General features: G+C 40.0%; 1 protein-coding gene across 10 annotated transcripts; it reads left to right on the forward strand.

Annotated features, from left to right (window-relative positions):
* Positions 1 to 6,879: 6,879 nt before the first annotated feature.
* On the forward strand, positions 6,880 to 231,941 carry LDB2 (LIM domain binding 2). 10 transcript variants are annotated; one of them, XM_086747301.1, is made up of 9 exons: positions 6,880 to 7,334; positions 88,304 to 88,406; positions 176,835 to 177,007; positions 182,139 to 182,261; positions 184,290 to 184,373; positions 220,136 to 220,259; positions 221,420 to 221,568; positions 227,813 to 227,955; positions 230,654 to 230,788. In XM_086747301.1, exons 1-8 carry the CDS (start codon positions 7,203 to 7,205, stop codon positions 227,915 to 227,917), a joined length of 993 nt encoding a protein of 330 aa, XP_086603427.1. In that variant the 5' UTR covers positions 6,880 to 7,202; the 3' UTR covers positions 227,918 to 227,955; positions 230,654 to 230,788. The 10 variants fall into 10 exon arrangements, with proteins under 10 accessions (XP_086603427.1, XP_086603426.1, XP_086603425.1 ...); XM_086747300.1 differs by having other exon boundaries at positions 221,417 to 221,568; positions 230,619 to 230,745; XM_086747299.1 differs by having other exon boundaries at positions 6,881 to 7,334; positions 221,417 to 221,568.
* The last annotated feature ends 50,667 nt before the right edge of the window (positions 231,942 to 282,608 follow it).

Below are 282,608 nucleotides of genomic sequence, written 5' to 3' on the forward strand. Positions count from 1 at the left end.
ATTCAGAAGGGAATCACCAACCCTTCCCTCTCTTCGAAGAGGAAAAGTTGACAGTCAGCTAGTTGCTAATTAGCACTCAACTGAAATGCCTCCAAAGCTGAGTGCTCCCAGTTGAGTCCTTTAAAAAGAAAGCTTTCAACTAATTGAAATATGCTGAAAGTTGAGCAGTGGGTGAGGTGTGTAACAGGTAAATCAGCATGGTGGAGTTGGGTATGCAGAAGGAATATTAAGCTTTTCTGGGTAGGAACTAGAACTTTTGGGGGAAATGCTAGCCAAAATGAGCAGCTTTTTCATATTCACACATCTGTTCCCTTTCTGAGAACCAGTTTGTAATCTGTCACAGGCAGGCAATGGTGCCATATATTTGTGAGAGCAAGTTAGGGAGGAAGGGTTGCTTAAAAATTGTGTTGAAGTCTGGTGTTGCTTATTTCTTAATACATTGAGGGATTACTGTAATGGTTCTTGCTTTGGCCTCAGATAGACTTAAGAAATTTTGAATAATACGTTAGAGCTGAGTGACTGCACCACCTGCATTTAGTTCACATTTAGCTTGTCTGTAAGGGAAACTAGTGTATCAGAAAGGGGCTCGGACTCTTCAGGCCCTTACCTCTCTGCTGGCCTGCCTGATTTTTTGCTGGATGGTCTGTGTCCCAGACCACAGGCTGCTCCTGTAGCCTCCCCCGCCACTTCTTGGGATTTTTTTTTGGCTGTCTGCCAATGCTACAAACCGCAGTACGGTCTTCTCTCCTGCTGAAGGCTTTTTTCTTCTTCAGCCACTGGGAGATGGCTGCAAGAGGCAAATGACAGGAATTTCATCCCTTTCTTTTCCTTGCTTGACTGCTCTGGATTCACCATGCTCAGTGCCAGCTCTTCAAGGAAAGAGGAAAACAGTCAGCTAAACTTGTTGAGCACTTTGGGTGAAGAATCTCAGTTACTTCAAAGAGCATTTGCCAGCATCAGCCTCCAGTGATCATCCACCTCAAACTTCAGCAGCATATATGGGAGCAGGGGAAAAAAAAAAAAAAAAAAAGAATAAAAGGTGTAGAGTGAGAAACTACCAAGGCACATATTTAGAAATTATTAATGGAAAAGGAACTCTGTACTCCAAAGGGCGCTAAGGACAGGTACGGATGATATGAAGGAAAAGAGGAGAAATGTAATAAACACAGAAACAAGGGGGAGGTGGAACAAAACAAAACAGACGTGTTCTTGAAGCTGCTTGACTCTTGAAAGCAGTCTTCGTGGTGTCCTCAGAGATGCAGCAAAACTAAGGTATATAAAATCTCTTTGGCATTTTACTAGTCTGGAAGATGATCTGGTTCTGTGAAAGGGCAGGTGTTCTTTGGTATCCTGAAGCTATTGCAGCCCAGGGAAGCTCCCCTGGAGGTCAAGGGCTGAATATTTCACACTTGGGACCTCATCTTCTCCTCTTGGCGCCTCATGGCGCTATTTCCCTTGACAAGAGTCCTCTCTGGCATGGTCAGGATGTACTTTGTAGTTACAGTGCCCAGGTGTGATGCTGAGTATACTGTCCACTGAGGGTGCCATGCCGACAGCACAGCGAGGAGCAAAAGGAAGCCTCTAGCCCTTAAAGCGTAAGTCCCTTGTGAGCTGAAGAGCCAGACTCCGCAGCTGAGAGCTCCTACTGACCAGTATCCCCTCTGCATCAGGCACAAAAGCACACTAAAACACAGGCTTACCATAGCTGAATCGGAGAGATGATGAGCCAGTTTGTCTGCTGTATCTTGATATGGTCAGAGGGCCAATCACTGTATCCCCAAGGTTCGATTTGCACCACTCTGCGTTTGTCTCCTGTTTTCCTCCCCAGCTCTGCCTGCTGCAGGAGCTGTGCGTGTACTGCATGGGTCAAGCAGACAGACTGCTTGGTCAGAGATGGGCAGGCTCCTCACAGACTGCATTCAACCAAGCATTCACAAAGTTCCAAGACAAAATTTAATATCTATTTTGGTTGCAGACAAAGACATTGTGTATACTGCAGAACTAAAAAATATTTAAAATCCCTTTTGTGTTACAGTCTATTCAGAGGTACTTCTAGCATCATTGGTGAGTGCTGGAGCTGTAACTCTAATTTACGAGCATTAAATAGGTGAAGAGAGTTCTTAGAATTGTCATATATATCGAATGATCATTATATGTAATTTATGCAGGGTAGGTTTGAGTTTGCAAAAAGCCTGAAGCTTTTAAAAGATACGAACCCTTCTTGCTGCACTGGAAACTCTGAAACACAGTAGTTTGGTGGGCCCCACTTATGGATTTTTAAAAAATCTTTCTAATAAAATAATCATGCCATTTTTTTAATGACAGAAAAGGACAATTATCACAACCGAAAAAAAAAACCAGTCTACAAGGAAAAAGCCTGGAAGCACATACCAAGCCCAGCAAATACTTTTAACAATGGATTAAACAGATTTATCTTGTTTCCTGTCCACAAATTGTCAGTGAGAGGACAGTGTTTTCCGGAATATGTTTTTTATTTTAATATATTAATATTTAATGCAAACAAATTACAGCTGCTAGATTTCTTATATATTGCAAGCATCTGGTACACTCTATTCAATAGATGTAGAAATTAATGGCAGTATGCAGTTCTGAAACCTGTCAAAATCCTGTGTTTGAGCTCAGCAATTGAGCGTATATTACAGATGATGGGGTATTGCTGGTGGTTCTTCATTGTGCATCCCAACTTTTGATAGGCAGATTTCATTTATTCACTCATGAGCATCCACAGGAAAAGAGTTTTATTCTTTTACCTAAGGTCACTCCATCAAAAGTCTTCAATGCTATCTGGCTTTTGTATAAACAAAGGACAGTTTGAAAAGGTAGTTTTATTCAAGAAATTCATGTTTACTTGAGTATTCTCAAGAAATCTCATTTCAAATACCTCTAGTTTTTAGCTCTTCATTTGCTGTGTATCTACAATTAATATCAGTCTCCCCTTTCCTGTCTTTTCAACAGCTACAAACCACCTTAAATGTATCCTTATAAACCTGATTACTGACAGAGACTGAACAGTCATCACATACCAGGGATAAATACAGCAATTACACCTATTTACAGCTGTATCTCTTTTCTGCATTATTATTATTACTAAGTGGTTATTAAAAATAGTGCAGCCTTCAGAGCTGCTTCGATTGTCAGCTTGGCAAAGCGAGGACGGTGCCTCAGTTGCATGTGGTGCTTTCGGCAGCACTGTGCTCTAGGGTTGTTGATGCTTCGCAGTGGTGTGGGGTGGCAGTGGGCAGCCTGGGTGCACTAGGGGCGCAGGCTTTGTGGGACTCCCTGTGCCAGGGGCTGCCGAAGGGCAGCTCCCCTGGGGTCCTGTGACAGTCACAAACAGAAGACAGCACCTGACCATGTATGAGAGCATAAACAGTGGGGACAGATTAACAAGCTGCTCTGGTTCATCCCTTCTTACTCCTTGCTTGTGTCCTGGAGGAAGTTTCTGCTGTTGGTTTTTGGTCCTTCTTTTGTAGCACATCTCAGCTGCTCACAGGCACTGAAGGTTTCATGTTGGTGGATGCAGAGGAAAGGACCTGCAACCCTTCTGCTCCACCAAATCCATGCTTCCCCCTGAAATGAAGGGAAATTGTCTCCTAGAGCTGTCAGAGTGGAGTCCTTGACTTAGGTGGGTTCTTCTGTTTCTGCCCAGGAGAGGGCAATCCGGCACCCAGACATCAGCCAGCTCAGTGCGCCATGTCTTGAGGCCCCTTGGGCTGGTGGGGTCTGAGGGCAGGCACACTTCTCTTACTCAGCTCCCCTTTCTTGGTGGGAATCGTGGGCCCGCGTCCCAGTGCCTCTCCGCTCTGCTGTGCTGCCTCCCTTCGTGCGTGGGTGCAGCACCCAGGCAGGGCCTGGGTGAACCTATGTGGTGTGGAGGTTTGAGGATGCAGCCCTCCCTTCACGGGCTCTAAGCAGTGGGGTAAGGCTCTCTGCTTTGATACACAGTGGGATTCACACGTATATACACCCATGTAAACGCAACTCTGCATGCACTGTTTTCTCATCTATTTCTAGTAGTGTGTATGCAGGCACATAAACAGACTCATTTTCAGATTTAGGAAGACTAACTAGTCACTTCTTGTTTCCGCCACCTCTTTTTTCCTCTGCTCACATTAAACTCATTTTCCAGATTAAGGAATTTATTGATTGCCCTAAATCTTGGGCCAGATGTTTGCCTTTGACCCCAGAGCCGCTTTGGGTAGCAGCTTGACGCCACTGGTGCAAGGGTTTGGAGCAGCCCAGGCAGCAGGGCTGGCTGCATGGTCCCTAACCATCACTCTTGGAGAGCACACAAAACTTTAAAGGTGGTAGATCCAAGTGAGAATCGAGATGACACTGTCAGGATCCCTGTAACTTTATTTTCCTTTGATTCTGCCTTCTGATTTACTGTTCTGCTCATCACGCTGGTCTAGATGATAACAGGCAACTGGAAGTGCTGCTGGAGCCTGTAATTAGCAGGTTCCTACCCTGGGACTCAGTTCTTGCTGGTGGGCTGTAGGTGTGCAATAATTTACCAGTTAATCAATGGGAATTATTAAAATATCACTGCATATTTTTGCTTTGCACTAGGCCCGTACACAGAGGGTCTTATATGGGATGTGGGAGGAGGTTGGGAGGTTGGGCTTTCCCAATCGTGAAAGCAAATCCTACTGCTCATTCACTCCAGTACTCTGAGTTTGTCTTTTTAAAATTTATTTTAAAGCAACCTCTTCCTTTCCCCTCTTCCTTCCCCTTTCAAAAATACTAATATTATCGTCGTGTTTAACCTCTTGAAACAGCGAATTTTAGCCTAGTCAAAAAGTTCTTAAAACAGATATAGTTTTCAAGCTATGCAAAATTCTGCCATTTTAATGACAAAAAGTAGTGTGTCCCTTCTTGGACAAATATGTTTTACTTTGAATTTGCTTCACAAAGAAAGTAAAATCCACACATTGGTGAGTTGATTTTTTTTGTTGTTGTTTTTGACATTTATTGAAGTAGGTAGTACTTCAGTTGTAAAAATTGTCTGCATTAGTGCTATAACTCTGTAATTTTTCTGGTCATTTTGGTTTTAGGTTCTAAGATAGCCTTGCTGGGATCTGTTAAGAGTACAAGGTAAGCACAGGGAAGTTTTCTTCTAGGTACATAGCCATGTTAGAGGCTTCTCGTGTGGCCAGTGACCCCTGCCATTGCAGCACTATTGAGCCAAACGTTGCTCATGCTGTTTATTAAACCCAGCACCTCCTGTGATGGTGCTGGAGCAACAGCGTAGTGTCACTACGTAGCTGGGGAGAATTTAAAGAAAGAAGTGGAATACCCCATGTATTATCTGCTGGCTCTGTGTTTAGTGACAGAAGCTGTGGGAAGTCTATAAAACAGCCCAATACGTCATTCTTATGGAAACGATGAACTTTTGTATTTTATCCTGAAAAGAGAACTTAGCTTTTCCAGATTTAGCCAAATGCCAGTAAAACTGGAATTTTTCAACTCTGTCTTTAAATATTTCTACGTTCAGTTGGAGTCACATTCATTTTTTTTGGCAATGGGTGAAGCCATATCATGCTCAAATATTTTTGGGGGATTATTACATAAATTTAGAAAACGTAATGGCGCGTACCTTGATTTCCCCATCTGCGAAATGGGCGATCCTGCAGCGTTCCTGCGAAGCACCCCGGCTGAGAACCGCTGTGACTGCAGCTGATTGTTATTCTCTTAATCATATTAGTTAACTAAATCTGTTCCTAGAGTGGTTCCATTTGCTTGAATGAATTTACATGAGAGATTAATTCAGCGCTGCTTATTGTTGTTTTTACGTTTATTCAGTACTGTAAATAATGCCTAATACTTTACAGCTGTGTATAAAGAGACAGTCTGTGCTTCAAGGGCTTTTTTTTTTTTGTGCAGGTAATTTGAAGGCCCCCCCTCTTAAACCTTGCACTTTCCCATGTAGCGGATGAGCCCATTTTGTTGCCTCTGTATTTTGAGGACTTTTCGTTCACATGGTATCTGCTCCCAGCACTTTTCCTCCAAGTCTGATTCCACAGATGAAGTTCATCCTTCACCTCCAAAGGGTGACTACCTTCCCACTGCCTTCCCCTCCTCCCTCGGACCCCCCTTCTCCCCCCTCTCAAATTTTGAGTATCTTTCACGTGCAACGTGCTGCAGCCGCTGCTGGGTTTGTGCACAGGAATGATCCTGAGAACAGGGACCGGTCTCCTCCCCAGCTGCCGCCACCTTTTTCTCCCGGGAGCAGCTTTTGGCCGGAGCCGTGTGTGCACTGCTCACCGCCGCCGAGCGGGACCGCCAGCAGTTACTCGGGGGTCCCGTTCCCCCACCCGGCTCTTTGTGTTTTTAATTTTCTTTTTTTTTTTTTTTTTTTTTTTTTTTCCCCGGGAGGCTGCTGTTAGGAGCTCCGTTTGTCTGCTTTCCATTGTGTGAAGTGCGGTGTGTGTGGAGGTTTTGTCTTTGTGCGGGCTCCCCGGCCATCCCACTCCGCGGCAGCACCAAGGCCGCCCTCCCTCCCGTCCCCCCAAACTGTTGCTGTGAGGTGCACCCCCCTCCACTTGCCAAGGCACCGGCGGGGCGGCGAGGGCTGCCGAGCCCGGGTAGCCCAGCAGAGCCGCTCCGAGCGGGCAGGGCTGGGCGGAGGGGAGCCGCCTCGGCGCGGGTGAATCCCCAGCCGCAAGCGGCGGGGATGGCCGTGGCCCGTGTTTATGTGTTTTGTAGTAATCACATTTGTGACATTACCCGAGCGTGCCGCTCGAGGAGAGTGATTGGCTCAGGCAGCTTTTAAACCACCTATATGCTAACAAGCCTTGCTGCCAGGTTCCTGCGGGGTCCTGGCTGGGAAAAAAATTAAACCCAAACCTTAGACCTCTGTCAGGCGGAGAGGAAAATTATATTTTTGAACTGGTCCGCAGCGTGGACAGGAAATGACCCCTCCGGCAACCGCTGCTTTAAAAGCGAGCGGCGGTGCCTGAGGCTGCCCAGTCTCCCGCTCCGCGGAGCCGTGCGCTCCCGCTCCCGCTCCCCCCGCCTCCCGCCCGAGCGGGCTCCCACAGCAGCGCCCCGCCAGTGCGCGCAGCCTGGATGTGTCTGTGTGTGCGCGCTGCTACTTTGTACTGTGGAGAACACACAGCCCATGTGCTCTGTATGGATGTTGGTGATACTCTGTCTAGCTTGAATCTCTGCAAGCAGGCAAGATGTCCAGCACACCACATGACCCTTTCTATTCTTCTCCTTTTGGCCCGTTTTATAGGAGGCACACACCATACATGGTGCAACCAGAGTACCGAATATATGAACTGAACAAGCGGCTGCAGTCGCGGACGGAGGTAAGTCCCTCAGCCTTGTTTTCCTGTGCATGGAGCGTGGTAGGTTTCAGCCCGAATTCCAGCTGGAGCGTCCCACTCGACAGTACAGTGTATGCAGGCACGAACCCTAATTAATTTAGTAGTTTAATTGGGTAATCCCGTGTTGTGTTTCCACGCAGAGCAACTCTTTGAGGAGATAACCAGTTGAGGCTGAAATCTTGAAATCACAGTACGGCACTTGAGGATTGATTATCATGCTGGTCTCAGGAAATTTCTTTGCCTTAGTGTGGTGTTTGGTCAGAATCTGTCCTGCTGGCGTTTGTGGCTGTAATATTGCAAGGTATCGCTTGAGCTTTTGCACAAAACTAATTCAGAAATGTTGCAGGTTAAGGGGGAGAGACGAAGCTTTCTCTGGTTTTGTTCTGTAAACTCGCTAAAATTAAAGAGGAATGATAACAGAAAACAGGAGCAGACAGAGTTTAAAAAACTTCTTCCTATGCTGTCCTGAACACGTTCAGGACAACTGATGAGAGAAATTCATGTTTACATTTAGAATGCAGTTACTTTTAGCAAGAAATATTATCAGTTCATGACTTTATCAGATAGCTGTCAAAAGTACCCAATTAATGTAAACTACATTCAGTCTCCGTTATGCTTTGTATAATCTGTTACTGGTTTATACACCCTGGCTTCTACATCCAGACCAGCCACCACAAAGAATATGCTGAATGGGAGGGGGAAATACTTTTGCCACTTAAAGACAGAAAATAGTGGAGGCTACGTCTTGTTATTTAGGTGGTTCAATAAAGCACACTTTTTAGTCTGTCGAGGTGCAAACTGTGTGGACTGAATCAGGCTGCATTTCAGCCCATGTGTCTCTGTGTGTGCAGCAAACATTCTGGGTGCTGCAGTTTTTCATAGCAGTTTACTCGTGGTGCCCCGAAAAGACTTTTTAAAAGTATTAATCTTCTGTAGTGAATGGCTTCATAGGGAGGCAAATATCTGTCACATTCGTGCCATGAAGCATGGTAAAGGATCTCAGGATGGTCTGTTTGTTGTATTGTAATTCTTTAAGAGAACATGAGGTTATCATAAAATAAAACACACATGCCTGAGTTGTCAGCTAAGCCATGGAGAATCTGTGACGTTTAATGTATATGATACAGCTAACGAGATGTGACCTGCTTTCTGATTGGGTAACCGCCACGGGGTAACCGCTTTTCTGACACTGCTATCACTGCTGCTCTTAAAACACTGCTGGGGAGTCACTGGTAAATACACTTCGTGCTGGCTGAAAACTCCCAGCAGCTCATTGCTCCCAAAATCATGGCAACTGTTTATCAGTTTTGCCCCAAGCTGTTGGTTGCGGAGGGTCATTGCCGCTGAGAGAGAAGGAGGGGGCTTGGGGGGTTTATTTCCTACTGTTTATTTGTCATTGTCTTGCAACTCTGTTCCTTACATTCCTGTACATATTAATGTAATAATTTCTAGACTTTTTCAAGTGAAAAGAAGAAATAGTATAATTAAGTGATTCGTTCAGGGTTTTATATACAAGCTGTTCTGAAAAGCTATCAGTGCTAATTTAGCCTTTTTACATATTATTTTAGTGGTGCTTTTAATAAATGACCAGTTTCTGACTGCAGCTCCTTTACAAGTGTTACGCTAGAAAAGTTTCTGAGGGACTTGTGAAACAAATTCCCCCTCCCCATTGCTGAGGTGTGCTGAGTTAGACTTCAGCGCATTTAATTGCAATTTTTGCTGCGCGCATTCACATGGATTGTTGTGGACAAAAAGCGGTAACCTACTCTTCCTTGCTATAGGTACTGCCATAGGTTTCAGCAGCATTTTACTTTGACAGACAGGGCTTAGTTAATGAAGGCCTTATGCTCCAGCATTTCTTTTATTTGCTCAGAGTGAAAATACTTTTGCCTTGTGATTGGTCAGTGTTTACATTCTGGTTCTCTTTTCTTCAGTTTCTGAGCTCTGTGCTGTAGGCGTTGTTGTTTCTCAAAATGTACTTTCTAGCTAGCTTCAGCTCATCTCATTCATCCTCTAATTAAAACACCTTCCTTAATAAAAAAAAAAAAAAAAAGAATTAAATTAGTTTCCTGGGACACTTACAGTGATTAGGTGTGGACAGCCTGTAAAGAATCACGCTGGCTTCTGGGGCAGGTTGGGAGTGGAAGTTTCACATTAATTTTACGCACTTCCAAGCATGTTTGGGATTGGTGGCTGAAGGCTTCTGGAGCATATATAACTAGCTCTGAATTTTTTTTCAGTCCAGACCGATGGAGCCCTGTATGTCATGGAAGGAATGTGCTTGTGCTGTGGGTGATACAGGCTTACTGCAGGAACGTTTCTCTTCAGGCAGTCTTTGGAATAATGTAGGCACTGGTCTCTGAAGAAGGCTGCTTGTACTCTGCGAGCCCCAGGGGGTAGGTGAGCACAAGCAAAGCAGCTTAAGGGGAAAGGAATTACAAAGAAACTCTCCAAAAGACCGGGGGTAGCAAGCTGGCAGATTCCACTTGGACCCAACTTCTGCAGAGAGCCAGTGGCAAGTGAGGATGCATTAAAAAATGGGAAACTACAGCTCTTATCCTAAATATATCCTTGGGAAGCCTTTGGGATTTTCCTGTTTCCCTACAAACTAAAAATGTCCTTAATAATCCTTTAGAGTCAGATTCTCTGCTGCCCCTTGCAGTGGTGGAAGTTCCAAGGCAAAGCAAAATGTACATAATTTAATTAAGTTGTAGGGAGGATGGATGAAAGCCTGTGGAAGGAAGATCTGTATGTCATATCTGTTTTCTCCCCTCCATCTGTAGAGCTCACCTTTGTAGTGAATTCCTGTAGCTGCTCTCCAGAGCCTGCAGTTAGGTGAGAAGTGCTTAAAAAAAAGCAATGGACTGGTAGAGACACCATTAGGGAATCCACTGGTAAATGCCATTTCTATTCCTGCTCTCCTGGCAGCAGGGTCTACGGTGTGTTGGGGGAGGGAGAAGTGTCCTCAAAGTGGCTCTGCGCTTGGGGACCCTTCCTGAGAAATCCACTGCTTCCACTCTGGTTTGTGTCAGCACTAGGTGGAAGGGAATAACAGTCAGTGTGAAGGATGTGCTCGGTGTACTAAGCAGAAAAAGTACAGAGTGATAAATAAAGGTCATTTAGATGCAGCATGGTGATCTTTGTTGTTCTTAATTTCTTTAGGAAGAAATGGTAGTCATGAAAGTAAAGAATTAGCAACTCTAGCCTGTGCTAGATGTGCAAAACTTTTGCTCTCCAAACTTCTTACAACTTTATGGGCTCCTCAGGCAGAACCTACAACTGCCTTTTTAAATTCAGGGTCAGTCTTAGGCAAAGAATTCCAATCACACCCAGGCAGGGGGTGGTTTTATGATGCAAGTACTGGCAGAAGTCCACCACCTAGCTAATTCTTACGTGATCTAAAGTAAATTAGGGAGTCTGAGTTACTGACTAGTGTACAGGAACACCTTACCTTCCTTAAAAGTTGTTCAAAGAAACCTAATCTGGTAATACTATTTTCTAAATGGAAATTAATATGTGCTTTCTTAATAATACTTTGAGAGTGTCTAATGCCATTTTGTAATGCATCAATAATCCTCATCTGAAGAAGTAAAATGAATATTTAAATGCTTAATAATGTCTGGCAGATATAAAGATAAATCTTATTTACTTCTATCATAGTTGATTAACTTTCTGGTTAACCAAAATGCAGCTGTTTCCTTGCTCTGTGTGTGGTTTTAAGGATTTCATTGCCATTCCCTCAAACTCAGTTTATCTTAGCATTTTTGTATCTGTGTTAGGTTGACATTTCAAGAAAGCAATCCTGTTGTGGCATAATCAGCAGTTTCTGAAGTTCTAGGTAGCAATACACAAGATAGATAAATTAGCTTAAATACTTCCTCTGGTTTTCATAAAACTCGTTGTTTAGAAAAGCCTCTTTTCCTCTTTGATGTTGTAAATCCTTTTCTGTTCTAATTTTTAATTATTTGAAATTGCTCACACTTAAAAGAAAACAAAAGGTGATTATATCTTGTGTATAATAATTTTTCAGTAACATTACCGTACATGGTGAATAGATCACTTAAAGTTGCTGACAGTTTAAAGTTTGAGGTGTTGCTTTATTGCCATTAATCAAAAAAATGTAGCAAGCCTTTCACTTTTTTTTTTTTTAGTCCCCTATTTTGTTAGAACTTTTGCATATCACATTATATTAAATTCACCTGTAACTTCCCTGTTGTTGCAAGCGGTTCTGCTTTACATCACCATTATATGCAAAACACAGCTTTTCTCCTGGCTAGGAGAGCAGTGTTTTAAGGGTGACTAGAGAACTTGATTAGTAGCATATTGGTTTTAAAGACAATCAGCTTAGTCAAATCATGCTAAACTCCTATTAAACCATATAGTGAATTTAACAAAAGTAGAGATTTCATCATGGAACAAAGCGTAAAGAAAATTGGAATGAAAATAAAGGAGGATGTTATGATTATTTAAAAGCTACTAGATGAACCGGAAGCTTACATATTCATACTCAACCAAATATTTAAAGCAAATCAAAGCAAACAAAAATTTTACAGTTTAATGGAAGTCTCTTATTTTACTTCCTCACATTGCTATCTGATGAAATAATCTTTTCTTCTTCTTCCTGATGTATTTTTAATAGATTAGTCATAAAAATCTATGTTGTGACATCACATTTGTTCACTTAGCAACTTAGTATCGCAAACAGATCCCTCATATTGTGTACATAAGTCTGAGTCTGTCCAATGAGTTTGTTTTGTTGAGGGGAAAACACATAAACTTCTGTCTTGAAGTATTTTTGAGGAAATATTTTCACCTACAAATACACTAATACTTAGCAGTTCTAGGAACATGAGTAAAGTATTTTAAAAGAGTACTTACAAACCATGTTTTGCTGAAACTAAAAGGTCAGTTTTAAAAGGAAACCCTTGAACTCCTTTAGGCAGACACTGACTTCAGAATGGATTCAAGACTCTTTTTGCTGATTATCTTTTATTTCATATAGTTTTTCCTTCCCTTTAAAAAATTTCAGTTGCAGCTGTTTTCAATTAAAATTGTTACAAACTAACAATGCTTATGAGGCTGGGGGAGGAAAAAAAAAAAGACTACTTCCTGTCCATGCTGATCCTGAGCTTACAATCTGGGGTGTCTTGCTGCCTTTTTTTTCCCCTCCTAAAGTTATAATATAGAATGTAAACTGCACGCGTAAGGAACAGGGAGCTTCTGGGGGGAGAGAGTCAGTGTGAAAGTGTAAAAATGGATCTCCTCTGCAAATCACTGATTCTTAGTAGATAATTTCTTAGTAGAAACTTTTTCAACCCTTCCTTTTCTCTTTTTCATTCTTTACTCTTTAAACCATAAATCACTTGAAAAACCTTAAACTCTGTCTTTCCCTGATGTAAACAAGATTTACTATGCAGATCCAGTCTCAAAAATAGAAGCCTCTGGATGGTGAGAAGGAACAAAATAGAGATCATAACAAGGGCCCAGTGCTGTGCTCTTATTTAAGCTGGAGCTTTGCCTGCAATAGGATTGCAAGATCAGATTTAAAAAAAAAAAAAAAAACCACCCACATTTGTTTTTGCTATATACACTTTCTTTGTTTACAGTAAAAGGGTATGGGTAGATTGCTAAACTCATTGCAATATTTTTAGCTGGACTCCTCACTTCAAATGGTATTTTTTTATATCTTTTTGCCAAAAGTTGCATATCTGCTGTAAACAGGCATTCCAACCGGGCTGATACTTTGTTCGGTTGCTTCCTCCCCAAGAAGAGCTTTCTTTCCTGCGCTGCACTGTGTAAACAGGCCGGCATATATCCTCAGTTTTGCTGGGTGCTTTTTTCCTAAAAGTTGTTTCTGGGCTACTCAAAGCCTCAGGGGGTGATCCTGACAGGGACAAGATTGCCCCAAAGTGGTTGATGGTTAGTCTCCAAAAAAAGAGACTGTGGTAGGGCAGGGCCTGTTGGCCAGGTCTCAATGATCTTATTTGTTAGGCAAAAATAGATAGCAGTGAAAGAAACCTCCCTGAACCCCTGGCTGAAATCTTCTCCCCAGGCCTCTGTCTTTCTTTTCTGCAGTACATTCTTTCTGTGTTTGATTACTGTTACAATTTCACAGAGAAAGCACTTTATGGTCAGAATACTGTTTCAATTTCTCTTACATTGGGGTGGACAGCAATGCCTTTCAAAACTAAAGCCTGTTAGTTACTAATCTAAGCCAAATAGTACACTTGGTACTCCTGAGGTAGCTGAGGATCAACTAGAACCACCTGCGGACCATAAACCTCAGTATGGAAATAGTTGATGCTTCTGGAGACAACTCTGGCACTTTCATTCCTTAGGGGGCTAGTGAAAAATCACCAACTTGGAAAAATGAGACCTTTGCAGAACTAAACATGAACTAGGACTTAGTGGCTTTCTAAGCCTGTCACCTCTACGGGACTCAAGAGTGTTGGTAATGTAGAGTCTTTGCAAAGACCAAAAATTTTACAGAAGTAGGTTGTCCTCTCCGTAAGACTTAGGTTGCTTTGACACCACCTTGCTGTTTATACACCATTGCCAAGAAAACATAATCATGATGAAGCTCTTGGCCAGGATGGTGCTCCCATCTGCATCATACAGACTTGAAGCGTGAGACTTGAGCATAGCAGACTTTTTCTCTATGAATAACTCTGATAACTACAGCCAAAATATAAGTATTAAACTAGAACTCCTCCCTAAGGTCTTTCTGTTGTTGATACTCACATCCAGGTACTTGGCCAGGGCAGTCACAAACTCACAACTGACATAGTAAAGCCATAACTTTACGAAGGTTTCTAGATGTCCTGAAAATCTACTGCCTGGTTACCTACTAACTAGTCAGGTCTTTGCATCCTTCCAAGCAACTAATAAATTAGAACAGTGCTCTAAAATCTATCTATCACATGTGATCTGCAATACGTGCTGATATCCATCTTTCCTGATGCAAAGCCCAGACTCAGCTTGCCAAGCCTAGTTAGCTGAGGAGAAGCATTCAAATCTGTCTGTACCCCTTGTGTGTGTGTTTAAAAAGAAAAGGGGGAAATCTAATCTCTGGGTGTAGTTTTGCTATCGGATTATTCACCTACAGCAGATTCAATACCTGTCCAGATCCTGTCCATTTTACACAACTGCTAGCTGCAGACTAAAGCATCCTTCATGATCCAGAAGAATTGCACAGGCTTGGTGAATGACCTTATCTGTTGCATTCAGAGGGCAAATGAAACATTATGTATGTACAAAAGTGATCATATTTGGAAACCTCTGATTAAGGCAGACCCAAGAATAGACCTAAGCACAGATCCACTGTGCTCATTCTTCAAAAACTAACTGCTTGGAAAAAACAACTGTCCCTGTTTATGTGCAGTCTTACATCACCTGTGCAGTGGACTATTTTTACTTTTCTTTTGGACTTTCAAACATTTGTTTTTTCTAATTACATTTTTTTATTAGGTTATTTTCTAAAGTAATACATTGAGAAAATTATGACTTCCAGTACATTGCACATTTAAAGTATTTCATGTGCCTTATTTTGATTCTTGTTCCAGTTGTGTAGTTTTGCCTCAGCCTTTAGCAGAAGATTGCATCGGAGAAAGAGTTGCCATCTGTCTTAGAGCAGGTTACAAAGAGATTTCTGAAGTATTAATGACTACACTATACAAAAAGAAGTATTCTAAATCTTTAAATAAAGTAGTCACATGGAGAGAGGAAAATGCTCAGAAAACAAGAATGTAAATAGAGCAAAATTTTTTAGTTTTGTTACTGTTTAAGTTGAAGCATCCTCACCATACTCCGTCTCTCAGGAAGGCAGTCAGAAGCACAGCGTTCCTAACCGTCTCCTCTTCTACAGGCTAGAGATCCTCCAGCGTGTGATTGGCAAGGCAGGCATGAAGCCTGCTTTGCCACTAGGTTTGCAACCAGCGTAGTTTCCAATGATAAGATTGGAAAAAGGGAATATGACATGCCTCATGTCTAGAATGCTATGTTTTCTTCATACAATTTACAGAAGTCTCGCACGTGGGTTATGTGGCAGTGGAAGAAGGCTTACAACTCTCTGTTTTACTCAGTTCTCCATATTCTCATAGTAAATTGCCTTTTCAGATCAGTGTCATCATCTTCCAGAACTCTTGTGTCCACTTTAAGTGCCAAAAGTGTTTCCATGTTACTCCATTTTGCATCACAGTAATGTTATTGTGACTAGAAAGGAAAAGAACTACTATAAAAGAATTACTTTAGAGCAAATGAAAATTCTTCTTGCTAAAGTTGTTCAGCATCTTGCAGGAGGGACCCTCCTTCTTTCTGGTACTTGGTCAGCATTTCTCCACCTTTCTTTTTCACCATACCAAGATGTTAAAAACATTGGCAGCATACAGATTCTATACGTGCATTTTCAATCGCGCTACTTGCTGTGGAGGATGAAGGCAGTACAGTAGTTCTATCACTTCTACCTTAGACTTAATCACCGGAGTATCAGTTAACCCTTAGGGTAATTAGGTAATAATGTTGTTGATGTGATTTGAAGTATCATTTTAAGCAATTAGAAGTTCAGATATAATGTGCTGCGATTATGCATTATATAGCGCATCTATCCATTTTACAGAGCAAAAATTACCATGTGTTTTGTGGGAAGCTTGGCATTTTCCACGGACTGGAGTTCTGCTTGTATTTACGAACAGCATGCCTGTAAACTGTGGTAATAACTCTTTGAAGGCCACACCTATGCACATTATGTTAAAAAGCATAAGCCCATTTTAATGAATGTGTTGGCATGAATAATGGGACATGAAAAGCCAGCACACTGGGTAAAGGTTCATTACCTGAGTGCAACAAATACTATAAGCAAAATTTCCATGACTATTCACTTGAGTTTAACAGTGAATTTGCTTTGGCTATGCTTGTGCTCTTTATGCCTTTCTGTGAATGTTTGATCAACGGAGTTTTATTCTTACAAATAATTGCAGAATGCAAATTTCAATTTGTTAAGCATTCTGGAAAGAAAATGCTTATTTTACACAGGCTAAGCTGAGAGGCAGTGTTTCTTGTTTTGAGTTTCCAAAACCTCCCAGATAGAATCATGATACTTAGAAATTAAATACCAGGGAAGAATCTCTGATGGCTTTACAGTGAGGACTGACTGGTGTATAAATGTAAAGCAAATTAATGGTGATGACTGGTGGCAATGGGAAAATTACAGGTCAGTAAATATGATGTATGTGCCTATTTTTTTTCATGGGACAGGGCACTGCTTACCATGCAGTTACTTTAGAAAAATGTAATATGAAAGGACTGATGGAAAAATTCGAAGCTTCCTGGCATTTTAAGCTCCATCTGTGCTCATCCAGTTAAGGATGCGAAACAGTAATACACAATATATGACCAATCACAGCATATAGTCTTAGCAGAATATTACATGCTTACTGCGCACAGCTTGTTATGAAAGATGAGCAAAAATGTGTTTTAAATGTGAATAATTAATGCATTTAAAATGTGTATTAATTCCTTGCAACTCTGAGTAGATCGAAGTGGAATTCATAAAATTTATTATTTGATGTGAATGATTAGCTCAGCTCTTTTCAGTACCTCTTAACACTCTGTCAGGGTTAATAATGCAAAGTAAAAGGATCGGTCAAGATGCCAGCGCACCAAGTACATCGCTTCTCTGATGGTGCTGTAGGATTATTTAACACCCACATCAAGAACATCCTGAAGCAACCGAGTTACACCTTGACAGATCGTTTCATCCAAAGGGCTGCACTGCTGAACAGGCAGCGTGGCGCAGACTTCCTCCCAGAGCTCAGTGTTAGCACTGGTACATAACCTGAAGCCGCAACCTGCGTGTCTGGACTGACAAGAATCCTACCAGTTGAGCCACTGTGACACCTTGTGGCTTAGGAAGCAACACAAGCATCTTGTAAAAAACTAACAGGTAAAATCCAGAGGTTAATGGGTGTTGATAAATGCCCTCTCATATGACTATCAACAGAAATATCTTTGCTGGGTTACTTCACTATGTTTTCAAGATGCAGTTAAATTAAGCGGTAGTGGGCTCATTTCTGTTCGGGGTCCTTATATTACGTATTTTGCTGTGAAGTGTCATAAGACGAAGCATCATTTTGCGAAGTCTAACCTGGTGCTATTATCTGCTGCTGTTATCTCCAGTGCTCTGGTGTTTGCTCATCATTCAGATTACATAAAGAAACAATGTTTTGGCTGCAGTACAGAGTAAATATTTTGTTTGTTTGCAACCATTAATTTGGTTAACCAAAAGAACGCTTGAAGGGAGTAAAGTACTTATGGGTGCTGAGTATGTTCAAACAGTAGGAGAATGAAAAGTAACTAAGATATAGTCCACATGTGGCAATGGGCACACAACTCTCTAAAACCCTGGTTGTGGGGTTAAACAGATCAGTGTTTCAGCTGTGGACAATTCATTAACTACAATGAAGCTGTGTTTTGCTGAGAAATTCTCAATAAACTTAAAATTGGGCCAATAATGCATGGAGCTGAGAAGGAACTGTGCATCTGTAAAGGTGCAGGACCTCACAGCACCTGACACTAGGCTCTTGGGTGTCACTTGTTACATCTTCAAACAAACCCATCCGTGTTTTCTTCCATGATGATCCTGAGCATTTGAGAGGCATTTCCTTCAAACTCATGCATTATGTCCTGTAGCACTTTCCTTGGCTCTGGCGGTTTCAAAAACTTGGCAACAACTGGGCTGAAATTGTTGCCTTCTGTTGCCAAATACTGACTTACTGCTGAGCTCACTCCCTCACGATGCAAGGGGTCTGCATCCCTCTATTGTCCCTTATCTTCAGGTACCTCCACAGTGCTGTCACTTAAACATAATATGTAGAAGTACATGCCCAAACTTGCATTTAACTTGCTGATGTGGGAAGCAGTAGCAGCAGAGGGCATGCAGTCTATCTTATTTCATGCATAGGTATTTTGATCCTTTGCTGTGCTTTATGCTCTTAAAGTTAGTTGGCTGCTGATGCTTGTAGATAATTGTGTCTTCATGATGTGTACCATTATATTTATTATAAGATTCTTGGGGCTGGCTGGCACCACTTTCTCTGTTCTTGTACAGTGCTGGCACAGTGGAGTTCTGGTTTGTACCTACAGATCATTTTTTACTACTCTGCAATGTATCGTAACTAGCTAAAGGCTAGAAGTAGAGAGTAGTACTTAAAATACTTTCAAAACCAAGTCTAAGTATACCACATGCATTTTGATTTCCCAAACCAAAATGTTTTAATTGATATTACATGTATTTATGCACTACAAATAATTATCTGACTAGAAAATACCATAATACTGTAGGTTCTTGGAAGATGACTGTTTAGTGTTATTAACACATTTTGTTACTTCTCAAATAATTTAGCACACCCATGCAAACCTACTGGCTTTGCCAAGAAAGTACAAATATATTTTAGGGCAGCATTCTGCTGGTTGATTTGTACATCTGATATTGTTATTAAGTCTATTACTTTTTTAGTGTGATTCTTCAGTAGTTTCACATCAATCAAAGAAGCTCATTCCAAGTCCATTTTCTCTTAACAGTGGAAAGACTATCTTATCTTAAATTCCACAGGAAAAGCATATTCTTCTCGATGGGAGCTGGCGCTGTGCAATATGTATCTTATTTCATGAGGATTTTGGGGGGGGATATTATAGTCTTGTAATAAATAAGTTCTTGTAATAAATAAGTAGAGATGAACCAGAGAGGTTGTTCTAGGGAAGAAAGGCAACAGTTATTTTTTCTTTTATTGTTTGCACTCTACTGATTTAATTAGCCAGTGAGAACAGACCCACTTTGAATATTAAAAAGACAAAATCAGCTCCCCTCCTCCCCCTGTCCCCACATCTGTTGCCTTTTGGAATCTACTTACAGTACCAAAACTACACAGGGTCTAATGGATTTTGCTTTTTAACAGACGTTACCTGTATTTGCTTGCAAATAAATGAGGTATTTATAAATATTTTATTCCACTTCTGAGGGAAAGGTGCTGTTTAAATTGTCATTTTGAAAGAAACTGGGCTATCTTAAGCAAAGCTAAAACATTTCTGGTGTTACACAAATGAAGGTAGTCACAGTCCTAATACATTTCTGAATGATGATCTAATAGCAATATTTTAATGATTACCATATTATAGAAACTTAAATAGTTCCTGAGACTGCTTGAAGTTGGAAAGAACAGAGTCCTGTGTGGGGTTACACATTGGTTAGGAGCAGGAGAGCACAGATGGGTAAAACTACTGAAATGATCTCTGCTCTATTTCATTACGCTACTGCCTTCTGCAGTATTACTGAATTTCAATAAGGAAGGGAAGCAGTTCCCTGCACCTCTGCTCAGTTAGGCCCACGCCTGGACAGGAGCTAAAGCCTTCTTTCTCATCACAGTCTAGAATATGAATATTAATACTTCATCCGGATCACAGTGTTGCAGGACCAAGGGATCCTTGTCCTGCTCAGTGCCCATCCTATTTTGGGACCTTTCATTATCTGTGGTCCCCCTTAGCTTTCTTTAGCGCAGCATCTAAAGACAGCATCACTAAAAGGTGGATTTTTCAATAGTTTTTTCTCACCATTTTTTATAGGCGTATGCTAGCTACTTTATTAAAATATTTTTCCTGTTGAGAGGAAAGAACTATCCTAATTTTGCTAAAGGTAGCTTTTTAGAAAGACAATTACCTGTATAATTTTCAAGATTATTATTAGGAAGTGTATGAAACTGTTAGGACCATGGGAACTTGGATAAACCCACCTGGTGTGCAAATTTAGTTACTGGGATAGCTGCTCTAAGCTTGAGAACACTGAGTGTGATTATAAGAGTCAACTGAGAAACATAAATTGAGAGCTCAGCCCAGCAGTCTTTCCTTCCTTAGAGATTGATGGCACACAGATGCACAATTGCAAATAACAGTTTGTGGGCCAATGGTGCTGTTGTGATTAAAAAAAAAAAAAAACAAAACCAACCAAAAACAAACAAAGAAAGAAAGAACTGTTTTCTCTATTGCAAGCTTCCTAGGTTTGTTGTAGCCTGATCTTGTAACTGCAGCGCCTCATCCCATGCAAAGTTTTGCTGTTTATGTCAGTGAAATGAGCATTTGGCCCTGTATATGAAGGGGCTAGAAGAAGGTGCAGAAGCTGGTTTGGCAAAAATTTGTTTTGTGGAACCTACCTATTCCAATAGGCTTAGCGATTTTAGGTGACTTAGTTCTTAGCAAAGCATTTGAGGCACCTGAAAAAGACTAGAAGGGTGTATTCAGCTTCTAGGTGTTGTCCATAATTATAACATAGGCTATGTGATAAAACTGCATGTTCAGGGGCTTAGGTTACATTTGCACTTACCATTTCACAAATGCCAAAGGTGTAATGGAAAGCACAGTTACGGACAAGCAGCATTCGCTATTAAGGAATATTATGTAGCAAAACAGGTAACAGAAAGGGGGTGAAGTTTTTCTCATTCAGAAATTTAGCTGGGGAGAAATGCATGGCACATCTATTAGCAGCATAGTAGGCAGATCTGGCAGGGTATATGAAGTACATCATTTAGTTGAGCTTATCCACACACTCCTTGAAAGTGGACTCCAAAGCCTACATTGTTAGCTGTATTAATAAATAACACATTTTGCAAGATTTGGTGTTAGGTTTATTCTTTGTTTGTTTGATTTTAATATGGATCCAAACCAAATCCTGGACATTCATAGTTAATATTTTTCAACATTTTTCTCCAACAGCTGCTAGCCTCTACGGCTTTACCAGGAAGGGGAAAGGAGACGATTAAATGAAATTCATAGCCTTGTAGTGTCTGCTCAGCCTGCAACTGGCAGTGTGTGTGGTTTGTGACTGCCGACCTGGCAGACTTATAGCATTTTTTGACATCAGGCGCACACATCATGGGTCTATGCAAGCTAAATATGGGCTTCAAACCCCCTCTCCACAGTTGCTTTCAGTTAGGAGACTAAGGACTTCTAGTAAAAATCAGAGCAAAAGAACTGAACCGCTTGTTTCAGTGGTGAACTTTTGTGCTTGGCAGCACGACCTCAGTTACTGAAGCCAGCAGCGATTTTTTTGTAGATGTGCTTTCTGCGTAGTGCTTTATTTGTTTGGTATAGTAAACGATAACTTGCTGCTTTAATAAGTCAAAAATGGATGCAGCTAGTAAATCTGAGTTCTGCTGAAATAAATAGCAAATTCTTCATTAGCTTCAACAGTACCAGCACCAGTACCTTAAAGTACAGATTCCTTCAGTTTGTTATTTGTATGAACCTTTGGAGTTCTTTTGCTAAGAAAATGAGATTGAAATAATTATCTCTACAAGGTTTTATATATGTTGACAAAATGTTACTGTCCATTTCACACTCAGTTGCATTTAAAACCTGTGGGTGCATTTCAGGCCATAAAATAAGTTTACAAAATAACAGCCACTTGCATTCATAGTTGTCTCTTTTGCGTCTACTTAATGATTTATTTATTTCTAAGAATTGCATTTGAAATTCCGAGATCTCTAAACCTTTTCAGTATCAAACTGACCACTGCTCTTAGAAAATAATCTACATCAGCATCAACTCAATCTTTGACAAGGGCTGGAGGAAATGAAACATCTGGGATCTATTAAGATTTTTATTTATGCTTTTAAATATTGAGATGTGTATCACTGCTTGCCTTTTACGCTTTCAGCATGAATCCATTAAAAAAGTTCTCGCAACACAAACAGTTGCATGGTAAAGTGATTTGGGCTAGAAAGCTAGAAATTGTAATTGTAGAAAAATCGTAAGGAAGGCAACAACTGTGGTGAATGTTGGTTTATTTATTTATTGCAGTGATAGAAAGACTTCACCAGGTTCTTCCCAAAGATAACAGACTTTTCAATTCTCTTGTGGCTTCTCACAGAAAATGCTCCACCGTTGCATTTATCTGCTTTATATACGCCATGCCCTTGAGGTGCAACCTTGTTGGAGTCTTCCATGAAAGTGTGATGGCCTGAAATTTTCTCACTACCACACTTTCAAATAATCCCCTACTTACACCCTCATCAAAGGACATGGGTTTTCATCATTATCTTGCCTTTGTAATCATGGAATATTTTTGGAGGGGGAAGGAGGCTGTTAGGCCAGTAGCCCAGGCCAGAAGTTGGTTGAGTTTCCACAAACTCTGCTAATTCTCTTCAGCTCCCCTGCGCTCCCCTGGAGCCTGTGGAGAGAGCGGGGTGCGGGACAAGAGGATTACAGCCTCTGAGGTGCTCTGTCACTGCAGTACCAGACAGATTGTAAATATGTTGTTAAAGATAGACATTTGGGAAACAGACAGTGCTGCTACAAGGCTTTTTTGGAGGTCAGTTAATGAAAGGAAAGCTGGAGTGCTGTCAGGTTTTCCACAAGGCCACAAGAAGGGCATGGCCGTGTCTGAGCGAGACAACTGTTGTGCTGGGGCCTAAATTTTCAGGACTGCAGGATCTTGTTGTCGCTTTGTAAATACACCTCTCTGCCTTGCTCCACTTTCAGCCAATACATTTAATTTCTAAGCTAAAGAGCCGTGTAGGCCAGTCTTGTTAATCAAGTACATGCAGACAGTCCTTAGGGAAGGAGAAGGCCCTGGAGGGGTTCCTGCTGTAGGGGCCGCCAGTGGAGCGCAGGCAGTATGGCGGCACTGCTGACGCGCAGGCGCCTGGGTCAGCAGCGCACACAGCACCTGGGGTTCTCAGCATCAAAAGCAAAAGCTGAAGGAATGGCTCCTGTTAACTATCAGTAAGTAACTGTATCCTATTCCCACTGGGACAGGTCACTAGAGGGGGTGAGATCTCATGTGTTAATCTAGAGTATTACAGGCATTTTGGAGGACGATTGTAAATCCTATTTTTAGTGGCTGGTGGAAAGAGGAGCTCATTACCAGGTAGAATCATTCAGCTGAGCCAGAGTCCCTTCCATCCCACAGAAACCCTCTTGTAAAATGTATTTGGGATTTTTTCTGTGGCTTGCTGATTTTACTGGAAACTCTGAACACAATATCTGGAAAGAATTAATTGGAAACCATGCCATTTTGGGGGAGGTGGAAGGCAAAAAGGATGCACATTTGCAGGTAATTGGTGCATTCAATGTATACTTCCCATAGTGAGTTTTACCAGAATTTTCCATTCTTTACTTTTAGATTCCTGGAAATAGGAGAAAAACACAGTTAGCTTTAGGAAGGGAAAGGTGTTTAGAAGTAGCTTGCCAGCAAATGTATCAGTCCGACTGACCATGAACAGAATGAAAGTTCAAATACCATTTCTATAGATGGTATTAACCCAAAGAGAACAGCAAAAGCAGAAGGGTTTTCTGATGCAGCACGCAGTGTCTTTAGAAGAACATTTTGAAATTTGTTGTGATCAAACACGAAAGTTCAAGATTGGATAATATCCTGTAGAGAAGATGATTTACTTAACTTCTATTACCTTGATGAGCTACATTTAAAACTTGCCTAGGATGTATCTAAAAACCTATACTGAAGTAACAACTCAGTGAAAAGCTAATATATTATTTATCAAGAAATGTTCACTAGATTACAAAGATTTGAATATCCTTCAGGATTTTCCTTTGGGTGTTGTCACAATGTACACATGAAAACATTAGACATATCAGCATAAAAACTTAAATAAAAGTGAAATTAGTTGAAGTTCCACCCAGAAACTCCATTGCTGATGAAGGGAACTGCAATGAATATAGATGATGCCACCACTGATTATGTTACCGAAATCCGGAATAAAACTCCTTAACAGCAATGCGAAGTTAAGAAGCAGGCACTTCTTTATTGCAGCGCTGGGCGCACAGGGGATCGCTCCACCTAGCATGCGCACCCATTTGATCAACAGCACGGGTTAAATACACATTAATTATACATATTCATTAAATTCCAAGAAATAATATGCATAAACATAAATTTTCTGAGAAACCATTACATCATTTCCCCACCCACTCGTGCATGCCCAGTCTTTTGAGTCGAGGGTCTTTTGGTGGTCTTGGTGGTCGTCAAAACGCCCCCTCCTCAAATTCGCTGGTCAAACTCCTCCTTGAAATCTCCATATATGGTCTTGAGAACAGGTCGCAATGCTCCTTGATTTTCCTGGCTCCAAAGTGATGGCTCAGGGCCTATTTCTGCAGGTGATGTTTGGGGGTGTTTGGGACTTACCATTGTATTAAAGATATGCTAGGCTAGCTTCTAACAAATGCGTATTATAATATCTCTAGGGTCCTACTCCCTTTAGGAACAAACAAATTTTATGAAGATTTAACCTATGTGACTACAGTTCTGCAGTTAGCAAGAATCACCTCATATTGATATTTAATTTTCAACGTTTATGTCATGTAACAATTATGATTCAAAACACTAGTGCTGTGAGTTTTTAATTTTTAAGTGGCATTGTAAGAGTGATTTTTTTTTTTTTTAGAAGTTTAAACTTCTCATTAGAGAGATCCACAATATTGTAATAGCTGACAACCTAAACTTATGCTATGAATGAAAAAGCACATTTACAAAATCTTGGAGCTAGATCGTAGCATGGCATTTCTGTGAAAGACTGTTCGTTCAAAGATTAGTTGCAGCACTCTTACTAAATGTGTTCGATTCCTTTTTTTTGTCACTGAGAAATAGGTAGCTTATTAAAGGCGAACACATCCTTTTATGCAAATTTAATGCACTTGGCAGGTTTATCATGATAAATGGTCAGAATGAGATAGTTCATGATGTATCTCTAATCTCTTCTGTGAAGATGTTCATGTCTTGCAGGAAGTAGACCCTTGAGAGCTCAAATCTTCAGAAGTATGTGGCAGATGGTGATGTCTGTGGAGTCTCGTAGATTGCTTTGAAGTTCCTCTGAATGATGCCTTCAGTGTGTCTGAGTTTTTGCAAGTTCTCTTGCTTCATCTCTCCTTTGGTGTCCTCTTCCCTACTCCATCATGTTGTGTCCCCACATTGTTTCTCATACCGGGAATATGCACCACATCCTTCCACAGTACATATCAATTCCCTCCCCTGTCCTCTTATATCTTCCCCGGTAAAGTTGTTCTTCCATTAGGCATCTTGCATATTTTAAGTGCAGTGGTTCACAACAGGAAAACAATAAAACAGAACAAATGTCTTAGAAGATCCTATCTATCATTCATGCTTTGTGTTCAGTTTTTGAGTAAATCTTTGGAGGCAAAATCAGCACCACTGTCATGTTAACTAATTCATCAGTTATAATAAATTACTAATATTAATTAGGCCAATATCTCTTTAGCTTCCTAATAAAAAATGGTTAAATTTTGTTGCTGCTGTAGGGGGTCTGAAGGAACTAAAAAGAATAAAAAAAACCACTACAAAGCTTTTGGAAATCAAAACCTAATTTACTGGAATACAGCTAATGAAATAGATACAATATAAAAGCATAAAATAATACAGGTGTTAGATCTGAAAAATTGTATATTTTCAGAGCTGAATATTTTCTCTTTTCATTAGTTGGCTTTGGTTGATCTGACTTTGGATGGGCTTTTTTTTTCCTAAAATCGAGTCCAAATGTCATGTAAATTTTTATACCTGACATATTCCCTTTGTCAGTTCACATTTTAGATCACTCTCATAGAATCATAGAATAGTTTCGGTTGGAAGGGACCTTCAAAGGTCATCCAGTCCAACCCCCCTGCAACGAGCAGGGACATCTCCAACCAGATCAGGTTGCTCAGAGCCCTGTCCAACCTGGCCTTGAACGTTTCCAGTGATGGGGCATCCACCACCTCTCTGGGCAACCTGTTCCAGTGTTTCACCACCTTCATTGTAAAAAATTTCTTCCTTATATCCAGCCTGAATCTGTCTCCCTCTGTTTCAAAACCATTACCCCTCATCCGATCACAACAGGCTCTGCTGAAGAGGCTCTCCCCGTCTTTCCTGTAAGCCCTCTTGAGGTACTGGAACACTGCTATAAGGTCTCCCCAGAACCTTCTCTTCTCCAGGCTGAACAGCCCCAACTCTCTCGGCTCTTCCTCATAGGAGAGGTGCTCCAGCCCTCTTATCATCTTTGTGGCCCTCCTCTGGACCCTCTCCAACTGGTCCACATCCTTCTTATGTTGGGGGCTCCAGAACTGGACACAGTGCTCCAGGTGGGGTCCTTAAGTACTTCTGTTAGCATCTTCACTATACATAATGTGTGGAATAATTGGTGATATTTAGTTAGGGATATATAATTTTTTAGTTTGTAGGATTTTTTTTTGCATTACTGCTCTCTGAAATACAATTCCCACAACTCATTCCCTTTTACATACCTGTATTTGTAATGGAGTTTCAATCATGGCCTACTGATCTTCTCTAAAGCCATTTTAAAAAATCATGTATTAATATTAATTTGTAATGGTTTCATAATTATTGTGCTATTCCTTAGTCTACTGTATGCTGTGTAACAAAGCAGAGCTTCTGTTGAGACTAAGACCAGAATGTTTCTGTTTGCATCACACTTCCTTTTACTGTTTAAATCATCCTCAAAGGCTTTTTTTTTTCTTACACATATAGGAGCCATGGCTAACCATGCTGTGATACTCAGTTGCTCTTAAAAGGGAGAGGGCCAATGAGCTGTGTATTATTGTGATGTGATACAGGGAAAATTCAGAGAAGTCGTTAACTTCAGTTTAAAAATTCTTTATTTTTGAGGTTGTACTTGCAGTCCTCAATCTATGACATTAACTAATCTCTCCTTGGACTGTTGGCATTTTTTTACAAGGTGTCAATAATTAAATGTTAAAGGCACATTAGTACATCTTCATCAAAATATCATTTGAGCCCTTGTTACGATGATTTGCAAAACATTACAGTTTCATATCACAATGTAGTTGTTTTTTTTTTTTTTTTAAATAAAAGCCCTGAAAAACAATACAACAGAGTTGACTCTGCTGTCTGTGATTGAGAAAGGGGTGCTAAAGACCTGTAAAATCTCCTTGTTAAAATTCTACTCGTGAGTTAAGGAAAAGACTGTGGTGACTTTTCTGTCTCTATGACATTGCCTTTGTTTCTGGTTATTGCTAGAGCACGTCATCCCAAGGTGATTTATAGAATCTCTTGGAATGATTCTAGATTTATAAGAATTCATTTGCAAGGCAAAGAGATTTTTTTTTTTTCTTTTGTAATTGAAAAGAAAGTCTGAACTGATAGTTACAATCTTTGATTTAAATATATATATATTCTCCTATCTAATTGGTACTTTACACTCTAGATCTGCAAGGCCTATCAAAAGACTTCTTTCTCCTTCACAAATAATTCTTGCAGTTCTAATCCAGACCCAATGAGCACTTTAATGATGATGTATCTTGTACTATATTTTAATAAATTATGTGACTGAATGCAAAGTTAGATTAACCCTCAGTCGGTGTACCTGGCTGAAACGTCACCTTTACATTTCCTCTCTCACATTGAACTGGCAAACCATTTGCACGTGCAAACGAAATAGTAAATATTTACCTGTTTACTGCCATTCTTGTGAATGCAGAATTTTCTGGAGGAATGTGGGACAGACCTGTTGGTTGATTCAGTGCATCCTTAAACCTTTGATTCTCATGACACAAATCATATAGCTTATTGGGCAAGACCATTGGAGGCAACCTGTCCATGACCAGAAGATTCATTTGTTCAAATCTCACTTGTTTTCTGAACCAGCTGTTACACATATCTCTGGGCTGTCTGCATCCCTCTCAGTTGCTGTTGTTTTTGTAGGAGCCATGGTGCTTGTCTTTTATTTGTTGAGCAGCACCTTTTCTTTCTCATCCTGCTTTCAGACCCAGATCTCCTCAAGGCCATACTCTTCTTTGTCCTCTGGCCCTGGAAAGATAGTTAATAATATGGTGGTGTGTTTTCGCTAGTGAAGTTCAGTGATGAATATTGTACTTCTCTGGATTATTTATTAGGCTTTCTGGAGCAGCAACAAAAAGACCAATATATCCAAAATTTGGAATTTTCCAACTTTAATGTTAGTTTTGTTGTAGATTTTTAAAATAATGACAAAATAAGAAACTTCTTTCAGTTTTATTCTGAAAATCATCATAAATTGATGTTGCAAATGAATATGGAGTACAGTGGTATCAGTCAAGAATACATCTATTGAGTAGTACATCCATTGCACACATTGTGAATCATAACCCAAATCTTTTATCTAGGGCATCTTTTGACTTTGCTTCTGAGTGAATTGCTATCTACTGATCTAGTGATCTTCAGAGGAGAAAAGCTGCTTAACTGGAGAGAAAAAAAATAGCAAAACAGAAGGAAAAAAAAAAAAAGATAATGCTGTCAAGACTAAATGCTTCACTAGTAGCTAATATCTGTGTCCAGATCCTACTGGACAACTGATGCTACTTTTTAATCAATCATATGCACTGATAAAAAGGAAGTTATGTATTCCAGTGTGGAAAACCCAAAATATGTACTCAACTGTCTGTTTGCTTTTATAGTAGCAACCAATCTAGACTTTTATTTGCAAACTGTGAACAAAGACGAAACACTAAAATAGCTGTGAAGTTTCCTTTTTTTTTTTTAATTTCTGTTTGGAAATCCTTTCCACAATGTCAGTTTAGTAAATGAACACATATTTAAAGTTTAAGCATCACACATGATAGCTATGTAAACTAGTCAGAGTCATTTCACTTACAGGAATGCCAGCAAAGCTCTGAGAACCAAAGTAGACCCTAAAGCTGCTTTAATTGTCCTGGCCATGTGGGCACAAACATGAAGATGTGGTGCCATCTCTTCTGCATTGCTTGGCCAGCCTGCTTGGAAAGAGAGATCAGGAAAGGACAGACTGGCATAAACCCTCATGCTCCGTTCCTGGGAACACCATGAAAAAACATATTCGAACTCAGTTAACACTGTGGGGCAGCTACATTGTAAGGAAAATATTGGCAAAGTAGCAGCTTTGGTTTTAGAACAGGCTGGAGGCTTTTGTTTTTTAAGACAGTAAGAGTAAAGACAGTTCATAGGTGCTATTTAGATCAGTCAGCTTTGATGCTCTTTTTCTAATGCTAAAGATTGCTCTAAGTAAATATTTTCATTTTTTTATTTTTCTATAGAGGAACCTTTCTCAGGACTTAACAGATGAGTTAAGAAGAGTCACCTCTTGATGATCAATAAAGTAACTCTTGTTTTTTCAGGAACGTAATTTAGTGATGTGTGTGTACGGTTGGCCTGTGTGACCATCATGTTTATACAACTGACACATGGCTTGAAATACGTTATTTGACCATTTTCCACGAGCTCAAATACAGAGAGGAGAAGGTGAAGGACAGACTCTACAAATATATCAGATATCCTATAGCTGTAAATAGCTCTAAAAGGAGACACTATTACAGGACCCTCCTCTGCCCCCTCCGTATATAAGAAAATAACCTACGTATGTAAGAAAGCAAAACCTTGTAAGCCTCTAGGATGGTCTGCAGCCAAAAAGTGTTCTCAACAGGAGAATATTGCCAAAAGGAGCAACTGAATACATATTCTATAAAAGTATGGGTTTAGGTCCTGTGAATTTCTCGTAGTTAAATCCAGTATCACTTAGGAGAGTGTAGAGCACTTGAAAATGCACAAAACCAAAACCCCAGAAAATTATGTTGTCATTTTTCCGTCCACGCTCCCCATCTGATTTTTGTCTAAGATTCATATTTGAAATTTTAGTTAAAAATAACAGTCAGCTCTACAAAAATAATTTAAAAAACCCCTCAGAATTACTGTCAGTAGCACTATAAATAGAATAAACATTTTTTTTTTTTTTAAAAGATGTGATATACCTAGCACTGTTTATTATATTGTGTTCCAAGTTGCATAATGTTTTCTACCTGGTAGTGAAAATACATTAATCCTTTTATTTATTTATTTATTTATTTACTAATCTGTTTGTGGTGGACTTCTGGGAGGGATTTTCTGGGACTGGTTAACCTGCAGGACTACTTATAAGGGCTTCATAAAAGGTAACTAGGAAGAGCAAACTCCCTACTGGCGGCCTTTTATTTGCCTTATAGGGGTTGACATACGTTACGTTTGAAATTTGTAGGTGTCTGCATATAAAAAAAAATGAAAAATAGTGCATTGTTTGGTTTCATTGTAGTATTTTAAACACTAACTCCATTGTGTAGTGTCTGTATTACAAGTAAACTGATTCATTGTCTTCTACTTGTGTTCTAATGTGCAGGCTCGGAGACCTCTGCAGACATTCACTGAAGTTCGTTAGTTCTGACTGTAGCTTCCAAATCTGTTTGCAAATTGATAATACTAAACAAACCCTTAAAAAGATCATTGTCACCTCCACTGAAAAAAAAAAAAAGGAGAAAGAAAAGGAAAAAAGGCCTAGATGCCTGAGTTGAACTGCCAGACATTGCCTGTTTGAATTCTCGAAGACAGTGAGCGAGATCTGCATAGAAACTCAGAAAGAGCATCTATAGACTGAACATTTTCTCACATGTCAGTGCTCTCACAAGCTGGCATGTCACAAGAGGCTTTGCAGTTTTGTTTCTTAGGGTGTCACAAGCTAGCACAAGCGTGTAAGCCTTCTACATTGAGAGAAATTTTAAGAAAATCAAATGTCCTCAAGTTAGAGTATGAAGGAAGTGGGTAAATTCTGCTGTTTTCCTTCCATCCATCCTCCATCTTGCTCATAAGCTTACATTTGGATGGAAAATTTAGACCTCAAACATTCTGTCCTGCATAAATTTTTTTAAAAGATTTTTTAGATTGTTTAGGATGGGTTTGTATGTTATGTTCTCATAGACCTGCACCTATGAACTAATCTACCATTAGGAAGCTCTGCACCCACAAACAAGTCTGTTTTGGTGCCTGACTTTGTTGTAAATCTGAGGCTTCAAAGGGGTTTTTCACCACAGATTGCTCCAATGAATTCAACTTTTGCTGTAGTTTTTATTGTACTTGAGCTTTTAGAAGCCTTTCCTCTGTCTGTGCCTCTGTGTTCACACAACAATTCATTGTTTCAGCTGGGATCAGCAAAAATTAGCATTATGTTTGATGACTGGAGGAATGGAAGGAGTGAAGCTCTCAAAGCTAGCAGTGAATCTTTAACATATAAATAACATGCTTCTTCCTTCAGCCTGTCCAACTATTTTGGTGCCCCCGACAAGAGTTCGTTTGTGGTGGCTGGCATGGGCTGGCATATCTCTCTCTGAGTGAAAGAATTTTTGGAGAATATCCTAATCTGCCTGTCTAGGATATTGTATTAACACTCATAGCCATTGTATCTGAGTACTTCCCAAGTGTCAGAACAATGATATCTCTCTCTTCCTTCCCCACCAGGGGTGGAAACAGTGTGTTCTTTACTCATAAGGGAACTTAAACGGGGTCAGAGAGCCACAATGGTTAACAATATGGTTTTGTAACTTAGCTGGATGGGTGGATTTCATACCCATTGTTGCTTTCTTCCTGCTTTGTGGTGGTTGCACGCTCACTTGCCAGCTTCCCTTCCTGGTCATTGGCACAACTCAAAAGAGGAAAGGAAGGCTCGAAGTGGTTGGCTGCAGAAGCGAGGCTGGGAAGAGGCGAGACGTTGCGTGAAGCAGACTGATAAGGAAGAGGTTTGATGACATTGTCAGATAGAAGAGCTTTAAAAGACTGAAGTCAGTTCTGCTGAGAAGGATTTATTGCAGCCCCAAGAGGTCATGTATTTTTCTCTTATGAAGCCCCATAGGAATGGGCTATAGCGTAGAGAACTATGTGAAAAGCCTAATATCAAGGAAGGGGAGTTATTTCTCTCACAAACCAGTGCATAGATAGTCATAGGCTGAACTGTATGGGCAAACGTGCATGGTGGAGGTCATATAGCTGGGGCAGACCCCAACTTTTGCTGCAGTTGGGTGCTGTTTAGTAACTTCTTCCCAAAGGTAGTGACTTCAGCATGGTCCTTCTAGCACGTAGGTCATGCTGCCAGAAAGGGGCTCTGAAAATGTTTATGGGGAAAATAAAAATATTTTTAAAATCCACTGCTCAGAATGTCCTTCTGGCCAAAAGTTTTATTTATTTATTTACTTAGCCCCAAAACATTTTAGCAGTGACCATGTACCCTTTGTATGAGTGCTCTGACAGATTTCATCCTTTACTCCCCTGAGATGGGCTTGATGGCAGAAGTAGCAGAGGAAAGACAAGGTGGTGCGGAGAGGCTCAGAGCCAGAGGACTGGAGGGCGCAGAATGAATTTGCCTCATAAAGGCAGGATACAACATCGGCTCGAACGTGTCAGGTGTGCTAGTTGCATGGTCAGAGCACAGGAACGCCACATCCTCAAGCATTAAGTTTTGGGAGGCTTTTCAGAGTGTGTAAAATGCAGGGGGTTTGCATTTCTTCTTTGAGAAGGTAGTACTTCCATGCACTATGTGTCCACCTCAACCCTCCATACAAAAAGCAAGAGTGACGTGACTAAGCGTAACAACATCACATTAGGCATGAGGTTCCACTATGGTCAGTAATTCTGCAGGATTCTTAATGCAGTGAGTGTTTACAGTATGAATTGCTGCCAGAACTACAAACACATTGTTGCTAGAACACCCAACAGCAGAGAGACAAAAGTACCAAGGGCCAAAATTTACTATTGGGTTAAATCTGAGAACTGTTTTATTTTTTGAGGGACTCCCTCATGCACGGCCAATTTATGAACATATGCTGCTTGATGTCTGGCTGTACAAGCTCTTTGCTTTCTCAGTTTTTGTAGTAAAGGATTCCTCCAGATCTACTTTCTTTTTGGAAGGAAAGTGCCTGGCCTTTGAGAGCTCTTTCTTTCCCTCATTTCTCCATTTATTTTTTCATCTTTCCTTGGTTTTGCTCACCTTTGCTTCACAAAATCTGATGTCCTTAGTAGTTGTCAATGCACAGGATGCTCCAGTGCTAGCTGGTGATTGATAGGTCCTTTACTGAACCCATGTTGTCTGTCTACATCCCCTTCCCTTTCCTTGTTTCATTTCCCTTTCCCCTTGACTACACAGTGGTTTCCAAACTGGATGCCTTTGGCACTGCTTTGGCTTTAAAAATACTTCAAATTTACATGTTTTGAGAGTTCTGAAAAGGAAAAGAAGATGATTGAGGGCTTTTGTGTTCCTCTTATTTTCTGCTAGAGTTTGAATTTCCTTGAATTCTCATGGGAAAGAGAACAACTTTCACAAGAAACAGCTTTGCCAGACTGACGGAGTTAGATCCTGGGAACTTGCACAACTGTTCACCTGTACTATGAATCCAGCAGTCAGAATATCTTCTATAATCTCCTTCATCTTGCAATTCAGAGCTTTTGATTCAGACTGCAAAAAAATGTTTAGTTCCATATCAAAAGAGATGAGAAAATATAAGTATCCACCTCTTACTGGGCTTCTAAAGCTGCCGGAGAATGAAAGGCCTGTCTTCTTGTGGCTGCCCATACAGTGGTGTCATCTCTCGCCTTTGCTGAGATTTGTACTATTCTGGAGAGCTCTGCGCAGCATATGTTAGAGGTATTTTTGTGTGAGTATCTTCTGTCTCAGTTTTGCTAGCTAGACTCAATTCCATTCTCCCATTTTCCTTTTGACTTTGGATTTGATTCATTTATTTGTTCTTCCATAAAGTGTAGCCAGAATATCAGAGGCAATCCTTTCCACATCTCTCCCTGTGATAGTCTCCCCTCATTGACCGTAACAGCCTGATTGGCAGGCAAAATCCCCCATCTGACAATCATTTGCAATTGTTTAATTTATGTTATTGCAACTCTCTAAACAGTTTCCACATGCTCAAGCTTTGGTTATATTTTCTACATTTTCTGTTGAACTCTGCACTGTTCAAACTTGAAACTCCCTGGTGCTGATGAGACACTCCTGGGAATGGAGAGTTTTTAAGCCAGCCCTTTTCCACCTCCATAACTCTTACGTGATAGCATGAAAGAAATGGAAAGCTGATTTATACAGCTTGAGAACAATTTATCTTTGTATAGAAATCTACGTGTGGCTGTGATAGCAGGGAATTCTTAGGGGAGTGTGAACTAACCTGTGAAATATTTTGCTCAAAAGTGCTGATGGGAGAAAAAAGAAGTGTCTCCTGACCACTCTATTTTCACGTGCTGGAAAACAACATTGGCCATTACTTGTTGACTGAGGTGCTGTCTTGATCCTTTTGGCCTTGGAGACCAAGAATAGAAGTACCAAGAACTTAACATGACTCAGTTACAGGCAGTTACTTGCTACACTGAATAACACAATTTAGACAGTTTTTTCTTTCTATCTACATATTAGCTTTGGCTTAATAGTTCAGGAGGATGATCCAGAAAATAGCTCTCATGCTTTAGTAATTTCAGCAGATGTTTATTTATGTTCACAGAATTGAGCGCAGACTGAGGCTCACTCAAATAATAAATATAATTGCCTCACACATGCACACATGTTTTCTACAGTCTATTGTATTTATTAGCATGTGTATTTAAAATAACACTGCAGAGAAATATTAGTCCAAGCTTCTTTTCCTGGGCATGATCCAGCTTAACTCTTCTCCCCTTGGCGGGCTGTTTGCTGTTCCTATACTCCATTCCCACAGGAGTTTCCTCTCTTGAGAGCTGTTGTATTCTCCATAAATATTAGGGTAAACTATCCCGATCACAAATCATCACTCAGCAGTTTCCAGGTGGAACAACACCTGTTCTTTTGGATGTGGGGAATATGCAGCAAAACCATTCCTGCTAGCCTGTAACAATAAATAATGTTTTGTTAGTTTTAAAATTAGTCTCCTAAAACATACAAAGAACTGGGGAAAATTCTGAGTGTGTGGCTATTAAACACGCTTGTCTTAGTCTGCATCACCAGGGTTGATAAATGCTGATGCTACGCTTGTGTGATTAAATAGGGAATACATAGCTGACCGACTGAGACAAGAAAAGGACCTGCCACACAGCAGCATTTCAAATTCAGCTTCCTCCTTGAGTACTGAAAGGCAGTTTTAGCAGACAGAGAGCTTAGACAAGCTCACGACTGACCCTGCATACTCCTAACCTGCACAACATAGAATAAAATACATCAGCTTAAATGCTTTGTGTTAGCAGTTTCCATAATGTGCCTTACCTTCGATTTGCGGTAGGCTAACAGTGTGCCTCCAGTCAGTTACTGTCTGACAGGTGTACAGACACACACTAGATGGTGGTACCTGGTTGTGTGGGTCTGAACCTCAGCTACTGTAGAAAGAATGGCCTACCTTTAGAGGACTGGGTTTGAAAACAGGGTTCCTTAAAGGCACGGAAGGAACACTGTGCACAGCACAATGTAAAGGCTTTCAAGGCATTGTGCATGCCTGCCGGGCTATGACTTTGTTGGCATCACTGAAACGTGGTGGGATGGCTCCTATGACTGAAGCTCTTTAGGAAGGACAGGCAGGGGAGACAAGGAGGGGATGTTGCCCTCTATGTCAATGACCAGCTGGAGTGCATGGAGCTCCCCCTGGGGATGGTTGAAGAGCTAACAGAGAGCTCTTGAGGACCGAGAGGATGAGGCCCTCTATAGACAGACAGGACCAGCCGCACGTTTACAAGCCCTAGTCCTTAGGGGGGACTTCAACCACCCTGATATCTGTTGGAAGGACAACGCAACAGGGCACAAGCAATCCAGGAGGTTCCTGGAATGCGTGGATGAAAACTTCCTCCTGCAAGTGGTAGAGAAGCCAAGGAGGAGAGGTGCTATGCTGGACCTTGTTCTCACCAGCAAGGAGGGGCTGGTGGGGAATGTGGAGCTCAAGGGCAGCCTTGGCTGCAGTGACCATGAAATGGTGGAGGTCAAGATCCTGAGGGCAGCAAGGAGGGTGTGCGGCAAGCTCTCTACTCTGGACTTCAGGAGGGTAGACTTTGGCCTCTTCAGGGATCTGCTGGGCCAAGTAATACAGGATAAAGCCCTGGAGGGAAGAGAGGCCCAAGAAAGATGTTTAATATTCAAGGATCACCTCCTCCAAGCTCAGGAGTGATGCATCCCAACAAAGAGTAAGTTGGACAAAAATGCCAGGTGGCCTGCGTAGGCAAACAAAGAGCTCCTGGACCAACTGAAAAACAAAAAGGAAGCCTACAAAGGGTGGAAGTAAGGACAGCTAGCCTGGGAGGAATACAGAGAGACTGAGCGGACAGGGATCAGCTGAGGAAGGCTAAAGCCCGGACAGAGTTAACTCTGGACAGGGATGTCAAGGCAACAAGAAAAGCCTCTTAACGTATGTCAGGGATAAAAGGAAGACCAGGGAGAATGCGGGCCCTCTCCAGAAGGAAACGAGAGACTTGGTTATCCATGACATGGAGAAGGCTGAGGTACTCAACGACTTTTTTGCCTCAGTCTTCACCAAGGCTCTAGCCTCAGCACCCAGTTCAGAGAGGGCAAAGGCAGGGACTGGGAGAATGAAGAACTGCCCACTGCAGCAGAAGAGCAGATTTGAGACCACCTAGGGAACCTGAAGGTGCATAAGTCTGTGGGACCTGGTGAGATGCATCTGTAGATCCAGAGGGAGATGGCAGATGAAGTTGGCAAACCACTTTCCATCATATTTGAGAACTCGTGGCAGTCTGATGAGGTTCCCGCTGAATGGAAAAAGGGAAACATAACCCCGATTTTTAAAAAGGGGAACAAGGACGATCGGGGAACTACAGGCCAGTCAGCCTTACCTCTGCACCAGGCAAGATCATGGAGCAGATCCTCCTGGAAACCATGCTAAGGGACATGGAAAATAAGGAGGTGATTGGTGACAGCCAACACAGCTTCACTAAGGGCAAATTATGCCTGACAAATTTGATGGCCTTCTATGACAGGATTACAGCGTTTGTGGTTAAGGGAAGAGCAACTGACATGGTCTACTTGAACTTGTGCAAAGCATTTGACACTGTCCTGCATTACATCCTCATCTCTAAACCGGAGAGACATGGATTTGCTGGCCAGACCACTCAGTGGATAAGAAAATGGCTGGATGGCCACACTCTAAGAGTTGTGGTCAACAGCTCAATGTCCAAGGGGAGACTGGTGATGAGTGACATTCCTCAGGGGTTGATATTGGGACCAGCCCTGTTTAACATCTTTGTCGGTGACAGGGACAGTGGGATAGAGTGCACGCTCAGCAAGTTTGCCTGTGACACAAAGCTGTGTGGTGCTGTTGACAGGCTGGAGGGAAGGGATGCCATTCAAAGGGATGTTGACAGGCTGGAGAGATGGGCCTGTGAGAACCTCATGAAGTTCAACAAGGCCAAGTGCAAGGCCTGCACCTGGGTCATGGCAATCCTAGGCACAAATACAGACTGGGCAGGGGATGGATTGAGAGCAGCCCTGAGGAGAAGGTCTTGAGAGTGCTGGTGGATGAGAAGCTCAATATGAGGCAGCAATGTGAACTTGCAGCCCAGAACACCAACCACATCCTGGGCTGCATCAAGAGAAGCGTGGCCAGCAGGTTGAGGGAGGTGATGCTCCCCCTTGCCTCCGCTCTCTTGAGACCCCACCTGGAGTACTGCGTCCAGCTCTGAACCGCCCTACATAAGAAGGACATAGATTTGGAGTGAGTCCAGAGGAGGGCCACAAAGATGATAAGAGGGCTGGAGCACCTCTCCTATGAGGACAGGATGAGAGAGTTGGGGCTGTTCAGCCTGGAGAACAGAAGGCTCTGGGGCAACCTTGTTAGTGGTCTTCCAGTACCTCAAGAGGGCTTACAGGAAAGACGGGGAGAGCCTCTTCAGCAGAGCCTGTTGTGATCGGATGAGGGGTAATGGTTTTAAAATACAGGGAGGTAGATTCAGGCTGGATATAAGGGAGAAATTTTTACAATGAAGGTAGTGGAACACTGGAAGAGGTTGCCCAGAGAGGTGGTGGAAGTCCCATCCCTGGAAACGTTCAAGGCCAGGTTGGACGGGGCTCTGAGCAACCTGATCTGGTTGGAGATGTCCCTGTTCCTTGCAGAGGCGTTGGACTAGATGACCTTTCAAGGTCCCTTCCAACCCAAACCTTTCTAAGATTCTATGACTTTATGGTTCTATGAGCACTTCTGCTCTAAGAGCCCTCTAAAATGAAGGTTCCCTAGCACTATGATGAACAGAGGTTAGTTGACAAAAAATAAGAAGACCTCTTTATGAAGAGATAACAATCTATTAGATAAAGAGCACTGCTCTGGAGCCTGGAGAAAGAATAAATACAGCTGATAACCTTTGTTGCTTTCACAGCCCTATTTTTTACTCTTAAGATTCAGTCGGAGATTTCTGGGCCATAACTGATTTTTCCAAATCTAACTAGTATCTCCCCAAATATATATTACATGCATTATATATATATACATGAATACAAGTAGTAAAAGCATATTTTTTCTAATTTTGATTTTGTTGTTATCCTCCCTTCAAATGAGAGATCATGAGGGAGATGACATAGCATTGCCCATGTAATCCTGCCATGATTTTTCATTAAGCAATCCAAAATGCCAAAGAAAAAGCAGGAGGAAACTCTGTTTTATAGAAATTTTATCCCAGTGGTCACTCTCAGGCATCCCTACTTAAGCCTTCAGCATGTTGATCAGTGTTGGAAATCTGTTACTCTACCTGCTTCTTAGCTTTTACCTCCTCCAGGCCACCTCTGGATTATGCGTAATTGGTTTTATTCGTATTCTGTTGTGGTTTTTTTGTTGTTGGTGGTTTTTTTTTTTCCTAATCAGGCTGCTTTCATTAAAAGTGTCTAATTCTGTTTTAGTAATCTAAATATCAGCATTCAGATTTAAATATCTTGGCCATAATGTTCATACTGCACTGAAATATTGAATCTGTTCTCACTAACAAGGCAGTTTTTCACACGTTAAAGAAATATGTCGAATGTTGGATCTGTTATGTTCTTGAAGTGTTGGATCTCTCCCATACTCAGAGCAGCAGTCCTCATCATCTATTGCAATTCAACAGTAAAATATTGAAACGCTACTGGATCCCATGGATTCTTCCCATGCTTCAGTCCTATAAAACAAGAAACAAAGTTGAATTGGCTACTTGAGCCTGAGACAATAATTAATCAATGCTGTTAAAAGAGATTATTTCTTTAAGTGCTAACAATTTTTTTTTGCTTTTTATGGTCTTTACAAACAAATGGGGAAAAAAACCTCAACACCACCCAAAGCAAGTGTATATTACATGCACTGCCTATTCCTTCCCTGTGTCTTTTCAGGTTTAGTGTGTGGCACCGACTATGTCTCTGCTCAGAGCTTGCTTAAAACCAATATGCCTATTAGGTTTTGTAAACCCTGTTTATTCAGTCTCTTGGACTTCTACAGGAGGCATTTAATTCACTGATAAATACCTCAGCTCTTTTCTAGTTAAATGATAGAATCCCGTGCTTCAGTAAAACTGAGTTAATAACATACATCTGACTAAAAGGTGGAATAGCTGGTGCTTTAAGTTACTATTTAGAAAAAAATAAAACTATATAAAATAGAATTTCTAGCAAAATAGTAGACAATGCTGTACCAAAAGTATCTTTAAAAAGCAACATTACTGGGCGGTTGGACTTTGTTTTTTAGAGTTAACAGTACTGAGTTGCACATGTACATTAATGCAGTTTTCAAAGTCAATAAATAGTGCATCAGCTCCTGTATGGAAAGAGGATGTCTCAGAAATAATTATGACATGATGCGATAACCCCTTCTTTAAAAAAAAAAAAAAAAAAAAGAAAGTAAAAAAGCAAAGCAAAACAATATTGTAGTGTTCTGGCCATCAGGAAACCAGGACAATGCTCCCACCTTTTTCCTGTGACTTACCCAGAGTTCCTTCCAGGCGACACGGATAACTGATAATGCTGCAGACTGGATCCTGTGCCAAATGAAAATAGAGTAATTTTTTTTTGTTAAATTTATATCTGATTAAAAATTATTTTTAACAACACCCTTTCCACTCAGTTTTACAGTTTTTAGGTAAAATACTTCTTTGTAACTTTAAACACTGCATTATTTTCTAGTGCAAGTGTTACTTCAGCAGGAAAGGACAAAGAATTACTTTACTTTGTAAATTCGTATTTCATAAGCTAACTGTGATTGAATAAGAAGGTTGTTCATCTCTATTTCTACTGAACAAAAAAATCTTTGGAGTTAGGTTTTGTGATTCTCTGGGGCTTGAGTGTTCCTGAAACAGCTAGATTTACCAGTAATGATTTATAAGTGCATGTGACTTAGGGAAACCACCTCATCGTGCAGTGTTTGAAATGCAGATGTAGTCCTCTATACGTGAACGTTTGGGGTTGTATGTTTGTCTTTATGGGCACCCTGTGCTCTCCGTGCATCCATGGTTGTGTATTTTTGTCTCCCTTTGTGCTCTGGGCATGGTGGAACTGGGGCAGCTCTCCAGCCACGGCTGCAGCAGCCCATGGGTTTTAGTCTTAGAGGTCCTTGGTGTCTCACCTAGAACAGGGCCACTGTTTTATCCATTTACGAATGGTGTTTAGGTAAAATCCCCCCCAGTGCAGCTCTGCAAGCATGGCTTCAGGGAGCACAGTGTGGATTAGGAGTTGGCTGTGGCATCGGGGTGCAAAGAAACTCTTCACCTCTTGCTTGCTGGGAGAGAAGGGGCCTCCCTGGTGTGGGTGAGTGATGCTGGAGTCCATGGGGACTTACTGTGGCTCCCATCAGCACACACCCAGAGTTATCTCATGCTTTCCTTACAGGTAGGGAACTCTTTACAGTCCCTTGTTTTTTGCTCTGCTCACTCAGTTAATTGCCTCAGGCATTTTGCAGGGTTATTTATGCTTCACCCTGCACTTAGCAGCCAAGTTATTTTTTTTCTGACTGGCTACTAATGAAGAATAAGTCAATTTATCCTCATCAGTTAAATTATAAATACAGAGAAAACAGAGTAAAAATGTCACCACATGGAGATGGCTTTGCTTTTTTCCATTCCCTAAATCCTGGTTTATGTAAACTGAGATAAATATTTATAAAAAATGCTCTGCACAGTAACCTTCTTTTTTAAACTATTTGGATTAGCCTGTGAGATGTAACTATTGATAACACAACTTGGTACCTTTGTAAATAGATTTACTCTGTACAGCTACATCTTCCACTAGGTTTTAAAACAAATGTTTTATTTGAGCTGTGTAAGAAAGGATCTTGTGAACTACCAAAAAAGAACAGATGTCAGAAGAAGGTTAATTTTCATAGTATATATTGTAATTAAAAAGAAAAAGAAAATGCCTTACTTACAGGCCAATATTTGGCCCCAGACCAAATGGGATTAAAGGGGACGGACAGGAGGGACTTCCGTGGACTATGTGGAGGTCTTCTGTGCACCCAGAACACATGCTGGATGCCAATGGGTGTCAGCGCAGGTGTGCTGGCCTCCCCCCTCCTCGCACGTGTGGCTGTGGGGCATGAGGCAGCTGATCATCTCAGTCGAAGCCTTTCGCAGAGGGGCTGATCCTGCTCACACTGAAATAAATGCCAGGGCTTCCCTGGGCTTCAAAGGAAGCGTGTTAACCCCCCTATTACATGGCCTGGAGATTGTCCTCTGGTGTGACCACCTTGTGCCATCCCAACCTCACAATTACTACTTCTGCTGTAGTAAGTGTGCAAGCCAGAGGAGTTTGTATATTTTTTTTTCCTAAAAATACAGTGAGGGATTTCAGCATTTTGTGACATTTTTAATAATTAATTGTCAAAAAACACAACAAAAATAGATGGAGCGTTAAAGCAAATTTGCAAGCCATTGAAGTAAAGAGCTGCAAATAGAAGCAACGCCTGCATTCTACCTTCAGCTATCAGTATAAAACTCATCAAAGTAAACCAGTTTTATTTAGACATCTGGAAAATGTACTTTGACAAACATCCACTTGATGACTGTCAGTGTCTTATAAAGAGACTTTGATATCAAAGATCCTCAGAAACTGTCAGAATAAATCGGAGGGTTTTTTTTTTTATGACAGAAGGATGTTTCCTAGCCATGATTTGTATTGTCTGGTTGATATGTTTTTAGTATCTTAATACAAAGGATTATTTTTACAAATGTTTTTGTATCTATTTGTGCAAAATGACGTGATAGTAAGCAGATATTTTCAGAAGTTAAGCAAACTAGAAAAGCAGAATCTGTATTCTTGCTCCTTCCATCACTCCTAATTGTTCTGTCCCCGAGGTTAGGGGATAGCAACTTTAAGACTTTGTATTTCTGATAGACTCAGAGAGCTTAGATAATCTATCAAATACCCTTTTCAAGCAGATGAAGAGAATACGCTAATCAGGTACTTTGAATGATATTGTTTCCTTCCATTTATGCTACTGAAATATATAGGAATAGGTTGATTCTGTTACATATTTTAGCCTTTCTAGAAAGGGCTTTTCATCAGCCGTATCCAGCATACCTCACCTTAGATACAAAGACGATAATTAGTCACTGAACTGTTCGAGGCTGTAGGTATGACTGCAGATGTCCAAAAGTGTTTTTTTCTCATGGCTTTTTTTTTTTTTTTTTTTTTTTTTTTTAAAATCCAGAAAGGAGGTGTTGCCTTGCACTGCTACTGGAGATGCTGAATACATTAAAATAGGAAGATGAGAGGAATGCCTTGTGGGGACTTCTTGTAAACATGCAGCATGATTGCTTTTTATTGGAGAAGGCATTTCTGTGATGTTCTGCGCAGTGCTGTAGTGCCATAGTTATGTTGAAAATGCTATGAAAGCCTTAACTGTTTAATTCTCATAATCCATCTGCAAGCTCTAAGTGATTAGTTGCAGTTTATCCCAGTGGGGAAGCTGGTCTTGGTACTTGCATAAGCCTGCCCTGCAAGGCCCTTCCGGAGACGGCAATGCCCATGGTCGGTGTGGCTGGCAAAACTTCTCTAGGAGGTTAAGAAGAGGGCTGGCAAGGTGATCCTGGGTAAACAGAAAACTCTGCAAGAGATGAGCAGTTTGAACTGGTTGGAGAAATCACAGTGTAGTGGCTTGATGGCTACAAGCGTGCTCACATTGCTTAATTTTAAGCACCGAATTTAGGAGTCTAGTTCCCTGTTTTGTCAATAGTGAACAGAGGCTCCTCATATAGGTGAATCAGGGCAAGAGGCAAACTAAATTTTAGGTTTATATATACATCTCTAGGCTCTCCTTTTCAGCCTCAGTTGGACAGTCTGGTATTTGCTTGCATGTAGGTTTCTGTACATGTCTTTTTCTGGTACCAGAGAGATGTGTGGTGTATCTCAGTGCCTTGGGAGAGTACCTTGTTTGCAGAAAGGCATTTTGTAGGCAAATAAAAGAAATCCAAGAATCTTGAAACAGTTTGTTTTAGGAAGGCAGGCTGCTTTGGGGTGGATATCCTGTGTGGAGTCAGGAAGGTATAGGAGGGGACAGGAGATGCTGTGCTTGCAGTGGCTGTAGATCTAGAAATGGATAACAAAGGGGCAGGGGGGAAGTTAGTAGCTCTCTTGCTCTTTCTCTCTCACACATGGGCTATTTTTGTTGAATGAATATAAATTAATCAGTATTATAAAGTTGTCCTGCTAAGGAAATACCCTATTTTCAAGGTTTTGTTTGCTGCAGAGTTTCAGAAAGTTCGGCCAACATTATCTCAAAATGAAATGGCTGAATTATTTCATTATTTACCTTCAGGATGGCTAAATGTGGATTCAGTTTGCTTCTAAAACGCTACACTATTTCAGAGTAATTGCTTGAAATACAGGTAATTACATGATACAACTCCCTTGTTTAAGGATGACTGTTCAGGGAATCACAAGTATCAGCCTACTGGGACACAACTAGCATTGGCTGCAGCCTGAACATTGGACAAAGTGAGTGTGAAGGAGGCTATTTCTATCTTTGTTTTTCTTAGGTAGTTTTTTGATTATCCTTCCATGTTTTGGGTCAACCTCAGATGGTGCTCCAGGAGAACCAACTTCAACTCAGTCTGAACCAAAGGGCAGCTGAAGTTTGCTCTTTCCTGGAGGCTAAAAGATCATATGCTCTGTTGTCTCTGCTGTAACTTAGTGTATATGGATTTTTACAGGTGTGTACAACACTTAGTCTAGAATTGCTTCAGGAAATGAAAAGGAATCATCAGTAACGTAAGGTTTAAGTGGAATGCGGCAGAGCTCATTTAGGAAGGAACTAGAATATCACTGGAAATAAGTGTATGCTGCTAAACTTTATCCTGCAAGGCAAGACTATGAGCTATTTTGGCTAGGTGGACTTCTAAAGCTATAGGTAAGGTTTCACTAAAACAGCTTGGATCTTTGTGATAGCTGTATCCTGGATGATATTCCTCAGTTTCTTTCCATGACTGTAAGTATTTGAGCTCACCACCTTGTATTTCTAGCAAGGAGCTCCTTTCAGCTGCTTTGGGTAGGTTACTTTTCTTGACCTGGCGATGGTGTTCTTCCTCCGTACCTACACAGGTCTTTCTTGAGTGAAGTGGCCTCCTCTGCTGGTCATTGGTAATTTTATTTTTTCTTCAAATGTGGGAGACAGCAAACTAGTATCCTCCTTTCTTTTTTCCTTTTTTTTTTTTTTTTTTTTGTTTCCGGAAATGATCTTCAGTCATTTGTTTTGGCAAATGATTTCTGAGAAAGGATCTGTGAGAGCGATTGCTGCTATTATATTAGCTTCCTCTAACTCATTTCTAGCCCCACACCCAAGTCACCTCCTCTCCCTGCTTTTCCTCTTCTTGACTCTTCCCCCTCTGGTTTCCTTTGGGATTTTTTTTTGTTGCCTATTTATATCTTTTTTTGTCATCCTTTCAGTTATGATTTTTCATCCATCAACTCACTGCTTTCCTAAGCCAAGTCAAGAAACTGCAATAGTTTGCACCTACACTCATTTAGCCACACAGATTTAAATCTTTGAGCTTCCGACTGTAATTTGTCAGCCAGTTCTCACCTTCCTCTCTCTATGTATGAACAGCCTGTGTCTTTCCAAATTCCAATTTTGGGATACTTTCTTTTTCCCTCCCTTATGTTTAATTCTTAGGAGGTAGGCTGAATTAGGCAGACCAAAATGCTGGCTCCACTGCATGCTCTTTGCTACAGAGCAGTGCCTACACTTTTCATCTCTGTGACTCATAACGTACAAAATTAGTGCCTGAGAAGCTCGAAGCAGGGAGAAGCTGCAGTTCTCAAGAAACACTGTTAGCAGGCGTAAGCCACTGCTGTCACTGAAGATGGTGACTTTCTCCTGTGGGCTTATCCCTGTTGCCCACTCTGCCTTTCTTTCTTTATGCCAGAAGAAGCATTTGTGTAGCTTTCCAGATCAGGGAAAGATTTCAAGTAAAGCAACTGGGAGAAATAGAAGGCTGATTTGATTTTCTTTGTGTCAAATGCAAAGATTTTTTAGTTTATTTGTTCCTTCTTTTTAAGGAATTTCCATTACTTGTTTTTATTTTTTTTTAGTGGATTCTATGATGATAGAGAACGCTTAAATCCTGTGTTCACTGCCAGAGAAAATGTGCAAACTTTTGCATTATAAATCTGTGCAGGCTTTCCTGTGGTAGCCAGAGACCTACCAAAACATATAGATTCCCTGGGAATTTCTCAGGCCTCCAGTGAAATCTCACATCAACTACAAATTTGAAAAATAAGAAAAAAAAACCAATTTTTTTTTTGGTTGCTTTTACCACACTATGTAAGATACAAAAGTTACTATCCCACAGAAGGATTTCCACTTGGATACTATTTCGGTCTTCAGTGGAAGACGAGAAACTTTATGCACTCAGAGCATTATATCAGCAACTGTAGCTAACAATGTCATTTGAAAAATGTTTTAAAACAGAGTATAAAAGTTACCATGGTTGTTTACATCTAAATGCAAACTAGTCTCCTTCTTTGAGTAAATTTTCAAAACTGTTATGCTTTCTAATAATTGTGTATCTGATATGAGTTCGTGCGTTAAGTGTTAAATTGTCATCCAGAAAACTGAAGCTTTACAGTTGGTACAACTAAAAATATTTGAGTCCAGAGTGACATTTTTAGTTTTTGATTGAGCAATATACATATGCATGTATGTGTATATATGTATACATGCATATGTATACACCCTTTCATAAATATAGCTAACAACATGTTTTTCTGCTAGATAAAAAAAATAACAGTAGAGCAGAGTGCAAGTAGTCTGTAATAATCTAAAATAAATCATCCAAGAAAGCTGAGGTGACCATATTTCATTCAAAGTTGCGTAGTTCTGACCATTGCAGAATTATGATGTAACAGAAATTTGTATTTATCAGCACAGTTTTTTTAATTCAACCATATTTTTTAACATTTGAAACAGCATGTGATATTCTCCTCTGTTTAGGGATGCTTTCCTGAAAATTTAAGTCTGCTCCTAAATGCTAATTCAAGAGCTAGTTATAGTTCAGTTGAATTTTAACAAGTGTATGGATGGTACCATTCTGCGAAATAAAATCCAGTGTAACTTTACAGAGTACTCTGTCAAGAAGTATGTAATTTGCCATGCTAACTGTATGTAATCATTGGAGGATATCTTGTGGTTTCTAGTGGTAGAGATGGAAAAATATGCCAAATTTGTCAGGCTAGGTAATGTTATTTTGAGCTCATTCCTACTTAACACTGAGCATCTCCATCACTCCTCCTGCCTTGCGGGGGACAGCAAGGGGGAAGGCACGGTGATGCCCAGTTTTCTTCTGTCCCACTTGGGACTGCAGCTGCAGATCCAGAGCAGATGGATAACACTTTAACCTCAGCTGGAGGTTATGCCCATTTTACTCTGCTTGCTCTCTAACCCCTCTCTGTGAAACCATTGCCTCTCATAAAAAAAAAAAGATGGGTTTTGGTTTTAACCGGAATCAGTTCATGGAACTGGGTTAGAAAGTGGCCAGACAAACAGTTCAGCTGGCTGTAATGGCTGTGCGGTGTCGCTGCGGTGCTGAGCGAGGAAAGAGGGGACTGGTTGAGGACGGGGGGAATGTTAAGGAATGAGGGAGTGCTGAATGATGGTGCTAACTTGGGTCTGCTGCCAGCCAGGTCGTTTGGTCAGTGACCTCTGAAGCTGATGTATCTTGTCAAGGTGGTCTCCCTTCAGCCATGCCCTCTCTTGTAGTTGCAGTGGCACATCTTGAGCCCCCCCACAAATTGATTCAACTTGCTAAAGAATCAGAAAACTACCATAGACAAAGCAGCAGACAAATCCCCACAGTGTTTTGCCAGGTAGATGACCTGAGCTGGCCCACAGAGGAGTCGAATGAGCTCAAACATGGGAGGTGGAGGGCCTGCAGAGCCGAGAGACGATGAGGGGAAGGAGGGGAAGAGGCTGCTGATTTTGACCTGAGGAGCTGGTGGACAGGCTTAGCTGTGGTGCTTAACCACACTCTCAAAATGGGATTTGCAGCAGCCAGAAGACTGTATAGGGAACCCACCAGCCTAACCACCCGGTAATGCAGGAGAAAAATAAAGAGCTGTAAATCCTGCCGTTGCTTTGGTCTGCAGGGAAAGATTTACTTCAGCTTGGGAGTGTTGGCTCGATTGCTTCCTGGAGCAGCCACGTGTCCCTTTCTGGCCCAAATTTACTTGCTCTTCTTTGCATAAGGTACTGGTGATGAAGAGGTTCCTCAGCTCTCTTGCTTATGAATGAGCACAAAGCACCACATCCATGCTCCCTAGGCTCACTAGAGGTTGGACAAGGGACTTGAGAACATAGATTAGGGAATAGGACACTCACTTGGAAGCAGAGAAATCTGGGATCCAGCCCTGCTACCAGCACACTGGCCACAGTTCTGAATATGTGCAGAAGTCTCCTTCTGCAAACACAAGTGATGAGACTAACTGTACCAAATGTGGATGGCTACCTCTGAGTCACATTTCTAGACTCCATTTAAAATCACTGGAGAGAAACATGTTCGCATAGGAAACAATTTATCTCCTTCCAATGTGGATGTTTAAAATAGATCAGATGAATTGCAGCCTCAGAGCATCTCTTTCTCTCCACCAGCTACAAGGAATGTAGAGAAGCAGGTCATATGTAGACAGCTAGACTGAAGGAGTCTGGTTGAGATAAATCTTACCAAAAGTAACTAAGGAATTCAGAGGTGTTTTGAGAACGGCATTTGACAATTCTATTGCCTGAGTTTTCCTTTTGGCATCCAAGTCATTTAGTGGATCTGGGTCATATTGCCTTACAGGATAGGACCTTTGTTTCCCAGAGTGTAATGATTTTCATGTCCAGAAGTGCACTTCATATTGCACATTCTGATGGAATTTGTAGCAAAAAGCCTAGCACGGAGGAGATAAAATGTCAGAGAATAGTTGTCTACTGACTTAAACAGTGAGCAGAATTTGTTTTGTGCAGCTCTTTGTCAACCTGGGTCTTTTTCATGTCATTAAAATGTAAACATTATTTAGATTGGGGAGAAAAAAAGCATATTGAATAATAGTCTGGTAGCCACAAAGCTGGGAAAATGTTTGCAACATTTGTCAAATAATTTCCTTTGAAATATTGCAGCCTGATCCTGCCAATTACAAACCCGATTTTGTTTCCAGGCTGGGAAGATAATGGCTGACCACAGTACACAAGCCTTTCCACCAACAGAAAAGTGGCCGTAGCGCACCAGGAGCAAGTTCTTCCCCTCCAAGCTGTTGTGTTACTGGGTCATACACAGGTGTGTGCAGAGCAAAAAAAAAAAAAACAACCAGGAAAGAGAGGAAGAATAACTCCCTGCTATCCAAAGGGCTTGGCTGTATCTCTAAAAGTAAAGGTGTAGTGAAGGAAAGTTAATGTGCTAGTTTCTTAAATAGTGTCTGAATTAACAGTATAGACCTCTTATGGAAATTATGAGAGAATTAGAATACTGAAAAAGTGAGCTTGGGGAAAAAAAAAATAACATTGCTGATTGTAGCACAGCTCTGTTCTCCTTAACTGGCTGTGCTGCTGCGGCCTTCCTCTATGGAAGCCACCAAATTTCAAATTGTAAAATAAGTGTTAGGATACTTGTTTTTCTAAAATTTGTGAGGTGGGATGACTCTTGAAAGTCTGTTTTCTTTTCACTGGAACAGATTTAATCGATGCTAATCCATCAGCAGAAAGAAATAAACATTTCATTCTATTATAAACGTATCCATATCCGTATAACAGGTGTGGTTGTGATCCAAAAGGGTTGATGTCACGGACTGTGGCATATGAATAAGGTCTACACAGGGCCAAATAGGACTGGCAAGTAAAGATTCCTCTCTCCACAGATTATCCGTAGGCAATGACATCTGCTGTGCTACGCAGTGGCATTGCTGTGATATACTCCCATTAATGTCATTCTCAAATTCAGAAATTAGGTCTAAAATCAACATTTTTATTTTCCGTTGCAACAGTAATAGCTTCGTAAAAATGGTCTGGGAGTTTTAAGAAAGACAGATAACCATTATTACAAGCATTTGAATAAAATTAATTCATGAACAACTAATCAAATTTCAGTATTCTGTGTTTATATATCACAGTGTCATGGACTGCAGTCCCCTTCAATCAAATGACAGTTGCTTTATGGGGACTACAGTACTAATCATAATGAAGCAACAGGTGAAATCCACAGTAATTTAATTAATTAAACCTCAAGCATTAATTTTCCCTGTATTTGAGTCATTGTTTTGGGAAAGAATAACAGAAAAGTTTTGTTTGTTATTGGAAGCTCCTCCTGTGTAGCAGCTTTGTTTTCTCTAGTGGTTTTTTTTTATTTTCTAAGCTTCACACAGTGGTTTGATTCTGATTTAGTTAATGTTCAGCCTATTCAGAAGGGTAAAATTACTGAGGTGAGCTTTATTGCTGAAATGGAGGTCTTGAGAAATTTAAATTGAGAAGTATTCTAATGCATCTCTGTAGAATATTATCTGCCTCACTTCTGAATGCTTTGCTACCGTGTGCAGAGCATGGCACATAAGTGGCTTTTGGGGCTCGATGCATTTATGCAAGTGTTTTTCCTTGCCATCTTCTAACACAACAGAGAGACACTTGAAGCCTCTTCTTGAAGCTTATTTTATTGCTAACTTAAATGTAAAGAGACTAAAGTCCCCCACAATGCACCTGTAGTTTTTTTTTTTTTAAATGTAGGCATTGTGATAATTTTCAATGAAAAATTCTGTGCTGAGGAATTGTTGAAGTGAAGGTTTGTAAAAATCTATTGTTGAAGATGGAGCCAACATTAAATTAAACAAAATTATTTTTGCAGCTTGTTGTAGGTGGAAATTGTTTGTAAGCTTATATTAGCCAGTCAGGGAACATAAACTTTATCCTGTGCCTTAGCCAGCCAGTTGTACAGTGCAAATGTTGAACTGCGTCTAATGAATTATCTAAGGAGTACGCTCTGTGAACAGAGGCAAACATTATACATTGTCTTTGATACACTGTTCATTGAGCAACTCTGAAGAGTAATAGTAATAATAATAATAGGAGCCTATTTGCAGACAGTTGCAAGCAGGAGAAATGGCTAAATGCTCCAGTTAAATTATTCCTTACTTGCCTTGTCATGCAACGTGGTAACAGTTAATAATATAATGCATTTTAGTAATGGGTTGGGTTGGAGTTTTTTTCTGTATTGCTTCCTCTGGCCCGATTATTCTCTTCCATTAGCCCATTCTTAGTGGTTTATTTGTTTGCGAAGTCCACCCAATGAGTGTAGGCTGAGTTCAAACTTGGCTTTCCTGCTACGTCCCAGTGATGAATTAATGTCTTTCTCTGGACACTTTTCCAGCAGATCTACTAGTGAAGGGGTTTTTTTGCTATTTTATTGAAATTCTTCCTGAAGGCTTAGTAATAGCTGTGCTGCCTATCAAAGCTGGAAATGGATATGGATCTCCTTTACACATTTTCCAGAGAATTTCCAACCCTATTTTCTGACCTTTAATAGTATAAGATACTCTAACAAATATTATGATTGAGACTTTCAAACAATCAGATTTAGGATAGTATTAAGTCAGTTTTGTAGTTCAAATGTGCGACTTTATACCTCACTAAGCTTTGCTATTTGTATTTAGATCATTTATTACTTTCTGCAGAGGAAAGTATTTAAGCTTGCAGAAAACTCCGTCTTCTCTTAGCCGTTTATAACAAGCTGATTAATGTAATATATTACAAATAATGTGGTTTTCAGGGTTTTTTTTAAACTAAATTAGTTCATGTCAGACTTTATAAAAATGCTAAAGACACAAAGTGTATTCAGATCCATCCATCTAAAAGCAGAGGAACATTGTGCATTAGAGTGAAGCAGGAAGAATTTTAGTGTATGCAATGGATATTGCCACTTGCATAACAATTCACCTCCCTCCGTTGCTAGTGAATATTCGTATTCCCGTTGTAGGGCTCTTTGTATTTGCTGTTCTGCCGAAGTGCGAGATGGCATCCAAGCCCTCTAGCGTTTTATCAGAGTAGAGGTGTAATTTCCAGTGTTACTCTAACACTGCCTACATTGAAGAAGCAGAGATGAACAATACTCCTGTATACCTCTCCTAAAACTCCTTCAAATGTAAATGTGACATGATGTTGACTCCTGTATAACTTCCTCACTCTGTACAATCACTTACACTGGCTTGACTTGGAATAGGAAGCGAAGGTGGGGAGAAGGGGGGAGAGAGTGGTTCTCTGGACCCCGAGCAGAACGTATTTGTAATCCAAAAAGCAAACTCCAAGAATCATCTGCATTAGAAGAAATAGTTTCTAGTATAATAGCATGCAGGACAGAATTATTACACAGAAAACAAATTATGTAAGTTATAGGTGATTCCATTCAAGGGTTCTATTTACTGTATGACTGGAGTACAAACTTTCCAATAGCCGTCACCGCCTGCCTGTGGAAGCACAGCCTGTAACTATGAACTATAGACTGCTTATAAAATAAGTCATACTGATTCCTGGCAGTCTTCCCTGCTCTGGCTACCCTTGCCTTCATGGCCCTGCCTGTGTTCTTTATACCATCCTTCCTACCTCTGCTCCCCCTCAGGCCTTTTCTATCCTGCTCTTGCTGCATGTTTCCCGTGCTGCATTTTTCACTCTTTGGTGTGGGAGCTGCTCAAACTCTCCACTCTGGCAGCTGCATTGTTTCCAGGACAGCAGCCGTCACCCCCTGCTCTAACAGCCCCTTTCCCCAGGGTGTTTTGTTTGTTTGTCTCCTTTTCCTCTCTCCCCTCTGCTGCCTTCCCACTCCAGCAGCTCATTACCTCGGCTGGTTAAATAACACCTTAGCATTGTATGTAAATTTTAGCACACTTTATTTACAGCTGCATTGGCTGTTTCGCTAAGGGAGTCTCGCCAGAGTGATCTGGACCCAAACTGGGACAGCACTCGATGCTCTCTGTGGCTGAGGGGGCTCTTCTCTCTCTGGGATGGAGGGGCTCTCTGAGCAATCTGAGGCGCAGTGGAGTTTCATGCAAAGCCTGATACCTGGATTCTCCAGGTTACACCCAGACATGAGGCGAGTATACAGTACAGCCTCAGGTGCCACGTTTCAAAACAGATGTAAATAACTTCTGTCTTGAAAGGGATTCAAATCCACCTGCATAGCCGCCCATATCAGCTAGCTTGTTCTTATACAGTTGGTTTGTACAATGTTTGTGTGCAAACAGAGCTTTAAAGTGATCAGGCAGCATAATTAAGCAAAACTGCACTTCAGAAGCACAAGTTTCCTCTTCATCTTGATGGGAAAAGAGGAAACATCCATCGGGCCTCACACTTCAGCCCGTCAGAATCATACGACTCCTGTCGCTGCTCTTCAGTGCCTCTCTAATCAAGGTGCTTCTTTCCGGATCACAGTTAATGCTTTGGCAAGTCCTCATCAGCCTCCAGTGCGCTGCAAGGACTGGGAACGCAAACATGGAAATAACAACCTGTTGTTCTGAGGAGTTGTTGTATGCTGTGCTGACAGCGTACCTGCAGGAGCAGGGCTGGGAAATGTATGAATTCAGAGATAGGTGCTGGGAAGGTCGTTTTTATCAGTACTAGAAGTGCTTGAGCAGGAGATGCTCGACACCTGGCAGCAGTTCTGTGGCTGAGGGGCTGCCAGCCTGGCTTCATGGTGCTGCCCTGCAAGCTGCTGAGGGCTTCTCTGGGTGCCTCAGGATAGGGATTCAAAGCCTGCAGACAGACCCCACTAGGTAGTGTAAGGAGAATACTTGGCTGCTTTTATCCGCCGTCCTTATTATATATTAATATTCCCAAATATACGAAGGCAGAGTTTTTGTTCTCAGATTATAAGGTGACTTTTGCGCACCATCTGTACTCTCTAGAAATATGCTATTGGCATGCTTTGGCCACAGCCTGCCATTATAGGTGGGGCATAATTATCCAGGCAGTTAGGCAGTGCCTGTTCCCTAGTGAAAACCTCATTGCCACAGGTTTCTGTCAGGGCAGGGGACAGAGCAGAAATGGGAACCGGGTGTCTCATTCCAGTTGGATTTCTTTGGTGTTTGGGTATTTGCAACTATAGTCCTGTTGGGTGTCCTTTTTGCTCGTGTAGTTGTCATATGATGTTTAAAGGACTGATTTTATTTAGTGAACATTATTATCAACAAAGATAATTTTAATCATTCTCTTCCTATAATATTTTAGTTTTTCAGCATGGCGGGGTTATATTTGTATTTGATTTTATTGCAGTCTATGTTAATTTGAATCAGGGTTTTGTTACTTTATTACAGTATTCAGCAGCCAATGTATTTTATAAATATAAATGACTTATGACTTGAAACACTTGAGTGGGACATTATAACTTGTCATTTTGTATTTTGGAAAACACATTTTCATTATTTTGTCAGGCAAACCTTAAGCTAAAATGCCGCTACCAGTAATGAACAGCATGACTTACCTTGGCTGGGAGATGTGAGGTAATTTGAGTGAGCCAACTGCAATGCTTGCTTTGTGCATCTTACACAGGCGATACTTCCATCAAAAGTAATGATTCCTAGAACCACCTTTTAATGGGCGTCTTTTTTTTGCCCTCAACATCAGCATATACAAGAACTCATTTTACAGACGTTTACATGTGTCTAGATGTGGCACGGGGACAGGGTATATTTCAGATGGCACCAGCTGCCTCTGATGCAAGAGGAGGAGAATGCAATTACTTCTCTGGAAGTCTGTACATATTTGCCAGAATTTATAAATGTTTACAAGTAACTGGTCTTCACATAAGCAGGGCCCTCAGGGAGTGCTAGGCCCCCATCTGCTGGAGAGTTTTATGTCAATTCTGGTGATTTTTAGGTTATTTTCCCTGCATTTTTCTGTAAGAATTATCTTCACTTGGCTTTTTTACTTAAACATTGATAGTGCCTGGAGAGGCAAAGGCCTGATTGTTCAAAGTACTCTACGTACATATGGTGAGAGACAGTTCCTCTCCCGACAAGTTTTCTATCTAAATAAACAAGGTTAACAGGGCTGGGAAGAAGCAGTAACTCCCCATTTCACAGAGGAAGCACCAGAAAGTGAGAGGAGTTGAGCACTGAGCCCCAATCCTGACAGGCACAAAAATGCTTGCTCCTGGCAAGGGCAGAGGTTTTTGGAAAATATTTTCAAGTTGAAAACAGTTGGGAACGTACTTCAAGAAAAATAAACATTGCAATCTGCTTGGATAGCTATGGAGGAATGGCACAGAACTTGCCATCCTGGAGGTTGTGGGTATTAATGGCTTTCAGCTACTTTTATGCCCTTTTGGGGATATTCTGTGGCCTCCTGAGTAAGTTTGGTAGCTTAATTTGCAGCTCTTCTGTGTTTTAGTGCTGCCTAGAGCTGTGCCTTTGTCTGGAGTCCCTCAACTGCACATACACAACAAAACCCTTGATGTGACCGAACTCTGACTGTGAAGTGATCCCCGCCTTGGTGCTTTTGAGGAACCTGAGAAGGTAGCTGAGATGTCTGCCTTGGCATTTGCAGGGAAGGATAGCTCACGGAGCTTCTCTCATGGCTGGCAGCGAAACAAAGGGGAACTCTTTCTAGGCTGCAGGTTGTCTTCTGTGCAGTGTTAGTTGAGGTGTAGGAGGATGACATAGGAGGATGTAACCAAGACATACAAAGCAGTCAGGCTTGGATAGAAATTCCCTCCTCTGCCCCATCTTTCCCCCAGCATCGCCACTGCAGAAAGGAGCAGTGAGAGTGCTCCTTACAGCTGCCTTACAGCTCCAGCTCCTCATGGCAGTGCGTGGAGTAAGATTAATTGCACACTTGATTTTCGCATGCATCTTTAAGGGCACCTCTAATTATGAATGCATTACAGATTACAGTTAAAAATTGTTAAAAATGTGGAAAAAAAATTGTAACATTCCTAGTGTTTGAAAACAGACATTTGTCATCAGCAGGGAAGTATTTAAGGAGGTAAATCTTATGTTATAATTTCCCTTTTCTTCTATGTAAGAATAGAAGTGGATGAAAAGGGAAGATCCCTGGTTCGGCAGATGAAAAGCTCCTCTGTCCAGTGGAGACAGCATTCCTAGGGGAAAGCATCCAGGTTTTGCGATTCTTTGGGAAATCCACTGCTTATCCTCTGTGAGATGTAAAAAATCCTTCACAGATCTGCCCAAAGAAACTAGCAGGAAGCTGGGCCCAAGTTGTGCCAGCAAAGAGTAGTTACGCTTCATCACACTGAGTAGTTTGAAGAGACCATCAGGACGATAACTACAGCTGCCTGGTTATAACGTTGGACTGATTTGCAGGGGAAACGAATCCTATTTAGGTAAAATCCCATTCATTGCTGCAAATTAAATTTGAAAATGACTGGGTTCACCTCATTCCTTGGAAGTCCTGTTTTCATCCTGTGACTCGATGTGATGTAGAAAGGATCAAAAAAATCTCTATATTAAGAAAACAAAGAGAGAGTGAAACTGTACTCAATCCATAAAAAGGGTTTTGGTTTCTTCAAAAGAAAAAAGGAAGTCTTGCCATAAGTTCGGTAAACTGCATTTATAGTGCTTAGGGCCACAGATTTAGCTTGTAGCAGGGAAATGTGCTATGTTTAAATACCCAGAAGGAGTCTGGAAGACAGATTTGTCCTGATAGCTTGTCATTTACCAAAATGGGTAGTGATAATTGGACACAGGAGACGCTTGCAGATCAGCCTTTAGTGACGGTGCTCATAGTTTCTGAAAATATCTCATGGTGGAGCTTCAGTGCCTTTCCTCTGATCAGTGTCCCCAGCAAACACCATATGCACCATTGCAAACTACATTTTATCAAGATATTCTCCATTCAATCCCTCTCCCGTTCTTTAAAATATTGTACAACTGTGCATATTAAAATTTACAAAATATTAATGAAATTGTGAAAGTGTAAGATAGGGATGGATAAACCCATCCTCCCGAAGTTGCCTGTGGCTCTGATGGCTCTGGCCTGGAGTGCAGCAGGCATATTAATTTCCTGCCAGGTTTCAACCTGTTTTCCAAACCTTACTACCCTTGATCAGCATTGTACCACTAACCTTCACCTTTCATCCACCCCTTTGGTATTCTGTGCCGTAGGCCTGAACAGCACTCTGGTGAAAGGGAACAAGATGAAGAAGAAAATAACTTATTCAAAGAGTGAAAAATAACAATTAGCAGAGAATTCAAGAGCCTCCCAGTCTTTCTTAATTAGAATATTTTATTTTGCATTTTTCTTAGGTATCACTTGCTGCAGCTTCCTTTTTACTTAGTTTATGCTTTAAAAAAAATGGGGGTTTTTTGGGGGTTTTTTTTTTTTTTTTGTAGGGCACTATACACAACTATGGTATAATGGTAGAAATCTCAGGAAAAGGGTGTATATGATTCTGATTTCTCTGACTCTACTTCTGCCCAACGAGTAACTTAGAAGAACTGGGTGTTTTTTACATGCGTGGGTGCCACATCTTAGATGCAGGATATTTATCTCCTTGCTCTGTGCTGCCATTTCTGCACTTTTACCTAGTCTCTTTCCTGCGTCTCGCATAGAATACACGACACTGCCTGCGATGAGTGCCTAGACTGCTTAGTTGTAACATTCAGCTGTCTAAGGAGTCACTGAAAATGGGATTCAGATGAAGCTAAATTGCCAGCTAAATATTGAATTGAGCAGTAGATGATGAAGTCCCATGTGGTATTTTGTTATTAATCTCATCAGGAGGTTGTAAAGAATAATGCCAATAATTAGTCAGCCTTCTAACCCCACAAAACAGAACCTATTAGTTATATTACTCTTCATAGTGTACTTTATTAATAAACTTCCCATTGTCCTCATCATATATTATGATGTGAGAAGGATTGCTGGATCTTAATGGAGGTATTATATGAATTAAATAATATCATTTGACTGAACAGATGAAAAATTTGTTTATTCAAATCTAGACCAGTGCTCAGTAGGTTAGTCTGTGTGATAGAAATGGTAACTTTTTGTTTCTGAAATGAGACCTTGGATTCATGGATGCCAGAAAGATTTAAGAACTTACATTGCTGTCCTTCTGCTTACTTTGTTAGCCTAGATGGAAGATAGTCAGGCTGTGCATTATATTCATATCCAGTGCTTCTAAGACAGATGACCTGAATGTAGCAAAAAGATAATTTTATAATATAATAGTAAGAATTTATAAGGATAAAAAATGAGACCATTAGCTAGCCTATAATGAAAGCTCTTTTTGAGGAAAGGATCCATGTACAGGAGAGCTGTTAAGATCTGCTGAAGTAAATGGGATTTAGACATATACATAAAGTTAAACACATACTTCAGTTTTTATTATTAATCAGCATCAATTTGTAATTGAGTCAAGAGAAAACATTTGACTAGGTTTCCCGTGACTTGTTTTGGCTTCAGTCAGCTGTGTGCTGCAATCCTATCATTTTATCCAAAAGTTATTGGGAATAAAAGACCCAACGGAGTTCACTAGCACAAACTGGCTCAAGTTGTCAAGAGAACACAAAGACTAAATACATTTATAGATTTAACTTTAAGGCATTTTGCTAAAAAATGCTTAATTTAAAATTTATTACTATGTGCTAGAAATGGATTTCTCTGACCATACATTTGATGTATGTATGAGTACCAGGTTGGCTCCTTGCTTTGAACTGGTAAATAGTTAGAAAGTTGTTTTTTTCTCTAGCTACTAAGCTGATGACTGGCTAGTATAGGTCTGGTGTGAAAAGAAGTGCCATCTCAAGCAACCCCCTTTAAAGCAGGCTAGACACCGAGACTGTCTGTTTTACTACTGTCCCCTCAAATGCTCACCACAAGCCACAAATTGCCCTTTTAGGAAAGCGTAGCAGACTGAAGGCACTGGTAATCAGCAGTGCCTGGACAAAAACACTTTTAAAAGGGGCTTGGAAACATTGCTGTAGAAGCATACAAAGGCAGTTAATATATATCAAATAATAATTAAAAAAAAAAAAAACCGAAATAAGGTAATATTAAATGTCCAGTATGATCTGTCAGTATTTAAGGCTGAAATCCCATCTCTAGCTTTGCTCCTACAGATTGGTGTGGATAAATATGTAAAAGAGAAAACCTTGCTTTTGCTCTTAGGGATCTTCAGTTTTTAATTTATTTTTCTGTCTTTAGCCCAAATTAATCCAGCTCTGATAAGCTTAATGTTACCATCTATTTGCCAAGCTTTTGAGGAGAAAGGAGCGTACTGAAGACTAGTTTTCAAGCTTTAGGGCTTCCTTTCTTTTCTTGTTTGTTTTGTTTTGGGGCATTGATTTTTTTTTTTATGGGAGTATTTTTTTTTCGTGTGTCTAAGATGCTGAGAGCCAGGCTAGTGGGTCTCTGAGGTATCTGATAGACATTCAAAACCATTGTAAACTGTATTTATTACTCTGTGTAAGATGCAAGGCTAATGGAACGAAGCAATAATGCTCTGTGTACACACACTGTTTACCTAGTTCTGCATAAGTATGAATGGAAATTTTACTTATTGTTTAACTAATAATTAATTAACCAGCTATATTAGTTCTGGATATTGATTTTACACTAGCAGGAAATTTGAGAAATCTTTTAGAAGCTATTTAATTGTTTATTTTTTTTTTTGTTTGTATATAATAAAATTAAAAGTCCTGGCTGAGACATTCAGCTGCCAGGAACGAGCACACACTTATGTAAACCCAATAATAATAATTTTCTCCCAAAATTCTTTGCAGACATCAAATCAGAGTCTGATCTATGTACCCCCATGTATCTAAATGTTGAATTCTTTAAAATAATAAACCTCTATTAGTACAAGCAGGTGTCTGGATTTGGAGTAAGGTGCCCACTCAGAGGTTCTAATGAGGAATAATCCAGATGAAAGTTGCAGCCACAATTAAATGTCCTGTGACTATTTTAAATTGAGTTAAAGATGCGTAAAGGTGTGTGGAACCACTGCAGGGTAGAGAATGGAGATCTGAACACTAAAAGCCTAAGTTCACACTAAGGCTTCACCTTAAGTTAGTCAGTCAGAGTCCTGACATATATTTCTGTGAATAAGCATTGTTCCTGGGGGGGTAAACCATGAAGAAAAGTGTGTTTGGAGCAGTGCTGGTTAGGAATGATGTCCTGCTGCTCATTTAGATCATGAACTGTTTGCCAATACTAACAATTAGTGGGCTAAAGATTCCATTGACCACATGACAAGAATCAATATACACAGTACTTGTTAGTTATTTACCACAGAGTGTATTAAAGCCTATAGATTCACCATAAATCCTTTAAAGCTCTCCTGCTATGATCCTTGCCACAACATGCATTGACACATCAATAAATCCTTTTGACAAGGGCGATATGTGAAAATCAATACCAGTTTATCAGCTATTTCCATGTAGTCTTTTCTACAAAGGTTTAAAGATCTTTTCCCAAAGCTGGATAACTGACACGGTGTAGGGACAGACCGTGGATCAGATAGTGACCTTGATTAATGCCGTTCACTCAAAGAATTTGTAAATCCCATACAAGGGACATAAAACCATTTCTGATGAGGTTCGCTGTTTGGAAAGTGCTTTTCAAAGCTTTATTTTATTTTTTTTATTCCCATGAAAGTGAATGAACTTTCTGTGTGCACACAGAATGAGTTAGACTTTTTTTCTCAAATAAAAAGAAGTTTCTTCTGCTGATGAGAAATTGCGGGGTGTTTCCTTTTCACTAAGCTCTTTTCTAAGATGTAAGTGCTGTCACCAAAGGCTGTGATGTGCACTTATTCTGCTATATAAACTTTACTGCATTATAAAAATAGATGAAAAACATATATGTATCATGCAAAAGTATACAATTTAGGCAGAGTAGACCATTTTTTTTTTTAGCTAGTTCTTATTTAGTGCTTGAGGAACTTTGAGCTGATCCCATCTGATTTCAAGTGTCCAGCGGTCTTTTAAAAATCTAGGCTCCTTAGGCTTCCAATGGTTGGTTATCTATCATGTCTAAGGAACAGATTATTTAGATTTTTACAGTGATTCCTTTTATGCATACTTTCCTCCAAATGTATACAGTAGTTTTATCCTGGAGTTGTATACATCACTTGTTTTACTGGCAAGTTCTAATTGTCCTGGAGGATGTAATAACCTTGGGGACTATTGGAAAAAAAGAAATCTCCCTAAAACCAGAAACGTATCTGAAGCAAAACTTAAACAGAAAATAGGAGCTACATTAATAACATAAATTGTTATTCTTTTCAGATTAAACTTTTCCCCCCCTTTCTTGCACAACAAATGAGCAGTTTGAATTCCAAAGCAGGCAAAATATTTAATTAGTTCTGTATCTTGCATTTAGGGGCTTGTAAGTCATGCAGCAGCTTAAAAACCATCTCAAACCCCACAGAGAGGAAAGGATAAGGAAGCCTATTACATGGCTCTTTGGGAGTACCTCTGCCAAAGTCAGCTTTGATAGAAGCAAATCCAACTCCCACTTCAGTCAACGGGAGCTGGCGTTGCTAATGTCAGGGTTCAATTCGGCCCCTTTCATAGATTTTTTTTCCCGTGAAAACTGTATGTATTGTGTGTTACAACTCAGTGCAAATGTTTCCTGTAAAGTTTTCTACAGATACTGAGCCTAAAGTAAGGAGTATAGGCATACCTTGCAATGGTTTTAAGTGAACTGGTGCAAAAAATAACTGTAACACTCATGGTGGGAGATTCTGGTCTCTCAGTCTCCCCCTGCCCCATGTTGTACAACATTTTACTAGAGAAACCTTACCTAAAACCACCACTCCAAAATCTCAATTATTCTGCTATGCATATCATACAGTATAATACATTAATTATCTATCTTTCTCCCCTTTTTTTCCTCACGTCTTCATTTATCCTTTATGTTGTTCCCTCTGATGAATCTCTAAATACTGACAAATGTAATGCATTAAATGATAGTAAAATACAGGGAAAACTGGGTATTGTTTAACTACCTTGTTTGTGGTGATAAAGATATTTAAATGGCACCTCCTCCCCAGTTTAGATACATGAACTATCCTTAAAATTAATTAGTGAATTTTTCACTTTTCACAGAGGATTTGTTAAATAACTTCTCTCTTGTCTCTCCTTTAAAGAGGAAACCTCTCTTCACTCAGAGCTGCTCTTTCCCATTAGAGTAGTCTGGATTTCTCAGTGCACAACCAGGATGGGCTTCTAGTATGTGCTGTAGGGATTGCAAGCTGAAAAGGGAGCAAAGCATGAAGAAAAAGGTGAATAAAATCCACACGAACAACCGAAGAACAATGATCCCTGAATGAAATACAACGTAGAGTAGCCTTGGGCAACAGATAGCCCAAGCTCCAGCTGACCTTGGTAGTGTGACAGGGTCTTTATATAAGGACAGAATCTTCCAGCAATTTTATCAGTTTTGCCCCAGTGTCAACCTTGCATCTATTGTTATTTTATGTCTTCTTTTCTTTTTTTTTTTTTTCTCTGCTCAAATGTATTTATTGCTCAAGTGTATTTATTATGGCTAATAGAAGGAAACTCTCTAAGTGACACTTGAGCTCTCACAAGTCCCACAGACTCCAGAGGACTGATGAAATTCAGGACTGTTGATTTTTTTGTTTCGAAACTCTTGAGCCAGGGAAAATTAGACACTAGTTCTTGCACCAGCAGGGTTGAATTTTGGGCATAAGAGCGGTCTTGCTTTTCATTTTGGCATAGTTGTAGAGTATATCTTTCGCCCTTTCTGCTGTGAATGTGCAGTTAAACTAACAGCAGAGGATGGAAAGGCAGCCGTTTCAAGCACGTCACTTGGCAGCGACAAGACCTTAAGCATGAACAGATTTGTTGAGGCAGCTTTCCCAGCCTATTCAGTAAAGGCAACCGATTCTGAGCCTTGTGTACTATGAGCTGATGGGGTCTATTAAATATCCTCACATAAAACACGCCAGGGGCCGGTGTAAGGGAAAGAAAGAAGTATTCATTTAAGAACTAAAGTTCAAAACTGTCAGCAATTCCATCTCACCAAGGCTACTTGTTTGACTGTTCGTTTGCAAAAGATGGATGAATGCATCTTACTTTAAAATTGTGAAGTCTGCATGAATTTTTTATCGTACAATAATTTTGCCGTTTCTTTGGCTGGAACAAATGATCATGCTGCTGCACCAACAGCTGGTATGTATGGATGAAGCTTGCCAGCTGAAAGAAAGATTGCTTGGTGGTGGTTTTGTAACAGACTACCACGTACCCTATGCACCTGTGCTGTTGCATGAGGAGAACTTTTAAAAGTGACAATATGTCAACAAGAGTCAAATGCTTGTGAACTAAGCTCTACAGAATAAAATGTGTTACTGTAGGGGAGTGTGTTTTGATGTTTTAGCAGTTTTAAATGTTAATATTGCTTAAGAGAGTGAATTGTAAGTTTTCATTGGTGACTGCAAAAGGATCATTTCTGCTATTTGAAGCATTTTGTGTACGTCTTTATTTAAGACTGATCAACTAATTTCCAATGTGTTTATTTTTAAAAGAATGAGTCCTACAGCTTCAAAAAGCATACTAGTAAAAATACAAGTTATTGTTAATGTTAATTAGTAATGCTGCTGAAAATAAAGGAGTCTTCTGGTCAGATAGTTAAAAAAGAGACTGTTATCATACGGCTAGACTGATTGATTATTACACGGAGGACTGTTTGCTCTTTTCAAAAGCAGAGACAAATTTTGTCAATCTTCTGCTGATTGTGTCCATCTTGATCAGATGTGCTCCAGATCTTGCTGCAGAGGAAGTGCAGTGGCAGAAATCTGTGCCAAAAAAAAAAAAAAACAACACTCTAGGAAGTATTGCTGCATGTAGTTACACAGCAGACCATGAAGTTTCTTCAGAACATGATTATCCCTATCGTTGACAATTTGGATTAGGAGCAAAGTTAGAAGTCTGAACAAACAAATAAATGGTGCGGAGCAAGAGAGAGGACTTAGAGGCAGGGGTTTGTTTGGTAGCCAGGAAGGTGGGTTTATTCCTGCCCTGCAGTCTGACCTACTTACTTTGCTTTAGTTATTTCACTGTTTTACATGAACAGTAATATATCATGTGTTTTGGCAAGAAGAGGTTATACTTCAGTAGAAAGACTCTATCAATCACTTCAGAGAGTTTGTAAATCCACTAGTAGAGATACCTGAAGCCTGAAATCTGACGATGCTGCATAGATATTTAACTGAATTAATGAAAAGGCGTGAAAGCATACCAGAAGCTGTTAGATAGGGAGGCAACAAGCACATTTTGTTTTCAACTTCAGCTGTAGTGTGACAAAGCCAAACCACCCATTTTTCAATTTGTGCCTTGCCCAGTGAGGATGACAGAATATTTTACTTCTTTACAAGTATACGATGCTAGTATGCTAAAATACTCCAAGCTTTTTTCTTCTAGAAATAATATTTCCTCAGCTTCTAGGATCATGAAGAGAACAGACATTTAAAACAAACCAACACAAAAAATCTTGATGGAGCCTGGGCTATGTAGTCAGTCCACCCATTATATGTGTTTGTTTCTGGGAATTTCTGAATTCCTGGGATTCAGACATCCCTTTTGTACTCTGACTCAGACCGGGGCTTGTGCTGGAGACAGGCTGGAAGGGGAAGGACTTGGTTTTAAAGATGTCTCAGCATGCATTTTGGCTGAGGTCCTCTCAGGAGTCCTAAAGGAATTTGGCAGGTGAAATGCAGTGGTCCTTTGCAAAGATGTTTCCTTGTGTTTGAACAGCTCTGATGGACAGTGCCAAGGAGGGACAACTGCCAATCACTCCTAAACTCTTCCCAGCCCTTTTTGGGAGAAACTAATGTCATGATTCATATTTGCATGAGGCAGTGCTCTTGTTTCCCTGCTGTTTTATGCCTCGGCACAGGAGGAGGTTCTTTGTTTTCTCTCCCCTTGCGCTCGCTCCTTGCAGTCCCATGCAGGGCTAAATACAATCTGGGCTATGGTAGAGATTTGGAATCCGTTTGCTTGCTCTTCTACAGCTTTCAAGGCTTGCCAGCAATACTGTGGGAAGCCTGGAAAAAATTAAAGCGTTATTCTATCCTGAAACATGTCTCTGCAAAAATGCTATTCTAGGTTCCTATGTTTATTGTTTCTCCATGATTCTCTGTATGAAATTTCATCAGTTTAAAAAAGGAAACCAAAAAAGCAAAGAAAGAGAATAAAATCCCTTGTAATTACCTGCCCAGCAGACTCCTGTGAGCAGCCAACCTGAGTTCTGTATCCTCAACCTGAGGAAAAAAGATTCTTCAAATGGGATTTAGCACTGGTGGTACGCACCGCTGGTGAAAGGAGTCGAACCCACCTGAGAACGACTCTGCTGTGTTTGAGCTTAACAGTATCTTCAGCTGGAAAAAAAATGAAGCACTTGACAGCAAATTATAGTGCAAGGCTATTTTTAAAGGTTACTATATTGACTGCTTCGTAGAGAAAACTGAGGGCTGTAAATGAGGTCAGGAGATTGGTTTCCCCTGCACAGTAGTTTCGTCACCTGTATTCCAGCGTCACTTGTTCAGCCTGCAGAGTAGCTTATCATATTTCAAATGCAGTCACAGACCAGTTCTCCACTGAGCCCTCTTATGGCAAGCTTGTATCACCCTTGTACTTAGTTCAACTGGAATAAGCCCCTAGAGATTTGAGTATTTTATCTCTATAAAATTAATGCAAGTTCATCGCAAACTTTCCTTTAGAAGCTTTATATATACTCAGAGAAAAAGCACATGGCACAATGGCGTGTAGCTTGGCTTTACCTTTGGGCTAATGCTGGAGAAGTTATGCTCTACTGAAAGGGTCCCTGTGCCATAAATACAAGGAGGTACATTACAGGTCCTGGTGTGAAGAAGATCTGCAAGAATTCTAGATTAAAAACAGCAGATTCATTAATGTTCAGATCCTGTAAAGTGGTAAGTAGCTTTTCTCATCTCTTTCTGTTTACGTACAGAAAGCAAACAAGTGAGCTCAATCAGGTCTTCTTGATCTGTGAAGAATAAAGCTCTTCTGGCCTACAGAGCCATAAAGAAGACACTTCAACTGTTCTCCAGGGAGCTAAGAGCTTGACCATTATTGGGAATTAGCTCGGTAGTGTACTTATCTCCTTAAATTTAATTAATAAACAAGATCAAGCTTAATCGACCACTACTTATTTAAGCATAAAAGAGCCTGGAAACTCAGAAGTCACATATGCAAATCTATCTTTTATTCTTTTGGCGATTCCTATACAGCATCTCTTGATAGTCACATACAAGGGGCCAGAGAAAAGGGAGGGACTTTGTACAAGGCCTTGCAGCTGGCGTCCCCTTGGACTTGGCCTCACATCCCAGCCTTGGAGGAATCATTGAGTCTGAGTGCCTCGAGTGGCATGTGTCCTGCTTTGCCTCCACAGTGCCAGCGCTGAGCCATGCAGGTGGTCTGACACCAAAGGCTGAAAGCTGGTACTCATGCTCATTGCCAGGAAGGTCTAGAGCTGGACTTCACTGCACTCCGTGGGGTAAATTACTGCCTCAAGCCTCGGTCTTAGCTGCAAACCCTTTAGTTCTCTGCATTTAAAACTGTCTCTTACGGTTAGTAAGGTACATTTTAAACACGGCTGTTTTCCCATTTTTGAAAATCAATCATAATATAGCCATTAAAAAAAACCTGTGAATACTTGCAAACAAAGAGAATTTCAGGACATTATTTGTGGAGTCATTGCCAGGGCAGATGTTCTCATTACTTCTAGTTTTAAAAGTCCTTTTGGCCCATGACAGAAAGGATTTTTTTCAATTTGATGACATCTTGCAAAATAAAATAATGCACTCTTAAAATAATGTATGGTGAAATGATTGCCAAAATCTATCACAGAATGCTATGCTTTCGTTATATCAGTAGCATCAGTAATCACATGTTTTAGACTACGTTTTGTACTCTTTGGTGGTGTAATAGATGAGGTTTTACTAAGATTGCCTAATGTTCTCCATGATAACTTTATTTACAGTTGCTGACAACTTTGCCAGACTTTAACCATTTGGCATCTTTGTGGAGTAAAGCTTTCCATCCTGGGTTTCTTCTTAGTTGAATCTGTTTTGGAAAATTTCAGCAAAAATGATCCAAACATTTCCAGGCATTAGGCAAGGGGAAAATATATTTATTTTGACCACACTGAAAAGTCCTGGCAAACCTTCTGCTCAATAGCTGTAGCTTCCCCTCCCTCCCTCTGTCTCTCATCCTATTGTTCTGGAAGAAGGATCTGAAATTTGGCAGGAAGGGGATCTTTGTCGTAACATTTTTATGAAAAGCGTTGCATTGGGTGAAGTTATAAATCTTTGAGAAAGTTTAATGAAGGCAGGTGGGAGAGTGGAATTAGCTGATAAAAGAAATAGTTCTGTCTCTGTTTAGTGCCATTAGGAAGTAATGGGAAAATGGGGGGAAAGGGGTATGAACAGAGAAACAGTTAATTGGGGATGAGACACTGATACAAAACTGGAAACCCAAGGGAGTTACAGGGTTTGGTATTTCCTACACAAAAGATCAGGCCTTGAAATCAGCCTTTGCAGAACAAAAGATTTGTAGGGAAGAGGGATCAGATGTCCACTATCCTGCCACGAGCATCAGGCAGCTTGGGAAGGTGTAAGTGAGCGAATCTGGGAAAGGACCAAACACTTTTTACTGGTGTATCAGCTCATCTCAAATGGGATGTTGTGCCAGGAGCACAGCATTCAGGAATTACCAGTGCATTCTCCCTCCATTAATACACCTAGTAAGTTTTAAAATTTGTTTATGCTTTGGACTTCTATGAAGCCCGGCAGCAATGAGTTCTGCAGCTTGTGCATTGTATGAAAAATTACTTCCTCTTACTGGGTTTAAAACTGTGAGCTAATTTTATTAGGTGTCCCCAGATTTTTGGTGTAATTTATTTATTACAATGATGATTGTTAGACTGAATAATCATTCCCTAATAACAGACAAGAAAGTCCAGAACTTTTATGACTTGGAAACCTCTGTTGTACCCATCCTCAGTTACCTCTTTCTGAGCTGAAAGCACGTGGTTGGCCTTTTTTATCACTGCATATCATTTAACCAACATTTCCACGGAATTATCCCTAATGCTTCTGAGATTTTTGTGCCGAGTGATAATAGCTAGGGTCCGTTGTGGTTTAGATCTAATTAGGATTGTTTTCCCTCATATGCATTACTTTGCATTCATCAATACCCTCTGCTGTTTTATTGTTGTTTTGTATTTTAAGCCTCCAACAACTCTTTGCATTCAGATCAGCCAGCCAGTGACTTTCCATGCCTGGTAAACTTTTTCATGTTGTTATCAATCTTCTTTCAAAGTCCTACAAGACCAGGTCCTTGGGAGATGGGCTGGTAGGTTTCATCTTTTCGTGAAAGCTCACCAGTTATTTCTATCCTTAGTTTGCTGTCTTTTAATGATTTATTAACCAAGTCTTTGGTTTTCCTTTATTAAAACTTAGAATAAGATAAAAACTGACTTTCATAAAAAACTTCAATGCCACGAAGATGCAGGGATTCAATTTGCCTATGAAACTTTAACAAGCATCTTTTAGCTTATAGTAAATTCTCTAATTAACTGATAACACAGTATCTGATCACGTGATTGCTGCTTTCCTCAGTGCACAGCATGGCCCTGTGATGGCAACAAATCAGAATAATACAGGGGAAGAGACTGTTGTCTGGAAAATATTTGTTCCAGAACTTTGCAACCGTACTGTGAATAAAATGGGGAAAAAATGTCCCCTGGTTACGGTGGTTAAACATTAAGCTGAACAACAGGTTGCATTTTCAAATCTTATTTCAAGATACTCACATGTGCACATAACACGCAGATTCTCACAGGTAAGGCCTTTGCCTGGCTATTTACAACAGGCTACAACAATTTCACAAGAGACTGGAGCAGTGAATATTGTGACATTCTCTAAGAAGTTTTGGATGAAAGAAGACACTCACACACAGATATATGGACAGATAGATCTATGCACATAAGATCTTTCTTCTAAGTGTAATTCAGAATTACGTTATTAATATTGTTATTAGACAGTATCTTTGTGTCCAGGCAGCAGAAGAACCACTGCCCACTATGGTACAGAACAACTGCTTGCAAATGATTAGGCTTAAAGGCTGGCAAAATAATATCTAAACTCTCAAGACAACTCTGGTGTTTATAAATCTACACCAGCTGTTCCTGTTTATGCAATACTTTGTAAAAATAAAAGAATAAAATAGAATCTGATATGACAGCTTATATACCAATTTCAACTTTCTGCAAAACCAAACTAAGCCATTAAAAATGTGGAGTCTATTTCAGATATTTTAACAGAGCCTACTGGTCTCATGATAATAAATGTAACCACATTTCTCTAATGCCTTTAGGCGTCTGGCAGGTACTTGGCAAAGAGACTCCTACAGCGAAGCTGTCAGAGAGGTTTTCCTGCTGTCCCCTGGAAGGAACAAAGAGGAAGACCCTCTCATAGGCAGCACCTGTCAAGCATTTCTGAGCCATGTCAGGCTCAAATTTGCCCCAAGTACCAAATTCTGATTTCTGTCACACAGATTCTGTCACAGAAAGTGAAGGAATTATCTGAAGTCGGTGGTTTTGCTTTAGCGTAATTGCCCTCAGAATATAGCCCCAGATCTCTCCTATGAGCTGGACGTGCAGTACTGCATTGCTTGCATAATTAAAAGCTCTTGGGTTGCTTATTTTGGTGATTATTTCTCATATGCAGAGTGGCCGAGCTGACACGGTTAGCTAAAACCAGTTAAGTGGGGAAAAAAAATAAGATTTAGTCATCTCACAGCTAGGTACTTGACCCCAGAATGGAATAAAACCATAGGCTGATTCCGTGTAAAGCACAAGGTGAAAGCCAGGCACCTCAGAGCAGTTTTGAACAGGCCATTTGCTAAACTCAATACTGAGCTTATGGTGGGGTGATTTTTAGAAGGGGGGATTATTTTTTGGTTTGTTTCAAAAGATCAGCACTTGTCTAGAGCAGGGATTCACCCAGATGCAGCTGCCCACCCAAATCCCTGAGGACAGAACCTAAAATTTTATTCTCAAAAAATGGACATGGGAATGAGCACTATTTTTCCTCTTAAATGTATCTGGAAGAGGTAATAGGGGCTGTGTCTTCACCTCTGCTAGTGTTTCAGTTTGTACTTGGATTGCCAATTTTGAAACAGATTAGCTGAATGTCTCCACTTCCTGCACGTTGGGTCACCTTTCAAAGCAGCCTTGGCATATGTGAACTGGACCTTAATGTCTCTGACTGCTCCTCAGAATCAGCACATGAAATTAGTCTTAAGCTCATTGAAATTAAACCCTTCTCTCCTCCTCCCTTACCCCCAAAAATCCATATATTGTAGCCAGTGGATCATCAGCACCAGCTCTTCTGCTTTTACTGCAGCTTGCATACACCTTCTGTATGAAAAGCTCTTGGTTGGTCTCCAGAAATACAAAATCCGTATCTCCTGAGGTTCTTGGCTGCCATAGCTACAGAGTAGAGTTCCTTCTTGCTTTAGTCCCTTCTTGGCCCTTAAAATGTGTGTTCCCTTCTGAAAACAGTGACAGAGCCTCAAAAGAGTGACTAAAAAGGGATAAACGGTGCCTCTTTTGGAAATTAGAGCACTTCCAGGTTGCTAGAGAATGCGGTTTTGAACCTCTGCAAGCTGCAGAGAGACTTGAATTTGTGCCTTCTTGGTAAATACTTTACTGATGAGGCTGTCATGTAGGAATTTTCTCCTCTTTGCCCATACTGGCCCAGCCCTCCAGGGGCTTTGGTGTTGTCCAGTGCTTGCCAGACTGCATTGTGCCTATTTGGGAAGGAGAGGTCTTGGGCAGGATGGAGCTGAAATCCAGCTGACTTAGGATCTCTCGGTGTGGACGCGATAGTGTTCTGAGACAAGGAGAGATTGCGTTGTGAAAACTTCTTTATTAAAAACATGGATGGTGGTGGACTTCAGTTGACTTAGTCAGTTGTAGGTGACAAAAGGATTCTGGATTCTGGATTCCTGTTCCTTCTAGAGGGCATATCTGTAAGTTTTTCATTTATGAAGTGTTCAAAAGCAGATCATAATTTTTTTTGGCTGCTTTTGGAAATTGTTCAGATAAGTGTTACATCTCACTGTTTATTTTTCATGAACTGTTTGTAACAGATTTCCTATCTTTATTCAGATTTGCTACTCTTGCTTTATGGTTGGTCACCTTTATTCATCATTTTCTAGTATTTTTCTAAAACAGAACAGAAATTCCATCATATGGCAGGCTAGCAATAGTAGTTTGTCATGCTGGTTTTTCTGTTCTCTAATTCTGCAAATAATTTTTTTTGTAAGCTACCTCTGTCTCTGCTGGAAAGGAATTTAATTTAATCACAAAATGATTTTTCTTTTGATGATTACATTCATTTTGGCAACCTGCCCCTAAGTTCATTGTTCACAAACATTTATATGAACTAAACTTCGGTTGCAGAAATCTACATAAACAAATCAATTTGAGATCAGATTTGTAATTTGAAAAATTCCCTACAAAAAGATTTTTACATTATTCATTAACTTCTTCTATTGACTGTTACGCTACAAGCAACTGCCTGTAGATTATTCAGCAGTGCAGTGGTAGGACAAGGCATTAAGTTGAATACTTGAGAAGTGGGATGTACTTTCTCTGACTGAATTTTGTGGGCCTTGCCTTGATAGAATCATTCACAGAATATTTAGTGTTCAAAAGCTACTTTTATTTCTAAGTAGTATATAATAATAACTGTATACAAAAGTGCCTGATAACATTTTGAGGGCGGGGTTCAGGTGATGTTTGTCACAGTGATTTAAAACTAAACAAAAGGGCTGAATAAAATAAAAAATGCTGTCCTGTTAAAAGAAGCTTGGTGCCAGAGTGGAGCAAAAATGCTCACCTGGGAAGGGAGTTGTTACATCTTGGTCTGCAACCAAATACTGTGATCAGTGCTTACCAGGAGCCCACCACCTGCGAGGTGTCTATTGTAGTATCACAGAATCATAGAACAGTTTGAGATGGAAAGGACCTTGAAAGGATATCTAGTCCAATCTCCCTGCAAGAAGCAGGGACATCTCCAACCACATCAGGTTGCTCAGAGCCCCATCCAACCTGGCCTTGAATGCTTCCAGGGATGGGGCATCTACCACCTCTGTGGGCAACCTGTTCCAGTGTTCCACCAACCTCATTGTAAAAAAAATTCTGCCTTACATCTAGTCTGAATCTTCCCTCTTTTGGTTTTAAACTACAGGCCCCCCTTTTAAGTATTGAAAGGCCACGGTCAGGTCTCCCTGAAGCCTTCTCTTCTCCAGAGTGAACAGCCCCAACTCTCTCAGCCTGTCCTCACAGGAGAGGTGCTTCAGCCCTCTGATCATCTTTGTGGCCTCCTCTGGACTTGCTCCAACAGGTCCACATCTTTCGTATGTTGGGGGCTCCAGAGCTAGACGCAGCACTCCAGGTGAGGTCTTGCGAGAGTGGAATAGGGGAAGAATCATCTCCCTCGACCTGCTGGCCATGCTTCTTGTGATGCAGCCCAGGATGTGGTTGGCTTTCTGAGCCGCGAGCACATATTGCTGGCTGATGTCCAGCTTTTCATCCACCAGCACTCCCAAGTCCTTCTCATCAAGACTGCTCTCAATCCCTTCATCCCCCAGCCTGTATTGATAGTCGGGGTTGCCGTGACCCAGGTGCAGGACCTTGCATTTGGCCTGGTTGAACTTCATGAGGTTCACATGGGCCCACCTCTCCACCCTGTCAAGGTCCCTCTGGATGGCATCCTTTTCCTCAGGCATGTCAGCTGCACCATTCAGCTTGGTGTTGTCTGGAAATTTGCTGAGGATGCACTCAATCCCACTATCTGTGTCACTGGTGAAGATAATAAACAGCACCGGTCCCAATATGGACCCCTGAGGGATACCACTTGTCACTGAAGAGACATATAGGTCACCTTCCTACTTACCAAGTTTTGTGCAATATCTGGAGAGTAAAGACATGAAACTGTGAAATCTCAGCTTTCCTGTTTGGAGATTTTCTGAGACATGACATTTTAGTGGCAGAATCCACTAAATAGAACACATTATTTTGGAACTCTATTTTTAGCTTATTTATTTACGACTTGGCAGATTCCTAGTCAGGGGGGGATAACCCTGGCCCTAGTGATAGGTTTTAACAACTGCATGTTTATGCACTGGTAGGTATCAGGTGGTCAGTCATAAAAACCTGTCAGTTTGTGTTACTTTTCTGTTTACTTTCTATCAAAGCATGAAGGAAGAGGAGCTGCCATCTTTCTCTTCATACCAGTGGGTAGTATGTCATGAATTAGATAAAATAATCTTACTTTTTCTTATATGGGTGCAAAATGCTCCCCCTTTGAGAACTGGAAGAAAAAAATAATAAATTCCTCCAGTGACAGTATTTATTCTGTCACTGAAGCAGAGATACCACTTTTGTAGGTGAAGGTAGTGGAAGTAATGTACAAGACATGCTTCTTCTGGGCCTTTCCAAAAACACATTGGCAGTTCTCTCAGATGCTTGTGATTCCTAGTGCGGAATTCTGATCAGGTCTGCCCAAAGCAAATCTCTTTGGATATTAATGAACCGTTAGTTTTTAAGTCATATGCAACAGGGAATAGTGAAACTTGCATCGTCTTTAATACATTCAGGTCACTTTCTTTTGATACCAACACACAAATCAAAGAAGATGTATGAGAAAAGATAGTATCAAAGATGATCACGCTTTCTTCTGCTCCAGATGAGAACTGTGCACTCTATTTAACACCCTGCCTCCAAGTGAGCTCACAGTTGTCTGATATTGATGGCCATGAGAATGAACATACACAATTAAAATAGGCAAGCCACTCAGAGCTTCTACCCAAAGCAGAGCTAGGCTCTGAAGGATCATGCAATTGGCTTAAATGTCATCCTGTTGAAGAAGAAAAAGAGTTTGGATTTCCTTTTATTCCCTTGCGCATGTTTAAATGCATTTTGTCCCACTCAATCTTCTCTCTGCAGCCATGGCTACCATCAGGATAGGCTCCTGTTCTTGAGAAAAACAACACAGTTTAATATCTATCTAGAGGACCTGAGAGCTTTGATTTCAAGTTAATTTTTTGATAGAACAAGCTACAGGGTGTACAGTATACAGCCGAAGAATAGAGGACCTAGTTATTCTAACCTTGTAGCAAGAAAGTAGATACTAAAGACTGACAATTTCAAATGCTAAGCTACAAGGTCTATCTGTTTGCTCCCAGCACTACACTGAGCAGAACAGACACTGCTGCATTTCACTTGGGGTAGACTCTGTAGATCAGGAAGATATCTAGAATTATTTTGATTATTATCTGTGTGGGAAATATTTTTTCTTTACTTTCTTTTTATTTTTCTATGAGGTAAGTTACTTTTGGGTTTTTCTCTCTAAACAATTGAACAGATGGCCACCTTTGAAGTACAAAAGTACTTGATTAAATCTAGGAAGTACACCTGGCAAGTGGACATTTTCTAGGAATGAAGAAGGAGTGTAGTCTTTCAAGTAGGAAACATCAATTCATAGAGCTATGGTTACTTCATACAGTACCACCTTTTCACCTTACATTTCTTAGGAGACATTTATTATGCCTGACTGCTGTGCTTCTTATCATAGGAACATTGTGGAACATCATGTCTCCTTTTATGTTTGCAAGGCACTGCTGCTGATGGTCCGATAGGGTAGATATTTCCATACAACATTCTTAATTGTGAGACTCATCCTGTACAATGTAAAGGACACTTCTATTTTCACGTCTCATCCTGACCACTGGGTTCAATTGGTACATATCAACTGACAACCCATAGGATCGTACGTCTACAGCACACTGCATAATCCAGTTAAAAATATTCAGTATCTCTGCAGTTTCTAGGCCATTTCGCCTGGGCAGTTTGGCATCACCTCCTTGGTTGCTACTAATGAGTGCTTGGAATATTGGCAGAGGAATGAGAAGAATCCTGACAGTGTAATTCTGCTTATGGTCTGTTCAGATCAAGGTGCTTGAGAATTTTCAGGGAGAGCGAGCGAAGCTGCTTTGATTCTATACTTGGCGAGTCTGTTGAGACTTTAGAATGCAAAGGCCTTCAATTGTCGACTGTACTGGAAAGTGTTGAACCAAGTCAGAAGGAAGTCAATGCAGATCTGACCCCTGCCAGATGTTGAGCCTTACCAAACTAGAACATTCACAGGAGTCTGAACAAGGAGCTGCTTGCTTAATACAAAGCATATTTGATCTTCATTACTCTCTGTCCTTGCTGATATGCTGTGGGATACATGATGGGCTCTGTGCTGCTTTTGATGGGCCTCTTAAAGCTTTCAGACCTCACATGTTGTGGAGGTTATAAAAAGTTCACATTCATTTAAGAGTGCCTCAGACCAGGGATAACTTAATGTGTGATTTTAAAAGGCAGATGACCTGGAGACAATACTACAGAAGCTGAGAATATCAACAAAAAGTTAATGTATGCATATGTGTATCAGTGCATCTGCTTGTATAAAAAACTCTTCCAAATCAGAAAGTGGAACTGAAAAGACATGAGGGAATAAAAAGAACAGAAGTCATTTGTTCTAGAGCCGAGAGGTGATCTTTCAGTGTGGCATACAGCAATCAGATGTGAAAGTCAAGCTGGTTGTGGAGGAACTCATTTGGAGAAGGAGAATCCTATGATGTTTGAACAGTCACCACCTGAACCGAGCACCCTCAAAAGAGGACCTGTGAGATTTTGATATATTCTTTATTTGAGGACCTAGAGAGAGAGCCAGCTATGATCAGTTTTGTAGGCTTTGATTAAACATGGTACACAGAAATATGATAACATCTCACAGTGGTTGTCGCTGCATTGGTAGGATCCAAGCTGCTTGGTGTGGATCCATATATTCTGGGCTGAGCTTGACATAAGCTTCCCATAGTCTAAGAAGACATTAGCACTGAATCTTTCTGATTTTCTGTCTCACTTTCAGATGACAGCTCCTCTGGCAGTTACACATTCCCAGAAATGGCACTGTGTACTTTCTCGGCTTTGTCAAGGCTAGTGCTGCCTTCTCTGGCTCTTCAGTAGTTTGAACACAAATCTCCCCAGAAAAGCTCTGAAACTGTAGGTGCTCTGGGTTTACAGCAGTCTTGAGGAACATATAGTACTTGAAAAAAAAAAAAAAAAAGGTTCTGAACACATTTATTCCTTTTTTTTTTTTAACTAGAAATACACAACTGTAGCAAAACAAGCGAACAAACAAACCCAAGCCCTGCAGTATATGCTTTTGTTAAGACATAAGGATTTAAATCTTTGAAAATAGGTCTGAGCTCCCCAAGAATTGTGTTCATGTACATAGCTTCTTTAAGTTATTTCACTCTGCTCTGCAGCAGTTCTGTGCATGATTCACCACGTTATGCAAAAATATTTTCTTTCTCAAAATAGTTTTTTATATGTTTGATTTTTTCCCCAGGCTTCATATTCTTTATGGTTTTAAGAGGCTGTATGAACACTGATAGTTTTGTTTCGGCTGTGGATATGCATCATGTCTCCAGATCCTGTTCCTTAAAGAAGTTGAGGAGGAAGGGAACTGCTTTTCCCAAGGCTTTGCTTGCTTTTTTTTTTGTCAGAAGATGCTTTCACCTGGAAGGCAGCAAGGGTGAAAATCTGCATCAGCAGTGCTAGGTGTCAGTCACTTGGCTCTCAGACCAATATAAAAATTAAAAATCAGGAAGGACATTAGTTCAGTTTTCACAATGGAGCTTGTCACTGCCATGAACACACCAAGAAATTCCATAGTTTCCAAGCAAATTTGCAAGCTTTCTGTAAGCAGGTTTCCCGAACCAGCACATGCATACAGTCCTTTTTAATACTGCTTTATGTCCTACAACTTTACACAAAGAAATTGTGAAAGCATTAGAAGACAGAGAAGGCCAAATATAATCTATTGAAGGCTAAGAAATCTCAGGTGAATCAGTTTTCCTGCTGGTGCAACAGGTCCAGAGTCTGAAGTGATAGATTGTAGTTCATAGGAGGCTACTGCTGTGATGAAAAGATGTTTAAAATTTCATTAGATTTTTATGGACCCAGAGGTGAGGCCCCAGTAGATTACCGTATACAATATAAAGTTGTTTGTTTTGTTTTGTTTTGTTTTGTTTTTTAAAAAAGGATTAAATGCTGACCTCTTGTGATTTTTTTTTACTAGATCGTATCAGGTCTCAGCTACAAGGATGACCTTAGTGGGTGATTTCCCTGACATACATAGTTCACACTTGGCCTTGCTTACTTTGTTTAAATTTAAATTTATACATTTTTCATGTTTAAGCAGTAGGGTAGCTAGTAAGTAGACATTTTTAGTAAATAATTGCTCATGTTGCTACTAGTTGACTGACAGGAAATGAAAGCCTACAAGGATTTTATACGTTTTGGTGGTAGTGATACAGCTAAGTGGCCACTTGGTAGGTGAGAGCTTTGTTTGTGTAGGGTTTTAGCATAATCATTAAATCACAGCTTTCTCTAATTGCTTCAGCCGCAGCCAAACTCAGTTGGATGGGATTCTGTAGTAAATGGAATTCTGTCACATTCAATATTGGTGTTTGCTTTATTAAATAGCGTTTCTTTGGGGACCCGCATAGACTTTTGGAGTTTTTAATTTGTTACAGTATGTAATAGCTGGCTTCTGTGAAGGAATTGTTCACCAAACTGCATTCTTATTATTACTACTGATGCCTTTTTATTTTAAATGAGATTGACAAGATAAGAGATGCCATTTAGAAGAAAGCGGTACTTACTTTGCTCAGTGCAGACTGAGTTTTGAAAGAGAGCACTTCTTGGTATGCATAAATTCTCCCATTTCCTTGAAGTGAAAATTTAATGTTAATAGTTAAAACAAACATACAAACCCACTCTGTTATCACAACCTCTGTGTTTTCCAATTTGTGCTTCATTCTCTCTCTTTCTTTTGATGCCTTTCAGGACAGGAACTAAATATCCTTTGATTTAGCTACCTCAACACCCTTGTCAGTGATCTGTTACACTGTTATACAATATTATAGCAGCAATGACAGTAAAAGTTTTGGGTTTAAGGAGTTTTTTTTCATTGTAAGCAGGAGATTCAGCCATCCCCATTTGAATCCATTTTAATTTGTAAATGCAAACATCAGTTTAAAAAGTTCACTACCTTGTGCTAATACTGCTTCTCACCGTCAAAACTTGTAAATCACGGTGTCTACTGAGAATCTGTGATTGTTCTAAGCACAACCCATCCTCACTTTGTCAGATTATTGTTCCTTCATTAATCAGACTTGGCTGTCACATGCCCTTTAGTGAGTGTTACGTGCTTGAGAAGGATAATGCTACACGATGGAAACAGAGAAAGACTGCGTGATCTGATGGTAGAGTAACACATGAGAAATGGCAATATTTGATATGTATTATCTTGACTTAGGATTTCCTTATATTTCAGATTTCTGAGGATGTAGGAAGATACATATGAAGAATTCTGCCCCTAGTTTAATGTATTTTGTATAGGAATTTTGTATCCATATACAGGATGAGATAAAATACAGGACCTGAGGGCCTTTATTGGCATATATGGCTAGCCAGGGAGTGCAGTTAGGAAGCCAGGCAAATAATCACATCTTCTTCATTTAAAACATTTCATACTGGCAGAAATCTTTAACCAGTGCTCCAACTTCTGTCTGCCACTCGGAGCTTTTTATATGAAACAGCAGGAATCTGGCAGCCTGGAGAGCTTTGAACGTTGCAAGCAAAAAACTGGAACATCATTTATAGGTTTTCCTGCCAGGATTGTAAAAATCTAGACAAAGTAGATACGGTTGTTTCACCCAGCTTTTCACTTATGTTTGTCCTTCACTATGTAAGCTCCCAAAAGATCAACCAGTTTTCTTCCTGAATTTTAAATTCTTGGTAGGTAGATAGAATAGGGTTTATCTTACCTACCTTTATCCCTGTAAAAGTTGTATGGCCAGACTGAACTATTCTCTAGGCTCCCTCTACAGTCAGTGAAGAGACAGATATCTCCAGGAGACTTTTTGTCTCATATGAATTGAGACAACTGTCTTGGGGTGAAAGGAATCCAGCCCTGCTGTGACCCTGCAGCTTTGATTCAGGAAATGTAACAAATTCCATTTCCATCCTGGGATTTGGAGCTTTTCACAGAATATTCCAACATCTCATTTCCCCTGAATTTAATGGAAAAAAAGATACAAAGATCTTTTAATTAGCTTTGAAAATCTCGACCTTAATGTTTGAATACGTTTGAATGCACATACATTTGTATATAAAAAATGGCAAGCAATAAATGTAGCTGTAGTATTTTCAAAACCTGAGCAGCTGGCAACTTCAGCTGAGTAGTGACCCAAAGGGCTGATATGGATGATACTAATTCTGCCGTAGTTCTGAAAACTGGACCAAGTAAGTAGAATCTAAAATACAGACTTAAGAACTTAATACTTCAACCCTACCTTTTTTCTTGTCCCTCTCCTAAGTAGAGTTTAGATTCTGAAACACACATTTAACAAGGATAATATTTGCGGATAGAGTGACATTGCCAGTTGACAAAAATGACTGTGATTACTAATCCTAATAAGTGTAAAACGTATATAGGAATCAACTTGAAATATACTTTTGGTATACTAAAGAAGTAATCCTTTAAAAAATCGTAACAGAGGGGCTTCTGAGATGAGTTGAATGAAAAATGTGGATGAACTTTTAAGGGACATTATTTGCAGGTGACTACCTCATCACCTTCATCTCTCTTATGAAATTATTTGGTAATTCCCACAGATTCCCACAGTGCTTTTTGCTTAAAGAATATGCACAGTTGATGCAGCAAAGATATAGCATATTATTAAGACATAACAAAGAATTTGATTTTGTGATTTACCATTGCTTCTTACCAGAATTTCTGTAAAGTACCATAACATTTGCTTCTCTCCACTCTGGAATTACATAGTGCTCTTACAATTTCTTTGGGTTATACATGGACACCCAGAACCGCAGTTATGATGTTAAGCACTTAAATGCAGCCAACAATACATAACTTAAAGTGTAGATATGCTTGTAAATAGTAACAAAAGGGAGTCATTTCTTAAACACTTCCCTCTTAAATGTTTTCTCTTTTTCTGACTAGTTACTGCTAAATTAAGCTTTTGTGCATGAGATTACCTGTCCTCTAAAGGAAATGGGACACAGGATACACTGGATCTTTTCCTCTTCATGTGTCTTCCCAAGAAGTAGCAGCGCTTTGGTGAGACAGAGCAGTCCAACATTGTGATATGTTCTTACCTGGTTTGCAAAGCTTAGTAGGAAGTCATAGTTTTTAATTAATTTGACTTACAGGCTAACAAATGCGTACTTGGATCCCAGTTCAGCAAAGCATTTAAGCATATCCTTAATTTTAAAAGTCTTTTGCTGAGACTTAGCAAGAGTTTTGTTAAAGTCCTGTTGGGTAGAGGGTGTGTAAGTGCCATATGGAGATACATCTCCTCACCTATATGTCTTTTCAACCCATATAACCTTCGTTTATGATAAAATCAACTCTTCACTGCTACATTACTTAGCTCTGTCACCATTTGATACTTCTCCAGTCAGCTGGAATGTAAAGCAGAAGGATGGTCTGTCTTGGTTTCCCTTCCCTACCTGGGCCATTTGATTTGCACAGGAAGGCAGCAAAAGAGATAAAAGCAGTTATGTTTTCTTAACTCAACTGAAGAGCTGTTTCTTACCTCTCAAAATACAGTCTGTTAGATTGTAGCTTAGGTTGTGGTTGTTCAGAGGCAGAGACCTCTGAAAGTTCCAGCTTTGTACTTGTCTCTAATGTGTGTGGTGCTTTCATGAGACTTCAGTGAACAAAGAGGTGGTGAGATACCAGTGTGAAATGGAGGTGTCAAGGACCATCTTCATGGGGTTCCCATTGTAGTATTTAAATGTTGTCAATAATAATTTTACTTTCTCTGTAATAACTGATAAAGACATTTGTGTTCACTAAATTTTAGAGCCTTGGGAGTTGATGCAGTTGGGTAGCTAGACCCAGAGAGACTCTTTTACTAATGTTGCTGGGAGTATGACTTTTTTTTCTGTGCCCCACTGACACACAATGTTTGATGCTCTGTATTCACTGATGGCAATACTAGTTATTGCCTTTTCATCAGGATAGATGGTATAGTAGCTCCCATTTACTCATACAGACGGAAGTAAACAAGGTAAAAAAGAAACCAGGTCAAAATGTCAGAATAAAACAAGAACATTCATATGACTGACAGTACTACAATAGATAATAGACACACTTAATATTCCATCTCTATAAACCATTCTCAAAGGCTGAGGCTATGGGGTATTCTGTGGCAGAATAGAGAAGTATAACTGTGGTTCATTTTTGATAAACACAAACCTCAAGTCTGTGATTTGTCTGCAATGATCATGGATGGAGAATACTGCTAAGGAAATCCATTACTGTTCCCAGTCAGCTAGAGACACCCTCACACCTATTGAAAAGTGGGCTCGAATTTAAAACAACTTTGAATATGGATTTAGCATGCACTATATATGTATGTCTCAAGTCCAAACAGAGACTGTGCTATGGGTGGAAGTGTCTATTTCTTTTAACAACTGCACATCATTTAGTGGTTAATGCCCAGTCTTTTTGTTCACATAGGCAAAATATAGGTCTTATCCATAGAGACCAAGTGCATTCTTATCCTATATACTTAAAAAGGACAAAAGAGCATCTTCTGCTAGTTATTGATAATATTGCTGTGAAACAGCAAGGATGATGCCGTGGTGGCTATAAGGAATTGGCAGTGGAATATGTCTTGAGCTCAGCTTCATTGTTCTTTTTTCCCCTTTCTTTCTCCTATCCATTCTTGTGCACAAGTTCCAGGAGTGGAAATAATGAATTCAAATTAAAGAAGCAGGTGAGATGACACGGTTCGTAAATTAACCCTTTCTGCTCTGTACTGCTTACGATGCAGTCTTAAACTCTGCATTCTGTGTCTGTTTGCTGTAGGTGAATAGTGAAACATGCGCAGAGTGAATATTGAAGGATTCATTTCTCTTTTGTCCACAAGCTGCAGTAAAATTTAAACAATGGCAAATAATAAGTTTGAGACCAGCTATTCTTTGATTCTATTACTAGGCTGAACCAGATAGCTGTCTGTCTTATCCTTTCCTGCAAACTTAAGTTAGAAAATCTCTGTAATTTTAAGGACTCCAATTTTAAAAGGATATCCAACTTGGTATACATGTAGCATCTGTGTTGATGGAAAAATTGTGTGGCTTAGATGTAATAGAATAACTGTACTTTTATAGCTGTGTGCAGACTGGTCTTGCTATGTGCCAGACTAGTGAGTAGTTGCCACAACTACTCTCACAAAAAGTCTCCAATTTGGGCAGATATTAGTAGCCAAATAACAAGGAAGAAGTCAACCATCCTTCTAAATGTAAGAAAAATATTTCTTTTCCTCATATCAGTGTCAGCATGTTTCAGTTAATCTGAACCCCTGGTATCATTGCCCAGTGTGGACTTGCTGTTTGGGAATCTAAGTGACACTGTCTCAAAGCGGTGTACCTCCAAAGCTGAGGTGTAAGGCCAGTATCATTACAGCACAATTCCCACATGCCTGGGTTCAGAGTACATCAAGATAATGGCATGAATCAATTTGCATATTTTGCAAAGCCTCACTTTTTTTTTTCTTCCTCTCATTTTTATCTGAAATAAAATAATTAATGTTTGATTTTCACAGTTCCCCATTCAGAAAATGCGCTGTTACTGCTTTCCTCCTCCCCCTCGTATTTTGTTCCCTTCTAGTGTAGTGGTGTATAGGCAATAAAAATAGGATCCTTGATATACTAAGAATTTCCAGTGACTCTGTAAGAGTAGCTTTCTGTTATGAGCTTTTCCTTGTAATTCCATTGGATTCTTAAAGTTGCTCCAGATTTCCATGAGAAGCTGAGACGTTGCCCCCATTTTGCACCCGAGTCGGTCTCTCTGAGGCGGTGTTGCTGTAGGGATCTGTGGCGTGACTATATCTACCTTTTCAATAAACCAGAAACTTGGTGGTGTTTCTTTACTGTACAAACGAAGACAAGATCCAAAGTGGAATGTAAACAGTAATTTAATTAATTATTAAGTAAGCTGAAGAAACTGATATGTTTTGGGCATTGAGCAGAATTTTGGCAAGAAATTGCAAGTGTATAATGGAACAGAAAACTACTTATGACCAAAGCCAAATCTTAAAATCTTTCTGCCAGTTTTACTACACATTGTTTGAGAGATGGCATCCAGCCACACTAGTAAGTGAAATAAAAGCAAGCAACACCATTAAAACTGTGAATATGTGTGAAATAACAAATGGAAGGAATAGTCAGGCATTCCTGGCAGGGAGAGGGAAGCTGGAGATTCTGGAGATACCACTAGCTGCGAGATTAAAGGCATGTTTAATGCTATGTAAAACATGCTTTATGTTTAAGATAAAATAAATGAGATAGAATAACAAATGCAAAAGCAGTGGGAGTGATCCTTAAAAACCAGCCCTGGGCAACCAGATTGGTCCTCTTTTTCAGCTGCTTTTAATAATGATACAAGGTACTACATACCGCTAGCAAAGATGCTCTGAATGTAAGATAGGTGTGGATCTTCTTGTACCTGTACGACAACAGCCAGCCCCTTGACTCTGTGGGTTTCTCACCTACATTCTGTATATGAGTATTTCACTCTTTCACTCTTTTCATACTGCTTCTGAGAAAATCAATTTAAGGCTCAGAATATCAGTATTCCGTATAGAATTTACATAAATAGCAAAAAAATCCCCTATGGCAGATCATAAAAACATTGTGCGTTGCAGGGCCAGACCTATAGATCAGTACTCAAAGGTCCAAATGTGTTAAATTAAGATATATGAATCCCTGTTAATTTGTTACTCCTGTTAAATTTGTATCAGAACCTTAAATATGTTGGTTGGACTCAAGACAGTTCTAATTTAATGGTAATGGGGAAAGTTATTGGTTTCTTGTAGTCAGGCATTTTACTTTTAATGGTCTGTCAGTGTGCTCCGAGTATAAACATTAGTGTCAGAATGTTTTAATACTTATCTTGTGAGTTTCATAATTTGTAATGGCTGTGCAGTTTTTACAGGTGTATTTAACGGCAAAATCTTATCTTGAGCTGCATTTTAAAAGCTCAAGTGTAGTTTGATTTTCTGGGAACGGGAGGATGGGAGGAATACCATTCTCTCCTTGGGGAGACAGCAGTTTCCTCACGCAGCATTAACTTGGAAGAATATGAGAAGCGCGTATATCGCCAACAGGAGTGTGGACGTATAGAGTTCTGAAAATAGTAAGTGTCAATAGTGAAGGGTTGCAGGTGCCAGAAGAAAAATGTAAGCTCCCAAGGGCACTATCTCTCTTTATTTTTGCCTTGTCCAATGCCAAGCCACATAGGTTGATGTTTAAAATTCAGTTCTTCCCTGAAAAGTAATTATATAAAAAAAGGTTCCGATTCAGAACAGATGTGTTTCCTGTGTGTATTCAGGATCACATTTATTTGTTTCCATGACTCTCTTTTTAATATGCTATTTACACCTGTTACACGTGTGCAGCCAAAAGTGATGGAAGAAAACAAGAATCTGCTTCTTGCCCGGTACCAGCCACAGAGCTCTTCTTGGGAACAGAGTAGCCATGCTTGTGGCTTTCCCTTCTGCAAAACAGTAGCCTAGAAATCCGTGAGTGGGGATTAAAACACTTGACCTGCGATGGCAATTACTGAGCCAATTCCTACTTCTGTCCTTGTTAGCCGCCCAGGAGAAGTGATCATTCTTTATAGCCATCTTTTCATATGGTTGATGACTGTTGTTGTCACGTTCCCTGTGAGCTGCTTCTGTCTTACACTAAACCCAGCTAGGTGCTTCAGCCTTGCTTCCTATGAGTCTTTTGGAGTTGGTTTGTTTGTTTGCTTGTGTTTTTAAACCCGATGATTGCTGTTGTTCTCAGCTAAATTCTCTAAGAGTGGGTGCTCAGACCTGGCTACAGTACTCCAGAAGTGGATGGACTATTCCAGTTGAAGTCTTTTCAGAGATGTGTCTGCTGGAGTGGAAGGGAATTATATCCAAGACATTTCCCTTACTTGCAAGAGCATCACATTACTGACATATTTGCTTTGTACTCTGAACCATTTTCTACAGCACTATTTAGCCAGTTATGCCCCATTTTGTATTTGTACTTTTGTCACTTCACTTTATTGAATTTTATCTTCATTTCAAATCATTCCTGCAATCTATCAAAATAATTTTGAAATCCAATTCTGTCCTGGAAGGTATCTGCATCCTCTTTTGAGTATGGTTTCATGTGCTGACTTTTTACATGAACTCCATTCTGCCTTCCAAGTCATTAAACAAAAATAAAGGAATTTGGAGAAAATGCCACAGGCTCAGTTGGCCTTATATTCCAGTTACAAGATCTATTTTGGTTCAGCAATCACCATCATAGGCAACTAAAAAGCCTCATTTGGCTTGCAGACTCTTAATCATTTAAGTGTGTAAGGTGTAAAGAAGAACCCAGCTTGACTCTCAGATCACACAGTGAACATGTGGGACTATTAGATGGAGGGGGAAAAATAACATCATTGTACTTAAAATGTGATTACATTTGCCAAAGAAATCAGAGTCAGGAAAAAATATTGAAACCCTAGGATTCCATTTACTTGGAGACCCTATTCAGAGTTGAGCCATGCTTCAAATGACAAATAATACCAGGGGTGGATGGGATCAGAGGGAACAATGACAGTAGTGGCAGAAGATGTTTTGCTGCGTGGGTACCTGGCTAGAGCAGCACGGCATCTTCGCTTCTGACCCAACTCGCTGGCTGTCTCTGCCCTCTTCTTTCCTTTGACCCATTCCTTAAGTTCATTTTAATTCAAAATATTTTTAAAGTATTAATTTTTTTTTGTTATGTTTAGGCCATTATTTCAATGTTTGAACGTGTGAGTGCACTACGTGAAAGGGAGGTTGCCATGGTAATTTCTCATTATTGTTGAATAGAAAAATAATTACTCTGGCAAAATCCCCCGTAACCTGTCAGAGCATAAGTTAAAGATGCCTGGGGGCAGCCTTGCCTTCACTATCCTCTTTTTGCAAGAAAAAGTGGGTGATTTTATTATTCTCCTTTTTTTTTTTTTTTTTTTTTCGTAATAACTAGATCCTTTTCCAGCTTGGCTAGGGGACACCTCATTTGGTTTTGTTCTCCATTTGGCTGTGAGAGTAGTTGGGCCCACCTGTAACAAGGGTGGAGCAGAGAATTAATCAGCAGAGCATATCCAAGCTTGACAGAGGATTTATGTATTCTATTAAGGTTTGGGGTTTTTTTTGTGGGTGAGGGCGGGGTGTTGCATTTTCTGGTTTTTCTTCTTCTTGACATAAAATATGCAAAAGCATAAGATAAATACCTTGGACAGTATTCAAACTGTGACAGAGTCTGGATATTTCATCTGTCCAGGGAGGGAATCCATTGTAATGCTGTCTCCACATTTTCCTTGCCTTCAGACTTCTTGGAGTGAGAGCAAATGTGTAGTTTTAAGGTGAGGCCCTTGCTCTTCTCTGTCTTCCCCATGTGCATTTGCATCCTGATGATGTGATGCTGCCCTTTTGCCTCCCGTGTAGTTGGATATTGCATGAGGAGCTCCAGTGATACTCAACTACTGAGTTAACAAGAGCTGCAAATGCACTATGTGACATTGCTTAAATCTTTCCCTCCCCTCTTCCTTTGCTATGACAAGTATGTCCAAAAGATCCCAGTTAAATTATACTGCAGCCTCTCTTCTGGCAAATGGCAGAGCGTGGTAGCTCGTAATTACTTGTTGGACGATACGCTCTCATATGGGCTTATAATGTTGCCCACCAGCCTGTCCCGAGTGAAGGGTCGGTGCACAGTGGTGTGTTTCTAGAAGCGGGGTGTTGGGCTTCTGTTAAACACTTTTATATATATACTTACCATTGTGGCTGCTCAGCTACTCAATGATGTTTGCAGGTGGAAACGCTCACCAGGTTTACACCAGCAAAGAGGAAAGAGCAGCACTTCTCTGACAATGCATTTCTAAGATGTGGGGATGATTTGGATACCTCTTTGTGTGACTGAATTTTGAGCAAGTACCACAGGGCAGGGCTGTGCCGCTCATTGTCCTGCCACTGCCGAGCGGGACGAGCCTTGGCAAGGAAGGTGAATTACAGGCTCTGACACAGCCAAGAACTCTCTGGGAGGTCTCTGGTACGATCTGGAATGCTAAAAATTGTCCTTACCATTTCTTCATCGGATGCTTGGCAAAAATCAAAGTAAGGTTGTGAGGCGGGAAAGATACACTGTTCTGCAGTTTGGAGTGAAATCTTCAGGAAAAACAGGAGCAGAAGTGAAAAAAACATATATTTCTCTGCATGTGTACATATAATGAATATGATAGATGCATGTGTTGTCTTAAATTGGCATTTTATCTCAGGGTTTTTGTTCCTGTGAAGGTAAAAAATGTTTTGTGGCTTAGTTATAGATTGCTGAGGCATTAAGAGGTACTCAGTTGCTCACTACGCTGAATGAACCTGGCCTTGCACGTGGGGAAGGCAGCTGCCATGAGTGGGATAGAGTGGCTTTGAGGAGTGCGCCTGGGGCATCTTCAGAAGTGTATTTCCAGCTTTGTTGCTGATCCTGTGTGCTGCAAGTGATTTAAATCTCAGGGCCTCAAAGGAGCAGAAGAGACTGCACCAAATATTTCAAATCCAGCTGTTAAATGCATCCATAGCTTTTGAGTGAAACAGTTGGTGGATTCTGTAGTTGCCTGACTTCTGTGAAAACCATGGCAAGCTGGACCACTTGCACAGGTGCTAGACATTGAAGTTTGGGTGCCTGTTGTTGATCACCCAGGTCTGAAAATGCCTGGTTTAATTTGTCAAAGCCAATAGACCACCTGGAGTGGAGTACTGGTGTCCGCTTTACGTTGTACACTATACCAGTAATTGCTGTGTTCCAGCTGTGTGATTACTGTAAGTCGAAGTATACACAGGTCATCTTAAAATACTGTTTTCACTTCATGTATCACACTGAAAAGTAAAGATTTCTCACAACAATTACATTTAAGTAACTAGCTGGTATTTAATTAACCTGCAGTAGCATTGTATTTATATTAAATGCATTGGAGTGGGATGGCTATTATATTTAGTTTATAAATAACTTTCTTGTCAACTCGTGCTGATAATCAGGTTATGTAGCATTATAGGATTAAGTACTGAGGTTCTTTTCATTATTAGGACCAAGTATTTGAGATACACAGCCCAGAAAAGAGGGGGAACAGTCATAATCGCTTTATTTGCAATTGATTTATAAAACCATTTTTAACATTTAAAGGAACACATATATTTATAAGAATGAAAGTTTTTATATATTTAGTGTTCTCAATAAAATGAAAGACAGTTTATTGTACAATAAATTAAATATTTTAGCTTTTTTTCTTAAATAAGAACTGGAATCTTAGCTAGGAAAATTAGTTTGAAATATCGTATAGACATCTGCACCCCAAACTCATAGATGAAGAAGTGTGAACTATGTGTGATCCTGTCAAATTTCTTTTACAAAGGATGAACATATTTTCATTTTGCCTCCTGTTAAGTAAATGATCTGTTGCTTCCTAGGATAGTGACAACCTCTGGTGGGATGCCTTTGCAACTGAATTTTTTGAAGATGATGCAACCTTAACCCTTTCATTTTGTTTGGAAGATGGACCAAAGCGATACAGTAAGAGATTTTTTTTTTTTGTTCTAATTTTAAGCCTCAGTTTCTAAACATAGATTATCTGTAAGAGACAGATGCAACCCTGGCAATAACAAAGTCACTTGTTTGTATTCAGTGACCATCAAATTCCATTAAAAAATTGCATGGGTTGGGAATCCTTTTTTGTGGAATTTCTCTGAATTTTATTACATGAAAATAAATTATTTCCTAGTGGAGTAGGTCAAATAATACAATATAGTCTTTGGAATTTTTAAATTAATTTGCTTTGACTCTGCTTGCACTTTGCTAATTTGGTTTCCGCAAATGTTTGAGTGTTGAATTTTGTGAGCAAAATTGTTCACAGAAAGGGAACTTTGTAGCAAATGTCCATATTGTTGCTGAAGAGTTTCCAGATTTAAACAGGGATCAGAAAAAAAAAAAAAACCAGAAAAAAACAAACTAAAAGCTATATCCTTGTTGGTGTAGATAATAATTATTCCATCAGCTGCATGGATCTATGCTGTTTGCACACATTAAGGACCTGCCCTGGATATTGTCTGAACAGCAGTGGAAGTCTAGAACACTCTCAAGCAAGCATTAAATGCAAGCTTGAATAAAAGTGAAGCAATGAATAAATCTGATGGCATTGGTATCTATTGCCTGCATATACAGAGCAGGCAAAAGGGGTAAAATTCATCGAACAAATTGTTTGAAGTGAATAATTCATTCAGCTTTAGCACTGAGCAACAGAGAGATAAGTAAACATTGAAAAACTGCATTGCCAGTTGTTTCGCCCATTCAGAGTGACCCCTGCTTCTTGGTGACAGCCTCTGCTCTCTGCTTAATGTTCTGAATCTTTGTGAGGTTCTTTTTTTTTGTGAGAGTGACTGATTGTCAGCGTATTACTCACATACTTCTAATTCCTTTTATCAATTATCTCAGGTATTTATTTGACAAGTGTTACCTTCTGGAAAAAAAAATAACAGCCACTTTGAACGCACGTTCTAGGATTAGTGTTGACAGAATTACAGTTTCTTGCCTTTCAAAGCAAGTGATAACTCTGTAAAGGTCCTCAAATTACAGCCTATAGCAATGTTGGTAGCAGCTGATCTGCCCTGATTAGGTTGAGTCAACTTGTCAGATATCAGATTTGCTAGTTGTGTTATCAGTCCAGAAGGCACAGATACATCAGCAAAAAAAGCAATTAATGTCCAGTTAGATCAGAGGGAGTTGTGTTTCTGGAAGACAGTGCTGCATATGAAAGAATTTGTCAAAGAGTAAAATATTCCTGTTGTCACAAATATTTGATAATGGTTGTTCTATCTGTAACTGGGACAGTTTGGTATGGGGCAATACCGTGGTTCTTAGCATTGTTGCTGATAAGTGTGATTGAAAGATCAAATTACAAGAGGCACGTTTTTAAAAGCCACTAGTACACAGGATTTTTCCTCTGGTTTTAACTTCTGGCCTCTGCACAAACTGTTGTTGCTTTTGGTGGTGCTGTTCTCAGCATCTGGAATTAAAGCTCTTTCTGGAATTAAAGCTCTTTCTGTTCATTCATGCTTCCTTTCATTCGTTAGTAAATATTTCCATAATTCTGAACTGCAGTATTAGTGATTCTTTCTGACACGAGCAGTATTCCTGTTTAGTGATACTGTAAAGTGCATGCTTGAGCTGTTCCAGTCTGGGGCTTCCCTTGCCATCTGAGCAGCCTTTGAGAGCAGCCTTAGGGGAGCCAGGTTGTCCAAGTCCTTGCTCATGGACATCTCCAGTGCTACTTGGGGAGGGCAAAGAGTGGAGATTGTGTGTTAAGAGCGACCCTCTCTTCCTACCAGGGAAGTTTGTGTCCAAAAACACATCTAGGAGTTCAGAACAGAGCAGTCTGCTCCCATTTGCATGCAAACATTAGCAGAAAATCGCTTCTACCTATTGCAGGTCCTTGCTGAGCACAGAGACCTGATCGAGCTGTCCGTTTTGCCCGCCCAAACCTCACGCGTGCTCTGATACAACTATGGAGGCTCTTGGCATCTCACAAAGACCATAATTCCTTTATTCCAAATAATGAGTGAAGTCGCTGGCCAGTGGGCTCGGGCTTGTGTTGGATGAGCCAGAGTGTGCTGAGTGGTGGCAGCACCAAGTGTGGAGTTTTGGAACAGGTGAAACAAGAGTGCCTGGTCCCCATCCACGCTGTCCCCAGCAAGACACCATGCATGTTCTTTATTATGTAGGGTGCATTAAAATATTGGAGCTGGCTGAGAGGGAAGAGAAAAGACAGATTGTTTGTTCTTACTCTTGCAGGGACAAACAGTAATGGAGGGAACCAAGATTAGGCCCTAGAAGAGAAGTCATTTATAGAGTCAAAAGTGATGAAAGATGCCGACCTCTTGCCTTTGCTCCAGGATTCAGCTCAAAATTGCCTGCCTTTGTCTTGCTTCAGTCTCTGAGAGATTTGCGTACATCTCTGACATCGCTTGTGGCTGCCACTTCATTTTTTTTTCCTTTGGGCAATGGTTTCCCTCTTTTGGCAACTAAAATATTCTCTTCTGGAGGAAACAAATTCCAGAAAAAAAATCTTATGAGGGTGTGTGAGGAAGGGAAAGACAAATAGTTTTTCATTGTTCATGGCCACAGTTTTTCTCTGTGTTATGGTGATTCCCAGTCCTTTTCCCTCCTTGTTCTCAGGGACTATTCAGATCTTGCCTTAAGCTGCCCTCTGGAGATGAGGAGGAACACAGTGTTTTGCCCCACATTCCTTCTTCAAAGCCCCCAAGAGCACTGTGGGAGGCTGCTGGGAGCTCCATATTCTCTTCTGCTCTTCCTAATCTTGACTGCAGTCCCCAAACCCCTCCAGGGGCTTCTTTTCCCTTCTTGCTTTAAACTTTTCCTTTCCATGGGTTTCCTCTTGCAGCCTTTTTCCCAGCTGGCTCTCTCTGCCCTCTGCTCTTCCCTGGACAGCCCAGTCCCACGGCCGATGCAAATGCTCAGAGCATGTGAATCAGGCCTCTAAATCATTGTTTGTGAAAGTGTTACAAGATTTAAAAACAATACTACTTTTACTTGCCTCCCATTTCCTTTAACTTTTAAAGAAAATCTCTCCAAGAAATTGTGAGGGTTGTAAACTCACTCTTTTTTTTTTTTTTTGTCTCAGAAAACTAAGCTGCTTATTTAATTTCATGGCCTGGAATTGAAGCTTTATAAAAAACACCAAATATTTTTAGGCCTGCCTGTCACATCACTGTGTTTTACAGCACTCCTCTCTATACTGAGAAAAACATTTTTCTTCCTTTGCTACTCTCCTGCTTGGGTCTGCAAGATTTCCCCTCAAATATCAGCTCTGAGACTCTTTAGTTGTAGGGAAAAACAGATATGGGTCGAAGTGGGGATTTTAGGTCACTGGGTTATGTTTACTCTACTTGGCACGAGGCAGCGCTATGTACTGATACTTAAGCTAGCTAGCTTTAAACGTGCCTGTATATCTGTACGGCACAGCATGTAAAGGTGCTTACTTATGCTCTGGGAAGAGTAGAGGTCTGTTAGTTCACTTATCCACCAGTGCTAATTAATTTGATTGCCAGATTTGTTAGACCTAGACCAGTTATCTTTGCGGAACATTATTCTGCCACAGATAGATGTGCACTTGAAAGCCCAGCTCAACTTTTCACATGGAGATTCTGTGTCAGACCTGAAATTACTAGTGTGCCCATCTTTGCAGCTCTTTTTGTCTCTCTTCAGTATTTGACATCTGTAGATGCAAGAACTTTACCTTCTACAATTCTTCCTCCCTGGTACAGCATTCCAGAAAGAAGCTACTATCTTCTTTCAAACATCCACTGAAAATATATGATTGTCCCTCTTGCTTATGCCCCTCAGCTATTCTTTTGGTCTGCTATTATCTAGGAACCCTACTCATGTTATTAAATTCTATGTTGAAATTTGAAATTGAGTTTTAATGAGAAATGCTACAGAAAATAAAGACATATTTTAATGTAACAAAGGTGTAAATTATGTGTGTTTTTTCTAGCCTGGCTTTTTGGCTACAACAAGATGGAGAGAAAGTTCACACATTCCAGTGCCTAAAGACAGGGAAACATTCCCAAAACCAAAGAGATGCTACCCGTTTTAAACAGCATTGAATTCTATTCAACAAAAACTTAAGTAAGCCCGTAAAATTCATTTTACAGTGACAGCAAAAAGAAATTTGCTCTAATTTATTATGCCCTGATTTATTGGGTCAAGAAGTAAATAGGATTTAAACAAAACCAAAAAACAAAATATGCCTAACGGAGCATTTTGGTTTTTTTTGTTTTTTTTTTTTCCTGGTTGTGGATAAAACATATTTGTTTCCTGTTAAGAGCCTTCTATCCCTGTAAAAGAGTAAATACTAGACTCTGATCCATTGTTGCCCAGGCTCTTTGTTTCTTAGAGACAAAATATTTCCCGAACAGATAAGAGAAACAAGTTTGATTGACAGCTCTTAGCAGAGTCTCATCAGCTGCTGTGCTGACAGCCTGGTGATGCGCACTGTGCTGATGTGGTAGGGACTGACAGGTGATTGACAGACCAAGACTGTGGAGACAGGAAAGATGAAGCATGCTCAGTAAGAATAATGTGCAGTGTTTATGCAGCACTGCAGAGAATAGGAGCTAGAAAGTTAACTCTTTCCGAGCACATGTAACACATAATAGATGCCGTTGCCACTGTACAGAAAATTAGAGCTTGGCTATGTTTCTCTTCTGTTCACTAAATGCTTTCTGTTCATGGAGGAGCTGTATATTTTGAGGAAGCAAAAGTATGAGCTATCACATTTGTAGCTGTAAAAAATTTTCATGTGTGGTAGGTATGATGGAGTTCTCAAAATGGATTTATTTAAGTTTATAGACGTAGAATGTATTGAGAATTTCAAGCACTTTTAATGGGCTTCCATCACTCAGTTTTGTATGGCATTGCATAATGTTATACAGCAGAAATTTCGCAAGGAACAAGTTGAGCTCTTTGGCTCTATATATCCCTAGAAAAATATAGTGATTTCAGTTTTATTGTTACTCTGAATCTGTAGCTGATAACTGAATATGCATTTTGTTTTATAATTGCTATTGCGGTTTGTGTTTGGAATGTACAATATAACTGTACCATGCTTTGCATTTTATGCACTTATTGTTCATTTTCTCTATTTGGCGTGAACCCTGCTGGATTTTTCTTAATTTCTTGATTTTTTGATAACTGGAAAGTTAGAGGTACAGTTTTCTGGGTGATAGTTTCAGAGTACAGTGAACTTTGGACGAAATGGTAAAATCATCAGCTTTAAAGTGCTTATCTAACTGTCTCTGTGTGCCCTTAGAATATATTACATAGGTGATCTTAGACTTTACTACAAATTATTTAGTGCCTACACAACGAGTGAACTGCAACAGATTCATTCTTTGTCCCTGTTTATAACCTGTGCAATACAGGTAACTTTACAGCCCTTTGTTGGATAGCTTCTCTGGGTGTAATGGTGGAAAGCTACATCTGGGGGGCATTTCTAACAAGCAGGGACCATAGTTTGGGAACAAACAGGGAAAGTTCGCGAGACATTACCCACTTACTTAACTATTGTCAAAAAGATGGTTTTGAGAGGCTAGCATGCTACATTGTCACTCCAGGTTTCTATAAAACTGTCATCTGGCTTCTCTCACATACTTCTTACAGAGAAAATTAAATTTGCCAAGACAAACAGCTTGTAATATTTCCAGGAACATGCTCTTTCTTTTTCCTTTTATTTTTTTCCCAGAGAAATCCCAGTCATTAAACATGATTTGAGCATTCAGGTACAACCCAGTAAATTGGCCTGGTTTAGTAAATTAGACAGATTATTCAGGGCGACTGCCTGTTTTTGGTCTTTATATACCACTCTTCTAGTTTGTTTTTTTCAGAACTTCTTGGCAATACTTTTGAGTTCAATTTCAGAACATAGATAAAAATTTCATTAAAATCAAGTCTAGCAGGTCCGCAAGTGCCTGTGGAGCACCACTAGCACCTCCATCCCCCAGTTAATGATTAATTACTTCTTAAAATTCTTAAAATTGAATCTCAATCCATTTTACATATGCTCTATTAAAACTGTGTATTGCTAAATTTTAGGAACAATATAAGCAGCGCACTAGTAAGTCAAATGCATTACAGGTGTCTAAGAGTATCACACCTATGCACTTATCTTTATCACTCAAACTTCTGTAAGTGTATCAAATAATAAAATGAGATTTGTTTGACAAGACCTATTTTATATAAACCCATGTTGACTGGCATTAATTACATCCCTTTCACTTCAATCTTCGTCAGTTAAATCCTGTATAATTTTTTTTTCACTATTTTGTCTGGATTGATATCAAGCAAGTGTATGATGTTACACAGTGACCTGACTGTATAGTATCCCTTCTTAAATATCAGCACAACAGTAGTGGGTTTTAAAAATTCCTTCTGTAGTTCTTATTAGTTTATAACACCAGATAGAAATGTGCAAAAGAAACTCCCAGACCTGCTAATTTTAAAGCATTTACTCCTAACAGATACTATTTAAAATCATTCTTAGCTGCTGATGGACTAGGAAGCACTTTTCATCTCAAGATCAACATTCTTTCCGAAAGTAGAACAAAAAAGCTTTTTATATATTGATGTTAACAAATGTTCTGTTTCCAAAATAAATTAAGTTTTGAATAAAATTAAAGGTCTTTCTTATTTTCTCTAGTCATGGATTTTTCACTGCCACCTTTAGGATCTTGTTCTAATATTTTATGTTTCATAATGTGTTTTTACAGAGTTCTTTCCCCGTTTTTCTCTTTGCTTTTACATTCTATGTTCATAATCATTATCAGAGCTTTTTCCTTATAATTATTGCCTTCATTTTTCTACTAACTTTTTTGCCTACGTTGTTTTCTTTCTCACAGTATAGTTGTGGCTTTTGTATCTTACCAAGTCTCTTTAAAAGATTCTTAATTTCTATGCATAGTTTTTATCCATATTTCATCCCAGTCAGTTGAGCTTTGGTGAACCCAGTATTTTGAAGCACCAGCTGTATCTCTCCTACTGACTGGGATTGCCTTTTCTTTGTCTGTACTGAATGCATGTTTTGGATGGCATTTGTACAGAAACATGTGGTCTGATTGGAGAGTGTCCAGAGGAAAGCAAAAGACTTGAAAATAAGACTTAGCAAGAAAAATGAAAGAATTTGAGTTGGTCATGGGAAAAAAAGAGAGGGGGAAAATGGGACTTAATAACAGGACCTGCCAAGGAGACACATGTGGTCTGTTTCCATACCCATGATGAGCAGGAGAAGAGATGCTGACCTTGAATTGCATTTAAAAATTATACTGAGGGGTAACTTCCTACCAATAAGAAAAATGAGATGCTGGAACAGATTCGCTGGGGAGGCTGCAGAGCCCCCATTAGCCAAGGGGCTGTCCCCAGCCTGCATCTCCGATTCCCTGGAGTTGCTGGTGCCAGAGCAAGTGCCAGCTTTCAGCCCCCTGTTCAGTTCAGTCTCAGGTATCATAACAAGTTCTGGAATTATTTTCTCATCTTGGGTGCTAAACTTTTTGTGATTAAACCCACCCTACTATTTCTCATTTTTAGCAGTATGAATAATGTTTTTCTAATACTGCTGGCTATGCAAGACTTCTTGCATGAATCTTCCACCCATGTTCCTTCAGAATATGCATTTTTCTTTTTGTCCATATTACCAAGAGGTGCTGAAGGAATAATTATTTCTGGTTCCCAATTTGCGATTAGCAGATCTGAATTAGACCTTCACCTCTGCCCACTGCAGGCTTGTTAGCACAATGTTCCTGTGCTTCTGCGCTATCGATACCTTTAAAATACAAAAGGGCTTCTTTACTGTAAAGTGCCAGCCACGTGCAATGTGTGCATGCGTGCACGTACAGCTCGGTTAGGTACTCCATGGAAAGGTTTATCATGAAAACTGTCCTATCAACCTCTTTTTCAAACATCTTACAAATAAATACAAGATTTCAGATATCTTACAAGTGAGTATCTCAAATCTCTTCTGCTTGTTACTAACCATGTTATACAAATCAGTGTCAGAGACCCTTCGTCTGTAACGTGGCACCTGGAAAAGGGCTACTGATCTCCTAATGTGAATATTGCACAATTATATGTAGCCTCTAATTGCAATGACACACTGAAATCCCGGTCAGTCAGATTGATTCTGCTGCTCTATAAACAGATTAAATGATAAGCCCTCTTTGGGAGAAATCATAATATAATAGGACGTGATACATTATAGGAATCTAGGGTCCATTCAGAGACCACGGAGAATAAAGGCAAAATTAACATGAGGGAATCACAGTGATTTATGGGCTTTTTCTCTGTCCAGTATAAATAATCCCTTTGTTGTGGTTGGCTTTTGTTCACTCGTTTGATCCAAATTATGTAGCTTTCAGTTCTTTCTCTCTGCTGGAGACCATGCTAATAAAATGCTGGAAATCCATGCAAAATAATGGACATCAATAGCTCTTTACACGAAAATATTAAACAACTTTTCACTATTACAGACTCAGGGTAAATTATTTCTTTCTTTGCATAGTTTGATGGCAGTTGTGAGTTGTGTTTTCTGTTTTGCTGGATAACTGACAGGCAGATCAGTGTTTGGCTTCCAATGGCATTGGTACATTAAAATTTAGATCATTAAGGTTTTTTTAAAAATATCGAGAAATAAAAATGTTACTATACTAAGGTATTTTAAAATATTTTTGATATGACATTGAAAATATTTGGTTGTTACTGCTTCAGCTTTTATAATTATGAGATTATTTTTGAGGTGGTCAGTTAATATATGTTATGTTCTTGCAGAAAAATGTTCTAACATGCTTACAGAGTTCCCATAAGAAACAAGACTCAGTCTGAATATTCAGCCAAATCTAGAATTGTATCTAGAAATGTATCTTTCCCTTAGTAGTTAGGAAATATTTTTCTTCTGCATTTTTTGTTTTATTTCTTTTCTTTTATTACACTTATGTCATTTCTTTTTCAGAAGTGAAACACCGCGCTGTATGAATGACCTAAGTGATAACATAAAAAAGTGCAAACCTTGTGGCAGAGCATATTTTCATATTGTCATCTCATTTCTAGACCGAAAGAGGCACTTAGCTAAGTATAGTAGTTTTACCCAGAACCAGTGTAAACTGTAATACCTTGGAGCGTACAGATTGCCTGAAAGTATTAGAAACTAATTTGCTTTTATAGAGCACTGAATAACTAAACAGTGGCCCGTCAGACTTTTTTCTTCCCTTTCTGAATCCTCAGGTGTAGATGAATCAGAATATCAATCTTAATGGGTCCAGGAGCTTTATGTATATTATGATATCATACAATAATGTGAAAATTCTATATTGTGCGTATACACTTAACACTGCAGGTATTTGGTGTTGCAGGCCTCACAGCTCTAGGACACAGCAGGACAAGGCTCGTAGGTGCAGATGATATTTTTCAAGTTCAGATCATTAAAAATTTGCTGCAAAGCGTGACCTCTACCCACAAATTTACTCTTGGACACATATATGCACACACAAATAGAACACAGTCAGATATGCAAACGTGCACCCTAACATAGTGTTTGGTTTTTTACACAAATGTGCATGTTTGTGTTTACTGTACAAATAAAACTTTAATAAAACTTTTGCATTGTATTTCAGAGATGCAGTAGTGCTGTTCCACGTGATGGACCTTATTTTTAAGTACTAGGCATTTACTGTAGTGTAATATTTTTAAATGGCTTAGAAGAATACAATATGCTACATCGCCAAAAATTATGGAATCTTTATAGAAATACATTTAAACCGGGTCAGCTGCAGCACCATGATTAGTAGAAATAGAGCCAAAAGCTGACTCTGGACACTGAGATACTGTTCCCAATTCCATATTGGAAGTTTCCTTGAATTAATGTAGTCATGAATTTTTTTTTAAAGTCTGCTGTGTATGAGAAGGCTGAGATATTACACAGTGGCTATCATTCTTTATCATATTGAATTCTGCACTGCAAATTATATTACCTTTAAAATGTTGCTGACATATTGCTGTTCCACTATTCTGATCCATGCAGCTTTTATACTGTAGTATTTTAAGTTCATTCTGGTGCATATATATAGCAGTGTAAGCAGTGCCTTGCATTTCTTGTTTCTTCTATCCTTGTGGAGTATTTGTTTAGGGTTTTTCAAGACAAATGCAGCAAATACATATATACTCTTAAAAGTTTACATCAGAGACGACAGTCTATAGGATTATGTATTGGATTTGGACCAAAATTATTAAGATTTGTGATCTTCCATTGGTTTTGTGGAGTTCAAACTACCCTTCTCCTGAACTACTGGGAATGTCCTGTCTCCTGAAGGACACTGTTTGGTGGCCAGCTCAGCCTGCACAGGAAGAAGTGCTAATCCAGTATTCTGGAGCTGCTCTTTTTTGAAGGATCTTGGCTCCAATGGAGTTACCTGCAACCTTGTGGTATCACAGCATAGGTCTGTTTCATTGCTGGCACCAGCCAAGGTGCAGATCATCATTCACTGGTTGAGAAAAGCTTATCGCTTCAGGGCGCTACCACATGCAGCTTAGCATTGGACAAAAGTCCAGGTGATGTCTCTTCCATTCCTCTACTCCAGGATGAACTGCCCACTTGTAAGAGTGTTCCTTCAGCCAAAGGGGCTTGTGCCTTGACTACAGTGTCTTGAAAGTGCTATTCCTTCATTATCAGTGTTGCCTTTTTCATATCATTCCACTTGAAACAGCTAATTTTCATCTGTGACCTGGGCTAATCATAGAACTTTACCGTTTGTGATACAGTGGAAGCACCAGTGGACAGCTATCTGTTCAGCAGCAGCTTTTGAGTCAACATCATCTGTGCAGTAAACTGGGTGCCTGAAAGTAGATGTTGACCATTTTGTTGTATCTTTTAAAAGTCCATTACTACTTCCATCTCCATTTGGCTATGAAAAAGGCTGTTACATACAATTTTATCTAGTCCAGAAATATTAGAATAGTGTGTAATTCAATTTTATTTTTGTCTTTAATGTCTGGACCTGAATTAATAGGGCATTACTTTTCATCCTGATATCAATCTTGTTCCTTTCACTCAGATCCAAATTCCTTTGTAGTACATGATTTAATTCACTAAAATGAAGTAAAATGAAACCCTGGTCCGGGGAGCATTAAACTAACATATTTTTGGTGGTACATGTGATAACAGCAACCTGCTGTATAATTGTTTGTGTTTCCCTTCTCTCTTTTAGTTTTAGAGACTTTAAAACTTTTTTCACTCTCAATAACTGATATTATCTATATTTGTTCCTCCCCTCCACCGCCCTGCCTGTCAATCTTAAGGAAAATCAGTTCATCTCTTATTAAATGAGATCAGAGAGATTAAAATTACACTTTTATTTTATAAAATCTAGTCCTTATGATTTTTTTTTTTTAAAGCAATCCTGAAATCAAACTAGCTTGGTAATCCCTAACTGAGGATCAGTGCTTTCTTTTGTGGCAAATTATCTTTGATTTGACAGCTAGTTTTGTTTTAAGATTGTATACACACCAGCTTTTCTGCTGAGGCTTGGCTCTTAGGGACAGTTGCACATGCATGGCTGGCTGTGCATCAAATTCTGTAATCCAAAGGGATGCTCCAGGTCATGATTATTAAAAAAAAAAAGAAGAAAAGAAAAAAGTCCAGGCAAAGAGATGTTGAACCAGAACGTGGCCTTGCACCAAGAAAATATTTATCAAGTTGGAAAACAAAGGAGTATGTGCCCTTTCCAGGCTGTTTCTATTCAATATTCTGCTTTTCTTCATCATGCATGCACAACTAAATTGATTGAACTGTTTAGTAGTTTTAGAATGAAAATGAAACAGAGGATATCTTACACTGAGCAAACAGTTTAACTTAGCTTCATAAAATGTGCACGACCTGTAATGAGAATTTGTGTACAACTTGAGAACTGTATCGTGGTAAGGAGTAAATAGAAAGGAAAAGTCTGGACAATATGTTCCAACTTGGTGATGCAGCATCTCCAACCACCTCCAGAAAGGTAGGGTTTGTACTGTTAGCAGTCTCAGGGGCAGCTTGTTTATTGAAGGTTATCATCTGTTGTGCTAGTAGCCAGAGGCTATATCAACATTAGTAAGCAGTGCAGTGCAGTAGGAGAAAATCTGAACAGCAAAACATCTGGTGCTGAGGACATGACGTCCACACCAAACATGTTTTACAGAGGTTTACTTTGGACTAGGTCCAGTCCAGTCTAGCGAACTAAATGCCTGTTAATGGCTGGCATGCATTAGGTGCATTCCTGAAGTCTGTCTGATTCCTCTCTTGTGAAGGGAATCCAGTTTGTGAGCTTGGAGACCTGTCCACGGCGCAGGCCAAAGTGGGGGGACTCGGCCACTGACTTCAGAAAAGCAGTCCTTAACTGAGCTAAAAACTGAATGTGAATTGAACTCTGGAGAAGGAACCCCGTTGTGATAATGCCTTCGTTAGGGTAGAGAGAATAACCCTCTGCTCTTCTCCCTTGCTTCCAAAACGTGCATGTCCTAGAGGAGTCTATTCTACATCTCCAGCACTGATCGTGTTCCTATGATAATGTTCTTCTCTGATCTGATGACAATTCCTCTTCCCCAAACACCTGCTTGCTTTTTTTCTTCTAGAGCTGTGGAGAAGGTAGACTATTCAGCATGCCACCTCCCACATTTTTCACTTATTTTTGTTGTTTTGAGGTCTGCAGCCTTGCTCTTCAGCTATGTCTTTGCCCCATCCAGAGCTGCTGACCTCTCCTGGGGTAAGCTGGTAGCCAGGCTTGGCAGTAGCTGGTCTGCTCTGCTCCAGACCCACTTCTCCCATGTTGGTCAAGCAGTTAGCCCCGGCTGACAGTCCTAGAGCGCTGTATGGAAACCCCATTGCTCAAAGAATGGAGTCATGTGTGTTCTTGGCATACTTTGAAAGCGAGACTTACATCCCAAAAAGCCTTATTCTGAGGCTTCTTTTCCCTCATCAATTCTCTTTAATAATAACAACAAAGATAAAAGATCTATTTAGAATCTGATGGTGCGATTCTACAGTGTAGAGCTCAGATAAAATAAATATAACTTTAGCTGCTCCTAGCAATAACTTTTTTAAAAGAACATAACCAATATGTCAGTAGAAATATTGTGAACTACCATGACTTCAGATTCATATTAATATACCTTGATGAGTCTCTTGATTGTAGAAAGGTGCACACATGTATCTAGATTGTAGTAAATTTGTATACCATCAAATTCGTTTCTGCAAATATATGTGATCATGTAATTACAGCCTGCATTATTGCAATACAGATGGAGAGGGAAGCAGGATTAAGATTGTGCTGTCAGCTTCAATTTGAACATCCCCTAGCATCTGAGCACACCGCAATGCAATGTTAGTTTTCGGTGAAGCTTTTGCTGCAGCTGCTAGAATTAGGATGAATGCCTGCTTTTCTTTGACAAGTCAGCGCTATCATGGGTAGTCATGTGCACATACCCAGGTATGTGAAACTGGTCATTCTGATCAGTTCATTGGTCACCCACAGCACGCTCAAAGAAGTATGAGGAATGGAAGTCATGTCCATGGGGAATGTTAGCTAGTACAGGAAATGGTAGTGTAGCCTCTCAGCAGAAGTGGTCAGTGGGAGCTGGGACACAAGCACACAGGGCAGAGCATCCTCTGGACCTGGCCACCACTTCTGCATCTTGCTACAAGAAAAAAACGAATTAAAGTGTCCCACAAGGCAGTTAGCAAGGACCAGCTCTTAGGTCTTCCAGTACCTAAAGGGGGGCTACAAGAAAGATGGGGAGAATACTCTTTAGCAGGGCCTGTTGTGATAGGACGAGGGGTAATGGTTTTAAAATAGAAGGAAGCAGGTGACTGGATATAAGGATGAAATTTTTTACAATGAGGGTGGTGGAACACTGGAACAGGTTGCCCAGAGAGGTGGTGGATGCCCCATCCCTGGAAATATTAATGGCCAGGTTGGACAGGGCTCTGAGCAACCTGATCTGGCTGGAGATGCCCCTGCTCCTTGCAGGGGGGTTGGACTAGATGACCTTTTAAGGTCCTTTCCAACCCTAACTATTCTGTGATTCAGTTCTCTTTAAGTTGAATGATTGCTTAAAGACATTTTAGTATCTACTGAAAGTGCAAGTTAATATGCAGAGACAATAAACAAAAACCACATTATTTACAGAGAGCATGTTAAAGCCATTTTTAAGCAAGGCTTTAGTGAGATAATATTGGCATGTGAGAATTTTCTGGCTTGCACGTCTTTCTAATTGAGTATTCCACTTCTGTCACTTCTTTTTTAAAGTAAGGGTTATTGCCATTGCACAGAATTTATAATTTGTCCTTATGAAACTGATACATCTACTCACCAGACCGTGACACATTTCTCTAGACCTGTTGATAGGATCTAAACTATACTTCTTCTGTGTGCTTTGAATTTGCAAGCAAAAGTCAGCAGGATTGAAAGGGACAACCATGAGTCCTTGACCATGAAATTTTGAAACAGTTCTAATATTAGAGGAAAGGAGCTGGGATCAGACAGCTGTGTTAGGATAGCGTGTACAGCTTTTCATGTACACATTACCATCCGATTTTCATTCTCACTGAAGAACATTACAGATTTTTCTGCAAGCTTTTCAAGCGCTTAAGTCTATCTTTTCCTTCTTTATACAATTATGATTATACTCTGATTTTTGTCACTGTTTTACTTTATGAAAGATGCTACTTGACATGTCTAGCTAGTTTAGTTATAAAGGAAGGAAGCAACGAGAAAATAGCATCTTAATATATTCATTATATTCAAGTCAACAGTGCTTGCTCAAAACAGTGCTTTCGGTTTATACTCATGTGCCTTATCTCTGCAATGATGAGGCAAAGAGGCAAAGACCGAAATTTTCCGAGGCAGAGAATGCTTACAGTCATTTTTACAAGTGTTCATGTGAACTTCTTATTAATATATCCATGACTGCCATTACATAAACCATGTGAGGAAAATAAAAATGGCTATAATAAACATCGTGCTATGTATTTGCATCACACCATCGTTTCTGAATCTTATTCATGAAACTTAAACTTTTGCTTTTTCATAAAATAATTATTAGTGTTCCCTGGTTTCTGGCACAACTGCCTTGGTAAAATGTCATGCATATATAGCTTTCCTATTTGAAAAGTGGTCTAGGAAAGATAATATTTGATTGATTACATAAGAGTAAACCTACTATTTCAGACAACATTGCTGAACGTATTTTATGCAAAAATATGAAAATGCATTGTTCTTTTAAAACAAAGACAGGACGAAACATCGGTAATTATAAGAGTCTTTATGCAGGTTCACAGCAGTATAGCAGTTCTCTTTCATTTGATAATTACCTTGTTAAGCTAGTGTCCAGCTAGCTCTGTATCTTTTAAAGAAAAATAACCTACTCATTAATTCATGGCGCAGCTGCAGCGCTCTTCATCAAAATATTGGTCTGGAAATTTAACTGATTTTCAGATTTTCTGGACTGAAGTAAGCAGCTCCTTCTCAGATCCCCTCTGGATCCTTTGCCACTCTCTTTTTCCATTTCTTGTCTCCACTATTACACCTTAAATTATGCCATACTTAGTTGCGTGAGTTTGGATGAGTTCTGCCCAGTAAATGGCAAGAATTCCTTGTCTCAGTACAAGCCAAAAAGTATGTGGTTTTTTTTTTCAGCCTGTCTGTTTTCCCCCTAACTTTCTTTGTTAAAATTAAAAAAGAACTATATATACACCACCTTTTTAACTCCTCACATATTTTTCAGACTAGAGGGAGACATGGTCCATGTTACAGGGATGGCAGATAACACAAGAATCCTTTAACAAAACATGCATAAGTTTCCTTGGATAATGTGAGAATGACTGTAAATCCTCAAAGGGAAGTTTCTTTCTTTGATATTTCAGATGTAGCTCAGACTTGTTTGGTGGGATTGCTGAGACCTGTTGACAGACTTAGATCAGTGGAAACCCTTATTAAAAGTTACATTTTCTTCTTTTCTTCCTCCAGAAGAAATCTAACTTCCTGTTTCAGGTCTTAGATGCCTCGTGCTTACTGAGAGCAGCAGCAATCAGATAGCTAACGATCTGATAGCGAGATAGCAACAGCCCTGCTGCTTATCTAGCTTAAATATAGACATCTATAAAGACAGCAATAATGAATCTCAGCTAATATCTTGTTTATTCTTACAGAGCTTTTGTGTAGATTCCTTTGCTGTCACTGAAGATGCTTTTATGATTTCTGTAATGTATTTCTCTTTCAAAACAGCAGAGAAGCTTTCATCTGTCTGCCATCACTACTATTTACAATTGCAGTGGCACTAAAGATATCTTCCTCAAGTTTCCAATCCACAGTATTTTCTCAGGTGCTTCAAAACTGCCAGAAGTTATTTCAGGGATAATACATTTAATAGAGACTATTAAATACGATGCCTTGAATTCCTCAAGACATGTCAGGAGTGTCTCAAGCTCTTATTTGTTTTCCTACGGACCACATGAGAGTATCCTTTTATTTGAAATCAACCCGATTTTATCCATGGCCAAACGTGCAAAGAAAATTAGTTCAGGATGGCTGAAAGGTCACAAGATGCTTTGCTAAAGGTGTATCTCATCAGAGTCCTCCACCCAGTGCTCTAGACATGCTGTAGAGTAGGAAAGTCCAATTTTTTGACTTAAAGAAAAAAAAAAAAGCATAGCTGGGTGGGTAGTAGTGTTTCAAAGTCCTCCTTTGCTTTTAATTAACATGACATCTGAAGTAGTCAGTTCTTTGACTTTGTATGGCAGTTGAGGGCCCAGCTCCCTCATACGCTTTCACATCCTGACCTTGCCACATAATCTGAGAACATGAAAGTCGGAGAGGGCAGGATGGAGCTCGGCTGTTGGATCCCCTGTGAAGGACTCACGACCCTCACCAGCTCCTGAGCTGTCAGTGCACAGTACTGTCTTACCTGACATTCAGAAGTGCCGCTCTGCAGTCTCAAGGATGACCATAATTCCCATGTGGATGGAAGCTGAATTGGCTCTAGAAACTGCTCCCTGCCTCTTGGGAGGAAGAACCAGCCAGTTTTCCTGTTGAGGAACATTTATAGGCATGCGCTGAGCCTGCCTTCCCCTCACCACACACTGTTGTTCTTACAGTTCCAAGGATCCCCTTTGGAAATACGACTTTACTAATTCATCCCACCTAACTGAGCCATCTGTTAGAAGGTATCTGGGTTTCTCTGGTTTTGGGTTTGGGGATTTTTTTCTAATTTTGGTCAAAGAAATCTACAAGATTCAGTCCAGACCTTCCTTCACTGTTCAAATAGCAATCCTGCTAAGCAGGATTTTACTGAAGAACACCTGCCTTTTGTTTGAAGTTTGGTCAGACTCTGCTATTTCTTTTAAGTTTAGTGGGACACAGGCGTTCATCAGTGCTGTGTCTCTGTAGGCAGAAAAGTGCCTTTTGAAATTAGAAGGATGTCACACTTCAGAATGTCAGAAAGTGTCATGGTCTACAAATTTGACACAGTTGGGAACAGCTTTCCTGTTCTCGTTTCTGCAGTATTTGGACATTTGAGCTCCTCCAAGCTCTCTGTTACCTGCCGCTTCATCTCCTCCTCTCCAATGGATGAAGAGGTAGTGGGAACCCTACCACAGGAGCAAATTCTTCTTCTAGCTGGAGATAGAGGGTTGCTGCTGGGGCTGGCCAGGGAAACAGGACCTGAGACCCTGAGGGGCACTGGGTATGGGGGAGAATGAAGGGTTGTAAGAGTTTGTAGTGTCTGCCAGCGGGGTAAACACTGGAGAAGGAGGTAGAAGAACATCTCCCAAATATTTATTTTTGTGTGTTCGTTTCTAAGATGTACTTGAGGTTCAGTATTTGGCTTACAGCAGACCTGCAGGGAAACCTAGCACCTGGAAAACACCGTCATCTTCACCAGACTGTTGTGAGTTGTTTTTTTTTTTAAGTAAACAACAAGATTGATTTTTTTCTTATTATAATTTTTGAGTGTTCTGAGGTCTTCTCTCTTGTGAAAGGCAACACAGTGAGCTGGATAAGTAGTATTCTAAAAACTCTGAAAATAATAAGTCCAAAGTGAATTGTCTTGCTCAAGTTATATGTAGATGCTAGGAAGAAAACACAATTCCTCTGAGTGATAAATCCTGAACTTTCACTACAAAATCAGATTTTTTCTTTAGACCACCCTTCTTAAAGCTTTGGACAAGATGCTGCCTAGTTATAAACTTATTTCTATAATTAACTCTTCTTTTACTATTATTTATTTCACTTATTTTTCTGCTATTTCCACCCTTTGCCGTATTTTCTCTCATTTTGGAGAGAAGGCACTGAAATAGCATCAGAACCACTGTTTTCCTAAGGATCTGAAAAATTGCCAAATACTATGCTAAATTACTTAACTTTCTAAGAGATCCAAGCTGATTTTAAGATCAGAGTCAATAAGGTCTAGCTATGTAACCAAAAGTTTGAAAGCTTTACATGATCTAAACTGAACCTCTTCTGAGTTGTATATCACCATAAAACGCAAAGCAGATATTTTTCTTTTGCTGTAAGTGTTGCCTGAGAAGAATTCACAGAACTTGCACAGGAAGAAATCTCTCTTTCATACTGGTATCATTAATCCTGCATTTTCTACTGCAAAATACAAATTAATTTTATGTAGCGCAGAGCTAAAAATCAAAGGTAATAAAACGTTGCAGGTTACTTCTAATATTCTATGCTGTGTCTGACTGCATCGCATTATCAATGGAGAAAAGACAGTTTCCATTTCAGCACACCATCTTTTTCAGCTTTTTATCATACAACCAACCTCTTGTTTTTATGAGGAAAGCTGCCATGATCTCATTTATTTTGTCTCTGCCACTTTTATCATCCCGGAGGTGAAAAATTGTGTAGCCAGTGATTCCTGTCCAGTAGCTGTTCTGAGAATTTGTGCTTTTACATAATTTTAAGTGATATTTTTCTTCTTTAATTCATAACCAAAGGCTACTGTAGATAATACTGTGCAAATGATGTACCGTTTGTGCTAAATAAAGCTGCTGCCTTCTGCTATGATTTGTGACTGAAGTTACACCTGAACAAGTGGATAAGGTCTAAGGGATGCAACAAGCAAAGGATCAAAGTCTACTCAGATTGTGACAGCTAATTTGGGTAAGATTTGTTCTGTTGGACAAGTTCAGATACCTTCTTTGACTGCTATCCTAAACACTGCAGCACATGGGAGATGGGTATCTGACAGCTCAAACTGCCTTTCCACATGCACACGTACGAGGAGCTTCCAGGCTCATCAGAGAGTTATCTTCCGCACAAATCAACTGTAAAGACTTTGTAGTTGACTCTCTTGCAAATGGGAAGTCCAGCCACATCTTAGACAGAATTAGATGGTGTGAATGTTTGTCATAATGTTTGCAGTAAAGTCTTTGTCTTTACTTGCAACACCACATCTGTTCTTTTTCTTGTATCTGCATTCCTTATTACTGAGGCATTGCTTTACTGTTAAACTGTGAGGATGATGAACATGGACAACAGGTTTGAACAACAGAGTCCTAGAATATGTTCTAGAACATGTCTTTAAGGGCTTAAAAATTGCTCTCATTTTCAAAATTCCAAACTACCTGATTTTCCCCAAAGTCAGTGAAAGTTACTTGCATGGTGGAGGGGAGGATTGTCAGAGGCCCACGGAGGAGATAAATGCCACATGCCTGTGACAGGCCAGTGGCGGTTAGGAGGCTGATACCACCTGTGCAGTTGAAAATGCAGACTTGAATATCAAAGCACATTTTAATAGCAAATCTGTGCCATGAAACAAGGTTGTCATGCAAACAGCCAGCATTTTCATCAGTTAAGTTTTTAGCATCCAGGATACATTTGGTCTGTATTTCTAAGTTTCTTATAGGTGAGAAAGCCTCTTAGAGGCAGAAGATGAATGCTGGTGTCTCTCTCCATTATTAAATGTCTGATAGAAAAGGACAATGCTTGTTCAATTTCATGGCAATTTTGCATTGGATTTGTGAGGCTAAACTGTTAGTGATTCACAGCTGCCTCGTTCGGGATAGGAGAGGTAACCTGTTAGGTCCTTGTGAAAGACTGAGCCTCTTCCGTACCACTTCTTCATTCATATCTTTTTGAGAAGTAGTGACAATCTGTGTAGACTGCATCATCTTGTCTCTGTCTATCATTTGCCTTGTAACAGTTAGGTATCCATACAAATACATGGCTAAGGAAATATAATTGAATGAATTATACAATAATTTTATTAGCTGACATGAAAATCAGCATCTACACTTTTTTCCCCCTAGAGAAATACCATGACATTTGTGTAGAGGTGAATTAAAAATGCCGTATAGATAGAGCCTGGACTTCTGAACTCTGTTGAAAATGGAATATATATAGCTGTCAAGAACAGTAACACAAAACTAGGCAGTGAGGAGGCAGATCTGTCATTCAGACTGATTGGGCTTACATACATTCACTGCTTTCTGTATCTTGCACTATGCAGTATTTGATCGTCCAGACGGCTTTTATCAACTGTTCAGCTGACAGAAGTCCATTGAAAATTGGCCTAACGGTGTGTGAATCACCTTGCTATGATTCCTCAGGCACCCAGGGGCAGCTGCTAAAGACTGAAGCTGATTCACCTCTGTGCTCGTGTAGGCCTAAGCAGGTGTAACTTCTGTTTTTATTTATTTGATTATTCATTTAACAGAAATTGCCAAACAAAAAAACCTGACAGCTTCTTTTAGCTAAAGAGAGGAGAATTTGCTGGAATGCAGTGTTTACTCTTTCCTAATGTCAGTTTTGTTTCCATTCCTTTAAAATCCATATCCTCCTTCAATTAAGTTTAGTTTTCTCAAACATCTAGTGTCTGTGCTGCTTCTGAAGCAACCCAGGCTTGAGTTTTTGCTTGATATATTCTATGTCTGAAAACAGACAAAAAGAAACGGAAGGACCTTACTTACAGGAGAAAATTGTACGGATGTAAATGACTTCAATCAATCAAGTAGGTTTTATTTTGATATTTCATAATTCCCAAACTTCTGTGGCTACTTCTAAAGTGCTGTTCCTGCTGTTTACCAGCACTTAAAAATTTACAAAGAGCAAAGACTTTTTGCATTTGTAGATTGATCTCCATTTCTTTGTCCTTTTCTGTTTCTCACCCCGCTCCCTGCCATGTAAACTACCTACTGCCTTTGTGTGAGAGGCGAGGCTCTTAACACATGGTTAAATTGCTAGAAACTAAGTAGCATAGTGCATGTGGTGTGTTACACAAGTTAAAAATCACACACGACATGAAATGCACGTGGTGTTTGACACAGGAACCACAGGAATGAGTGTAAAACTCACTGTGCTGCAGCCCACCTTGAAGAAGCTCACACCTTTTCCCATTCTGCAGCAGTCAGCAATCTGTGTATTAAATTTTAAGTGGTGTATTTCTGTTCCTTATTCTTTGCATGTGTGTCTATGTGAATATTTTCAGGAGTCTAAAATCCTAACTCATGCCTGCAGTTTTATCTATAAAGCAGGTTTTGAATGGACTAAGTTTCAATGTGCACAGTGTGAAGAGGGACATTTACACCTCTCAGCACTGCTGGAGTTGTAGGTCAAACTTCCTAGTTTTTGGCTCAAGTCTGTAACAAATCAGGTTATGCAATGAAATAATGGAATGCAATGACTGATAGTTTAATCTTTTGAGAGGCACTTCATGCTATGGGGAAATGTTCCCATTTAAAAGACTGAATTCTAGGAGGTAGGACCAGAAATCTCACGTTGGTTTCCCAGAGCTGTCACTCATCTGCTTGGGGCAAATTCCAAGACTAGATTTACACATATCATTTTGATATGTCTAAATATCAGTATCTAAATGATGTGGCTAAATTAGATAATAAAAATTGCCTTGTTTTCCTGGCACAACTGGCAAGGAACTGGAGAGCATCTCAGTTAATACTTCAAATCCCCCCAGAAATCCCAGTGCCTGCTTGGAGAGCTCAGGCATAAGTTTAGCATCTGTGACCACTTCTCTTGTTCTGGGTTACACATGGGGTTCTGGGTTATCTGCAAAGAAATGGCAAAAGCATCCACATAGTATCAAAGCAGGTACTGTAGTTTATTTTGTGAGTTCTCTGAAATAGATTATGTAAGTGCAAATATTTGTCAGAACTGGTCTTGGCTATTCACTGATTTTAAACAATTGAACAACTGTCATACTGCTTCCCTAGGTGCTAAAAATCAATGATAATGCCAGAGTACTTCGTTCATTGTTATTTTAGAAAATCCCTAATCAAAACAAGTGTAAGTGCTGATGTGTGCTCAGTGGTGGAGTTTTGTGTGTTCCTTGGAAAGATGATATTCCCTGGAGAGAGAGGAAAGGATTAGAAATGATAACCACTTTTTAAATACATCAGCTTGCTCATGTGTGTGGTGTTTTTTATCAGCTTTGCAGCAAAAGCTTCATTTGATTTGTGCAGGGATGTGGATAATAAGGAGAGAGGCCAGCGAGCTGATTTTTATAGTCTGTTTGTAGCTTAAACAAAGATCTGGGATTTTGCGGATAAAGACTAACTGAAATACAGCAGATTATGCAGCTTTGGTTTTTTTCAAAGATTTGTTAATTTTTCCCCCACACAGCCTGATTTTCATGCGTCCACTCCACATGAAAACAGGGAGTTTTAAAACAGAATTTAAGACAGAACTTCATCAAATCCTGCTCTGTGACCGTGGCCAATTCTTTGTATTCAGGAATGTGCCATGCTTAGGCACTATTGCATTTGTGATAAATAGGGTTTGAACTTAGACCACCATGATATTAGCAGGCACAGCTCTCACTGCTGAAATGCCACTGTTCTGGATAAAATCCTTGAAGTCAAACAAGAGGTGGAGCAAGCTGCTGTCTTCACTGGAGGGTGAATGTAAGTTGGTGGCATGGCTCCAGTTTTTCTGCGACACAGTTAGAAAGCTTGATGAAAACTGTACGGCCGTGTCTCCTGTGGAGGAGTGGAACGCACAGCCCTGCTAACAGATTCCTCAGTGCAGGCAGAAGCAGTATTTTCCATTTTTAAATTTAATTTCTTGTGAGCATTGTATACTTTATGCTTAAGTTAGGATCACGTGAATGCAAAGCAGCTTCTGGATGCTGAGAGCTAAGTGAGAATTGCTGTTAAAGTCCAGCTCTGCGGCTCCTGCACAGATTCTGCAGTTCACAGTTTGCAAAGCTGAACAAGATGCCTTCACAACAGAGCTGGGACCTCCCACACTGGGCCTTAGCTGGAAGTGCAAAGGACCAGATAAATAAAAAGCATCATGGAGATGCTCTGTGTGAAAGTATCTGCATTATTTTTAAATGCATAGCAGAAAGACAGGTAAGTGCAAGGCAGAGTGGCAGGACAACACATGATTTTAGCAGTACTGCTCATTTTCTTATGCTGAGTAAGTTTTTTTTTTGTCCAGTGTTGGAAGAAATGGATATTTTTAAAATCCATTTTTCAGCCTGGTCTAGAATTTAGGTTCTTTCTGAGATAGAATTGTTGGTCACGTTTATTTTTAAATTCCAAAGGAAAAAAATACAGTAATAAAATCATGTTTCCCTTTAGCACTTGGAAAGAAACTATTTCATCCACCAGGAACATGACCACCTGGAAATTCGGTTGACTAAAAACTGACTAACCAAAGCAGAATCCGCAGGGAATGTTTCCATTGCAGAGAAAGCTCGCGGAGTAACTTCAGCAGTGTTCTCGCGGGCAGTGTGATACAGTGGGCAGAGCTCTGGCACAGCTCCGGGGGCGTATGAGGAGACGTGGGTCTCAACTCTCGCAAGTCTAAAACAAAAAAAGCAATGCTTTTGACTTATGTGTTTTAATTTTTTTCTGATATATGATTTATATGATTTACATTTTCAATGAGCCCTCTTTTTTTTTTCCCCCTTTAAGCAGGAAATAGCAAATTGAAGGAGGTGGTACAGGCAAAACGGAGCATTCTTAAATAAACAAGAGCTACTTGTAGGAAGATTGAACCAGCTGTCAGTGACTTAAAACAGCTAAGGGACGGGAACTGATTTTGCTCTTAATAGCTAGACTGTCCCTCGTTTTAGAAGACTGCTAGATATTTTCAGCTTATGTTTGCAAATTCGCTGTCTTTGCTGTAGTCTTATCATATCTCATGTACAACTGACACCCTGATGGGAGATTTCTGAGGACAGCTCAGCCTGAGTGATCAATGACTGCATATTCAATCTGTAAAGTACTTTGAATTCTTAGTGAGGTTAAGATGCTTCTGAGTTTTCCAGTACGCAGGGTCAGACTCTGATGCTAGTCCTCATATTAGCTAGTACCAAATCCTGTATCAACTTCAGTGGGGATGTGTGTTGAAGGCAATATTATCAAACATAGGTTAAGGTGGCTGGTGTAATCCTCAAAAGAATACACGCCAGTATACAATAGATATGGTTAAAAAACCCATGCCTTTTATAAAACCATTGGTTATACATGAAGAGTAAAATCTCAGAAAATAATGTTCAGAGCTTTCAGAAAAACAGCTATTAAGACCTCCACTTCCAAATCATCAATAAGGGTGTTGTATTTTGTGGTGTGCTTTTGAATGGTACCAGGCTGTGAGTTTAGATCATGTGCAGTTCTCTTGCAGGTGTCTGGCCACAAAACATAGTTCTGAATAACCTGCTTTTTATTTTGCTGATTTTGAAAGGACTGAAGTACTGGGGCTGCTGTTGAGGGACTGCCAGCCAACTGCCATCCTCAATTATATCTGGCCTTCTTCAGCTTCAGTAGGGTAAAGTCACAAAGTCCATTTAAGAGCCTTTTTTGGTCTACAGGAGGTGTTATGTTTAAGGTATCATAGTGCATCTATCATGAAGTGTTCGGTTATGGGGCTAAACATTGCTAAGGGAGGTAAATTTGGTCTCTGGGAAGCAGCTGAAATAGAAAGCAAGGTAAGAGTCTCCAATATAAATGAAAGAATTAGTATCAAAAGAATAATTGTGATTGTGTGAGACAAACCCTGTGTTGCTGTGACTTTCATACAGTTGGCCCTTGAAATTCAGGGTCAGGTTGTGCTGGATACATATAAAGGCATATTTTGAGGACTTCATCCAAAGGGAAAAGCTTCCAGTGGGACTGGTTCCATCAAGACAGGCTGCAGCCCCAGACTACACAGGGGCTGGTGTGGCTGCATTCACGCTGTAGGACCTGAAGCAGAGGCGTGCTGCCCAGCTCAGTGTTTCCTTTCCTGTTTGTGATGAGTTGGCCAGTGCAGGCTTTTAAACTGCCCCAGCCACGTGGGGCGAAGAATCCCCTGCTCCAGGCCAGGACGTCCTCTCCATAGAACCATAGAAGACTCCGTGGCACAAAGTCTTTAGGTCAGCACCAGGGGGAATTAATTATCAGCGATTTAGCCTTGCTGCTACTCAGAAGGTTCCCATGTAACTATGTCCGATATTTTAACAAGTGGGTTATCTCGGCTTAGCTCAGCATGCTGACTTCATTAGGGGCCTTTGAAGATGCCTGCGTGCTTGTTCCTGCTGGTGGAATAGGCACTCTGCATCTCCAGCCTCTGCTTTGTCACGGGCCAGAAGCAGAGAATGGCCCAAAATTGGGTAGCAGTGGCAACCCTCCATTCTCTGCATTTCCCGAGTGCTGCCTCCAAGAGTGCCAGTCAGCAGGAAATCATTTCTGTGTCTTACTGTCTTGTTTTGTGCGTTCCATTGATCCACTCAGCACTTCAGAAATGGTAGAAACATGACCTTTCTCATGAATTTTTAACGTCAGGGCCCTTCTCTTGCAAACTTGTCTGCCTCTGCACACCCGAGAGGACTAAAGTCAGAACAGCTTCACAGGGTAGCAACATTTGTTAGCAGAGATCATCCTGAATCTGGCAGAACTGAAGCTGAAATACTTTCTGATTCTTTTAGAAATGTCCAACAATTTTAGGACTTTTCTGTTTTAAATGTAGGAAGCAGAATCAAATTTTTAACCAATGCTTTAAATTAACTTTCTGACCATATAGCAGTAATTTCAACCTGTCTTTCTTAGTGCATAAAGTTAATTTTTAATGCTTCAATTTACAATTTGGAATAAGATTTTATGGTGTTCTATTACTGTACATCAATTTGACAAGATTCCACTATTAAAATTAAATGATTTAACACACATTAATAGTTGGAAACTATCTCCGTTATTGTGAGATTGTTTAGCAATAAATAGAAGCTCAAATAAGTAAATTTTATCTGTAGTGAAAATGGCCTGTTGTTGTTAAACAGAACTTCTATTATACACCTATTGTTTACTATTATTTGAATTTAAAAGAACCATTTATTTACATTACAAACTGCAAATTTAATTTACTGTTAAACAGTTAAATTACAGCATTTGTGAAGCTAAGCTGCCAGTAATTTGACCATAAATGCATGCGATTTTTTCCCCGAATGCTTTACAGAAAACATTATGAAAATGCATATATTACAAGAATCCAGAGAGGGAGTGCAATTCAAGCTCTCCTAATTTTTATCTGAAAATCTATCCATTTTCAGCATTAGAAAGTAAGATGCAATAATGTATTCAGAGTAATAGAACAAGGGATTCTGATGGCTTTCAGCATCTAACACCCTTCTTAATGCTTCTAGGTTTTGATCCTTTAAGATATCATCTTGAAAATCATTGTGAAGGAAAGCTCCTATAATGTATGTGATACAATGCATCTGGTATCTGCTTTCGTGCATTTTTTTTTAACTGCCCTTTTTTCAAGTACTTTAAACTCACATGTATTTTTTAACTGGTTTCCATAGTTAACAGTTACTACTGACACTTTTCGTACAATTCACCAAGGTCTGGGTCCTACAAGGCATTGACTGCTCTGGTGCTGACCTCACAAGGGTTACCTCAGCCTCCACTGGAGCGTGCATCTCTGTTCCCTGCTGACTTAGCGCAGCGCTAGCAGAAGGGCTCACATCTGGCTGCTGGATTTGGGGAGGAAGCAGCCTACTTCATGGCAAAATAACAGACCTGTTCGAGACTTGGCATCAGCAGCATATGAGCCCTGACAATGAAGAAGGTCTGAGGAGAGGCTCTAACCCTTCCTTGCTGTCCATCTTGACTTCTAACCCAGAGGCCTTCCATTCAAATTCTTGCAGGCTTATGCTTCTAGATGGCAGAAGCTGCTGTCATGTATGCCCGCTGCCACATGAACAGTAGTTTGGTGGCATACAGAAAGATAACATATGGAAAACCAGCCAGCCCACTGACAGGACTAGTCAGGTGGCAACCTCGGTTTTTGAAGGGTTAGTAAGAAGTTGTAAGTTACTAGTGAGACGTTGTTGCCGTTGGATGGCTTCTTCATCTGTTTTCTACTACTGTGGGATGTGCAGAACATGCACATCATCTGCCATTTTGACACTTAATTTAAGCAGAGACCTTGAAAGATGCCTATGGCTATCAGTTAATTTGGCAGAGACTATACAGATCTACTTAAAATGATCAATTTGTCCCTTCTCAAGCCTAGACACTTAAAATTTGCATTTTCTTGGCTTAGCTACTCATTCTGCATCTGGCCTTCAGTTTTTCTGCTACTGGTTGGACCTTTGTGTTTAATTCTGTCCCTGCCTACATAGGGACTGTGTCTCATCTTCTGTATCTGAACTGTGATGCTCTTTCTTCAGCTTCTTTGGAACAGAAGTAAGAGTCACAATTTGTCTTATATATAACTGGCTGAACAAGAAAATATTTTAAAATTTGTTAATAGAGATCAAAGAGAATTTTAACGTCATCAGTAAATGAAAAGCTAGATTCCTTATGCAAGCACAGTTGGAATGATTACAATTTCACCATCTTTTCTCTACCTCAGCTACTCTATTCACCCTCTTACTCCATCAAAACTCTGACAAAAATCTCATCATGGCTTTCCTTTAAGGTCTGCTTCTGTACCCATCACCTTTTTCATTGCTGCACACTTGACAAGCCAGAACAGCATATGTCTTTACTGTGCTGTCATGTGCAAGAAGCAAATTAAAGTGTTTTGTGAATCTCACTGCTGCATTTGTTTCATTTCTACAGGATGTGGGACAGTGTGTTTGCACAAGCTGTGCTGACAGATAGGATGGAGAACTTATACCTACCTTGCACAATTATAGTCTTATGAAGCGTTAGTTGGCTATGGTTTTGAGTTAGATCTTCTCATGAAGAGAGACATTCAGTCAATGATAAACATAACTACATCTGTTCGTCACATCTCTTTTGAGAAAATTTCCATTCAGAGCAGAACGGTATTAGAGAGGCACCAACCTGGCCGGGTGGTCATTGTCATGGCTCTGGCTGTGTGTTCCTCATGTGCACCACTGCCCCATCCTCCAGCTGCCTCTGGTATATCTGTAGTCAGCAGATTCACAAGCAGGACCTTTGTGAGAACCGGCACGGGCAGCTGGCATGAACCAGTTCTTCAAGATGAGCAAACTCCTTTCTAAAGTCTGTGAAAAAACATTACCTGGAGCAGTGAGAGGTCAGGCTGTATCTTTTCTGGCACCAGGAAAGCCTCTGATTTGAGTCATGCAAGCAAATTTGCTCAGTGCTTCTTGTTCTCTTGCTCTGTGTTACTGAGTCGCACGTATTGAGTTCCTTGCCTCACAGCAGCGTGCCATGGCTACGTCTGTAAAAGGTCAGTATATAGTGATATAGCAGTTTGTACTTGAGGACATTTTTCACACTGGATTTTTTCTCCTAAACATTTCTGAAAAATATCACACAGTTTTTAAGCACTTCTGAGCTGAATTTGAACCAACTGTCGTTAGGAATTCACCATCACACTGCTCACCCATCCCTAACCTTGAAATGTTTAAAAATAAATAAATAAACGGATTAGCATAAAATAATATAGTAACCCACCGAATTTACTTAGTTTAATTTATGCTAATCATGGCATATTGGTGCTCTGGCAGATAAAATAAAGCTGGTGAAGAAGATTGCGTTGAGGAAGCTATGACAATTAACCCTAGAAATTATCACTCTGAAAGTGAGTTCAGCATTGCTATTGAAAAGAACCAGTCCAGCAAATTCTGTTAACTGTCAGTAATAAGATGGATTTATTATTTTTAGGGTGTGTACATTTATTTTTTTATTTCTATATATATACACACACATATGTACACACATATTTTCTTAGGGATGTGTGTGTTCCTGTTAGATCTTACAAGTTAAAATATTTGAAAAGATAAAAATACAGCTTAATCCAGAAGTTAATTCAGGTTATTTTGTACAGGCTTTTAATTATTTCTGGCTTCTAATTCTAATTATGGTTTTTTTTCAGGTTATATAAGATACCATTTTAGGAATGACTGTTCACAATATGGAATTTGATACTAGTTTAGGCTTCCAATAACATCAGAAGTAATAAAAATGACCAAGTAGAAAAGATTGTAATCACCTCTACTACTGTTTGATCAGAGGAGGATAGATGGATTGTATCAGGTTGGATCTCTTATAATTGTGCCTTGGCTCTGGCTAGCAGAGGAAGCATGCAGCCCACAAAAATAAATAAAATTATTATAATAAACAAACTACTATCTCAGAGCTTCTCATGTGCTCTAGTTCCTGTGTGTGCTGATTTGCTTTTAGATGTAAATTAACTCCTTTGGATTCTGACTTGCAAATTTGTATAGCACTCAATGGAAACAGAATTTTAGCTGTAACATTTTCCACAGAAAACAGAGGATTTAAATTGGGAGGAGAGGGGAGAGGAAAAAAAAGTTCCCTTCTTCACCTTAGACCACATTGCATAAGATAAATGTCAGACGGGATTTAAGTGCAAGCAGTCTTTGAAAAGGCAAGATTTTTTTACTGTTTGCTAGATTAGGATTTTTGTTATTCTGATTTGCTTTTTAAGAAGTAGAGCCATAGGCTTAAAGGTGATGTCAAGGCTTTGCCAAAAAAGATGCCTCAATTACATTTCAATTTTATTTGGAGCATAAGTACATGGCCTGATTTTCAATATTGCGGAGCAAGCAATGGCAATCGAGGCCCATGAGGACTGCAGGGTGCCCACCATTTTTAAAATCCATCCATTTGTTTTGCTGCTGCTTTCTGTGGCTTTAAATCATATTATCCTGAACCTTAAACCAGTTCTCTCCTCCTAGTTACTGCCTGCAATGTCTGAACAAATGGGGGGAGCTGAGCAAGTAGCTGCCTCTGCACAGGGAAAAGTAAAACTGATGATGTGCAACTTCTGCCATGTACGCAAAATAAACATGAAACCAAAGCTCATTTTCTCAAATGCTTTTTGTTTCCTGTTATCATTTGAGGGAAGGGTCACTAGCAAATTTTCAGGCGCAATTACAGTCTCTTACAGATTGCATTACGCGTTGAACTTGCATAATAGTTTTTGTTTGAACTTCTTGTTTTCAGTCACTTGTAAGTTGCCAGTGTTCATTTGGGGGTTAAAAATGCTCCCACTGCATAACTGCCTGGAAATCCCGTTTGCTGGTCTGAACAGGGTTTGAGCCATTTTCTAATACGGACCCAGATAAACATACTTTTCTACTTTTACAGAGAATATTTGTGGATTCCGACAGCTTGTTCAGCTGTAGGTAGAAACTTGAAATTTGGCATGGAAATAGCTCTCATGAAGAAGTGCTGTTACTTTCTCTAGGGAAAATTGCTTTTGATTTGACTAAGCTGTAAGCCTTTGGGCAAGTGAAAAAAAAATTTCTTCTCTGAGCTTATGGGGTGTGCAGCGGAGGAAAGACTGTGCATATGTTTAGGGAAAGTGCAGAATATAGTGCAATACACTTCTGAAAATGGGTGGAAGCACCTGAGGCTGGGAGGTATGAGGGACACATTGAAAAAACTTTCAGTTTTTAGAGACTAAGCCAAAGGCTTCCTCCTCTCCTCAGTTCCTAGAGATCTCCTAACTAATGCTCATAACACAAGCCAGTGTGTTTTCCTACACACACATAGTCATGTAGTTCAGCCCCAGAGAAGCAAACAAAGGAAAAGACTTTGCAAGACTTTTAAGCTCCTGTGGAGTTGAAATGACATCATGGTTGCACTACAGAAAATGTAGCGGGCCTATCATGCTATATGCACCATGATCCAGGTAGCACAGGCTGTATCCAGTCCATCACTTGCCACATCTGCTGCCTCCGTTTCTTCACTTCTAGCTAATATCAATCCCACATTGAAATCTTTTACGATCAACTTCAGGTGCATTGTATATTTACAGTTCCCTTCAAATTTTTATTTTCCAGGCATCCTTCTAAGGCCAACAGATCCACCCAGTCTTTTAGCAAAGCTTCATTTTTAATTTTTTTTTTTTTTCCTAGACTTCTCATAGGGTCTCCATAGTCTTGTCTTCTCTAAAGCTCACTGCTTCTCTGGACTCGATGGCACAGGACAGTAGTGTGTTACTTCCAGAACAGCTTTTGTTGCCTGGGCTGCCTGACAGCAGCTCTCCTGATCTCTGGGCAGCTTCTGCCCTGGCTCCAGCTCCCCTGCACCTCCCTGCCTTTCTCCCTGACTGAGCCCTGAACTTCCTTTCATGTGCAGCTGTGTCACCTAGCTGTCACTTCATGAGTAGATCTTCAATTCCATCACCCATGAAGCAGACAAAATTGTTGAACCCAATATACACTTAAAAGCCCAGGTTTGCGACAGGCCCGAGTGTTTTACACTGTGCAATTTTACTGTCTAAAGCACTCCCCAATTACATCTCCTCTGACAGGTATTGATTGAGGAACCCCCACAACAGGGTCAGATCCAGTCTCCCCAAAACCCCTCCATCAAACCCCAGCTCAACTCCCTGCTCACAAACACGGCTACTGAAATTAGGCTGGTGCTCAGGGGACAAAGCAGTTTGTCCCTTGCATGCAGTGAGGTGAACAAAACCTCCCTACAAGGCCTTCCTTCACCAGAGCTTCCTCTCCAAAGGCTGTGGGTGGAGACCGGCGTACCTGACCAGGGGTAGGTCCATCATAGATCTGCCTGGATCCATCATAGATCTACCTATCGTAGAAGGATATCATTATGATTTTTGTATTTTCCTTGTCTTTGTTGCAAAGCTGTTTTCTCCAGAAATGCTGCCAAATAGACACATCATTCACGCTTGCTCAGGCCTGCCTGTTGGCCTGTCCCGCTCCGTCAGAGCCAGTAACGCTCCTGACCCCATTGGACTTGGTCCCCGCAGAGATTTCAGAGACAGGATGCTTTTCTTTCTTTGGCCTCTAGCTGCCAGGCTTCCCCAGTACAGACTGACACAATATCAAAGCCACCTCATTCACTGCTCAATTAATTTTGTTGTTAATTGGTTAACCTAGGGCAGACCATATGGAAAAAAATGCTTAGTATGTGTTTGTTGGCAAGAGTGGACGGAGCTGGGCTATGGAGATGCACAGATTATGACAGTGGGACATTCCCATTGTAAAGCATTGGAAGATGATGTACAGTTCAATGCTGTAAAATGTTGATAGTACTATTTGAAATTACATCACCTGTAATTAAATCATAGACACGTGGGGACCAAGCATAGGTAATTTTGGTATCTCTTCACTTTTTCATGCTTAACTGGTACAGTCTTACTAGCTGCCTGGTGTACAGATGACAGCATGGCACAAAATGGTAATGGGGTGCTGCCAGACGAAATGGTGAGCTACAACAGCTGGATCCTGGGCCTTGAATCCGGTTCTAGCAAAAGGACAGGATACCACTGTGAGCATTTAAAAAAGAAAACTAGAAAAATTTCCAAAGGTAAAAAATCTCCAGCAATGTGCTGCAAGGAAAAAAGCCTAATTAAATTGCCCAAATCGTTTTAGCCCCAGAGCTTGAAAATGTCAGTAAATAAATAATTGGTTATGCAAAAATTACTTTTCTCTGCTAATAGAGCATAAGAGAGAAGAAGCAAAGCCACTAGGGGTTCCTTCTTTGATCCATAGCAGGTAATAAAAACACCAAAATGAAAAAAAAAAAAACCAAAAACCAAACCAAGTACCTTTCACAGCTGTCAGTCCTCTCCTTGCTTTGGATGGGAGGAAGGCAGGTTATCACCCATGCATGCGTGAAATTCAGCCTTGTTTGCAGTATGATTGTATAAATGGTACTTTATTAAAAGCTAAGTATTATTCACAGACTTTAAGCTTAAACACAGACAAGTTCAGGGATAGAAATAAAATCAATATAACCCTTCAAGTATTGCAGACAACATTTTGAAAGGCAACTATTTAGAATGTAGCAAGTGATTTACTGATACGGTTGTTCTGCTGATCTGCTTGCTGCTGATTTGGTATACCTTGTCCATTAACGTGACTGCAAAATGGGACTGAGAGCTCAGTTTGATTCTGCTGTAGGATTTTTATTTCATCCTCTGAAAAAAAATCTAAAGCAGCATATCTGAAAGTTTGCACAAGAGAACTCCTAACACCTAATGTGAAGACACAATGTGTTTTTACACAAAATGTACTGTCCACTTCCAATGATTTTTTTTTTAATCATGAACCGTGCTAAAAATCTTGATTTACTTTTGAATGATTAGGTGCGTACAAAACTCTAGTAGTCTGTAAGCAGAGGTAATGAAATACTGAGTTACTGACTATGCTTTTACTTCTAATTCTCTTTATAAGAATTCTGATGAAGTTATATATGAAATCTGCAGCATTAATAGTATTTTCCTTGTATTACATGGACTGAAGTGAGCATAGTAGCCATGAAACGGAGTGCCAATATTTCCTCGATGGCCCCATCTTACTACATTAGTTTTCTAGCTTATCTAGTTCAGAGTACCATCTAAGAGGTGAATGTCATTCATCTCAGCAACATTAGTTTGATGTCAAATGTGACTTAGGCTTTGAGGTTGATGGGATGATAAGTAGCCCACCGGTTCCCCCAGTGGGAGATAATGTCTGCCCCAACCTGCCTTTTTACATTCAGAGGTCATGTCCAGTTGAGAGAGCAACGTGTACAAATGGGATTTTAGGTACAAATTGCCTTTTGCCCCTGAAAGTACAGGGGGTTGTGACACCATATATATGCGGGTTTTTCTCTAATCTTACCTGTTCCTGTGACTATTCAAGCAATTTAAAAAAAATGTACACAGTTTTAGCTTAGATATGCTTGTCTCTTTAATTAGATCCTTCCCCCAAAAAGTTAGTTTTTCAAAGCACAAGTCAGTCAAAAGAAGAAAAAAAATCCCACAAGCACAGAATGGACAAGTGTCCTTATATATATATAGTCACTGTGATGAGCATGGTGGAAGAACTCCTATATGGTTTGAGGACAACAGATGGAAGTGCTTTAGAAAATTTTTCACTGAAGAGCTTTTTAAGTGAATTCGACGATGATATCTTTTTGCCTATAATTTATATTTAGCATTTTAGGTCTGTCATTTTATACCTATTCTAGAGATCTGAAAAAAGTAAACTAAAATATGAAAAGAAGGTGTTAATAAATATATACTGATGTAGTGCTGAAAATATGATGGGAATGATTCTTATCACTTTCCAGTCTGTATTGTGAAAATTCTATTTTTTAATTGTGGTATTTGATGCATAGGCACCATATTTTGGGCCAACATGAGTTTTAACTGGTGAAGCGTCATTTTGCCCAAGGAAATACAGAGTTTATGGCAGTGTCACCTTTAACTGCTGTTTCCGTGACTCTTTATGGTGACCACCACTGTTACAGGTGTAAATTCTACATGCACTGGGCTTTTACACACAAGTTGAAGGATGAGTGAGACAGCAGGAAGAGGAGACAAGGCTGTACAATGCTTCATGACAGGCTTAAGGGATATTAAATTGATCTTAAATCCTTGCCAACCAGTTAGATGGATAGCGCACTGTTTCTAAAATTTGCAAGTCAAAGGGAGACAGGCCTAAATTCTTTCCGCTATGAAACCCCCACAGTCCTCTGCCTTTCAGGCAGAAGCAAAAAGGAATGGAAAATTCCAAACTAACAAGCGCTTCATTTTTTTTTTTCCTGCAGTGCTGTGCTTAGAAAAATTGCAGTCTTTTTTTTCTAAGGCAAAGAAGTAAAATTAAAGTTGTATGACTGTTATAAATATTACATGTTCAGGGTATCAAGAGTACCTGTAGTTCTCCAGTTTCTAAGGGTGTTTTTGAATTAACTCTTTTATAGTTACTGGGTGTTGAGGGGAAAGGATAACATTCACATTTAGTCAAGGAGATACTTTCTAAGGAGAAAGTATCCTATCTTAAAGGTGCAGTCATTGGAGTAATAATTTGTGGTATTTGTATGTATACTTGTTTGCATGTCTGTTTTGGAGAAGTGGACTATAGAGCATTGAGAGAAACAATGACTTGGCCAAGTTTGCCTGACAAGTCAGAGATGCAGCAAGAAATGGAACCCAATGTCTTCAGTCCAAATACTGTGATGCTTTGCAATTCCTTCAGTTTTACTGAATATTTGAGATTAGTACATGTAGACGTTGGTTCCATATTAAATACATATGTATTCAGCAGCAGAAGGATTCAGGATTCAGGAAATGGTGAATGTTTACTGAATTTCTCAAAGGCTGAGACAAATATGCTATCCTGTTTCATTGATATGGTTCAGAGGAACTTCTGACTGGTCCTTTGGGAGGACTAATGTAAGATGGAAGGAAGTTGGAGCTACCAAATTCCTTGGCTAAGATGTCCTAAATCTGAAGGACCCATACAAGCAGGAATGGAGCTTGCAAGAAAGTAGGGTCTCCTGCTGATCCAGACAAGAAGTGTGCGCTGTGCAATGCCCTGACCTTCAGGCCTGGAATTCACTTTGTCATGAACTTCACTTTAGTGAGCACTGCTTTTGCAGGGGATGAGCTGCTCCCAAATACGCTTCCTACATGGTTAAAGCTCATGCATATCTTTCTGCTGGGTCTTGTATAAGCAGTAGAGAGGCTCTCTGTGTCCTCATTTCACATATTCGCAACATCTTCCTACATAAAATCTATCTGTAATTTAACCCATACTGTCCAGATTACAATGCATAAGAAGAACTTCCATCCTCAACCAAAGTAAAAAAGAATACTGTCCAATTTGTTGTATTTCTTCTTGTGATACTGTGGATAATTTTTTAAAGCTGCTTCACTTTTGCCTCTCCATTGACTCCACTGAATTTGCAAATTGGATCAAAATTTACTTTTCCCTTTCATCACAATACCCCAACCACACACCCTAGCATCTCTCCACCTGCCTCCAGTCTTCATTTTGCAAGCTGCTCACAGCCAGTAACAATGATGTCCTTTCATTTTCTTCATAGTCTTTAGCTGTCTTTGGGCTGGTTGATGTTCCCACAATTTAGGTAAATGTTACCCTATTTAAATAAATAAACACAGTAAGTAGATTGTCAGATATTAACATAGACAAGACATCCCTAACGTAATTATTGTTTTGTACATTAGTGCTTCAGGAGTGCATCTTTTCTGTATATGGCATTATAAAACTGGTTTTGGGGAAATTAGTACCAACTCTTAAATTCACTACTCTCTCTTTACTGCAGAAGGACTCAGTGATCTTTGAGAAAATGTGCCATTTTGGATAAATATAAATAGCTTTACTAATTGTGTCACAGGCAAGAACAACAATTTGAAAAGGTGTTAAATTTTGTATTTCATTTCTGTGGCAGTTCTTAAACATTCCCCAACATGTCTGTCTCTTTAAAGTATTCACTTGCTTCAAAGCTATTTTTGCCTCTGACCACTATCTGATGAGAAATTCACATGTGCTAAATATACCCATGATAATAATCTTATTTTCAGTCCTCCACTAAAAACGCTGATGGCCTGAAAAGGGATTTGAGTCCTCAGTGTAGCTTCCCTGCCATTATTTTTCCAGTGCATTTCAGGAGAAAGAAATTGTTAGAATGTGAAGCAATAAATATTGCTGTAATATTACCAATCATTTTGTCAATATAACAATAATATAACAATAACTATATGTCAATGTAACAATAACAGTATATATAATAATAACAATGATGCTTGTCTCACAAAGGACTCTTAGTGAATGAGTGACTAGAGAATGGGGTTGGGAGAAATGTATTGCTCACATATACACCAGATGTGAGTAGTGTAATTCCACCTATGTGATAAATTCGGGACAGAAAAGAATGTTGCAAAATTGTTGCATTTTTCAACCAAACTTCAGTCAGGTTTTCAGATCTCAGGGATAATGCTTGAAATACAGACCATGGCAAACCTCTCTTACCAGTATACAGGCATCATTCTGAGCTTGAAGTCAGTGAGATTATTACAAAGTCACCTCAGAAAGAGTGGGTATTGGAATCCAGATTTCTTCTGGAACAGATCTAAATGCCACTTTCCACTGATTATTTTGGCACTTTTATGGCAAATGAGGTGTGTCTGTACAATTGTGTGCCACGTTTTGGTAGCTAGACCACAGGTCAATTAGAACTCTTCTGTTGTTTCTGTGTTAGACCTTCAGCTGAAGAAGTAGAAATTTTAGTTCTTGCATCCAGCAGTCCCTGATTTAGCTCAGGTAGATGATAGATGGGGCTTAGGTACAACTACGCTGTTAGTGAGTGCCGAGCCTCTCGGCTGTAACCCCCTGCAGAAAGGAGAGGGTACCCTGGTACACAGTACTTTGTTGCCTTAGAAGTATTTCTGTAGCCTACAAGTAGCAATGTTTGTATTTTTATCTATTTCTGCTTGGGCTGGTCTACACAGAGGGCAACAGCCTCCTTGGTGTCCACCAGACTTTTCTGTGAGCTGAAATTAGAAAGCTGTAATGAGATTCTGAAGGCTATCGATGCAAGCCTTTCAAATTAGCAATGAAAGATGAAAACAGACAAACAAACAAAACCCTCAAGCAACAACAACAACAAAATGACCAAACACAAACCCCTAAGATTTAAGAATCTGGGCATAATTGTTTGAAAAAGGTGGAAGGGGATAAATGTGGGTGTTATACCAGCAGTGGTTTTATTCCTGCGCTGTTTTTCTGATTATTTTTCAGAGTGAGAGTGATGGGGAAGATCTCAGCCAGTGTCTAGGAAATGCCAGATGCTGTTTTTGTGAGCTCAAAAAAAAAGTTAGGAATCTATTTAATGAACTTACTTTTCCAGAAGACAGGTTCATTCTCAAATGTTTATCTAGCATGGCCAAAACTAACTGTTTATAAGTGATAGATCACTCTTCAAAATAGCATACACTTTAAAGAACCTCATATTCTTAAATTTTGTCACTTGATTTCAAATGTTTTTGGTGTATGCTGATTCAGTTTGTGTTTTCTTCTGCAACCACTAAGTCTATAAGGATTTTTTTTTTTATCCCACGAAGACTGATTCTTATTCCGGGACCTGCTCTTTAAGAAAGTCATCAACTATTGTTAGACTTTCTGTAAAATTATCAGCTAATAATTTATGGTAGACTGCATTCTGCAGGGCACTCACTATCAATGAGCCACAGAGATGCTCTCATCCACAGGCCACCATTTCTGACTCCCATGAGACGAAGGCAGATACAGTCATGCAGAACAGGAATTTTACTAGAAATCTGAAATGGCAAAACTGTACTTGCTACAGATATATCAGAGGTAGGTGGATAAAATTAAAAATCAAAACAATGGTCAGGACCTAAACTCTCTTAATTTAATTTAATTTAATTTAATTTTAGGTTTGAGCTCAGCCTAAGCATTTGTAACTTTGAGGCTTGATAAAGATAATGCCCATAAGATCTTTTTCTATTATGATTAATTTTGAGGTTTGTGAGCAGCACTTACACTTAATCTGTTAGGGTCTCCACTTTTGCATGCTTTTTCATGGTAGCAGTTCTTGAAGACTTGGATGAAGTTAGGGTGGTATTTGCAAATTCCTGTCCATCAAAACAATTCCAATAGTAGTAGAAGTTACATACTAAAGAGCTTTACCTGAATATTTGGTGCTGAAATTAAATAATAATTCCAAGTATAAATTATAATTATTTTACTTAATTACTTATCATGTCAGAAGATGCAGATAGATAAATGAATCTTTCTGGTAACATTCTGAATAAAGCATAATTTTAGTGAGCAGGTGAACATTTTCTTCCTTCTACTGTCAAACTGACAGAAAGCTACAATGCAAATATATTCTCATAATTTGAAAACACAGTCCTTCAACAAATATTTGATTTGGGTTAAGAAGTGAGGAAGATTATAGCTATCTTTTGGTGTTTTATACTAAAGTGATGTTAGTTACCTAACAGAAAAAAATTAGGAATGTGAAAAAGAACTACATGGAATTCTGTTTTATAGAAGTACATTTTATTTAGTAAATCTTATTCTCTTTCATGTATGTTAGGTGAAAACAAATAACATTTATCTTTGGTTTCTTTATGGTACACTCCACTACCTCACATGAAGGTTTGTCACAGTCTAGCAGTACCAATAAATGTTTGAGCACATATTATTTTAAAAAATTAATCTGTAGCCTAAACTAATGCCAGCTTTTCTTCATCTTGAAGTTACTTTCTTGTTGAAATGGAATTTGGTTATTTATAGAAATAAATTCTGATTATTTGTCTGATTCTTGCACATACAAAAATCACTTTGTGTCAATTCTTGGGGGCTAATTTAGCCTCCTAGTGTGGTGTGAACTTTCAAATATGATGGGCTTGTAATACACATGCTTCATTTACTAGCTCAGTTTACAAACTCTGAGGATTGTCATCCTTAGGTAGGAGAAAAATGTACATAGACTTACTGCCCTTTTAAACCAAAAAATAGTCAGTCAAGTGAATCATAGAATTATTTAGGTTACTGGGGTTTTCTGAAGGCCATCTGGTGCAAACTTTATCTCAAAGCAGGGCTGACGTCCAAGCTAGAAGGTACTCTGAAAGATGTAAGTCTAGGATCTGGTCAGTGATAAAATAACCTAGACATTATTAATTTTACTTTAAAAATTTATTTACTTTAATTTTCCTTTATGTAGGAAAGTAAGTGACAGTTCTTCCAAAAATGAAACAGTAGGTCTTTAAAGCACAAGTTTCTGTGTTGTGTTACACAGTCTGGATTATCTCAGACTTAGCTTAGTGAAATCCCATCATTTTGTATGTATAATTTGTAGACTAGTGGTATGATTAATACTTCAGCTTGCTACACATGCTAAAAGATCTAAAAGGAAAACAAACCATTCCTTTTCATTTTACAGATAAATAATCTGAAAGGCTGCAGGAGTTGTCTCCAGGCAGAGACAGGAATCAAGCTGATAGATCCAACTTTTATCCACTTGTTTGGAAAAACCATGTTCTTTCTGCTTGGCTCTCCTGCCCGTACACACTAAAATACAGGTTTCTCCTCTAGCTAGAAATAAAATCTCAGATTTATGTTCTCTTCACTACTGTCTAGTAACTGCAATAGCAGGGAATTGGTCATTTTTCCATCTAGCTTTTAGTTCATATAGAAGCTATATAACTTGTTTGGGCAATAGAAGCCCACGGTCAAAAATTGAGAGTGCATGTAAGGAACAAGATGATCAGGTTTTCGACAGGACAAGACAGGATTTAAAAAGAAATCATATTGAGTTTATTGATTTGACAGCATGAAAAAAATCTTCTGCATGAACACTGATGTTTTGCAGGAAGGTTTTATTTTAATCTTTCAATTGAAATCATACCATTGAATAAGAGTATTTTACATTTCAACCACATCTCAGATTTCTGTGCATTTCTCTCGGTGGCACTATAGATGGGAAGCTGTGAAAGCAGTTATTCATATTTTTTGGTCTCAGTGATGACTTTGCATTGTTTTATGTTGGTTAAATTTTGCAGAGCAATCCGAAATAAGCAAGGGGGATAGAGAGTCCATGGTGGTGATCCAAGAACACAGAAATTATGGATCTCAGGGCCTTTGGGCCCTGGAGACCAGCTGTGTTAACTGTACACTGACTGCTTCTCCTCCTTCTCCTCTGCCTCTGATGGTGCCACATGTTTCTGTAAAACTGAGCTCCAGTTCATTGCCATCAGATCTACAAAAGCTCAGGAGTGAGTCTTCCCCTTCCCTGAATATTGAAGGCGAATGGAAGCAAAATATGGGCAATGGGCTTTGGCAGCTGAGGCCTTTCCCAAATGCATGCAAAAAGTCAAAAACATTTCTATCAATCATGTGGAATGTTTTATTACTATTGATAGATACAATCCCCTATTCTTTCCCCTGCACAAGAAAGAACTTCAGGCTTCACTGAACCCCTAGAGGATTCACCGTCTGAAAAAGGAGGAAAGCACAGATAACAGAAAAAGAACAAAACAGGGGAGAGGAAAAAACAAACTGGAGATGTTCCCAAAGCAGTGTATAAGCTCTTCCAAAATGTCACTAAGTTATTCTCATAAAGCAGCTTAGCTCTAGGTTTTGGCACTCTTCATCCAATGTTTTTGTGAAAGAGAACAAGAAAGGTGCTCTGGTGAGACTGGTCATTTTTCGTTCTTTGGTCATTGCCTGTCTGATGTTTGGAATATTCATCTGCCTCTTTCCACACTTAAGAAACTTGGTGATGCCTTTCATCTCCCTCACCAGAGACCTGGGAAGGAGGAGTCTTTCATTCCCTCAATGAACCCAGTCTCAGCTGGGAACACCTCACCTTCTCTATTTGTGTCTCTCAGTTCAACTTCATGTCTATCTATCTTCGAGTATTTTTTTAAGACGAGGAAGCTCAGCAAGGAGACAATCATGTCTGCACTTGTACCTATGATTTAAAGAAATTATAGCACGGAATGAGTTACAGATATTTTCTAAAAGGCAGTATTTTGAGGCATGCACAGTGCTTTTTTTTTTTTTAAAGAACAAGCAAAGAGCTGTAGTAATTACCTTCAGTCAGCATAACCCTCAGCATTCATTGCTGTCACAGAATAGAAAAATATTTCTTCTTTGTATTTCTGGATGCAATGTTTTCCACTTTTAACTGCAGTATAAAAGGACAATGATTTTCTTCTCCACCCCCAGAAGAGTGAGAGATGAATGTTTAATTAGAGCCAGAATTTGTAATGTTCGCAGAACAATTTTTTCCCCGTAAGTGTCTCCGCTGATATGGATACTGTTTGTAGCTCATCTCCATACATCCTTACTATCTGCTAACAACAGAGCCCTGCTGCAGTTGCTGCATAAGCAGTTTTTGCTTTTTTAATAAGGAGAAGGGAAGTCTTGTGGTTCATCCCAGCGGTGCAGTTTAAGATGGAAACAAGAAATGAGGCAAACAAGGGCAAAGACAAGATTCTTTTAACCCTTTGATTGCTTTTGCCAAGTTGCTTAACTTAATCGATGACAGAAATTTTGGCAGACTGTACCTGGTGCACCTCATTCCCCCTCCTTGCCCAGAAATATAATCTGAATGCTGTCAAATGACTTTTACTGGGCCATTTTTTCTTGCATTATTTGTCACAGCTCATTATCTGTTTCAACTATTGTCTCCCTCAGATCGCTGCAGCATGTTAAAAAGGAGGAGGGGAAATAGCAAAGTGTCCAAATGGGATCTACTCAGTGGGGCTTTGGTGAGAGAAAACCTGCTGAAGCAAAAAAGAAAAGTTGAGAGGGAAGCAGGGGAGAATGAAGACCAGAACACCAACTGCCTCCAATTTTAAATCTTCCACAGAAATCAGCATTTGTTTTCCTTAACTTTTGCCTATATAAAGCAGTTATAATGGAAATAATCTGATTGTTTGTAAAGGAGCTCTTTGCTGCAGCTTGTGCATGAAGTGCTAGTCCATGGTCTCCTGAATCTTTTCAGAAACGGGTGGGACTCTCAGGGCTGTGTTTTTAAGGCAGGTTTGCCTGGCAGACACTGCACGGACCTGCACACTTAGCATCCTAATAGCCAATTTAATTGCTCTTCTCTGATTCCAATGAAACGAGCTACAGAAAGGCAGGGCAACGTTTCCAGGCATAAAATCCAAACCCCACAAAGGGGTGGGATATAGGAAAAGGTGTGATGTTCATTTTAATCAGTAGTTCCAGTAAAAGTGAAATATTAGGGAGGGAGGGTTATGTGATCGCAAACATATTGCTGGCGTGGAGCTGCTGTAGTATCTCTCTCATTTATGGAGCAGTGAAATGTAGGAATGATAATAGCTCGAGTTTATATAGCACCTTTCATCACAAAGGATCCAGAGGTGATTTACAAACTTAAACTGTTATACAGATGACACTTATAAAACAAAACACAATTTCTGTTTTCCGTGTAATGGTCTGAAACACTACAGATTGCATTAGTGCTACTGAAATGATTTGGGCCATTATTGGAGAATAGGTAGGATTTTTTATTTTTGTAGAATAAAAACTGGATTACAGTGGCCAGCTCATGAGCGAGCTGTGACAGTTTATTAAGTGTGCCCAGAAAAGCAGCACAATGCAGAAACAGGCACGTCTGGGGACAGAAGGTGTCTCTTGACATAGAAACTTCAGGAGTGGTTCAGTGAAAGCAGTAGCATCACCGTCCCATGGGAAAATCCGTGTCTAAGAGCTCCTGATCTCTACGGAGTCACACGGCCCTTTCAGGAAGCCTTGACTTTTACATTTCCTGCAAAAGTATGTCCAACAATTTGATGGCCCAAAGCATTGCAGGAGGAAAACAGGCCTGCAGTCCAGGCTCCTGGGGAGGAGCAACCTCTGCTGAATTTGCAGTCTCACTTCAGGTTCCCTTCCAGGTTTTCAGCCCAGATACTGGTGCAACCTGTGGTGTTTAAACACGATTTATGGGAAAATACACTGAGGGGATGCTATATGAAAAGTTGATGTAGGTGAATCTAACACCTGTAGGAGCTGTCATATTTTTTGTTGCTCCTTACCCCTCAGATTGTGATTGCTGAAGCGGTCTGTGCTGGCCCAGCTAGTAGAAGGCAGGCAGGAGCAACTGAAGGACAAACTGTGGCTCTTTTGTCCAACTCCCATGATGGGAAGTGTTATCCCGAGTGCCCATTACGGCCTGTTATGGGTGAAGTTACAACACAACTCTCCAGCATGAATGCATGTAGTGAATAATCTGCCTATAAACTGAGCTGAAGCACTCTTTAACATTTTATCTGCAGAATGAAGTCAGTGTCATGGGTAAGGCTGAAAATCGGACATCTTCATTTGGTACAGACTGCAAGCAGATGTAGGTGAAAAGGGGTTCACTAATTTAGTTCACTAAAACTACTAATCCTTGGCTACTGATTCCATACTAATCATGAGGAGGTGGTGCTGATACCTTGTGCAAACTGTGCTTTAACGCTGTGCCTGTTTTCCTGAACAATTATCACCACACAGTATTAAATGAGGTTGGTTTCATCAGTGCTTTCACCAAGATGTGCATTTCACAGTCTGTAGGAATGGTATGAAATATCCACTGTAAACTATTAGTGTGAAGAGTCTGGAAATATTTAAGAGATGGGCAGAGGAGCCGTGTGCTTTTTGTTTCAGCAACAGATTTAGTCCAAGAAGCTTCTGGGGGGCTGTATCCATTTTTACTTTCCTGTAGTCCTGATTCATTGCAGACCTGTCTATTCCATGCAGTTTATTCAACCAAAAAAAAAAAAAAGGTTCCTAATGTAATGTATTCTAAGCACTTAGAATTGAAGGAATATGTTTTACTGGCTATATGGAGTATTAACAAAGTAGATACTAAAACAAAATGTAAAAAAATTTCAGCTGAAAGATGTGATATCAGCTTGATGCTAAGCAGAGTGTTGGCAAATCTCTGCGTGGTTTTGTACTGTGCAATTTACTCTGGAAAATGCCAGCCTTAAAACTTTGTGTAGTAATCTGAAAATACTTGTGTATGTCCTGTGCTTATTCCAGTACAATGTGAAGGGTAATTCTAAATGCAACTACAAGAATACAAACTGATCTACATAATGGGATTTGTAGATTAAAGCCTAATTAGGGCAAGTAGCTCATGAAAGCCTCCTCCAAAGTGCAGCTGCTCTCCCAAAAAAATGCACCATAGAGCAACTTGTAACAGTCTTTTACCAAACAGTTCTGTATTTGTAGCTAGGTAGACTAAATATTAAAAAAGCATTGATCCTGAATTTATGTCTTGGTGTTGTTAAAACTGGATAAATTACCACTGAAGAAGATGAATGCTGTGGGGTTGATTTGCAGTGGGAAATGGAGAATTTGCTTAGGAATATAAAAAATTAAAATAATCAACTGTATGTAATCCTTCTTTACAAAAACCTGTACAAAATTCAAAGCTACTCTTAATTCCTGCCCAAGAGATCAAATACTCCACCCTGTACAGGTTGCTTTTTGAGCTAGCTGGGATATCAGGAGACCATGATAATCACAATAGAATCATAAGACTTAGCTAAAGTAAAACAGAATAGAAGCATGGTCTCCTGATAGACCTATTTAGGTTTACTTCCCATATATGAAATATAAGTTGACAAGATGAATTAGGACAATAGTATACTTTCATGTATTTGCATTTTATCAATTCTGGATCAGTACACCAGTTCAACAGAAATGCTTAAATTGAAGCCTGTGGGTGATTACTTTGCTGAAGTGTGATCTTACTGTTCTTGCTCAGTTTTTGTTCATCGGCAACACTGTTGTCGATGTCAATGGACATTCTACCTCAGAAGGATTTCACTAGAACAAAAAGGAAGGTTGAAGGTATTACTTAGCCTATAAAGGGTCGGATTTGCTTGCACCAGAAACGCCGACACAGGAAGCGGCTCTTAGACCAAGGATGGTAATAGTGTGCAGCTCTATCTAGCTGAAATTACAAGGGAAGGTTACAAAGACATAATGTGACAACCCAAATTAGGTTTTGGCAAACTGGGCAAAACTAGCACCTTACCTTCAAATTTTTTACAAGATTTCCAATGTCCCCAGTGGTCAGGACTTTAGATTTATTTCTTGTAAGCAGACTGGCATGTCCAGGAGCGACACATGTGAACTAGAAGAACAGGGGGAAAATAAGTCAAACATGAAAGAACCCCACAAACCTAAATTAAAAAAAAAAACCTTAGAAGCACTTCTGTTTATATGAGGAGAGGATAAAGGTATGTGCCTAGAAAACTAAATCAAATTCTGTGTGTAGATCTGAGAAATGTTCTGCTGTTCTATTAAAATTCTTATTGATTAAAGAGAGGGACTCAAGCAGTTAGCTTCTTTTAAAGAATGCTAAAATGTGTGTTTTATTAGGGTTTCTGGTACTTTTCGAATTTGTGAACCCCATCTCTCTCAGCCAAGCTTGCTGGGACTCCCGGGAGGGCAGGTCCCGTGCAGGGCCGTACGCTGCCACGGCTGCAGGGCCCCGGGGAGCTCCCACCGCTGTAGTGCCTCAGCACAGATGTCTCTTTTCAGTGGGCACCTCGGCAGAGAGTGCTGATTTAGAGCAAAAAAGTTTGTTGATGTCTGTTTTGCTGATGGCCAGTTTTTGTGGGAAGGCAGGGCCCCTTGGAGATTGTGCGCCGGGCTGTGCTGTTACCTGCTTGCGCTTTGTTAGCAGCAGAGAGAGGCAGAGCTGGGAGAACGCTCAGCCTTTGCCGGGAGTGATTCTAAGGGAAGAGAATCTGTTCACTGACGCAGAAAGTGTTCTCTTGTGCAAAGTCCCCCGGTTCGTTGAGTCTTGTTTCCTGAACTGACTGTAGGCTCTTCTGCAGCCGTTGAGGCACCACTGGGAGGGTGCCGCACGGCTCAGCCTCGCCTGCTCGCAGCTGCTGGCACAGAGTGCCTGTGGGGGCACGGCCCGGGGGGCACGGCCTCCCTCCATGGGCCTTCGCTGGAGCTCTGCGTTCCCTTGGCCACCGGCATTGCTGGCACCACCGCCTGCAGCAACACCCACCCCTGGCAGCGCCACACAGCGTCACCATGCTGCTTTCCAGCCACGCTGCACTCCTGTGTCTCCACAGAAGCCAAGCCACTTATTTGGGTGCCCCCGGATCCCTCACTGAGATGATGCAGGGATTACAGTATGAGTGTGTTTCTTCCTCCTTTCTCTCTGCCTGGTTGTACAACCCGCTACTGGGGACAGGCAACGGCTGCCAAATTGCATCCTACATCTGTTCATTTCCAAACACGCCTTTGTTAGGTGCAAACGAAGGCCTCATTATTGGCTGTAAGTATGTAGTCACTTAGGAAAATAAGCCGATAAGTAAACATCTGAGTGAACAAATTGGTGATTTGCATCTACTTGTTCCCTGAATGCGTTCACAAGTGGTAAGAAAAAGACCCAGTGTCTCCAAATACATCCACGTGGCGCTTCTCCACAATATCCTTTTTCAAGTGGACTGTCTGGCTCCTGCAGCCAGGCAATAGGCAGCAAAGTCTGGAGAGAAGAGAGGTAAATGTATTGGATTTAGTAATATGGGGGACAGTGGTAAGGGTACAAAAATTACTTTCCTTCCAGAATACTTCTGATTTACTCCTAAACACAATGTTGAACATATGGAGAACTGTTTATGTCTGAAGAAAAGCAGAAAGCAGCTCACTAGTTCAGGTCTGCAAGGGGAACTTCTGCTTCTTATGACAGTAAATCTCTGGGCTCTCCGTTCCTATGAACTTTACATTTTTCTCTTCTGTAGACTGAAGTTTAGATTCAAGAACAGTATAGAATTAGAGGCAAATAAACTGTTAGAGAAACTCTGAAGTCATATTGACTTAAGTGATGAGATCATGCCAAGAAAGTTAATACAGGCAGCTCTATGGGAATGCTGATCAACTGATTTATTCACCTCTGTTTGTTCTAAGCAAAACCATATGTCTAAGGAGGTTTTCAAAGCAGAAAAAAAAAGCGAAAAAAACCCAAGTTTCCTTTAAACTTTTGTCGTCTTCATTCCCTTCACTATATATATATATTTCATATAGAGATAAAGCATATGAAGACGTGAACACACAGGATAAATGCCTTTTAAAGTATCTTTTCAATTCTGCATTGACATTTATTAAAAAATAAGCTTGGATTCCAGGTTGTGTGGTCCCACATCAGTGGGACAGAATGTGGCCATATGTTTCTGCTTGCCTTGGTCACTGCTGATCTCCCTCACCCACTTTGGTTATGCTAGAGGCCACTGCCTGTGCTTTGTTATAAATTATTTTCTGCAAGTTATGCTTGCCTGTAAGGTTATACAAAGATAACTTGACAGCCTTAGATCTAAAGTAAGTTTAGGCTTTTTAAACTGTAGATGCACATTTCCCACACAGGCACACAGTCCCCATGTTAAAAGCACGAATTTTTTTTTGTTAGTCTTCTCCTTTGTGGAGTCCAGTCTCACTCTGACATGCAGATTTGCTGAAAGTCTGTTAGTGTTATAAAGAAATGGGATCCAATTTTCATTCTTAAAAAAAGCTCTCAGAAGTGTTACAAAGCCAAAATCCCAGATGAATGTGCATGACACAGAAGCATCCTAGGAACACTTAGAAATATCTTCTGTTTCTAGGCTATAACCTTTCCCAAAAGTTATTAAATATACAAAGTCTACAGCAAATCTGTGCTCTGGACTGATTCAGTGTGGACTTTAATATAGTTAGTCATCCATCAATATGAACTGTAAAGGGATTGAATAAGCTTTTAAATACTGTATTTTTGATATACTTAATAGGGACTTAAAAGTTTAGTTGTGATTGACTATCTCACATGCAAACATACAGCTCTGAGGATTGTCTGTGTACATTAAACTCACTTGTGTAACTGTGTTTTCACATGCATCTGCCTGTTTCTGTGACAGCTGTAGATATTACCACATCACCAGTGAAAACCCCCACCCATGAGAGAATTCATGTCTCCATTCTTTCATCTCTCTATGGCCAGAGTTTTGTGTCTTTTCTCATAAGAATCCTCTGCATGTGTCTGGCTTTAGGTATGCCTTTGCTTACATAGGAATTTAAAGACTGTCTTCTCTTCTGCCTACATATGTAAGCATAAAGAAACATATTTAGCCATATGCCCCCAGGAAGCAGGCATGCTCCTCTCTCCAAGATCGTATTCTCTTCTTAGATGTTGAGATTGTCACAGTGTTGAGAGACGTTGTGTCTTTGCCCCAGAATTGCCAGAACTGACCACCACTTGCTTGAAAGGGCGAATCCAGTTGCTTGAAAGGGAGAGAAGTGATGAGCGTGAAAAAGAGGTGGTTTATACTAAATATTATGGGAGAATGTCACACAGGCCCGACAGTGCTCTCCACTGAGAAGCAGTTAAATAAAACAGTTGCATTGGATTAAAAAATACGTAAATAAGGGGCTGGGAAAAATCACAGACGTGTACCTTAGGGAATGATTTTACATGGTTTCAGGAAATGACCAAATAATACATTCATTCTTATCTCAGTGATTCATCTTAATATGAGCCAAAAGCTCTCTAAGTCTCTGAAGAGGCACACGGCTCATCGTTTTTCAGAGTATATAGGTGACAGAAATGAAATCCCATATTCTTTCTTTCTCTCCAACTAAGGCATTCATTGTTAAATCTGATACACTCTGAAGGAAAGGCTTCCCCATTAGGCACATAAATCCCAGTGAACATAAAGATTCCTCAGTTGCTGCATGATGGAGAATTTGGATGTAACCAGAATCAAAGTTACCTTTGAATTCCTCAAGCCAAGGTGCTGGAAATACTGCTCAGTACAGGGGGTTCTGATGAACCAAGACTTAACTGATTATCTAAAAAGCATTTGTTGCATATGCAACTAGTGATCCTTAACTTCTTGTAGCTGTGAATAGAAATTATGGCACCAGCCAATAATGTCTACATTTAATACATTAAAAAAACACACCTTTTAACCAAAGCTGAAATCTGTCTTAGCAGAAATTATGGCAATATTATATTTAAAATTGGAATTGTAAATCTTGGTGTTGTTGAAAGAGGTTGTACTCGTTGATCCAAGAGCCATGACTGTAAAAACATGAAAAAATTTCTGAAAAGTCCCTGATAGAAGAGATGTAGAATCATCTTTAAAAAGTAAATACAGGTAAATATAGAAATAATGGGAAAATGTGAAAGTAGAAGCAGTGAATTTAAATTACAGGTTAAAAATGCATGCAGCGGATAAGAGAATCTGAAGAAATCAATGAGATATAAGTAGAAATAGAATTAAAATAGTAAGAAAGATTTTAAAGGATATTAGGAATAAAAATCACTTTAATCCACAAATAGATCCATTGCAATATGCTGAATGTAAAATCAAATAATACAGAAAAGTCAGGAGTGTTCAATTAATAATTCTGTTCAGTGTTTGAAGAGAAGTAGGAGATGATATGGTGGATGAAATGAGAAGTTTACCATCTGCAGTGAAAGAGAATGTGAAACAGTATCTGCTATAATTAAATGCTATAGAAAGAAAAGACCCAGAGAATGTACAATGAGAAGTCTTAAAGGAATTATCTAAGGAGCAGAAAGAGCTGAATCACTTGAGGATCACTTCAAGGCCAGATTGGACTGGTCTCTGAGCAACCTGATCTGGTTGGAGATGTCCCTGCTCCTTGCAGGGGGGTTGAACTAGATGGCCTTTAAACGTCCCTTGCAACCCAAACTAATCTATGATTCTATGATTTAAACATAACTTTAGGACTGGACATGGGTAATTACCCGTGGAAAGCAGGCTCGATGGGAGTTTAGATGTTGCAAACAAAAGCACATAAGGGTCCAGTGGGTAAAAATTGAACTTGGGCAAATTCAGCCTTGAGGGAAACAGGTTTTCCTTGTATTACAGTAGTTTAGCATGGGAACAGCTCACCAGGGAAGGCATCAGACTTATCAGTTGGAGACTCTAAAATGAAATGAGATAACTCTTAAAAGAGTTGCATCTCAGAAAAATTCTGTCCTGTACGTAGACGAGGTCAGACTAGATGATCAGAGCAGTCTCTTTTGGCCACAGAGTGTATAAATTATAAATTAAACTCAAACTAATTTAGAAAATGATGTTTCTAACCCAAACTAGAAACTAATTTACTGTCTCCTACATTAGACTCTTACCTCTTATAATGTCTGCAGCATAACTGCCATTGATTTTTATTAATTAATGGCACATGTTTCTAATGGCACATGTGGTCATTTTATGGCCCGTTAGTACTTAGTTTCCTTTTGTGTTGCTGCTTTATACGCACATATAATGAACAATATGTAAAAAAGGACTGTGAAAGACCTTACACTGGAAGGATAACGTGAGACAATAGGTGGGCACAACAGCCACATTGAAGGGGCTGGGGGATGGTACAATACCAGGTAGAACTGAAGTGTTCCTATTGAATATAATAAGGATGCCATCTGTCCAGACATGCCTGAATGTACTGTGGGGGCTTTTCATCGAGACTGGCTGCTCTAGCAAAAGTCTCAGAAGTAGCATTAAAAATGACAAGGAGAAAATTTTATTTGTCAAAGAATCAGACTCAACAGAGGAAGGTACCACAATCCTACGAATACACAGAGCACATGCACAGAATCCAGGCCTACATAAATATAAATATTTCCAATGTCCTTATTTTAAAGGATGTTGAATTTAAGGATTTTGACATCCTTAGGAAAGCTGAACCCAGTCATTAAAATTACTCTTTGAAATCCCTACCTAGAAATGTATACTTCTACTGTGTAACAGATACTTCCAAAAATATCTGAGCAGTAATGGATGTTTTATCATAAGGTTGAAGATGGGAGGTACCTCTCCTACCATTTAAAATAAGTTTAGAATGGGTATGCAGTGAGTATGACTGCGGGTACCACATGAGTTTTTAGATTGAGAAGAGTTGCATTGCTTCTTTCCCCATCACTTGGAAGAGCAGAGTGTATCTAAACTCTGTGAAAGATGCCCTGCTTTCCAGTTCTCAGTGGCATCCTGTGCTTGACTGTGTACTTTTTGCATGTTCAGACACTGTTCTATAAAAGTCTTGTTAATTACTTTTAAAGGATAAAGACAATAAAAGACAAGATGAGCCAGATAAGAATCCCCCAAACCAACCTGTGGTACTTGGAATATAGTGAGTTTCATATACATATACATAGTTATATATAATCTGTATTACACAGTATTTATTTACTTTTTTGGCTATTTACTTATTTACTGGCTATGCTAGATAACCTACAATAATTCCAGTATTTCTCGGAAAGCATCTTTGATCGACTGGGGAAAATAATCTTAGACTATGTGCAGTGGTATGCATGTCGATAGCTTTGTCTATAGCTGTATGTGGGACAAGAGTATAAAAGGTGATAGAGAGCTTCCAAACTTTATGTGTCATCTCTATCTCAGATGGCATTTAAGGTGCACTGGATATGGTACTCTTATCTGTAGCTCTTCCAAGAGCTTGTTAAGAAGCAGAGGCAGCAGTTTGCTAATATGCTCATACATACAAGTACCGTGCAGAAGTACAGCGTGCAAACTGAAATGTGGATCATCTGAAAAGTTTAATTTGTCCAGTGATTTCAGCGGGCAACAGATCAGGCCAATACCATTCGTCATCATTCCTGTTTAAAGTCCCAGCAATCACTTCTGAAAGAGTTTCACAAACAGCAGCAGCAGAAAACCTGTATTTCCCAGCAACTAGTTACAGTCATTCAGGGAGGTATTGCAACTGTCTGAGGGAAAGCAAAGGTCCTCGCGGTGCAGTACAGCAAGACAGGCACCGATGGGGATTTTCCCTGCACCGAAAGCCCAAGTCTGGGCCAACAGTGTAGCTTTTTCAGAGGCTGCGTAAGTCAGTTTGCATTAACATCATGGCTCATGGTCCTTGGCACAGAACAAAGGATTAAAAAAAAAAGGGTTCTTAATACATTTCTCAGGGCCCGCTGGTTTTTGCATTATCATCAGTACACCTGCCTGCCTCTCTGAGTGTCTAGTTATCAGTTGTAGTGTGGCCTTCCTAGAATGCTGTGTGTGTTTATAATTTAGCTGCTTTTTCAGTCTGCTTTTTTTTTCCTGTACAAATATAATGAATGTGTAGTGCAGGCTGAGGTGTTTGTAATATCCCCACGGTTTGGAATTCAGGAGCATTAACAGAAATTGGTGATGCTATTCCTTGCCCAGTCAGTTACTTATCTGGAATGATTTTATTTTCCCTAAAAATTGAACAGTTGCAAACCCAATACAAATGTTATATGGTTTTAATATATCATTACTTATGAAAGCAGAACTATTGATTGCAAAACATAAGTGACTGCAGATAGCTTCTTTTGTTTCTTAATGTGTTTGGCCTCACTATCTCAATTCTTAGACAGCAACTCTTTTTCTTCTTCTATACAAGGCACATTTCATATTGTATTACTGAAATGTACAGCTGTGTTTAGTAGCTCCATCCTCACACATTTAAGAATAGCAGTGCCTGATTTTTTTGAGATGGTGCCAATATTCCAAATGGCTTCTCTTTTGTTTTTGAGAAGCTAAAGCTTAATTTTGGCATTTATCAGTTCTGAAGTTATGTTTGGTTTCAACAGCTTTTTTTTTTCTAAGATTCATCATCTGAACTAACCCACAGTAATTACAAGAATTTGTCAGGATATTGCCGATCACCTCCTGCACATGTTTTTTGAGGAAGGCGTGGGGCAGGATGTGAGGAAGTGTGCGGGTGTGCACGAGCCCTGCCCGTGGAGCGCTTCCTGGCTGCTGCCCGCGCCGCGCGGCATCGGCAGCAATCCACCTCGACGGCTTCCCGATCTTCAATCAGTCTTTATGGCCCCTAGTCACTTGTTGTTCAAGCTGTGTGTCACAGCCAGTCACAACAGTTACTTCAAGCGAATTTTCACACTCTTTGGCTCAAACTGCTGGCAGCATTCCTAAAGACTCTGAGGAAATAATTCCACAAAGTGGCATAAATTAATGTGACTAATTAACATGATGTTAATTATTTGTAAATTGTATGTTTGGATACACATTACTTGAGAGGCATATGTTACATTCAATGTTTACTGAAACAAGTGACTGCTAATCGCATCTCCTGAGTGTTCCTTTCACAACAGTCAGCAAATAGAGGCTTCTCTAAAAATAAAAGTTGTGTCCTAAGGGAATGCATGAACTATAGCATGCGGTGAAATGAGGAACTGGAGTAGAGAGTTACCTTCGTGTCGGCCTGAGAAACACACTGGAATGACTTTCATAGGTGGTAACTACTTTCACCTCGCATGCAAGTCAGGATGTGTGTAGTATATTAGCAGAGTGTTTTGAAATGATCCTGTGGAAAAAAATAAACGTCTCCTGTAGTTAAAAGTTGCACACAAGAACAAGACCTCAATTTAGGGTTGAAAAAGCAACAGTAACATGGTTGTTTTCTAACTTCTGAGTTTCTGCTGCGGTGCTGAAAGGGTCCTCCTGCATCATTAGCAGTAGATCCATGGCACTTGAGTAGTAAATGCAAGGAGGGCATAAATATGACACCCTCGGTAACCTGCAACTCTCTCAGCACTTGAGAGCCTCATATGATGGGTTACAAGCAGTCTACAGACAACTGCTCCAACTGGTAGCAGACCAAGCTACACGATTTATGGAGCCCATATGGATTCTCACGCACTCTGGAGAGCATGGGCAGGTCATACTGGTGCCCATCGTTGCAGGCTGCTTTGTGAACGGGACGTTTGGTTTGGAATGACAGCACTAAAGAGGTATAACAGAGAAAGTCCAGTGGTGTGGTACCACAGGCCACCACGTCATGTAATCCCTTTATTAAATTGGTCAAGCTCCATTATTTAGGATTTTTTTTTCTCATTATTGCTGCCAGAAAGTTATTTTACAATACAAGATAGTAATGCTTAGAAACTCTTTTGTAATGTCTAGATTACATTTCCCCATGATTGCTTAGAGCTATTTTTTTTTTGTCACATCAACATTCCTTTTAGATTAAATAGTTCTTTTACCTCTCCCATGTTTTCCCTCAATTTCATTTACATCATATCTTTCAGAGTGCAGGTCCGTGGAAGCTTATTTACTTGAAATACTGGGTTATTTTGCTGCCACAGCAGCTCCCTGAACTCCCTCGCCACCTGACTGCACATGCGCTAGTGGTGGTGCAAAGGAGAGGGAGGGACTATGTTGCTGGAACAGAAAGACAGAGAGAGAAACATAGATATACAGAAAAAAAGGACAGGCATATGGTAGCTGTGAATTACATCAGTTTCAGCTGCCATGGTACAACACCTTCAGGCTTCACTTCTCTATGCTGAGAACATTCGCTCCTATTTAATCTTTTCTCATGAAATGAGTTCTGAACTCTTCCAATCAAACCCTTCTCTTCATCTGTTCTTGTTGAAGTTTGTGTGTCATGAAGAGCTATGATGCCGTGGGTTGCTTTCAGCTATGGAGTATGGATGGCCAGTGCCACTCAAAGCGCCCTTGCGTTGCCTGCCTTGGTCTCTGGCCACCACTCTGGCAGGGTGCAGGTCTTCCCGAGGTCTGTGGCATTTGTACCAGCCCTGTGGGGCTATCTCAGATACCCTACTTCAGATGGCACCAGGCACTTAACATTGGCTGTGTCAATCAAGCCCTGCATGACTGACAGTTTAAGATGTAAAGTTTCGTTGAGATTTATGTTATTCCTGAGTCAGCAAGCTTGATATTATTGAAATATTATTGAATAAAAAAAAAATCCCATTTCCTACAATTTAAAATGAAACAAACACTGTCTTGAGAATTGTTTTGCTACACAGAATAAGTCTCGGTTTCTTGAACTATGCAGTTGGCAGCTACAGAAAACTCCATCTCTAAGAGATGTACTTTAGCAGCTGGATCTGAAGGGGAGAGCATGGTCAGTACAGACAGAACATTTGGTGACTGGGGTGACTGATACATCCTCTGATGTATTTTATTGTGTGAGAAGTACAGATTTTTGAGAAGTGCATTTTCAATAACAGTAACAACCATATCCTGGATACTAGGGAAACCTTTGCATTTTACCCTCTCTCTTCATCTTACCATACTTCCGATTCTTGCTTCAATACATCAAGGCATTCAAGCTTCCCAGTAAAGAAAAAGAGGTTGACTTTTTTTTTTTTAACACAGGCAAATAACATGTTTCCTTAACCGCCTTTTTCTTTTGGAAAGACAGAAACTGCTTTTGTTGCAGGTTAAAAAATAAAATTTCATCTGAGGCAAACAGCTAGCTTGGAAAATTTCAGCTAAATAATTACAGCTTGGCAAAGACATAAGCAACTGAAACCAATGTATTATATTAAAAAATACTAAGCAAACTTAACTGGAGCTCTTGTCTATAATAAAAATGTACGCAGACATACATATGTATATACTGTGCTATTTTCTTATATATGTAATGAATAATGCAGTTCATTATTTTTGGAACTGTGTCATTTGCAGTACTCTTTCAAGCCAGCTCCTGAATTCAATGGGGCTCATTGTGTATGTAAAGTTTAATACATGCATAACTCTTTTGCAGGATCATATTCTACAATATTAATGCAGTATGCACATTATGAATTTACCTGCCTGAAAATCCAGAATATTTTAAAATATGGCTTCACACATACTGGCAATTAAATTACAAACCATGGCATTCTACATTCTCATGCTTTCTTTGTGTAAAACAGTTGTATTCTCTTGAAAAAAAGACAACATGTAACTCCTTTTTTTTTTAAAAAAAAAAAAAGTTATTGTGGCTTTTTAGTATTTTTTTTTTAAATTCTCCTTGAAGAGGAAGGGAAGATACATTCAAGCCCAGATTTTACATTTTGCTTGGTTAGGGAGTATTTTGACAGCTGGGTGCATGAATCTTTTACTGGCAAAGGTGGGGTAGAAGCCCCGGTTGTTGTGCTGAGGTGCAGATGCTCAGCAGGCTGGTTTGGGCCCTTTGTTGACTTAGCTCTACTGGAATAAGGAGCCTTCCACAAGCAGATACACTGAAATCTGGTTTGTGAGCAGGAGTCTGATCTGGTTGAACTGTCTTGGCTTTTAAAGGGAAAACTCAACTCTTTGCATGGATGGGCAACTGAGAGTGGCATTTGGTGCTGAAGTTATGCAGAATACAATGGCAAAGTTATTTTCAGAAAGTTACAACTTCCAGCCACTTTTAAAAAGAAACTCAGAAGAGCTTTATTATGCCACAGTTCATAGTGACTCAGAATTCTCTGTACAATGCATTTACAGATAAATGGAAATAGGTGAGTACTGGGAAAAGGTTTTGTTCTATAAAAGCAAAAATGCAATTTTTTAGGTTTTGCAGTCATGTTGAAATCATATTAAGGTGTTGGAAAAGAGAAACAAGAGGATAAAGACTTATATAAAAATAACGACTAACAGCATGTCTTTTAGCTGTGAAGTCTATTTCAAGTAGAAATGTTTATGTATCTCTTCCTCAGTTGAAATATTTTTCTTAACATTTAGATATTTCCTACATATTTCTGACATTGGTCAGACAACAACCAAAAAACCTAGGATTAACTCAAAATATTTTTTAGAAGAAAACAAATTAGTGATTTTTTAAAAATTAAAAACTAATTATGATCTCTCACTCATATATCCCTTTCAGCCAGACAGTTGCTGGCTGACTCAGATAGCAATTGAATCAATTACCCTGGTTAGGTCACCCTTAAAAAGGTGAGAAAATGTGCTGGCCAGTCCTGTCTTGTGTGGCTGTGCTCAGTTGGGTGAAACCGAGCCACTACCTCCAATAATACAACAGAAAACAAAGTTAGGATAGGACAGGAGGTAAACAACAGAAATTGCAGAGGAGAAATTACAACCTGCAGGCGGAATTAATCATCAGAGCTGGTGTTGGGAGATACGACAGAACCATGTTTGGAGAAGTACCATTTCACCAAGCACACGTGCTGCGGAGCGTTTGGGGACCTGCTCTGCCCAACAGCATTGTCCTCCAAGGCTGAAACCTTTGATTTGTTTGGTGGCCCCTCCATCTTGCTGGAGTTTTCACTAGATGTTTCAGGCACAACCCAGATGTGATTAGTTTGAGGAGAGGACAGGTTGAGACCTTGTGGAATCAGACATGTGACATCAATGTAATTTTAAAGACCTGACATATACCTCAAAGATTGGGCAGGGAAACCTGATTTCCATTCAATTACTTAACTCTTTGTAGTTTTCTTTGCCCGGTGACTATATTCCCTGTGCTGAGCAGCCCGTACAAACTGTTGTGGCGTCCTCGTGAAGAGCTGTGATGTGAGGCTGACAGCCAGTACTTGCTAATCCCACAGATTTCACTGGGAGTTCGACCAGAGCCCAAACACCCAGACAGCACAGGAAATCCAGTTTTCTTTCTGAATTCCTCCAATCTCCAAGTGATATTTTGAAGTATCCCTAAAGAAATTAAATTGAGAACTACAAGAATTCCACGTATATCATGAAAATTGTTACCAAAGCTATTGCAATCCCAAGCTGCACTAAGGAGAGTTGGTATCAAATGTCTCTGAATTACTCTGCAGTGTTGAAATAATTTCAGACACATAACTTCTGCAGTGTTTTCTGGGGAATAATTTAAGTTTCAAACTGTGCTTTCTGATTTTCTTTTACTTTCCTTGATATTTTATGTTATTTTAAAATTTTATTTTATATTGTTTTTAACTTTTTATATTCTTGGGCATTTTTTAGAAATTTTCAGCCTTATAGCAACTGCAGCTATAAATTCATCGCATATGTACAATTGCATTCTAGCTCTAAGGTTTTTGGTGATGCAAATCCCCTCAAAAATTCAAGAATTGAATTTCTAGAAAAAAATGGCTTACAACTATATACCAAGGAAAATAATCACAACTTAGCAGTAGTGAGTTTCAATGTATACTTTAATGTTCTGGAATAATTGCTGCGATTTCAAGTCCAAAAGGTGTTTTCTGAAATGAAAAACTGTAGTATTTGATTTTCAAGAGTCTCCTTGAGTGTTGGTAGAAGGTTGCCTGCAGGTAAAGCCGCTGAGAATAGACCCCACGATAACATGGAGTAATGGAGCAAGGAGAAATTTCAGGAGGCTGTTGGCTTTTTTTACTTAAGGGTCAATTTTGTTTGTGGGACAGGAATGGAAGAATCTTCAACAGATTTGGGGGAACTAAAGGTTCAGATTAGGCCCCTAAAATTATCAGTACCTCTCTAGCTGGGCCAAGTGAACAACTGCTGCCTTTTATGGAGTTTAAAATGGAAGTCAGCACCTTGAGCTACATCCTAATTTCCTACTGGCAAAAATTGTGCCAATATATTAGATGTTTTTAACTTGAGCATATACTCATTCACAAAAATAGTCAACAAGATAAACTTAAACTGAAGGCATATAACTTTCTTATTTATGCATCATGTTTATTTTAGGAGTGTTTGTAAGGTTATATCTTTGGGTATTTGCATGTCCCTTCAAGCAAAACTAGAAAACCTTCTGTCATGCAGAACTAGAAAACCTTCTCTTGCTATATCCGTAAGCTGCCTCCCTTCTCTGCCTTGCGTGTGACACACAGGACAGATACACCCACCAGCCCTTCTAGTTTCATGTGACAAGACACAGGTCCAGCCATTGATAGGACACCTGTTGGCATCTCAAAGATTATGAGTTTCAGGTATGTAGCCTTTCCAGAAGGAAAAACCACCCTAGCATCTCTACATGAAATTTAAACTTCCTCAAAAAGTCACATGAATGTGAGGTTCAGATCTTAGCTATATTCTTAAAAAAAAATGCAGTGACATTCAGTGATACATTTTAAGAATTTCATTACAATATTGTCACAATTTGCCTATCCATTACTTAGACAGCTCTAATGGCGAGATGTCATTTAGAAGTGCAACAGCGATGTTGCTCGCTTGATTTATAGTCCATTCTTCTTCCTAGCTTTCTGGCCTGCAGTGGAGTTTCTATTGTTGTCTATTGTTAAATCCCAGCATAATGGATACCACAGCTGCAGTGGACAGCTGTGATTTTTACAGACTTCTGTCTGGTCTGTGACTCAGCTATGCAGTTTGGTACTCAGCCGATGTGTTTTGAAAATGGATTTAATGTATACATTGTTTAATTAACAATTGGCAATGTTTGTTCTTTTGAACTTCACACTGTTGAAAAAGAAACAGAACGTGTCTGTTTTTAATTTAATACTGACATTCCCTATGTCCTTAATGAGGGAATGTATAGGACAACTGTTTTGGATGTATACAGAATGTAAACCCTCGATGGAGTGTTTAACTTTTTGAAACTACGTTTAATTTTAAAGTGTCTTGAAAGGTAAAATAGTCACAAAACACTGAAGGAGTCATATGATCTTACTACAAAGATAGCAGGAATATGGTATCTATTAGCCAGGATCCTTAGGACCTAACATCATGTTTTTGTGTTTGAAGTTTCTTGCCATCATTTACTAACAAACTTCTTCTTTTCACCGCACAAAAGCCTTAGAATCTACCTTATTCGTCCCTCAGCTAAAATTGATATACCAGCTTTTCACTAGAATATCGCAACACATTCAACTTGTCATGTTGTATGTTGAATCTTGTCCATTGAATGACACCTGATACCTCATATAATTGAGCAAGAATTGTATGCTGCCATTGTTGGAGTTTGTACTTAATAACAGGTAACACACGCTTACATGTAACTTGCTTGAAAAGCTGAATATTTTCCTCCAAACAACTTGTACTGTGAGAGCATCTGTAAACACACGCTATCCCCATGTCACTTCTCTGTGGAACAAAAGAATAGGGAAGGTGATGTATTTGCACGCACTGAACTGGAGCAGTGTACCCAAAAAGCATCCTAAATTTAGCTATATCCTGAGAAGTAAGACCCATCCCTGAGAAGTAAGACAAAGACATCACCTGATGATTTGAGCTCTTGGTTTTGTAACTGGTATGCCAGGGAACATTCCATAATCTCGTAAAGCACATCTAGATTACTGAATGGTTTGCAGGTGAAAAGCCCAGTGCTAACTCCAGTTTAAATACTTAAATAGAAAATCCTCCGTTGCATTAGGTACAAATCTGTTTTCTGTCAACATTCTAGCACTCCAACTTAGGCTTTTAAAAAGAAATATCAGTTAATCATAGAATCATAGAATGGTTAGGGTTGGAATGAATCTGACTCCAGGCTGTATGTGCTTCTCAAATGTGTAATTTCAGGAAAATTGCTGCAGGACTAATGTGTATCCAGCATAGGAGCATGTAGCACTCTCCATGAGATTCGGTGTGATAGAAAAATGGAAATAAAACCTTCAGTTGCTCCAGGAAGAGGAACATTAGTGTACTGGTTGGCCATTTTTAGTATCATTTGATATCTTGTAAATGCATAAAAGTTTTGAGAGCTAGTAGTCTGTTTTTCTTGTGTGGCAACAAGTGGGCAGGTGGTTTTCTAGCTCTTCTCCAGGTGAGAGTCAGTTTTGCTGGCAGCACTGGTATTTTAAGAGAGGAAATAGTATTTCCACATTTTTATCTGATTACAGTAGCTATATAACAAGATTCTTTACACACTCACTGATAATTGATAAGTCAGGAAAGATGCTAGCTACAATCTGTTAGTTAAAACTGGAAGGTTTTGGTGTTCATTGGAAGAATTTTGTTCAGCTGTAATGGGAGTGGTCAGTAGGGACACTGGATACTTATGACAATATTCAGCTGTTAATTATCAGGGTCAAATTATGTACTAGGCTGATAAAATTAAGAGTGTAAGGCCGTAGAATAAAATATACTAATAAAGTTTGTAACCGTTGATATTTGGAAAACTGTGATAGCCAAGAACATTTTGAGTATATACAATTAAACTTTTTGGTTTTGGAAAACAAGATTTGTTGCTATGGATCAGCCTATGGTTTACTGTTCCATTTGAAGTAGTTTGCTTTTTAGCTGGTTTAATTCAGAGATTATCACTATCTTTAAAAAAAAAAACCAAAAAACCCTGTTCTAAAAAACCTTTTGGCCTAATTGTAATTTACATGACTAATATAATTAATGTAAACAGAAGTAATGTTTCGCACAAGTACCTCAGGAATGGTATTATCCATTCAGTTCTTTTTTTGATATTTACTCTTTTCACCGGTGTGCTGTTGATTTTTCCTGTTAACAGTTTATTTAATTTTGTAGTCTCTTGCAGAATAACTTTCCATTGCAAGAAATACCTTGCATAAAAGGTTGAATACTGTGCTATGCATTCCACTCATTAAAGAACCAGTAAGCTCTTTTCTGTATGTAAGTAGCTTGTTCAAAGTAGAACCTTGCAAAAGTAATAGTAAGACATCTCCACTCTGTTTTTTTTCTGTTTCCCTGGATATAAAAGGAGCAGCTGGGTAGGATCTGTCTACCATATTAAATAACATCCCACTAGGAACTGCTTCTCTCTCAGAGCAAAGTCTAAGACTGTAAGACTTACCGAAACATGGAGACTCTAAATTCTACTTCAGCTTTTACTTTAATTTATCCTATAGGTTCTGTCCAGGTGCATGTTGCTACTTTTCTACACATGATTTTTTATGACTTTATTTTTGAGTATTTCAACTGAAACCTAATAAATGGAAGGGAACATAAGATTTTTCAACTCAAGTCCTGAATTCTGAGTTGTAAAGTCCTCTAAGCAGGATGAAAACCCTAGGAAAATATTTTTGGTGATGGTTACAATGTGCATGTTCACATATTATGTATGAAGGTAAAAGCACTGCATAAGAATTCTCCAAAGGGCTCTGTATGGTGAATCTGGAAATTAGATGCAAGCTATTTGTTTTATTTAAATTGCATAGCCAGTTGTCACATAGCTTGGAAAAAAGCTGTAGGTTAGAAAGGGTGTACTGAATTTTACACAGCTTAAAATATCTGAAGAGCATTCTCTTTAGGTGACATCTTCAACTATTACGTACAAGGTACTCATCATTGAAGTGACAAATATAACATGTTAAGACAGCTATTTGGCATGTTGGCCTGTTATATGTACTTTTTAGAAAAATTATGTATTAACATATGTTAGATTTTTAAAGGTTTTCCTTTGTTTTTCCTTTTTTCTTTTTTTTTCCTTTGTTATTAAGATTTGTTGGTGATTATCTTTGGAATATTTTTGTCTAGGTGTACACAGGCATCCTTAGGCATATGTATATAATAATGAGGTAACAGTTTATGCAATAGTGAGCTATTTATGCTTAAATAATAGTTACAGATTCATTATGCTGTTTGGCATCATTATATTTGTATGTTTAAACCATGAATAATTCTTCTTCCATAGCAAACTAAGACTGTATTATTAAAAGAATTAAACAATGGAAGAATAGAAATAAAGTTGACTAGAAGTTCACCTTGGTGAGTTAAATTCTCTTGTTTAACTCACATCCACTCCACTGTGAGCTATGTGAATGAACTTACTGCAAACCTTTTCCTGCGCTGTACCTGCAGGAAAGCAGTTGTTATTACGGGTTTCAGCTAGTCTAAGAGTAGGATTTTGTCCGGTGGATTATATTGCAACTATGTGTAATGGTCGTACCAGGAGCTGCTCCTAGAAGCTGCCCCAGGAGACCAGACACCACCAAGGGGACCTCTTGCAAACTGATAAGAGGTACAGAATCCAGTCTGGCAGACATGAGCCATGTATGTGAGGCCAACTGAGGTCCAGCATCAGGAACTGGGTCAACAGTATCTTGTACTACGTTGGGAAAGGCCAGGGCGAAGACTCTCTCATGAATTCATAGAAATGAAGGGAACATGTTACAGAACGGATTCCTTTTGTGTCCTGGGCCTTTCTTAAGATAATTGTACATGATTGCACTCCCCTCTGTTTGCTTTATTTTTCTTTTGGAAATGAATTTTAAAAAGGAGTAAGCAAACACATGCTACCTTACATGAGGGACATCAGTAAAATGCATGTGCCCACAGGAAGGGTTACAGAGACAACTTTGGCATTTGGATAGTGCAGGTTCCAGTGATATTCCCTGTACAGCAAATGAGGAATTATTCTGGCACCTGCTATTCCTGTAGCAATAGAAAAAGCTCATGCAGTAATGAACTCTGTTATTTTTATTTATTTTGTTACTATCCCTAACAAGAAATATTAGGGCCTGTCCCCGTTTACTTTCCTGCTCAGAGTACTGTAGTTCAGTGCAAGAGGGCTGCTCAAAAGCATATGGAGAAGAAGTTTAATTCCACAATCATGCAAGTTACTGCTCTAGAAAATTATGTATAGTCTAGTTCATCACATAGGCAAAATATGAGTTAGTCTTATATTCAACTGTATCTTTGATTAATACTGTATATTGTTATTGATGTGTAACATTTTAACAGAAAGTAAGATAAGCTATTGTGGTAATCCAGGAAATAGCTAATTTTCCTCAATTTTTTTCATCTGTTCCTTACCAATGTACTTGGCATTGGACCTTAAAACTTTCACTTCTGATATAGAAAATATAAGGGAATATGGAATCTGTCTGATAGTCTAGCTGATAGTTTCATTCAGAAAACAATCCTTTTCATCTTTTAATTAATATAATCTGATTCATTCTCCAGGTCATGTATTTTTTTTCATTTTGCGGCTCTTGTTGTCTGTAATCAATTCATTGATTTTTTATTCTTGGAAGAAATGGCTGGTTAGGTCATGTTTTCCCACCATTCCTCCTGTTAACTCTGACTTTGCCTTCACGCATGTTACAGTGTACCCCAGAATGTCTTGAATAATTTCAACAACTAAATAATCTCTGAAGTGGAAGCAGCATTTTGCAGTGTTCTGTAAAGATTCTGACAAACAAGATCAAATTTAGTGCAATGATGATGTAGGAACCCATTCTCCGTCGTGAACAGACAATATTTAAATTGTAGAACCATACATTACAGGTTTATATTAACGAAGTCCAGGGTGAAGGAAATAAATTCAAAACCTACTCTTCAAGCCTAGAAACTTGTGTCTCAGTCTTACCCGAGGAGAGAAGGAAGCTGCTGCAGAAACTAGCTTTATTCATGTGATAAAGAGTGACATTACACCTGAGGAAAAGGGTGATCACTCCTGAGCTTTAAACAGTCCTTTAAGCATCCTTAACACCCGGATCTTTAAGTGATTTGGAGCTAAAGTTGCAGAACTGACCTTAATGTAATATTCTGGAGGGAACTGCTGTAGCTAGTGGTGATAGATTGACGTATTCTTGATAGTATTTTCAACCTTTTGGCTGGAGTAGCATGTAGAGGCCCTTCAGAAGTGTTTGGTGGCCCCCTATTCTGTTGTCTGACTACAGATATGGTTGTTCTGTGGTCCAGGTAAAGCAGGAATCAGCCATATGGCACCCACACACCTGTCATATGTGCCTCCTGAGCCATGATGGGACAGGTAAGCAGCCTCCGTCACATCACAAAGGGCATGAGCACGCCCAATATGTGGCGGACAGGAGGCCCTGGAGCTCCAGGAAGCGGGAGGAGGCAGCGAGGGAATCCCAGTAGGTACAGATGGCCTCTGGGCTGGACCTGGGCAATCTTTCATTCAGAGCATCCCTTCACATTAGACAGCATACTGCTGTATTCACTACTTGCGGTTTCTTTCAACGTGACATTTAAAGCTCAGGCAAGCTGCAGAGTTACAGTCTGGGCAGATGTTTCTTTCAGCTGCAGATAGGTGTCTTAATTTAGTTACATGCTCTCAGAAACATCGTTGTTATCAGTTCGTAGTGGTTGCCTCCTGGTTGCGTACAATTCCCCAGTAAAGATCTGAAAAGCTCTGTGACAAACTGGGTCCAGTGGCGCAGAACATCTCCCAGAACTCTTTCCACAGCCACATACTGTCTACTGAATTTAGGCTAACAGCTACAGATCTTCCAATGATGTTGGCTTACTTTCTAGCAATCGCAGGCTCAGTAATCCTTCTAGAGCACAATGCTAGTCAGTCTCTCATCAAGTCCCTAACCAGCCTGGAAAATGTGCTATCTGTTTGAAGAGCAGAAATTCACATATTTGTCATTTTTTTATTTTTCTGCCTAGCACTTATAACAGCTTTTTCTTGCTATGCTCCATCTTCTATGAGAAATCTGATATATTCTCACAGGTCTGTGCTTTTACACTTCTTTTGCTATATTGTGAACGTACATGAATGCTTAGTTTGTTAATAGATATAGGAAGATAGTTATATTTAAAACACAAGTTCATATAAGAATATTTATTTCTTGCAACACATTGTTTTCTAAGGCTCTATACCAAATCTCCATGATAAGTTATCAGATTTCTTACAACCACTGTAGATCACTGCTGATTAATAGCTGATTTTTTAGTGCTTTAGTTAATTTCTTGCATATAAGTCATCTTTATTTCATGGGTTGCTCTAAAATAAAATTTCTTTAATGACAATTTTCTTAAGAGGTAATTTACCACCATCTCATTTTGTCTGACCTTTAAATTAGTTTTAAGCAACCACAATATTAGAACACTCGAACAAATGCAACATAGATTTATCAAAGTTATTATCCCGAACTACACTGATACCTAGATACAAGAAATGTAGTAGAGCTGATTTTATCTGGAGTTCGGCGTTTGATACAGGATCACACATAGGAAAGTATTAGTCCAGTTCAACAAGGTGCATGTTAGTAGTGGTATTGGAGAATGGAACAGAACTGAATAAAAAAGAGATGACAACAGGTTGTGTTAAATGGAAAACACTGGAAGGAAGATATCAGCAGAATTTTTCAAGGATCAATCTAGAGGACTTGACTTACTTAACGTTTTAATTAATGATGTTGGCACAAAGTGTAGAAATAGAGGAATGGAATTTGGTGGTGGCAAAATATTGTGAGGCATCATTAATATAAAGGATGATCAGAATATTGCACAGGAAAAATGTTCTGACCTTGAGGACTCAAGTAATAGAAACGAGATGAAATTTAAGAGTATGGTTGGCACTTCAGGGCTGCTAAAAAGAATTTCTGCTAGAGACTTATCAGTTGAAAATGACAGAGGAGGCAAAAGACCTGTGTGTAACAATCAGTCATAGAATAACTATGAGTCACCGATGTGATACAGCTGTGAAGAAAGCGATGTGATCCTAGAAAGTATCAAATGAGGTATGTCCTGCGGAGATGGGGAATGTTAATGTTGTAGCTGCGCTGGAGAGCTCACTTTGAAAAACTGGACATCCATTTCTAAGACAGATGAAATCCAACTGGAGCAAGCATTAGGAAGGGTTAAAGGGATGATTGGAATGATAGAGAAGCTCAGGTTGTGCAAGGAAAGTAGAAGGTTGTGGCTTGTTTAGTCCGGTAATACAAGGTTGATAGGAGACTGGATTGCTGTCCCTGTGCTCTTCAGGGGAGGAAACAGCATGGGATAAAAATGGCGCTTGACACTAAAACAAATGGATCTGAATGTATAGGCTGGAATATTTCTAGTTATCTGATCAATGGGGTCTGAATGAGTAGCAGCAGTGGAGGAAGAAATGGACTGGATTTCAGACAGAGCTCAGTAAGCCTGTGGAAAAGATTGTATGATACGATTTGCTGAGTCAGTAGGGGACTAAATCTGCAGATTTATGAGGTCTTATGTTCTTTGTTGCTGTTAATCACCTATGTATGCATCATATGTGGCACAGCTTGCTTAGACCATGTAGCTTATTTATCCTCAAATTGATATTGAACAGCAAGATGCACCTTTCCTTGAGAGATATCCTCATTTGTACCTAAAACGTTACTCGAAAGTACTCAGACTGAGAAGATTTATGTACTTATTAGAGGTACTTTAGAATCTACAAAAGCTGAATTGCATTCTAAAAAAATATGGAATTATTCTAATTTATGTTAAGGCTGCATTACATAATTTTGGCAAAGGAAACACAAAATGGGTGTAAATAAAGCTGCTGGGCTGCTAAGAGGACATAAAACACCTCTAATACCAGCAAAATGCAGGTCTTCTTTGCTGACACGAGTGCAAACCTTAAAAATATGAAAAACATAGTGTTCACTTCAACAACTAATTCACTGGAACAGTGTGGTAGTAGGTTTTACTGGAGTAAGAGGTTGAATTTGGCTCAGAATACAGAAGGAACTTCTTGGAGGTTATGATCCTTGCCATGTGAATTAAATCAGTAGAAATTCAAATGTACAGCATTTCTAGCAGGATAGTAAATGTGAAGGTTCTGGGCAGCTAAAAATGTTGATCTTTAGATGCCGGTCAGTAACAATAAAGTATACAGGAAAGTTTTCCTATTAAAAATATTTGTAATGGGCTAAATTATTTTATTACTTCAGGAAATAAAAATAATTTTAAAATATGTGCAAGAAAAGACAGAGGTTCTGGCAAACAAAGCAAGTCCAGGTTATCTGATTTCAACTGTGAAGTGATTCTTCACATTACTCCCCTACAGTAATGGATTTTTGGGGGGTGTGTCTTAATAGAGCACTTTAAATGACAAGAGTTATTATTATTAAAAGCAAGTAGAAGGGATTTCTTAGAGGGAAGCATCTTGGGTTTTCTTGGCTCATGCTACTGGAGAATACTTGTTTTGTTTGAAAAATATTCTAGTATTACCATTACAGAACCCTGTGGGCTCTCTTCAGCGCCAAGTATCCGCTGCTTTACCATTACAGACATTGCAGAAGGTTGTGCACAGGGTTCTGTAAAAAAACAGTTCTTCCAGTATAAGCATCCATTTTGCAGAAAGCTGAAACAAAAAAAAAACAATGCAGTATGCAGACATGTTGCTAGGCAGCAAAAAGGACATATGTCAAGAACCATCTATGTCTTTTGTATTACTACACTTTCTTTCCTCACACCTTCATCACGCAAGCTGTTATGATTCTTATGTACCTATAATATGGAGATAAAATCACACAGAAGCTGGTTTTTTCCTCCATTTCTTCTCTATTTCCTTTTTTAAAGATCTGGTGTTGAAGACAGGTCCCTGGTGGGTCTAAGCTGGTTGAGACATTACTAATTTCAGGTCAGCCCAGGGCTCTAGGCGTTTTCAGTGTAGCTGATTAGTTCATTAGTTGATGGGCATCATATTGAATTCTTTTGGGCCTGGGTTACTCTCAGAAAGGAAAGGAAGATCTTGTCAAAAGGGAGAGTATTAACCTCAGAAATAAAAACAGCCTCTCTAGACCATGAGGAGGTCAGCAGTATTCTCTCGCTTTGCTCTGGCTGGGATAGTTAAGACCTGCAAAATGGTGACTGCTAGAAAAAAAAAAAAACAGGTAATTTGAAAACATTACCAAGCAGGGGTTTTGAGATGGCTTGCGCTGACCACTGATTTATGTTGCTGACCACGTCTCTTATTCACTGCAGTAGGTGTAGTTCTTCCTACCAAGTTTTCACTGAAAAAGCATTAAGGTTTCCCTCTTGCTCTCCTACAAACATTTATTTGTGCGAGTAGTTTCAATTACATGTATTTGTGAAGTGTCTGGTGTTAAAGACCTTTTGCTAATTGATTATATTTTTTGCAAGGAGGTATTTTATGGTAATCACATTCCAAGGTTTTAAAAGCATTTATTTACTGTGAAACTGTTACAGAGCACTTTCAGGACACATTGTCTTCCTGATAACAAATGTCTCCTGAAATGAGAAAGAGCTTTTCTTAATTTAAAATTTCAGTATTGGGATTATTTTTTTATTATTACAGCTATTTAATAATCTCTCCCAAGTAGTTTCATATTTTCAAGGTCAAGATTTTTTAAAAGGACTAATGTGACCCAAATTTCTTTTCACTTCTATCAGAGCAACTGTGATGAAGTAATGGTGTTCTGCACGTTGGCATTGGAACAACAAATTATACATCAGCCAGGATTCATCAGTCAGGGCACATGCCTTTTTCCCAATGTGCCCTACGACTATATGACTAATAAAATACCTATTTTTATTGTGTGTGGCCGAGCTTCAGAATAATAATCATCCTTGAAGATTAAATTAATGAAAAATCAATTTAGCAATGAAATATTTCAGCCATAGTGGGTGGCTGAGTTAAGAAAGTATTATAAGCAGAATATAATTTGTTCAGCCATACAGGCAGTTGTTGAATTTCTTATTCAGCCATCAATTACTTGCAAAATGGTTAGCTGAAATTACAATTAAATAATGGCTACAAACCACACTGTTAGAGCACAGTCACATGTGGAAACAGCTGTAGTTATTTTAAAAGCAACCATCCCTGCTGTTTGCTACTGCTCTTCCTCTGGGGGTGACTGACCTCAAAGGGGGACTTCTGTCACCTGCTGCCTGGCCAAGTCAGCTTCAGCCACAACCGAGCCCTCGTCTGGAGTAGGAGCCTTCCCGAGGGCCGCTGTCGTGTCTCACCATGGGCTCGCAACTCCCAGCAGGATGCCAGCAAGCCGCTATGGCTGGTCACGTCTTGCTTGGCTCCTGCTCTGCCCACTGTGTGGGTTTGCCTGGGAGCACACGAAGAAATCGTCCTTAACCCCTTTCTTGGTGACACATTTGTAATGACATGATTCACACCTGTATGCAGAAAGGGATAAGCTTTACCCGAATAATATCTGTTTACCCACTACTACTGTGACCGCTCTTGGAATGTTGCTACTATTAAGTATTTCAATAATATTTACTGTCCTACGATTATACTTCTATCAAACTGTGTGTAGGTTAGGAACTAGGCTAGAAGAGCAGTATTTTCAGTGAAAGTATTTGCAGTAAGCTTTCTGTTTCAGTTTCCCACATGTTCAGTCCCCATCTTTATGACACGAGTGAAAATAATTAATTGCTTCTTGATAAAATAATTGCCCCCAGTTTACTGTGTGCCATAGGACATTATAGAAGACATGGGAGAGGCTTTTAAATTTGCTCTCAAGATTTTCAAGGGAACATGATGATAAATTAAGGAAGACTTTGGGGCTTGTCGTGAGTTTGTGATTCTGTTTTAGGGCTCAACTTCTCACAGAAAAGCAGTGACCTAGTAATGTGGGCCAAGTCTTTCCTTTTCATTTATGGTACAAGGGTTTTTTAGTACTTACTGTCTCTCTCACAAAGCATTATATGCTCACATGCATATTCAGGAGGAAAGGTTGTTCTCTGCAAGCTTATCTGTTGCAATATTTCCAGCTGTCTTGTTTTAAAGTGTTTGCTAGTAGGCATAGGTATGCAATACACCATGAACAAATGCCAAAAAAGCCCCCATAAGGACTTACTTTGTGTCTTGAAAGAGGATGTGGGTTCAGATGTGCTCCAACACTGCACCACTACTGTGTCTTTTTAGTAGTTTTACATGTAGGCATTTGCTATTAGGTGTTTGCTATTGTTAAAAGTGACAGCTACACCCCCCTCTTTAGGCAAGGCTTTTTAAAAAAGTGTGATTTGCATATGGTTTGCATATTTAACCCTCAATTTGCATATGCTAATTGACAGTGCATTGCAGCGACAAATGGTACTGCATGTAGTCAGCTTAAATTGTAAAGAGTTACAGGAAAGTTTGAAAGTTTGTCTGCTCAAAGGCAAAGTCCCTTCTGTATCTCAGCAAAGACTGAACTGGTGTTGACTCTCCTCCGTTATGCTGAAAGGAAGTTCTGTATTGCAGGCTTCAAAAGCATGAGTAAATAAACACAATGGTCTGTTTCCTGTTTTCAGAGTGTCTTGCAACTCTGGAAGAGAATCATCGCTTGCTGTCAATGTCTTTCATGACAGTAACTTTGTTCCAGATCATATAGAGATTTGCTCTTTAAGTGAGCCTACATTTCTAAATTTTTTTCAAGTAATGAGGATCTTAATTTTAGCAGCAAAATCGTATATGAAATCAATTTCTCTTGTAACCATGCAGAGAAGTGAGGAAGTGGAACTGTGGTGTAGAGTGAACCAGATGAACACACCACTTTGTAGCATGGACTGTCATGCCATGGAAAACAGCAATGCTGCAACGCGAGATTCATTTCTGGAGATCGCCAGGATGTTTTCCAAGAACAAGTAAGATCAGTGGAATACTCAAAAATATGTATTGGAGGAAACATCCTAGTTTTTGCTCAAAAAGGTGTTAGGTAGGAAAGGACATAGTAGGGAATAACTCCTTTAATGATATTTAGGTTGCTGAATATTGCAACAGTTGACCTGTACTGGAATAATCTTATAAAGGGAGCCCCCTGGGATCCTTCCGCTCTGTAGCAGACACACTGGCATCAGTTTATATATTTTATAGGCCACTACATTTCAAACAAGAGCAGTTTCATATTACTGCTGTCAGTGATGCATTGAGAAAAAATAGTGAAAAAGACAAAAAGAGAATCTGTATAATTTTCCATTACAGTGACACCAATGTGGTATCAATAATATGGATCGTCCATCTTGAAATAGTGTATTCCTGTGGTTAGCAGATATGCAAGTGGCTGATGACTCTTTCCTCCACACATCTGATGTTGCTGGCAAGATGACTCTTTCCTCCACACATCTGATGTTGCTGGCAAGATGACTCTTTCCTCCACACATCTGATGTTTCAGCAAGACTCCTGCTTGGTATCACATTTAATAAAGACAACGTAGTAATTCCTGGTGAATCTAGGAGAATGATTCATAGATGGATAGGTAGCTGAAAGAATCCCCCATAATTGTCATCTCACTGTACCCATTAAGAAACATTCATCAGCAGTCACCCTCTTGGGACTGGTTTGCAGGCTTGGCAGGGAGCAACTGCTACGTTTGCCTACGATGTGTCAACCCAATGTACCACGGTCAGTATAGTGAGTATGGTGTCTGGGAAGGAATTGATTATTGCACACCTGTTGGCTAGTTATATAAAGGTTTGGTATTTCAAACAAATCATTATAGAATATACCAAAATATTCTTAATTTCTGGAATCAGTGGGGAGACAAAAAAGATACACACAACATAAGATAGTATCTTTTTTTTTTTTTTTTTGTGATGCCAGAGTATAAACATAGAAGTTTCCCTAGAAAACTAAGAATTTTTCTTGGTTTCTGATCTCATTTGGGTTAAAATTTACTCCTCATAAAGTAAACACCACTTTTTCTTGACACTGTTGAGAATGTCATTCCTCAAGTGTAACTTGTAGCTCTGATGCAGTAAACAAAAATGTTGTTTTGTTAGTACTACCATTTGCTCTGAAATCTCCTCGCAGTTGCATGAAAACCTGTGTTCTGAAATTCAACCATTCCCATCACCTTTCTTGAAACTCCACAGTTTTGGGTGCATTTATCACTACTCAGAACATACGGGGCACCGATAACTTAACAAACAAGTGGCAAACACAAATTCTTTGATGGAAAGGCTTTGGGTGATCTTCTTGTGAGTGGCTTCCATGTGAGTGCCCCTTTGAAGGACATTGAATGGAGCAGACGGCTTATGACATGGGAGAGTAAAATGTGAATGGGATGACATACAAGTGATGAAACTTGGGGGGAAAAAAGCAGGTGGAAATAACAGAGAAGGAGCAAAAGTTCAGCTCCCCTACGCAGCATTCCCACGCAGAGCAAAGGCTTCCTGTGAAGCTGCCTCTTTGGGGGTGTAGCCTGCCATCTGCCTCGGAAGTGGTGGATTTTTAGGAGAAATTAGAGGTGAGAAATGTCACTCAGAGCCACTGCTTGTGACTGCACTGCACACCACCTCATGGGAATAGCTCTGAGAAATCAAACTCATGCTGCTTTGCTGGCACAATGTGCGTATGGTTAGAAGCTCCTGTTCCACCCCAGTAGGATATTGCGTGAGTGTGTAGGCATAGAGGATTAGCCTGAAGAAATTCAGAATCACTTTGCTAAAAGTTTATTGCTCCTGGAATGGGTACGCTATGTAGACACAAAGCACATACTGTAAGAGAGGGTTGATATTTTCTTCTTTCAGAAGTATAGGTCCCTATATACTGATATGAGTTTCATCTGTAGGAACAGGTGAGACTTGGTTGCATGCTGTGGCAAAACAAACCAGTCCATGAATCTTTTCTGCAGTTATGTGACATGCGTTGTGTTACGCTGTGCAGTCAGTGTGGGCACCTACGGGGTACGAAGCCCAGGGGAGAAGAGTCTTTAGCATCACATTGGTTGCTGTGAATTGTTTTCTACATTAACTTGTACACGTTCAAATATTTAATGAGTTATTTATAAATTCCAAGCCATAGCTCAGACCATCAAAGTAATTTCACTCTTTTCCAATGCAAGCGAAATGGCCGTCCCTTTTTAAGAACCACTCGCCTCTGAGGTTCTTGCAAAGACAGGAAACAACTAAAATTTCAGGCTCAAAGGCCTGAGAGAATAAATTCCCTCATACGATTTTTAGCGCTTCCTAACGCTAACCAGATGAAAGGTGTGCAAGAGTAACCTTTTAATTTGTATTTCAAGCTCTGCTTATTCTAGGAACAGGAGGATAGGAGGGATGTGGATAAAATACTGTAAAATACAAGAGTGCTGATCCAAAAAAATTTTAAATGTCATATTCAGTCCAAAGTTTATGAGGAGGTTTGGGAACAGCTCTTATTTCTCTATATTGCTTTTCTTATGCCTCACTGTGGGCGATTTTTCCTCCTTTTCTATTTTTTGAAGCAAAATGACATTTTAGTTTTGAATTAATCCACAATTTTGCTGAAACAAAATATGCAGAATTCAGTTTGTATTAGTGAGTAGTTGCAGAGCAAAACCCATGTTTTATGAGGTTTTCGAGTTGCAGGCAGTATGCTTTATTGACGGGATCCAGACACACAGGGAGGAGAAACACTGCAGCTACCTGTCCTGCATCAGGGTATGGCACTCCTCCTCTGCCCTTACCTCTTAGATGACTAAGTTCTCAAAAATGAAGATAATTTTCTTTAATTCTTCTTACCATTATGCAAGCAAAATTCCTGCTGTTTAAGTGGAGATCCGTGAGGAACCAAGATTTGTCCTTGAATAATGTCTAAAGTAAGATCAGGATTAACAGGGGGAAAAATAATTTGCCAGTATTCCTGTATGAGTATGGTGAAGGAAAACTGATTTTACGCAGAGGTATTTTTCTATGGTTATGGTGAAAAAATGATTTCGTAGGAGTGCTATGTTCTATTAGTCTTCTCTGTCATCGATGCCCACAACCGAACAATTTTGGACTGGCATTTTCTGCATTTTATTCCAGCACCATTTTCATTTGTCTTATGACAAAAGTATGAATTGATTCCTACCAAGCTTACTCTTACATGATATTAGGTTTTGTAAACAAATAAGTCAGCTAACTATTCACTGCAGTAATTGGCACACAAATTTGTTTCCAGATGCTGACTTGAGTTTGCAAAGCTGCTGTTAAAAAAATATTCTTAGTTGTGAAATATGCACAAATTATTTGAAAGCCAGGGGGATATTTCAAATATATATGTATACAGCACCATATTTGCATGTTTACATTGCAAGGTGGAGTATCTTTTTTTTTTTTTTTAAATTCAGAATCCTATTTAACCATAATGCATGTAAAAGATACCGAATTAAATTGATTTTCCACATTAGATGATTTCTGTACATTTTTCAAATTTGGTAGATTTTGAAAAAAATATATTTAATTTGTCCAAAAAGTGTTTTGAATTAGATAGTCATGCATGTTAAGATATCAGAACATCAAGTTATCAATCTGGATCATTCTCCCTGATGTCAACAGGGATGCTTATTGGCAGCGTTGCACTGTAACCCTATCAACACTGCTGAGAGATAAGTGTTATTGCTAAACCTTTAGAGAAGAACTTCCCACCTTGAATGTCTTCAGTTCTGTAAGAAAATATGTTCCAAGAGAAATTTCTGTATATATGTTTCCAGTCTGGGATCATAAAGTTTAAGATTTTTAGGATCCTTTTTAGGATAAAGTTTGTATGTAGTTTTCTTTAATTAAATTAAGAGTTGTTAGGTTGGTATTTGGACCTTGGGGTTCCCTGTGATCTCAATGTAGTTGGATGTTAATAGCTATGAGTAGCCACGACTTCCATGTTTAATTGAAGGCAACCATCACCTTTGTAGCTTTCCAGCTGTTCATTTTTGAAAGCAGGTATGATGGATCAGGGCAAGAATCATGTCATACTTGTCCTTTTTTTTTTTTTCTATTTTATTCTTAGGTTTTTAGTTTGGCTGTTGTTTGGCACAGGTGTTGGTCTGGGTGGGCATTTAGGCTGGTCTTGTGTGGTGGTTGTTACGTTGCCCTTGACAGAGGCAGTTCAGCATTGTCATGGGAACTGCATCTTACCTGTAGTGGTTCCAGAAATCACAGTCAGTCACTGTACTAAAAATATGTCAAGAAGATGATATAATTACTCTCTGTGAAATGCAGAAAAAATGTATCATACAGCTAAAAGGACAGAAAACATAGGAAGAGGCTATTTCAACTTCAGCACAGATTTGTTACAGCACTTATTACTGATGTTACCTTCTTCAAGTTAAGAGCATTCTGCATTACTTTTGGCATAAAATGTTATTTAAAACTACATATAATGTGTTCTGACTGAAGCTTATAAACCTGTTACATTGCCTGCCCTTTTCTGAAAGTGGTTCTTTATTATTTGACGTTATTTTGTCAGACATCTGATTTGTATAATTGAACACAGGGCACTTCGTTTTAAGGGTAATAAACAAGCTGCACTTCTAAAACCAACAAAACATTTTAAAATGGTAGAATATTTTCCCAATTATTTTGTCTAGTGTGTTGAATACCTTTTTACTTTCTCTGCAGTTAGCTTCCATGAGCTTGAAAGAGAAAGAGAAAGAAAGTGGGAAAGCAAGCTTTGCTGCAGAAAAAAAAAAGAAATCAAAGCCAACCACCAACGGCTTTTTGAAAAAGAGTGTTCTGGTTGTTATAAAACATGTATATAACCGACAACTGATATTATCCACTGGTGAGATATTGTTCATAGGTCTACAGCATAAAATTACCAGAAAAAATCATGCTGATTATCAATCCACATGTGCTCAATGCAGCTGGAGGATTTTGAGAATGCTATGTGTATCTTTTATCACACTGCCATAACCCCTCACCTCCCACCAGTTCTCCAGACACACTCCCCACTACATTATGTCCCCTTTAATGCACATGTCAACACATTTCACCTGTGATATTTTTCACCTGAATGTGGACCATGCTGTGATGCTTGACTGACAGTGCTTGAGCACGAAGTCCTGTGTTCAGGGAAGGGACTATCTTTCTCCTTCGCATCACCTAGCGATGGGCTCCAGTCTGGCCATTAAAGAAGTCTTCCAGCGTTGAGAAGGTCAGCTGTGCTTATATGGAAAATGCCTGTATGAGCCTGTTCTGCCCACGTGCCTAGCTGACCAGATGCTGTGTGGCCATTTTCATCTGGCTTGGAGCCCAAAGAAATACATCCTGCCTCTTCACAGGGTTTACTTGCTCAGACGTGATGCCACACTATGCAAACATGTAGCTTTTGGGTTACTTGGAGTGTTAGCAGAGCAAGTTGGTGTCTGTCTACAATATGTTTTATAGACACATTCATGGCTGTGTTTACACTGTACTAACCACAGCGAAGAAGTAGGTTTAACTACCTTAAACTAGCTGCCATAAATACTGTTAGTAGCTTTCTCTCAGCAGAAAGGAGCTTGTGGAGAGCTGCAGAAAGCATCCAAGAAAGGTAAATTCTGCCTGAGCTGAGCCCTGTGAGGTTCTGGAAGCCTGTGCTTCTCATCAGGAATGATGTCCTCATGCTTCTCATCAGGCACGGCGGTGGTGGTGATGTGAGGTGCAGATACTCTGGCACATACAAACTGGACTTAAACTAAAAAAAAAAAGATATGTTGCTGCTGATTTTGCCTGGGTGTAAATCAGGAGCTTTAGAAGTGAAAAAGCTATCCACTACCCGTGGTACTCCGTCAGTCACAGCTTCTCTTTCAGTGTTTCTAATGGTGAAAGGGTCCTATGCATTATTCAGATCAGTACTTTGTCAGGTGTTTATTCTTCCCTCATATAGGCTGTAAATGTTTAATAGTATTTCTAGAATACATGTAAGATATTTTTTTTTCTGTCTCAGCTTCCCATTTCAACACGGTTCAGAGGAGAGAGCGGAGATCAGAAACTGGTAGAATTACATTTGTAGACATCTGTCTTCAAAACAACTTTGTGCCAGTAAATATAGCACAACAGATCTTCCTACGCACTTTCGTAGCAATAGCTTGAATATTTATACAATCTTGGTTGGGGGAAGATCCCCAGCATAATGGCCAAATTCTTTGCAGGTGGTAATTGGTGTGGTTCCAGTGAGTTGCGTAATTTTCATGAAACTTTTGGATTCAGATCAACAAGAGATTAATCAACAAGAGTTAATTGCTGTGAAATGTGTGAGTTGGTCAGCTAAGCCACCAGCAGCAGGAACGTCCCACAGAAAGGCAGACAGCAGTTCCTGCAGCGTCTAAGCTTTGGTTTTGAGCTCTCTGTCTACATTCTGCCCCAGACAGAACGGTACAGGGTACCTGCATAAAAGAATTGTGGCAGTATGTGAGGGTATGGCCAGTATCACTTTATCTTTATGTCATTTTGCTTGTGCTTTTACATAATTTTTTTTTGTTTCATGCCATGTTTAGTATTCTGCTAGGTCAGATGAGGTCAGGGGTCAGGAGTGTGCTTGATTTAATACAACTGGATGGTTTGCCTGGTTTTTGTCTGTTCCTTTTGGTGTCCTGTCATTTGAATTTTATGTTTTTGCCTTTATTTCTAGAGATGACTTTTCTAGGTATCATTTTCTGTGCTGTGTTGGTCCTTTATACTGGTACAGATTGCATTTGTTCATCTAAAATGCCTGTCCTGCACAATTTCCATCATTTTTATGGTCTTACATTTTGTCATTTTCTGCTTGAGTTTGGTTGCGGTTTGTTATGTTTTGAGAGTGGTTTGTCATACAGCTGTGAATAACCTCTTTGGCTTGCCTTTAAAACTTTCTTCTTTGCAGTTGTTGAACAAAGTTAGCTGAAATACTCTTTCTTCAAACAGAATGATTAGCACAGAGAGAACTGTGAGTGGCTGTATACTCAGCCAGGCAACCCATTTGTTCTACCTTTGTTCGCACACAGACTGCAGATTTTTTTATGCAGGAATAAATAATCTCTTCACTAAAATATTCGTGTATGAATCTTTGCTGGGGAGTGATTACTTTGATTTATAAGGTGTGGAAGTTTTACAGTTAAAACTAGAGCTTCCTCATCCAAGGTATGTCTGTGGAAAAAAAAAAATATGGGTAACTCCCATACACCCTTCTCCTTTCCAGCCTAAAAAATCAGCTTAGACCATAGGCTTCATCAGCAATGTGCCTGCCATGAGAAATTCTGAATTTTTCAATGTAGGGTAAGGATCTGGCCTGCTCTGTACTACTAGAAACCTAATTCAGTTGTTTAAACAAGAAATCGTATGGGCTCTTGAGTTTTCATTTTATGGTTGGATAGCAGAGTCCCTGACTTCTTAGAGTGTTGTCACTGGGTACAGAGTGAAAACTTAAAGCTTGAAGCTGGTACAGAACTGTGTAGGGCCGTTGCTTTGCTATTTGTGCTTGAATTTGAGATGCTGGTTATGAGAGCTGCAGGAAAGGAGCCGAAAGTTCAGGTTGACTGTGATCCAGCAATGTGCCTTTGCAGCAAAGAAGCCAACGGCCTCCTGGGCTGCCTTAGGGAGAGTTTGAGGGAGGTGGTCCTTCCCTCGGTGCTGGTGAGACATGTCTGGAGTAGGGTATTCAGTCTGGGCTCACCATTTAGACAAAAGACATGGATGTACTGGAGTGAGTCCAGAGAAGAGCCGTGAATATGATTAAGGGCTGAGAGAGCTGAGCAGCCTGCAGAAGGGGCACCTTATAAATGTGTGTAAATATATGGTGGGGACAGAGTAAAGAAGACAGAGCCGGACTCTTCTCAGTGTTGCCCAGTGAAATGCAAGAGGCACTGGGCACAAAGTAAAGCACAGAAAATTCCATTTAAACATAAGAAAAATCATTTTCTTTATAGGATAGTAAAACACTAGCACAGGTTTCCCAGAGAGGTTGTCGAAGGCTCCATCCTTGGAGATACTCAAAACCCAACTGGACACAGTCCTGGCAACCCACTGCGTGTGATCCTGCTCTGAGTGAGGGTTTGGAGCAGACGATCCCCAGAGGTGCACTCCAAGCCCAGCTGCCATCTGTGAAAGGGATCTTGGGCTATGCCACTTGCTCTCCACATCCCCTGGTCCACACTGTCTTAGCCTGAGGCTGAGATAATCGAGATCCGAAGACTGAATTTTGTAGTGAGCAATTCTTTAAAGAGTGGTGGCCTGCTGCCAGGAAAGAGTTGGGAGGAAATTTTATTGTAATAGGTAGGCTGGCTGAGTCTTAATGAAAAACTACACTGATGCAGTTTAGCTTCGTACTGAGACATACAGAGCTTTTTATAGTTGTTTTCTGACTGTTTTTGCCAAAATGAATTACAGTAGAATATTGTGGCTCTTCAGAGAGATGATAGATTTAAGACTGAGTTGCAGATTATGTGTTTAGTAGAAGAAGGGTCATAAGGTGTGAGGAGTTGAGCTAAGGTCTCATTGTTGTGAAGTTTCTGCTACTTGTTCTTGATTGAAGTGTATTTTAGAGGACTGAATTGCTATTTACAGACTTTCAGGAAAAGGAAATACACTGTCAACTGAATCAAAATTATACAGGCAAATCCTCACCAGGGTAAAATATTGTTAGAAAATACTAAGGAAAACACTAGGAAAAGGCAGAGTCAAACCTACACAATAATTGAATTACATGGGATAGAAGGAACTGGAGGGGAAAATCTAGATGTTTACAATTTTTAAGCATTAGTATTTAAAGCTTTTATTTAGTATATAAACTATATAAGTAATAGCTTTTAACTGTAGGCAATAGCATTGCTATAAAATAAATAAAGGTATTGCAGACACAATGAAGGTATCATGGACCAAAACAAAAAAAAAATAATCCAAAACCTTGTGTTCTGGATGTGGGAAGGATTCAAGTTGAGAAAAAAGGCAAAATGGTTGGAAACCTTAGATTTCCCTAATTTCCAACAAGTGCTAAGTAGATCATTAAAGAAAAAAAAAACGAAATTGTAAGGACATGCGAAGAATGTATATACAGCTAATTTTACTCCTCAAAAAGCAATTTTCTGCTTTATTAGCAATATGGAGGTAGTACTTCCTCTGTCTTCCAAACTCCATGGAGTTTAAAATCTATCATGTCTGTAGATTATACAGATGTTTTCTGAGTGTTTAAGTACAATGTATTGTATTACTAGTATACTGCTATTGATAGTATACTAGTATACTACAGTATATATAAAATATATATAATGTATTATTATTACTACAGTTGTAATATATTTTAAATCATACACTTAATTTTACTTAGTATTCAATTTGTATAAATAGATAGAAATTTCCTGTAAGTGGAAATTAATCATACATTATATTTTTTACTCTATAAGTAGTCTAAATCATAGGCGCCCAATCTTATCCACTAGATAGGGAGAAAAAAAGGACAGGTCTGTGTGTGCCAGATTCTGCCTTGGATACACGTGGGTGGTTTAATCAACATGGCCCACGTGTCTCTGAGAGAGAATTTGGACTTATTTGACTGTCTTTTCACTGCCTTTCGTGCCATACTATCAAATCTGACGGTAGCTTTTCCTGGGAATTGACAGATTCATGTTTGGGTTTGAATCCACTCACCTGATAAGGCATTAGAAAGGTGGAGGGGCATTCCCACGAGCAGCCTGCCTACTGAAAACTGCAGCTTCACTGTCGTCCAGCTTCATGGAGGGATCCCTCTCTCCACGTCCCAGTCAGATGGACTGTGCCTGGCAGGGAACACACCTGATACACTGTTTCACTGGGACAAATTTGGGCAAACAGAAGAATAAGCAGAATAACAGCAGTGACGTCACTATGTAACTCTATCCAGTTCTGCTTTGTGTGTACTGATTTGTTTAGTTCAGTTACAAAAACATACATAAATGAATATGTCAAGCTCTGGCCCACACAGATGCCAATTAGCCATGCCCAGAGATGTCAATTAACAATTAACAGAAAGCTCAGACTTTCTTCTACGGTGCTCAGGAAAGCTTATTTGCAATCAGTGGGAAGTCCTGGCCTGGCCCTAGCCCTTGCAGCTGGCTGAGGGAGAGTTACTTGTAGCATCTCCATTTAATTACTGAGATCCAACTGTGATAATCTCTCAAGCAAGAGACTTTCATGGTCTACGTAGAGCTTTACAGGACAGCTGAACATTTTATGTTGGGAGCCAAAAAACCCCCAGAGCCCCAACCAGTGGAGTCCCTCAAGCCCATCTGTGGCATGTTGATGAGAGAGCTTCCAGACACAGCTCCTTTAAGCTATAGGCACAGGGTGGTGGGGTTTCTTTCCATTCTGTTGATGATTCTGTGGAACTTTTAAAGGCTTTTTATACTTTATGTTTTTATATTTGTGTCTGTTTTATTTTTGGTATCCTAGCTCTAATTGAAGACATAGGATTTGACAGGATTCAGAGCTGCAAAAACCAGCCTGGAAGCAATAAACCCAATATTTTTATTTGACTGATTAACACTTCCATTGTTTTACTTCCATAGCAGCTTGACATTTATCTTACATGGTGTATATGTACATGCTAAATCCAAGTCTCTGCCCCTGAGAGCTTCTACTGTAAAGGCAACACATGACCAGTTCAGCGAGCAAGGAGGGGTTTGCTATCAAGCCCTGCTTCTGCAGAGGCCATGAACCTTCATTCTGTAGAGAGGGCACTAAGATTTTTAAAGTCTATCTTTGGGACACAAAGGGAGGAAGTGTGCTTCTGTTCCTAGCCCACAAATAATACCAGTTTCCTGTGAACTAGAAAAACATGTTTACTTTCTGTTTTATTCAAATCTTCCTTTGGGAAAAAAAAAAAAAAAAATCAAACCAAAACCAGAACACAAAACAGCAGTACCATCACGACCACATGGTATGTGGTGGTGCCACAATTCTATTACAAACTATTTTTTTAACTGGCTTTCTGCCCATAGCTAGTCTGAGGCTTGTAAAAGCCCTGAACTTCACAAGTTATGGCCATTTCAACCTAGAGATCATTGGACTTTTTGTCTCAATTTGGGATGGAAAAATAATTTTAGACTTAAGCATATTCCTGACAGAATAAAGTATTTTACACTCAGGTAAACCTGAGAGGCAGGCCCTGGGTCATTTAATGTGTCAGATGGTTTCATTCCTTCCTTTAGAATTCCCCAGGAATGATACTTAGGAAATGATAGATAACTTTTACTGACTTATAGAGCTTCTTGCCTATTTTCTTAGACTGGATTAATTGATTTCTGGACTGCTCATATTTGGGGAGGTGTCACAAATCTGTCTGTCTTACTTCAATGATGAAATTATTTTTAGATCTCTGATCCACCAGAAGGGTGTACATAATCACATTACGTAGCCAAGCTTTTACACCACTGAATAAGCTAAAGGTATGTCATTCCAGTGGATGACAGCATATTATATTTTATGTGAAAGAATCACTTCAGATACCCTTTTGTATAGACATTTTCATATAAATAATGATTACCTGTTGCTAAATCCAGTTGATCTCTGTCAGTTTGCTTTGCTATCTGGGGATTTGCTAGCACAAATGAAACCAATGTTAAAGGGCAGTGCCTGCTTCTCGTGGGAAATAGTACATCCTCAGATACTCAGCTAGGGATGAAGGATAATGTCCAGAACAAAATGGTAATTTAAAGCAGCACTCCAGTGATCTGGAATAATACCTGAATGCTGAGGGGCAAGTGAATTTTCCTTCTAGTATATTCAGTATCTTACAATGCAGGGTGTCACATTTCACACTATAAAAATGGTCTTTTCTGGGTAATGTGACTGTAAGAGACTGTTTGTATTTGCATAGATGCAGGTATGAACCTACGTCTGCTTTCCTAAGCCTGAGTATTGAGCTCAGAGCCTCAGCATCTGCAGTCATGGCTATTCTAATGTATTCCTGCAGGCAGATGACATAGCATCTATTATTAATATTGATTGGTAAGTCCCATTAAAAGGCCTTCTTTCTGCTTATTTGTAATTTTGCCAAACTTCACCCCATAAAGCTGAAATTGTTTTTGCTTTTAGCTAGTTCTTTTTTATTTAAGCCAAAAAGGCTCTTTCCCCCAAAATGGAAAAATATTGTTTTGTCCACATTACAAAAGTCTGGGGTTTTTAAAATGCCCAAGAATCTGTATAGTCAGGAGTAGGGTTGCTCACCTTTGTGATAGAGGTTTCCCTTTTATTCTCTTTGTGGAAATCTGACTGAAGTTAGCAAACTTATAAATCTTTGCAGGGAAAAAGCACCCATTCTCCAGTACTCGGTGCAAGCTTTACCAGAGTTTGGCAGCTAAAATTTCCAAGGACTCCGTTTCCCAGGAACTTAGGAAGGCTCCTCATAGGAGCCCAGTGGGGCTGTCCACATGCCAGCTGCAAAGAGTAACTAGACGTGTTGCAGCTCAGGGCTACATGGACTCCTGGACATTTCCACTGCAAAGCCCATGGAGAAGGCTCAGTCAGTGCTGCACATGAGTGCAGGAAGCCCAGGATCCAGGTGGCCCAGTGAAGGAAGCAACTTGATATGGATGTAGAGGAAAGAAGAAGGAAGAGGAGGAAAGAAAAGAGAAGAAAGATCAGGGCAAGATGACGCTGATGTGGGAGAGGGGAGAGAAATAGTAACTGGGAGATGAAAGGAGATGGAGGATGATTAATTAAGGGAGAGTTGGGAATCAGTGATAAAAACAAAGGGAACAGGGAGATGTTTGGCTGAGTGGGCGGCACAGAGGGAAGAGGTCCTCTTGCCTGTTCGCTGGCTTGATAAAAAGATGAAGGAATTAAGGAAGGAGAAGTGGGGTTTGTTTGGAGAAAGAATCTGCTGTAAGGAGGAGGCAGAGTGGGGAAAAGGGAGAGAGAATCTTGGGGGGAAAAAACACAACATCAAGATCCAGGAGGAGGGCATAGACTGCTGAGGGACAGAGCCTGGGACGAGGAGCTGGGCAGCCTGGCTGGAAGGGTGCCCATAAGGTGTGCTTGAAACTGGTATTTTGGTGAGAGTGGAGGAGAACAGGAGGACTGAGAGGAGATAGCTGGGCCTGCTTGGATAAGGAGCCTGAGGAAATCGGGTGAGTTTGGGAGGGATTAATGAGCTTGCTCGAGCAATAGAAAAAGGGTCAGCATGCAAGGAGGGGGAGGGAAGACAGGAAGATACTGAGCTGAACAGTGAACTTGGAAGATAACCAAAGCAACTGACCATATGGTGAGAAAATGGAGGATTGGACCATGGAGGTAGGTGAGCAAAGAGACTGGAGGAAGAATGAAGAGCAGTAGTTGGACAGGAGACAGGATAAGAGGGAGATATGGTTGCAGGGAACTCTACAGGACATAGGCAGAAAGCCTTGCAGTAGCTGGGCAAGGATTCCCCCAAGAAGCTGGAAGGAAAACCTGCCTGGCAGCCCAACCCCAGAGCAGGAGTGCTCTCAGCATGCTCTCAGGGCCCTGACACCCAGGAAAAGAAGTTACAAGTCTCCTTGTACGCAAACTCTTGCTGAAAACACTCGCTTTTGGAGCTCCTGTGGCAAAGATCTGTACGCTGGTTTTGAGGGTGTCCATATGGTGTTCCTTTAGGGAAGTGTACGAAATGTGTGGTGTGGGAGGGAAGGGCCCTACAAAACCATGCAGACAGATACATTCTTGAAAGTATGTTCGGTGGACTAAAAGCCAAGCTCTAAAACATGAAGAAATTTCAATGGTGGTAGCACGTAAGGCTTCATTCAGCCCTGTTGGTGTGAGTTCACATTTCTGGTGCAAGGATGGCTAATTTTGATCAATTTTTCCCGTAGTCCTGCCTTCACATTACTTTGAGCTCTCTTAGAAAGGAGCCTTCAGCTGACTTCTTTGCCTGGCAGAGAGGTGTTACTAAAATCCTCTTGAGATGTACAGTGACAGACACAGATAGAGTCTGTACATCCACACCTGAGTGTCGTGTCCAAGAAAAGAAGGAAAAAGTGTATTTGCTGCATTCACATTGCCATGCCCAAGGAAGGATTGTCTGCACGCAGCAGAGCCAGCGGTGCACGCACATCCATGCCTGAATGCTCATATACAGTTAGGTTTTGGAGGAGAAAAAAATCAACAAAAAGTCCTTTGCACTTTAAATGTACAAAGTTTGTGGTGGTCCCTAGACTTTATAAGAGCTCGTTCCACAGCCTTTTGTTGTTGGAAATACCGTCTCCTGCACAAATAAACTTTCTTACCACTGTAGAATGTTTCATGTTTATCCTAGAAATGAAATTATCTTTTTAAGCCATTGAGTGCTTCAGGAAGACAACCAAAACCTTGAACCTGCTTCAGTCTTCTGTGGCAAGACAACATGGTGAGCCAAGGACAGGCCTGCTTCTTAATATGGGTTTCCATTAATGATTCTGCTGGAGGTGAATATCAGCTATATTTGTTTATGCTGTACATTTGCATTAGCTATTTTCAATTTTACAGACAGATAGAATCTAGCCGTTGAAAATCAGGTTCCATGGGGCATATCCTTGTGTGCACCTCTATTCCTCTTCATCTTTTTGGTCCCATGTTTTGTTGTTCAAAGTAGCATATCCCTGTGGCAAACACAGATAATGCTTACTAGGATAAGTAATAAGAATAAGGCATTTAATGTATTTCTAGCCTTCTTTAATGTGTTGTAGCTGTGAATACAAGGCAGAAAGCAACACCATATGACCATGCTACTTTGGGAATGGTCTATAAACTGCAGTTAAAATAGTTTCAAGATATTTATTCAGTGCATAAGTCACGTGGATAGAGGTTTATCACAATCAGTAGGAACGCTGGCTTTTCATATCACACATTCGCTGCTTAGGATGATTAGCAGGAAATTTAATTTGCACTAATTAGCCTTAGGGGAGCAAGAAATTAACTTGATGAGTAAATTTCAGATTTTACTATGTACCATACCAACATGGAAAAATTTGAGTTAAAGCCTGAGCTGAGACCTATGCCGATACACCAGACTTCAGTTTTTCTAAACTAAAAGACTGTAGAAAATTAATGTATGCATGGTGAGTGGGTGGGGTTTTGTAGGAGCTAGAGTCGTAGAATAGTCATTCAACACATTCATTGAATTGTCAGCCACTTCCAGAGAGTGTGGTATATTTTTGTACATTAAATTACATTAGCATCTAATATTACAGCAAAAGTTTTAACAAGTCCTCATTTTCTGTATTTGTATATTTTCGTTATATAATGTGCATTACGACTGCACATGCAATATTCCACATTGTAATGCAGAGTAGGAACAATTTTCACAGAACTACTGTGAAAAAACCATACTTTTAAATTTATGACACCCACTTGCAAATACATTTTTAGGGTCAGGAGCCTTTGTTTGTGTGCTGACAAAATTCCTATGAAAATAATTTTTTTTTTAGAAATTACTCTCAAAAGCATACAGCAAATGAGGGAAGTATGAGTCACCACAGAGTCCTAATAGACAACTAAGAATTAGGAACTAATAAACTCTAATCTTGCCTGTTGATGGGGACTTTTCTATCTCATTCTTCCAAAACATAGTTCAGATCGCTTGATATTTTTCTTCTGTAAAATGGAGGCAATTTTCATGTATCCACCACTCAAAATTACTGTGGATTGATTAATGCATGCAAAGCAATGAGTCATTTGGTATGGAAGCATTGGTCTATTATAAACTGAAGTGTTCTGTCATACCAGGCTTGTGGTTGCATCCAAATTTATCTGTGAAAAAGGAGATGGAAAACATCAGTTGCATACAAGATAATTGCCTTTGAAGTCAGTACTTCCGCTAATTTGTGTGTCTGAAGTACACTCAGAAGCTCACATTTACTATTACGTATTTGGAATTAGGTCTTGTAGTACTTCCTTGAAACTGCTATTGAAGTGAGAGATGTAACTTTTGTGAGAGTTTTGTCTGAGTAAGTATTGCAGAATGGGGTACCTGGAGTCCATAGTTTGGGGTTTAAGTGGTGCCCATAAGCTACTTCAGGTGTCTGCTCAGACTTTCTAGCCTATGACATAAATACTTCTGGTCTAAAGAGAGATCTTAGGTAAACCAGTGGGCAGTCATATATCAGGTAACATATATCGTATTGCATTCTCGTGTCCTCCTTCAATCCCCAGGGCTCTGATTTCTCAGCAGTAGCCCTCCTATTCAATCAAGAATGTGTGCGTGTGTGTGTGTGTTTCTGTGTGGGTGGGTATATATAAATATGCATGTGCCCACACACAGACAAACTTATATGTGTATGCAACCCCCCTATATAAATGTGCTTCGCCTTTTTGTGCGTATGAGTGTATTTCTGTAGATGCTCCCCACTCGTATTTATACATTTATGAGTAATGTCCAACTTTCAGTCATAATTGACACCATGTGGCTTTCTGTATAATAATTACTTTGGGACAAAGAAACCCTTGCAGATGTTTTCAAGAGTGACTCTAACTTGCCATCAATGTAAAAAGATTAAATAAGATAAGACCACTTCCTCTGAATGGAGTCAGCCATTTTCCTTGATTTCAATGGGAGCAGGCGCAACTTCATTTTTACAGCAGAGAGAGAAGATGCATTATATTCGTTAAATGAAAGTTTGATTTCTTTGCACTTAAACGTATTCATGTTCTGTTAGCAAATGGTTTGAGATTGTGTAACCTAGAGCATTTGCTGAATTCTGCTTTGTATTTTCCTCACAGCAATTGGAAGGACCCTCATTCCTCGTTATTTTAGCACTGTCTTTGAAGGAGGTGTAACAGACCTGTATTACATTCTCAAGCACTCAAAAGAGTCATACCACAACTCATCCATCACAGTGGACTGTGATCAATGCACCATGGTCACTCAGCATGGAAAACCCATGTTTACCAAGGTAACAGGGAAGACTCAATAAAGCATGTTGTTGGTTTGGGTTTTTTATTGTTTGGGTTTTTTTTTCTTTTTCAATGTGTATAAAGGTGAAAAATATTGGCTGTTGCATTTTTCTGGTAGACTGAGATTATTTCTAATATTGAAAACCCTTGAAGCTGTTTAATTACTATTTTCTGTATTCATTACATGACTGGAAAATTCTGTGGGCATTCTCTGCAATTCTCCCAGAAAGATTGCAAGAGAAGCACATAATGCCAGGTTGCCAGAACCATCAGTTGTATGTGAATTAAATTCAACCTGCCCATCTCCTTCTCTCTGGGCTTGATTTTAAAGTGACAATGAGATTTCACAATGCTGGTACCTACTATTTGGGATGGTATGCTTTACATTTGATACTTACCCAGTCCAAGGACTATAAATCTCTAGGAAAATAGTGATTTAATACAGTAGGATACTGGCCCAAAGGGCAGTGAAGTCAATTGATTTAAACATGCTCTGGATCAGGCAGTTAGTGAATATTCAATATTTGTAATTGATAGTGAATTATCTTCATGCGTTGGCCACTTCTAATCCTGTAATTAAACTGAGTGCCATATACTTATAAACTTATAACTTACTTTCCACCAAAAAGGTGGAAAATACAAATTAGAACAAAATTTTCTTTTATTAAAAAAAAATCAATAAATTGATTTTCAAAATGGAAATTCATAAATTAACAGGAAATTATTATTTTCCTTCTTATACCTGTTCATCTGTATGAATTTTAACTGTTGCATGGAGAAAAGCACAAAAGAAGGGGCAGCAGGAGGAGATAACCCATCCCTGTTGCTCTTGGCCTGCAGGACTGCAGAGGTTTTAGAGTCAAAAAAGGCACTGGCTATTGACAGCATCATGACCAGGGCCCACCTGAGTTGTGCTGTTTCCGCATGTGTGTGAGTCCTACCCCTTTGTAGTGTCTTCACTGCCATCTTGATGGCTCTTGGAGTGGGGGTCAAAGAAGAGGGAGAAGAAGTCACTGGTGCGTGGAGCACTGGTGAGCTGGGAGGTGTGTGTTTAATGGTGTCATCGTTCCAGCTCTCCCACTCCAGCCCTTGGTGATTTACATAGACACAAACTGAGAGAGAGGGAGATACAAAGAGACCAGATATTCCTAGGTAGCACCTCTGTGCCACTTCACTACTCACGAGGAGTTGTGCATGCTGGCCAAGTGCAGAGGACGTGACAAGGGCGCTTCTTTGGGGAGCTCCCTAAAGCGATTTCTGTGTCATTTCCCTTTGTGTTAGCTTTAATGCAATAGCAAATAAAAGTGGGGTTTTTTTTTTTTAATCAGTAAATACAACACACTTTTCTCAATTCAATTAATTAATTTTACTTATCATGGCAGCACAGTACAGTGTTTTTACTGTGGAGAGGAGACCAGTACCCAGCAAGTCAAAGGCAGACCAGCAGCAGGGGCTGGGCGAGGCACACACCTCGCGTCAGGGAAGCCACGGTTGCATCCCGTAGCACCATCCTGCTGTGTGCCGTGAGCCTCTCCTGCGCTGCAGTCCTGGCAGCGCACAGCCTGCTTCAGCCCTGACCTTTCTCTTCCAGATTCCAATATAAAGCTCTGTATCCCAGTAGGAAAGTTCACGTGGGGAGGTGATTTGGATTCTAGGAGAAAAATTAGGAGGGTTTAATGGCTATACATTTACAATATGACAGTGTTAGTAAAAGCAAATTTGAAACAAAACCCAGTAGTTGGTGGAATAAGGGAGAAAAGAATACATTACTCTCAGAAATGAGCTAGAGATGAATGTTGTCTCAGTGGTGCGTGTGTAACTTCTAGCAGAGACACCAAGGGCACAGATCTTGTACCCAAAGGTAAACTCCTGACTCTCACAGCATTGGTGATGGAACAAAGCAGACCTCCCATAATGAGCAGCGGTCCAGTGGACTGTGTAGCTCTTCATATCAGAATTTGACCCAGTGAAACTACCACAAAGGGTCTTTTAATGCAAAAATACAAACTAACTGTATTTGTTAATAGCTGTTTCAGTTTTACAAACAATTTCTAAGCTACAAATTCACTAACTTGTAATATAATGGACTGAAACAGTTCTCATCGTGTACTGAATCAGGGATCCACAGCTGCATTTTATTCATTTCAACATTTTCCTAGTTAGAGCAACTCACTGCATACTGCAGTACTGGATGAATATATAAAATGGCATTTCCATTTTTTTTCAAACAAATATGGCTAGAACATGCCTAACAGTAGGAATATGAATAGTCCAGCTTGTCGTTAGAGGGCAAGAGGTCCTTTTAAAGTATCACACACTTAAAAATTGTTTTAGCAAGGTATAAATAAATACCATAAAGAATTTAATACAGTTCAATGGCATAAATTAAATGTGGTAAAAGAAGAGACTGAAGCCCTAACTACCATGCTTGTTTACCTGGAAGATGCTTCATTTTTTTCTACAGGTAAAGGAAAACTTTAGGAGTCCTCCTGGGTCTCTGTTTTCATCGTGTTTACCAACACTCCAACTTTTTATGTAGGCAAACTTTTTTCTGTAGTTAGCAATGTTTATTTAGATTTCCTGATAGATTGGCAGGGGTGAGCTTCGCCTTCACTACTGGTGCAAGGAGCACCCCACGTTCAATCCATTCTCCTCCTGCGCCCAACAGTGGGACCATCAGCTGGATTTTATGGGTGAAGCCCTTGAAACTCAATGATTTTAATCCTTGCTGACAATCTCAGGCGTTTCCCAGATTTGTATAAGCTTTAGGTTTCTTTTCAAGCACAGAGTCAGGTTTGAGAAATGTTCCTTAATAAAAGGGGAAGAGTTTTAAAAGCTGCCAGGCATTAGGAGAGTGAGACTGAGCAATAAGGCACAGGACCAAAGCTGCTTTTCATAGGTGCAAGCAGTTGAAATTCCTACAATTAATAAGTGCAATGAAGGGGTTAAAAAGCTATTGGTTAGTTTGAGAAATGTTCTTTTTTAGTTTTTTCCTGGCCTAGTCTAGAGCAACCACGTGATATACTGAATGCCTGCCAGCCTCTTTCTTGTTGATCCTCCGGAGACCATCTGTGCTGGGGGCATTGATTAGAGTGTGTCTGCTGGGATTACATCTTTTCTGTTGCCATGCCAACTAATCAGCTGATTTTGGTTACCACAGAAACAAAATGTCAGAGCTCACAGTACGGTAACATGAATTCAGCACAACAGAAAATGTTTTCTTAATTGGAGACCCTTTTGATTTTTTGGATTCTATGTAAAAGGCAGCTTTAAAAAAAAAAAAAAAAAAAAAGGCCCATTTAAAATAAGAACTGCACCAATTTTATTGATTAAAAGCAATGAGTAAAATTCTGCTCTACAGAAGGAAATTAAATTCCTTTATAAGATACATAAATTTTTACCACTGTGATATGAGGTATGTGTTTCAGTTTTTCTGTTAAAATTTGTTAATGCCAGGGCATAAAATAAATCTGTTAAGAGGTGTGGGGTTTTGAGCTTAAGAGTAGAAATATTTGAGAAGCCACAGGTATTATTATTAAAAAAAATATTTTAAACCTGAAATATTTTCGTGTTAACTGGCTAGTAATCTTTGGCCTCAACACAGGACATGAATATAAAATGGTTTTCTTCTTGTATGAATCCTTATGTGTGTGCATGTGTACCCATGTGTAATTTCTTATCATAGTGCAAGTGATCTGAAAATCAAAATTAGGGTGCAATGACAAAATAAGTCACATTAAAAATTTGAAGGCATCACTAAGGTATGTTGAAAAGGGCAGATGAGAACCTGTTGCAAAATTCTATTTATCTATATAGTATGCCTGTTAAAATTACCTACTTATTTTTTTCAGAAACAACCAGAGCAAAAGCTATGATGAGGTTAAGTGAACTCCTAACCAGAAAAGCCACACATTGCCCAAGTGGGAAGTAGCCAAGTCTGAGTCAGGACTTGTAAAAAGGCTCAACAGACTCAACTGAATCTAGGATGGCTAGCTGTTCAATCAAATATTAGTTGTAAAATTGCAGAAACCTTTCCTTTTGAAAGCTGCTACACCCTGTTTCCACAATATCTGTATCTTGCACTTGCAAGTTTACTTTGAACAGGAATTGTAAGTCAAACATACAATTAAAAAAAATAAATCAATGACAGAGGTAGTTAATTTTCAGATCAGGCATCATTTACAGTACTCCATGGCACCTCTAGTCAATTTACCATGCCAGGCATATGTTTTCACCTCAAAGAAGACCATAGCCACAGCAATTTTTCCACGTAAAGTTGTGGACAGTTGTTTAAAAGTCCCCAGTAATTTATTTTTCATTTCCAGGTAGTACCCACATGCTGCATTTATTCATCCCATATTTTCTTTCCCTTCTGAGACAAGACCCCTCACAAAGCTGCATGAGCCACTTTCTGTGGAAGCAGCTCCATTGTCCATGACAACCTCTCCTCTGCTCACCTGGCTCTCAAACCTGCTGTGGCAATGCAGTGCATTCAGCCCGATGGCAGACACCCCGTCTGGCTTCCCTTGGAAGGGGGGATTAATAAAAATAGATAAGAAATGAAAGAAAAATCAAAATGGGATAAAAGGCCTGGAAAAGAAAAGAACACTTGGAAAAGACAAGACAGAAAAAAAATAGGAAAAACATCATCTTTGGCCACAGGCATTCAGGGCACTGTGTACTCCAGCTGGACACGAAAGGAAGGGTTTATATGCCAAGCATTGTAAGGAGGTACAACGTAAAACAGATTGGGAATGACTGGTTCAGCAACTGATGTGAAATGCATGCAGTTGCACCACAGCCACCTCCTCTGTGAGGCTCAGTCATTAATTAGTAGTAGCGAACTGCAAGGGAAAGCAAATTGATGCAATAAACAAGATTTAGTGCACACAATATTTGATGTTTGTAAAATGCTATAAAATCTATAGTATTATGAGTTACTGTCTCTGAAGTAAAGCCTATGAAGTAATTTTCCCACATTTATTTTTTTCTCCCCAAAAGAAAGAAAAACGATTAATCTAGCAGAGATGAACAGTGCTCTGATGTTTTTGAATGTTGTTTAATCGATGATACAATACCATTGAAAACAAAATTCCTGGGAATTTATTTCATGCATTTTATGTATTCTAGGTATGCACAGAAGGACGTCTTATCTTGGAGTTTACTTTTGATGATCTTATGAGAATAAAAACATGGCACTTTACTATTAGACAATACAGAGAATTAGTCCCACGCAGCATTCTAGCCATGCATGTAAGTAATCCTTTTTTCACTTGACCTAATGCGAAGAGATGAGATTAGGTTTATTAAGAACTCCAGCAAATTTCACACCCAAGGCAATTAACTATAAATATTTTGTTTTGCCTGCAACTACATCCGTTTACAAGATCTTTCATCACTCCCTTGTTTCTCAGTGCTCTATTGTTGCCACTGTTGATATGTTTTCACTTTATTTTAGCACTTAGTTTTCTTTTAGTCCCATTTGGTGGTCTTTATGATTTGGGTCCAAAATTTGTTCTTATTGATACGAACTACACTAAAGTCAGTGAATTTCATCATTATAGGTACAAATTATATTTAGAATCATAGAATGGTTAGGGTCAGAAGAGACCCTCAAGGGTCATCTAGTCCAACACCCCCTGCAAGGAGCAGGGACATCTCCAACCAGATCAGGTTGCTCAGAGCCTCATCCAACCTGGCCTTGAACGTTTCCAGGGACGGGGCATCAACCACCTCTCTGGGCAACCTGTTCCAGTGCTCTACAACCCTCATTGTAAAAAATTTTTTCCTAATATCTAATCTAAATCTACCTCTCTCTATTTTAAAACCATTACCCCTTGTCCTATTGCACCAGGCCCTACTGAACAGTCTCTCCCCAGTCTTGAAATTAGTTATCTATTGAAATCTATCTATTAGTTATCTATTTAGAAATCTATCTATTGAAATCTATCTATTATTGAAATAATTATCTATTATTTAGTCTTGAAATGAAGCAAACTAATGGTCGCCTTGCATAAAATAGAAAATAAGTGATTACCATAAATTTACCTGGAAACCTTTAGAATTTTAATCCAGATCTTCTTTTTATCACATTTCAAGACTTTTCTTTTGTAACTGAATGAAAACACACATACTAGAACATTAAAATATTAAATATTCTACAAGTTGAAGTAAAAATATTATAAGGGAAATCATTGCAGAGAAACAAAGAGCACAGTCTTATTGCCACATTCGGTTCTGCAGTGTAGCAGCATTCCAGCTACTAGTGCTCCACATGCAAAACTAATTGCAGGACTGTGGTTTTGTAGAGAGTAAGGCCCAACATAAGCCCAAATATGTGCCTACATTTTGCCATAGAGTTACTTAGATATCCACAGATAAAGATATATTATTAGTGAGGAATTTTAAATAATTTAAGAAGCCTGGACTTTTTGGAAAATGCTATTAGAGGCCTGAAGAAAATACCTATGAAAACCTGCCCCACCATTTCTGTCCCAGGGTTATCTTTTCTTTTAGAGAACTGATCTTCTGAACTCTTCAACAGTATCCCATTAAGGGGCAATGACAATGGCCATGAGCAACATTATGTATTTAGGGGGCTGCTGCAATTCAAAGAGAGTGGAAGCAGGTTAGCCAGCAACCAGCAGGTATTAGTTTTAGTAATGAGATTGATCTTGTTCTAAAGAGGAGGCTGGTCTCACAGGTAAAGCTCCTGGCTAGGGTCAGAGAAGGACTGCTTGCATTTTTCCTGCTTAATCCTGGGAAAATAACTTAGACCAGAAGGGTTCTGTGGCTGTGCTTGATGCCATTTATGTGATCAGCTCTGCTGAAGGTGCCTTGATGAGTTTTCTCAGCTTCAGTTTCTTATCTACAAAAAGAAAGCAGTACTTTCTTTATTCCTGCCTTTATCTGCTTAGTCACCTGGTACTACCAGCCAACAAATGGAAGGCTCCAAGTGTACTGTGATTCTTCAAGAAGCTCTTTGGTGGGACCCTGCTCACTTGCAACCTTGTGCATGACGGGACCTCATAGGTCTGTCTTTTGAATGGGCAGGGACAGAAGGAAGATGTTGGAAAACAGTCTTTATTCTGCTCCAATTGCATAATGGTTTTATATTTTCCTGTGCAAACAAAGCTCTGTAACATATTACATAAATTTAGCATCAACATGTAAGGACTGGCACCTCTTTTCAGAGAACCCTCCCTGCATTCCACCAAGCACATAGGGAAAAACAAATAGACAAAAAGCAAAGTGAAAATTCTTTTTTCCTCTGTTGTTTAGGCACAAGACCCTCAGGTGCTGGAGCAGCTGTCCAAAAACATCACTCGAATGGGTCTGACAAACTTCACCCTCAACTACCTCAGGGTAAGCATACCATAGCTGATGATTATTGTGAGCATTTTTTAAGTTACTGTTAGCTTTGAGTCAAGGTAATGAGAGCAGAGCCTGTGTCGGTCAGGTGAGAAATGGACCTAAACCTTAATGAGGGTGAAGGAGAAGCATAGAGACTGTAGTAAAGATGTAGCTGCTAACAATGCACCATTAAAAAAGATAAGAATTTTATCATGGAGTTGAAGCAATGTGTGAGTAGCCCCTGTTTTTAACAGTGTTTCTTCTCAGTTTTGAATAATGGCTTTATTTTTTGTAAGCAATAAGTTCCCCACCATTTTTTCTCTCTGCTTCACTGTTCCTGAGAAAATGGCAGCCGGTTCTTATTAAGAGCTGCCTGTCGTCTCCAGCTCTTCGACCTCCCCACCTCTCCCAGGCAGAGGCAGGGCTGAGTGAAAGCTCAGCTCCAGCCCTGTTTGCAGCAGTCCCTCAAAGCAGTCCTCACTTCACTTGCCTTTGGGAGCCTGAGCTCCCTCCTCAGCCTTACGCTGAATTGAGTGTGGTTTTTGTGATTAAATAATGCATTTGTTCCCATTGCTTTTTGACCCTTAAAGTGCATTCAAAGTTTGGAAGTTTATTTTTATTTTTGAAAGTACTCCCTGGTGTGGGCTTACAATGCATACACTGAAATATGAGTTTGCAGAGTTCATATTTCAAGGTTAAAATTCAGGTCTTTCTTATTTCTAGACATACCATTAGTAGAAAAAAAATGAGGCAAATTATGCAATGAAGCACCAGGATAACTTGGTCAAGAAAATCTGGTTTTGTTCCTTTTAATTATCTCAGTAATTAATCAAGATGCTTTTTTAAGATAACAAGAACACTAGAAAACACCGTTCTTTTCAGCTCAACATAGAGCTATACCTGACAGTCTGTATTTTAGCTGCACTTCATTCAGGTCTAAGAACCTTGTAACACCTTCCCTATGGATGGAGTCCTACCCCCAGAGAGTTTCAAACTCCAAGGGGAACAGTGTGCAGCACTGAGGTGTGTGGTGAGATGTCCCACTGTATCCTGACAGCTGTTGCCCTTACTCTCCCAGTATGGGAAGCAATTGCTGATTGTTGCTTATGTGGTGTTAGCGTTAAAGTTACTGTTCAAATTATGAAGTTGTGCAGGGCAGGTTTGCTGTAGCATAACTGAAAAAAGAGCATGGCATAAAACCTCAGAGGAGTAATACATTGCATTTGAATTTTTCCATGTATGGATACAAGAATAATATGTGTATGTTGTGTATATTGTATTCTCACAGTTAGTTCAGTCTATGATTTCGTACAGAGAGCGACTGTTGCACTTTGTCAACATCCCCATAGCTGCACTGTTGTTGTCTCGTGGTGAGGCATCTTAGAGTACGTTCTCTAGAAATCCCCCCACTGGGGATTCCTCCTCAGTCATGCCAAATTTGTGTTACACCCTCATGGCAAACTGGGCAGCAAGCAGCTGGCTTAGGTAGGCTATTTCCATATTTTCTTTCTGAATTTTCCTGTGGCACAAGGCATTGCCCTTCTCTGGGATCCTAATCCCCTTAGCACAACTGGGCACACTGGCAAGCCCAAACCGGCCGCAGTTCTTGCTACCCATGCTCTGCAAGGCTCGGAGGGCCATGCTGAATTTGCAGTGCTATCTCTGTCGCCGAGTCCTTCTGGGTCCTTTGTGGCACGTTCTGTAATTGCTGAGTGTGACAATGCAAACGAGACAGGCAGAGTCCCTGTTAGGACGCAGCTGGCATCAGGCACCCGTGCTGCTCCCCCCGTCAGCATAAAAAAAAAAAAAGAAAGAAAGGAAGGGGAGGAGGGAGAAAAAAATCCTCAGAAAAAGAAAACTGGGATCAAGATAAGCTCTAGGGAGATGAGCAGTGAAGTGGAAGGGGATGAAAAGATGAAGTCTTACTTTTTTTCTTCTTCCAGACTAGTTTTGTTAGCTTAACGAACAACATTAGGTCTCTGGGTGTAAAGCTTCCTCTGGCTCCTGCTGTGACGATTCTAAAAGGAATTTTTTTTTTTTTTTATCACAAGCCAATCTTTGCATCTCTCTCTCTCTTGTGGTGAGGAATTGATCGTTCTGCTCTTTTTTCAGATGTTCAGCTCATCATGGGAGCTCATATTAGATGATAGATTTACATTTTGATTTACTTCTTTCCCAATTACTTTCGTCTGTTAATTTTAACATGAAAATCTTTTCTTAACTTGGGATTGTAAAATCATGCACTAAAAAATCGTGGTAAATGCACTTAGGTTTAAGGTGTTTTGTTTTGTGGCTTTTTTTTTTTTTTAAGTCAGCATTTTATGATATTTTATTCATTCTTCCCAGTGTTTAGTAATTAGCACTATTACATGGTTTTGAGTAAGGATTTGAAGCTAAGCATAAGAATGATTTTCATTTTTTTTTTCTGCTGCACACAGCAAAGGCTTGTGATACTCATAAGCAAAAACTTCACTGATGGGTAGAATTAATCATTTTTATTCTCCAATGTGCACACAGCAGCAAGCTGTGCTGCAGTCTCTTTAAAGGCAGAATTTAAACCTGGGTTTCAGGTGGTTGTGATATAAAGGTACAGCCTGGATTTTTTTACACTGTAGACATCACAGAATGCTAAATCATTACTAGTTGGGATAATTGCAGTTGCTGGCATGTAAGCCTCTGTTCCAGAGTGCCACGTGCCTCTAGAGCCACATCTTTGGATGCCTGCCCTGGTTTATCTTCATTCACTCCAAGTAAAGCTGTCCAGCGTAGAAGAACATTGATTTTGTAAATCATATTTAATAGAAATTTAAAATATATCTTCTTGGAACCTGGAAATTAAATGTTTTGTCCTGTGTCATTTGCCAAATGCTCTTTCTCCTTGTTTTCTCTGGCTCTGTATAAAAGCATGGGCTTCCTTTCTTTCTACTTACTTGTTTGTTTTGTTCTAGCATAATTGATTACCTCATCAATGGGGTCAGCATACTTTGCTGTAGCTGCTGCCTAGGACTTGAATAGGCTGTCTCAGAAATAATGAGCAAAACCTTGTAGGTTTTAGATTAATATCAAGGTTTTAAAAATGTAATTTCTCATCAAGTCATCAAGTGGTAGATATTACAAACTATCAGATAATAAGGCCAGGACCTATATCCTAGTATCAGTCAGTACAAGTCCAGGAACAAACCAGAATCCTGTACAGAGTTTGAAGATGGAGATAATACTTGGAAGAACAGTTTCCACCAAGCTACAATAATTTAGTCCCCATGTATTATCTTCTTTTTTTTTTTTTTTAGTTCATGTAATTTTCTAGTTGCTCAGCTATTTTATTTAGATCTTCAACATGTAATGGATTTGAATCTGCTCTAAAAACAGGAGCTTTATACCAGCAGCACTATTTGCAATTAGGAGCTCAAATGTTTCTTGCTGCCTTCTATAAAATGATTTATTTTCTCAAAATTTCTGACATTATGAAAAGCCAGCCCTACTATCAATTAGGCAAGACTACTTGGCCTACATCTTGAAATATAGTTGTATCTCGCCCAGCAGGTTTTCAAAATTTGTCTCTGCTTTCTTGCACTGGTTGGGTTGGAGCAATTTCTTAGTTGCCTCCCCAAATGCAGCTGTTGCATCCTCCCTACGCTGTGGGTCTGTTCTGGTAGCCAGTTTGTTGGTGTTAATGGAGCTGAATCTGCATCTGCCTTTTGGAAAGTGGGAGTTAGCATAGCAGAGCCCTCCCGCTCTGCGTCAGGAGCGGTATCAAGGCAGCAGAATGCACGCTTCCATTTCCCCTTGCATCCTGTATGGCTCTGTTAACCAAGGCTTATCTGAGCTACAGATTATTCGGTTTGTTTGTTTTCTGTATAAGACAACAACAAAGTGTTGCTATTGCAACAGAGGACAATATTTGCTGTATCTCCACTTTCACTAATTTAGTTCCTCACTAGACACTTTCAAATTTCTTCTGTTAGAAGGATAACATGAATTATTTAATGGGACACAATTTTCTGAAGGCAACACTTACATTGCAATCAAAAGCATACCCATTGTGTATGCAAAATTTTCTTTTGCACATGCAAAATAGACATGCATGCAATACCTTCCTTTCATGTGCAGGAAAATTTGCTTTTCTAAATACAGTTTAATGCATGGAAAGGATGTGGACTCAAATCATTTGGGAGCTAGTTTGCTCCTGATATATAACAGTTTGTGGCAGCTCTCTGGTCAATATTTTACAACTGTTTGTCTATCTTCCGTGAAGAAGGAGAAAGATTACATGCAAGTGAGTTAAGTATGCAAAGTCAGGTTCTTGGGGAAAAGACATGCCATATTTATGCAACATGAATTCATTTCCCTTTGTGAGTCACATTGTGTCATCATCTTCTAACTACATCATCATGCATTGTGTTTCCCACAGTATCCCTGACGCATGCAGTCCATGGGATGACTAGCCCTCACTCAGTAGGAAGTGCTCTGATCTTACTCATTTCCTCGTAGGCTTTTCTGCAAGCATCGTTCCAGTATCTCAACTGCAAATGTTAGCGGTTGCATAGCACCTGCAGCTGAAGAGGCATTCTCATTCCCCGTGCACACACATGGCGTTAGAGCGTGCAGATGAGCACCTGGGCACTCAGAGGGGTCATCTAATGGGAGGTGGCCATTCTGATTTTGCAGAGCACTTGGAATTTCATCTCGTCTCATATACTAAAAACAAAACCATTGCCATTGGATGCAATCTGTTGTCTCAGGCTAGTTATATATTTGAAAAAGTAGCAGATAGTGTTTCTAGGAACACACTGGTGAAAATGCTTTTTCCATGACTTAATACCTTAATACCGCTCAAAGGCAGTGACAGTTTGTTAAAGCAGCATTGGGTTGCTCTAAGCTCATCCTTTCTTTCTGCAGTTCTCTGCTTCATGCTTCTGCCACCTTTCCATGTCTTCAGTGGATACGAATGAAATCCTACACCCAGTAGCTTCATTTACTTTGTGCTGTGCACTGAATGGGGGGTGCTAGGGAAACAGAGTATATGACCACATAGCTGTATCCTAATGGATATAAATAAGTTCTATTAATGTTTTACAAGCACTCAAAGGAGGGGGCTGGATCATGTAATCATTCTGGAGGTTTTCCTATGAAAGCTGTCAATATTTTAAAGAATCCTCAGAACGGAAGACACCAAAAGCAGACACAACATTTTGTAGATTTTATTCCTATAAATGATGGAATTTTTCAAGCTAAACCAATTCAGCTTGGGGCAGCTCTCCCCAGGAAAATGCAGTCGAAATCAGAGGGTTTTCACGGAAGGGTTCAGATTACTGTAGCTGGTTTTCCGTAATCTATCTGTGCCAACTGTAATTAGCTGATTCTGCCAAGGTTTTCTGGTAATGTAATTTCTTAGCATTTATTTTAGTAATGATCACAGTGGTTTCTATTCCTCTCTTTTATGCATCTAATGCTTTATAGACAGTATTAGAAGTAACTTTCAGAATAATAAATGAAAAGAAATGTATTCTTTGCAACAGCTCATACAGTCAAATGTTAGCTTTTCACTCTTTTAATAAAGATACAGCATCACGGAATTGTTATATCAAGAGTTATTCCATCATAAGCAGAAGAGATCAGAGAAAATGATACAGCAAAATTTTTAAAAAAGAAGCGGTCGGGATGGAGTGAGTGGGACAAGGGAGCAGCGATGGGAGAGTAACAGAAGACAGGTAGAGAATGAAGCACTAGCCTAGAAATGTTCTGATGAGAAGATGGAATGTGAAGCAACAGAGATAGGATATGGACTGGAAAGATAACATTTATATTGATAACAATAATAGTGGTGTGCTTTTTGTCTGTTGATCTCTAGGCATTTTATTAAAACAAATGAAGTGTTTTATAGATAGGAAAATTGTGGCACATTAGAAACAAAAAAAAGAGGGACCAAACTCAGTAGGCTTTGGAGAGTACAGTGAGCTGGTGCAGTCGTGACCACTACAACGTCTCATGACTCAGATTTTACTGTCTGTGGATAGCAGGAATTTCAGAAGTCAGTAAAAAACAGGAAATGGGAATAGAGAGTAAGTGATTGGAGAACAAATTGGGATTTTAGCAGAAATTTCAATTTTTACTGGTATTCTGAATGTAGTAATGGCCAGTCTTCACACAAAGGGAACTACCAAATATCAGTTAAGGAGAAAGATAGATTCCAGCTACCGTGCCCACTGGACATACAGACCATATGACCTTTGAAATAAAATTAAAGTCTGAACTAATGAGAATGGAAGATGATAATCAGCTATCTGAGTCCTTGAAGCATCCATGAGTAAGAAATCAGAATGAAGTTCTGTTGGAGCAGTTTAAAAATTAAAAAGTCAGAAGGCTGAAAGGGAGAAAAAGAGAGAGTACACACTAGCCATATAAAAACAAGCTATAAGATTTGAACTAATAGTGTTATTTCAGAAAAGAAAAAAGATGAGAAAAAAGTCCAAAAACACAGCCACAGGCTCTGTTTTTAGAAGACCAAATTAAAGCTTGGACTAATATGCAGTACGGTCATAAATAATAATAACTATTAATTAAATTTAGGAATGAAAGCTGCAGAAGTATGATTTGTAGGAAGACCTGAAAACGCCAAAACCTGCTTCTTGTTCAAAGCAATGAAAACAGCAAAAATTTTAATTAGTTGTTTAATATTGAATATCCATGAGTGTTTGGTGCAAATTATTATGCAGGGAGGGGTGGGTGCTCAGAAGAGGTCAAGAAATAGGCTTTAATGCAAAGCTAGTGGTTCAAATCTTTGTTCTTGAAAGCAGTTATTTTAGAACCTGAAGTATTAATTGTGGAAAGCTTATGGTAACCCTATGGTCTCTATGATTTGTAAAGTGAATCCTATACCCCCCCACCTCATGTTTTTAATCTTCAGAAAGATTTTTTCATTAGCCTGTTTATTATGATATCACAAGAAACTAGGTCTCATAATCTTTATTAGCAATTTTCTATATGTAGTTAATTTTAACGATTAGCCTGCTTGTTCCTTCCCCTTCCTCTGCCACTCTTTCTATAGGTAAAACAGCATTACTGCTTACCCATCTCTGCTGCAGAGATCTTCTTTGATGCATCTCAATGTCAAATTTGGCTTTTCCATGTCTACATATGTTGGAGGTTTGCTTTGGGCTCTTGAGTTTGATCCTATTTCTAGGATGTTCGTGAAGAGCTCTCATCTTTCTTGTGCCATGCTCTGATCCTGTCTCCACACTTTGAGTTATTCGATCTGTCCAGATACTCCCACTTTTTCTTCTCACCATTTTGTATTCACAACAGAAACCTAAAAACCAAAACCTGACTCTAAACAGTAAAATCGAGCAAACATTTCAAAAGTTAATAATAGTCCTGTGTTTCTGTGGGGTTTAGAGACTGGCACACACAAAGCTAAATTTGTCTTCCAGTCACCTCCCTTGTACTGGTACAAGCACTGTCAGAGCTGAGTCAGGAAACTGATCTGATGAAAAAACTTTCCACCCAAATGATGACCATCCTTAATAGCCACTTGTGCTGGGCGGGGAACAGAGCAGCAGTATGGAATCATATCAGCTGGCATCTGTCTTAAAGGTGGGCTTCATTTCCAAATTTGCCAGCACTGAAAGGAGAAGACAAGGAAGTTCTGGGGAATCCTACGGATCCTAAGCTGTAAATTTCCCTTTCTTTCTTCTCGATCTGAGAACATTATAGGGGTTTTATCTGACCTGTTATGGCCTCACACTGCTATAAATTTATTCACTTCAGTAGAGTGACTGCTGACTTTCAGCAGTACAATGTAAAGCAGACTCTTGCTCATGCCAGTTTACCATAATTTACAAAACTTGAATTGAAAATAAAATAGGCAGAAACATAAAAGGCTGATTTATTGCACTGGTTCTGAAAAAAAAAATCTATATATACATATGGATATAAATGAAACGCACATTTTCGTAGGTACCCTATGAGCCATACTGTTTAGTAATTTACTGATTAATGGTAAGTATCCTTTGTTCATACTAATGTATTAGAAAACTTTGCTAAACTTTTTCAATGCTGTATGTACACATATATGAATATCAGTGTTTGTCTGTTGGTCATTAGTGTGCAAATCTGTGCACTACTTTTGATTTGTAGGCATACCTTCCATTCATGTTAAAGGAAATATTAACAGGTGTATCAACTAATAACCAGAAGCCCATGATTTTGTGTTGCCTTACCTAAGGCAGACCCACAGGATGGAATGTGAAGAATCCACAGGCAGTGCTGATGAGCGGAGGTGCTGAACCAGACTTATACTGACACAAACATGAGGCTTGTAAGCAGAGTGGAGGCAGAAGACATTATCAAAAATATAACATAAATTTCCTTCTGAATTATGTCATTTCTTTTACTATGTTCTGCACCGCTAGAAAACTGTGCTATATTGAATATTCTTCCCTACCTCAAATGGATTCCTTAATCCTGTGCCTTGTTACCTTTTCCAATTGGTGTTGCTGCCTCATCATTACTTCATAATAAGGCAGTTTGTTAATCAAAGATCCAGTTCAACATCCACTAAAGTCAATGGGTATATCTCCTTTGATCCAAATGTCATCTCGTAGTTTTTCATTTATTCAGAGGTCTTTTATACCCATAAAATCCAATTTATTGAAATTAATTTCTCCATTCCCTTGGGCAATTTTAGCCATGAAAATGCCATGCTTCATGAACAACAACAACAGGTTATTTTTATTGCTTGTTTTCTTGTTGTTTTGTTTTGGAGTTTTGTGACAAAAGAATATTAACTTGATTTAGCCACAGATTGTAGTTCTTTCGTGAGCCCAAAGGAACAAATATCAACTTGAGGATCTGATTTGAAGAAAGGGTTTAGGAATAGAAAAGAATGATGGAATACAAAAGAACAGTTCTTTCATAGCAAGGCAGTGAATTTTCTCATTTTATTAATCATTCAGGCAAAACTTAGAGCTGATTTAATTAAAGGACTGTGCACCATTTCTACCCAAGATAAGATGATTTTACTAAAGTATGAAGCACATGAAAAAAGCCCACAGCTGAATTCCCTAGCCTGGATTTCATAGCATCTCATTTATAAAGCGGGATTGGACTTGGCCATGCAGGATCAAAACCTCCAAGGAAAACACAAGCGCTGTCTGAACAAAACGGTGTTGGTGATTAGGCAACAAGAGATCACAGTACTCTCCGGAGCCGACCTTGTCTCACTGCAGTGCTTCGCTGCACCAGCTGCCACAGGAGTATTACCACTCTGCACACCACAGTGTAATGTAGGTCCCAAGTCTACAAGGCAGAGGTTTCTTTCTAGAGACTTCCCAATCACAGTAATGAAATATGAAATGGAATAATCTTCTGATAGTGATATGCAAAGGAAGGAAGTAAAGTTTCAGTCTTCCAAACACTGCGCTGGACCTTTCCACTGATTAGCTTTTGACAAGACGTATTAGAGCTATGGTGTCACTTGATACATTATACTCTATTTTAACAGCAAATCTCTGTCTTTTATAACTCTCCCAATATTGTGGTGGTGTTCCAGTGTATCCTTGGATGCCTTACTGATTTTCTTTCCCAGTATGTGAGATTAAATGTTCAACCACACAAAGGAGGGAATATCTTATATTCTATTGCTAAGTGCCCTTGAACAATGTAATTTTAAAAATGAATTAATTTCATGAAAATAATTGCAATAAGAAACAACATGAAATACAGCTTGCTCATTATGATAGCTCACAGTGTAAGGAGAATGAAAAAAGATTCAGAACAAAATTTATGTTCTTGGAGTATTTCAATGTTATCATCAAAATCATATTAGTGACACTTTTGTTTCTTTTGTGCACCTTCTGGGTGGCTAATTGTATCTTGAAGACCATCTGGTCTCTTTATTTCTCAGGTTCTTCAAGTTCTTTCTAGTTTAGTATAAGGATAGGTTGGTTCCTATAGTCTTATTTTAATATTTAGATTCCTACTGTGGCCCACTTTGCTACCTAAAGGGTTGCTATACTAAATGGTAAAGAAAAATTCTGCTTTCAATTACACAAGTATACAAACTGGAATAACATCTCAGAAAGCAGTGGTCATTCTCCAGAGTGACATAAATGGGTGCAAAGCTTCTCCTGTGGTATTTATATATTTAATTACCTTTAGATATACAAGGTACAAAACATTATCAGATTAATCAGTGAGCTTCACAGCAGCAAAGGACATGTGGACCCTGTCATATTCTGACCTCCAAGGCTTGCTCCCCAGCCTCTGCCAGTCAGTTTGGGTCTGCTGAGACCACAAGAAGCAGCTGTGCCCAAAACTCTTCTGAGTACGGACTCAGTTTAGAGGGAAAAGGCTGCCTCCCTTCTAGACAAAAAAAAAAAAAGAGACCACAAAAGCGTCAAGAGCTTTCTTTTTTCTTTTTCACTGACTACTGCAGCAGGGATTAGAAATACATGAAGCATGAGGAAAAGCAGCAGAAACAAAATTACGCACATAAGCCAAAGCACTGTAGACGCCCAGGGGGCTTGAGAAGGATGCTGTCTATGAAGATGCTCTCACTTCTCTGCTTATACTGTCCTCCCATGTTTCTTGCACCAAATTCTGCTAAAGACCATTTCATTGAAGAAGTTGTAAAGCCAGAGAAATCATAGGAAGGGTAAAAATATGAAACAAAATACTTTTTAACATTGATTGGTTTGGAGTGATATTTTAGGCTTTTTTCTCTTCAGTTCTGTTAAGTGAAATCAAAGAAGAAAGCAGCCTTTTTTGACACCTGCTATGAAGGCAGTTATGAGGCCTTTGTTTAAATGGAAGTTATGTCTGCTTAGTACTTCTTGAGAAGGATGTACCATTCCAGCTTTTACCCCTAATTTATATTCTCACACAAACCTAAAGGGAGCTTACATTGTTAACTTCCAGTGTTTGATTTCATTGCTCCTTTATAGTTTCTTTCTGGACAAGAATTGGATTAGAAAGAACTTCAGAGGATATCAACTGCAAGAGGGTTGTTGATTTCAGTGGAATTATACAGAGTTATACAAAAATCAGGCCAAAACAGGGGGAAAAAATAGAGGAAAAGTACATGCATGTAATATTCTTCTAGCTTGTTTTGACAAAGCTTTTAAAAGGTGAGCTGCTTAAATTTTCCTCACACTCATTTCTTTTAGGCATATAAACATATGCTTTCCCAAACAATGAATACAGTTCATCTTTGCTCAGCTTCCTACTAGTAAGGCTGGAATCTAATTCGTCAGACAGTGTCTGAGGCTAGTTATGGATACAGTCCAAAAAGCTGTTCATCTATTTGTGTAATCGTGGAAGGTGATGTATACAAAGGTGAAAACAAACATTTGTCATCACAGTCTAGCTTAAAGATGATCTGTGCCTTGAGAATAAGGCAATATGGGCAGTTTTTCTTCTCATTAGCTACTTTATTCGTATCTGCAGGGCCTGTCAGAAACATGCATTTAATAACACTCAACTCTCTGTGTTTTAATAAATAAGGCTGTATGAATCTATAGAATATCATGAAAATTGTGATTGTGCAGAAAACGCCTTTGGTGATGAACAAGACATCCTCCTGCTTAGAAGCGCTCAAAAAAAATTAAACAAAACGCAGAAAGGATTAATCTGTGATGACTTTTTTGTTTTGTTTTTGCTTATCACATAGATATTTTTATATAAATATAAAATTCTGTGGTTTCTCCAGTTTTAGCTGAAAAAAACCCTCCTATATTAGTTGACCGTTTTAGGCAGCATGTTACTGAGGCAATGGGAAGGTCCAGGGAGTGCATCTGTGGTTGGTTATCAGTATTAAACACCTTGAATGAATTGTGTAGCATCAGGAAAACCAGATGGCTTCAGCCATCCAAAAAGTACAAGAAAATGCATTGCCTGCAGGCTCTTGTGGCTATTATAAAATAGAAATAATTATGAAGAGGAGAAAAAAGTTTATCCATGTACATTTACTAAAGTATATGTCCATGACATCATTGTAAATGTGCCTGAAAGTTCTAGCATAGTAAAGCCATTTCCTAAAATGAGTTTTGTTATGCCTTCTCATATTTTCTGTGGTCTCCAAAAATCTAGATCTGCCTGCACTCCCGTCATCATAGTATCTGATCTTTTTGCAATTATTTTTTTATTTTAGCAATATTGTCATAAAAGCCATTACAGCTATTGCATAGGTGAGGATCTTTGGGATGCTCAGGACATAAAGCCACAGTCAGACTTACGGGCTTCATTGCAGCCTTCACTTAGAGGTTTATCTTTGACTGGTTTTCATTGCTTGGGACACCATGGGCATCTGTGCCATGCTGGTTTCAGCCAGCCATTCTTTTGTTTATTTTTACAGCACAGCATTGGAGGCGGTAAGTGATGCCTGGCTTTATCTGGTATTCCAGAACCCTTGCCCAGAAATCTTGACATATGAGTCAATGTCCTCCTTAACCTGAGGGAGTTCAAAGCCTCATGTGCTGATGCACCATGAACAGACTTGAAAAAATAGTGTGTAGTGTGAGCAACCTGTTGAAGCTGGGCCACGACGCAGCCAGGAGGGCATGGTTCCCTGAGTCAGAAAGGAGAGAACAAAAAGGAGCCAGATTGTCTCAGCTGCTAGGGAGTATGGCTGACTAAGAACGAGGACTTCTATGCTCCAGACTTTGCTCTCAGGATTCATTTTTTTAATTGAAGAGCCACAGAACAACACATTGGAGTGAAGGTGCCAGTGTTTGCTCTTCTATGTACTCAGCTTCTATTTCTACATACTTAAGCCATCTGGGTCTGTCAGATTTAGAGCTCATTTGTGTATTCAAGACCCTCAGGTTATGTCCATGCTTGTATATTAAACAGCATCTAGTGATGTTCTCAGGTACCTGAATGCAATGCCTATACTCTTTTAGAGCTGTCCCTGGCCTGCTTTGCTGACTCTCAAGTAGTTCCTGGGCACAATTCACGAGTTGCCATGATATAGACAAGGGGTAATGGTTTTAAAACAGAGGGAGGTAGATTCAGACTGGATATAAAGAACAAATTTTTTACAATGAGGGTGGTAGAACACTGGAACAGGTGGCCCAGGGAGGTGGTGGATGCCCCATCCCCAGAAGCATTCAAGGCCAGGTTGGATGGGGCTCTGAGCAACCTGATCTGGTTGGAGATGTCCCTGCTTCTTGCAGGGTGGTTGGACTAGATAGCCTTTAAAGGTCACTTCCAACCCAAACCATTCTATGATTCTATATAGAGTCCATTGCTGGAAGGCAATTTGTATGTGGTCTCCTGTCTTGGTTCATGAGAAGGCTTAACATTATGGAGGTGGGACATTCCCTGCCGGTTGGCCTTACTGCCAGAGAACAACGCTGGCACATTTAGTTTACTAGGGTTGCTATGGCTTCAGGGGGACCTAAGCACACTATTTTGTGAATTCTGAATTGATTGAGTATGTGCCAGGCTCACCTCAACCAAGGTGGGTGAAACACATCTGCCTCAGCAGGACTTTTATAGCTCATACTCTTGGAGTTGAATGCTTAAATGTAGGCACTTTGGGATCCTTTTTTTTTCTGATGTTGTATTTAGTGACACAACCATGGTCACAGACCAAGAATAAGCTTGAAGACCAGCTCTCCTAATTTTTCATGGTGGTATCATTGCCACCATTTCATTCCTTTTTTCCTGTATTAACAGAAACACATGCGTGTGTGTACTTATTCTTTCTGTCACAGGAAAATGCTACTGTTGTTCTCCTGCATACAGGGATCACAGTGGGTAATAACAATTTGCTCTGTTGGCTAGCAGGAGAAATGGCAGTCTCATTTTACTCCCCTCCTGTATACACTTCTAGTAGTGATAGGAATACCTTTACTTGCCTCTCTAGAAGGCAGCAGCTGCCCAGACTGGAGGCAGGCGTGTAACGGCCAAGCATCAAAGCACCCAACTGGTACATAACACAACATGTTCCAGGATGTGAGGACAGATCCTGAGTACTGATAACACTTGGAAGTGTCCAGAAAATGAGACTAAAATCTGAAAAAAAAATGCCAGCTCCTTCCTGTATACCTCTGGTCCTTCTGTGTCTGCGTGAGTAAAGTCAGAATTTACTCTTAGCTTTCTTTTGTTAGTGCTGCAAAGTCATGCAGCTTGCAAAGATTAGAGGGGTTCCTCCTTTCTGAGTCGCACTTTACAACAGAATTGTTAAGTGCTGAGTGCAGTGTTTTATTGTGGTAATTTATGAGACAGAAGGAACACAGCTTGACTTTCAAACTCCAAGCAAGAGTTTGCAGTGCTGGCAATTAGGAAAAAATATATTTGTACACGTAAAATGCAAGTCTTATCTGGAAATCGCTGAGAGATAATAATCTTGGGACCTTATGACGTTATTTTACCAAGACATAAATAAAGTATAACAGCAGTTTAAGGACCTTGTTGTGTGAAACTTTTCACAAATCTAGTAATAGATCAGCTGGTCTGTTTTTAAAAGGAGGGAAGGAAGACTATTTATTTCCCCCCAAAGGAACTGCTACAAAGCTATTTTCCTTATCAGAAGAACACCTTTTTCCTGAATGTTATCTCTTTGACATTTGTTCTGTATAACCTAATGAGAGCAGGTGGAACACCATGGGAATGAGTTATTGTTGATTTGATAAAATTTTAACTTTTGTTTGAAGCCTGCACATGGAGTTGGTATTTTGGGCCTTCATTTTCCTTATTGGTGACCTTGGGCTATTTTATAGTCAATAGAAGGAGAAAAAATAGTGCTGCTTTTTACTGCTAGGCTGTTAGGTGGTTCTGTGGCAGAGTTTCTATATATTTTTTTCTTGTGTGAGCAGCAGAGAGTGTTGCTTGATCTCCCCACAAAAAATGGTAGGGAGCATTCAGGATTTAGATTCTTCCCTGAATGTGTGATTTAGACCTCTTAGACATCTCATAACAAACACATGGTGGTCTTCCTGGCTAAGGGTCCTGCTGTGCTGTGCTGGCTGTGTGAAGCAACACATGGTGGCCCTGCCTACTGCCCCTGTTACTCAACAGAGCTGACAGTCCCCCTGTGTGCTGCCCGCCCTGGCAGCCAGACGCAAGCTGACCTTCCTGTATGAGGGAGGATTCCAGGAATTCCTCACAAAATGATCTTTTGACATGGTCATGCCCAGAAGATGGGCTTTCCTCTGCCACACATAAGGGGCTGTGCAAACCTGTTACTCCACTGGTGTCAGTGGTATTGGCATAGGGGTTTGTTGCTCCCCAGAGTAGATGCCACATTGCGCACCCAGTAAAACCCAGTGATCAGGAAAGGAGCTTGTATTTTGTTATACCCATGCTCTTCCCATGGCCAGCCTGTTTTAATTTGCCTTTTTGGCACTAAACAAATAAGAGTGGGGGAGACCTGAAGATTATAAATAATCACCATGGAAAGTAAAGCCATAGAAAGTAAAGATTTAACCATATCTGTGCCCAGGTGCAGCCTCTTCTCATCCTGGTATGAACGCAGAAGCACGTTAAACTCTGGATGAGACAGAATACGAGGCTGTGGAGTATCAAGGCTCAGGGAATACTTTGACACAGTGTCTTGAATCTTAAATGGCTCAACATCCATGGTCTCTTTACATGTCCCTAATACTTTACATGGTACTATAATACCAAACCCTGGATGAAGGTGAATTCCCAGTGCTGCTACTCTGCCAGGATCAGGGGGCAGCTTCTGTTACAATAAGAAGAAAAACTGCTTTAGCTTGGCCTGCCAAATAAATGACCATTCTTTGAAATTCCATCAAGGAAATGGTTCTTCTAAAAACCACTTTCTCCTCTTCACCATACTTGGCTACTGGGAAAACTAGAAGAGTCATACACCGATAAAAAGAAATTTAAATGCACTAGATGTAGTTTTCTCTGTTGTCATCTATCCTGGCTTCTGGCCAAAGAGATTTGGTCCCCAGCTGTTATGTCATCTTACTTATGCAGCCCAGCCATAGTGGGGAAAGGGTGATCCTCAAGAGCTCTTCTGAGTCAGACCTGAAAGCCATAAGCCCCCACAGTACCATCAGTCTCTGTTCCAGAATGACCCTTTCTGGGGAGCTGAGATAATCAGCAGTAATTAGAGCTAAAGTAAGATAGCTTTCCTTAAACAAGCCAGCAAGGATCTGGCTCAGAACACAGTCCTAAAAATGCCTTTGTCTGTCACCAAGCAGAAAACCTTCTCCAATTGCTTTCAGAAACCCACACATGGATTGGCCGTCTGTACCAGCTTCTTAAGCAGCATTTGTCCCACATCACCAGTTTCAGCTTCACGTTTCTGCCCACATGCTGCCTGCTCCTTTGGTTATTTTTTGGACAGATCTGTTCCCCCAGCTGGTTTGCTGTACAACCACACAAATAACTGGGCTCACACAGCAGTGGGGACAGCATAGTGCTGCTTAAGCAGTCATTGCCACCTAAGAAACAGCAGTCCTTTGGATCCCATCCCTTCCTAAATCTTCCCCATGATTTCTTCTGGCCTTGCTTTCTGGGAGAGGGGGAGAAGGGAGAGGAGGCAGCCAAATCATACTAACATCTCTGAAACAAGTTTTTTTCCTAAGCAGCAACTTATTCAATATTTGATGGGACATTCAATCAGAGGTTATGTAGTTGGACACAAATCACAGAATCACAGAGTGATTTGAATTAGAAGGGACCTTTAAGGGTCATCCAGTCCAACCCCCCTGCAAGGAGCAGGGACAGCTCCAACCAGATCAGGTTGCTCAGAGCCCTGTCCAACCTGGCCTTGAATGTCTCCCGGGATGGGGCATCCACCACCTCTCTGGGCAACCTGTTCCAGTGCTTCACTACCCTGTGTTGGTTTTGTTTAGTGAGGGGGGCGCTATGATGGCAGCTTCTGTAAGAAGCTGCTAGAAGTTTCCCCTTTATCTGGTGGACTTGACCGGGCCTAGGGTTGACCCACTGCCGGCCAGGGCCGAGACAATTGGTAGTAGAGTGTTCCTGATAATGCCTCTGCGATAACAGATTTAAGAAGGGAAAAAAAAATAAAAAAGGGAGAAGAGAAGAAGATGTGAAGAAGCTGAAGTGGGGGCAGAGAGGGAGAGGCGCGAGCCTTGTGGGCCTTGCGGCCCTCACCCTCTGGCCTCCCGCTGGGCGGCCGCCTGGCCCCAACTCGACCCAGCCTGGCTGCAAGAAGTGGAGAGGAGAGGAGATGTGAAGAGAACCTGAGAGGTGTCGGCCTGCCTGTTGTGAAGAATTGTTTTGTGAGTGGAACAGCTGCAGAGACACCAAGGTCAGTGAAGAAGGAGTGGGAGGAGTAATGCGGCTCCTGGCCAAGATTCCCCTGCAGCCTGTGGTGCAGCCCATGGTGAGGCCAGCTGTGCCCCTGCAGACCATGGAGGCCCATGGAGGAGCAGAGATCCACCTGCAGCCCATGGAGGACTCCACGCTGGGGCAGGTGAATGCCTGAAGGAGGCTGTGGCCCGTGGAGGGCCCGCACTGGGGCAGCTGTTCCGGTAGGACTGCACTAGGTGTCCAGGTCTCTCTGGATGGCATCCTGTCCCTCAGGTGTGTCAACTGCACCACTCAGCGTAATGTCATCTGCAAACCTGCTGAGGGTGCACTCGATCCCACTGTCTATGTTATTGACAAAGATATTAAACAGTACTGATCCCAAAATGGACCCCTGACGTACATCACTTTTCACCGACGTCCATCTGGACATTGAACTGTTGACCACTCAACCATTCTCAACAAAGGAAGAGTTTAACTCATTTCTCCACTCAGCCACAGCTTACTGAAGGGTTGGGGAAACTGGAGCATACCTAGTGAATATAAAAATATTGCCATTATTTTTCATGTTCTTCACACTGTTAATGTTCACTTTGTGGTGCACATACCATATTACTTCCCAGAACACTGAGGCTAGGGTTCTTCTGCAGTCTGTAAAACTATCTAAGAGGTTAAAAACAAGGATTCTGAAAGAGCATATTCCTGCTAAGGCTTTGCAGATCAGTGGTATCTGCAGACTAATTTATCCTCATGTCTTGATCAATTGACTTATGCCATAATGATCTCATACTTTTCCTATTCAATCTCAGAATATTTTAAATGATTGGAAATCTATGGTTCTGGCTGTGCTTTATACCCTGTGTCATCTCTTAGACTTCAGGAAATTTCTTAGCAAGAGTTTCCGTCTTTCAGTGGAGCTAGCTAAAGGGCTCTCCAAGCTCTACAGTTCTTCATCATCAGCTCTCAGAATGAACCCACTTGGGAAGAACAAGATAAATCAAACAACATAGGCAAGGACATAATGCAGACAATTCACAATAATAAAGTAGCTGCATTAGTCTCAAAACAGCAATTCAAAGGAGCACAGGATTAAGCAAATACTGTATATGCCAGTTCATTTGCACCATCTGCTGAACCAAGTATCAGAAGGGGAAAGGATAGTAGACACATGGGACTGTGTGTTGAAATACATTTGGAAAAAGAAAATTGTTTCAGAAAGCTATGAAAATGAAAATCTGGGTGCTTACAAGTCTGCAGCCAGGAGAGGGAAGGAAGAATGATGTCATTTCACAGACCTCAGAGATTTGATTTTTTCATTTACCATTTTTAGGAGAGGGGAAGGTTGTGGAGCTTAGTATTATCTACTCTGGAGTCTAGTTCGCACTCAGATAGGAATTGCTATTTAACTATTGCTATTCCACACAAGTGTGGAAATTATTATGCAGAGAATAAGAAGGACAGGTTTTTCAAACATGCTTGGATGCTGTGAGTGAGTACTTGCAAAGTTTGGGTTTGGACACAGTCACCAGGATATGGCCACGGACTGACTGTGCTTTACGTGGTTTAGTATTGTGTTCATCAAAGCAAGTGATAAGCATTTGGGTCCTTTCAGCTGATCTTTGGATTGATAAAGTTACTGAGGATGCTTTCCTGTAAAATGTGATCAAAAGCTGAGAAGCTCAGTTGTTCAGATACTACAGGAACAGTAATATAGGGGGAAAAGATTCCAGTAGTCTGGGAAGTGCTGCTGCATCTCTGTGAAGTGTCATATGGCATATTAGTACATACCAGTCCATTTCAGCCACTGCAAATATGTGTTTATTTCCCTTCATCAAGACTGCTTAAATATTGGAAGTTACAGTTTTCCCCTTCTAATATAAATTGCTATAAGAAACTTAATTGAATTGTTAATTATTTAATTGGTAATAGTTACACTTAACAATCTGTGCCACAAAAGATAATGGCTGTGGAAGCCAAAAGGCATTTGCACAGAAGTTTAACTTGGTGATAAATGGCTTCCTCTGTGAGATCATGTGTAAGAGCTGGAAATACTGTCCCATCTTTAAAGACTTGAAAAATTCTAGTTTAGATGCAGGGGAAAAAAAAAAAAGAGAGAGAAAGCATTTTCTATGTCCTTTCCGTTGGTGTTGAATTGGACAATATTTTAGAATGTGACTGTAAAAATTAAAAAGGTCCCTTAAACACAGTAAAAAGTAGTAACTGCTTAGATAGTTTAATCTTCAGTTCTTATAGTATTGGAACACTTCAAAATTACTGATAAAAGCATCGTTGATTCATAGATAGATGGTGTTAAAGGACATAAGGCATCAGCAGAGAAGCAAGTCTGACTTTGTGTATATCATAGGCTGTTACATTTTACTGAATTACTGCCAAACTGAGCCCAGTGGTTTCCATTTCACTGAGACATAACTGGTGTTTGGCAAGAGCAGAAAGTATCCTCACAGTACCCATTTCAAATTATGGAATTATTAGTTTCCTTATTATATAGATGGGACATAGAGTAGTTCAGGGAACCATTGGAAGGTCTTTCTGGATGCCGCATGGTCTACCAGGAGGCTATATTGTCAGGGAAAAAAAAAAAAGAAAACGCCACAGGAATCTTAAGGTCTCAGTAGCTCCTTCCCCATAAAACTGACTTCTCCTGACACTAGTGGTGATAATGAGAATTTGACGATTGTTCTGTGACTTGTGCGATATTTTCAGTCCTGGCTGGAACACATTAAAAAGCTGTTTTGAAGACAGAGGATACATTACTGTGATCACACTAGCAGAAAAGTTCAAAATCTCTCCTTGCTCTCTAAAAGCACTGAACTGCCTGAAAAAAAACCTGATGTGTTAGCATAGGCAAAATTACCCAAACTGTGTGCCAGAAGTAAAACTCCCATTGCCTTCCTCATGTAAGAAGATGTAAATTGTAAATATCTTTTTATAAATCATAGGATCATAGAATGGTTTAAGTTGGTGGGAACCTTAAAGATCATCTAGTTCCAGCCCACCTGCCATGGCCAGGAACACCCTCCACTAGACCAGGTCACCCAAAGCCCCATCCAACCTGGCCTTGAACACTTCCAGGGATGGGGCATCCAGAACTTTCCTCTGCAACCTGTTCCAGTACCTGAGCAGCCTCATAGTGAACAATTTCTTCCTTAGGACTAATCTAAACCCCCTCTTCTCTGGGGCCTCCGGAGCTGGACACAGTGCTCCAGGTAGGGTCTCACCAGAGCAGAGTAGAGGGGGAGAATCACCTCCCTCGACCTGCTGGCCACAGTTCTGATGCAGCCCAAGATGTGGTTGGCTTCCTGGGCTGCAAGTGCACATTGCCAGCTCATGTTGAGCTTCTTATCCACCAGCACTCCCAAGTCCTTCTCCTCAGGGCTGCTCTTGATCCATTCTCTGCCCAGCCTGTATTTGTGCCTGGGATTGCCCCGACCCATTTGCAGGACCTTGCACTTGGCCTGGTTGAACTTCATGAGGTTTGCAGGGGCCCACCTCTCCAGCCTGTCAAGGTCCCTCTGGATGGCATCCCCTCCCTCCAGCGTGTTGACTACACCACACAGCTTGGTGTTGTCGGTGAACTTGCTGAGGGTGCACTCTACCCCACTGTCTATGTCGCTGAAAAAGATGTCAAACAGCGATGTTAAATAAAGTACAAAAAGCTAAATCATCATTGTTGTGATCAGAGTTTCTGTGTCTTATGAGCTTCTGGAGACATTGTGGCCACTCTGGAAATAACAGCTGCACTGTCCAGCAGCATCAGGACCATTGCATACTGTTTACATGCATTGGTGATGTGTGGACAGTGCTGTCTGCAAGTGGTTACAGATTTTGGCTTTCTGATCCAGAAACATAGGTCTTTCCAGTTAGTCAAATACCTCTTCACCATGGAAAACAAACAGGACATCCCAGTCACCAGACCTGTAGCTGTCATTAGGTAGACAGTGTTCTTGGCATAAGTGTCTCTGGCTGAATTTCTGCTAGTAAACCAAACAGAGCTACAGCACTGAGTTGAGAGCTGGCATATAAATGTCCACCCAGGTAAGCTGTTGGCATGTTTTCTCAGACAATTTATCCCCTGCCACCTCACTCTCTCCCAGACCGCGTCTCAGTACCATTCTCAGAGCAGCCTGGGCGAGGGGTGGTTTCCAATAAGAAGAGCAGGTGGGGCCACTCTCCACTGACAGCAGGCAGAGTTTAGGTGTGTGCACGCAAGCGCTGCTCTGTCACGTGCCCCGAAGGCTGAAGAATGGGCCTCACTCATTTTATTTGGGAGCATAAATGTACCCGTAAGTCTGTGGTTTTATTAGTACTGGATCCTTGTGTGCTGGATCACCAAGCCGTACAAACTTAGCCTGGATCAGATGGGAGCAAAATTACGTTTCTGTTTTATTAACAGAGCATCTGTTGTGGAATTTAGTCTGACTTTGTGCTGGGCAATACCTTGTCTGATGCTGGAATGGAACTGGCAGATGATTCCTTGTGTGGCATGAAACATGCTAATACAAAAGTAATATTTTTGAAAAAATTTGAACTGGTCAAATTAATTTCTACAAGCACAGATCTCTGCATCACTGGTACCCAGGAGCTTTAACACCAGAGATGCTGTGCTGCTGAAGCACAACCTTAGTCACACAGTTAACGGTGGTGAGAGCAGTGCTGCAGTGCAGTTGGTGGCACTGACACATGCACAGAAGACCTTTTTCAATAATGCTGTTATTGAGAACTTCAAATGAATGGATGCATTTGAAAGACTTCCCAGAAAATACATTTCCTTTTCAGCTGGCAGTTCAGTTATTCATCTAAGTAGTCTGTGGATTAAGTAATTTGACAACCATTGAAAGGTTTCTTTTTGTGAAACAATTGTGTGTTATTGCTCTCTCCTTTTTCCATTTCACCTGTACAACTAACCCAGAAATACAGCACAGACATATCAAGACACACGCCGAGACCAGGCAGCAGCCACACCAAGTAGCGTGTGATGATGCAGGGGCATCTGAGGAACCACTGCAGGACAGGCTTGTAAAAGACTGGGGAGGGAAAAAGAGAAGCAGAAAAAGGGTTAAGAAGATTGGATTTTCCTATTTGCTTTTTAGTTCACTTCTTTACATACATGTGGAAAGAGGGAGCATGGATCTTAGTCACTTCATGTCACAGAAGATTAGTGCAGGGGAGGTCAAGTTGAGGTACAGCATCATGTATTATAAGACAGTTGAATTATCCGGTATCTAATTTAGTAAGATACCAGGCAGATTGGGCAATCTGATTTGTCTAAATGTGTAGCGACTGTTGGTTTGGTTTGGTACTTCTCCATCTTTCTGTCTATGCTGCAGTGCAGGGCAGGGGGTGGGAAGAGGCTGGACTTTTCCCTGTCAGAGGGGACATTAGATGTGTTCCTCTGGGGGCTGCCTCCGCAGCACCGACAGACCACCGAGCCCTTGTGTGAGCGGGTGGTGTAAGGCACTGCCATCGCTGCGCACGATGCCCCACGGCGCTGCCAGATGCAGTCGTTCTGGGAAGCGGGGGCTGCAGAGGCCGGTGTGTTATACCTCCACCTGACCATCAGATCCACCTGCCTTAAATCCCATCTCTGTTTGTGTATAGATCCTGACAGAACAGCTTGAGTACACTGTGTACAGTCAGAGGAAAAGTATTGATTTTGCTGCACCTGAATAGAATTCCTAACAGAAAAACAAATCTAATGTTGGTGGTTTGGTTTTTTTTCTCTTTTGACTTTTGTGTGTGTGTTTCTGTACTCACCATCTAGTATTTGATCCATATGAAGTACAGAGTTAGAGATTGATTTCTGAGATGAGCACGACCCAGGCTCTGATCTGTGCAGGCACCATTTCAGAACCAGTAAATAATTTCGCCCATGTTTTACTGACTGATTTAATTGAAGTGCAAAGTATTAAATTCCTTCCTATGTACAAATCAAAGAATCAGATGGGCAGTTATTACATTTTTCTGGGGCAATTATTAGGAACCGTGCCCTAGTACATCAGATTCAAAATGTAGTTCATCGGGAATTCATTGGACCAAGTGACAACTAGCCTGATCCGAAGTGTGTCCTTATTTATTTTGAGGATGTTGCTGTGAATTAAGTTTACTAAAACATTATTTTAATGATAGGTACAGTATATATTAGTTGTGTTACTAATTATATTGTTATGAAAACAGTTTAATCACTATTAACGCACACACTATCAATACTTAAAAGCATGGTTGCCTTACGGTGATAATACAGCTTCACTAGTGGATGATCTATGACCGCAAGCATTAAATACTCTCTACTTTAAATCATTAATCCCTACTTTCTTTGAATACGTTTAATTAAAAAGTTCCATTTTCCAGTAATTGCTGTTTTATGTAACCCCAAAATGGAATTTTATTGAGGCACAAGGTCTTTTATATAAACATCCATCTGTCCACAGCGTAACAGTACTGGGACAAGTTTTGTGGATTGGGTGAGAAGTAGAGAGATTACAGAAGACTGTGTCCCTGTAAGAACTGTGAACTTTTGTCCTCTGTGTAATGGCTCTGGAGGATTTTTGCTTTCATAATTTTGGTACCAAACAAGGGAATTGCAGTCAATAGGAGAGAAAATAATGAAACAAAGGGTTTAGTGTCTAGTGGAGTTGCTTTATTAGTTTACAAAGAAAAGCTCCTTCCTTATTCCTTTTTTCCTGTGTCAAGCTCTGCACTGCGAAGTATCATCTGCTTTTTATATTGTTCCTTTCTATTTGAACACAGAATTAAGCAAACCTCAATTGCATATATAAAAAATACATATACATATATATCTCTATGCTTCAGGCCGAGAGCTATCACTAATAAAATAGAAAATATGTTGGTATTAATAAGGTTGGCATTCAAAAAGTATGAAATAAATGCATGGAAGTTTGTCAGCTTATTAATCATTCCATTGTAAGTGGTGTTTTTACTTTCATTGCTCTAACATCTAACCACAGTTCATTGGCTAAAGGCCAGGCTAGCTTTTGCACTGGCACATTACCATGCGGTGTAGTTCTGTACTTCTCTTCCATTTATTAATGCTGCAGACTTCCTACAATTCAGGCTAAAAATAGAACTGGTTATGTGAAAAACACTGCATTTGTGCTTGAGCTGCAGTATAGAAACAAGAGGATTTTATGTGGACGGAGAAGAGATTCATGACACAGAAGAGCTAGCTGCTTATACTCTGGAAAAAGCTTTCTTTTTGCATGGTTGTAAATAAGATTAGAGTTACTATGTACACATTAGTCTGAAGCATGAATCATAGTTGTGGTATTGCCTCAGTATGTAAGAATCTTCATGTGTATCTATTGTATGAAGGAAAGCTGGTTTCTTGCACAAGGAAACCTGAGAATAGTGTAATGTACAAAAGTGAGTTTGTAAAATCAAAGGCAAGGTGATGTTTTACTTCTCAGTATAAAGAGTCTCTCCATCTGTGGCACATATTTTGAAGTATCCTCAAAAAATTATACACTAAACTAAAACTTCAACCACACCACAACATTTTTAGTCTTGTTTATTGGCCAGTCATCACCTCTCCTGTTGTTCTGCTTTCAGTATCTTCAAGGCAGCATCTGCTGTCTCCAGACCACTTCACCATGAAAACATTCCTAAACTTATGTCCAAGTTGTAATACAGCTGCACAGCAAAAATTGTCAGCATTCAAATGCAGTCCCTACACTCTTGATCTTTTTTATAATGCTGTGATTTGTTTTGGATCAGCAGCAGTTTGAACAAGACAAACAACATCCCGGATTCCAACTGAACCTCCGGGAGCTTCCAGGGACACAGGTGAAGAGTGATAGCGGATGCATTTCATAGTCAAAATGAAAAGCAGCAAAACTGATAAGGTCTCATTGTTGCACAAATAGAAAAAGCTAACAGTTTGCATATCAGAAATATCAGGTGTTAGGATTTGACTCAGAACTGCTGAATAGTAGCTTGTTTGCCTTTGGAGAAATAGAGGGGAAGGAAATGTCATGCAGCAACATCACATGTGATAGTGATGGGAGATGGCAAACAGGGAAATAGACCTTTCCGATGCTGTTTCCTAAAGATACTGTTTGGACTGGCTGTGATGGTGGATTATTAAGGAATTCTGATTATTAAGTATCTGCGCTTGGCAAAGAATAAGAGAGGAACGAATCTCTTTTGACGTGCACAACAGTCTCCGAAGTCACCCTTGTTTTGTTCTTAACTCAGTGCTAAGTAAGACGCAAAATTGGTGATTGTGTTAGGAGCAGAGGCAACAATAATGAAATAAGAATAAATTGTAAGCTGTATGATTTTTGAACTATCTAGAGAAAATGAAATTAAGAAAGCTTTCAAATGTCATATGCACCAGGCCACCGAAACACAGTGAGGTAAAACAACAGCTGCTGGGTTTCTGTGTCGATTCATAACCTATAACTGGATGTAAAAAAGGAGACATTAGTTCACAGGACAAGGCTCAAGTAAAAAATATTTGGTCCAAAGTGCTTAGTTCCTCGTCTTAATTATTATGGACCAGCCTTACCCACCATGTAACGGTGGAACTCCATCCAGATCCAGCAATATCTGAAATCAATAAATCTGTTCCGATTTACATTAAAATTTTGTCCTGACAAGCTCTCTGAAATTGATACTCAGTGCAATACCAAGTACAGTATAAAGGATCATATCATGCAGTCAACATGATGCACTTTGCAATATAATTTAACACTAATATTAAATTAAATTACAAAGGAAAACTTTATGATCTCTCTTAGAATCGTTTAAGAGCTTAATTCTGATCTGAGATTTTTGAGACAAAAATCTTGCCTTTTGATCACTGAATACACAGATAATTGTGAGACACCATATGATGGGCTGTATGAGACTTCATTATGATACAAGCCTGTGATTTGATGTATTGATCCTTTTCTGCAGTTAAGATCTCTGCTCAAGGAGAATGCTCAAGCAGATTGCCCTCATGGCAGAAAATATCGAACATTCTATATACTTTGGATGAGGCCAGATTGCACCAGGAGATCCACAAGGAAGAGTAAGATGGTGAATTATTCAGATTCTGGGTTTCCATGGCCTTCAGAAATAAGCCCATCAGGAGGAAGATGAGACTTTTCCTCTAAGTCCTTTTGTTTTCATTAGCTGAAAATACATACACCAACTGGATGTAGTTTGCCTCTGCCTTTGGGATTCCAGGAATATCTACTTGTGTTATTGAAGCCAACTACCCTTACTTTTCCTGATTCATCATCAGGAGAAAAGGAAAGGAACCAGATAACCTTCACTGTTCACTTTGGAAGCAGGAAGAGGGATGAGCCCAGCTGGTGCTCATAAGATTTGTGTGATGCTGCTGAAGGAAGAGTTTTTCAAAACATCTCCCCATTGTACAGAGGGTGAATAGGGAAAAGAACATTTAAAGAAAGGACATTCTTTTAATGGCTGGGTAATGAGAGGAAGGGTGAACAATTGAAAGTTGCAAAGTTCTTGCAGAGAGTCCAAAAATATAATTTTATTTAAAATAGTATTAAATCCTCAAAGAGAGAAGCAGGAATACACACAATAAAACTCCTTTCTAAACCCATAAACTATAGATCTAAATAGAAAGATTAAGAAAAATGACAAGGAAAGTAAAAAGAGCTACTTTTTCCAAAAGTCTGAGAAGAAAGGGTTATCAAATAGTTACAGCAATGACTGGAGGACCTAGAATGTTTATTTAATGCTTAAGCGTATTGTGAAACAGAATTCCTTCCAACACGTGCTGTAATGATGAGCGTACTGCCAAAGCGATAACTAAATAAGGCAGATGTCAAGCTCATCTCCCGAAATGCAGCTCCAGCATGAGTGGTTTCCCTCAGACGGGGAAAGGAGAGCACATCTGACCAGTTCAGCATTCATTACGTGTATAAACTGAAGATGTCACTGAGACTGCTCATGTCCAGTGTAAGAAATGCTTAGTTTGGTACAAGATGAATGCTGAGGAGGCCCTCAAATGAGGGTCTCCTCAGGGGAGAGTGTGCTTGGCTGGCTGCAAAGCATTTCAGCTGCAGTTCTGCAAGAACAAGGCCATTTACAGCAATGCTTTTCTGGTTACTGAAGTGTTGAACCCGGAGCCCTTTCATTAGTATGGACACAGTGCAGGGTATGAGGAACCTGAAGTCCTGGGTGGGATGCAGGAAAGGAAGGAGAAGCTTTTTGAATTGTAAAGGAGGTTGTGTACCTTCGTAACCAGGCACATGATTTTGATGCTGTCACTGATGCCACCACCCGAAAGGGCAGAATTAATGGCCCTGAGAGTTAGCAAAGTTTCCATAATCACATGCATTGCTCCAGAATGCGTGGAGGAGGGGACACTGGTGGAAGCTGTTAGCTAGCTGATATGTTAAAAAAAAAAAAAAAGAGAGAGAGAGAGAAGGAGAGAAAGAAATTAAATTGAGATCCAACACACTAACAGGAATTAGCTGCAGCGCTGGTGATGGCTGTGCTGTGTTAAGAACTGTTTCTGTTTCCTACCCACTCGTAGTATTTGCCTGGAAAAACACTTTTTTTTTAAGCTTAGCCTTACCTGAAATGAATGCTTCTTTCCATTCTCACTGTTGCTGGGAATTGAAATGGCTGCAGATACAGAGCAGTGTAAAAACATGATGAGCTATGTAGCTTGGGAGCAATTGAGCAGCTGAATACTGCATTATTGAGAAATCATTCGCTACCTCTGGGTGTTAGTGAGAAACTGGAGAGTTCTAGACTGGCATTCAGGGCAGAGCACAGGATGAATAAACATTACAGAGTGTGGAGTATTTACTAGTGAATCCAACATGGAGCTTCAGTTGTTGCATGTCATCCCACTGCATCTTGCAGGGTTGGCAACAGACAGGAAAGAAATAGTGAATTCCAGGAGCCTTGTGGCAGAATTGATCTTATATTGTTTCCTAAATAACCAAATTATCAATGAAATGAATGACATTTCGCTTAATGTGTGGCAGTCAATCTGCATAGCAAAATAGCTGTATTTTCAAGTGACAACACGTGAGAACCATTTAAATATACATCAGGAGTCCTCAAGGGACTTGTAGATAGCTACATGAAATGGTTGTTTTCATGTGCATACCTTAATGTTGCCAAATTATTCCTGGCTTAGTGTTTTCCCTCTTATGTAGTTGAGATAGGAATCTCTTCAGAATGAGGGGCTCAGTAGTTTGCAAAATATCCGTGTATATCTCTGGCATTGTATAAATAATAAATAATAAGCTGTAGATGCTAATGATCATTAATATTGCAAGTGTTGAGCTGGAAATTCTAATTCTAGCTTCTTCGGTGTCTGCAAGTATAAATATTTCTTGAGTCAGCATGGTGAGTAGTCACAAAACATGGCACCTTCTCCAGTGCAGAGTGATGGCTGTTAAGTATATCCCAGACCCAGTAAATCTCAGGTTGTGGAATTTGTCCCAGAATATGCTCTTGCTATAGTATTGTGCTGCAGAATTAGTTTCTACATTTTTTAAAGCTAGAACAAAATATCCACTCCATATGGTTTTGGAGAGGTACATAAAATATGAGCCAAGTTCAAGCTGATGCAGCACTGTCTTGCTGAGCCCTGAACTAGTCTAAAACAATTTATTTGAGAGGTGCAATCACATTCATCTCAATGAGATTTTAAGTTAAAGCCTAAAGAAAGAAGTTTCAGTGACAGTTTTTAAACCTTTTCATTACTATCTGTTTAAAGCAGATGTATTTCATTTATGAGTAAATACAATAAATGTGCCTTTACCATATTTCCAAGCAGTTTCCCACCTTCTTCTGGATTCCAGAAGCTCCTATTTTTCCCTGCCTATGTAGAAAAACCAAGGACTTCAATCTGCTTATACACTACCAATTTAAAAATCTTTGGCACAGAAGGAATTGGAAATAGAGAGCAGTAGTCACGGTAAAGAAGTCAGGGATGAGTCTATGGTATTGGGCTACTTAAGCTATTGGGGTTAAGAGCTGACTTTTCATTCTGTCCCAAAGATCATCCAAGGTTTCACTAAAATAAATGAGCCTATCCAGATTGGATTTGGAACAGTCAGGTTAAAATAACTACTTTTACAATTCAAATCAAAGTGGTTACTGAATTTGCTGCTTGCTACACTAAGTACTGCAACATTTAAAAATTGGTCATTTATTCCATTTATGTATAATTACATGGGATGTACAATGAACATTTTTATTAGTGTCCACATGGAGTGTACAGTGGCTCTTCAAAAAGTTAAAGCAGGTAGCAGACCAGTATGTTGAGTGATGGGAATCTCAAAACCACTTATTTTGGCTTAGAGTTTATCATGCAGGAAAGGAGCATGGATATAGTTGATCCACTCAAATGCACTGATGGAAGAGACTTATATTTGAATTGACATACTGGGCAAGAGCTTAGAACAAAGCAAAAGCAATCCCCTCCAGAAAAACAAGTATGTAAAAAAAAAAAAACAAACTTCATTTCTTTTGGTTCATAAAAAAACCCCAAAACATTTCTCATTTATATCTCCATGTTTTTAATGGAAAACAAAGATGGTTTTTGAGATGAAACTGTTCCGTATTGACATGTGATTCTTAAAAAACACAAGCTATTTTGAGCAGTGAATTGCAAGCCAGCCAGTGAAAGAAGCAGCAATATGTTCCTAGGAAATTTTCATTCCTCCCTCTGTTCTGCAGAGGAATGATACTTATATTAATTTTGAAAAACAAGCATGAGCAGAGAAATTTAAACTCAGCTATAAGCCTTCCCTAGTTCTAACACCAAAGAATGAACTGTATTGAGGACTGCAGCAAAGCATTACTGTTCCAGTGCCATACTGCTGGGAGTGCAGAGCACTTGTACGGGGCTTTGACACCACTCCTGGCAGTCAGACTTTCAGGTATAGCTCTTTCACAGGGGCTGAAAAAATATCCATAACATGTCCCCTTCCTCATCGCAGATGTAGCATATCATGGACCTCTGGAAATACACATCTCTGGATGTCCATAAAACAGCGTGCGGAGACTTTTCAGCTTTTTGCAGAAATCCTGCCCCACTGAAGTCAATGGGACCTTTCCCAGGGAAATGCACTGGGGCCACCCAATTTCACCAGCAACATTAACTGGAGTCATTCTCTCTAGAGCACATATAGGGTATGCAGAGGGAAGACTGCATTTCAGCATGGAAATAAAACGTCATTGTGTTCAGATTTGTTAGTTAATAACTCAGAATCTTTGTGGAGGATAAAAAATGAGCTCTCAAAGAAAGCACTGAACCCCTTCAAGGCTGCGCAGTGTATTCCAGGTACCTTCACTGTCAACATCCTACCTGAACATTAGACAGTGACTAATACCCCCATTCAAATGGGTTTTTGTCACTTTTAGGAAGGGTTGTAAATCTCTGTGAGCTCTGACTGTGCAACAGTTCCTATTATTTTCAAATGATTAATACAGGCGTTCAAACAGAAGCTTCAAGCATCAAAGGGTTAAAACTAAATTTCAGTAGAACTTCAGGGAAGACTCTTGTCAGGTTCCTTGCTGGTTTGATTCAGAAAAACCTGATGTTGTCTCATCATACATTAAGATTTTTAAATGTCATCTACATGAAAACTTTAGAGAATGCCATTTTTTAATTGTTGTTACTTAAACTTTTGCTTATACAGACAAAACTGGTAAGTATGGGAAGACACAGTTCTCAAAACTTGCTTCTTCTGGTAGACTTTGGGACTGGGCTGCCCAGCACCTACTGACCAGATACGTTTCCTGCTTTAAAGCAGCTGCCTTTGTGATTATGTCAGTCTTACCATCTAAGGATTACAAAACTCGAGTCCCACTGAATTCTGTTTAAAATGCAAAAGGCATTGACAGACTGCAAGGCTGCAGTTCTTTTGTGCTCCTAGCATGTAAGCAGGAGAAGACTGTTAGCTGGGTTAGCTTGCCACCTGCAGCTCAGAGCCGGCAGGACCGCACTGTCTTCAGCAGCATCACAAACCTTCGCTGCTGGAAATGTAAAAAACTCATGGAGACAAGAGGTTTCACTGAAGAGGGTAATTGCTAATTAAATTAGCAATAGAAGACGTAAGCTTTTGGTGTGCAAAAGTGAGGTAGAAGAGCGCTTTCGCATGAGTCTTTGCTAATCTTCACTGCTCGCAGAATGTGCGTCTATTCTCAGAACAGAATAGAAACCCGGTGTTAGAATAAAAATCATAAAGCTAAATCCGCTCTTGGTGTGACTGGAGTGATCTCAGAGCTGAATCTGACCCCTTACCTAGAAGGCTGATTTTGGCTCTGCTGATAACCGAAGTATTACAGGAAATTACATGTGGATCCATATTCTCAACTCTCCAATCCTGTCTGCAGTGCCTCCAGTATCTCCTCATATAACTCCCTTCCTAATACACACTGTTTTTTGAAACCTATAAATGCTAGTCTTCTCCTCTTAAAAAAAAAAAAAGTCATTAAAAAAAAGAATAAATCAAATCCTTCCAGATGTGTTTTACTAACACCAAAAAAAAAAAAAAAAAGTGCTTTATTATATTCCCTACTTTCACTTCCCTGAGCCCCAAGGGTATAACATTACCATTTTCTCAAGCTGGATCCAAGCCCTGAAATTGATGAATTGTCCATAGGATCCATATGGAACTCTAGCAAAGTCACTGCCACTCTGCACAGCACCAAAATGCATGCCGGGCACTCGCAAACATAAACTTTTCATGCCAATGACTTCTCTCACGGTAAAGGGCTGCGTTCATCTCTAGCGCTGGATCCAGCTCACAGCTATCCACAGTGAAACAGCGATGGTTCTGCGGTCATGGTCAGATATCATTGTGATGCACTGAAATCAGAAAACATGTCTGGCAACTAATTCTAATAATATCGGGTTACTAAGCGTGATGTTCTTTCAGTATGTTTTAGTACTGCAGAGGGGAAGGATATATTCTATTATGATACATATTATTTGAAATATATTTTAAAAGCTGAAAGAAGCATATTTTTTCTTTTCACTTTGGGCTTTGTTCAATTGCCCACACACTTAAGACACCTTCTGGTGCCTGAAACATGCATGTGGAGCCTTGTGTCCTTCTGGGACAGCAAGAGAGATCAGGTGGATCAGATCCAGCATAACCTAGGGCATTTCAGCAGGCACTAGACACCTCTGTGCGGGCAAATGAGTCCCACCTTTTGTGTTGTCTAAAGGTGAAGCTTAGAAATGTCTAACTGTGTCTTGTCAAGCATTGCCATTAAGGGTTCTGGGTTCCTAGAAATGTAGAAATTATTTATGTGATCATACATCGTCACGGCACTAAAGTCTTTAAGTCTTTAGGGTATTTTCCTGGATGACTGATTCTGAGCTGCGCAGAAAATACTTGTGGAAGAGATTGGTTTTGTTGGTGTTCCAAATATTATTATAGTACTACAGTAAAGGCTTGTACATTTTAATATTATCTAATGCCTGAAAAAAAAATGTTAAAATAGATGTTTTGAAAAGGAATCTCACAGAGTGAGATTAGGTGATCTGTGGGGAATAGGCAGCCTAAGCCTCAGGCTTCTTCTATATGCCAGTGGATGTGGGAGTATGTAAAACATTTTGTTAGCTTTGTTTTAAGAAGTCACTTTGTAAAATGATGCAGTCAAACCAGCCTGCCAGTTACCCTGTTCACTGGCAGTTAAAGATGACCAGTGGTTTTGGTCAACCTAGTTCTTAAATGTATCTTGTCCCCACATTTTTAATCCAGGTTTTTGCAGAAACCAAGGTACTGATCGCCAATGGCAGGTTCCTCAGACATAAGATAATTGGACTTTTCCTCTTTCAGAGATTTGGTTTTGAGTCACTTTAGATTTCAAGTAGGTCTCAAAGGTCACTGAAAAAGACTGTGAGATTTAATATCAATCATTGTTAATCCACTTCGTTTTCCATTTGTACCCAATTCACATGAGGTAGACACATTTAAATGGACTTGTCACTATAGAGTACAAGCTGTCCTGTTACTCAGGCATCCAAAGCTGACCTTACAATTTGCAGACTTTAGAGGGAGAAAATGTTTGAGAATTTTCCAGTTCCAGAACCAGAAGAGGAATTCACACAAGTCCATACAACTCCTAAATATCCAGGAAATAAGACTGTCCCCTGTCCCAGTGTAGATGTCCTGGTGCTTGTCATTTTGAGTCCATGCGTGTGAGACCAGTCAGGCATTGCTACATTTTGGGTCTGTATCCCATTTTAATCTTGTGTGTGAAGTGAAAGAGATTATAGACAGGATTAGCAGTCAAGATACCTACAGGCACCAGGGACTGCATAGTTCTCCTCATTGTGCGTTACGGTTAGTGCACAATAGGAAACATCTTTGCCAGATGATAAAGAAGAAACATTCTTTGTTGCCAACAACAAATATATATGGAGGAGTAAATGTGTCATGAATAAAGTGTCCCTAAGGAAATCTTGGAAGACCCTGTGTGTATATTTACATACTTTTAGTCCCAGCAGCAGTAGAGTTATGTGAGTGGATTGTAGTGCTCTGCCCAGGCTAAATAATTTGTTAAGAATTATCACAGCTATCTTCTTGATGCTAGTTACTGTCTGCTCATAATGATACAATTTGGACAGCCCTGCCAGAAACTCACACTTTTGAGAACCAAAGCAATGGTGTCAATTATGATCACGAATCTCTCACAAAAACACACACAAAACCTGAGCAAGTGCCTACAGGTTTCAGAATAAATTTAATAAACTCAAAATACAATACCTTTTTCATAGCATAAACTGGATCCTGCACATACTTTAGGACCTGATGCTCTTAATTTTTAGTAGAATATTGAACCAGAGGAAAATCTGAGCCCAAAGTGCACAATCTGATAGCAACTCTTTGTCTATTAGATTGCCTTGCAGATATATTGCATATATCTAAAAAAATCTATGTAAAAAGTCTATGCAAGAAAAAAAGTCAATGAGGCAACTACAGATTCAATTTCTGCAGTTGGAAAAAAATAGTTCCTCATACTGAAGCTCTTCGTTCTCCCTGCTGCTTTATTATCTCTGTTTTAACTGCTGTTAATGAAAGGCTCATCAGAAGGCAGTGCCGATACACAATAATATTTAAACACTGAATTAGTCTCTCAGTCCTCATAGCAGCTCCCTTTCAGCTATTTTCCCTGCGTACTTGGCATCTCCATTTATATGAATGCAAGTGGGGTGCATGGGGGGAGAATGGAGCAAACTGATCGGCTGTGCAGCCCGGAGAGAAGAATTTGCCTCATGTCTTATATATTTGTTAAAGCTTGGAAGGAAAACATTGCCTGTTGAAGTAAATCCAAGCAAGATCTGCAAAAATTAAGTAAACAACTCAACCCAAGACTCAGCTTAAGTTATGCCTTTCTGTAGTTGCCTTTCTAACTTCTAATAATTTGACCAACTTGTTGCCTTACTTCTGTTGGTAAAAAAAGCCAAACCTTCTGCTTCTAAATGAAGTTCTGCTTTGAAAAGTGACTAAAAATGGCATGCAAGCCCCATGTTTATTCTGTGTTAGCTATTTCCTTATCAAATGTGCTCAGTTAGCAAGTAAGGAACCTTTTCCTCCTATGTGCCAGCCTTGCAAATTCCAGGTGGAATCTAGGGGTCAACCTGGATTTTTTCTTTTCATGTAGGATGACCAAAAAACCAAGAATCCTGCAAGTGAGAGTAAGCCCTCGATTACACATGTGCAATTCTGTAGTCTTCTGTGGCTTTGTGTAAGGTTTAACTGACTGGAAATGATTCTGTGGTGATAAACAGGAGGGAATAGAAACCAGTTCACTGTGTTCTTTATGCTAGATCTGCTGTGCTAACAGGAGCAAAAAGCAGTGAGCAGTGATTTTAATTACTAAGTGAAAAGATAGAAAATATATAAGACTCTATTTAAATAAGAGGTTTGCTTGAAATTTCATGTTTTCAGAAATCTCCAGCTTCAACATAATAGAGCATTCAAGCTGACGAGGGAAATGAAACGTTTTTTTCTTGGACATGTCATTCATGTGGTGGGAAGAGAATGTATAGTCCTCATAACAAGAAAGGAACAAAATTATTTGAATTATTTTGCATGCAATAGCAAGATAAAATATCATGTTTACAACCCTCATTTGTGAGGAGTCTTCTTTGTGGAGTGCAGCAGGTCAGAAGATCACTGTGTGTACATTTTGCTATACGGGAATGATAACCCGCTATGGGCGTTTTATTATTTATTCATTCATCTTTGCAGCTTTGGCAATCAATCAAGCATGAAAATTTTCTACACTTCTGACATCTCTGTAGTCTGAAAGACCAGAGTTGAAGTTTATCTGATATTTTTTTAATACTTAAAATAGTAAATATTCAGCAAAAGTTACCAAAATTTAGAGCTTTGATCCTGCAATCCCAGAGCCGTATAAGGCATAGCCTGTTAGCAAGGGTAAAAAAAAATCCAAGAATATACTTTCCAGCTATGTAAATACTAATCAACTGAGTCTTGGCTTGGATGAAGTAATTATGTTCTGACTTTTTCTTGCAGTTGTGTGTAATACTGGAACCAATGCAGGAACTGATGTCAAGACATAAAACTTACAATCTAAGTCCTCGAGACTGCTTGAAGACTTGCTTGTTTCAAAAATGGCAGAGAATGGTGGCCCCACCAGGTATGTTTCATTTCCAGTATTTTGCTTATTTTATAGTTAAATTAATGTAGAAACAATGGGAAAATTTACTGCAAATTTACTTACAAAGGAAAGGAATAAGAATTAGAACTGTTCCAAAAGTAAGCCTGAAATGATTCTGATGTTTTATGATTTCAGTCTGACCCAAGTGATTTAATTTATAGATGTGCACATTCAGATGGTTTCACTGTGACTACGATATAATTTAGTACAAAAATATGTGTAGATGGAATGCAAAATGCCTACTGGCTCCATTAGAATTCATCATTTGTGTAATTCAGCTTCCTGCTGTGGCTCTGAAATTACAGCTACAATTCATAATTAATTGTCTTTGAGACTACTATAATGTTATTTACAGGCGCGGACCTAATCTCCTTTCTCTTACACCTCGAAATAATAATTCTCTCTTTTTTCAGATTATTAAAGATTTGTGTATCTAAGACTATTCACATAGGTGCCCAGGCCAAATTTTGAAATGTGCAATTGGCCCTCTCTGTTCTTTTCTGATTTAAGAAAAGTTATGTAATTGTCCAAATTTGCTCTGGGTTTGGAAGACTCGCAGAGAAGTGGCATTCAGTACTCTCTAACTTGTTTACTTGGGAGTGGAAGTTTTAAAGATGAATCCCACATCAGAGGCAGAAAGAACTGAAGTGGTGGCTGCTCATATGATGTATGGATGGGCAGTGGTAGGGTAGAAAGGTGCCTTTAGCCCTTGCCTCTGGCTGGGTCAGTTGAAGCTGTACCCTACATCAGAATAAGACCTGGATTTTGTTTAGCACTAACTGTTACTTCCTGTGTGACATTCAGTAAGATACATGGTCATTTTGAATGTCATGATAGATATCATGATACTCCCATTGATAAAATGCTTTCAAATGTCTTTATAGACAATGCTGAGAGAATAAACCTTATTAGCCCATAATACAAAATCGAAAGCAGATTCCATTGGTTTGGGTCCAAATATTATCCTATGGTTTGTATGTTCAATCTAATGCTACTACTACTAGTACATACACCAGTAAAAGTAGGAATTTAAAACTAGATGAAAAAAAATATTTCAGCACTTCTGCTTATGGGTCATTTTAATACATGCTTTACAACATCTGCCATTTGCTTTCCTTTTTACCATTTTATTGCAGCAGAACCCACAAGACAACCAACAACCAAACGGAGAAAAAGGAAAAACTCTACCAGCAGCACTTCCAACAGCAGTGCTGGGAACAACGCAAATAGTACCAACAGCAAGAAAAAGTCAGCTGCTGCAAACCTGAGTCTATCAAGTCAGGTACCTGTAAGTCTCACTTTCCTTTTAGGCCTGAATCACTTACAGTGCTTTAATTCTTCCCTTACATTGTAAAGAAGGTGCATTCTTGAGCCTAAACTATGACAGATAAAAGGTGATCTTGCACAGTGCTGTGGAAGCTGGGGAATTAGTGGAGAGATGTGAAGAAGCCATTCTGCAGTGCAGCTTTAATGAATGACCTCCAAGCAGGTGTATCCTGAGAACCTAACGGGTCTTTTATAAGGCCTGGGCCAACTCCCCTTCTTGTCAGTGGGAATCCTTCCCAGACTCAGATTGGGCCTTGTGTTTTTAGATATAGCGTGAGTCTTGCAGACTTCCATCTGCCAGGTGCTAAGTGAGGATGAGTCCCTGTTGAATGGGACAGCCATACCTGAGCAGACCGCTGGTCTCTCTATGTTAGTTCCTTGCCTCTAGTTGGTGCCACGTTCAGATGCTTCAGTGGAACAGGTTATGAATTAACTTACCTGCAGAGGTTCTCTCTTTTTCCAACCACCCCCCTTGCAGAGGGTAGATCCTCTGGAATATGGATTATTCAGCTTATTCACACTGCTAGCTGTAACTGTTGACATCCCAATTATACAGGGAAGCACCAAGTCATTTCCAGAACTGTACCACCACTTTAATAATCACATTTCATAGAATCATAGATTCATAGAATAGTTTGGGTTGGAAGGGACCTTTAAAGGTCACCTCACAATATAGGGGTAATCAGACCCCAAATTGTGACAAAGCGTGCCTTAGTCAATAAGGAGACATCTTATGCATTTTAAAGCCAGGGAAATTAATTTGATATTATGGGAACTGTAAAGTGGTATCTTGGGAATAACATGCAGGGATTTTTATTGGATTTCTGATCAGCAGATAGGAAAGGGCTAGGTCTCTTCTGAAGCCTGACAAAGAATATAGGCCTTTTGTTACTACAAAGCAGGCGCTCCCTAGGAAGCTTGAATACCCAGATAAAAAAGAGGAGTAGACTATCACCAGTGAAGTGAAATGAAGATTTTTTGTTTAGCAACTGATTCAGCAATCCACTAGCTTAAAGAAGTTTTGGGCTTCAGTACATTAAACTCATATTTTCTCCTTGTCATATGAAAATTTTCATGACTCGCATCCCTGGAGTCAGGTTCTTTTGCTAATGTAGGCATCTCTGGGTTTTTCTGGCAGCACAAAGCAGTCAGAGGGCCAGCTACCTGATTCCCTGATGGCAGGGGCCAGTCTGCCTCACCAACAGTGCCTGTCAGGAAACCCCTTGGATCAATAATCAACCATATTTAAGAAAAAAACCCAGCAATTAGGTATAAAACTGAGCAACTAGCTAGTTTCCTGTTGTCTCCAAGTTTAAAAGAAGTAAAATCACTTTATCTTGGCTACTCCCTGCCCTGAGTTCAGCTCAGTAGGACCAGAATCTGACCCTCTGCCTCTCTTCAGCCTGCTCCTCCCTGGAGAGACGGCTTTTGTTGACTTTAGTGGTAGCCATGTGTGCTCGTATGTTTGAGTGTAATTGAGCCCTCTGATAGTTACCTGTCACTCCCACTGATATTCAAGCTGACTTCAGGTACAGAAAGGCTACTCCTGACAGATGAAGTAGTCAAGGTTACTCTTCCTGATGGAGATGATAGCTGAGCATCTGAGACATAATGATGAAGTTTCTTACGGTATGAGAGATGGATTTTTAGTCTTCATTGACTTTCAGGATGCTACACAGTCAATATTTTTCAATATTGTTTGCTCTCTGTACCAGAGTAGCAAGATCGTCCAAATTCTATTTTTTTTGTGGAGGATCAGGTTCCATTTTTAGGACTCTTCTCCTTTCCCTCTGCACAGTGGAACATGGTTAGCTGTTCAGTTTGACATACTAACAGCTCTTCCCATCTTTCCCACAGCAAACATAGCGAACCAGATGGAATTGATGGTTGGGCCACCCTGTAGAGTAGACAGAACTCAAAATAATTTTAGCAGTAAGATATTTTGGTGTAAAACTATTCAACACATTTCAGTTAAATAGAGAGATGTTACCATGTTTCTTCAAAATCATGCATTCTTTGAAGTGGGTCTTATTACAGGCATGCCACTGCTTTCCGAAGTTAGCTGCAGGTAGCAGTAACTTGCTTTCTGTTTCTTTCTCTTAACTTTACCTTAAAGCGAATCATTCAGTAGTTAATGTTTTATTTGCCTTATATGTAATAGAAGGCAATATATACTCAAACACAATTTGACATTTTTCTGCTAACTAAGAGTTTCATTTGGCCATAGAACTTTGTGAATGGGACTTTTCGGCTCAGTAGAAAAAAAACCCCACAAACTATTGAAATCATTTGTTTTCAGTGTTAAAAGCATTTACCCCCTCATTATCAGAGAAGAGGAATGAAATCACTGCATCTTTCTGCCCAGATAACTCACATAAGCAGAGCTAGTTTCAGTTCTGCTTTTCCCATCATCCTCTTTGAAGAACCCCAACAATGAGCTCATATCCATACCAAAGTTGGATTAATATGAAGTCATCTACTCCAGCTTTCTCTTTTTTTCCAGTGATTTCTTCCCAGTCAGCAAAGACAGTCTCTCCACCATAGCAGAATCTAAGTCCTAACTTCCTGTCACTTTAATGCTCCTATGTTGATCTCTCTTTGATAGTAAATTAATCCTGGTTAGAGAATGTTTCCTTAGCCTCTATTCTATGTCATGTTTCTTGGTTTAGGACATTAGTAATTATTCAGTTTTGCTCCTACAGTAATTCTGCGTACACTATAACAAATGTGTTACCATATCCCTCATTCACATTTCTCACCCACACCATTAACTTCTGCTTCTTTAATGAGGTCTTCATGTCTGGAGAGGCAAATGTTCCATGTTCAGAACAGCGACTGGAAAGCAGCTGGAGTACCATCAGCTATGACAAAGCTTGAAACTTCAGACAGATTTGTCATTTTCCCCATAGCCCCTTCCAGATCTTCAGATACACAGGGCTGAGCAAACCTTGATCAATGAGTTGGGCCATTTTTTTGTCACATACATGTTCTTCTTCAGTAATAGGAGATTGTGCCATTTCCTCTACCTGGGTTATTTTCTGATCAGTTCTTCAGGCAGGGACAGTGCTGACAATACAGAGCCAAGCCCAGAAAGTGAAAAGATGCAGTTGTATTTCCATGCATGAGTCAGGTTGGCACTGCACCGTGAAGTTCAGTTGCTGCAGCCTAATCAATCCGTATCAGTGGTGCCCTTTCTTGCCTTAAATTTATGAGAACTTTGACTGTGTGGACACATTCTGATACATCTTTAATAACACAGTCTTCAAAAGCATCTTAAGAGTCTGTGCCAGTGGGTGGGTGTACATCTTCCCTCTCATCAGTAATTTGAAAAAGGTCAGTTGCAGTCTGTCCTCATACCACTAACTATTTTTTATACTTTCTCAACCCTGCTAAATAAAATACAAAGTTTTTCCCTTTTGACAGGCAGTTGCACTCCATTACACTCATTTTCCTTTATAATGTGGTTTCTGTGATTCTGTTTGCAGACCTTCAGCATCTCCTCTTGTCAATATGACTCTTCCTGCCCAAGTCCCTTAACACCTTTCCTACATATTACATATTTCCTGCATTCTTAAATCAAATGTGGTTAGCTAGTGTGCTACACGATTGCACTGCACAACTCACGCCTGGGTTGGCCTGTTACTTGTCCAGTGATTCTTTTGTCCTGAATCTGTAAGTGCTGAGGCAACACACTGTAGTATGTTGGAAGTAGAGCCAAGTGCCACTAAAGTGTCTCCAATATCACAAGTATTTTTTATTAATTATTTTTCTCACCAGGAGTTCTCTTCTGCTAGGCTCTCATTGCTGCAGGCTCAGTACTTCCAGTGATTTCCACAGATGCATTGGCTTTTTTTAGCGCATAAAGAAAGTTGACAGAACAGGGAGCCAGAGATTGTAGTCCACTCGGCTGTCTTGGTCTCAGCAGATGCCAGTCATTTGAACTGTTCTCAGATTTGCTCATGTTCTCAATTATGTCTGGTCTGTGGAAAAAACATCCATTGTGCAGAAACTGGAATTACCAATTTCCTCTTTCCTCCAAACAAAGAGCAAAGATGGGCAAGACTCCCTATACAAGGTTCATAGAAAACCTCCCTTTCTGTATTAGCTTTCCTATGATTTTAAAGAAATTAGTTATCTAATTTGGGTGTGTCACTGCCTTATCACTTACACGGTACTAATTTCCTCTAATATTTGAAGCTAACTGCAGTGTTTTCCCAAGTCTTTGCTCAGTTTTCAAACCCCTTTACTGGCTGAAATCGTATTCCTTTGTATTTTTCACATTCTTCTGTTTCAAATAAAACTTTCTTGCAAGTCCAGGCCCTTGTACATAAAGCAGTGATTTGTACACTATGGATTACAGGTATATACAAGATCCTCAGAAGAGATCCATGCAGCCATATCACTTAAGTATCACTTCCTGTTAAGTTTAATAAAAAACGTGCACATTGATCCATTTTCATCTATTTGAACTTGGAAATTTGACAACAGTGCACAACTCTCACAAACTTTTAAGAACCATTGCTCTAGGCTGCTCCCAGTAGCAACCATATAAATTAATAGGTGAATTTTACTTTCATTTATCAATGAAGATGTGTTGAGTGTAATGCTGTAACCATGAACCCAGTGAAGTATCGTTTGTGTTGGAAAGAATAAAGCATCACTACATGCCACTAAGTAAATCAAATGTTCTTTGTTACATCCAGAGTCTTAATTAGAGCCTTCTTGCACTCTTTAAGCAAGTTACATACCTCAATAATCTCTCTTTCTCTGTGTAGTTCTCTGTAAGCTCCTTAAAAGCCAAATCCATAAATAAACCTGCTAATGTGGAAGGGAGCAATACAGTCTCTTACATGTTTCAGAGACAGGGGCTAGGTTTAGGTGTTTTGTAATGGGTGTGGTAGTGTCAGAGCTGCAGTTCCAGGGCCAGAAGATCAGTGTCAGAAGTTATCCTGTGTCTCAGAACTGTGCAATTCAGAACCTAAGATACAGCCGTAAGGAGATGAGAGTGAACATATTGGTTTCCAGTTGTTGCGCTTTAGGAAAAATATTCCAAACAAGACCAGAATGTCAAGTTAACAGAGAGCATTACAATGAAATGTGAAAGATAACCATTTTCCTCTAGAGAAGTGTTTACTCTGGAACCTAATTAAAATGTCGGTTCTGTTTCTATAGATCATTTAAACACCAATGCCAATCCGGTGTTTTTGTCTCGGAGGCAGTGACCATTACGGGTGTGGGCAGCAATGGGGCTCTCAGTCATTAATAATTTTTGTGGTAAGGAGCTGAGAAGTCAATTATTAAAATAATCACCACTAACACAATTCTGTAAGAGGGAAAGAAGGCAGGAGGAGGTACCCTTTTTCTTTTGACTTAGCACTTAGAGGTATGCTGGCTGCTAAAACTAGTGCAACTTTCAGTCCTTGGAGTATGAGGCTTTCTTGATCAATATACTCGATAGTTTCAGGTGGTTTTAATTATCTCAGGCTTGTGAAGTGCTGTTTGTCAGCTTCTAGGGACTGTGACACCTGAGCTACAAACTAATCACCGTAACACACTGAGCAGGGCTACGTATTAACAGCAGCAAAGATGGCAGGCATGGGGATGGGGAATTTTACATGGCCTACCACACATTTTTACCTCCAGACTCCAGTAAGGCATTGTTTAGCCATCAGATGATCTTTAAAATCCCAGGTTAGAAAGTTTATTTACATACCTGGGCATGGCAGAGCTAAACTTTGAGGCTAGGTATTAAAAAAATGAAGCCTGAGAAATGACCAGTCTGTTAAAGAGAAGTGCTTGCTTTTGAGTTGTGTATGAAGTGATCTCTGTGTATAGTTTATCTGCATCAATTTAAGTTTGGATGGCCATTAGGGTTCTTTCAGGATGAAAGGTATGATATACATGAAAGCTGCTTTTGTGGTTGTATTATTAAATAATACATTTCTATCACCTAATGTAAAACATCCACTGCTGTATTTATATAGTGCTTCACTGCAACCATATTTTACTATCATGAGACATTCCTTGACCAAAAATGTTGTTTCTAATCACAGAGTAAATTAATAAGATTGAGTGACTACAGTCTAAATCTTTTTTAAACTAATCTAGTCAAATATGTGCTACCATAACTAGGCCATAGCAGTGTGTGCTGCCGTGCAAGAGACTAGGGTTTAATTCTTGGATTCTGCTTCTCACTCCATGAGCAGGAGCTAGGAGCACTCCAGAGCTGCAGCCTCAACCCTGGGAGGGATGGAGCCTTGTGTCATTCAACAGCAGTGACCCCCACTGGCCAATTTAAGGAGAAGCATTGAGGGGCTCTAAAAGGAGTCACTTCCAGTCCTCCTCAGAGGTTGGTGGTCATTGCACGGGATCTAGTGAGTGGAGGTTCAATGGGGTGCACTCGGTGGGGTCTTCAGCTTTCAGTCTGAGCAGCAGAATCCTCTCTGGGGAGGAACCAGCATGTGCGCTTCCTGAGACACTATTTTTGCCTGACATAACTATAAGTGGCAGAATTGTCAAGAATATATACATATTACTTTTTAAAAATGTCCTGTAACTAATGCTGTGATATCTATCTTTTAAATAGAATGAGGGCAAACTCCACTAACCTCAATATAATTGTAGTTTAATTCCCAGACTGAGAGGGATACTCAATAGCATGAGAGAAATATAAGTGCAAACTGTCCTCTCAGTGGGTGTCATTTTATTAACGGAATAATATTTGCAAAGAATCTGAGAAATTAGAGATGGAAATACTTACAAGGGCATTGATCATCTCCCCGCTGATGCATGAATGTTTCCTGCCACAGATTGAGATCTTTCCCAGCCCAGTGTTAGGTGACCTGAGCAGCAAAGCTAGCACTGTTCCAGTGGGGTCATTAATCCTCAGTCTGCGGTTCTCACTAACAGGAGTATTGTCTTAGCAGTGGGGGTTACATTTTTGTTTACTTAATGTCATCATAGTACCCTAGTTTACATCTCATTGGATTGGCCTAAAGCAATCCTCTTCCTTTCAGCACTTGCAGCTGTTAAGCATGTTTACCCCTCCCAATCATTTGGTGGACGTAATACATACTTAATTCTTCCACATGGCCTGCCCAGCCAGCTGTTCTGGCCCCGTAGCTATTTTTCATGCGTTTCTCTATGTCTCATTCAAGTCGCCAACCTCTTGCTGGTGTGGCAGCAGGGAGAACTTGAGGTCCACACTCAAGAGGGTTGAAGTTAGAGGAACTGTTGCCACCTCGGTCCATGATTCAGTATTTCGGTCCCTGTGGTCCCTTTGGCCTGCCGTGTCCCACTGCACGCTCAAACCCAACTCGCTGTCCTCTGCCAGGTCTCTCTTGTCATTAATGCCCTCACAATACAGTGGGGTCAGGGCTGGTTCAGCAGTGCACACTATACATTGTCTGTTGTTGAGAGGGATGAAATAACTTAGGATAAATTTTTGTTTATTAACACCTTTGTCTTTTAAACATCTATGTTGCAAAGCTGTGTGTGAGTTTTATTTAGCCAAATATTTTATAGATAAATGGAGTAACAAAATACAGACAATGTAAAGAAGTCATGTAACAGTTTCCATCTACTCACAAATTTTTCACGTAGCACAGGCTGAAAATGTGATATAAACATTATTCTGTAGCATGTCAGCCTTTGCTGAGGGATATCAAGAAACAGGGTAAATACTTAAGGCAATAATTTGTATTGTTTCACGGTGAAGGAAGTACGTATCTGATTAAAAAGAAACCTTATTGAATGCAAACATTTGTCTTCTGTTTGCTTTTTACAAATGCTTTAAATTCGTAAGGAGGAACAGATCCTTTAAAATATGAATCTGTGGTTCACTAGGATTCTTGGAAGGGCTTGTTAAGTCAGCAGGTACAAAGCTAGACATCTGGGATTACTGCACTTTTACCAAACGCGAGCTGATGCCCTGGCACCTGAGCTGCATGAAAAGATGCATCCCACATATTTCTTTAGCGGTTAGCACAGCAGCCTAATTCTCCATTGAACAGAGAGAACAGGAGAGCTCTCTGGCTTTGCACCTTTGCTTTCCAATCTCAAGTTTGCACCTTTCTATCCCATGCTGGTGAGGTTCTTTGCAGCAAATGTGTGATGCACTGGAGTACAGTAGGCGGTTTACTTGTTTTCATGGAAGGACAATTTGTACTTAAAGCAGTGATTAGATGAATTCTTTCTTTCTTGCATGCTTCAGTTTTTGATGACTACTAGCTTCATCAGTGTAATTATAATTAGCACTCTTCATCTTGCTTTTACGGTACCAGCTGGACAGATTGGTCCTCTTACTGCACAGATTGGCGGCAGGGTTGCCTACATGGAGTTAGGTGACAGGCACCATGAAATAACAGATGGTAAATTCAGGGCTTGTTGGCAATCAGCAGGTTTTTGCTAATGACTTAATTAGCTATGCAAATTGTCAAATCAGTGTGAACATTGTTTTTATCGAAAACTTTACCTAAATTAATTACCATAATTAAGTAGCAGAAAGTCAAGTATATTGGATGCGTAAAAGGGCTTGGCTGGCTATGGATAAGAGAGTTACCATCTTTATTAGAGTGCTGCGCTCCATGTTGGAGAAGTCTGAGGATAAGCAAAACTTTTAAACTACTTTTAAAATACAGGCATCACCAAGTTGCAACTGAGATGCACTCTGGTGCCTTTCCAAATCAAATGGCTCAGGAAAAAAATTACTGGATAAGGGCTAAATATTTCAAGAAGGAGTTTAAGGCTGTTTCATAGCCTGCTTATTTGCTTAAAACAATGCGCACTTTTCAGTTTACCTGCTTTTCAGTTCTGGGGTTTCTGAGATCCAGAGCCATGCGCATGCAGCTAGAGAGATGTGTTAGCTTTTCATTTAAATTAGAAATAAAGTGTCAGCCTGTCTCCTGGTTCCTACTATGCAGGAACTTTTAACTCTGTTGTTCAAATATCACAAAGTTAAGAGATGCAAGTTCTCTAACATAATTTTTTTAAGTTGATTTTTTCTCTCTCAAGGTTTCCATATAACAAATATTGGGTGCTGTTCACAGGATGTGATGGTGGTAGGAGAACCAACTCTGATGGGAGGCGAATTTGGGGATGAAGATGAGAGGCTTATCACTAGATTAGAGAATACACAGTATGATGCAGCAAATGGCATGGATGATGAAGAAGATTTCAACAATTCACCTGCACTGGGAAATAACAGCCCGTGGAACAGCAAACCTCCTGCTAATCAGGAGACTAAATCTGAAAACCCCACGCCACAAGCTTCCCAATAGGTTATTCTGCAGCAGTACCCACCGCAACGTATGTCAGTGGGTTATTAATTACTGTTTCACAGCATTCTTCAAAATAAAATAAAAAACTCCACCTTTCAACGGATACAGTATCTATTTCTAAACTAAAGCTATCCGATTTTTTTTAATTAGGGAAAACTCTTGTATAAGCTTCCATATACCTTTCTTGGAAGCATTCACATACAACATGATACTGGCACTGACCTCAATTAAAATAATTGAAAATGAAATAGCATCTCATGGCAAATTTCTGACAATGCATTTTATTGGAAGGGGTTGTTTTTTTCCTCATCAAACAATGGCCATATTTTAACAAGTCATCAGTGCTCAGGATCTCATTAACTTAACTATGTAAAACTTTTTACAATTGTAATATATTTTCTGCTTTTCAACTTGCACCTGAAATTTCTTGTTTCAGAAAAAAAACAGCTTTTAAGGAAAAGTCATTTAAAGTAACTTCTGTTCTTTTTTTTAACTTTTCTTTCATTGTTTAATCATTTGAAGGATCCAGCATTTTTAATTTACGTTTAGCTGATGCCAGTAGATACTCTTTCCATCGTTTAATAAAAATGCTGAAACAAGAAATGTCTTTTTTTCATCAAAGACATGAGAAATATTTTTATGTGGAAAAAGACACCCAGTCCTATGAGAGTTTATGCTTTGTAAAATTGCTGTTGATCCAGATATTTTAAAGCCATGTAATCCATTAACTTTGTGGGCAGCTTAATAAATCTAAAACTTTTGTGTTTTTATTATTGTATCTGAGTTGGCTTTGTTGTTATTTCTTTTCATAGTATATTTCTTGTATAATATTTTTGTAAAGCCCTCAAACCATTTTTTGTTTTACTTTTTTTTTTTTTAATTCCGGTGTATTTATGTGAAACTTTATAAAAGAAACTAATTTTTTCATTTACATATTAATATGTTCAACTCATCGTGTAAAGACACAGTGAGTCAGTGTGTTATATAATACAACTGTATTTTATGTATGCTTTGCCAATAAGTGTGCCAATAAACTGTGTTAACAAATGTGCTCTTATATGCATTTACATTTCCTTGCATGCAAAAGACACACGCTTATGTGCAAGATCATGCACCAGGAGTTTTTGGAATTAGTGTTTCACTGAATTACAGTCTTTCTCCGGAAAAAAAAAAAGGAAGCCTGTAGTTTAGGTGTGAATCCGGTACAGCTTAATTTGGGTAGATGCTCTTGGTTTAACATTAATGATGTGTAACACCACAGGTCGGTAATGGCAGTGAGAGCTGAGCGCCAGGGAGTGCAGGGCATTCAGCAAGCGCACCTCCATCCTGAACTCTGCACCCCTCGCCTTCCAGGGCTGGGGCTTATCGGAGCGGGGATTTCCACTCTGCTGCATTCTGTCTGATAGTTTTACAATGAGTCCCTCAACTGGGGCTGAGAGGATTTAAAAAATTCTCCTTCTTTCTTCCCTTTGCTATCAAATCAATTGTTCACAGGAGCAAGCAAAACCTCTGGACCAGTGCAGCGGCTCTGAATACAGCCCGGTGTGTAAAGCCCCTCGGCTGAGCCGAGAGGCACAGAGGCACGTGCCTGCATCCCAGGGCAGCTGAGCAGCCCTGCAAGGTGCACCCTGTGGGTGGCAAATACTCACAGGGAGAATTGCCCACACAGAGATACTGAACTTTCACGATCCTGCCTTTTGTGCAGAGGAGTGATGTTTTGCTGTTGACTGAAACTGTACTTTTAATATTACTGACATTATAAAAGCATCTGTAGAACTATTTTTTTTTCTAAGTATACACAGAAGCCACTCTAGGGAAACATGTCTTCCAGGCATATGTACATATTTTTTAAGCATGCTTTTGCTGGATGTGATTCTGCCAAATAGTTTTGGAATTCCTATTGCAGAAGAAACACAGGACAAAGCACCCCGCACAGCCACTTGGTTCTCCCGTGGGAGACAGCTCCCTTCCTGCCCGCAGAACGCCCCGCAGCTGCTGATGTGGGTCTCATTCTTCCTGCAAGCAAAATCCTTGTTCAATGAATTTGGGCACCTGTGGTAGGCCTTGAAGGAAGGTAGCCTAAACAACACAGAAGCCTATCTACTGTAGGGTACAATTTAAAATTAACTAAATAACAATTGTAGACTGAGTGTATCCACCTAGATAGCAACGCTGCTCTTTCATTGCACTTGCAGGACATAGGAAACGGTGGGTCTATCATTCAGTGACTATATCAGCTCTGATTTTTCTATGTAAATAATTAAATTCACAATGTATTCCATTAAGGGATCACTGGCTCCTATATAGCTGCTATAACATTACAATTACACACTGTAATTCTAATGTTCAAAACCACTAATCATTCATATTACATTTCCATGAGCACACTCTAAAAGGCGTTCCTTATTATTAATCTTTCAAGACTGGCACTACTATTTCAATTTTTAAAAGATTTATGATGTCATATTACTCCTGTTGTTTCAGTAAATAAACATAGGAACACTTGAAAAATGGGTAACAGACTCCTTAGAGTGCTGTCCTTGAATTAATCTGGAAGGGCACTTTCTCGGTATCTCTGCAAAACCCCTGTCTCCAAGCTATCAATCCACCCTGTTGTGCTGAGGGTGAATAACAGTTGGAGCAAGCTGATTTTATTTATTCGCTTATTTATTCATAAAATAAATTGTCGCAATGGGCCAGCTCAATGAGGTGGTTTGAGATGTACAGCAGCTGGCCACGCAGTCCCGGTGTTGCTTCTTCCTTCATACCCATGCTCTGAGCTGCTGCATGGGCTTTTCTTACCATCTTTCAAATGACACGGTAAACTTGTCCAAGACAGAGCCTGTGATGCCATGTGCTTGTGCCCTGACCTTAGGAACACTCCCTGCAGGTAGATAAATAAGGTACAGCAGTCGCATTCCGTGCTGGATTTTATGCCCTTGGATTGTGGGTTGTAGGTGAACAACACCGCGGCTTTTGCGTGCTCCATGCCCATCTGATGCAGAGAGGTGGGAACGGTGAATAAAGATCACAGGCGAGTTGAAGGAATGCGTCCTGAGAGCCGAGCTTACAGCCTGAAGAATGCAAGCTTGAAGCTAACAATTAATTTTACTGTAATCTAATCTCGCCACCTACAAGAACATTGTATCGCCCTTAGAATTTGGAAGGAAATAATGTTGTTGACACTTTCCTCTGGGGAGCCCTGCAATTATTAAAAAGAGGAAGGAAACTTATCTCATGATGCTGAAATATTTTCAAAGAGAAAGCTCTTGTTTGTTTTAGCTAAATGGAGGGAAATACTGGCCCTGAGAAGTGCCCTCGCAAATCAGAGGGAGGAAATTCCAGGAGTTTACTTAGAATAGCAGTCATATAATTAGTAAAGTGACTGAGTACGAACACTGACAACTAAGCTGGTTGCTGTTACAAAGGACTTGGACCATGCAAGAATTGTAAGTGCTAGTGTTTTGGTTATTCTTTGAATTGCGATTTTTTTTTTTTTTTTTTTTCTTTTGGGTCAGCAAAGTCCACTTCTCAGGGAGCTTCCAACTCACATGAGTCACCAGCTGGTCTCACCAGCTGCCCCTTCTGAGAACATTTCAGTTCTTAAAGCTCCTTTCTCCCTTTTCACACCAAGCAAAAAGAAGCAATATTTGCAGCTTTGTAGCCTTTTCAGAAAGAAGGTGTCCTCAGGTCTCCTCATCTTTACATCGGCATGTTTGAAGGTAACAGCGTTGTAGGACAATGCAATTTGGAAGGGACCTTGCGAGGTATAGCTAGCATTTGTATTCTTGTAGCATCATAGGGTTCTGTGAAAGTCATAAGCAACTTATTTCCAACCTTGGTCCTGGAGAAGGTGCTGCTCTCACACACTTGCATCCTTGGGGAACAGAGCAAAAGTACTTGTTACCAGAGAGCTGCAAGGAGAATCAGTCTTGGAAGTGTGCAGGAAGAGATGGGGGTAGAGGGGAAGGAAACTACTGAATGTAAAGGCAAAACACTCAGCGTTACTGGGTGTTAGCTAACACCAGGGCGAAGAGAGGTTCCTCACCCAGCCTTTGCTGCGAAACACCATTAAAGGAGCCTAAATGACAGAACCAGCCATAAGAACAGACCATATTTTGCAATTTCATGACCTCCATGAAAATCCTATTTTGGCAAAGACAGGATAAAAGAGAAAACATGAATCATTGATATTGAAGGAAACCCAGTTTGTGCCTAACATATCCTGGAGAAACTGCTAATGGAAATTGAATAGTCCTGAAAATATTTCCTGACACTGCAACTCTGATCAAGTAGCCCTATGGTGATATATTGCACGTCCAAATTAAAGCTGCCCTGGGGCACAAGTAACCCCAGCAGCTGGTTTTACTGTGTAGGACTGGATGATTTGTATGGTTTTTTTCTAGCTTTTTGACAGCATATTTTTATACAAGGCTAAGGCCTGAATCTTCTATGTGTAAGAGGAGCTGCTGAATATTTAACATCCATGGAACTGATGTTACTCTAGCATATCATTATGCCTCTATTAGGAAGCCTGGTGGTACCCCAGCATTGCAGAATGGCAGATGGTACCTTTAGATAAAGACTTGCTTATGGAAGCCTCTAAATTTATGGACCACACTACTATGTTTAATGAAAAAATATGAATTTCCATGGAATGTTCACAGTATTAAAATCTGTTGTAATTTAGCATGTTATTTTGACAGCAACTAGTAGCAGTTCTTTCAAAGGGAGAGGCTTTATTAGGATCAGTGATGGAGCAATTTATCTGTAGGAGCATTTCTTCCATGACCCTAGGAGTCACTTCTGAAATAAAAGAACTATATCCTTTACACCAAGAAATAATTTTAATGGGCCTATGGGCAGTCTTAATCCATAAGCACATTTTAAAATACCATTATGCACTAAAGAATAATACAGAATCAAAAACTTCATAAAAAGCATCCAGCCACAACAGAGCACAAAGGCCCCAGTTCCTCAAGAAACTCCTGATTCTGCTTCCATCAGATTTACAGGGAGCAGGATGAGACTGATAAGCTTTAGTTTGGATAAATTACTAAACCCATCCCTGGTAACTCCGGTGCTGACTGCCATTACTGCAGAGAAGCAGGGAAATGTGCTTCAGCTGAACCCACCCAGTGTGGCTCCATTCCTTTTGGACACCCCGATTTAGGATCCTGTAGGTCTGTGCTCATGATTCTCAGATTCTCAGATTCTTCAGGTTATTTCCCTTTTCTTTCTGTGTGTGGTTGTAGGAATTTTATGAGGGTGGGGAATTTTGTTTTTGTTTTTAGGATTTTTACATTTGTACTGTCATCTACGATATAAATACTTCTCAGGTGTCTATGATCCTGCCAGTGGGAAGGTGGCATGCAGAACAGTGATTACAGTGGGGGGGGACACAGTATTTCATATTATGCTAAAAGGAATTCTGTCTGATCTCTGGAGATCCTCAAGTTGTGTATTGCCCCAGTTTAATTAATAGCTCTGTCTCAACAACTCTGAATTCATCTGATAGCATGTACAATTTTGTATTGAACAGCTATAATGTATAAGGCTAGTGTCTCCTTTGTAAGTGCATTAGGAGACATTTTAGCAAATGCTTTATATGAAGCAGGCATTTAACACTCCTTATCACATTCGACTGCAACTCTCATTTCATCACATAAAGTTTCATCCTCCCCGAGTGATCTCTTGGGGGGTCTGAGTACTGGAAAAGCTTTTAAGAACTGTGTTTGGTGCTTTCAGATGCTGGGTTGAGGGGAGTATTTTCCATTCAATTTTCTTTCATCTCTCTTTGATAGCTTACGAAAACTTGTTTGCCATTTTGCCCAAAGTTTTTAACCTTCCATCTTCTTCTGGCTATGTGTAAAACAAAATGCAGGCCTCTCTTGTACTCCACACAGACAAACCCATCAAAACCAAGGTGGGCTGCTCCAGGGTTGCCAAGAGAGATCAAATTCCGCAGACAGAAAGTGTGAAATTTAGGAACTGTGATGGATACTGGGGCTTATGTCTGTCTTCGACTGCAAACTCCATTTTGAAAGGGAATTTTCAGCTGTTTTCACTGAAATCTCCCCTCCAGGTTAAACTTGTGATTCCAAAGGGTGATAACAAAAGGTTAGCAACTGAGACAGCTATCTTTTTATACAGTTTTTTTCAGCAGCTCTATGATTGTCTCTATGCTTAAATCACCAGCTCCTCTGATGTGAATCAGGTGTGAAGTGCTACAGGAGCTCAATTTACAGGAGCTGGGCTTATAGCTGAGGTATCCTTAGACAGTGATCAAGAACCTTTACTGTGGTTCCTGAGCTTTGTAGGTGCAATGCAATTTCATTTTTGCATATCACAGCTATCACCTCTGCTTGCCTTTGTGTCAACAGGGACAGGGAGAGTCAAGTTGGCTTTGTTTAGCAAATTTCCAAGTTTTGCTGTTATTTCAGTCTAAGGGCTCAGAAGAATATGATCTAAATCAGCCTTCTTTCTCCCAGAAAATGTATTCTTTTTAAATATTCTTCCTTCTTTTTTTTTTTTCTTTTTTTTTAAGCCAGAGCCCCCTTGAGAAGGGCCTAACTCCAAAATTTCACGCAGCAGGATTTGGCTTTACTGTAGATGCCAGCTGCATTCCTGGGGGGAGGAGGGGGAATAATACTAATGACCAGTTTATAACGAGTGATTGAACAGTGGCACTCCACAGGGAGGCAACATTTTTAAAGTCAAGACCATGTAATAGCGGGACGTGGGCTTTTAAAATGGAAACAGGGTTTCAAGTCCTATGATTTTATTGTGAGACCCGTGGCATAGCCAGTTCTCAAGTAGGGAGGGGGGCTGTTGGGGAGGGAAGGAGTGGTCTGTGTAGTAATTGCCTTTGAACAAGCTGACACTTCAGAAAGTGGCAATCTACAAGATGGCAGTTTCTAGGAAAAGCCCGTATACTGAGGAAGAAAACTGCAATCAGTACTGAAGGAAACCTCCCAGAGATGGGCCTCATGCAGGCATGGCCAGGTACCAGGGTGGGCATGTAGCTGCAAGGTCAAGACACGAAAGGGAAATGGAAAATTGATTTGATTTTATTTTGTATTCATTTTATTCATTTATTTTATTTTTTTACTCATCTGTGATAATGCAAGTCAGCGCCAAAGCTGTTCTGCTTTCTTAACTGCAACAATCTCCTTTGATTAATGGATTAATTTGAAAGAACTTTTGAGGTAAAATAAACAAAATACACGGACAGTCCTACCTTGAAACCAGTAGAGTAATTTTGTCACATTAAAGGCCTAGCCGCAGTTGCAGCTTTATTGGAACCATTACACCCAACCACCTACCCCTCACCCTCTGAGAGCCTTGCAGCCTCCTCGGGGTCAGCGTCTCCCTGGGGAGAAGGTTTGTGGCTGTGCCACTTTCGTTGCAAACCCCCTGCCTGCGGGACTTCAGGCTGCTGTGAAACACCTAAGATAGATGTACAGAAATAATGATCCTCAAAATCACGATTTTTTAAATTTATTTTTTTAAACAAGAACCTTTTTGTTTGATTTGAATGGCCTTTTTCTTTTGGCTCCTTCCATGTTTTGAAATTTCAACTTAATGTTTTGAAATTTCAACTTAATGTTTTGAAATTTCAACTTAAACTTTGATATTTTTTCCAGATTTGTTTTCCATGCAGCTGCAAGCACTAGAAATTTGGTTTTGAGTTAAAAGAAACAGTTAAAAAGTGCTGGAGCTGAAAGTCAAATATCAAATACAAGCACCTCTGATTGAGCTGGGGGTGGGCGAATGAGGTTCCCTTCTCAAGGCTCCTGATGAAGCCACGATGCTGCAGAGTGAATTACACGATGCTGCAGAGTGAATTACACAGATCATGTCCTGCCCAGCTCTCTACAAAAATATGCATGTAAACATTGCAGAGGAGCAGCTTGAAGGACATAGAAATGATATAGATCACCCAAAGCAGCAGTTATTCCCTCTCTGTCCTTTCCTCCCTTCCCCAGTTCCCTTCAATATTTGAAAATAGACTAATGCAGGAGATTGGCAATTAAAAAAAAAAATCATGAAGAGATATCAACACTGCCTTTCTAGTTACAAGCACACATCTCAGGATGCTTTTCTGACAACTGGTGCTTTTAGTGTGACCAGAAGTAAAACCACTCTGACTGTAACACTGTGTGCCTGGGTGGGTTTATTGCATTTTCTGTTATTCCTAAAGAAAACCCCAGTTTCCTAAAAGCCCCACAAAAGGACTATGTTGAGGACCCCACTATCTGCACAAAGATAAAAGGCTCCAGAGGTCAGCCGGCGCTGCAGTGCCTCCATGGACCCTCGCAAGGCGTAGACAGTGCCCTGGTGAGGAGCAGGCCATATGGTTCCTGCAGCATGGGGCTGCCCCTCTCACACACTGCCCCGTCCCATCCTTCATCAGTGGGTACCAGCCCTCGGCCAGAGCATCCACAGTTCTGCGCTGAAGCTGCTCAGCCTTTTACGTGACCCAAGACACTTGTATGTCTTAACGTGAGTGAGTCCAGAGTGGAGCTGTGCCAATCTGGATCCCCTGATTAGCAGTATTAAACTCCATTGTGCAGGTATTTCCACAGCTGTGAGTTATTCAACATAAACTCCTACTGAAGTACAGAATGGGCTGCAAATAACTCACCAGGGAACAATTTCTTAAGTGCTAGTCATCCAGCAAATTCCTTTATTCTCAGTTTTTATAGCAGGATTATTTGATGTAGAGGATATGTCCAGGTTATAATGTATTTGATTATTTATAGCAGATATCTTGTGGCATGAGCTCCATTTTGAAATGGACAAGGATTATTGGAACTAGACAGATGTGATGTTAATTTCCAAAACTAACCTCATTTTCAGTGGAGCCTGTGCTATTGCTTGCACTCTTGAGAATATCACTTTTCTGGTAATTTTTCAAACCCCCAGTTGTTTTCCTACTAAGCCTACTTCAGCCTGTGATTTCTCCGTTTCCCATATCTTTCCTTGATGATTATTCCTGTTCCCTAGTGAAACATTTCCCTCCTCATGCCACCAAATGAATCCCCTCCTAGGGAAAAAAAAAAAAAAAAAAAGACATTTTTCTTTTCCACTCTTCATTATCCCTTGAGATGTGTTCTCAGTTCTCGGGTAGCCCCAAGAGCAGGTGTCACCTGTTGTCAATCCCTCATTAAAACCCCTCGTACCCCACTGAACAGAAACTCCCCACTCTGCCCTGCTGCCTGCCGGAGCCAGGAGCCTGCCCTTTGGGCTGAGAAATGTATTTAGAGGAAACCCACCCTTTTGCTAACACTCTGCATTAGCCTAAGGACAGGTAGCCCCTTCTACAATTCTTGTTCGTGTCTCCAGGCTATCAGTACAGTTCAGTCCCTTGTTGTAGCCGTTGTTCCTCTCTGCCTCCTCACCCCCTCTTTGCTATTTAAAATTCTTTGAACCAAACCAGGAGCTTCATCCAGGGCCCCTACTTCTTGTACCGAGGGGTTTGTTGAACAACAGCTGCATGTTCAGCTTCTCTGCCACCTTCCTGCTTTCATGACAGTGATCCTGTCACCTGGCCTTTCTGCTTGCAGGCTTCGGAGAAGCACGTCAGCGAAAGGCTGGCTTGGGTGCCACCGCGTAACAGGCTCAGCGGGGATGGAAATGGTGCTGGAGCTGTGGCCAGGCAGTGAAGTCTTAGCAGATGCCGTGCCTCTGTGTCTGCAGCTCTGTCTGCCCCTTTCCCCCACGTGATGGAGAGACCGGTTCTGGAATGTATATCCTTGAGGTTATTCCACACCGAGCTGAGCCATTACAATGTATTGCCTACAACTAAGGTCTTTTTTAAAATTGTTTTTTTTTTTTAAATCCCATGCGTTTATGGAGGCACACTGGTGTAGTTTCAAAGTGTTCTGCATGTTTTTTATTTGTGTGACTTCCATTTAATTTCTTTTTTTTTTTTAATAGAAACTTCATAGCAAAATCTTCCAAGTGCCGCTTAGCAGTACTAGAATTTCATTCCTATCATCCCTACCCTTTTTTTGCAGACTATTCAGCCAGCAATATTCAGGGCTTTTCTTAATGCCTTCCATCTCCTCCGCACTGCTGGGATGCGGCCAGCCACCAGCCAAACAGCAAGTAAATAGACTGCATGCATTTAGTGTAGTGGTGGGCACATATGTTTTTAGTGAAGAGTTTATTTGCCAGGAAAAAAAAAAAAAGTAGTTTGAGAATTCAGGTCAACTTTTGGTGAATCATTTTGAACTAATAAATATAAGAGGTGAGGACAGAAAGATTTCAGAAGTGCAGAAAAAGTTCATATCAATTTCTCTGAAACAAATCAGCTCTGTTTAGTTGGGCCAAGGCTACTCCTGTTGCAAGTAGAAAAAAAAATTAAAAGGGGAGGGAAGGGGAAATGGGGCAGAACACTCTTTCACCCCAAACCTAATATCTAAGTCAGAGGTGTTTAATAAATCCATTTATTTTGGTGCCCATCACTCTGCTGCCCCAGCCCTTGCCCCAGCTCTCCCCCTCTCCTGTGCCAAAGCTCCTGTTTCCACTCCCGTCCATCACAATCTTCCAGATCCTCAGGCCTTCCCACGAATGTGCCCAGGTCCCAGCTGGAGAACCTCCAGTCTCTGTCATCCCCTTCCTCTCTTTCTAGAGCTCTGCACGAAACTCTTGTCCAAACCCACCCAGAGCTCCCCAAACTCAAGCACCTCCACAAAATTTCCCCAAGCCTCCTTCATGCCACAGACATCCATGTCAGGTGGCTCTTCCCTGTAGGCTGCTGCCCACCTTGCCATCTCCTCCTCCTGAAAAAGCTTCTGACTGTGCTCCAGCAGTGAGTGAAAGACCCCAGAGACACACTGCGCTCACCAGTAGTACAGAGCCCCATCCTAACAGGTCTCTGACAGCAGGAGAATTATGGTGGGGGAAAATTCGAGGTACAGAACCTCTGTTTTGGGTTGGATTCACGAGAGATTGAAATTTCATCTTGCAAAAAATGTTGCCCTTAACACTCACTTAACGTGTAAAAGAGCTGGATTCAGTCCTCAGCCTCCCACATTACGTGAGGGTTATGCTGGGGGAAGGATGATCTCATCTGTGGAAGGGTGAAGATGATCCCAGTAGTACCTGGGCCAGAGGAGAGTAAGCAGCTCCAGAGGATGCTGACACTCTCCATAGAAACTCAGCCCATGTTTTTCCTCACAACCAATCACAGGGGGAATTTGAGCTCAGGATTTGTACTACACAGAAAACGCTATCCTGATGGCGATCCTATCCTGCCTTCCATCTACCGTCCCCTTCAGCTTTTCTTGAAGTGAATAAAGCAGCAAGTTCCAGTGAACTGAGCATGATTCTTTCAAACATGCTGAGAAATTTTGGTTGAAAGCTGACTCAAAAAATGTATTACTTAATTTAACTTCTTTTTCATTTAGTAAATTGGAAAACACTACTACTGAGACAGCCCAAGCCATGCGTCCCTGCCATGGAAGGACAAGGTTATTTTGGTGCCGGGGGGCTATCCCAGACACGCAGAGAGGAGAGAGGCCAAGGTACTCTGCAATGAGGTGACAGTTTCCCATTGGGGTAGGTAATGCCACTGATTTTGGTGAAACAAAAAGCTGCGTGGCTCAAAGATCCTAATGTTACCCTGCTACCACCACACTAAACCCTTGTTCTGGCTTTTCAGGCTCAGTTCAGCCCCTGGCAGCAACCACAGGCACAGATATTTCAACATAATGGTCCTTCCTCACAGGCACCGCAAACGGAGCTCTGCGGAGATTTACGGAAGAAGGCACTGGGCAGCACCGCATACCTGAACACAATAGAGACAAATATTCATGTAATGGACCACAGCCTGACTTTACAGCAATGGTTAAGACAACTCTTTCCACAGAGGCATAGTCTACGTCTGTCCTGTCTCCCACCCAACTTTGGGCTTTCCGGGCGAGCTACAAAGCTCCGGTCCTTGCCTATGGTAGCCCGGGGTCCCCAGCTTGAGCACACCCCACTGTTCAAATCTCATCTCCGATTCACAAAGTGAACACACCTGTAGCCTAACTGCTGGTCGTTTAGCAAACGACCTCATTTAGAAACTAACCCCCTCAGTCCAATTATCCCTCTTCTTCAGCCGAGTGTCCTTATGTAGCAGCATTGCTCATTTATATGCTAATTTTACTAAGTCTACTTCAAAGGGGAGAATTGTTTGTTAAAAATCCTACACTCCAGCCTCAGTTCAGACCATCTCATTATTTACCTGCAAATTTAGGGAGATATGGGTAAAAGCCCTGTTCTTTTATGATCTATTGTCTAGGTGATCAAAGAAAACCATTCAATATGAAGATCAAAAAGAGTCTGGCTCCCAGCAGCCCAGCAGCTGGCTCTGCCAACTCCCAAAGTCCGCAACCTCTGTTACAAGTACAGACTGATTTTGCTATTAAATAACTTTTGATTACCAATTGGAGGGAAAAAAAATACCTTTCACAATCATAATCTCTTTACTAAGGTGCTAATGAAACTAGGCTTCATATCAATATTATCTCAATTATTAGTCAACGAATAATCACTATGTATATAGTGTCTCTATTAATAATCTGCAGATAATGGAAAATATCCCACCGTCATAACTAATACTGCTTGATAAATTGCTGGTGGCCCACAGCTAACCCAGATTTTATTTTTTATTCAGATATAGTGCTCAAAGGATTTTTAAAACAAGAACTCAGACACAAAAGTGTTTACTATTTAGAGAAGGCAAAAGCAGTGACTGCAGGTTGAAGTATCAAACTGGGACACCTCATGTCCCAGTCTGTTAGGGAATTATGTCAACAGTGTAACACGATGTGAATAATGAACCCATGCTTTTCAGGGCTGACATAATTCCTCAGCCTAAGGAATTTCAAGAACCGTGATTTGTAGAAATCCTACTCTTCTAGAAAGATAACCCACAGAATTTTTCAGCTTCACCACAAATAAACGTTAAATAGTATAGAGCTTTCTTTAGAAAAATAATGAGAGAAGTGGAAAAGTATAGACTTCCAGGCTTAAATCTTCCCTACAAAGTCAACACGCTGTTTTTCACTATAGCATGTCTCTTTTCCACGCTACAAATGGCAATAAAGAAGAGGCTGAGCACTGAAGTATATTTGGGAGCTCTGCAAGGGGAGTGTGAGGATATCTTGACTTCCGAGATAATGAAATGTGTTGGTGTTTTTTACAAAGTCACTTGATGCATTTCTGCAAATACATCAAATTCTCCTAAAAATATTAAGCTACCTCTAGAGAAGCAAAGCCTCCAGTGCTGCTGGGAAAGTTATTTTTCTTGTGCTGTAGCTGGTTTGCGTGATTCAGTACACTGTGCCCCTTCCTGTCAGTCAGGCGAAAATGAACACCTCAGCAGGTCTTGGATGACTTTTAGTGCTGTTCTGGTTTGGAGCAGATCTAAAGCTGATGTTTTGACCAGTTGTTAGTATTAAAGGTCCGATGGCACTTTACAGGAGGGTTGGGGTGTAAGTTTTGGTGTCCTGGCTAAATTCCAGCACGGGTAATTAAATTCTGTCCATCTAAACTTCCCCCTGTGGCTTTAGTTGGCTCAGGTATGCTTAATTTCCTGTCGTAAAATGTTCCATAGTGTTGCAGCGGTGCTGTTAAATAGCTGCCAGGTTTCACCCCAGCAATGTGTGAGATGATTCATGCCTTACAGATTTGCAGATAGCTGCATGTCAGTGTGGCCTACGAGAGCCGGAGGAGAGGCAGGGTAGCAGCGATAAGATGTCGTAATGACTGCTGCATCCATTCATTTTCTAATTTTGGGACACTTCAGAAAAAAAAATTTAAATATTTCCATTTGTTAATGAAATAAATTAATCTCCCCCTCAACTCTTCCATTTCTTGCATGTCCAGGAGAGAAGCAGCTGAACAGATGTGCGCGAGGCTAAACGAAAACCCAGATCCACAACTATGCCAGGACATCAAGAAATCTGAGGTCTACATTTGATCTGCTCTCCTTCCTCACCTCTACAATAGGCAGAAGCACATTTTTCACTTTACATACTCCAAAGCTTTGAGAAATTTAATTTTCAAATCTAAGCTTTATGCTCTGAAATCATTCTTATGGCAGTTTTTTTTTTCAGAAAATGTAGCCACAAAGCACCAAAGCAGTGCTGAAAGTGAGATGGGCCCAAGTGAACATGTACTTTAAGTTGCTCCCTGTTTTGTGCTTTCACTGGCGGTTTAAAAGCTAAACAAAGTCTAAATTGCACACACAGACCATAAAAATAAAATACAGCCTCCAGAAAGCCCTCATTCGGGATGGTATATGCAAGTTTCTTATCTGACACTCCTTCATCATTACCTGCCCCGTTTCCTCCCTTAGTTTGCTTCACCGTTGCAAAACTTCTGAACCCAGTCTGGATGTGGGAAGAATTTAAACTACTTCATCTCTCACCAAAAGTAAGTTAGGAGGTGAAGCTGTCTTTGTTAGGGAAGAGAGACAGAGGCTTTTCTATTAGCTGATTCAGCCTGCCCAAAAACTCAAGGAGTTCCCCAGAGATGTCCACCTGAATCCATTGCTCAGGCAAGAAGAAGTGGAAAATGAGACTTTTAACTTGGGGACCTCCGTTTGTTGCCTAAGGTGGGTGGAATATCCCTGCCATTTTAACACAAACAACATGTAATGTGTCTGCCTGGTGGTAATGCCTCATGCGTTTATCATAAGTTAGCAAAACCAGGATGGTAACAAATTGGTGAGATTTCATTCTCATACAAATTTCTGAAAACTCTCAACAGTGATAAGAGTCACTGGCAGCCAAGCAAAAGCCCACTATTGTCTTCTGCAGTGTCTCTTTTGCAAGAGTAGAGGAAGAAGCTGAAATGCATAACTGCTTGATACTCCTGTTTTTCTGGCTTTCTCCTACAAGCCTTACTTCAGAAATGGATAGCAGTGTAGCTCACAGCGAGAGCTCTGTCTGACGTGTCTGCCCTGGAGCTCGGTGCATTCCTGGCTGGATTACAGTTGCTTGGCTGCCCAGTCTGCAGTTCTGTGTTAGTGAGGGGGAATGGACAGACTTTTAAAAATTTTTAAATAAGGAAAAAAGCTCTTGCAGAAAGAGAAAGTAAAGATATGCCAGGTTTTGTTAAAGACAAATGCAGGGGACTAAAAAGGGAAGAAACATTAATGCTGCTTTGGGATAAAAGCATCTTGAAGAGGCACATCTTTAACTGATCAGGAAGCTCTGGAGGTTTGGCCTAATCTTTTTAGTCTAAGCACAAAATCTATGCATCTCATTTTCTGGCAGGAAAAGCAAGGTTTTCTAGTCTCAAGATTTCCTGACATGAGATCAACTAAGGCCTGACCGTGGAAGGGGCTGAGTTCCCAGGAACCACTGTGCAGGAAAAAAAAAAAAGTTTTTCTGCCACCCTGAATGAAAACAAAGTCAAACACTTTCTTAATTAGGATAATCATTGGCTATATAAAGCCAAAAAGTGATTAAAATGTGCCACAGGAAGTCTCAGTAAGTGAAGCTCTGTTGGAAAGTCAAGAGTTTTCACTTTGTCGTCCATGAATGCAGGCAGGAATCATTTTCATGAACTGCTCTGATCCTGCTGCCCTTAAACACATAAAATTCCCACTTCAATCAATGGGAGCTGTGCATGCTTAAGAGCTATGGGGCCGGGCTCCCAAATGCCTGTCACTGATTGTATGACACCTCAGCACTCGTACGGCTGATTAGAGGAACAGGCGTGTCAACAGCAGACGAGACCTTTGCACAAACAGGATAACGACACCGTGTCAATATTTTCCTAATGTGTGAAGAAGTGCTGTGAGGGACAGGGCACACAACATTCAAGAAACTGAAGTGTGAGAGATGGCTGAGAAAGCTTGCTGAATTCTTAGCTAAACACAAAAAGGAAATATTAAATCAAATTATTAATATTAGAATATAATATGTTAACATGACACTTCACCTTCTCTAAAGCAGCCTTTTGCCACTTGTCCTTGATACATAATCAGGCACTAAACAAACGATTTTCTGTTACTGCTTTCCAGTATGGAATAAATGGAGTGGAAAAGCTTTATTTTTGTCAGAGAGAGAGAGAGAGAAGTTTCCAAACAAGACTGCATGATGTGGTAACTGGGGGTGGCAGTATCAGGGGTACATATGGGGGCCTTGGCCTTTGCAGCCTGTGGGGACAGAGGTACGGAACGGTGTTAAGCCTCCCTGAACCCCTGCAGTCCTCGGGCTCTCCAGCTCCAGGACAAGTCCTGTGCAAGAAGAAAAGCAGTGCTATTTTTCTTCCATCTTATGCCTTGTTAAATATGGCTTGGAAACAGCTAATTGTGTAAGCATTCTGCATTTTTTAAATCACAAATTGATCTAAGTCTAATGGATATTTATTTATTTACTTCAAGCTTAAACAGAGATGTCATCATTTAGTTGTATGAATGCTTCTGGTGTCCAGGACCACCCAGGGATCCTACAGATATTTTATCCTTGTCCTTCCAGTACTAAAGTAAATGTTAGAGTTCATGGGAGTAAATCACAGAAGATGACAGATGGAGGGAGACTGTGGTCAGACATGTACACAGATAAAGCCTTCCCTTCTCAGGAGAAGCTTCTCCTTGCCAATTGTCTTGATTTAAGCCTGCTTTGTAGCACCTCACAGGCCAGGGGATCTTGCCTGTTTTCGCACTACCAAAAATGAGATAAGTTTATTAACATTTTCTAGTATTGCCCTTTTCTTGAGAAGTAGGTTTTCATTTTCCTCTGGTCCACCACAGTGAGAGTGGCCCTTGTTTACCTCATTTTTCCCCTTTGCTTGAGATGGATACGCGACGTAGGGATATGAATTCATCACCAACTTAGTGTTGCTGTTTTTCTTTCCTCCCCACTAGCCCTGAGTCCTCACAGTCTTTTTTTCTGATGCCTCTTGTGTAAGCCATTCTCAGATTATATAGGCTGTCTAAGTGGATAGCAGTGCCAACTACCTGACTTACCTGCTGTCTTGGTTACAGAATCATAGAATGGTTAGGGTTGGAAGGGACCCTCAATGGTCATCTAGTCCAACCCCCCTGCAAGGACCAGGGACATCTCCAACTAGATCAGGTTACTCAGAGCCCCATCCAACCTGGTCTTGAATGTTTCCAGGGATGGGGCATCCACCACCTCTCTGGGCAACATGTTCCAGTGTTTCACCACCCTCATTGTAAAAATTTTTTCCTAATATCTAATCTAAATCTATCTGCCTCTATTTTGAAACCATTACCCCTAGTTCTGTCACAACAGGCCCTACTGAAGAGTCTCTCCCTGTCATGGGAGACCCTATTCCATTTTCTGTCCACAAGAAGTCTTTAAGGAGTCTTTAGCAACCAAAAAATGAAGGTAGACAAAGTGGCTTATGTTAGTATTTAAGCAAGACTCCCAGGGAAAATAGAAGGGAAGACTTATGGTTGGACCCACTCTGAGCACGGCCTGGACCAGAGGACCTTCAGAGGTCCCATCCAACCTGCCAGAGTCTGAGTGTGGAAGGAGGGATGGAGTGAAAATGCATTAATATGCTTTTGCAATGGACAGGTCCAGCTCAAGTCTTGGCTAGCAAAGGAAGAAGAGGCTTCATGCTTCAGAAGAGGACCCCAGACCTCCCAGAAAACCAGGTACTGCTTGGCAGGCTTGGATGAGCTGCATTAGTTTCAGGACAAAAGCATATAGGATCAATCATTACGTGAAAATGCAAGGGGCCTTCAAAGTGCTTGAAGTGAGTACCTGATGGCTTAAACTCAGGACCAAACTCTAGGGAATTTGGAAGCCGCTAGCAGTCATACAAGGGGAGCTCAGTTATTAGCATGCCAAATTTGTGATTTATGACAATTTCTGGGCCCTACAAGAAAAATGGTCATGAGTCAGTAGTGTCTATAACAATGGGACACTCACATCTACGTTTTGACAGTAGAATTTGTAATTCCATAAAGTACTTCAGTGCTTGTGAAACCCATTGCATAAATTAATAAATAATACTAGCTTGGAAACTGCAAGACATTATGCTTCAAATCTAAGTAGCCTAATCCTTTCATTCTATGAGGACATCTTTTCTATGTTCCCTTTCTTGGGATGTCAAAGATATATTTTTCCAAAGTATTTGAACAATTTGACTGGGACCCAAGGGGAAATTCTGGATGCTTTGTGGTGAAGTAATGAGTCAGAAAGTTTTCTTGCCAGGGATGGAGAAATGCCTGACCTCATTTCTGAGAACACTGCATGCAAGAGAAAGATTTTGCCCTTAGTGGAATTATAAATGTTTAGTGTAGACCTCTGAGCATAAGGCAATGGCATCCTTGTTCAAAAGTCTGTGATTATCTCTGTATTTACTTATAGGAAAATACATGGTTTAGGTAAAATTTAAAACCTGAACAGTACAATTAAAATCTTTGATTTGGATTAATTTTAGGTGTCAAAAGAATATATTTCTGATTATTGTTTATTGAATATATAAAATCACAGAATCATTTGGGTTGGAAGGGACCTTTAAAGGCCATCCAGCCCACCCCTGCAAGGAGCAGGGACATCTCCAACCAGATCAGGTTGCTCAGAGCCCCGTCCAACCTGGCCTTGAATGCTTTCAGGGATGGGGCATTCACCACCTCTCTGGGCAACCTGTTCCAGTGTTCTACCACTCCCATTGTAAAATTTTATTTCCTTATATCAAGTCTGAATCTACCTCCCTCTATTTTAAAACCGTTAACTCTCATCTTATCAAAACAGGCCCTGCTAAACAATTTCTCCCCATCTTTCTTATAGGCCCCCTTTAGGTACTGGAAGGCTGCTATATGGTCTCCCCGGAGCCTTCTCCTCTCCAGGCTGAACAGCCCCAATTCTCTCAGCCTGTCCTCATAGGAGAGGTGCTCCAGCCCTCTCATCATCTTCGTTGCCCTCCTCTGGACTCAGTCCAACAGGTCTATGTCTTTCTTATGTTGGGGGCTCCAGAGCTGGACATAGCACTGCAGGTGGGGTCTCATGAGAGCAGAATAGCTGGGTAAGAGTCACCTCCCTTGACCTGCTGGCCACGCTTCTTTTGATGCAAAAGAATGTGGTTGGTTTTCTGGGCTGCAAGCATGTATTGTTGGCTCATGTTAAGCTTCTCATCCACCAACAGCCCCAAGTCCTTCTCCTCAGGGCCACTCTCGATCCATTCTCTACCCAATCTGTATTTGTGCTTGGGATTGCCCCAACCCATGTGCAGCTTTGACCTAAGCTGTAGCTTTGTACACATAGCTTTGTCTTCTAAATCATAAGTCTGGGAAAGCTGCTGAGGGTCCAACCATTTGCACCAAGGCAGGATTAGACATTGCTGTTGCATTTCTGACAAATATTTATCTAATTCCTTCTTACAGACCTCCAGCATTGAAGATGCCCCAGGCAATCTATTCCCATGTCTAATCTGAGTTGTCCTTGCTCCAAAGGTAAACCCAGTGTCTCTCAGCTGCTGTGCTATAGTTATAGAGAACAAGCAGCACATATCAGCCCTCTGGCTATATGGAACAAGTTTTACTGAACTGCTAGCAATTAAAATTTGGGGCATTTTTGTTTTGTTTTTACAGTCCCAGGGTCTGTAATCGAAATACATGTTCCATAAGAATAATTACTACTGAACCTAAGTAAAATTACATATATAATCACCAATTTTTTATCATTTTCTTCTGCAAAGGATATCTAATTCTTTAGGCACACAGCAAAGCCCCTGTGGCTGGCAGCTCTTCTTTGGGTGGCAGATCAGGTGAAATCCTCAGTGGACGCATGCAGCCCTCTGCTTTGGTTTTTTGCTTTGCTTTGCTTCTCTTTAAGGTTTACCTCAGTAAGTCCACAAATGATATTATTCACCTAATTCCATTTATTTGCCACAAACCTGTTTGAATTGAGTACATCAGGGTTTTATTGCCACCTTATCTTGGTATCCGATTATCAGACAAACACACACAAGTGTGTACAAAAATCTATGGAAAAGTTACCAGAGCTGATAGATTACAAAAGTTTTCTTCATAGTAATTGTACCAACTTATGATATTCTACACAGGAAGCTCCTAAATCCACAAAACTTCAAAACTTTTTTTCTTTTTTTTTTTTTTTAAGGCAGTGGGTACTACTGTCTTTAATTAAAATCAGTCTTTTTATCCTGGAGACTAATATAACTCCTGGCCCTGGAGTTTGAACACTATCTCCCTAGACTGCCAGAGCGTTCTCATTTTTCATCTCCACTGAGAGCACAGCTACAGCACATTTCCTAATTTCTATCATATGTTAGTGTGTTTCGTAAAATGCAATTCTCTTTTGTTTAAAATAAAAATAATGAAACAAACCCATTGCAATGAATAGACGTTTTCTACTTTTTTACCTTACTTGATCAACTCATTTGAGAAGCCAGTAGTTATTTTCACTAGAGCTAGAATTTGTAAGACTTCACTCAAAAATGTGACTTTTTTATATCTTATAAAATTTCATGTGGGTTATCCAGAAAATAAATTACATGCAACTGTACTACATAAGTACCATTGCTGTATTTTTTTTTCACCGAGCAATTTCTGAAAGCAATATAAATCACAGGCTAAATTCTACTGCCCTTCCTCCAACCTCACTGAGCCAAAATCCCATTAAAGTTAACTTTGAGATTTGGCCCCATGACTGGATGAGTATGGGAAAGCCTGTAATTTATAAGGCCATATCCAGTCTATTATACTTCTGGAAAATGTGCAGAAATATATTTTTAAGAGACTTTTCTCTCCAAGTTCCTAAAAAAGCCTGAGTAATTTCAGGGAGGCAATCTGATAGACAGATTTGTATGAATATTTATATAACTAATAACAGAGCAAATAGTTCTAAATATTTTCTAAGAATATTCAGTCAAGTAAAACAGTGAATGTGTCTTGGCTGTTTGTCTACTTTCTATTTACTTTCTTTGAATATTCCCACAGATGAGTTCACAGGCAGGAGTGTTGAAGAATAATGACACTATTCACAAAGTGGATTTAAACTTGTAGCTCAGAGCAGTTTCATCAGAAATCTCTCCTAATTTGTGAATAAAAATAATGATACATGGCAAGCGATGTTCAGAAAGATCTCACATTTTTAATTTTGAATAGTGAGTCTTTCAAATGTAAACAATCTACAGGTGATCTTCAGAGAACCTATTGAAAGAGTAATTTCCACTAATCCAAGAAAATTATAAAGTACTTCTGAAAATATGCAAACAGAGAAAGGTTAAATCAATTAAGTAGGTTATTTACTACAAAATACTCATTCAGCCGTGAAAACTAACCCCAAACAGATGTACAGTGCTCTGATGTACACTTGTGGTCTATTTGAAGATAAATTAAAATGCTTCTCTTAATATCAAATAAATACTCTTCAAAACGCTTCTTCAGATCTTCAGTCATTAGCACAAACATGTGCAGTGCAGAATTCAGCCCTGCAAGTATCTGCATCTTAAAGGTCGAGACCTGACTAGGGAAGTCTGTATGTCCACCACAGAAATTAATAAATTCCCACATATCCTATATGTCTCAGCTCAAGCTCTTCCTTAAATAGCTTGAATTTTGATGATAGCCCAATACAAATTTGAGAACTGCCCTGGAAGCTACTTCAGTTGTAGCCAAGGCCCCTGCTCCGAAGTCCTCCAGAAGGACATCTTACATCTGGTTGAGTCCCCACTGGTGGGCAGACACTAAACAGATGAGGGGCCTCAGTTTACCTCCTCCAGGAAGATGCATCAGTGAGGCCCATTTTTCTCCCTGCTTACTGGCCACTAGGAAGGGGGAAGAGACTAAAGCTTTTCTGTCCAGATGGGCAGCCTGGACACATTTATAGGACTTGCAGAAAGGTTGGCATGGTTTATAAAAGTCTCTTGGATCTACTAACAGTAAAGCACAGTATAGATTTTAGAAATTATAAGCTGTTCAAGCAATGGACATTTACTACAAGGCTGACTACTATATTCATGGAAGTTTTACATGCTCATATGTTGAAACTGCTTGCATGTGTATGTATAAATCTTATACTTAAATGTGCACATTGTCTACAATTGTTTCAATACCCATAACTTGTCAGACGTAGCTAGTGATTATATTTTACAAGCACTAATATGTTTGATTGATATTGATATGTTCTGACTAAATTTACTGCTGATTAATTGATCATCAGTTTGAACAGCAAGAAATCATATTTCACTGTTTTTATTACACTGATTGGCATCCAGTTTACCAGCCATGGCACCAAAGGGAATTATCGGAGCTAATTGATTTTTAATGAGGATATATTAATTACAAAGATGTAAAGAAATTAAATCATTTTTATTCTGCTTTATTTTAAGACAAACAAATGCGAGACTATAAAAAGGAAACATCCACATCTACAGTAATCCTTAAATTCTGCACAAGTGCATTAACCTTATTCTTCAGATTGATCTGCCTGTAACTTGGACCTTTACTTCTGAAGGCTTTTCTTCTGATTCTGAGTGAAGATTTGAAGAACTGTATCTTTTTTTTCTTTTAAGTAAGTTTAACATACTGCTTTTTTCACCAAAAAATAATTCCTAATGGGAGAAATAATTGTTTTGGTTTTATGTTGTACGGCTTTGTATCTTTTGGGGTAAGAAAAAATTATTTTAAATAACACTGTTATTAGTTTTAAATACATGAGTAAAAACGAATCAAGGGCATAAAATACAAAAGTAAAAAAAAAAATTAAAGCAATTAAAAACCTCTTCGGAGTCCTTACTTAAAATCTCATATATTTGCCTTCCCCTGCCTGTGGGTGCCAAGCTGAAACGTTCAGCTAATTTTGCAGGTTTTAACACAAGCTTTCTGAATTTTGGTTCATGAGCCTATTACATCCCTACTATCTGGTTCTCACATACTGATACCATCAGTGCCATTGGCCCCAATTCAACAAAGCACTTATGTATATGTGTAAATCCCACTGACATCCATAGAGGGTTGCACTTTATTGAGTTGAGGGCTGCTGTCATCACAAAATTAAACACGGGAAAAAAACCTATAGTCAAGACTTTCATATACAACCTGAAAACTAGCAGCCGTCCGTGTAGAATTCTGCTTGCATTTTCCTCAACACTCTCCCAGCTAGCGTGCAGGTCTGTGCCACACACTTAAAGCTGATGTCTCACACAAATGAACTTCCCTGCGTTAATGCTTTCTGAAAGCCACTTGTTGCAGGTTCAGGATCGTAGCTAACTTGTGTGCCAATATTCAATGTTCTTCGTCACTTTTAGGCCTGCTAGTGAAGGCTGAAGTGTTTCTACTTAATATACTCAGAAGGATCTTTCAGAATCCACTCTTAGTTGGAGAATAAGTTGAGGGTTTCTTATGAGCACACGCTCCCAGGAGAAAGCACATATACTCCATCTTTAGCGAATTGCTGGCTGTCTTAACACCTTTCCAACATGACTCCCACTAAAGCACTTAGGAATATCTGTCTGTCCATGTGTCGTTCACCAGCTTCCACAGCCCATGCTGGAGCACCAGGAGTGGCCTATTGGTATGAATAATTTATGGCTGGGGGTAAAGCATTTTTATATGTTCACCCGTTAAGTGCAGTTCAAAACCCACAGGAATGCACAGAATGCAGGGATTTCACCGGGCTCTGAGCGCCTTAAAGGAAAAGAAACTTATCCTCATGTGCCCATGCTGCAAGTAAAAATACCTTAGGAAAACTCTGTTTCTAATGCAGCATTTCAAATCAAGGATCTTAAGACACTTAATATTTCTTAATTATTTTAGCGCCATAGTGCTGACCATAAGACAGATGCCAAACTGACAGCGCAGTTATTACCTGAACACTAAAGTTCAGCTTTGCAGATGGATGTGCTTGCAGCATGCACTCATTAAAGCATACATTTCCAAGTATATTTTATTTCAGATTCTCCTCTTTATAGTATTACAAGACTCATTATGAATAAAATTAGTTTATTATACATCAATAAGATGCTTATAAAGCACAGGGTAATGTTTATTTTTATGAATCCTTACGTCAACTCATAAAAGTCTGTTTATCTTAACAGTAAAATAGGAACCTGACTGTCCTATTTTCAAACATGTGCAGTTTATTAAAACACTCAAATACCACATTTAAATATGCTCCTGCTTTTTTTATGGTTGAAATTCAAGTAATGGTATTTAGCCATCACCAAGTACTACAGAAGTGATGGGAAAAAGTAAAAGTACTCTCCCAGTATGCTGATGGGGCCTGTGACATGTTTCCAGATGAGCTGCGTTGTTCCGCAGTATGAAGAAGCGTCGGTACCCACATGCATAGCTTGGATATTTTAAAAGTGACTAGGCAGAGCTTAAGCATTGGCTAAACAAAAGCAAAACTAACCATACATTCAAGAGGAAGGTTCAGAGTTGACAGTCCTCATCAAACTCCTGGAAGATGCCCAATCACTATAGACCAAGAGGTCTTTCAGAAGTGTCATGTTGCTGGTGTCGAAACTGCTGGTATTCTCACTGGGCAAATGCTTTCAACGGAGCCGCAGCGTTGCTGGAAAGTCTGAGCAGCCCATAGCTAACATATTTTTGTTATCATGCTGGGGGATGGCTTAGGCACAGAATTGACTAACTGGCAGACAGGAGCTGTAAGAAGATGGAGCCTGCTCAGTTTAGATGAAATCTTCTGACAATTAGCCACAAAACTCTCACGTGTCCTAACAGGGCAAGAAGAAAATACAGTTGAATTGTCAAGAGCTTGAAGAAAAGAATGCTATTGACACCAAACCAGCCCCCTCGGCCAAATTTCAAATTCTGCTATAAATATGAGCATGATAGAGACTTTCTTTAAGAGTAGTGTTTGTTGTGGTTTTGTTTAGTGAGGAAGGGCCTAAGGTGGCAGCTTCTGTAGGAAACTGCTAGAAGTCACTCCCCTTTGTTCAGTGGACTCGGCCGGGCCTAGGGAGGACCTGCTGCTGGCCAAGGCTGAGCCAATTGGTAGCAGAATGTTCCGTGATAACACCTCTGCGATAACATATTTAAGAAGGGGAAAACAGAAAAAAAAAGAGATGTGAAGCAGCTGAGCGGGCGCAGAGGAGCAGAAGGAGAGGCACAGGCCTCATGGGCCTTGCAGGCCTCACCCTCTGGCCTCTCGCCAGGCAGCTGACTGGGCCTGACTCGGCCCGGCCTGGCTGCAAGAAGTGGAGAGGAGATGAGATGGATGATGTAAAGAGATTCTGAGAGGCATATGCCAGCCTGTTGTGAAGAACTTTTCTTGTGAGAGAAACAGCTGTAGATGCCAAGGTCAGTGAAGAAGGAGGGGGAGGAGTAATGCGGGTCCTGGCCAAGATTCCCCTGCAGCCTGTGGTGACGACCATGGTGGAGCAGCTTGTCCCCCTGCAGCTCATGGAGGTCCATGGAAGAGCAGAGATCCACTTGGACCCCATGAAGGACCCCACACCGGGGGAGGTGGAGGCCTGAAGGAGGCTGTGGCCCGTGGAGGGCCCACTGGGGCAGCTGTCTTGGAGAGACTGCACGCCGTGGAAGAGATGACCCACGCCAGAGCAGTTTCATGAAGGACTGTGGTGTATGGGTGGGACCCCACAAACAGAGCAGGGGAGGAATGTGAGGAGTTCTTCCCCCGACCATGAAGCAGCGGCGTAAAACAACGCGTGATGAACTGACCGCAACCCCCATTCCCTCTTCCCCACTGTGCTGCTCGGGGCGGGAAGAAGGTAGTAGAGCTAATGTTAAGATCGGGAAGAGGGAGGGGTGGAAGGAGGTTATCTTGTTCTCTGTCTCATTATCCTGCTAGTTTTAGTAATAAATGAATAGTTTCCCCCAAGTCAAGTCTGTTTTGCCTGTAACAGTAACTTTAAGGATTTTCTCCCTGTCCTTATCTCAAGCTTCGAGCCATTTTTCTTATATTATCTCTCCCTATTCTCTTGGAGGGGGGAGTGAGAGAGAGACTGCGTAGTCTTGTCCCAATCGGGGCTGAACTGTGACATGTTTTAACTCTAGAAAAAATAATTTCTTTCTGAGTCTTAACTCTGGAAAAGGCATCTGAAATACTGATTCCCAAGCTCTCAAAAAAAGTATCACCCTGCAGCAAAAACGCAGCACAGAAAATTTCAGCTGCTTTGTATTTGGCAAAGTCATAAGATCTTGTAATGAAAGTGGCCGAGCAAACTACTAAAGATGATGGAGAGAGGCCTGAAGAACTTATGGTCACAAAGCCAAGCACTGAGCAGTCAGAAAACTCTGGAATTAATGTTATATGGTAAACTTTAATTTGCCATAGGTGGTTTTTATACATGTGATACACTTCTCTTGTTCCCTCCTGTTGAATGGCCACCTTGTCCAGTGCCCAGAATGAGCAGGGTTCAATTAATGAGCAGATCTTCTCAGGGAAAATGAGAGTCCAATGTGAGAAAGAGTTTTCCCCTTGACTTGTCCTTTGAAATGGTGTACTTGTGTTCAGTGACATAAGAAAAAGAAGTTTTTAAAACATTCTACCTAGCCAGACATCAACAATATCAAACCAGTAAGGTACAGCAGTCCTAAAGCCATTGAGAAACAGGAACTAACTAGGAAAGTCTGAGGAGCTATAACAGCAGTGAAATTAGTATTAAAAAAGAAACTCTTTAGAAAATCATCTGAAAAAGAGAAGCCTACTTAAGAAGTACACATGCACTTTCTGACTTGCAGGTTTGTTGGTGGTAAAGAAAGCTTTTCTTACTGTTTTAATAGTCACATGAAATATGTCTGTAGCTAAAAAGAACATTTTCTGAACACTTTCTATCTAAAAAAATGAAAAAAAACCCCAGTTTTCATAAAACAAAACATGTTTGACAATGTCAGCAATTTTTCAGACAATATTTTGTTTTTAAAAAGAAAGAAAATTGTTTGCGAATTTTTCAGCAGCTTCCTGAAACCCATTAGGCTCGTCTGCCATTCTTAAAGGAAGCGTACAAGAAAATTCATGTATTTAGAGAAGTACAGATCAGTAGTTAAATCTGGTACTTTGTGAGGTTAATGACCATACACAGTCTGTCAATAGAATGGATGGTACCACGTTACTTTCTGACTTTATTGAAAGAAATACAGCGGAGAAAGCGTTTGAAGGTAGGCAGCCCTTACTACTGAAAGGGGAATATACATCTTGGAAGATACGCTTTGCATCAAAACAGCTTTATGAACAAAAGTGGTTTCCCTGCAGAGGTATTTCTGATTCCATCTCTTTTATTGTGAAGGTCTTTGTTCCTCTATTGTGACACTGAAATGGTTAACAGTAAACTTTTGAAATCAGCGTGATGAAATAGCCTGATGTTTTGCCTGATTTTCCTTTTCTTTTCCTCTATGGGAAAGGCCTTGAATGCTGAGGGCTGAAAAGCCTATTATCACCAGAAAGAAATGTAAGTAAACAAGGCATTACAATAATGAATTCTACAATACATGGCATGAAGGCAAGAACTAGCTCTGTGCAGCAAGCAGTGAAAGATCTGGCTCTATCTTGGCAATTTTTAAAAAATGATAACAATAAGAGGTTTTGTCGCTTCAGACACGTAAATCAAAAGGATATTTCAGCACTAAAAATGATACTGAGAGTTTCTAACCATTGACCCCAAACCAGCATTCAAAAATACGCATTAAAACTAAGAAGCTATAATCCTACAAGCCATGCACAATCAAACCTAAAGAGCTAAAAAGATTGAATTTTTAAAGTCTATTTGAAATTAGGTTGGCAATAACTACTCTTATCCACAGGAGAAGGATTTCTGATATTCAAAGTTAAGATGCGCTAAAAAGGAATAATCCAAAAATTGTATCAATAGCATATTGCAGAACCAGCGTTTGAAATGGGCTGAAATTCCCCAGTCTCGTTCCAAAATAAACAGCAAATACAGAGGCCATGCACACAGGTAGTCTGAGCAATAGGGACTCGGAGAATTTTATCTGTGGGAAGTGAAAGTGTGTGCAAGTGAAACGCGAAGATGGTGAAATTTGGTATTTGGGCTTTTTAAAGCGCATTAACAAACTGTGCAAATGTCCCTGAAAGCAAATAAAACCAACAGCTTGACCAGACTGGTGCAGAAGAGATTTGGCAGATCAGAAGGGATCCGTTCAAAACCTCATCTACTGATAAAACGTAAAGCTGCATGTTAAAACTCCCAAAGCAGGAGAGAGTGTCCGTATACGTGAGCAACACCTTACAAACTCTAAATGAACAGAAATGAAGGCGTAGTAAATAACCTGTTAATGGTGAATTGTGTCTTTTCCACTGTCTGTCTCACTGGTGAGGGAGGACGAGAGCCCTTGCTGCGTCGGCGAGGTGCAGCTCGTAATGCCACTGACAGCAGAGTGCTGCTGACGTATCTGGGGCATCCTATGGGAGCAAGCAGTGTCGCTTCAAGAGACATATCCAAATAGCAGACAGGATTGGACTGGGCACTTGTTTCTTTCCTTACCTAAGCCCTAACTACACACTCATACCAAAAAAAAAAAAGCAAACAAAAGAGAAAAAGAGGGCTGTAAACAAGACATATAGTCAGGTGAAGAGAAATTCCACCACAGATGGGATGCAGGTTGAACTCATGTATTTTCACCAACCTAACCGTGGTCAGCACTGTGCCTGGCAGTCCCCGCTGCTGCAGCACCACGGCCCTTTTTCTCCCACATTAAACTGAACAAGCGTGACAGATTCTCAGCCGCTGAACGACCTCTCCTTTGGGATTTGCCCCTTGAGAAGTCTGTCAGAGCGGGGCTTGCAAAGCAGGAGCACAGCAAGTTCAGGCAGCAAAACCACCACAAATCTCAGTTCTTAACTTTGTGTTCTTCTGCATCAAACTGTCCCATGAAGACAAGCCCAAAAGACTCCTCTTGACAAGCTCAATGTCTGAAAGGCCAGTAAGGAAAAGACAGAACTGCCTCTGAAGTGGTTTTAGGGTATGATGTAGAGTAAGAAGAGTAGCTAAGATGATTTGACTTGGGTGAAGATGACCTTTGGGGCAGAGTGCAATATAGGGTGTGATGGGGTCAGTAACACTTTTCTAATGAGGAGTGGAAAGCAGAAGCATTCTGTGAGGAGGCAAGAAAGACATCCTTCTTGTGTAGATTGTCACCAGAGAGTCAGCACCCACACTGTGACGTGAAGTAGGCAACGTTAAAGAAAGGATCTGGGGCATGGGAGAAACTTTCCCTCTTGGCAAGATCAGATCAGGCTTTGATCCAGGCTTGTATCGATCCACAGCAACAAACATTTCTGTGCAGCTCAGTTGAGTCCAGCACAAGTAACCCCCAAAGCAGTGATAGTCCAGGTCTGTTCCAGGACCAGAAGTGGTTGTAACACATCACAAACACAATAATAAGTCCCACCACAAGTTCAGAAATCTCTATATGGTGTTGCATGACACAACATAGTGTAGTCTTATACAGCTACGGGTATTTTGAGTAGAGCAGAACAGTCTGAACATATTCTGGATTAGTGCTTACTGTTATTCCCTGAAGAGCTGAGACCTTTCAGTAACAGGAGCACCTACAGAGCAAAAAAAAAAAAAAGAGAGAAAAGATGTCCCTTCACCTCTTTAAGATCTACAGTAATCACATAAATTTATAGAAATCAGGTTGTTAGTAAACTGTGAGACCTTTGTTCAGGCTTCTACAAATGGGCCAGAGTGGAGCTGAAACCTGGACTCTCCAGGGAAATCTCCACTTTCCTAAAGGTCTGCCCCAGCCTAAATGTGTGGAGCTGAACAACTGAAAAAGCAGGTCTTAGTTTCAGCTAGCACCAAAATTGGAATCAAGATCAAAGATTTGGTTCATGATCCGTCCCTGCAAGCCCAGCTCCACTAAAGGCAAGAAAAGTTAGGTTCTGTTAAAGCTCTGGCTCAGAGTATATAAATGAACCAAATAAAGAGTCAGAAACTATGATCCTTCCCAGTGACAAACAGTTCAGTTTGGGGGTTTTTATTGATTCCATTTTATAAATCATTTTAATGTGCCTGAGAGGTAATACTTTCACGCCAATTTGAGTTGCTTGGTGCTGACTACTCTAACGTGTGTATATATATATATACAGAAATTAGGAAGAACTATGAAGCCAAATTGAATGGTATAAACACTTGCACTGTGAAACAAAACCTGATTATTTGCTGAAACATGTAATTAGATATTAATACTTCATAATGTGTAAACATTTATCTGAAAATCAGTGAATAATAGTTGTCCTATTTTTATTATAGAGACCTAATCATATATCCCTTTCATAGGCAAAAATTACTGCCATGAACGTGAATACTGTCGTTTAAATAATGTGCAAGGGAAAAAAAACAACATAATTTTCCACATGGACATGTTTATTCAGAAGGACTCAGTACCCAGTGCACTTACTGGAAGCAGTGGGATTACGTGTGATCATGCAACTTTCAGCAGTATAAGTTACTAAACTTTCTGCTTTATCAGCATATCTCATACATGCAGAAAATTTATTGCTGTTATATTACAAAAGTTGTTGCATTAGCCATTGGGCTGGTGTATTTTTTCTCAACATTAAATAGTTCCTCTAGAGTTTGCTACTTTCCACATGCATAATTAATTCCCAGTGGATTTAAGTTATTTTAGTAGCACATTGAAGAAGAAGTTGAACTCAACGTTTTTATTAAATTACTGCATTTGAATTAAAATATAGGTACTGAACTACAACTCCCAGACCCATTCCACAGTGCTCATGATCACGAAACCATTGAAGTGTTATTGTAAAACTCAGGAAGGCCGGGGAGTGGGGAGGGGGGGCAGGGAATGGGACAAACCGGAGTGAGAACAACCAGACCAATACAGACAAATTGCACCGAATTCCATCAGCCATGCAGGGTTACTACATGTTATTCATCCAGAGAAGGCAATGTTATTGCAGGAATGAGGAATAACCCAGTACGATATGAAGAGGACTTGCACTGCTTATTAATTTATGTTTTGTGAAAGGGAAGGACACTGTAAAAAGTTTTCATCAGACAATTTAGTCCTAATAGGAGAGTGTTAGGTTTTAGGCTCAGTATTCCCTGTGCCAGGTTGTTTACCTGTAGAAGCTATCAAGTGGGTTGCAGAGAGGAAAGCAAGAAACATCTCTAACTTTTGTGTTTTGGTGGCTATAATTGTACCCTTAAATTTCCTTAATTTCCTGGCAACAGACATATGAAACATGGGAGTTTTGTTGAGCATTATGCCCAAATTAACAAATTATAATGATTTTTTTTTCACTATAAATCTGTTCCTAGAAATGTTTTCCCACCGTGGGAAGCCCATTTGGCTCACAGCAAACACTCCCCTTCCGACAGAAGCTTCATCTGGAACGTGTTTAGGTACCACCCAGGGCTCTAAGCTTCTTGGCACTGTCAGGATCTATTTCATGCCTAACATGAGCACATCTGATGAGTACGCTCCCTGTTGACCACACGTCCAGTGCCTGGTCTAAAAGCTAATTCTGACCACCTTAGATGGTAGTGATGTTTTTTTCTAGTTTTGCTCAGCTTTTCTTTTCATTTCTTATTCACCAGGGCCTTAAATTACATCTGTCTACTTCATATATCCTACTGGCTTACTGCTCCGTGCAGCTGCATTTGAGAGACCAAAACCCTATTAGACTAGGTGCTGCACAAACATCAGTTTAAAAAAAAAACCAACAAAACATTGACCCCGACATAAAGAATAAGGCAGAAATGGAGAAAGAGTATGCCTGAGGAGATGTAGTAGTGCTAATAGGCATTTGTACACTGTATAAGATGTCCTCAAAGAGTGTTTCAGAAAGTAATTCTGTTTGCCAAAGTTAGGTCAGAAGAGACGACAAGAAAAGAAAAATCGAGATGAAAAAAAGGAGCAAACCAGTGCAGATAGGACGGACCACAATATGAGATCAGGCTGGTTTAGCTAATCCTAGAATACACCCTAACGCACTCAGATCTAGTCTTACCTTATTTGTAGCAATGCAGCCTGTATTAATGTTTAGATAATAAGGTATTAATTATTAGATAATAAAGATCTACACGCCCTACAGCAGCAATACTCTGCAGCTGAGCATCTGTGATTGCCGAGGTCCTCACCTGCAGGTCCTCACTTTCTCACACCTTAATGGTAAAAGCTTGGAAAATTTAGCATGAATTGGCTAGCCATCTATTAATGGTTTTTATGTCCTTTAAGAAGAATCTTGGTGTTAGGCTTCTTTCTGTTGCATTTATAAAATGATGCTGCTCTTTTTTTGTGGTATTTTTGTTACACAAATAGATTTACAGCAGCCCATTATTAATATTTTCAGTTTAAAATCAGTGCTTTGCAATACTTTATTTTTTTTCACGCACTGGTTCCTGGAGAGCTGCCTGTGATTCCCAGCTCAGGTCTGGAAGTCTTCTGTCCCTTCTGGGAACATATTTTTAGTGTCTGGCTCTTCCGGCTCATAATCCCATACTTTGGGACTCAAATGCCAGGGTGGCAATGTTAGGTGCTGCAACCATCAGCAGGTCTTGGCATGTAAACACCACTAACCACAGCAAAAGTCCTTGAACAAATCCTGTGACCGAGGCAAGCTAGGATAGCTGAGCTTCTCCCTAAAGACTGGATGCTGCCAGCTTTCCGGATGTCAGGTAACTCAAACATCAGGGGACCTTCAGTTCTATATCTCAATAGTGTAACAAAAACTAGGGGTTTTTTTTCCCCCTCTTATTGCTTAGGCTTACTCAAAAATTCTCCGCAGACATTTTTACTTATATAATCAATTTATGGGTCAAACTCATCAAGGAATAAAGAATAGGTATCGTATCAACAATTCACTACTGCAGTAAATCATATTTGTTAAAATTAGAAACTTGTTGATAAGGTCTTGATGATAATTGCTAAAGTTGAGTATTTATGGTAAAGTGACACAGACTTAGTCATTAGAAAAGCAAAATTCAGCATTTTCAAAGCACTGGTTTTCTCTGAGTATTGAAATTCAATATGCTATCATTAGAATTATTTATTAATCTATTTAACAGTTTTACAGACCATTGCCATATACTTGCTAACACCTGAAAAGCAAAACCAAACCAGCTATCTTTTATGTTCAGTCCATCTTGTACTATGACACATTTCCTGGATGAACTACGAGCAATAAATTACATGTTTGCTACGTGTTTTAGCAAAACTATAAAATCTATGGAGGCATCAGAAATAAAATCTAATAACACAGACGATGCCCAGACATTCCTTTCCCATTGAAACTCTTACGGCCTGACTTGCAGAGGAATCTAGATGTGCATTTCCCACTGGTTTCAGTAAAAGCTATGAATAAATCCTCAAAGTAACTTAGTCACAGAAATAGCCTCCTCACGCATGATTTTCATCTAATACCATCTCCATTCCTGATTTAGGACCTTGTGGGAGTGGAGTGCACTTCTGGAAGAAGAGAGAGCTGCTTTACCAGACACAATTGGGTTCAGAGGGGAGGACGAGCCCCAGGAGCCAAAGCAGCCGATCCCACCTGGATGTGGGCACCTCACTCTGATCAGGTGGGGACCTCCAGCAGGATCCTGGGAAGGGAGACACACTCTGCACCCTGCTCTGCTCTCATTCACAGCAAGAACTTTTAACCAACATTTTCCTCCCCTTGGTCAGTTTAGGATGAAACTTTCCATTTGTCCCACTGGTGCTCTTTCACTTCGTATAGTTACCACAGGAACAAAAAGAGGCAAAACATCCAGAATATTGGTTAATTAAGATGGATAGAAATAACTTTTTTACCCCTGCTCCAAGATATATCTTTTATTTATTCAAAATAGAATACCTCTGAGAAGACATATTTGAAAAGGACAGAGTAACCACATAACTTGGCCATTGGGGATCTAGTAGAGCTGCGTTTAAGCAAATTTCTCAGATCATACAGAAGAAGAATATCAGTCTTGGTCCTTCATCTCCCTAACAAATGCTCTAACTACTGAACTGCTCTGGACATATGCACACAGCCTCTCCCCTACTCACCCCTTCTACTTCTACTTCCCAAATGTTTCTGTTTCATGCTCTGAGCCCACCCACTGGCTGTCCTCCTGTTTCTTTGCACAGATTGAGACGTTGGCTTTGGCTCTGGGCAGCAGTAATAGCAAACCTTCTGTAGTTTTCTATATGCTGAAGAATGGAAACATTTTGTCATCAGTGCACATGGTTCCAGAAGGATTGAAATCAGACTGCGCTGAATATAGCTCTGCGATACAATTTGCACCCTAAAACTACTAATATTTGAGTCGAGTCCAAAACACTGTAGAAATTTAATCAGATCCAATTCTGTTATTTCTAAAATAATTGCTAGTGTTTCCTCATCATATTTTCTGCAAATCTTAATAGAAACACTAAAAAAAGTTGAAAGATGTAGATGCAACTGAAAATGTCTGGAGAAGAAAAATGAAGTTCTACAGTCCAGTACCTAGATTCAGCTAAGACGTACTTGGAATGGGCCAATTAAATTGCCATGCTTTGTCTCACTTCATAAAAGTTGTTCTTCAGGATGAAAGCTAGGATAACTGGAAAAGGAAAACTTTATGTTTAGAACTGTAAGTTTTGGAACAAAAGAACACAGTTATATTTGCTTAGTTTTTCATACCTAACCAGGTATTTTATCAAATATGTGTAACCATTAAAAAATAACTGTTGATGTACAATTTCTACATTTGTATCTCCATTGTAACATTACATGACTAAATTAGAAAAAAAAAAAAGAGTTTATATATAAAAAATACCCTATTATCCATGTTGGCTAATGATGGCACACCAACAGTATTAGACTGGCTTCAGACTGAAGAACAAGATCTTCAGACGTGTATAAGAGAGGTTAAGTATTTCACCTTCAAATCTGGTACTAAAAGCTAAGCAGAAAATCTTGCAGAAGAAAATCAGAGATGAGTCACTGTTATCCACGCAGGCGGGTTTTCACCATCACCTGCTTTTCCTCAGTCCTGGCGCTCAGTGAGGACCAGGAAAGCAAGAGCAGTGGCACTTAACATTCACTCATGGGGCTTTGCGTTGGGACTGCACTTATCAGCTGTGCCAGGCAAAAGGGTCAGCTAGGCTATGACCAAAGGAGCTTACCCTGAAATCTGAAGGAGGAACAGCCGGGTACACATCGAGCTGTCCGCTAAACCTGAAAACACATGACCATTTGTCACAGTCTCCAGGGAAGTATGGCTATAAGCAGCTATACGAACTTTTATTCACAACACTGGACAATCTTTTGGTACCCTCACACGTGTGCAGCCTCCTCACTGTTTTTCTGTCAGTATGCCCAGCTACGAACTGACCAGAATTTAGTCTTCAGTATTTTAAGGCATTACAGTTAACGGCAAATCTTTTCCAATCACAAGAAAAAACAGTTTCACCCTTCAGTCAATAAACATTTTCAAGCAATGCAAAAGCTAAACAAGAGAGCTCTAAAGGTTTGGGAATATTAAGCTCTGATTGATTAGAGTTAATCCTTTATAATGAAGGAAGCAGTTGCTTTATTCATGCCCGAGAGTCTTGCAGGATTTCATGAGGTATTTCAGGGATGCAGGTTTTAAATGAAAATATGACACTTTAAAATGTAAAATTCAACACCCTATTTGCAGCTAAGAAGTCTGAATTAGCCAAGCAGGCATTCTTACTTTCTGTCATTTTATTTGTAAAGATGTATTGTATTTGAATATTGTGGCTCATCACAAATATTGTAAGACTGGGCTTAATGGCTAGAATGGAAGAGTGTTGATTTTATGCTGTGCCTTGCGATAGTTGTGCCTTTGTGTAAAGCAGTAAAAATTGGTAGAGATGGGATACAAGTAGCAGTAAAAAGAAAAATGTTGAGACTCTTTCTTTTAAAATACATCCTGCAGTTTAGCTATAAAGCTCCTTATTTTTAGAAAACCAGTAGAATTGTTCAGGCTCTGCCCCTGCAGTTTCAATAGCAGTCTAGTGCTTTAAAACCCTGACCTTGAAAAGAAAGCGTTTACATTGTAAATGTACTGGCAGTATGTAGACTATTCTATGACTGAGTATCCAACTGCGGCAAAAAGTTCAGAAGCAGGTTTTCTTTATTCTGAAAGGCCTAATCCATGGGGCTTTTTCAGTAGTAAAAGCACTTGGCACTAATTGTGACTTAGTTCTAGCAGTGAACCCGTATAATTCTCAAATTTCACACAGCCAATTAATTCCCATGAATTCCAGGAACCACAGATTCTGCTAAGTGTTGATATGCAGCATTTTTTCATGCTCAGATTTTCTACAAGCATAGGGGACCTCTCAAAGCTGGTTCTTGTGTCTAAAATGCACTATGGTTTCATAGCTTGGGATTGTGCACGAGTTTACGATGACCAGAGCACTTAAAGGATAAGCAGAAAACAATCTGTGCAGGTAACAGGGGGATGAAGTGTGGCACGAGAGGGATGTGCAGCCCCTCCCGCTCTTGGGGCCGCATGTCGGAGGAAGGATGATGAAGAAGATGCCCAACTGCAGGGACACCCTGCATCAGGTCCAATTCACAGCAAATCTTTTGTAAGAAGTCTCACTTTAGAGAATTTCTTTGAAAAAGTCTCACTTCCCCCACCTCACCACAAAGTTATCAGATTATCTGTTCTGGTATGGAGGCCCCGGTCACAACCCTACAGTTTAGGGAAACTTCTCTCTTGCTGCTCAAGCAGAGATTCACCTTTTTTATTAAGTACAAAAAATGAGCACACCTTCCCCAAACTTACAGTTCTCTTCCTTTAAAAACAAGATGAGCATTCTGAGCACTAATAAACAAATCTGTTAATTTCTGCTAAAATTACACTGGTCATTTAAAGAAATTTAGCATCTGTTCTTTGTCCTGAATAATCTTAAAACAACAGACTCTCTCAACTCTCCATGTAGTTAAAATTAATTGAAAACTTGTGCACAAGCTGTACTTGATAAAAACAGGTTATAATTAAGATAAGTTACTAATTGTTGTTTTATCTAATTGTTGTAATTATACAGGATTCAAAGAGGATTGGGTCAATAGTTCACTTAACTTTGAAGTGGAGCTGCATCAGAGATGTAGGCGGTCACCATCCTCCTCTACAGCTACCTTCACCAAATAAGTCTGCTAGATATGACAGTGATTCACTGCTAGGAGGTTGATTGAGCATGTCAAGAGTCCCCACTATTAGTTTGTTTTTTCACACATGTGTCACTGGCTGAAGCTGGCATAAGTGACTGAAAGGTTTCCTCATGTCATTGTTGGCTCAACTCAACAGCGTATTGAAAAAGCCCTATGAGGAAAACTGAGGCATCAGTAGACCGAGACCCCTTCAGTTACAGTGGCACCACAACTGTGCTAAAGAAGTCTAATGAAGGACGTTGGTGGGCAAGATCTAGAAATTTCTTTAGCTGATTATACTGTGCTGCGTTGAATGAAGTAGCTGATGAAAATATTAACAATAAAGCCCCTCCAACTGTGGGCACGTTCCATTAATTTCCACTAAAGCTGGTATACACAACCTTTTAGAGCAGTCTTGTCAAAATTTGAGACTAGGACACCTTCAGGAAGGCTACTGAGGCAGCAGTTACTGCTACACAGGCTCTCACATCTTTCAAACATCCTCAGCACTGTGTGTTATGCTTCTTAAGTAAATAATTGCTGCGGTCTCCACATCACAGCTGGACAGTTTAACACAGAGCTGGTTATACTCCAGTGTCAATGGCAGCTTGATAGTTACGTCCAGGGACTCCATTTGACAAGATAAATAATCAGGTCACTGTGCACTGTTTGTTACACATTTGATTGAATCCCACCTGCAAGAATTCATCAAATGGAGCCAACAAGACAATGTCTTTCTGGCATTGTTATCCTCAAGTAAAATGGTGTCAACTCAAAGGTCCTGATTCTTCTTCAGCATATTGATCAAACAATCAATGAAGACCTCAAACAAATGATTGTAGAAGGTCATGGCCTTGCCAAATATAGCCACCTTGTTTACAGGGAAAGCACCAAATAGCTATACATTTTTAGGGTTTTATAAATAAACCAGGGTAGTCAGTTTGGTAGTTAATTTTAATTTAAAAGGATATCTTGAATAATAGCACTATTCTGTTCTGCTAATCATATGATTTTAGTAAAATAGGTGATGCTTTACTCTCTTCAAGTAGTTAAAACTACGGAAGTCTTTGTGTCCTACGCTTGAAGACAGCGTTGTAGGATTAACAACAATTTCTCCCCTTAAATATTGTTATTTTTAAAAGTTATTCTGCAGAAAATCTCATGGACAGTGTGAGGAGCTTGTCTTTCAAAATCATTTCTTTCTCCTGAGTGGAAGTGAGGTCCCAACACAAATCTGCATCTCTACTATACTTGAGTAAATGGTCATGTGAGCAGGATACAGCTCACCGTACTCCATAAGGGCGTATTTATGGAGACAGGTTGATTACAGCAAAGCGCCCAGTGTCCACACTATGTAAAACTCAGGCAGCCCATCAGTTCTAGCTACCTTTGTAGCATATGGTATGAGATATGGGATGACTGCCCTTCTAGGAAAGATGCCAAGAAATCTGGTCTACAGGCTGTTGGCCAGACCATGGCACCAGCGTGGCAAAAGCAATGCAGAATGGCACCCTAGTCATCCTGCAGCTCAACCTGTGGACATCTCCAGAGCGTACCCAGCCTCCGCCAAGTGATGAAGGTACCCAGAAATTCAGTCTGACCTTGCTCTTCCCTGGCTGCTTAGAGGCATGCGGTGCTAGTGTGAAGCGAGTTTATGATGAAAAAGCAGAGCAGAAGAAGCCTATATCCACGGGGGCATTTTGAGAAGAACAGCATGTTTCCATTGTTCTTCCTGCAGCTGAGATCACAGGCTTCTCTCAATGAAAGTAGCTGCTGGCTATATTCTTAATGGGAACACTATGATGAAACAAAGGAGGAAAAAAAAAAAGATAATTTCTATTTTTAGGCAAACATTTAAATCTGGGACTAAAAACACAAAAATGCCCCTCATTGGAATAATTTTATTTAGTAATGTTGTTATACAGCAGAGCTGAGCTTCCTTGGATGCTGTTTCTGAGCATTTCTCATGCTGTCTTCCATGCATTTTCTTAAAATTTCACTTTCCTTTGGAATTTTAGCTATTATTTATGCTTGATTTTGGATAATTACATGATTTCTACAAATTTTTGTTTAGCCTCAGGTTAAGTGGAACTTTATTTCAACACAGTTGGTTATTTATTTTGACAGAGTATTTTCTGCATTTAATCACCTATAGCTAGTCTCACACAAGTCCTAGAAAATAGAGTAAATAGGTCATCTCCCCCTGCCTCAGGGGAGAATCAACTATCAGCTGTGTCATCCCTGATAGATATTTGTCCAACTTGTTCCAAACAGCTCTAATGATAGAATTTCTACATTCTCCTTACCTATTCCAATGCCAAAATGTCTTCTCAAAACTGAAAACCTTATGGGATTAGTAAAAATGAAACTATGCCTCCCTGTTTTGCAGTGCAGTCCTTTAAATTAATGTGAAATGACATCTTAATGTAAAAATGAACAGTTGTGTCTAGCGGTTTATTCAAAATGTGTGCCCTCCCACTCACACAGTAAGAGATAAAGAACAATCGAGTACTCTTCCAGCTCTACAAGCAATTGCAAATCCCTTCTCTCCATTTCAGTTTTTCTAATTCTAGGAGCAGATATTGCATAGTTGAACTACCTGCACATCTTTTGAGGTACTTCAGTAGGTCTTTACTGGAGAGATGTTAGGTGTTTATGCAGGAGACAATCTGGTGCTATGATTATAATTATGCTGTAAGCAGGTAGATAACGTATCATGAACACAGATCTTCCAGTTTTACACACTTGCCGTTTTGATCATGTTCTCTAACAGAGCTATATTTAAGATCTGAGACCTCGGCAGTAATCTTTTGTATCTGGGATGCACTCCGCTATTGCATGCAGTATATAGCCTATAAAAGAGGGACAGCTTTGCATAGACTTTGTCTGCTTTTGCCATGTCTCAAGTTGCTCCGCCTTTTCTATATGTCCATACTCTGGCTGTGAGCTCCACGATAAAAACTGTCTTCTCGCCACACATTGGTGCGCCTTGTAGAGCAACGCCTTGATCCTTTCACAGTGCCAGTAACAAATACTAACAAAGCATAACTCAATTCAACATAATGACAGTGTATTGTCAAAAGCTGTTCCAGTGATAACAGTAACAACAGTGGTGGGTATTCAATGTAAACAGGCAAACTCTTCAGTTAAACTGTTCTTCAGAAAACACGCTGCATTTCTTTAGAGATTCACAAAACAGTGTTTCCATTTAAGAAATCTCTGGTCCATAATCTACAGGTTTCTAAGGAAATTTCAATGTAGACATATCCATGTTTCACCATTGTTGGTTTTTTTCCACAACAGGGGCAACAGCTGGCACGGTCCCTTCATTCATCCTCCTGCCAGCTGCTTTATTAACCATTTTAACTGTCACAGCACAGGACAAACAAGCCACCAGAGAGACTGGCTGAAAGGCAGGTTAAGCAGCTGAATGAAACGGGGCTGGAGGAACAGGGGAACATAAAGCAAATACCTTAGAAAGTTACTTTCAAAATCTTGCTCTGCATTTCTTTAAAATAAAATAAAAAAAAAATCAAACCACTGCGGGAACTTCTTGGGCACTTGTTCTTTCTCCTGAAGTTCAGAACTCTAATTTTCTGAAAGGCTGGAGACCGATGAAATCACTTGCACTTCTAGCCTGAGCAGACTGCCCCTGCCCGAGGAATATTTTTCTCTACTGATTTTAACAACCAAAGCTTGTACAGGCTTATCATTATTGTGCAGGCACAAAGTAACTGAAAGGAGGAGGTAAAATAAGAGATCTTTCCCTGCTTCCATTGCTGCTGGCTGCTGGGTCACCTTCGCCAGCCCCCTGCAACGCAGCAGCGGGGTTGCAGCACTCGCCTTGCTCCAGCCAGCGCTGCTGCGGGTCCTGCTTCAGGTTTCCTCCGGGAACCCCTGGAACTGCCGCAACTCCGTTCTGCTAAAATCCCTATGGTGTCTGCTTGCAGAGCACAGTGAGAAGACCCCAGTATGGCTGCAGTGGGGAAAGGGCCTGATGCTTTGTGGGGTACATCAAGCCAAACGTCCTGACTGTTCGTGAAACCCGCTTTATAAAGAGAGGCTTTAGAAAAGCAGACTCAGCTCTCTGAAGGACAAGTCTTGTTAGAGTTCTCCTAAATCTCCAAGGCAGTAAGGCACCTCCTCGTCCCGGCAGAGCGGCTCAGAGGCAGATTACCCTGCTCCTGCACTCGCGTAGCCCAGCACAACTCCAACATATGTTCTTCGCTTTTTTGGCTGAAGTTACGGTTGTCTTTCCTTTCTTCTCTTTCTCTCCCCCTCCGACTCACCCTTGCTCCAACTCTCACAGGAGCAATAAATGCCAGCAGTAAATATTCTCAGCCTTACAAGGATTTCAGTAAATTAAGGCTCACTTCCAAGCTTTGGGCAACTTCCTGTATTCTAAATGGGATCCAAATGAAGGTTTCCCAAAGTCTATACAGTATAATAATAATAAAAAACATATCTAGATCATTAAAATGAGTGACAGCATTCCCTATACCAGTTCTGGGCTCCATAAATAATGTATAAAACCAATCTGCATTATATTAGCAAAAGATAAAAATTAGAAAAGGGTGAGAGTAAAAATGTTTTTTTTTTTTCAATAACACAAAGACAATCCTCCCTGCTCCTGAGCTGGGAGCTCCATCTTGTGGGTCATGGTGGATGTGGAGTTGCTTCTGCTTATGTTTTTTTTTTTTTTTTTAAATTTTCACTCATTTAAAAAAACGTTATGAGAATACAAGACTTGGGTCAAGTGCTCCATGGAGCCATCTGGGCCAAACTCTGCTCCTGGTCCTACTCTGGGCATTTTCTGCCAGCGTGAGGTGGAGCCTTGTAACAACTCTTTGGTCCAGCTCAGCTGTACAAGGATCAGGGCTTCCAGCAGGTTCCTTGGGGAGTGACCCACCACGGCACATAGCCTGACCCACTGTGGGGTGGCGGAGGGCTGCGTGGGGTCCATACTGTACCACAGGGTGAGGGTGCCACTCAGCCCCCCCTTCCTCCCTCCCCACTTAGCCAGATCTCGCTGGTAGGAATCCTCCCCCAAAAATGTTTGTAATCGCTATTGCATTTATGAACATTTGAAATGTACTTCCAGGATGAAAGACTACTTATCTGGTTAGCTTTATTGCCTAATTTCATCCCATTATGCTTCATTGTATGCCCTTTGATGCCAGAGTTCCTGTAGGGCAGCACTCCAAGCCACCCTTCAAATACTTGTGAATACATCCCTCCCTCATTCTCTTACCAAGAGAGGTGAGATAAAGCATTAAACCCCCTTGCTTTTCCAGCGGTTGGCTTTTTCTTTTCCTTTTTTTTTCCTTAACATGCTCTTCAGAATGTGAGATGCTTTAGATTTAACCATTATTTTCTAGACACCATTAACCAACAAAGAGTGCTTTGTTACAGGCAATGGTGAACAGTGCGGTACAGTTTACAAGGCAATATCATCCTAAACTCTACTGAATGCCGCTATCTGCTGTGCTGTCATAGACTTGTGATTAATAGAAATATGGACGCAGCCTTTGCTTTTAAAAGTTGTAGACCAGAGCACCGAGGGGGCCTAAGGAGTGAGACAACATTGAGAAAGGAAGGACACAGTTATTTCATTAAAAAATGGGCAGAACTCCCTCAGAGAGCAGATCGCAACTGAAAACCCACACAGAGCGAGCGTGTTTGTGAAGTGTGTGGGTTTCCATAGCCACTGTGTCACTGCAGGTACATACCAGTAAGGAGTCACTTCCCCCTACACACTGGTGAGACCGGAGCCCGATGCTTTTGGACTCGAAACTCACGCCTTGTTTGTAAGGAGGAGCTGAGGAGGGGCGTCTCTTTGACTCCCCCAGGGTGTTTCTAAAGGGTAGCACAAGCCAAGTATCCCACCTCTCAGGCATCTGCAAAAGAACAAAATGCAAATCTAGTCCCTTTCCTTTTCCTTCCAAAACAACTATGTGAAGTAGAGTTTGGCCTTACTGGGGACTCATGCCCACAGGGATCTGTATCAGATCTCAAAACGCCAAATTTCATGTGAAACTCATGGGATGAGAGAAAACCTACTAAAAGGAGAAGGAAAATAGGCTTGAGGACTGTGCCAGTTCCTGCTCAGCTGGGACAGGAGCTCAGCTTGATAGTGCTGGAAGGTAGAAGTGTGCCAATCCTACTCTTGGGCACAGCAAAGCCCGGACTTTTAAGCAAGGTGGTGAGCTGGGGGCCTGAGATCAGCAATGGTTTTTGTGATGGAGGAGGAAAGAGCGAGACGTGAAAACCAGACCAAAGAGGCAAAAATGAAGGAACTTAAAAAATTAATCTTGTATATATTAGCTGGAATATAATGTCAGTGTTCTGTAACATTTATACTCAAAGCAGAGGGAAGTACAAAATACTGTTTGGTGGGTTGCTGCAGTTCAATGGCCATCAGCTGTTCATAAATCAAGCACACAGACAGACTGCAAACTGCCTTGCTGCCAGGACAAAGACACAGTGATTAATGCTTCCGTTATGGATTAGGGAGGCAATGAGGTAGTATTACATGGAACTCTAAGATGCTACCTTTTTTTTTTTACTTCTCAGCTGAAGTTCAAAGCAAAGTTCAGTCAATATTACTCAGAATTAAACTACTAAGTAAGTGCCGTATGTTTTGTTTTATAATAGACACACGTGTGTCCTTGCAGGTGGCTTTTTGAATTTTTTTTTGTAAATTCGGTAACGATTATGCAGTAACTTTGTTGGTATTTTCTTACACTTATTTCCCTATTTCACGCTATGTAAGTTTCTGTACAGGCTGTACTTTAGCATACATGTATATGTAATGCTCTTTCCTTTGCTAAGGCAGTTTTTCAGTCTCTGCAGTTTGGCATCAATCCAATATCTACAAATCATCTAGTCTCCTCAGTCTGGAGAAGAAAGGAATCTCAAGAAATTCCCCAAATTCCTCAGGAAGAACAAGAAAAAGACAGTCTGAAGACTCTCAGCAGGAAGAATCGTGGTGCCCCAATCTGCCCAGAGGCAGATCCTCCACAGAGCCAGGAGGATCAGGAGGGGTCTGGGACTTGGTGGGTACTGCACACACGGCTGCCCCGCATCGTCTCTCCCCTCCAGACCATAAGGCTATCTCCTCTCATGTTCCTCTGTACAAACTCCTGCTAGTAAACCCAAATTACCTCAGCTTTTGGACAGGGAATACATGGATGTAGCTGGACCGTTTTTCCATGATATATATGTTCTGAAAAACTTAAGAGGAACTGTAAGGTCTGTAAGTACTCTTCCTCTCCAATGCCTTTCTATGCTATTTTCTGCGCCTATGTGCAAAGACTCAGAGGACCCATTAATTTCCTAATCTCATTAACTGATCAAGTGTGGGGGAAAAAAAGTCTCAGAGACTAATAAAGCTAATATGTGACTCTGGACTCCCACATTTGAAATGAGACCTATGGTTTTGGTTTTCTTATACAGTTGATCTGCAGCACTGGCTATTCTGTTGCTAGCCATAGCATCTGTCTAACACTCATGCTTGTGTGATTCCAGTGTTTTCAGCTGAACGCACTGTCTGATGGATGGGAGTATTCTAACCTAAATTGAAATATATTTGTTGGAATCACTGTTACAAAAAAAAAATCTATCTCTAAATTTAAAAAATTATATTTCTCTATGGTTTCATTTGCTGATGAAAGAAATAAGTTAAATTAAATGAGCCAAAATGCAAAACATATCCCTACATTCATAGAAAAAAGTAATTTGCTGCTATTTTAGCAAATGCTCAGGAACAGAACTCATACAACACACTTCCTCAGCTTCTCTTTATTACAGGGCAATTGTCCCATCAAAAGTCTTAGAGAAGCATAATGTTCTTATTTGAGAAAAGCATAATGTTAGTGGACAAACTGTTCACTTGATTTTATTTGGCTTCACAAAAAAAAAAGGTAGCTGTTGTGTTTTGAATAACCAAAGGTACTCATCATGTTTCCAATATATTGCTGTATGCAAATCTCACTATCTGCCTACTTAATTCTGTCAGTAGGTATTTTATGAAGGGTACAGACTGGTGCAAAGGACACATCACCAAATACTTTGAAATTTATTCACCCTTTTCTTTTCATTATTATTCATTAAGAATGCATGGACATTTGTCTTCCAAATCTTTTACTAGACTTTCATAGTTCAGATTTTATGAAGCACACAGGTTCCATGAGAAAGGCTCATCAAAGTCATTCATATTCTATATTTATTTGCATTGATCAATCATCAATTAGCCTTTTAAATGTATGAAATTCTTCTTCATGTTCCTCTATTATCCATTTCTTCTACACAACTGACTAACCTCTTTGTTTAACCTTCCAAGTCAAAGCCAAGACTATTCATAATCTTACAGAGGCTCAAAATTAAAAATAACATTAATGATTCTGGTTTTTCTGCTGGTAAAATATTAAAAAAGATATTTTATTCACATTGGTCTTCCTTTGAATACATTTTCTGCTTCAGTAGGTTTCTGCTATTTTCCTTTTGATTCTAAATAAAGCTTTTCAGTACAAATATTTCTTTCAGACTATTCAAATCTTTTAGAACGATAAACAAGCATTGCGATTTAACTGAATTGCTACATAGGTAAACAGTTTTATATTCCACAAAAATTACAGAAAGTGTTGTGACAAGTATTTTCGTTCTTCATATACAATTCTAGCTCTTTCAGACACTCAGAAAAAGTATTTACACTAAATGTCTTGCAATTAAGTCATAGTAAAGGCTCTTTGCTAGGCATGAGTCTTATTTCAGAATGTCTCTCATTTGGGAATAACTATCGTCTTACATTAGTTAATCAGATAGATAGGTGTGATTTTAAGTAACTTCAGAGACTGAGAAGACAAAACATTCAGGCTTTGCACTGACAGTGGATGTGTGAAAATCTGCCTCAGATGTCTCGTAGGACCTTGAAGTACCTGTTCATGGCCTGCAGGGATGCATGGAGCTGCAGGGTTCAGGAGCATGCCTTAAATCCTGCCTTTCTGGGTCTTAGCATTGTGCTTGAGATCCTTAAGCTCTATCTTCTACCTTGGAAATCCTGGTAATTAGTGACTGTCCTTTTTCAATACGCAGAAAGTGTCAGTATACATTTGCAGAGTGTGGATACAGCCCACTGTTACACAAGGGCTCATCACTGCAGAGTTCCGAGGTCTGGCTTAGGAGCACTCAGCTTTAAATGGACACTCACCTTTCCAAGCATACGGTGTCCTCTGCTTACACAGGAACAGTCACCTAGTTCATCAAAACAGGCAGAGCAAACACCAAATAGGGTAGGAAAGTTGTTGAGTGTGTTTTCGTTGTTCTCATCAACTAGTTTACCAGTTACTAGTTTACTCTCTGCAAGGACAATATACAGTGAGTAAAAGTGGTTTCTGAAAAAGTGATGGTAATGAAGCAGCAAGCAGAAAAGAATGAAATATGACATTTCTCAGTTGTTTTTTCCCAAGGGAAGTTTATTTTCCTGAATGAAAGACAGTGCTCTGCTGGCTAGGATCTCGCTGACCTTTGGCTTTTTCATTTTCCTTTGGCAAAGATGTGTCCTTACTCTTATGGGTACTAATGTGAGGGGTTTGGACTATGGGTCTTCTTCCTTCTTCAAGAGGAGGCACTTCTGATGTGGTTCAAAACTACGAGTGCAAAATTCTGATGACTAAGTTTTAGCAGCTACACATTTTGATTATTGTGACTCAAAGCCTACAAAATCTCAGGTGATATCTTACATCAAAGAATAAAGACATTTACAAGGCCCCATGTCTTTATAATAATGGTCAATGATCGCTAAATACAGAGAAAAAGTTCCCTGTGATGTAAAACAATGGCCCAGAAGAGACCAATAGTTTAGTGGCATTAAACTGCAGCTTTTCTCATTAGAGCTCTTGGTAAGGTGTGCCCTGTGATTAACAACAGATCATTTATACAGCATTGCCAGCAGGCAAATAATTCTAATTACCAATAACATTAAATCATAATCACTGTGCAAATAATTTACATAATGTAATGGAATATCTGGTCATTACAGGGCAAACAATTCACAATGTTAACTGAGGTTAGTCAGTTATCACAGAGTAAATAACATTAGAAATTAAACAAAGCCAAGCTAATATCAGGTTTTATCCAGTTAATAACCAGTAAGCATATCCCTAGTGAAACACATCAGACTATGTAAAGGTGTTAAGCTGTAAATTTGGTGTTAGGGAGTAACTCTGGTGTCTAATAAAATACAAATGGGAGATAACATGTAAAAATGTCCTATCAAGCAGGATGTTACAGGCTATTTGAAGGTGTGAGAATGAGTGGTCGGGGGGATTCACCATGAAACTTACTGATTTTTACAGCTTTACAGATGATATTTTCCTGTCTTTTAATGGTTAAGTCTTCAGATGCAGGCCACATGATCCTACTTACCATGTGGAAGATAAAGCACTGTGGCAGTCAAACCCAGCCCAGATGAGGCCAGTTTGTGTTCACACACTTGAAAGATCGCTGTAGACGTAGCATTATTCTAAATCTGGCATTAATCTAAATCTATTAAGAGTTATTTACAACCATGGAATCAGATAATGTTCTCACCCAGCACATGGGGCATGCAATGTGCCAGAAATATGCTGGGAAGGAAGAGAGCATAATATACAGGATCATCATATATCTTGGAAAAAAGCAAAAGGCAGCCCAGAGAATGCTGGATTACCACAATTGTGAAAATGCGGGTGCGAGGGCTGAGTTGACTAAGGAGGCAAAAATATTAGATGTTAGGGAGAGGTAAAAGGAACAGTTGTTTTTCAGCTTTTCATTTTCCTATTGAGAGGAAAGGGTAAGAGGCATTGTTGCTGAGAATAATGCCTGAAAGCTAACGGATGTATTTGTGAACTTTAATACAGATGATTTTTTACTGAAGAGAGATTACATTTTATTTGCTTGTTCTCATTTTCTTTTGTCTTCCAAAATCATAAAGCAGAAGAGGGTACTTGGTGTACAAAGATGGACACTTAGGCACCGTCAGTAATTTTAGGGGCATTAAAGACCTTTTCACGAGAGACTTGTTTCCTCATGATGCTGAAGGACATTTGGACGTTAGTAGTAAATTTTAGTTGAAATTGCCATCCATGGTAAACAATTCGCAGACAAACCTTTGATTTGGACTCTTATCCTTACTCAGTGTTACTGAGTGACTTGTTTTTGTTTTCACAGTGTCTCAGATAACTCCATGTTAGGCCATGGACAGAAGTCCTCCTCAAGATCCCAAGCGCCTGTTCAACCATTCTTACCGCCAGCTGTTTGCACAGCCAGCAGCTGGAAGCTGTCCCCACAGCTCTGCTCCTGGAAGGGATCTTGGGTGGATTTGCTAAAATGCTTCAGGCAAACCTAGCCCGTTAGCGCAAGCCACTTTCGTCAGCTGTTTAAATTAACCCAGTTGTGGCTGTCTGAAGCAGATTAGCAACTGCTGTCAAGATTCCTCGTGGGGACAGTCACGTCTAGCATAAATAAGTAGCATACAGCTGGGGGAGAGAGTATTTCTAATGGGCATGGCTGTGTGAATGTCCATCCCTGATCTTGGCGGCTGCAGTGAACAGCTGTACTGTAACAGAGCATACTGAAAGCAGGTTAGCCAAACTGAGGTCAGTCAAAGGCACAGGAAGCATGGGGCACGGTCTCTGGTTTTGGCATGTTCAAGTGCCTACATAAAGAACTTAGTTTTCATAAGTGCTGCCTGGTTTCTGCTCTTATGGAAGTTAATGCTAGTGGCAGATGCTCAGCACCTGTGGAACCATCAATTTATTCAGGCACCTCACTCTTTATTAAAGTGCCAACTTTAATCTTAGCTTCAGAAGTTATTTCTCCTGTACATAGACCTTCTGGGGTTTTAATAAATTCTCTTTAAAGGAATTCTAATCTCAGTTCCTTCAGTTCTTCTATTACAAGGAACAATATTTAGAGTATGAAGGAGGCTGGGGGAGAGATTGGCCAGTCCTGCAGCAGGTAACCAAAGCGGTGCTGCAGCTCTCTAGTAAAGCATCAAACTAATCTCACGCGTTGTGACATAGATGTGTGTTTGCCAGTCAACTGTTTTCCCTGTGTATGCACAAAAAGCAATTCTTTAAGTGACATGAGGAATCGCTCAAGCTTTTGTAAATCCAGACATTATAAGAAAAGTGAGTAACGTGATACTGAATGAACTATTTTGATATCAAGACTGTAGACCATTATAGTGTGATAGGGCTTAAATTGGGAGAATAGCAATAAATCAGTCTTATCCTATTTGAAATGCTAAAATTAGATACAATAGTAGATAATATAGAGGTTTAAAATGTAGTTGTGCAGTGATGAATTCTGACCATGTTTGGTTTATTGGAAGCTAGATACAGTGTATTGCTGAAGAGTGGTTTGTAAGAATCACCTTCAACTTGTAGCTCTCATCGGGAATGCAGATGTGACCCTTCCAGCTGAGAACGATGAGGAATAGACTTCTGTCAAGGCAGAGACATGAGATCCCGGCAAGTAATGCTGTAATTTCCCCTCAAATTACTCTATGAACCAGCAAATCTCTGGATCAGGAGCCTGGACCATCCTTGCCTGCCAAGGGACTACAGGTTCCTGCAGGAGGCTGCTTCCTGCTGCAGTTCCGGTGAATTCAAATTCCTCAGCTTGTGCTTTTTTACTTCATTCGAAAAAATAAAAAAAGTAAGTAAAAACTTACTTCTACCCTGCTCTTCACCACATGGTTCGCTCTTTCCTACATCAGTTGCTACCTCTGCAGTGATTTACTGCAGTGAAACAATTGGGGCATTGGTAGGTAGTCCTTGATCACCACGGTTACTAAAACCAACTCATTTGTTCATCAAGATGATGAATCCATGTTGTTAAAGGCTCCGAAACCTCTCAGAGTATTTTTTCTTGTTAGTGCAGCATCTCTTGATCACATTGATTTAACCTTTAATATGCCTAGCATCAGAGCCTGCGTGCACCAGTGGTTCACGCAGGGGCTTCAGATCCTGTGGCCTGGGTCAGCCTGGATGGGGCACAGCTGTGTGCCCCTGGCTCAGGCTGCTGTGAAAACAGCTTCCTGTGGGAAAGAGCTGCAATAAGCCTTGCCTGGGATATCCCCTATGTACCCTCTGCCCACGGTCCAGCACCTGCATTGAAGTTCTTGGGTGGTGCGACGGAGCCCATGCTGAGGAGGCCCCTACCCTGCTGCCTGGCTGGTGCCCACAATGCCGGAGCTCAAAAGCTTGATGTTCCCTAATGCCTAACACAACAGAGTATCAGACAGTCACCTACTACCTGCTCCAGGGCCAGACCAAGCAACTGGTACTGGATGTATTTTCAAAACATTTAGGTTATATCTAATTTTATTTGAAATAATCTGTTCCCATTTCATCTGAAAGGGATTTTTAACCTCACATGCAGATTTATATCCTTTCAGAGGACTAAAATGGGACTTGAGTGATGAGGTCTTTGTGTCTCAACTAGATGAGAAAATGAGAGAAAATCCTCCTCCTCTACCTGAGGGGAATGAATGAAACTGGGCTATTCAAGTTTGAAACTCATGCTTGGCCACACTCTTATATTAGAATACATTATTTTTGATCACTGGGCATAGCAAAACTCCGCTCTGAGGCTAGACGGCCCTTTCTTAATTTGGGTTGTTAGTAAAGCTAGAGGCATGGTAATTCTGGATTTACCTGAATTTACTGAATATTCTGTTACATACACCAGCTGACTGTATTTAAACTCAACATCCTACATTAGTGCAGGCTATAATAGTGATAGGATGTAACATGCTTTTGTATGCAACCAAATATTCCTCCATCTTTAGCCCATGTTCCAGCATTACCTAAAATTGCAAAATACGTACAGTCCTTGGAGGCTTAGGGAATTTACTAAGTAGTTGACTGGCCCAAAATCTTCTTGATGATGTTCCCTCCTCTCTGAGTACAGTAGGTACCTGAGTATAGCCTCATTGCACCTTACTTTGACAAGATATGTTTCCCTTTAAACTGCTTGCATAGTGGTTGATTCTCCACATATTTCCTTGTATCTTTGACACAGAACAGGTTCATTCCCTTAATTCTTTTTTTCACTAACTGAAAAATTAGGTTTTCTACAAATTGCACTTCAGACACTTAGTGAACAGTGATGGATGGCTCACCTTTCCCACCTTCCCAGAGCAGACATGCTCGAATACCATTTTTTGGCCAGCTCGGAAAACCAGTGTCTTCACTGAGAGTGAATTGTCAGGTGCTGTTATGATTCTACTGGAAGAAGGCTCTCTTCCCCATCTGTCACTGGAGCACTGCCACTCCAACTAGGACTTTACTTCTGTTTAGATAGACTTGCCAATATGTTCCATGCCGGCAACCTATTGGTATTTTTCTTAATTTCCACTTCTTTTTTTTATCCTGGAAGGTTGCTCTCCTCCTGGGTATTGTGAGTTGAACTCAAAAGTTGCCCTTGTCTGCTCTGGTTTCTTCATCTAATTCCCACTGGCAAAATAAAAAGTCTTTCTCACTAGTGGTCCCAAGGAAAGATCACTTACAGTGGGTGATGCAAAAATTTGTAACATGCTTGTCTTTTTTCTTACACACATTGCAGGATAACTAACACCTCTTGGAAATGGTTTATGGAAACATTAC

Source organism: Chlamydotis macqueenii, chromosome 4 (genome assembly GCF_036417535.1).
Source record: "Chlamydotis macqueenii isolate bChlMac1 chromosome 4, bChlMac1.mat, whole genome shotgun sequence".
NCBI classification, from domain to species: Eukaryota; Metazoa; Chordata; class Aves; order Otidiformes; family Otididae; genus Chlamydotis; species Chlamydotis macqueenii.

Coding starts and splice junctions, on each gene's coding strand:
- LDB2 (XM_086747294.1), top strand. CDS start 7,203: ATGTCCAGCACACCACATGACCCTTTCTATTCTTCTCCTTTTGGCCCG. Junction 182,262..184,289: donor GCAGCATTCTAGCCATGCAT/GTAAGTAATCCT, acceptor TCTGTTGTTTAG/GCACAAGACCCTCAGGTGCT. Junction 221,569..230,653: donor GTCTATCAAGTCAGGTACCT/GTAAGTCTCACT, acceptor TGCTGTTCACAG/GATGTGATGGTGGTAGGAGA.